The sequence below is a fragment of the Chaetodon trifascialis genome, chromosome 4, assembly GCF_039877785.1.
Source record: "Chaetodon trifascialis isolate fChaTrf1 chromosome 4, fChaTrf1.hap1, whole genome shotgun sequence".
NCBI lineage: Eukaryota > Metazoa > Chordata > Actinopteri > Chaetodontiformes > Chaetodontidae > Chaetodon > Chaetodon trifascialis.
This window is the reverse complement of record NC_092059.1, coordinates 22,821,450-23,109,807: the sequence shown is the minus strand read 5'-3', so window position 1 is coordinate 23,109,807 and position 288,358 is coordinate 22,821,450. Positions and strand designations below refer to the sequence as shown.

Sequence of the window (288,358 nt, the reverse complement as noted above, 5' to 3'; positions counted from 1 at the left end):
ATTGCCTTCTTGCTATTATCTGTATGTTGGCTGATGTGAAAAAGATGCTACTGAAAATTTAATCCCCTTATTTTTCCTCAATGAACCGTATGGTCTGGAAGGAGAGTTGTTCAAAGCAACAGTGAACTGGAGTACATTTGAGGTGTCACATAATCATGAAAGATTGTAAAGCCACCTTGTATTGTCTGTGAGAGGAAAACAATGGTATCGGTAACACAAATCCACTTGTTTGCTGGTGCACCTTCAGCCAGGAGAACATCCAGTAAATGTGTTGAATGTGTGAAAATCTGCCTGCTCTCTTTCTTCCACTGCATGGTTGTGTTCACCGTCACACACAAACACACACACACACAACACGGGCACTCATAAACCTTCCCATGCGTCTCAGTTCAGAGATTGTCTGGATCTTGCCTATTTCATGGATTAGTTACAGGAGGGGCTTTTAAAATTGTATCTGAGTGAACATTTTCAAAAGGAACCTCTGTGTAACCTTGCCACTTCCACACTGTCTGCCAGACTTAGGCTCATCTTCTCTGTAATAAAGGCAGACACAAAAGAATATCCTTGCTCTTGCCCTGTACGCTGTGAATGTTGCACTTCTTTGTCGATCAGTCTTTTGGCTGCACTATTCAGGAGGCAGTTTTCAGCAAAATACCTAATTTAGAATTGTTGAAACTTTGAGTACAACAGAAAATGTCATGCTTAGAACACGTGGAGAAAGAAATAATTTGCCAGGTTTCTTAAACAGAGTGAATTAATCAAACTAAGCTGAAAAGAAAAACAAGCAAATGTCATCAAATTGCAGAAAATCTGAAAATGAAGAAGTGAGGATGATTCAGTGAAGATCTGATCTGAAGCATTTCATTCTTCATTGCTTTTCTTTCAGTTGTGGTCAAGTATACAGGTTAAATTCCCCAGAAATGTTGATATAGATATAGATATTGCAAATGCAGGTTTAATGACTAGAGCAAAAAGAGTCTCATGCAAGAACAAAGTACAGATTCATAGATTCATTCCTTACTGTTGCATACAAGTTATCTAAGAGGATTTGTCACATTTAGCATTTAGCATTTTCTCATATTTTGAATTTTCTCTTATGAACAGCTCAGATAATGGAGGCTGTGATTTTATGCAGTTTGGGGGGGGGGGCTTCATGGCTGAACAAAGAGAAGCCTCCATGTAAAAAGTAAAAGCCTGAACAATGAAACACTGCCAACACACTGTCAAGCATTGAGAATTGCACCTGAGTGTGATATTGGTTTGAATACAAATCCTGCTTTCGCACTGGAACAGAGCGACCAGAACACCAGTAAGCTGCTTTTTATCAGTTAAAAGACCCTGTTTACCCACTTCACCACCTTAGTTGACATTTAAGCTAACATTTCTGATTAGCACTAAAAACAAAGTATAGCTGAGGCTGGTGGGAATGTGGTTAGGTTTGTAGATATTTCGTAACAAACCAAAGAATGTGACAGATTGAAAATTTGACCTGACGATGGCACTGCAGGAAAAGTGAAAGGTTCGCCAAAGTTCATCCTAAGAGAATAAGAAAATGTTTGCCATATGTCACGGCAATCCATCCAGCAGTTGTTGAGACATTTCACTTGAAACCAGCCTCGGCAATATATTTGTTGAGATATGATAGTCTGAACCAAAGTGGTGGACAGACCAACCAACATAGCCATTCCAATGTTGCCAAGTCACTTAAAGTAAGAAAGGTTTAGGACTAAGAACATGTTAATTCAATTACTACACTTAGGATGCCTTTAGGAAAACATTCTTTACCACTTGTTGCAGTGAAGATAGTCAAAAGGGTTCAAATTAACATCACTTTCATTGAACAACAGAAAAACCTGGCAGGGGATGAATATTTGAAACTGAATGCATGGCTAAATAAAACAGCTTTTTCATGTGTAATGATGTAATGTACCAAAGGCAGCCTTTCCTCACCCCTTTTATATTTAGGGAATCAAAACCTTGGTTCTTTAATGTACATCAAAAGGATTCTTGTTGACAGAGTTCTGGTAACATTAAAAATAGATGTCCCTTACCTTTAATGAACAAGTACAAGCCTCAGGACATTCTGCTGAAAGTCTCACTTCAAAGTTTGCCGGCCCTGTTATGAAAGAGAACCTCCAAAGCTCCTCCTGTCCTTCAGGACTTCTCATCAATTCACTTTTCATGACCCGATCACACATGCCAAAGTGGAATACATCAAGGGAAATTAGATTATGGTGCCCACTGCTGTTTGTTAATGAGCTATCACTTTGTGAAAAATCAACTTGAAGGTTTATTTATTGTTAACTCGTTGCCCTGGAGTGCCAATTAAGCAGCTTCTGGGACCTTTGAATGCCAGTAATTAACAGTCATGATGAGGTGGGTTTTGGCCAAAGAAGAGCGAGCATGTAAATATTAGATTTCTAGTAGGCAGCCTTTGCAGAAATGTAAAAATACAGCCATAAAATCACAATAAATATCACATTTCAGTTGTGTCAAAGAAAAGTCTGCTCCACCCACAGCTGCACAGCACAACACAAATAAAAGACACCACAAACTAGAGACACATTTTCGGAAGAAACTGGATGAGATTGCTGTATGACCCTAATTTGTTTTGGCTGACTTTCAGATGAAAGAGAGTGAGTGGGGGCTTTAAAATCTAGAACTCTGTATTTGTTATTAAAACGAGCTCAGTCACAGCCAGTCAGCATGTAATATCAAGCCGCTGGAGCTTTGAATGAAGTTTGTAGTATGTGCAGCTGCAGTGTTTACACACACTTTAATTTATTATACAGTAACTCATGAACTGTACATGTCATCACAATGAGCTTAGGTAGAGCTGACCACTGTGTAATACTGTACATTTTGGAAGATGCAAAGAGTCGGTACCATATAATGCCGAGTTATAAAAACTAGGGGACTGCTCAGCCTCCTTTGTCTTTAATGCAATATAAACTATATAAGCCATCAGCTTGTACATGTACAGCTGATCACTGTGTAATTTTAAGCACTTTGAAATATAATTGGACTTTGCACTATATACAGATACTGAGTTATAAATACAGTGGTGCTGAAGAACAGAACATTGTCACATATACAACATATTTTTATTTTGGATTGTTTTTATGTGTGTAAATGAAATGTTTATGTGTATTTATATTTATGTGTTTGCTAGCTCGCCTCAAAGTGCCCCTTGAGGATGGAATAAAGAATTTAGCATTTACAGTAAATTAAAATGTATTTAATATTCATACTGTAAATTGCACATTACCTGGAGCATGGAAGAGTTGATCAGTGTCTAACAATGATCATTTTCAAGCATAGGTTTTTATGGTGTACAATGGAGATACAAAACCTGTCAGAAAAATTACTGAGAGAATGAAGCATTTGACAGAGAAAAAAACTGACTAAAACTGCAGAAGTAGAAATAGAACCAGTCTTTGTTTAAAAAATGCTACAAATGCTTCTTAAAAATCACGTGGACACATTAGATATTAGTCTCAGAAGAGTCATTTTGCTAATTTGTGACTCTCAAACCACTTATTGTCAGGTCCTAGTCTGTCACTTCCTGTTTTATTTTGTAAGGGTTTTCAGTTCCTGTTTTGTGGTGTCTTGTTAGGTCTTGTCTTGACTTCCCCATTGTGTGATTGTTCATTGTCTACACCTGTGTCTAATTGTTCCACCCCTCATGTGTATATATACCTGCCCTTCCCAGTGTGTCTTTGTCAGATTGTCTGTGTCCTTGTGTCAGTAGCTTTCCAGCGTTCCTCATGTTTTTGACCTGTTTTGTCTCTTGTTATCTTTTGCCCAGTGTCTTTGTGCCTTTGCTCTCCTTACTGTTTATCTGGTTTTGAACTCTAGCCTGTTTTTTGTGACTCCCGATCTGCCTTGTGATTTTGTACTGTTGCCTCTCCGGACTGATTTCCGTGTACCGACCTCAAACTGTAAATAAACCTCCTGTCATCACCTGTCAGTCTCTGGTCTGCTCTGTGGGTCCCCAGTTTGTCTGTCTAAGTTCTGACAATTATGTATGTTTCATTAAAATGACATTTTTAAGACATTCCTTCCATGCTCACTGAACACGTTTGGTTTCACTCTGTTCTGTTTCTTTGTCCATATCCTGCACCAAATGATTCTGGGAGCCTGTGAAAATCTGCTTACACTGGAGGCTCTGCAGGACTAGCAACTGTATGAGATGCTTAAAACCAGACAGGATTTTTTTTTTTTTCTAATAAATGTGCCTCAGCTTTTAGAAATGGCAGAGAATAACACCTGTGAATAGCCACACATTCAATATAAATCCCCTATTCAAAACGACAGATATGGTTTTGAGTTGTGGTAAATGTGGGTACTCTGCCAGTGAAAGCAGTTGACCCTCTCCGTTCTCCACTTTTTTGTGCTACACAGTCGCAGGCTGCTGTATCCATGCCAGTGCTTAAGCTTTCTCCAGGGCCCTTTCTTTTTTTCCTGGCAGCCCTCTGGGGTAGCATGAGCTCACTCTTCAATACACTGTGAAAACAACAGCAGAGGATGCAGTCTCTTTTTAAAAAAAAATGGGCTCCTATTTACCTGAGATGTCACCGGCTGATGATTCAGGTACCAGATTGTCCTGGCTGCTCGTTCTGCAGTAGTCTGGCTGCCTGTTAAGAACACCAGGCTAGGTGTTTAACAAGCTAACATTTTGCAGATGGACCTGGCCACACAGCAGTCTTGCAATTTGTTGGCACTTCTCAATCAAATAGTCTCAGGAACTAAGGAGCAGTAACTAAGCTCAGGAGCCAAATTAGGAACTAAAAATACCTTCATGTGCACAACTGTTTGTTTCCTTTGCATCTGAAGACCTGTAGAGATTAGGCAAACTGCCAGTAACAGATAACAGTGCAAAAGCTTTGTCTGAGATACAATTTTCAGATGAAAGCAGTCACGTTCTCTCTCTGGCATTTACTGCGACAAGACTTTGATGTTTGAACTGAGGTTGGAAAAGGCTTATGGAGTGATAGAAAAAGATAAAGGTAAGATGCTCATCTCCAAAGTACCAATGATGTGCCATGTGTTTTTTACTTGACTTTATTTTTCTACTTTAGAGCATTAACTCTGACATTGGCTTTTCTTCCTCAGTGTTTGGGGTCTCATAGACTCTTTAACACTTCTTTAAATTGTTTTTTTTTTTTTTTTTTTTGCATTTATCCTTCCCTTTGCCATACACTGGCCCCAGTGATGATCCACTAATCAGAAGGTCAGTGGTTCAGTCCCCTGTGGTCCACATGTCATTGTCCACTTGTGCAAGATACTGAACCCCAAATTGCCATCGAATGGTTCTCACTCCTGATGAGCAGGTAGCACCTTGCATGGTGGTCTCTGCCACCAGTGTGTCAGTGGGTGAATGCTGACTTGTTATGTAAAGTGCCTTTAGTGGTTTGGTAAGACTAGAGAAGCACTGTGTAAATGCATTTTTCATTTACATATACTCAATTGAAAACAGTACAAAGACAATATATTTAATGTTTGACCCCATTAACTGTAATTGTTTTTTGTAAATATAAGTTTATTCTGAATTTGATGCACCTGTTTGGATCATTCCACAGGTAAACAGGTTCATTGGTAACAGGTGATAGTATCATGGTTTGGTATGAAAGGAACAGCCTCGAAAGGCTCAGTAGTAAAACCATTGGTGGTAAACACAGTTAATTTGCAAATGAAAATCTCTGGTTTTATTTATGTTTTACGCAGCATCCAAACTTTCTTGGAATCAGTTAGTTGTTTTATAGCAGGGGCCTCTGTGACTGCCAACAGAAGTACCTCTTTTCTGTTTTCTGTGGCTGACTGAAACATGTAATTGCTTCAAAATCATGTAAAGGAGCAATTCACAATGTTATGTATGTATGCACAAGACCTAGGCTCTCCATCACCCCAAATATAACATTGGGATTAAATGTAATTTTACTGAAAAGCATATTAGTAATGAAAATATGTAAAATAAAATGTAAAATACTCCATTACAAGTAAAAGTCCTATACATGAGGCTTATCAGCAGAGTAACAGCACTCATGCAGAAATGCAGCCCCTTTCAACATTATATTATTAAATACTATTGGATAATTAACAGTGATGCATTAACATCTAAGCATTTTAGAGTCAACTGTATCCACGTGAAATTTTGTTCTTTTGTCTTTAACAATGCATCATATTTTACAAATTATCCTTTGCTGCAAACTGTACAGAGACATTCAACGCTGTAAACTCCTCCCTGAGGGTTATTGGAAAGTACTACCATCACAGCAGGGGTGCTTTTTCAGGTCAGGTCTTAAATTTAGACCCTGGTCCCCACATTTAAGAAGCAGGTAAAGTTCCTGAGTTCCTAAAAGGTCCCTGGCTTTCTGGAAAGGTTCCTGCAGTAGAGCTTTATTTGTCCTGACTAGCTGACTGGCTATTTTCCCTTCTGGGTGGCAGCGAGGGATACACAGCAGCTCAGCCCGATCAGGATTCATGTCACACGTCTCAGGGATGCGTAATCGTTCAGCTGTAGACCTAGCAGGTCAGGGTCTGACTCAAGGGTCCTTTCATGGTCGCTAACCTCAGCAGGGACATTGCATTTCAGCAGAATGAGGATCAGTTGAAGACACATTACAGAGGTGGCCACAGCATTGGGCTGGCGATGATGATCTTTGACTGTTCTGCCTCAGCAGCCACTGTGAAATTTATATCAATCAGGAGAAGTGACTCTTTGCTGCTGTACTTGCTGTGCATTCCAATGTGTTTATCTTAATGCAGTTGAATGAATTTTGAATGAATCCCTCAAATGCTGATATTTGTATTTCCCCAGTCTGCTGTGTTTGTTGTATCACTTGAGACTGAAAAAAGTTCTGTGGCCAAACCAAAGCATAAAGTTTTGAAATGCAGCTTTAAATTCTACCAAACAGGTCATTCTGACATTAGCAAACACATTTTCAGACTGCAGCAGATAACTATTTTTATTCAGTTTGGATCTTTAGAAACTTCCAGTCATCTTTGTTGGCAGTCATGAGCAAACTGCTTCATCATCGACCTCAACATCGCCTCTACTCTTCCCAAGAAGATCTATCTATCTATCTATTGGCACACACAAATACCCCACTTCCATTCAATTCCAAATGTCTCATATCTGGATTAAGTCAGTGGCTGTAGCACCCGAAGCTGTTTGAGAACTGCCAAGAACAACTCCAGAAAAAGAATGACTGTTGCACTTTAGCAATTTAGGTACAACACGACAGTTTAACTTGCATTAGCTAGCGAACAGTAATCCATGAAGTAGCACAAACAGGTGGATGAGTTGTGTTTAGAAACTACAAGCAAGATAAGCTTTATCATCTTCACAGCTCTCACACACCATGGCCCCTCGACCCTAAAGATCATTAAATACCTGAACTGATCAGGGATCAGACAAACACTAGCGCAGCTCAGTGCACCTTCTGTATGGTTGTATAGGTTGAAATCACTGAAGCAGTTTTCTCCTGTTGCTTTAATGTTCACTGTAATTTCAGCTGCTGTTACCACAGGGGACAGACCCTATGAGTAACAGATGCAATTACACTTTTAGGAAGAAAGCTTATGGAGGCATCATAGAGAGACAGATGGATTTAAAGGTTCTCATGCATTTCCTCTTGGTCACACGTGCCATCAGATTCCTATCATGAATCAAAAAAGCTGAGTGGGAATAGGGTCTAACTGTTTGCACCATGATGTCCACTGGAGCCAAAAATAAAAACCAATGCAAAGGCAGAGAACGTTACATCAACACTGAATCTGAATCCATTCATAGAAATGTTAAATGTTGTTAGAAATCTCTAACACACATATCTACATGTACATGCATAGCCACACTCACTTGCCAAGTAATGTTGCATGATTTTCAGGACAAATTTTGATAATTGCAGGTGCAGGAAGTTAGCAAATAATTGTTCATGGCTGGCTGAGATGGGCCGTAACTCCATTGGGAGGACTGTGTGTTTACTGTTGCCACGTTATCAAACGGTTTTCAGTGCCCACAAGGGTCTGGTTACCCGTGCTTGTGTGTGCTTTAGCAAAAACTGTCAATGAGTGTGGGCGTGTGTGTGTGTGTGTGTGTGTGTGTGTGTGTGTGTGTGTGTGTGTGTGTGTGTACCTTTGTATTATGTGAATGTTGATAAGCTCTGAGACACACAGGGGTGCCTTTCTCTCCTCTGTACCTCAGCCTGGCGATAATCGCTGATTAGACGCTCAGCATGTCTCCTCACATTGGAAGGTTTTTCTCCTGATTCACAAAACGTGCCTCATCTGAGCCGTGACACTCAGCCACTTTTGTGGGGGAGACCTGAGTGTATCATGAGACACAATGTGCCTGCTGAGTCTGTATCTGTTTGTGAATGTGTTCTTGTTTCTTAAACGAGCGTAGAAAAGCCTTGAGTCTGAGAGGATGCAGGTCCTCAGTTGGTTGAAATGATAGGAAAGGTTTAAGGAGGATTTATATTCCTGCATGTTAAGAAGGTCCTGTGGATGCCTTCAGCATGGGAATGGATTTATAGGTCAGCGTAGAATTTCCACTCCAGTACAAGACAAGAATATGTTGTAAATTATCGATCCATATCGGTAAGTAAACTTTCTTCATTTTTTTCATTTACTTTGACATATAGAATGATGGTAGGAAGGTTTGCCTTGTCTCCTGGCTTACAAGGAAATAATTCATCAGCGACTGAGGCAGGACTGGCAAAAAAATGATGGCCAAACCTTTTCAACTGAGACTTTTCCAAGTTTGGTAAATAACAGGTTTGGGCTGCTGTGTGTTTCCAGAAAACAGCCACAGCCCCAGACTCTGTGTGAAACTCACTATCTGATAAAGTTCTACAACTTTAAGCACCTTGAGGCTCCCTGCAGCTGCATACGCTGAGATCACTCAGTACTAAAATCCTTCTCCTCGCTCTCAAGCCCTTCATGACCAGACCCCGTCCTTCCTCACCGACCTGCTCCACCACCTCACTCCTTCACACAGCCTCTGCTCCTCTGATGCCAACCTCTTGTCTCCACCACTCAGGACCAAGCACCGGACATGGGTTGACAGAGCCTTCTCCATAGCTGGCCCTGACCTCTGGAACACATCTGAGACTGCACCGATCCATTCATGTTAAAATCACACTCAATCAAACCTCAACTCGTCAGAACTGTTGAATTAATGTTATGTGTTATGTAGAATTTTTACTGTGTTGCATTCTATGATCATTTTAACTTATGTAAAGTGTCTGTGGGTACCCTAAAAAGTCCTCTATTAATAACTCAGTAGAAGAAGAAGAAAAGTACTTTCTATTATCACATCACACAGACAGTAAGTTGCAGACTACACACCATGCTTCCCATGAAATTATTTTCTCCGCATTTCTGTCCTCGCTCTGTCAATCCTCCGTGGCAGACCAGGAGCAGTGGGCTGCCAGCTGCCAGCTGACGCCAACGCCGGCACCTGAGGACCAGGTGATCTTCTTGCATGTGTTTAGTGGGGTTTATTTGAGGAGGAAACTCCAGGTGAGCACGGGGAGAACATGCAAACTCCACACAGAAAGGCCCTTTTTTCCTTGAGCAGCAGGCACCGAGGGCATGGTGGAGGACACGTCACTAGTGCCCATAGCGGGAATCGAACCAGGGACCTTCTAGCTGTGAGGCAACAGTGTTACCACTTGTGCCACCGTGCTACCCACCCAGTATTCGTAGTAGTAGCACTAGCAGTAGTAGAAGAAGAAGGAACCTAATGATTTAATAGGTTGTCAGCCTTCTGTATCTTTCAACTTAATATTTTAGAGAGATAATGACGCATAAAATTCTGCTTCCACTCTATAGTAGCACATCCTATTTGCACACCCTGTGCTTTTGTAGCCTAAAAATGAGCAAAGCCACTGCTTAAAAACACCCCAAAACTCTGATGTTTGATATATTTAGAGACCCAGCTCGACATATACAGAGGCAACATAACACTCTAACTTCCAGCATGAGTAACCATTTAAGCCTTTAATCCAATTTGTGATTTCACAATCACCACAAGCAAAAGGTTTGCAGTGAAAATAGCTGTGCTACATCACAACATACAGTGTGTCTGGTGTTAATGAACAAGATAAATTTGCTGAGCTTTTCTTCAATTTGTCCAGTCAGCGTCAGCCCTTCAGTAAACATTTACCCCGTGACCCCCCCCAACAGTTTATTCCACCCATGGGTAGGGGTTTGGATGTGGTCAGTAATGTCCACTCAAAGTCTCAAAAATGAAGATGCAACAAAAAAAAAAAAAAGACAAAACAGAACAAAATCATCCTGCACTCCTTTTGTCTTCTGCCATTCACACAAACTGTCTGCAACAAGAAGCCTCCCCCTCTCAACATTCTCTTTGCCAAGTGGTGGGTAGGGTCATGGTAAGTTTCCAGGAAATCAATGTGAGTCTACAACTCTGTTTCCAAAAAAGTTGAGAAAATGTGTAAAATGCAACGAGAAACAGAATGTGATGATTTGCAAGACATTGATTATACATTATATATTCATTTAGAATTTAATTCCAGCAACACTTTAAAAAAAAGTTGCGGCAGTGGCAACAACAGACTGGAAAATTTCTGAAATGCTAAAAGAACAGAACAGCTGGTGGAACATCTCATAGTGAATTCGATCAACTGGCAACAGGTGAGTAACATGATTGGGTATAAAAAGAGCATCCCAGAGAGGCTGAGTCTTTCCGAGGAAAAGCTGGGGAGGGGTTCACCACTCTGTGACAGACTGTGCTACTGCGTTCCAGTGTTTATTGTCTGAGTAGGAACAGAATATGTGTGTATGTAGCGCACGCACAGTTCCACCTTTTCAGCTTTAGCTTGGGAGTGTTATCATCCACATCAAGTGGCTATATAAAAACAGTAACCCTTTTCATACAGAGTTCCCCAATTTTAAATGGACAGAAATATGTTGGACAAATTAAAATAGTCCATACCACAGTTTGCCCCGTGGCTGCATTTCATTCTGGTCTATCGATCATACCGTCAGCATAAGAATCTGACTTCCTCCTCTGTGATGGATATCTTGCATGACTGTTGAACATCAATGCAGCCCTAAAGAAACCCAGGTATATTTTTATTCTCAGGAACTAGACAATGTGACATTTTCCAGTGATGATGAGTGAAAACTTGTCTCCTAATAAACCACATCTTAGCTGTTCTGAACATTATTTCAACATTTTAGGACTGTAAGCCATACAAGTTGTGAAAACATGCACCTCCAGACATGAAAAATGGCAGCTCAGAGTGGATTCTTAACAATTCCAAATCTTAGAAATCCCTTAAAAATCCTCCATTATTTACTTCCAGCCCTTCTATAGACCCCTGCTATAAATATGAGATTATTACAATTTTAAATCCTTTGAGAGTATTAGTAGATCTGCTGGGTACACTACAAGGGGGCAGCTAAGACCAGGATTGCAGAGATAAACCAGTGATTGCTCAGCTTACATTTAGCCCATGACCCTGTGGTCAGCAATCCCAAGAGATCTGTGGCACTCTGATGAAGTCCTTTATCAACGCGTGAGAAACCACTGTGTTTGGACTCAGGAGACTCTTTGAAAGGGCAACTGAAAGACACTGGTCCCTGACGCTTTAATAAAGGACTTTAAACTGACATCAGAGTGCCTCAGAACTCTTGGGATTGCTATCCATGGGGTTGTGACCTAAACGTGAGCGGAGTAATCAATAGTTTTATGTCTTACTTGCTACATCTTGTCTTGAAAAGTGTATGATTGTGTGGAGATTATCCTTCACAAGACCAGTGTTGCATTCACTATTGTCTGTAGCCATGCAAATGGTGAGGCTCTAGGGATGGCTATGTCAGATGGTCAGTTGCTTTCAGTATTATAACATTGGATGGATTCCCATGAAATTTGGTACACACATTCATGGTGCTCAAAGGACAGACCCACTTTTCTGATCCCCTGACTTTTCCTCTAGCACCACCATGAGTTTGAATACTAATTGATTTCGAATTAAATATCTCAAAAACTATTTAACTGTTTCTTGCAGAGAGTTAGATGAGGAGACTGATAACACTTTAATGTCCATATGGCAAATACGAAGCCACTGCCGGCAGCTGGTTAAATAAATGTAATAACACTCGAGCCCAACACCAAAAATCATTGGCTAATCCCTTTTGACATTATACTCGATTGAAAACAGTACAAAGACTATTTGTAATGTTTTACCTCTTCAGCTTCATTGTTTCAAGTTGGTACAGGAGCAACAAAAGACTGGCAAAGTTGTGGAATGCTCCAAAAACACCTGTTTGTAACATTCCACAGGTAAACAGGTTCATTGGTAACAGGTGATAGTATCATGACTGGGTATGGAGGAGCACTTTGTAAAACTGTTGTCAGTAAACACAGTTTGTTTGCAAATGATTGTGTTCTGTTTTCAATTATGTTTTTATGTGTTAATCAGACATTGCAATCATCCTCAGCTGTATTTTCTGTTAAGTTCTAATTAGATATTAAATATTAAATATATTTGAGTGTTAATATGGATGGATTAATATGGACGTGGATGAAACGGAAGAGATGTATACGAGACTCTTTACTTGAATGAGCCAAAAAAAAAAGTGTTCTAGCTCCTGGGTCCGCAATGCAAGAATTGAAGCTCAATGTGTTTTACAATAAAAAAATATACATGCACCAAGTATTTCATATAAAAAAATAGAGTGAACACAAAACAGGAATAGAAAATTAATGTAAAATAAGATGGAGAATAAAACCCACTTCATAATAATAATTACAATTAAATCAAATTAAGGATGAAAATAGAAGCGTTAAACGTCTCCAAACTTCTTCCTTTAATATGACAACAGTCAGCAATTTGAGACTTAGGGCTCTATTTTCGTCCATGTTGCTGGCGGGGCACAGGGTGCGCACCCAGCGCAGTGGTATTTCTGTCAAGCGCAGGCGGGCGCGCAGCGCACTTGGTATTTTGGTAAACCGAAGCGCACAGAGGTACACCAGGATGGGCGTTGCAGCACAGTAGGGGGAGGTGTCGGCATAATCAGCCGGCGGATTTGGATTTTCGGTCCATTTCAGTCCACCCAGTGGCGTAAAAGTGCGCTGAAAGCTCGCCAGCCCAGACCTGGTCAACTCTGTACACCAGCGGCGCACCGCTGGGCAAATGGATTTTTGTAAAATCCATTCGTGCGCCCACATCGCCAATACCTCTCAGGCAGGTTCCACAGTGTCTGGCATTTCACTGCGATCAATAATCAGCAACAGCCACGATTCAATGCAACTATCTGAGTCAGCACATACAGTCAGATCTAAATTTATATATTTTGATCAGTATCTCATCTGACGACATCGCAAGTGCGTTCAGCACGCATAATGGTCACTCACCCTGACCGAATGTACACAGGTGAAACAGGGATGCCCTACTAATCAATTAACGTCTCTGTGCTAACCAGAAACAGCCGTGGCATCCTACAGAGCATATATACTGCATCTATCTCAGAGCACTCGAGAGACAGAGAGAGACAGACACATGAAAAAACGTAAGTGATGATCGTTGTCTGCTATTACCCACGTCATTTCATTCCAAATACAAATGAGGACGTCAGTCTCCTCCTGGGAGAAGATTGGACGTCTGACACCTTCCTGCACGGGCTCAGTCATCCTGGAAACTTGCCATGCGCCTCGACAGCGGCGTTTTTAAAGGTGAGGCGAGGAGCTGCTGTGATTGGTGAACATTGGACTCGGCTGTGTTAAACCCACTCCACGGCTTCAGCTCTCCCTCCTTCCGAGTCGTGCCGCTGGGTGGGACTGAGATGAGAAGGGGGAGTAGTTGTGCCAGCGGTGCTCAGTGCATGAAAATACCAAAGTCTGCGCCACCACACCCTGTCGGCGAAGCGGACCTGACTTTGCGCCACACTGGCGGCGGAATCAAAAATAGAGCCCTTAAACTCAAAAAGTATTTCACCTTGTGTGCACTCTACTGAGCACAACAAGTGGCCATTTTGGCAGCATTGCAAAGTGCTAGAGCTGTATTCCTTCTATTAGGACATCCATGGTTTAATATCAGCATGTTAGCAATATCATTTCGAGCATGTTAGCACACTGACATTAGCATTTAGCTCAAAGCATCAGTTTGCCTACATATACCCCCTAGTGTAAGGGCCTGATTTTAATTTTGCAAGCAGAACGACAAGTGCAAAGTTGCAGGTCTTTGGAACACAGACCATAAGGGCGTCTTCAAGCACCTGCTAATTTGTTTTATGCAATCGCGTAAAGCACAGAAGGGCTGGATGAAGTGGAATATAGATCAGAGGGTTGTTGAGTAATACCCACTCTCAACCAGTCACATCACTGGTCATATTGGTCTGAAACAGTCGTGCCAATTACACTGAAGCATGACAACAACTCAACAAATGGAAATCATATTTTTGTCTGGATAGCACAGAGTAACACAACATGAACGCACAACACAATTTTGCAAGCAAAGGCAAACGGTGTGTTTTTTTATTTCATTTGCACTATAATGTCAGATTTTTCCAGGGTTTTTTTAAGGGTTGATGAACCCACATCTCATGTCACAAATAGTCACATAATAGCAGAAAATGTGACACAACAACTCTTGCACTGTTTTTGCATTTGAAGATTAAAACAAGAAATGACACTTTTGCTTCAAAGAATGTTGAAAAGGATCCTGTGACACACGGGATTTATGAGCTCCAGTATCTGTCTCCTATTTTAACTGGAAGAATACCAAGTTCTAATGACTGACCAGTTTGAAGTGTGTGGAGGTCTGTTTTGTTATTGTGTAGCAGCATGGTGTCATGTGCACATGATTTAATGAAGGTAAATGCAGTGGACATAGAGACACTCTGCCGAAGAACTTCTCAAATGAGTGGCCGCAGATTTATCAACATATTGGTGGTTGCACCACCACAAAAAGAGGGTCCTTAGTCTTGTTTTCTGTTTAAGAGCAGGATTGATGGTCCTCTTGTAGCAAACACTACATAATTAGATCATGAATTATTCTCGTTGTATCCTTCATTCTGTTTGCTTTAATGGCCAAATCTAAAAATTAAACTGCAGATCTCTCAATATTAGACCATAAAGAGCACGCTGGCAGTCCTTTTAACTGTACACACAACACCCATTGCAGTCTCTGCGTTACTTAGGGTGTCTTAATTTTTGAAGCATTTACAAACAACACCTGCTCTAAACGCCGGCAATACATTTCAACCTGGCTCTCCCCAGCCAGTGAGCTGTGTGGTCTGAATGGCTCATTGGCTTTATGATGATTACATTTTCTGAGATAACCTTTTCTTGCTTTCCACAGATGTCAGTAATTTGGGGGGCAGTTTGTTCACAACCGCTCATTTCTGTTAATAGTCAGGGCCCTTTGGTATCCAGCATCCCCAAAAATCAATGGTGGGTGAGTGTAAATGAAATCTTCTCCCGTCACCGCCTCCGTTTGAAGGTTAGATGACAATGTGCGGCACATGAATACATACATTGTATGCTGAATTTGAATTGATCTCCTTCTTATGTTCACCACTATTCATTTCCTTTAATATCTTATTTGTCTGTGTCTGTTTCTCCCTCACTGTCTGTTCCCAGTGAGCTAAAAATGGTGTAAGTTGCTTCCTAATGACCTATCCTCTCGTGCATATTTTATGCAATGTTCTCATTCACATTTGAAAAGAAGCTAATTCACAGCATAAATATTTGATAAGGACCTTTTATATCCCCACCTCCCACGTTTCAATTAACTGCAAAATGTATCTTTGGGCTTACAATTTACAGCTTTGCTATCCACCATGGAAACGATTCCCCTCATTACCTTTATGTTTGTTATGCTACCATAAAAACAGTCAACACAAAGCATTAGTAGGATTGCATTTCCTATTGATTAACCTTTGAAAACCTCTTCAAGTCTTCCCTCTTGACCACACAAGCCACGAGTAGACTGTTAATTTCTGATGATTCTGAGACAAGTGACCACGGCTTTGAATGTCGCGAGGTGCCTTCACATCTTACAGCATCACCTCAGTTCTGCTGAGAGACCAAAGATGCAGGAGACCACCGCACCTCATCAATCAAACTGGGAGTAATCAGACACAGATTGCTGAAAATCGCCCAGGAGGACGTGAATCAATGTAAAGCAAAATTAACCCGGGGAAAAAAATTGATGAAGATTAAACAACTGGTACAAAATTGGATATGAATTCCAATTATGATAAATACCATGGCTCAAGGCATAAAGCCTTGTTTGTTGGCACTGGATTCTTTGAAGGATGCCAAGTGGAAATCTTCTGCATGGGTTGATAAGGAATGTGGAGTGGTCTCCTGCGCCAATAAGGAATAAAAAATATCTGTGTTCACCTTCTAAATGGGATCCCAATTTTGATTCTCAGAAGCACCTTGCAAGAGCCAGAGGGTAGTATGATACTGCAGGCCATGCTGTGTGCTGTAATATGAAGAAAGTACACAGAGGAAAGCACTCTTCAAACAGACATGTTTCAGCACCTGTCAGTCCCAATTAACAGTGCTTTATAAGCACAGGTGATTAAGTGCATCCACAAAGAACAAACAAGTCAACTTCACCAGGATGGACACAAGACACACAAACCACAAACATATGCACATACTGTACTCAATTTGTGGATGTGCTGAGAATGGCAGGTGTTGAAACATGCCAGACCCATAAATGATGAAATTATTTGATTTTCGCTTTGCTTTTTCGGGAGTGCAGGTACATTTTTCATCTCACCGTAGTTGTGGCAGGCACTGATGCACCAAACAAGCTCTAAAAAAGCACAAGCTATTTATACAAGCTTTTTACATACTGTGTGGGCTTAGAATTAAATATTGTGGACTTATGAAGCTCCAAACATTTTTTTCGACCGAAGCTGCTGTGCTAGTACAAGACTGACTCACAAGAAAAACAATGGCATTGGTCTATTGACTGTTCAGTCGCTTACAATAACCTATCGTTATGTTTATCTGACACTTCTTGTCGCTGTGCAAATAACGACAGTTGTGTGTTAGGAGCAAAGCTGGAAATAGTGTCACCTTGTTGTTGGGACCACTGTTTACATCCTGTTTCTTCCCAACAGACAGAGTTTGTTTCTTTCCCAAACCTTGAATCAGCACTAATCAATTATATCATTTTTACAATGGCAAGAGTTCAGAGTGACAACAAACCCACCTATCACCCGACACTGCGGTCCCATCAGCGTTTCAGTGTCTTTCTGTACATTTTACTTTTTTCCTCATTGTTTTCTGGCTGCCACTCACTGTTTTCATTCAGTCTCTCAGTGCACTACCTGCGAAGCACCAAATAGCAGAGACAGTTAGTGACTAGCTGGTGGACATATGGATCATTTAGCAGCTGAGGAGCCAAATATTTCCCTCATGAGTTAAAACAGCTAAAAGGAGAATTCAGATTAAATGTACGTTCATCAGGTGGCCAGAAACAAGACTCACCAAATGAATGCCAATGTTGCTCCGCTTGTTGCAACAGCTTCATGAGGTGTCAATTAGTATAGTTTGTGTCATTGCTCTAATTGGCCAAAATATCAGTTAAATCAGATTACAGCAAGCAGTGTTTCCCTAAACCTGACCCAGCCTCAACAGCAGAGGAAGCAGATCAGTCGTATGAATCATTCTTTTAAATGGTCACAGGTAAAGGTTTTGACAGCCTGTTTTCTTATTTAATTTGGAGCACTTGGTTGCTAATAAATGTTTGCATGAATTATTTTACACATGCTGAACAATTTCCGTTCAAAGTCCTTTCATTCTCAGGATGCAGGTTTTCCCAGAATGTTCTATATATTCCTTCCTGATAATGAGAAATACTCATTATTTAGACCTTTTAAGAAGCAAGCATCAATATAACCCTGGCATGCAGTGAACTGAACAAACGGGAAGCCTTGACAGGCGTATAAAGCCTGAACAGAACCTAGTCATCGTCTCTATCTGTGACAAGCCGCTGAACCCTGACCAGTTTAACTGATCCTTTCTAGAGCCGAGTTCTGCCGTGCTCTTATCTGAAGCAGTGTGTTGATGTGACTGTGTCATGATAATGAAGTTAGGGCCACAGAAGCCTGTCTCAGTGACTGAGTGGTCGCCTGAGGGCTTCTGCCTCCACCCTCATTCATCACAGTGATGATAGTTTTCTCTCTCTCTCTCCTTCCTCCACCTCTTTCTCTCGTTCTGTCTTTCCATCTCTCGCTCTCATTTCCCATTCCTAGTCCCTGCATTTGCATTCATACCCTTTCAGCTGTTCATTAACACTTGATGAATGCTGCTGTGTTAAAAGGTTTCCTTAAAGTCATTTAGTTTGTGAGTCATGAATATTTTCTGCACCCCCGCTCAACCCCCACCACACCATCACACACTCTTTTTCTGGCTACACGGCTGCGACACGGTTTCTAATGCAGGTCATCTGTCAGACACCCACTCCTTATTATCTGTTACCTCTGCAGACGTGACGCGGTTCTGTGCACCAGCACCTCCTTTCACCCCCAAGCAACCTGAAACCTTTGAATATGGGCAGGCCTGGGAGATTGGTGCGGACTGACATCATGTCACTGTAATGTCTCTCTCTCTCCCCGTCTCTATTTCACCCCACACATGGCAGAGGGATGGCACGGAATCTGATTGGCCACCTCTTCTGCTCCCCGTACCAGAGTTAGAGGGTGATAGGTAGTTGGCTTGTTAGTACTGTATCATGAATGCATTATTGAACAGGCTGACTGGGTATAGGCCCAGGGGCCCTTCATTATTTTCACAAGATTTAATTTCTAAATTCTGTTTTGAAAATGACCATAAAGAGACAAAAAAATGAGAACAGAGTGACACAAAATGAGCACCAAGAGATGTAAAACCTTTTTGTTAGAGACTGTGGTGATGTCATTTCTATGCTTTCCTCTGCCTCCGCTCATAAACCTCTAGATGCAGTCTACATTCCGCCCTTAGGTTCATAACTGGGAATGGATTGAGAACGCATCGATGGTGACTACATGAGAAAGGAGGGTGGCAGCTGTCAGCAGTCAGAAGAGAACAACACTGCATTCTGTTTATCTATAAAGCACTTCTTGGCAAACTACCTGAGTACCCCTCATGTCTTCTTAACTATAAATCAAGTTCACACTGCATTCAGTCCCAAGACTATTTGTTCCTCGAGGATCACCATGTCAGCACTGAGATTGGGAAACTGGCTATAAAATACTACACACCACACAAGTGGAACCACCTCCAGGAACTCTTAAAACTGGACAAGCTGATCCCTTTCAATCAATTTAACTCTCTTTTGACAGACAGAGTAGTGTGAATGTAGGTGTATTATTTGTTTGTTGTGAGACCCTGATCTTCCATATACCTCTATTGGTTTACATGTGTTGCAGTCTAGTTTCATTGTTTCATACAGTCTGTATCGTTATTTTTAGAGATATTTCCCAGGAAACAACAAAAAAGCCATTATTGCCAAGAACCAAGGCTTTAAATCTGAGTCTGAACATGTTTTACTTTTTACTAATTGTACAAATGTGTCCACTTTCTTTAAAAGTGTGCCCCAGTTCACCACTGCACATACAAAAGTTTCTAAACCTGCCCCTGCCCATATCTCGTATCACCTCTGCTCACTCTTTTTCCTGCCATCTACCATTCTTTTTCAATCACTTTCACTGTCATTTCCTTTCCCTCTCCCTCACTTTTTTGCCTCTTACTGCTCTTTCTCCTCATATGGCCCGATTTTGCACTTTGCAAGTGCCATTAATCTAAAGTACCATCTCTCATGCATTAACCATTGGCCCATATTGGCTCCCATTACATCTGCCATCTCTCATAGAGGAAGCGCTGAGGTGTTAGAAGACAGACTGAGTGCAGGGGCCTGATGCTTTTTCAACAGCCACAAGAGGGCAAACCATCTTGTGCTTATTTACATCCTGCCCAGTCATCCCTTTAGCAAAAGTTAGTACTTTACAACGGGAGACTTCAAATTAGCAGCAACAAAGGAACAAGATGAAACACACACTGTCATGAGCTTAATGACTCATGTGCTAATTGTGATTGGTTGATTTGCTGCCAGATGGAATAACGATTGAGGCACCAAGGCTTTTTGATTATGGGAACATGAATGTTAAGACATAATCACATTGAAAATGACCTTTACCATCCTTCTGCACCTGTTGCCGCTCTAATTGGCACAGTGTTTTGATGTTTCACTTTGTGTAAATAATTGAAATCTTTATTCAAGTCATATACTTTCACTGACAGTGGAATATTAGCAGATAAAGGCAAATGTTAACTCACTGCAGTCTTATCTTCAGTGGTGGAGGTTTATCGCATAGCTTTACTGTCAAAAAAGATTCAACCTCAAAAATATCTGTGAATATTTACCACAGACTAAATTTCAAAGGTAAGGCCATGACTTTAAAATTGAACTTAACTTTTAACATTAGAAAATAAACTGCCTGAAATCAGGGCTGGAAGTAGTCAAGGTTATAAGTCGTGACGGCTCCATTTTGCTTTTCCTGATTACATTTGCAGGAGATATCTATTAGCCCTGGTTAGGAAATTAAGTCCAGGTGAGTGCCTGTGTTTTACCCAAATGGTGCATTGTAATTACTCATTTAGACACTAGCTCTGTTAAATGCTGTGTTTTCTCACAGACAGATGCTATGTGTTGGTCACATTACAAAACCTCTGGTTTGACACATAGGCTTTCAAAAAAGGTTGTTTCAAACAGAATAAAATCCTGATGTTTGCTAAAGCCCACCCCCAAACAGTGACTGTCCAGTCATAGCTTAGCAACTCTGACTTGGTACAGCTGGTCTGCCAAGCTTTGATTACGCCATATGTTCCACCCATGTGTAAGGAGCTCTAATTAGAGAGATACTCAGCATATAAAGGTACAGTGTGAAGGATTTAGGCAGATCAATAGGTAGAATGTGGCAGAAACAATTCAATATCAAAACAATATTGGAATTTCCCCTCGAGGGACGAATAAAGGAACTGAATTGAATTGAAAACGGAATATAATATTCAGACTGTTTTCATCAGTGTATTATCATGTGAAAATAAGAATTGCGTTATCATTACCTCAAAATGAGCTCTTTATATCTACAGACAGAATGGGTCCTCTGCTATGTTGCACCACCCTGTGTCTGTGGAAGCCCAGAACATACAAACCAAACACTTTGCCTTTGGTGTTTTTGCCCTTTTTCCACCATAGGGGAGGGTGAGACAAGGGGTATTGAATTGCAACCTCACCACTAGATGCCACTAAATCCTACATGTAGGACCTTTCAAGAGGATACAGAGTTGTGTCTTAAATTAGCTTTGCCAAAATCAAAACACAAGAACTTAAGTGTAAAGAATTAAACAGTATCTTTGTCTGCTTTAACGTAACATATGTGCATGTTTTAGCATGCCCAGCTGACTATCTTGCTATTAAGCAGTAACCTCGCCTTATTCCATAGGCATTAACTAACTAACTGAGAAATTACACGTTACGTTCGAAAAACACCCTCTATTTTTTAAAGCAGCTATCATGTTTTTTAATGTAATAGTACAATTTATCAAATGACGATGAGGAAACAATGTGGCAAAGTGAAAGAGGCTTGTCGTGGTGAACCTACAGCAAATTACTACCTGAAGCTGAAGCTCTCCTCCGCTTTAAGAGCATTTAGCAATTTAATGGAAGCATTTTTCCCCATGAAGTGGGGACCAAAAACTGAGCAAAAAGAGAGTAAATATCACCCTTGGAAAAATGACTCCAAATGCATGATAATTTTGCTCTGTAACTGCTTGATGTGAAAATAAGCCACTATTTGTTAACGAGTCATGTAAACTTAAAATCTGATCTTTTATTGTTGATAGTGCAGCTGATGAGAGGCAGGAAATGGGGCAGAGAGTGGGGATGACATGCAGCGAAGGGATCAGGGTTGGAATTAAACGCAGATGGCTCCATTTCGGACACAGCCTTAGTACATGGGGTGCACGCTCTGACAGGTGAACTATCAGGGTGCCCCAAATATGTCACTGTTTTGTTGTAATAACAAGAAAAGAACAAACATTCATACTTAGATCTAACTTACAAAATCATATGGAAAAATATATTGGTCTTGAACAGTTTTCTCTTGCCAACTCTGTATGTGTGTCTATTCCACAGACAGGGGCTTTCTAATTGGATGTGGCTGTGACAGGTGACAATACAGTAGCCAAACAAGCACACTGTCACTAGAATGATACAGCAACCCCTTCAGAAACACCACTCCTGCAGCAGAAGTACATGGTAGCATAACTATGAAAACTAGAAAAACAGTGTAATTAAAATCCAACTCGAACTGTTTACTCTTCTAACTTCTATCATTTCTATATCTTTCTTTTACATTTGTATATCTCCACAAATTTCCTCTGATTTTATTATAACTTCACATGCAAAATACTAACAACCATGTGTAAATGGTATAAAATATCAGGCGTTCATTTGTGTAATTCTTAATTAAGTCCCATCTCCAAATGCTAATGACGTGACATGATAAACTCACTCAAAAGAGATTTAGAGGCTTTGTTACATTCACACAATGTCTGACAAATTGTTTATGATAAACCATAAAACAACAAGAATCAAAATGTCTCCAAGGTCAACTAGACAAACACACAAAACAGAGTTAAAATAAATCAGGTTTCCCTGTAAAGCGACTGCAGTGTGGGTGTAGTTATAGGATTTTCTGGTGTGACTGCCTCAGTTAACATGTTGGATTAAGCACAGTGAGTTCTGTAAGACCCCAAACCCTGTAAACAGCACACAGAAACACAATTGGGTGAGCTATTGTAACTGAGAAAGACAGCGTTGGCACTCTTTGGTTAACTTTGAATTCCTGCTTTATCAAAATATTTAAAAGTTAAATCAGTTTGCAGGAGCATTGCAGATCCCTAACTGCATCTTTCTGTGTGAGAAATAGAGGGGGGATATGGAATGATGTCTCTATTTTGAGCTCTTGGTGCACTGCCTTCCTTGCAAGGAGAATGTTTGTTTTCCTTTTGCTACTAAAACAGTCTCTTTGAATCCCCGCAGGACTCAGAGGCCTCCTCTCTTCCAGCCTTGATATTGATGCAATTTGATGTTCACATCTGTGTATCTGTAAGGCATTTTTTTCTCTGGCTGGTTTCTTCAAGCACAATATATACTTCAGTTTCCCTGCTGGAAAGATGATATAATTGGCCAGCACACAGATATGGTTGCATCTTTTTGCAATGGCCAATCAGGCATCATTAGTACAGGCTACCAGCGAGCTTTCTGTGTGTGTGTCTGTGTGCAAGCTGCTCTTGTTTTCCATCCTGCCATGCTGATTCGGAGGATCAAGGGTCTATCTCACCATGAAGTGCAATACAGAATTGCAGAAGCTTACCCACACATACCCATTGTCTACTGGCAAATGGAGAAATAGGTGGACGGCTTTGCAGAGGTTTAGATGCCACATTAGATGTGGTTGGTTCACATTCAATGTGTACGATGGCCAGCAGGGGTGTAACACAAAGCTACCATCTGTATTTGTATCTTTTTTTCATTTCTTTTTTTTTGCAACAAGAGTCTACAGTCATGCTTGTGGCTCCATGAGGCTGTACTTCAGCACAGTGGTACTTTGTGCTAAATGCCAGCAACATCAGTATGCTAACATGCCAGTGTTTAGACAGTATAATGTTTACCGTGTTCACTATCACGGTTAAGTGTGTGTAGTGTGTTAGCAACTTGTATTTGAACTCCACCTTCAGAGATATAAAAAGTCTAAATAGAAGTTGCACAACTATTGATGGTCCAAGCAGATGATTAATAGTAATTAGTATATTGGGTCACACTGCATGATTTTTCTTTAATAATGAGCAGTTTTAAAGAGAGATGAGATATATATTTTCTTAAAGTCACTAAAATCATAAAGTTGTTCAAATGAGTTGGGAAAACCAATCAGAGCTCAACCACCAGAGCCAACAACATTTTTTCTTCAGATATCATTTTATTTAGAATTCATTAAAGATGGAATCATACAGAGACTCAAAACAATTAACAAATGTTATTTTGTCTTAACAAAGTCATCAGTAAGAGATGATGTGTGTGGGATGCTTAGATATTAAAAATCAACAAATACACAAACAAACATTTAGTTGTTCATTTCATGTTATAAACATCTTTTAATAGTCAAAAAAAACAATCAAAAGTCATTTGAATTTATCTGTTGATGTCTCTGGGTCTGATGTGCTGCTCCATATATGAACCAGGTGTTTTTATGTTTAACACACTTGGTGCAGTAGGCAGTGGTTGGTAGTGGTGATGGAATAAAGTGGAAAAAATACAAATGTCTCACATCTTTCATTGTTTCAGGTTGACTTTCTTACTGAAGTCTCTCTGACCATTGTTCTCTCACTCTCCAGCCACAATAGTCCAGATGAGGGAAGATCTCAGCTTATGACCTCGCCGATAAACTCACTCAAAGCAACAAGCTTAATGAGCAATGCACGAAAACTTACTTTGCCTCAGATTTCACCTCTCAGGCTACATACAGGCTGCCCTACCTTGTTGGTGAAGGCTGTCAGAGCTGAATGCAAGCTGAAAAGATCTGCAAACAATACTCAATGCTGAGGAAAAGGCCAGTCAATGTCTATTCATTATTGAAATTTAAAACGTAATATGATATGATATGAAAGATAATAATATAATATGAAAGATAATCAATCAAGGAAGCGTACGTCACCCGGATTGACGTCACCGGGGCCCCACCCTGGAGCCAGGCCTGGGGTTGGGGCTCGCAGGTGAGTGCCTGGTGGCCAGGTCTTTGCCCACGGGACCCACCTTCCCGTAGGCCCACCACCCGCAGGAAGGATCAGAAGGGGCTGGTGCTTTGTGGTATGGGTGACAGTCGTGGGCAGGGGCTCCGATGACCCAAACCCTGGACAATGACTCTGGCTACAGGGACATGGAATGTCACCTCGCTGGGGGGGAAAGAGCCTGAGCTAGTGCGGGAGGTTGAGTGGTGCCGGCTAGAGATAGTCGGACTCACTTCCACAAACAGTCTGGGCTCTAACCCAACTCCTTGAAAGAGGCTGGACTCTCTTCTACTCTGGAGTTGTACGCAGTGAGAGACGGCGAGCTGGTGTAGGCTTGCTTATAGCCCCCCAACTCAGCCACCATGTGTTGGAGTTCTCCCCCCTGACCAAGAGGGTCGCTTCCCTGTGCCTTTGGGTCGGGGATAGGTCTCTCACTGTTGTTTCGGCCTACAGGCCGAACGGCAGTGTAGAGTACCCGGCCTTCTTGGAGTCCCTGGGAGGGGTACTGGAAAGTGCTCCAACCGGGGACTCCATTGTTCTGCTGGGGGACTTGAACGCTCACGTGGGTAGCAACAGTGATACCTGGAGGGGTGTGACTGGGAGGAACGGCCTCCCGGATCTGAACCCGAGCGGTGTTCTGTTATTGGATTTCTGTACTGGTCACAGTTTGTCCATAACAAACACCATGTTCAAGCATAAGGGTGTCCATCAGTGCACGTGGCACAAGGACACCCCAGGCCGGAGGTCAATGATCGATTTTGTAGTCGTATGATCTGACCTTCGGCGGTATGTCTTGGACACTTGGGTAAAGAGAGAGGCTGAGCTGTCAACTGATCACCATCTGGTAGTAAGTTGGATCCGCTGGCAGGGGAGGAAGCGGGACAGACTTGGCAGACCCAAACGTACTTTGAGGATCTGCTGGGAATGTCTGCCAGAACCCGCTGTCAGGGAGGTCTTCAACTCCCACTTCCAGGAGAGCTTCAACCAGATTCCGAGGGAGGTTGGGGACATCGAGTCCGAATGGACCATGTTCTCCATTTCCATTGTTGACGCAGCCGTCCATAGCTGTGGCCATAAAGTCACCGGTGCCTGTTGTGGCGGCAATCCCTGAACACGGTGGTGGACACCGGAAGTACGGGATGCCGTCAAGTTGCAGAAGGAGTCCTATCAGGCCTGGTTGGCTCATGGGACTCCTGAGGCAGCTGACGGGTACCGGCAGGCCAAGCGTGCGGTAGCGGGCGGTTGTAGAAGCAAAAACTGGGGTCTGGGAGGAGTTTGGGGAGGCCATGGAGGAGGACTACCAGTCAGCCTCAAAGAAATTCTGGCAAACAGTTCGGCGCCTCAGGAAGGGGAAGCACCTTTCTGTCAACACTGTTTACAGTGGAGATGGGGAGCTCTTGACCTCGACTGGGGATATTGTTGGGTGGTGGAAGGAATACTTCGAGGATCTCCTCAATCCCACTGTCATGTCTTCTGTAGGAAGGAAGCAAAGACTGGGGACTCGGAGGTCGATTCATCCATCACTGGGACTGAAGTCACTGAGGTAGTTTGCAAGCTCCTCAATGGCAAAGCACCGGGGGTGGATGAAATCCGCCCTGAGTTACCCTCAAGTCTCTGGATGTTATAGGACTGTCTTGGTTGACACGCCTCTGCAACTTCGCATGGCAGTCAGGGACGGTGCCCCTGGACAGGCAGACTGGGGTGGTGGTCCCTTTTTTTAAAAAGGGGGACCGGAGGGTGTGTTCCAACTATCAGGGGATCACATTCCTCAGCCTCCCTGGGAAAGTCTATTCCAGGCTACTGGAGAGGAGAATCCGGCCGATAGTCGAACCTCGGATTCAGTGCAGTTTTCGTCCTGGCCGTGGAACACTGGACCAGCTCCACACGGTGCTTGAGGGTTCATGGGAGTTTGCCCAACCAGTCCACATGTGTTTTGTGGACATGGAGAAGGCATTCGACCGTGTCCCTCGCGTCATTCTGTGGGAGGGGGTTTGGTTCGGGAGCCGGCAGATTTCGTCTCTGCTTTTTGCGGATGATGTTGTCTTGTTGGCTACCTCGAGCCAGGACCTTCAGCATGCACTGGGGCGGTTCGCAGCTGAGTGTGAAGCAGCTGGGATGAGAGTCAGCACCTCCAAGTCCGAGGCCATGGTTCTCGACCGGAAAAAGGTGGCTTGCTCCCTCCAGGTTGGGGGAGAGTTCCTGCCTCAAGTGGAGGAGTTTAAGTATCTTGGGATCCTGTTCACGAGTGAGGGAAGGATGGAGCGTGAGATTGACAGGCGGATCAGTGCAGCGGCAACAGGAATGCAGTCGCTGTACCGGTCTGTCGTGGTGAAGAAGTAGCTGAGCCGAAAGGCGAAGCTCTCAATTTACCGGTCAATCTATGTTCTTACCCTCACCTATGGTCATGAACTTTGGGTCATGACCGAAAGAACGAGGTCCCGGATACAAGCGGCTGAAATGAGCCTCCTCTGCAGGGTGGCAGGGCGCTCCCTTAGAGATAGGGTGAGGAGCATGTATGTATACACATGTATGTATGCATATGTATTTATGTATATAAGTACCTCTATGTATTTAAGTCATTGTATATTGTTTTATTTTATTCTATTCTAATTTAAGGTAGGTATTTAAGGTTTCCAGGTATTATTTCTCCTGGAAACCCAAATGAGTCTGTATTTTGTGGACCCTCTATGGTTTTCCTTCCCATCTATGAGGTCACATCAGCAGATTATCATTCAATCCACATCTCTTTGGAATATGACAGGTCATCAGACTGAAGAAGGGGAAACATCTGAACTCCACACAGACCAGTCTGTGAATTGATGGTGGTCGCTCCCTTTCAGAGGTACCTGTGTGAGTCCCTGTGATGCTCTGCAAACATATTGAATTCGTTGATGAGCACCAGGGCCTCTAATGAAAATTAAATAGCCACTCAACTGTTTATAGGCCTGGAATAAATTAAATCTTATCCCAACAGTTCACTCTTGCTTTGTATCTATTTTGAGATGGGCAGAAACTGATTAAAGAGACAAAGAAAATTCTTGCTTGATGACAATGAAGCTCATCTCATCTAAACATAATCTCTGTCATTCTGAGAGAGAGACCCAACCCGTCTTACTGACCCATCACTCCTTCTTCCTCCTATCCTTCATCCTCCCTTTCCTTTTTGCTCTCGCTCTTACCTCTTAAGTTTTAATACCAATTCTCAGAGGCCTGACTGTGCATATAACCCTCCATGGCTTGATAAGCCTCTGATAAGCAGTCTGTCTCCTCTCCCCGAGGACCCGGGGTTTGAGTTTCTCTTTCTGACCTCTCTTTGAGGTCCAGGTTTCTTCCCTGTGGAGGAGTCAGACCCACAGCTCTCATCCGGTGACCCGTCCGAGAGAGCCGCACAGAACTGACAGGATCAAAAGCAAAGGCATGGAGCTCGGGGAATAGAAAGCTCTGTACATGCTTAGACTGGAGAGAAGGGATGAGACTCAGGCTTTTCATGCAGGTCTCTCTCTCTCTCTCTCTCTCTCTCTCTCTCTCTCTCTCTCCCCCTTTCTTATTGCGGGTGATTGTTACTACATGTCCGGTCAGACATGTTGCTGCATACAAATGCATTCATACTCTCTGCGGCTTTGTATTTTTCTTTTGCTAACGTTCCCTGGCAGAGGTGTGATGTGCTGACCACAAGATGTTCGTAGGTTGATGTAAACAGAAGCACTGAACCAGAAAGAGAGGTGGACATGTTTTCCCACAAGGCAAAACAACTAATCACAGGATATTGTAGACAGGTTCCATCGGATCCCACAGCTGCTGCAAGAAGAATTACATTACTTTGACAAAGGCAGCATGCACTTGAGAAGTTGACGTCAATACAACATATTCTGTTTCTTTATTCTCACAAAATTTACATGTGTTCAAGGGTGAGTTCACCCAAATTACAAAAAGACATATGTTTTCAATTACCTCTGTATACCCGTATCTCTGTATCTAGTCTTTTAGATTGTTTGGCTTTATATGTTGGGGTTTTGAGATAACTGGAGTCTGATATATCTGCTGCCAAGCCAGCACAATGGAGCTGGAGAGAAATTTTGTTCATTGTCCTCTAAGCCCTGAAAAATTACAAGCCTTGTAAGAGGCTGCTCTTAGGCACAGTGGTGCTTTGAGCTAAAAGCTAATATGCTGACAATAATTCAAATATGCTAATATTTAGCAGGTATACGTTAATGTTAACAAGGTTAACTGTCTTAGTTTAGAATTAGTATGCTAACATTTGCTATTTGTGCACTAAACACAAAGTACAGCCAAGCCAATGTCATTAGTTTTGCAAGTATCTGTTAATATTTATAAACTAAAGTACTGGACAAACTAAGTTTTGAGTTCACCAAAGTTATTCTAATTCATCCTTGGGACATCATGAATGTCTGTATAAAGTTTCATGGCATTCCATCCAATAGTTGTTCAGAATCAGTGATTCAGTCTGGACCAGTGGACAAACCAACCAACCAATCAGCTAACACTGCCATTCCTACAGCCACACTGCTACAGTGTAATCCTGTTTTATCAGGAACAATGTTCTACAAATTTGAGAAAATGGCCGCTGACCTCTGTGTGAACAAAACTAATTTGTACTGAAGAAATAGAAAACTGATGACAGCCAGTTTTAGGACCATATCCAGAGTAATTGGAGCATTGTTTTTGGAGAGAGATGTTGCTGTTTTCAAAATGTCACTTTTCGCAGCGTCGTCTTTCCAGGTGGATTGTTTAACATTCAGGACACCTGCAGCGCCGCAGCATGTGAAGTGTTTTGTTCTTTAAAAACACTCTTCAGAGAAAACCTGTGCCGTCATGTACAGTTCCTGACTGTATGCTTTCTTGTGATTCCTGAAATTTGACAAGATTAAATCTGGATTCAGAGGAGATCATTTCTACTCCCACCAGCAACCCGCAATCTCCTAGAGGCCTGTCATCTTAACAGATCTTACTATGAGAAACAAGTTATTTTAAAACCTAAATTATACTTGTGTTTAATTTAATGGGCTCTGGAGATTTTTCTCCTTTCCCTTCTCTTTTTCTGTGATGATATTTCTGAGTTTACCCACTGTTGTGTATTAGTCCTGCTCAGCTTGTATAGGATTTAGGATCATAGTGCTGAATGAAAATCCAAAGTTACAGTCCTGAGGGGAATATGAAGGTCTGTATCAAATTTCATGGCAGTCCACCCAATAGCTGCTGAGACATTTCCCTCAAAACTACAAATGTTATCCTCCTGGTGGAGCTAGAGGAAAACTCGGAGTATCACCAAAGTCATTAGAAATTATCATCCAGGGGCTATAAATGTCTATACAAATACAAATCCAGGCAGTCCATCCAGTGGGACATTGTACATAGTACAAATATTGACCTGCTGTGACTGCTAAAATATTTCAATCTGGAGAAAAACTGTGACCTTGGGAACCCCTAGCCCATGCTATCCTGTCCTTCAAAAATGTTGTGGATTTATAGTTTCATTTATCACATTTTCTATTTTGCATTTGTCTTCAATTAAAAATAAAGTGAAAAGAAGGAGAAACTGAAATATATTCCAGTTTCAGCTCTGTGCAGCGCCACACCTTCTCAGTAGGGCTATGCTGCTGTTTAAATCTCATGATGTATTCAGCCACTGTTGACGCACACTCTCATGACAAGGTCTTTCGCGCCTCTGCAGACAATACGGTCATGGCATCCAGGAGATAGTGCCTGGCAGAGACTTGCTCAACCCAACTCTGTTGATCACCAGCAGCGAAAAAGCAGATAAGAAGTGACAACACAGTCTCCGAGATAACACGGGTTGGATTTAGGTGACAGTAACAAAGACTTGGGGCAGTTTTCTTTTTAAGTTTCAAGAGAAAGAACATTAAAAACAACATCAAAGGTCAGAAGATGAAATGCCAGTGTTAGCTGTGGGGGGGCTTTGCCAAACCCAGGCACAAAATGCAAACGTAACAGACAGTGTCTCTAAAAAACATCAGATCAATTATTCATAGACAGAAGAAAATACAACTGGAGACATACTTAGAGTGAAATAGAAGCTACGGTTTCAAACCATCTGAGCTAAATTCAGACATTAGAATCAAACAGAACACAGTCTAAGACACAAATTACAATGCACGATATTTGCAAACACTATATAAAGACTATATCAAGATCCACTATAATCATAATACATGTGTATTTTTTTTATTTGTGGCTCTTTTTATGAAATCTGATCAGTGAAAGGAGCTTGTTATTGTACTTGGCAACAAAAATAACTAAAACATACAATCACTTTACCTTGGCAAAGTAGAGAAATTCTTCTTCGTCCTTGCTCTTGTACGAGCTTGAGGAAAAATTCAGCTGAGTTAATGGCATATCTGCTCAAGTAACATGTTTCAGAAATCTTTTTATTTCTGCCATTCTGAGCAATTGATTTTCAGCATCAATGGGACAATATGTTCCAGCTCCGACCTTCACTACTGGGTTCTTGGTACTGCACATAACTACTAACCATTGAGCAATTATAGTGGACACTTAACTCCTAAAAGGTGACTATTCTGCATTATGACATAGATGAAGAAATTAGGGGGATTTATGCTTCTTCACGTCTGTTTCAGGCACCACGTAGCCTTGGTGGATGCTCTAGTGACATTGATAGCAATATGTTTGGTGATAACAGGACAGCAGTTTAATAGCAATACCATAGTAGGCTAATGCAGCAAAAAAAAAAAAAAAAAAAAAAATCACCATAGCCAACATAGGAAAATTGTCTTTAAAGCAGCACTCATCAAAATTTGTATTATAACAACGAAGTAACAATATGTGACTAATTATATGTGATACACTAAGGGTCACATTTAAGTCAGGCAACCTTTGTTTACTATATATTCTCTTTGTCTCATTTTCGGTACCTCAGTCATATTTAGGCCTCATTCATCAGTGTAACGCTTCAATAATATGTGTATCTATGTTTATTTGAAATATTAGTTGACAAGTGAAAATTTTATTTAAAAAAAAAAATAAAAACTTGCAAGAAAAGGAAGTGAAGTTGACCCTGCAGCTTCAGAGTTGACAAGTTACTGTGGGCATTTGAATGTGGCAAACGTCTGTAGCAACATCATGGAGTTAAGAATCTATTACTAAATGATGATAACTCAAGGTCCACTCACTAGCTTCCCTAGTTGAAAGCTCTGGATTAAGATAATGACACTGTGAATTTAACATATAGAATTAACCATTATATTTTTTTTATGTACAGTATGATTCCATGAAAAATCAACACCTCATACTGGACAAATTACAATTTTTTCCCTGATGTTAGCTGTACATGTCCTAGATTGACATGAATGGGTGCATCATTTTTCATGATAATACCCATCCAACAGTTGTACATTTGACTCAAGATCACATGCCAACCACATGGTGGCATTACAGGAAAAGTCAGGGATCACCAAAGTCATGAGGATTCATCTTCTGAGCACCATGAATATATGTCCAAAATGTTATTGCAATCCATCGAACAGCTGTTGATATATTTTAGCCTGGACTGCATCGACCTACTGTAAGGACATACCAGCAGACCAACCTAGCCATCACTTGAGCCATGCTGCAAGCACGAGAATGAGACACTGCTTTCATCTACACAAAGCAGGTGCTGTCATTATCATTGTCAATATCCATAGAAGAGATGGAGTTCGGTGACAACTCAAAAAGGACAAAGGAGCAACAAGTGGAGCCATCAGGTCTGCACTGCATGTCGTCACCTCACATACACCTGCACCCCATCAAGGTGTTCACTTAGTGCAAACCAGAACGTCATACTGCAGCACCAGTGATGACTTGAGTGCATGTCTCCCTGCCTTAGCTGATTAACACTGTAAGGACGCAGGAGCATAAACAGCTTCAGTGACCCGGTTTTGTGCGATGCTGCAGCTGAGCATTATCATGGGGCCATCTATAAATAATAGTGCAGCCATGAGTCGGCTCCATTTAGTTCTGACCCCTCAGAGTGACTGATTTTAGATCCACTCTCCAGGGGAGCTACTCAAACTGACATCAGGGAGAGTTTACATAGAGTATGTGTCTGTGGAGGTTTTAGGTGGAGAGCTATAGTAGGTTTCCAGTTGTCTCATGGGTGTACTATGACTTGCAGCATGAAAGTCATTGCTGTCTAATACCTCCTTTGTAGTCTCCTACATGAGCAGCCAAAAGTATAAAGACTACAGGACACCTGTTTAGGTGAACAGAAAAATACATCTGCACTCTTACCCCCTTTGACCTGCCTCCATTGGAAGTCTGCCTGAAGCCTTTACCAAGCAAACGCTGAATAAAAACACACAAACACACACAGGGATCCATACGTTCACTGTTTCACTAGATACTGTACACGCACAATGAGGCTGGAACAATTCCTCCTTCTTTTGGAGCACCTGGCAGGTTAAGTGCCTTAAGAAATTACACAGTTGCTGATGGAAGAGAGAGCAACACTTCTCACTCATGCAAAGGCAAAAAATAGTTTCATGGCCAGTGTAGAGATTTCAACAACACTGTGTTAAATTGGATCAGCAGCAGTAAGCCAACAGGAATCCTTGGCAGATATCATTATGTTGTTGGACTGCTGTGATGCTTATCAAAAACAAAGTGCTACCTTGTATGATAACACTTTTTTTTGCTGCTAATGTTGCCAGATAACACATTCACAGTCAGATTCACAAACAAGCTGTTGGGCAGAAACTACAACATCTTTGAAGAGCAGCTCCACACCAACTAAATTTTTCGCTTTTGCTGACCTCCAGTTTTTTAACTTCTCATCTTGCAGCAATGATGTACAAGTGTGTTTCAAGGTGTGGTCAGTACACTGTGAGATCAGTGTGGTATCAGGTGCAACAAAACACACAACCAGAGACCCACAACATTGCTTCTCTGCCTAGTACATTAACTTGAAGCATTATCAAGCGTCATCAGATGTGAAGTTGATAGGGTGAACATGTTAGCAAACCTTTTACCCATTCAGCTTGATACAGAGCAATGCTATCATTCATTTTGAGCCATGTTTCTGGCCACCTGGTGAATGTAAATCCAATGTTCATTCTCTTTTTAGCTCTGTTATATTCTCCACCAACACATGTGGGAATATCTGGTTCTTTATAGCAGCTTATATGTTCCACTCCAATATATTCATTTGCTAAAAATGATGATAATGATGAAACCAGTGAGCTTCAACTGAAACAGGGTATCTTAAATATATATATATATATATATATATATATATATATATATATATATATATAAACACGAGTGCGTGCGTGCGTGCGTGCGTGCATGTTGAGTAATAATTATTTGTGTTCCATACCGTGAGAAATGCCTTTCACGTGTGCTGTGAATTCATGTGTCATGTGATCCATTGTTCATATATAGATATTTATTACAGGCGTTGCAAGAGCAAAATCATTCAGTTACTGTCTGGCATCAACGCCCACAACGTAAACATGATGTCAGGCTGAATGAATTAAGTGGAAGGAAAGCAAATTCAGTGTGAGTCAGCAGATCATCTGGAGATTGTTTTCGCTGTCCTTTGTTTTCTGATTCTTTCCTCCAATTTTGCTGTGTGTTGCCAGAAACGACATACAACAGGTCTTTTTGTGTTTGTCACTGCTTAATCATCAATTTGTAACTACTTTCTAAAAATACATCCAAATTTTAGTTATATAGAGTAAATGTTTCTTAATCATATGAGGAGGAAACTATATTAATGAAGCTGAAAAACATGATACAAAGACCACACTGTGCAGCAGTAACTGGCTCTGAGTTAGAAACATAGCTCTTTTTTGCCAGTTAACTGACTTACTGTTGTGCCTGAAAACCTCAACTAATAACATTAGTTCTGTTTCCAGAGCAGCTCTGCACTTGAAAAAATGTTTTCATTGATCAATTTGATCAGCAAATGGTCCATCAAAGTGACAATACATCGGCTCCATTAAATCGAGCTTTTTCACTCACAACAAAGCAATCATGATGAAAAAGAACCCACAATTCACACATTGCTCACAAGTCCCACAGTCATTTAACACAACTTTCTTTGCATATAAGTCCACTGAGTGCAATTTCCGAACTCGGTGACAAAGCTGCAGTCCTAAGGTAAGTGACAAGTATTTCTTGCAAACACATATGAGGCATTCATCACACAAATCAGGAACAACGTTGTTAAGCTCAGTGGGAGAATCACACACAGCAATCCTTTCATTCCCTTTCAGCCATCTCTGAACTAATGAAGAGTTATTACTGAGGGTAGTCGACCACAGGAAAACCCTGTCGCTGTCTCTCTCGCTGTGGAATTAAAGTTAATTGACTGTACCGCGGATTAGGTGTAGGCCAGAACCAAATCAGTCTGCCGTTTGAGGTGCAAAGTCATTCCACATCCTCAAATTGAAGTATTCCTTTCAAACCATACAACATCACTGTCCTCTATATTTTTGTCCCTTTTAACAACTGCTGGTGGCAATGATGCAGCTACAGTGTGTGTTTTTTCTATGGTACCATTCAGCTCAAAGTGAGCTTAGAACACAAAATCCCTGACTTTTTTATTCCAAACCTTTCCCTAAGGATGACAATTCTACGCTCACACTCAGACTGTAATAATCAATAACTCATTCCAGCTTGGTGTTTTATGCCCCAGCGTCATGCTGCCAACTGCTCTGCCACTGATAAAAGACTGCTGAATTAAAACATATATACACTCTGAAAGAGAGTAGCACATGTATATTTTTAATGATTAGCAAGGGAGCTCTTTCACATTTGGTGTTTTTCTTTGTATGAAACTAACTAACCTAATCCACAACCAAGTTGCACTTCGGACCTAAAATAGGGTGAATTTAACCCCAACAGGGTAACACTCGTGCCAAAACCCTAAGTAGGACTATAAATTTACCCAAATTAACAGTGGAAATATATTCTGCAGTGTGCATAAGAGCTGATGATCACAATTACCAAAAAGGAAAAAAGATGTAAAGATAACCTGAAAATATCTGAATGCTGTTTTCATGCATTTATATCAATTAATCTAGGATATAAACATACCAGGCTGCAACCAAGTGGCAAACATTAGTGGTTACAAAGTGAACATCATGGAGCATTTAGCTGCTAAATACTCAGAAAGCAGTAAATATTGCTCTTACTTTGTATTTTATTCATCTGGCAAAAATAAAGGCAACTCAGAATAGTAATGTTGCTTTGGATGCATCAGGAGACAATTGTTTGCCACCACATTAGTTATACCAAATTTATAAGGCAATAATATGTCAGAGCTGTGGGTTTGTCAGCTTATTATTGAGCTCCTGAGCCCCTTAGTGGACTTTGCTCATTACAGGCCTCTAAACAGCCATTTCAATCAATTACAAGGTGTTTTGTGATTTGCTATTCAGTGATCATCGCAAACATACAGTATCAGAGATAAGCTGCATGATGTTGAAGATATGAAGCAAACTCCCACAAATGGTTTCTGAGTGGCTTTGCTCCAACCGACAGGCTGCCATTATTTTATTCTCAGGTCTCCAGAGTCTCCATAGGTATAACCATGTATGGCCCAAACATTCCCACCTTAGATATTTTAGAATGTGAATATTACAGTGGGCCATGGTCAATCTGAGCTCCTGAAGGTGGACAGAAACAATGTCGAAGCTGAGACTTTTGTCAATATGACCCCACAGAATGCAGCTGTTTTCAGGCTGTAACATGGACTTCCTGTCCGTCAAAGGATTGGCGTTCAGGGAATAAATTTAATTTCGTTACATCAGCTTTCCGTGCTCTATTATTGAATTATTTCTGCAGTGAGAACTGTGAGAGCAGCGAGCTTTGCAAACTTCTTACTTCCCCCACTGCTGACAGAGCAGAAAGACAGAGAGAGATACAGACTCAGTTCGGACTGATGTGGGATTTTCAAGACACATTTCCAGTGTGTTTAGACGGCTTTTCAACATCGTTAAATGTTTTGACCCTTCAAAATATTGTGTTTTTCTTGCAGTATTATTCCCGTCAGGGTCGGAAGCCCACTGAAACGCCCTGCAGACCACACTGAAAATTCCACTACGGTAATATGTGTAGTTTACAGCTTCACAGATCCCTTGACAGTAACCCTTCACACATATTTAGGGGCTTGAAAATAGCTTGGGTAAGGTGTTAAGTGACATTATCAAAAAAAAATGAAATTTCATTGCAGGTTTCTCAACACTATAAACCTGCAATACCTTTTCCTATTTTTCTTTTCTTTTCTTTTCTTTTCTTTTCTTTTTTTTGCCACTTGGGGGCAGCGACTCTCTTTTAGCTGCTGCAGCAAATCCTCAGAAACGGATCTGGCTTTTTAGCTGCTAAATGAGTCTATGAGAGTGCTGAGAGAAACAATACAGCTGAACAATGAGCTGAAACTCTCCATAAAGCTGCTAATTCTTTGTGGGTTCACCAGTGTGATGGACATCTATCACACCATCATTGTTTTCAGGTGGGCTGCAGGAGGAACCCCTCAATATAAGTTACATGTAATAAAGGAGCAATCAATATTGTCGCCTGTTTATCAGCACTATAAGTTTATCCTAACACAAATATGTTGACATGCTTTGGCTGTCTGGAGCGATCCCAATCTATCAAGTCAGTCCTGACTAGTCGCTGTGTGTTGAAGGCACTGCTTGGTCAGTCTACAGGTTTTAAATAAGTAATGTTCCTGGTGCATTGATGGGACATGTTTGTGCTTTTTGAAACAAGAGTCTGAACTCTGCAGCGACCTCCTATTTCATCACTCTGAATCATTCATTATTCTTTTCTGAGCAAAGAGCTGCAGGAGGCTGAGCTGCGTGGAGGAGATAGATCGGATTTGAGTCGGTCAGCCATGTGTTTTAACAGGACCTCTCCTCTTGACAGTCAGCTGTAAGAAACATGAGGATCAAAGCAGGAGAAGCGCTGGAACATAAATGAGTATCGACTCTGTAGAAAAGCAATGACAAAGACTAAGCTTATCGTGGCAATCTGTCATTTTCACACATCAGCCTCTGCAGTGTTGAGAAGGAAATCTCTCGCTCGGCTGACAATCACACTGTGTTCATTAACCTGTGAAAAAAATTGTTGCTGCTTACTGTATATCATTAGCATTAAGCTGAAATCCTGAGGGAGGGCTTGGCTGTTTGTTACTGCGAGCTTATACATTATTGCTCGTCCTGTTAAATAAACAGGCTTGGATTATCCTGGCAGTCAAAGACAACGCGCTAGCTGTTCCAGCAACAATATGAACGAAGAAGCCGGCTCATTAGTAGCATTACAGTATTTGCTGTAGGTGGGAGACAAATAAAGACATCTGACCAGCACTAAAAATCTGTTCATTCATACATTCATTTAAAAAAATGTTCAAATTCACAAAGTGAAAGTATTCATTGTTAGTTCTTTAAAAAATTGTCTTCAATTTGGAAGGAAAAACTGAACAGGAGGAGACTGTAATTACTTTGTAAAGTTGAAGTCCATATCTGTTAAAAGATGGCCACTACAGCAGTCAGAAATAGCCAAAATAGTCAGGATTTAGCTCCTCAGTACTCCATCTATCCCCTCTGAGTGGATATGTGCACCTAAATGAGTGTGAAGCACAGAGTTGCTGAAACAGAGCATAGAAAATGGGTGAATACATAAGCAGTGTAAAGGTCAGATAGCAGGCATTGCTTTTTCCTTTATGTCCTTTGCATTCTGTTTTCTTAACGTGCAACCGAAACCAATAGGCAGAACAGGAAAGCTCAGGTCAATAATAGGGTTACTGGAAGTAATAGAACCAGCTGGTATCCATTTTTGTTCCTGTCCAGCCACGCCTAAATAATAGAAAATCTGTAATTTAAAATAATCCAATTGATTCTTGTATTTTATTTATTTATTTAGTTAGTTAGTTATCTTTTTTTCCACATTTCCCCCTCAGTTTGCTGCTCCAGCATCCTTGTGGATCACTTCTGGCCTCTAGTGGCGAACTATGGAAAGGAAAAAATACTGTTTACCAGGACCCATTGTGTGGATATTATGGCTCTGATTAAACTGTGTACTCTCTGTACCAGTGCCCTTATGACCCTTTATCTATTCCATATATACTGTAGGTGGATATTTTTAGCATGGGGAGTCTCTGTGGGAATGGAGAAGCGTGGGGGCGTCCCAGTGGGGATTCACTCTGCCTCTCAGCTGTGCTCTGAACAAGACTGACCCACAAAGCACAGTAATCAAGTATTGATTTTAAATTTCTGTTAGCTTACTGCAAAGCTGAAACCAAGTACTCCTTATGAAGATTAGGAACTTCTTTCTGACATTTCACACACTTTTATTTACATACTATAAACAAACTAAAGCTTTTATAAGCAACACAGTTGAATGAGCAAAAGAATCTGTCGAACGTGCAGCAGATGTGTCTGACTGCATTGCAATGAACAAGACTTTTTGTGGTCACTACAGTGGAAATGTTGAAAAAACGGAACAGAAGAAAGATCTTGTGCATAAACATATAATGCTCCTCGCTGTTTTACCTTAATATAATCAGACTGTACAGTGTCATGTACTTTGTAGTTTGAAATTAATTGTAAAAAAAAAAATAATAATTAGAATTGTCTCTAAATTGTTCAAAACAGAAAGTCTTCTTACTGCTTTTCTTGTCCAGCCAACAGTCACAAAACACAATTAGATTTTATATAAAAGAAACATTTTGTTGTTTAATTTGGAGAACACCAAGTGACACCACATCATGTACACTTCTTTTATTTGGGGTGCTGTCAAATAAATTGGAGGTGGTCGTGGTGGAGAGAAAGCTTCAGAAAGGTCTTAAATAGTTTTAAGCCATTTGACTGTATTCATATGTGTGATACAGCTATGGTTTCAACAAACACTGTTAATCTGATGTCTCTCTAAGCTGCATTCAGCTGAACACCCAGCAGATGGACCGTTTCTAGCAGAAGACCTAAATACATCTTTCACATCAGTTTATTTATATTTGTTGCATTCTGGTTGTCTGTAATTGCATATAATTTGAATATTCAGTGCCATCTGTTTTAACCTCTGTTCTATACATCCATCTGTCTGTCTCTGCACCAGTGATGGTGCACTGCTGCACTGATTTCATAAATCCGATTCAAGGAGCATTTGCTAGATCTAAAGAGGAATTGCAGCAGTGTTGATGCTGAAATTAATTGCATGTTATGGAAGAAGCAATAGAGTAGAAAAGAGTTGAACTGGTTTGGCATAGAAATGGTTTGCTGTGTCTGACTTAATGGTTTGGCAGCTCCAGGTTCTGATAACCTTTCTGTCAGTTTAGTGTCTGTGCTGAAACCACAAGGGGTCACTGTAGAACAATTCATGGAACAGCTTTGTCCTTCTGTGAAAGCATCTGTATGTGGTAAGGGTAAATTAAATATTACACCATGATGCAAGTGTAAGTGTTGGGTTTTGTTTTGTTTTGTTTTGTTTTTTGTGAAGATTTTAATGATCGATGTCTTTTCTCAGGGATGGACAGACATGGAAACCTTTCGTGTGCCACTTAGGACAGGGTAAGAAACAAAGACATGAACGTGCATACGCATACAGGTGTGGTCTTACACCTTTATATGTAAACATTTTTAACCACTTAAAAATATATAAGGTATATCAAGTGCCGTTCCTTTCTAAATGAATTCATCACCATCTCAAAATTCTCCACCTAATCCCATGCTCGGTGACCATGCAAAGGTTCCTTAGATATGAATCAAAGAGGTCATTTTGTCATTTTGTAACGTTACATTAAACAAGCAGACATTTAACAAAAATGTTTGAGTTGAGTTGTAGGTTAACGGATAAAACGAAACTTTTGGGCAAATATCACAGACCGTATGAAATGTCGTCTTCATGACCCAGAGGTTCCTGAGGATCCACTGTGAAGGTTAGGTCCAGGGGCTCCAGCCGTCACCATCATGGCAGTGCCTGACTCCGCCAAACACCCAGCTCATCCAAAAATGGGCAAAAAGGTGAAGTGTGGGTGAAGCTGAGGTGGCCTGACTGAAGCCTGTTGAGTGGTGCTGCCAGCCTCAGGTGACCAGCTTCAGTGGTTGCCTCTTGGTAAATAGGCTGCGACTGTGACTCTCTACTTCTCTGAACAGCCGAGGCCTAATTTTAGTTTAGTCAGACTCAATTTACAAATGCACCGATGTTTGGCATCCACTTCATAAAAATGTCATCAAATGCTGTTAGAATGGAAGCATTTTGATTTTAACTTTTGTAAAGATTTCTTTGGGGGGGGGGGTGCTCCAACATTGTCTCCAACTTAAGCTACACACAAACTGTGATGGGCTTGTGAATAGCTTCAGTAACCCAATCTAGAGCCTTTTTGTCAACCATGAATACTTAACAATACAGCCAAATAGGCAATTTTTGATATTTCTCGTAGTATTTTTTTTTTTTTTTAAATGAGCTCATTCCATTTGATCATTTTATTACTAAGTTTGCTTTTTGTTTTTCCTTAGAATTTTTCATTTTGTCACTAATAATAATGTTTCCAAAAGTTTTTCCTTCAGCCAGCAAAAATTTGCTTTAGCGGCTCCCTTAAGGCAGAGACATGTAAGATGCTAATATTGTATTTGCAGCGTCCCTGTATACAATACAATGTGTCAGCAGAAAAAATATCCAGCATCTACACATTACTGCACATCTGAGCGCCCCTATAGCTCAGCTGGTACAGTAGGTGTGCACCCCATGTATTGAGGCTGTCAGTCCTCTGCAGTGGCCGCAGGCTCAACTCCCACCTGTGGCTCATTTGCTGCGTGTCTTCCCCTCTCTCTCTGCCCCCTTTCCTGTCATACCTTCAGCTGTCACTATCATAAAGTCTAAAAGCCCCCCCCCCAAAAAAAAAAAAAAATTACTGCACATCTCTGTCTGCTTTGTCAGTAATGGAGGGGGGCGGTCATTTCCAAAGGACCCAGCTCTCAGTTCAACAGTTTATTGCAAATTAGCTTCATCTTCCGATGCTAATGCTTTGAGACACGGGAAAAGCCAGGCAAATAATTGTGTGATTTCATTTTCTCATGAGGCAGATATCAGATATCTGAAGGGGAAAATATAATATCAGCTGTACACAAATGTCTGCCTCAGAATGTGTTTGGTATCTTCCACCTGCTGATTGAATATCAGAATAGTTTCTTTTCACAGATCGGTAACAAATGTCCTGACTAATGAGTTTGTGCAATGGAGTGTTTTCAGTGACACAGACTCTTCAGAACAAGTGTGAATAACATAAAGCCATATTGAGAAATAAAGAAAAAACCCTGCATTGCACAATAGCCACATTTTTTTCCAAACTGAGGTCAGAATCTGCATTATTTGTTTCACAGCCTTTTGGCAGCTGCTTTACAAGGTCATCAACAAACAAACATACATTTGTACAAACTGTGTCTACATGTAGCCTTAACACCAACACACTTCAGTGCATCCTGAAAGAAACCCAGGTGAGTTTTTTTTTTCTTTTTTTTTAATAATAATCATACTTTTGGTCTAGTTTGAACTGCTAATTTGCTCTGCTTATTTTTTCATTTTCTCCGGAGAAGAAGAGCCACAGCAGACTCACTTAAATGCAACCTATTTTGTTTGCTCAATTGATTTCTGCAAATGATTACCAAAAGGAAAAAAAAAACAAATAAGCCCTTACAGGAATACTCTACTTTGTCACTGAATGATAAACATAGAAAGGCCTGACAATGCAGGGCCATGAAACCACTGAAGCACTGATTGCCTCGGGAAAAAAAAAAAAAAAAACATACCTGTTAAAAAGAAAGACTGCTCTCTCTGTTGTGTTATTTTGCAAAGTCATTTCAGTGATTCATTGAGTTTATTCTGCAGTATAAATCGTACTCATACACACACCAATGTAAGGTGTTTTCAAGGTTATGTTAAGGATCCAGTGTGTCATATAAGGAGTTGTGCGTGGCCACTTCCCCTTTTTTCTGTTGCCTGTGAGCCTGAGATTGTAGCTGGAGGCTGGAACAGACTTGTGTAAATCATTGAGCAATCTCTTTTTGCCTGTGAAATCCACAGCTCTCTGAGTATAACAGTGTTTCAGTCTCCAGGATCTACTTCTGCTTGGCGGTTCAGGGTAATTAAGATAAAATGCACCTAATAACCCGAAGCTGTGTCCTATTTTTGTGGATGTATACAGTGACCGTCGTGAAAAGTCTAGGTAAGACCAAGGAGTTCGATTAATTTGTGGTCCTTTTCATCTCATCATTTCATTTATTGTTAAATAATGTTGTTGTTTTGCTGTCCCATAGACTGTACACTTGAACAGTTTTTAAAAAGCCGCCTGTATGATTCAAATTTTGACACAACTGGTTTGGAAGCCAGCTACCCTGGTGGAAAGCAAGTGAGAGTGGGCTGCAATGTGGGCTTCAGCGGCTTTTTCAAACTGATCTGTGTCGAGGGAAAATGGCAGTCGAGAGGCACTAAATGTCAGCGTAAGTTTGGAAATAAATACTGATCCTGCCAGTATGAATGGTGAACACTGCATCAGTACATTCTGTCAAATGGACATAGTGTCATGGTTTGAATGACTGCACAATGCCAAAGTATAATTGTTAACTACATATTATATGATAAAGTGTTACATAAAATATGGTGTATTATTATTGAATGGAACAACCACTACCTGAACAGTACATGTACTCATATTCTCTCTCATTCTTACGTTATAAGCAAGATCATGTGGTCATCCCGGTGATGCCCAGTTTGCAGATTTTCAACTGGACGAGGGAGACGATTTTGTTTTTGGATCAGAAGTTGTGTATACCTGCCACAAAGGGTAAGAAAATATTTAGAATGGCACATTAATGTTGTTGCTTCCTGTGTACAGTATCTTTGTGAGTATTCTGCTGTATCTCTGCAGTATGCAAATTTGGCTCTTAATGAAGCATTTCCTTTTTCCACGTCATATATATACATTCAGTTATCAAATGGTCAGTCGCACAAACCGTCGCCGTTGCATGGCTGAGGGCTGGGATGGTGTTGTTCCGATCTGTGAAGGTAAGAGCTGAAATAAAGGATCTTGTTCATTAGGTACCTGACGCTCAGGGGAAATGTCACTCTGTGTTTATTTCTGTGTATATTCCCTCAGAAATATTGAAAAACTTTATTGCTTACCTGCATTTACATTTGAAAGTTATTTGGTCATCCAATTTCTTTCCTTATCGTGTTCTTCCTTCCAGCCAAACAGTGCCCAGTGATCCATGCACGCAGTAATGTCTTTGTGAATGGGGACCTAGAGGAAGCAACCGTTGGCAATGTAGTTCGATTTAGCTGCAAATTGAGCAATGAAATCCTCATTGGGTCATCAGAGATCTATTGTGAAGAAACTGGAGAGTGGAGTAACAAAGACCCAGAATGCAAAGGTAAAGTGAGCTGTCCGATATGAAAACAGGAAGAGCAGGAAGGTCTTCCTGTTAAGAAAAAAGAAGATATCATTAAACATCTGAAAAAAATTGTTCAACATTTTCTTGTGTAGTTACAGTTAATGAGAAGATCCATACCACACTTGCATCAGTCCATTCACTGTGGATTGGTAATATGGTAATATGGTATTACAGGCACCAGATGGCTATCTTAGCTTAACACAAATACTGGAAACAAGGGAAAGCAGCTAGTTTACCTCTGTTCAAAGGTGAGGTCACCATGAGGTTGCTGGGAGGAAGTCATTGCACTATCCAAGAAACTGTCCGGCACACAATGCTTTTTATTGAAGGAAGTTTTCTGTTTTCTAAGTGAAACAAAAGAGAAAGCGAGAAAGAACATAAAAATAGAATTCTCAGACTGAATTCATATGTATAACCGTTCATGGTTATTACCATTAAATTTAATCCCACACACAATATTTGACTTCTCGTGAACAAATAATTATATTCTTGCTTGTGCATGTTCTTCAACAGAGGTAAAATGTGGAAAACCCCAAATTGAAAATGGTTATGTGCCTGGAGATGCTGAAGAGTATAAGGAAAATGATGTCCTGCATTTTGAGTGCAATCCTAAATACACACAGGCTGAGGCCAGACCTTCAACGTGCAAAAAAGTAGGCATGAGAGCAGAGTGGAGCCCCACACCTTTGTGTGAACGTAAGTATAAACTGAGTAATCAAATTAATTGGTTATATCACGCTGACTAGTTAAAACTGGTGCTTGATGGATTGACGTCATGTTTGTATGATGTGCCTTCTTATAAATAACTAACAGATTATATGATTAATTTCCCAACAAATGTAGAAGTAAAATGTAAACTGGAAGGGCGGCCACTGACAGGAACCAGTTATCATCCAAGTTCCAGAAATTTGTTTTTACCTGGTGAAACGCTACAAGTCAGGTGTGGACACAGTTACTGGATTTCTGATCAACAGCACACCACAGCAGTGTCGACATGCAAAGACGACGGAGAATGGACCATCAGACCAATATGCCAAGGTATAAAACACATAGCCGGAGACATATTACAAGATACTGTTCTTTACTGTGTGATGGTTCATGGACCTGGAATGATGATCACAAATCCAATCTCGATTTGCTTAAAATACAGAAGTCTTTCTTCTATTCTAGAGGTTACATGCAGTCAATACGACCCACTTGTGGAAAAATGGGATTCCAATGGAAGGCAACCAATAAGAATGGGTTACTACTTAAGTTATAAGTGTCAAGCAGACTACAAAAGATCAAATGGCGCCGCCTGGGCCACATGCACCAGAGATGGGTGGACACCAAATCCACTTTGTCAAGGTATTGTAAAATTAACCTTGTGGTGTGACATTTCTGTTCATTTTGTTTGCGTATTTGTTGAGTGGGGAAGGAGCGATTTGTCTTGCTGTCCTGATTTTTTTTCTTTTCCTTTTCCTTTTTTTCCTCCAAAAAGTCCCAGAAACTAAGAGCTTCTTACCTCTGGAACTAAATGCTAAAGGCCTAACTAAAACTCCATTTTCTACTACACAGAGTTACTTCATTATATTAGTATTTGATATTGACTGCAACAGGATTTATTTGCCCTTTTCTGGTTTCCAAATCGGCCTAATGCTCTCCTGTAGACCGAAGGAACCAGGGTCTAATTTCAGATTTCAGTTTCTCTGCCTTTAGTTTCCACCCATTAAAGTCTTTACTCCAGAAGTAATGGGACCAGCAGTATAAAAACCAGCCAACCAACGTGTAGTGGACTACCTGTAGTACACTACTACTAAAAAGAATGAGATAAAGAGGAAAATGGGTAAAATGTGTGTGTGTGTGTGTGTGTATATATATATATATATATATATATATATATATATATATATATATATATATATATATATATATATATATATATATATATATATGCGCACTACCTGGTAGTGCGCGTGCCTCACAGCAAGAAGGTCGCCGGTTCGATCCCCGGGTCGGGCAGGGGTCTTTCTGTGTGAAGTTTGCATGTTCTTCCCGTGCATGCGTGGGTTCTCTCCGGGTACTCCGGCTTCCTCCCACAGACCAAAAACATGCTCTTTAGGTTAATTGATGACTCTAAATGTATATATATAAAAACTTTACCAGCTGTTTGTGTCCTGAAAATAACACCAGGATAGCCAGCAGATCATTTCTATTTTGTCTGCAGATGTGTCACTATTATTGCTGTTTCTCTCTGTTTCTATCTTAGCAGTAATTTTACAATAAGTAATATGACCATTCTCAGTCATACACTCTCAGTCTCTTGATATTTTTTGCTTACTAGTCAGTAGTCCCCACACCAGTGTTATTTCTATATTTACATGTGTGCCAACAAAAATGTGAAATAAAAGTGTACAGTAGTGTACAACTGCTTTTTTTTTTCTTTCAGAAATAATATGTCAGAGAGAGGACATCCAGAATGCGGATATTGTAGGTGACTACAAGCAGCAATACAAAAACAACGACCACATCCGTTATGTCTGCAGGGAGGGTTATGATGGAGAATTTGAACGAATCTGTACTGAAAATGGCTGGAAAGGGCACAAATACTGCAGAGGTAAGGCAGCCCAGACCAACACATTCAGTGCTGGTGCATTTTCTTTATTTCTGTTTTTACATAGAAACTCCCATCAGATCTTTTTAAAGTGAGCACAGCAAGGGTGAAATTCAACTCCTCTCTACTGTGCTGCAATTCATTCATTCATTCTGCTTTTATGCTGTATGAAAGCCTTACCCTTCAGTCATTGACATCTTTACAGTGGTTAGTGAGGACTGCAGATTAGATATGTGTTCAATCTTCTGCCTGAAATGTGAAAAAGATGCCTTGTCAAAGCTCAAAGCCATGACACATGCTGATCCTAAATCAGTACTTTGATTAAATCATGGAGATACTGACAGAAAAGGCTACTGTGGCTTTAATCTTTCCTTTGTATCCATTTGACACAATATCAAGGTTTATGCATGATTTCAAGATCAACGCTCGACCTGTATATCAAACAGCAAATTCGGTCTTAGAGTTATCATTAGTGGCATAGGAGTTACTAAAAATGCATGGTGTTGGAGTTTTAGCTGCAGTCAAAAGCGAATACTTAGGACCAAACTGCTGTAATCGCTGTTGTAGTTAATTGTAAGAGGGCACCATTTTGAGGGTGGAGAGATCAATGTATATGTATGTATACATGCTCATAAAGGGGCCATGTATGGTGTTACCACTTTTACTGAAGGTGAAAGAACTGAGTATTTTACTCAACTAAATGATCTGAGTCTAGCGTTCAACTGTGATTTCCACTTACCATTCAGTGGACAGACTGATGGATTTTGGTTTCTGTTTTTTGTTTTTGTTTTTGTTTCGTTTTGTTTTTTTCAGAAATAACATGTGACGCAGAATATTATCAGAATGCAGATATTGATGGACATGTTCAGAGACGATACAGATACAACGACGTGGTTCACTATACCTGCAATCGTGATCATGAGGGACGTTTTAGTCTAACTTGTGGGAAAAATGGGTGGATCGGGACTCCGCAATGCACAAGTAAGAGAATACAACACACAATAGAGTTAAGAGGATTGTCTCTTCCATGCCTTTGTATGGGCGTGTGTGTTATCATTCACAGGCTCGTCCAAACTTTTCAGGCTTGGTAACTTCAATTTTCTTGAGGTGTCTTATTTTGTCTTTCCACTGTCGCAGAATATCAAACTGATACAGATTTTAAACTGATATGAATTGATGTTAAATGTACAAGTTTGCACTCACTAATCCTGATGACTTGATGGATTAGTGGGGACAGGCGCTTCGTGCCTTTTGAGGGTTTTGTTTAATGTTCCACATTAATGTGCTCATTCTGGAGCACTGCAAGATATTCAGTTCAAATTAAAATACAGTATTCTTCTCTCAAGGGGCCACTTGAGGTAAGCAAGCGTGTAAACACACGCAAACACAAGTACACATAGACACTTACAAATATGACAGGGTAAGGTCAGAAGTGCAGGTAAATTATCAGCCAATACACAAAGTAAACTGACAATTTCTTGTAGTGTGATGGTTTACAAGTCTAATGGACTCCGGAATAAAAGCAAAGTTCCCTCTATTTGTTTGACATACAGGCAATCTAAAACACAATCCTGATGGCAGCAGCTTAAAGTAGTCATAGAGGCCATGTGTGTAGGGTCGCTGATCATCGGATACACTTGTTCAGTATGAAGCTTGTTCAGTATGAAGCTGCACTAGGGATCTTAGTGTTCAGCTAGTCATTCTGGAGCTGAGGTTGATAAAACTTTGCAGCTGGTTCTTGTCATTTTGACAAAGGTATTTAAACCAGCAGATACATGAAGTGAGGAAGAAGAATGAAAGAAGAAGAAGAAAGCATTGCCAATATTTTTTGATCGGCTCTGAAGGAGTTTAGTGTATGATAACAGTAAAAACACTGTTGAGTCTTTTTAACAATGACATCTGTATTTTTATTAAATCTCAACCTGGACATCTGGGGTACATTTCAGGTATACAGTGTGAAAAACTTGACATCCCCAACGCATACATTATTGGCAATAACAAGAGGAGTTACAGCCACAATGAACGAGTCCAATATGCATGCATGAACAACGCTGCAAGCCGTTTTACTATTACCTGTGAGAGACGTGTTTGGACTGGGATTCAGAACTGTTCAGGTAAGAAAATACAACTACGATAAATTGACTGGATTTTGTCTGTTTTCCAGTAATACAAATAGAAAACCTAACATCTACAATGCCAGTGAGATTGAAATTGTATTATTGGTGTGATTAATTTAAATAAACAACTGATTAAAGGGCTGGATTGCTGTTACTTAATGTCCCTCCCATCAAGACAGGCATGTCTGCTTAAAAATGCAGAAAAGCTGAACGCCCTCCATTAGCATGGAGAAAATGTGTTGCGTCTGTCATTTGATTGGTGATGTCTGAATAGAACCTCTTTTTTTGTGCAGCATGTCCCAAAGCTACAATTCCAAATGGATTCGCACTTGGCCCATACAATGATAAAGTATACTACACCTGCAAAGAAGGTTACAAGCTCTTCACCAAAGGCTGGTGGGCTAAAGCCACATGTAATGACGGCGTGTGGTCCAGATTCGAGCAGTGCATCGGTAATTCATCTTTAATGGCTCGTAACCAGCATTAAGCAAACCGGCCACAGTGGCTCATCGATGTAGAATATCAACTTCAAGCAGACTGAAAACTAACAAGCTGTACATATGAGAATAGGCTATGTGAACATGTGATGTGTTGCATTTATATGTTAAAATGAGATTTTTTGAAAAAGTGACATTTCTGATGCAGACTATTCTGAAAGGACAAATTCTGGCAAATTATGGCTGATATCATAAACCTAACTGTTTGTCATCTTATCCACTCTAGAGAAAACAAAATGTGGAGAAATTCCTGTGATTCCTAACAGGGTAATTACAGCTCAAGAAACTGCTTATGAACATGATCAAAGTGTTGAAATCATTTGTAAGGAAGGATACCAGGCTACTGTCCAAAACTTAACATGTCGCCAGGGAAAATGGCGTTCAGAGGGAATAGTGTTCAAAACCATTTGTACACGTGAGTCATCATTCATACTTCATGTTAATATTTGTACAAAGAATCGAGTGTAATCTAATACTGCATGCTTTCATCTCTTGCAGCTATTGCAAATCACTGCAGTCCCCCACCTCAAGTTGAGAACGCAGTTGTTATGACACCATATCAGAAGGAATACCTGTCTGACTCTGAAGTGACTTATGAGTGCCGTGACAGGTATACAATGGAGGGAGAAAGAACACTGCAATGCAAAGACGGGAAATGGGAGGAGAAGATCATTAAGTGCACACGTACGTACATCCGAAAGCATTCCCCAACGTGGCACAGAAAGCTTGAAGAAGATTTTCATTCTGAAGCAAAGTTATGTAGCCTGCTGACTTTCCATGTCATACTCTGTGTCAGCGAGCGTAAAGGGAACACACTGACATTAAGAAGTCTGCTGAAATTCAAAATGTGATGTCGAAAACACTGCTGATTTTTAATTAATGTAGTAAGATTTCAGCTCCGAAATAATGCCTTCACGAAGCAAAACACTCTGCACTCCAACGTGTTGTTTGTTCTTGTTTACGACACACATGTGAGGCAGAGTACACACTGGTTTTAGCTTCCAGATTGGAATTTATTTAAGGAATAGATTAATATGTAAGACTGCTAAAACTTGAATCCAGTGACACACATTAAAAGTCTCAGATGACACATCAGGCCAACAACCCTGTTTCTGTTTATAGAGCTAATTTGCAACAGCAAATATGTTGTGGTTATGTAATTCCAGCCATAACACATTTGGGTAATACTAATGTATCTGGAAAGACGCAAAACGCTGACACTGAACATAACAGTAATATATTCACTGACTACGTGTTTCATTTGTTGTCATACAGAATATCCAGTCTTATTGCCACAATATCTGCTCATAACAACTACAGCATGATTAGACTTTTTACGGTCATGGTTTGGTACTTGCAGCTCTTGTTTATGTTTAGGGAAAGGTTATGGTCTTTGTTTTATATGGAAAAAGAGTGAGGGGATTTGAAACACAACATGTTCATCAACTGAATCCATGATCTTTCCCTGACTTGAACTAAAATGCTGATTGTTGCCAGACTCAGGCTGTGAACCCCAAATGTGTCCACTGCCCTCATTACGTGAATAAATGCATTCCAAAGATAAGCCAAAGCTAATTAGGCTCCAACAGTCTTAGTTAGCTAAATCAAGTAATCTTCATCTGAGGTAGATTAATTTCTGCCAATGCAGCTACCAGAACATTTCCCACAATGAGAGAATTCCATACACAACAGGTCATAACACTGGCAGATTTTCTGAACATATTATTATATTATTGATTTTGTCCCCATTTCTTACAGCATAGTCAATATCACTTCAGAACACAAAAGAATGATTACAGCAACCCATAACTCTTTCAGCATGTATGTCACATTATATAGAAAAACAGTTTTCCCAGACAATATATAGATTACATTCATAAAAGTATACGAACTGGTCAGGGTATGTTAGATTTCACAATTTTACACACTTCATAGTAGCACCATTTGTATTTTTAATACAGGTACAGCAGCAGTGGTGACTGAACAGCTATAGGAAAGGTCGTTGGGACTGTTTAAGACAGCTCTGTTATGTAGTACAAACTGAAATCCTTTTGGATTTTATATGAGATATGAGAACAGCAGGTGAAAAGTACTACAGTGCAGATGCGCCATGGGGTGAGAAATGAGAGCTATGTTGACAGTCGACAGATGTATGTTTCAGCAAAATCACTGTTTTTTTAAGATGTAGCGTCTTGTGAGGAAAGTCACAGAGTTCACATACCACAACACCTGCTGCTTTGCCTTACAGTACAGCATATACCTCACAACACCATGAGTAAAAAAACATGAAAAAATAAAACATGCCTGCTTAATATTATCCTCCAAAGAATCACATAAGACAAAGACACATTTCCCCATATATTTTTCAGCTCAGATTGAACCACAGTTGCTTTGTTTTATTGTTATAGAGGTGGATGTGCTTTATACCTGTGTGCTGAGATGTGATACTAACCACAGACATTTTCTTATACAGCTCCCCCTCAGGAACAGTGATGCTGATTTTGTCCGAGGGCCAGGGAAGACTCAATAAAAAAGCCAAAAAAGAGGACTTTTCTATGATATCAATGTAATAAAACTGCATTTTCTCTGTGTATTATTCATAGTGATGTAGCAGCTCATATATAATGCTCACTCCTGATCCATATAATCAGTGGAAAGGGTAAGACTGAATGAGTGAATCAGTAATGTGTGTGATAATGTGACCTGAAATTATGAAGCTTTGTCAATAAAAGAGGAGAAAGAAAAAGGCTTTGTTTGCTGTTGGTATGTATATTTACTGCAGTATGATGGTGCAGAATTGCAGAAATAGTTTTGAAAAGGTAAAAGTACATTTTGAAAGTGTAGCTTGTTTGTGCAGAGCTTTCTTACAAGCACAGAACCAGTCAATACACATATGGCTTGATTCCTACAAACAAACCAAGCTTCAAAAGAGGCTTCAGGCTTTGAAAGCATGCCAGGAAAACTTCTCTGTCAGTCATCTCTCGGTACTGTGGCCCACTTGTTAAGACACTTGTTTTCAGAGATGGGAAAGTGCATTTCTGAAAAATCTTGGAAGGCAAAGGAGTACCCTTTGTCCAAATATGAGTACATGAAATTACAGCAGAAGCACAATACAGTTCAGTCTCTACAGATGTTTTTCTTTTTGTGGGAGCAGTGTGAAGACATAAAGATTCCACATTATTCCAATCGTTTCATGGCCAGAGTATAGATATACATATATATTGTAATTATACCAGCAAATTGCAGAATTGGGAATTACGATTCAGAAGCAGACAGTGAGTCAGCAAACTTCAGAGTGTCAGGCAGGTTTATCTACATTTAGACAAATCTGACTGTCTTGAGCTTACCTACAGGACAGAGTTTAACTAAACTGCATTATTTCACTCTGCTCATGTTTGTATTGGAAAAGATTATATCTGGCTTTTGAAACTTATTAACTTATTTTCAGTTTTCAAGGTTAATACTTGTTTGAAATTAGAATCAAATGTAGGTTATGTTAGGTAAGACTAGGGGTCCAGCATGTAGCAGCTGCAGGATTAATGTACAGTAGGTCAATACAATGTCCTTACACTGAGGATCACAGGTGATAGTGACACACGTTTTGAAGGTTTCAATGGCGAAATTTCCAGAGCAGTGTTGCTCATTTGATGTACGAAGCATGAATCATTACAGTGCAAATAAACAGTGTTGCTCTCTCTGTACCATTTGATCGTCTCCCCACTGAATGATTTTTACAGTGGACTTTGTTCTCTATTTGCAGCAGTGCTCATGCCACATTTAAGGTGGTGATCAATACTTGACAGAAAGCGTTTAATCATCAGCAGACACAAACATGTCAGACATTCAGACATTTAAATTCTGCTTTCATCCAAAGTCTGTTCAAGACAGTCCTAAATGAGACTGTATGTGTTGCATTTAAGATGATTGATGTTTGCTTTGTTGCTGGTGTCTGTTAGATATGGTTTGTTATATTTTTGTACGTTTTCAGTAAGTCTTCCCATGTCAGGTCAAAGTTGATGTGATTTTTCCTAAATGTTTTCAGTGTTGCATATGTGAACAGGGCGTGCTGTGTGTGTTTCCATGTGTCATGTTGTGTTCCTGCAGCCTTGTGCAATCCCACTGGGCAGTCCATGTTGTGACCCGTGGTGCGCCCTGAGACAAACACGCAGGAACTGCACAGAATAAAAGAGTTTTTCAAAGGAGTTAGCCTCAGTTAGACTCTGCACAGCTGCTTGTCAAAATGCGGTTGCCTTTAATCCTTTTGTCCCTTCAACTGTGGGCGAATGTGCAAGTTTCTTTATCCCAGAATGGTAAGACAGACTTTTTTAAATACTCTCTGAAAGAGCAGATGACTGTTAAGTAAAGAGAGTGGGCTCACAAAAAGAGTACAAATTGAAAGACTTCTGTTTTAACTGTAAGCTTTGATTTGTGCTCTTGCCTTATTACAGTATGATTAGTGTATATGTGTGGGATGGTCGTCTTCAGTATTACAGAATAGTCTCAAACTTCTATTATTCACATGTTTTGATGACTCTGAAAACTGCACACAGCTGTTGAGATGACATGTCCAGTGACCTCTTTTCCTCTCATGTTGCTGTTTGTTAGTAACTTGTTCAGAGCTCCCAGATGTTCCTCACGCTCATGTGTCAGAAGAGACCAAAAAAGCTGAGTACCCTGAAGGACATGTGATACATTTCACTTGTGAAACTGGTTATATATCAGGTCCAACTATCAGATATGTATGTACAAACACAGGCTGGTTGGCAGTCCGTCGGGGAACATGCTACTGTGAGTGACATGGCTTTCTTTTTTTACTCTTCACTTTGTTGCATGTTTGGTGGTTGCAGTAATCAGGTTACAACAAATCTTTCAATGTCTGCAATTGATTGTATTTTTAAAATAATTATTGAAATTTTATACTTCCGTAGACAATTGAGTGAATGAGAATGTGTTTTTGGAAAGTTCCAGAGCAATTTGATGGACTATTGGATGATTGTAATTGCTTGTATAACTAATAATCTAGCCAATTAATTAGATTATGGTACTGAAAGAGGTGGAAAAAGATGCATTACATTGCCAACATCAATCTGCCTCTTCAAAATCACAAACCAAAAACATGGCTGCTGCACAACATAGTGTCAGTTTGCTTGTCCTTTTAACTAAAATCCATCGAAGAATAAAATCAAAAACTACTAGATTTTGTTTGTTTGATGAATATTCTCTTTTTTTTCGTTTCAGTAAAGCCATGTGAACTTCCTGATGACACTCCCAATGGCTATTATCAAATTATCCACGGGGAAGAGTTTGTTTTTGGAACAAGGATCAAATACTTTTGCAATGAAGGGTACGTGGGTCTTGAATGATTCATTTAAATAATGGCAACACAGCCACTGTAAGCAGTATATAGACTAGGGGTCAGCAACCGTAGACACGCTTGCCACCATCAGCATGCAGCAGTTTAACCATTTGCTAGTGTACCATTAGCAATGAGTATGCATGGAGTTTTTTTGAAATGTTGAAGTGCATGCCAAAGCCCCTCTTTCACATTGGCAGGTGCAGCTTATTTTTCCTCATCATCATTTTGCATTTTTTTCAAGGATGCATTAAGTGATTATCTTATTAGCATGATTACTGCTGGATATTAGATTATTGCAAATGTCAGGACGGTTGAGGTTGGTTGGTATGGGTTACCATGGTGACACAGTTACAGATATGCTGAGTCAAATAAAGCAATAATCTTTAATAATATTAACAATTCCCAAGAGATCAGTACTATTTGTTTTATAATACTGTAATAAACATGAACAAATGTCCCAATGTGTCTATATTATAGTACATATACTGCTTAGAACTGCTAAATAGGGTGGGTTACTGTGTTACCTGTGTGTCACTGACAACTGAAAGTATGAGACACAAAAAGAGATATCAACTTGGCATATTGCTTTCTGATAGTGTTGTAATCAGGTGTTTTCATCTCAGAAAGGTAAGCTTTATCGTACTGTTCATTACAGGTATCAAATGGTGAGTAAGGAAGACACCAGGACTTGTTTGCTGGAAAAATGGACCAATCATCTGCCAATATGTGAGCGTAAGTATCACTTGCTGCTATCAACTTTAAAGCTGCACTGAAAAGTTTTTGTACATTAATACTTTGGGGTAGAGGTTAACTATGACACCTAATGTCCATTTCGGCCAGAAATATCCAACCCAGTTCCACTAACAGCACCCAGAAAACGGACTATACAACCTGCATCTTAAAACAATGGGATTTGGATTAATTCAGCAACCATGGTGACATGTTTTGATCAATTTGTTGTTGAATTTTCTACAACAATGATTGTGCCTCTGACTGCCTTCATCTCCATGGCAATGATGGCAGGGACTCATTGGTACTGTAGTGTTTTAACCCATCTGCCATCCCTTGGTTGTTGCATTACCTAGTCCCCTGTTCCTATGTTAAGTGACAATGAGGAAATAACTAAAAATCACTGTGAAACTCAAAGGGGAGGTTTTGCTCTCTGGTGAAATCCCACTCTGGGATTTTGGATGATAAAATAAGTTTATTTATATGTGAAATTCTTGCCTGTTTTGTCTTCATTGATCTGACTGTTGTCCTAACACAGCTTTGAGCTGTGACCCCCCACCTGCAGATGTTCAAGTAACAGTACAAGGTTTGCCAGAAAATGAAGATCCCATACTTCCTGACCGCTTCCTCAAATTCAGCTGCAATGACCCTTGGAAACGCCTGAATGGCACTTCATTGCTGATATGTGGTAAAGATGGACAGTGGGATAATCCATTCCCCTCTTGTGAAGGTAAACCTTTTAAGATAAAAAGTCAATTATGCACACAACATTGACGTGATCCTTTTTAATAGTAGAACATGTTACAGTGAATTAAAATTACTGTATACATTATAAGGGTGGCCCCTGTGTGACAGAAACCCACATCCACTTAAGTTTTTCATTAGATATTATCTGTTTTATTTGCTCCAGACATCACTTGTGAAGTTCCAGTGATGCATCATTTTCTCAGTGTAACTGGACTGTCAGCAGCAGATGAAACAGTGAAGGCTGGACATAAATTACAGTTTCAATGCAGTGATGAATATACACTGGATGGGTCTGAAGAAATTGAATGTTTACAGACTGGACAGTGGAATGCACCCTTTCCAACGTGTGCTGGTATGTTCACTTTCATTTATTTGCATTTTGTGAGTTTATCTGATACGACAAAGGTCATATTAAACTCAAAGTGAGGCAAAGCTGAACTTATTAAAGGCTTTTTCATCATATGTGCTTTCCCCCCTGAAGAGTCTGTATATTTAGCTATAATTAAACCTGCCATTATTGATTATTTGGCCCCTTGGGGGAAGCAGAAACAGCGTTCATTTGGTAAACTTCTTAGCAAAGAGTTGCCAATTTATGCATGCAGCAGATATAGAGCAACATTAGCATTCATTTGCAGTTGTGCATTTGGCCACAAGAAAAATCTACTATCCACTCTCCCTTTAGCTCTGTTTTGGTCCTCACCAACTCATACGAAAAGTATTTAGCTTTTAAACTGCTAAATGTTCCACTATGCTAACTAGCTATTTGGTAACAGTGTCTACTCTCACTGTGTCTGTGTATAATTCACGTAAATATTATATTTACATATATTTATATAACAGAAGATCAAGTAAAATAAACCTCCAGAGATTTAGACTTAGATTTCCATCAGATTTGGATTAATGACACCCAAAAAGTCAGATTTTAAGTCTCACATGCAACTGTGTATGCTGTATAAACCTCAGATTCTCTTCTTCAAAACAGAAAGATGCACAATCAGAGGTGTACCACAAAACGTACAGTACACCTCACATGTACGAAACAATCGACTAAGGAAAGGAGAGAAGTTAACGTTTTCTTGCCGCCGGAATGGAGAAGTTATTAGAGGGAAGAAAGTGATTGAATGTGCAGCAGGTGGACAATGGAGTGATCCCTTCCCAACATGTGGAGGTAAATCAGTTCTTTTCTTGTTGACCCTGTCAGCCTGCCCTAGAATATAATAGTAATGCTTCATTCATTAAAATGAGTCAACATAAAACATAATGTAGGAATCCCACCTTTCTAAAAGGGATCTGAGCAAGACCTGCATATTACAGCCTTCATGAAGGTAGGATTTATTGCAGAACTGTTGTATTTGCAACACATTCTCACACCTAAACACCAAAATAGGTGGATTCCCAGTGACTCTCAGGACAACATATGACTGTTGGAGAGTACCACCGACAGGCGTACCAGACGTTTGTCGTCAACGTCGTGAAAGGGTCGCACTTGGTTAGGTTTGAGCACCAAAACTATACAGCTAGATTTAAGCAACAAAACTGCTTGGTTAGGTTTCGGAAAAGAGTATGGTTTGGGTTGAATTGTGTTACTGTGAAGTAAGTACACTGTGTAAACACTGACTTTTGGCATTCTCCTGGGTGAAAGTCCTGTGTTTGTTTTACCCATCCATCCACCCACCCCACCTTCCTCCATATGCAAACTTTCTTGCTCTTTTGCCTTTATACCTTTATACCTCACATCCTCCTTCACTCCAGTCTTATTAACGATGGCCACCAAAAGGTCCCCAGCTAACAATGAACAGATATATCATAAAAAGACAACCTATACAGCAGTTTCTGGTGAGGATGGGTTGTGTATTTGACTGCATTAGCAAGTTGTAGTAAGCTAGGTGTACCTAATAAACTGGCAGCATAAATATATATTTCCAAACACACACACACACACACACACACACACACACACACACACACACACACACACGTACATACTGTATTTACAGAATATAAGAAATGACTTTAGGAGCTTTTCTAGAAGTAGGCCATTTGTTGTTGTTGTTTGTGCTTGTTTACAGTTACTACAAGCCACAAAACACATGACTACAAAATACCACATGCTGATCAGTTCAGTCAAAGATCTGTCAATCTAGGTGAAAATCATTAGAACTTCCCAACATGTGGAGGTAAATCAGTTCTTTCCTTGTCCTCTTGTTTGTTATCCAGAGTAATGATGACAAAAGATGATTCATGACCCAACTTTCAGATGCTTCCCACCGTGCACTGAGATCTCAGAGGGCTTCATTTGCTATGTTGACCCTGCTAGCCTGCCCTAGAATAATACATTTTCACAAGTATTAACATTCATTCAACTTGAGCATAGCATTGGATTAATACCTTTATATCTGAAAAGGACCTGAATAGTATTACCTTCATGAAGGGAGGATTTGGGGGGGGGGGTATGTCATTATTGCATCCCAGTAACATCAAAAATGTACCGTGTCTGTCACTGCCCACATTGTTTTAGGTCCTTTGGGCTGTGAGAGACCACCACCCCTGACAGATGGAGACACCAAGGAAAGTCTTCGATTCCGGTACAGACATAATGAAAGAGTTGAATTCATCTGTCAGAATTACTACATTATGGAGGGCCAGCCTTACAAAACCTGCAACAATGGTGAATGGACTGGACAGATGAGATGTCTGAGTAAGTTACAATTCCCTTTATCTTTTTCTTAATGCATTATGTGACTAAAATATAGGAAACAGATTTCCATGAGGCAGCATGTAAAATCATCAAGGAGAGACAAACATCTTGTCTGTTAAAGATACATGAAATCAAAGGAAGCTGAGGAGATAACCTCAGTTAGCCTTAGCTAAAGCTAAAGCTAAATTTACTTCCTGATTTTTTCGCTGCTATCTGTACTGAAAAAAAGGTCATTAGCTCAGCAGAGCAGCAGTAACAGTCAACTAACTGCCATCTCAGCTTTTGGGTGAAATTCATATGACTTAGTTTTGAGTAACCTACCTTTAAATCGCAAATTTAAATTACATTTAAAATGTAGCTTGATTTCAGTATACTTTCAATAAAGACACAGATGATTCCAGTCATCTTTAAAAAGGATAGGACAGGTGAAACAGCACATTTTGTTAGAAGATACTATGTTTTCCTCTTAAGATTGTTTACAAGGTGGCACGGTGGTAACACTGTTGCCTCACAGCTAGAAGGTCCCGGGTTCGATTCCCGCTGTGGGCACCGGGGGCTTGTCCTCCACCATGTCTTCGATGCCTGCTGCTCAAGGAAAGGGGCCATTCTGTGTGGAGTTTGCATGTTCTCCCTGTGTTCACCTGTGATTAAAGTATATCTTAAATCTTAAAGTAGAGTGCAGTATCTGCATTTCTTTACATTTTATGTAGGTTTGTAAACAACCTAAAAAAAGGTATGAAATAAAGGCAATATTAGGCATCTGTTTTGCTCAACAGTAATGCTCTATATGTTGAGTGTTATATCAAATATGTTACTCATTACATTTGAGAAGATGTATTTATTTTTTCAAGCACCAAGACCAGCAATTATCACATATGGGGTATGCTGTACATTAATTCCTGACTTTAATAAGATGTTATTTATCTGTTTTCTCTGCAGAGCCCTGCACCGTGGATACAGAAGCCATGAGCGAACATAACATTGCCTTCTACTATGGAAATGAGAATAAGCTCTACTCAGAACATAATGATGTAATCCAGTTCAAGTGTGTCGGACGAAGAAGACTTGTCGGCATACATGGCATGCGTCAGAGATGTGTTGATGGTGTGATGCACCTGCCTACTTGCCTGTAGAGGTTTTTGGTCAACTGGATGTGATAAACATGAGCTAGCTGGGCAAACATGTAACAGATTAACCAAAGTACTCATCCCGTGTCTTTACCTGCTGTGCTGACTAATGCTATGCCTGTCATTTTAATAAACATGTATTTTCACTTTGTCAATTTCCTGCCTCCAGAATCAGAATCCTCCAGAGAAAACTCTTACATAATGTCTCAATAATTAATGCAGTACTGTAAAATACAAGACTGTTCCCACAAATATGTTTTAAAAGTATAGTTTGAATGAAACAAAATTAATGATAGATTACACTGTTTTGTCAAAATGAAGAGAAATAGTTTAGGAAACTGCCAATGCGAAATGTTCCTTCTGAACATATCAGCAAAATGTTCATCTACATATTTCATTTGTTTTCACAATATCCAAAAGCAATGATTAACACGTTTATGGTATGTTAATGGACCTCTTTTGGTATGGTTAGGGAAAGATTGTGGTCTTGGTTAAAGGATAGGACTGGTGATATTTTTTTGTTGATGTCAACGTGAAATGACCAAAAATGACAAAAATGTGTTAGTGCACCTTTCAATACTTTTTGACTTTGCTCTGCAAGTACATTTCTAGGGACTATTTTCAGCTGTGGATTGATGCACAAGTTAGTGTTATGAGTATAGAAGCAGGAATGTATATGTGGGATGGACTAAAGTATCGTGTCCATGTTGATCATAATGAAGAAACATGTCAGCCTGTGGCTAACTGATGCATTTTGAATAATTTTGAGACAATAACGGACCTCTATGGCACAGAGGAATACAGAAACCCATCAGGTTTTGGTTATAATTGCAGTACAGTTACACATCATTTAAATATTGAAGGGATCAACACTGTATGTCCTTTTTCTGTGCAACTACAATGAGTGCAATGTTTCAGATTCCTTGTATGTGCACACAGACTTGGCCAATAAAGCCAATTCTGATTCTGATTCTGAAGCATGGTATGATTAAAACTTTCAGGATTGAACCAAGGTTACAGCTGTGTTTTAGCAGCCTAAACACCATGTGGAGCACAAGACGGGAACCCTAGTCTCTGGTATCAAAGCCTTCTTATTCGTACATCCAACCATCCACCCTGACCTTTTCCATAAGACTTCTATGCAGAACATCTCACTTCCTGAACTGGAAAAACTTTGCTAGTGAGCATAATCCAGGCAGCAATCTATAATAGAAAGTCCAAAATGTTTCAACAAAGTTTATTTCTTATACAGATTGTAAATGAATTGAAACCTTTCAATTCCTGCCTGAGAACATATTACACCTTTATAGCTTTTTATGGATTGGATTGATAGGATACTGAACAAATATGAGATTATGTAATTTTAATGTGATGTGCAAAGGATTAGTGTATCTGAGCACTTCTGTCATTTCCAGTATTGGGAACAGTGCATGTTGGTGTGTTGCAATGCGACATTCGTTGCACAGTCCAACTGAGCAGTCCATGTCGTGAACCTCTTTGCTCCCTGAGGACTCAAGTGGACAAACATCAAATCTGTACAGAAAACATCTGTAAAAGGAAAATGCGACTGTCTGTAATCGTTGTGTTTCTCCTGCTGTGGGCAAATGTGGAAGTTTCTCCATCACAGTATGGTAAGTGGGAGGTTTTTAATTACTTTGGTGTTGTGATTTAGCTTTGTGGAGATACAGACCGTGTTTGGGCTGAACAGGATACCGTATGCAAAGAGAAGAAAAGACTGTCATGTAAAGTGCAAGCTTTGATTTGTGGTATTTCCTTATTGCAGAAGAATTAGTACAAACAGTAATTGTGTGGGTGATGTTCCTATATATATAAATATAAAAGTATGTTCTATTCTGATGTGTCCATATAACTCAGAAATGGTATTTGTGAACTATAAAAAGTAAAAGGTTTTTGCAGCACTGAACAACTGCCAATAAAAAGACATAATCTTTCTTGACGTGACTCATAAGCCATAAGAAGTGCACATTTTGAAATATCACAGCTTAATGGAAACGACAATGTCTGAACCTCTGTCAATTTAGTTTTCGCCTTTTTCAAAAACAATTTTAATGTACTCAATGGGAGATGGAAACACCTTTGCCGAATAAGTTCTGATGTAGGAAACATAACTCACATGACCGCAGAAGAAGAAGAAGCCATTTCCACTGTCGTCGTCTTCCCGGGTATTCCCATAACAGTCTTCATCTTCAATATCGTCGTCTCCACACAGCATGGCCAATATGAGCTGACATGAAAGAAAAATTAGAACTTGACCGAATTAACAAAGTCATGCAGACCTCTCTCCATTTTTCTATCAGGCAGTAAGGCAACTCGTGTTGTTTCCGGTTTCCAACACTCTTCTTCATCTGCTCTGTTTATCATAGCCATGCGTGATGTAGCTTATACCACCATCTTTTGACAAAATAACACTTTGCATAGCCCAGTTTATTCACTCCAAAGCAGATTATGTAAATGTGCATATTTTGCATTTTCTTTGTTTTGTTTTTTTGTGGCATTTCAAAATTTGGCTTAAAATTCACATGATGATAGATGTTATGAATACATCCCACCAATAAACATACAATATGGTTTTGCTAACAAACAGTCGGAAGTACACAACATGTGTAAGAAGCTGTACTGTATCAAAAAATGGTAAACTTGATGAAAATCATGCAATTGAAACATTGTTCACGTGATTCTTAGAATTCTTTTGGGAGTCCTTCGGTGTGATGGCCATCCTTTAATTCTGTAGTTGTGTTCTGTGTTTAGCTCTTTATCTATCGGTATGTGAGGCAAACAATTGATGAGACAATGTGAGTAAAGGATTTTTTTCATGCTGCCATGTTTTTGTCTCTCAGTGTGTTCGAGGCCCCCAGAGGTCCCCCATGCCTTTGTGTCAGAGGAGACCATAAAACTTGATTACCAAGGAGGAGACGTGATATATTTCACCTGTGAACCTGGTTACACATCAAGCCAAACATCCAAATATGTCTGTTCGAGCGAGGGCTGGCTGGCAGTCCATCAGGGAACGTGCTACAGTAAGTTGATTGGCTTTCTGTTCTAACATTCCATCAACTGTTGGTTTCCATGACCGTTGTTGTTATTTATCATGAAGCTAGATGGCAGTCATCCATTTGCATTGTTATAAGCTGCAGTTGCTTCTATTTTTTAGAAATTCGCTTCCATGTTAGCGTTTTTGGATGGGGTAAACATAAGCACCTTTCAAGCACGGGCCACATTACGTTCTTTAATGTGACAACGGTTTTAATCGCTTCAAAGCTTTTAACAAGCCCCACAGTCATTTAACTAGATTGACTTTTAGATTGCATCACATTTCCATAATATTTCCATAGTTCAACTCTGAACTGAACTTATTTGGTATTAAAACGAGTCGCCTCATTGCGATCAAAATGTCTTTTTCAAAAGAGAACTGCAAATGAAAATCTTTCTCCAACCCTAACCAAGTTGGGTTTGAACCTAAATGGAACTAAAACTTAAGTATAAGAGTACAAGATCAGAAAACATTTTTATTTTTGAAACAACCCCCCTTGATAGCATCAGAAAATGTGTCATTGTTGAGCTCATGGACCAACAATGTATTTTCTTGTTTGATTTGGAGAACTTGTTGCCAGGAGGCTATGAACAGAGGGCAGAATTCAGAGTCATAGTCTAAATTTTGTTTTATTAACATTTAACACAAGCTTATGTTGAATGAAAGGAATCTGAAATGCAAAAATCCAACATGTGGAGGTAAATCAGTTCTTTCCTTGTCCTCTTGTTTGTTATCCAGAGAAATGATGACAAAAGGTGATTCATGACCCAACTTTCAGATGCTTCCCACCGTGCACTGAGATCTCAGAGGGCTTCATTTGCTATGTTGACCCTGCTAGCCTGCCCTAGAATAACACATTTTCACAAGTATTAACATTCATTCAACTTGAGCATAGCATTGGATTAATACCTTTATATCTGAAAAGGACCTGAATAGTATTACCTTCATGAAGGGAGGATTTGGGGTGGGGGTTGTTTTGTTTGTTTTTTGTGGTTGTTTACATTTAATTTAGAGGCCACAAAGCATGTCTGCAAAATATTACGTGGCTGCTGATCAGTTTCAAAGATCTCTCAGTGAAAATGTCATTATTGCATCCCAATAATGTCAAAAATGTACTGTGTCTGTCACTGCCCACATTGTTTTAGATCCTTTGGGCTGTGAGAGACCACCACCCCTGACAGATGGAGACACCAAGGAAAGTTTTCGAGTCCAGTACAGACATAATGAAAGAGTTGAATACGTCTGTCAGAATTACTACGTTATGGAGGGCCAGCCTTACAAAACCTGCAACAATGGTGAATGGACTGGACAGATGAGATGTCTGAGTAAGTTACAATTCCCTTTATCTTTTTCTTAATGCATTATGTGAGGATTTCACATCAAGAATTACTGATTTGGATTTCTAATGTTTGCATGTAGCTGCTTAATTAATATGTTACGGCTTCACCATGTAAGAAGAACCAAGGCTCAGGGCATGAGGCCGCAACATATAACAAAACGGATGACACTCTGAAAAAAAGAGTGTGGAAGAACCCACAAGCTTTATTAGTCCCCCCTCTCAACCAGTGGTGATAATAATGATAACAATCAGAATAATAATCAGAATAATACTAGTAAAGGGAAACAAAAACCCAAAAGAAAGGAAAAAGAAACAAAAGGGGCTGGAAACCCTGGCCAAAATGAACAAAAGAAGGAGAGACTCAGGACCAGCCACGCCCCCAGCGTCTCCCCCTAAACTACCTAAAAAAACAAGAAGCAAACTGAACCTAAACCAAAAGACGAATAACTGAACTACCAGTAATCTCCAGTCCAAACTAAAACAACAAACTAACACAACAAACCTCCAGCACCTAAATGTGCATGGAGGGAAAAAGGGAGGAAAACCCCTACTTGGTGAAAAAGGAAGAAAAAAAAAAGAACCTTCTCACCACTGCAATAAGCTGCCATGTGGCTGCCATTGTCTCTGCCTCCCCCACTCTCTGCACTCTGCCCAGTTTTATTACCTCCTCCCCTCTCCAGCCCAGCCTGTGAAGTTACACAGGTGTGTAGCAGGTAGAGAGGGAACAGAAGGAAGGCAGGCTGACACATACACACACACACACACACACACACACACACACACACACACACACACACACACACACACGCACACACACGCACGAAACAAATATGAACATTATTAATTACACAGAATACACATTAGTCATTAAATATTGCTGACAATAGAGCACAACTCTACCCTACAAAGCCAAAATGCAGGAAGTACATATTTGATATAAATTTAACATCAAGACAAGACAGATATCTGACTTTTTGGTGTCTGCTTTGCCTAATAAATCGTAGCAAATAGATTTCCATGAGGCAGCATGTAAAATCATCAAGGAGAGACAAATACATCTTGTCTGTTAAAGATACATGAAATCAAAGGAAGCTGAGGAGATAAGCTCAGTTCGCCTTAGCTAAAGCTAAAGCTAAATTTACTGATTTTTGCCTCACTGCTATTTGTACTTGACAAAAGGTCATTAGCTCAGCAGAGCAGAAGTAACAGTCGGCTAACTGCCATCTCAGCTTTTGGGTGAAATTCATATCATTTCGTTTTGAGTAACCCACCTTTAAATCACACATTTAGATTACATTTAAATATTTATTTATGCTTTCTCTTGCAGGGCCCTGCACTGTGAATACAGAAGACATGAGCAGACATAACATTGCCTTCTACTATGCAAGTGCAAATAAGCTCTATTTAGAACATAATGATGTAATCCAGTTCAAGTGTGTCGGACAAAGAAGACCTGACGGCATACGTAGCATGCGTCAGAGATGTGTTGATGGTGTGATGCAGCTGCCCACTTGCCTGTAAACCTTTTAATTAACTCCAAGTGCAACAGACCTAAGATGGCTGCAAACATGTAAATGAATAACAACAGTGCATAGTACGACCGTTTATGAAGTAGTTACAAACTGATCTGTGTCTGCTTCAACGCTGCCAGCTGTGATAGATTCAATAAAACAGAAATGTTCACTCTGTGTTTTTGTTCTCCTCCAATCAGATACTGAGACAAAACATCTACATGTTTCCCCTTTAAGTATTTGATAAAGTGTCTCAGACATTCATTGTTATGTAGTAGTTTCAGGCCTGCAATGCTGTGAAAATTTAGCACAGCAGTGGCTTTTTGAGGATTTATTTTTCATGTATTTAACAAAACATCCATGTTTTTGAATACTTACAGAATAATGTATTCAGTACAGCAGGCACTATATACAGTATATAGCAATAACTGAGCACATTTAATCAAGTACTGTACTTAAGTAGAGTTTGAAGGTAATTATACTTTACTTGATTATTTCCATTTTATTCAACCTCACACATCTGCTCCACTTACAGTTCCTTGTGTTCATCATGTCTCATCCCCTCAGATTTATCCTATGACCCTGCAGACGGGGCCTGACCCTGATAATGTACTGAACAAAAATATAAATGCACCACTTTTGCTCCCATTTTTCATGAGCTGAACTCAAAGATCTAAAACATTTTCTATATACACAAAAGATCCATTTCTCTCAAATATTGTTCACAAATCTGTCTAAATCTGTGTTAGTGAGCACTTCTCCTTCGCCGAGATAATCATCCCACCTCACAGGTGTGGCATATCAAGATGCTGATGAGACAGCATGATTATTGCACAGGTGTACGTTAGGCTGGCCACAATAAAAGGCCACTCTGAAATGTGCAGTTTTGCTTTATTAGGGGGGGAGTCTGGGGGGTCAGAAAACCAGTCAGTATCGGGTGTGACCACCATTTGCCTCACGCAGTGCAACACATCTCCTTCACATAGAGCTGATCAGGTTGTGGATTGTGGCGAGTGGACCAACAGTCTTCAATGGCTGTGCGAAGTTGTTGGATGTTGGCAGGAAGTGGAACACGCTGTCGTATACGCCGATCCAGAGCATCCCAAACGTGCTCAATGGGTGACATGCCTGGTGAGTATGCTGGCCATGCAAGAACTGGGATGTTTTCAGCTTCCAGGAATTGTGTGCAGCTCCTTGCAACATGGATGAATGGCACAACAATGGGCCTCAGGACCTCGTCACGGTATCTCTGTGCATTCAAAATGCCATCAATAAAATGCACCTGTGTTCGCTGCCTGCAATCTGCCCTGAACAGTGAAAACCGGGATTCATCCATGAAGAGAACACCTCTCCAACGTGCCAGATGCCATCGAATGTGAGCATTTGCCCACAGATGAGCCTCCCTAAGACGGTTTCTGACAGTTTGTGCAGAAATTCTTTTCATTGTGGCCAGCCTAAGGCACACCTGTGCGATAATCATGCTGTCTCATCAGCATCTTGATATGCCACACCTGTGAGGTGGGATGATTATCTTAGCAAAGGAGAAGTGCCCACTAACACAGATTTGGACAGATTTGTGAACAATATTTGAGAGAAATGGATATTTTGTGTATATAGAAAATGTTTTAAAGCTTTGAGTTCAGCTCATGAAAAATGGGAGCAAAAACAAAAGTGTTGCGTTTATATTTTTGTTCAGTATATTTATTTAGTTTTACATAGGTAGGATTTTAGATGCAGGACTTTTACTTAAAGTCATTCCTGCCATTAACAAAATCTGTCCATGATCTCCTGCACGGTGAATGGTGAAATATCATGAGGAAACATAATAATGCATTCAAATGTGGCCATGGCAAAAAGCCCATATTCATCCCATAGCGCTGAACTTGAGATCAGGTGTACCAAAGGAATACCCATTGGTACTGAAAGAGTGTGTGGGTGTTTTGATAGTGTGATGACCCTGCCCTCTTGCCAGTAAAAGCTTTAGTTAACTGGAAGTGACATTAGCTGGCCGGACAAACATGAAAATGATTAACCAGACGAAAGAGGCAGACTGGACAACAGTTACACATCAATCATCTGTCTGTCCCCAATTCAGTGCTGTCATCTGAAACAACTTTAATCAAACTTACAGGAAATGAATGCTTCTCTCCTCTCCTGGGTCATATTTTGTGAGAAAATATATATATATTTTGTCTTTAAGTACCAAGCAATATAGAAATTTAATTTATCAACTTAAATAACTGCTTGACAAAGCCTCCATCATTGTACTGAAACAGCTCTTATGAGGACCTTAATGACATTCAAATGAACAGGGACAGTGAAATTAAAATTCTCACCATTACTTTCAGCACAGTTGGTCACAGTTTATTGTTCGGGTGAACATTTTTTATGATATAGACATGTATGTGTTTAATATGTATTCATGTTGTGGTTTATTTTGTTCATATTTGTTGCATGTTAAGCACATTGAGCCGACTAGTCCTGGCCTAGGGTGTCGAGCTTGCGAACCCTCATGCCTCGCAGGGCCCACTTTCCACAGCGTGACTCTTGCTAAGACCCTGGTTACTCTTGCTGTGACTCATCTTCTCAAAGATGCACCCTACTATTCAGAAGCAGCTGTGACGCCACATAACAGTGGAATGAGACACTACCACATCACACTGCACGCACGCACACACGCACACACACAAAACAAAGCAAGCATTATTATTATTTATGGCAATCAAATGAGTCAAGTCTGCATCTGTACTAAACTAGAAATGCAAAGTCTGTCCTCATACACGTCACAATGAGCCTGAAGATTTGCCCCCTGCCATCGACACTAATCAGTTTTTGCAAGCGCAATGCTGTCTTAAAGAGACGTCCTGCCTGCTCCAGCTCGCTCAGGCTGCTCATCGTTCACAGGTGACTAAAGAGAGGAAATGTTTGAGTGAGCTCATGTGTTCCAAATGCAGAGCCAGACGAAAACAAAGAAACACAGGTTATTCCAAACACAGCTAGATGAAGACCAAATAATGATACCTTCAATTTCCACAGGGGCGGTTCACGGCTGGCGTGGAAAAACCGCTTTGTGTGGAGTCCAGCCCTCAGCATATGATCTGGAGGCTTTCCAGTGATGTGGAAGATGTGCCTCATCTAACGCTGTGTTACACTTCAAGGTCCATTTGTTAGAAGCAGAGTGATCTTATATCTTATGATGTCCTTTTCCACAAGAACATGCTGAAAAGAAGTTGCACTGCACCATAAGATTACCGTTATGGCTGAAAATTGATATTTATGTTGTGTTTTAAGTGTGATACTATTAAAGTGGAATGCGTACCAAATCATATAATCATATTCATCCTCTGCAGCCCAGAGACCACACGTCAATGGCCTCATTGAGGGGACATCCCAGCAGGACCTCTGGAGCTCTTAGACAAGCAAGAGAGACACAAACACATTAGTATGATTATGAAGACTAACGAAGAAGTAAACTCTTCTTCACTGATGACAGTTTACAGTAAATTTCTTAGATATACAATGTTTTGATCAGACATAAGAAACACAAGCTCTTAATCTGCGCTTCTTTATGCCAGATCACCTGAAATTTAAGGCCAGCTCAGGGTTCCAGTGGATTTAGACTTTAAGGCTTTTCATGGTGGTCCCTCTGGGACTGAGATGGACATAACACACAAACAGAAATACATTGGAAGCACACACTGACACTGCATGTTTCTGATGACGTTGCATTGTGTTTCTGATAAATTAAGAAAAAGAGCTCTGTAGAAAACAAAGAGTCATTGCACAGTGGCAACATTCACGGGGGAGATTTCTGGCTGAATTCACGTCATAGAACGTAACAAAAATGTGAAAAAACACCATATATTGAAAATAAAGCCGAGGAAATCTGTCAAGGAAAACCTCCAGAAAAACAACAACATGCAGAAGTAACAGACGGGTTTCATCTGGATTATTTCAAGGTGTTTCTCTGCCTGAACATTTCCCTCAAACCTCAGAGAGCTGTGTGTCCTGTCCGACTGAAGCTTTCGTTTCACTTCAGTTCAGGTTATTCCAGTTCCGATCGGCTCGGCTTGATTCACTTTAATTCAGTTTGCTTCACCTGGAAATGGCTCACACCACTGACGGCGAGCTCTCACTGACTCTCCATCGCTTGTGCTCCACTGGCTCGATGTTACACCATCAGCATCACCTACAGGGAGACAGAGAGGCAACATTAGTGTGTGTCAGTGAGTGTGTGTGTGTGTTGCTGAGAGAAAGATACAAAGACAGACTGGTGTCAGGTGTGTGTACACGCACTGCTGACACTTGTCATTAAAAATAAGAGGTTTAAAAGTAGTCGCCATGGATTCAAAGCATCTTCCATGAAGTGTTTCATTCACTTGTCTCCGCTCTCTTCTGTTCCTCTAAGTGAACGCTGAGTCGATGCACCAGAAACACAGTATTATTACCTCAAAGGAGGAGCTCACTGCTGGCCAAAGCCACTGAGGAGACGTGAAGCAGCAGTGAGTGAGGATCCGTTCCACCAACGTTTCAACCATTTCAGAAGGAGGAATTCAAAGTGTCACAGAGGAGCAAAATAACGTGTTGAGCATCTCGTCAAGTCGCTCCGGCTTAAACGGCCTCTCTCCAGAGTGTGTTTAGGAAATTAAAGGCCAGGGATTTTTTTCATAATTGTCTGTTTTATCATTTTATTACAGCTAGCTTTCCTCTGATGGGCTCCCTTTATGATTTATCAAATACAATTACTGCACGACTTATTTCAGGAGCCTCTCCATCGCTGAGGACTATTAATATGTGTGTGTGTGTGTGTGTGTGTGTGTGTGTGTGTGTGTGTGTGTGTGTCAGCTCTGGTGTATTTAAATAGCATTAAGTAATTGGAAAAACAGGAAAAGAGGCAGAAAAGCTAAATTGTCTTTGTGGATTTATACTATATTTAGTCGTTGCCATATAATATTCATTCTCTACAGAAATGTGTAGATAACGGTCTATACAAAGGGGGAGATTCCTTCAAAGCATATCTCGAATTTTTTTTAGTTAATTTTTCTTTTAATTATTATGCACACTGCTGTGGTCAGACTATAAAATTATTGTCCTCATAGTAAATGTCTTTCAGCATCATTCAGGTCTGTTATCTTAATGACCTGCATTCAATTATATATTCACAGCATTAAATGCCAGTGTCCCCCTTCCTGTCTGCTCATCAGGTTGTGTCATCCTGCTGTGTAGAAGATCAATATATTTATTCATCATTCACTTTTTGAATACATACGTAAATCTACTAAGTAGAAGAAATCACCTAATGTGGAGGGATCTGACTAAAGACTGACTTGCAAGGAAATATATTTTGCAGTTGTAAAGGTACAGAATTAGCAACAGCAAATGTATATTTACTCTGTCTTTAGTTCATTCATAGTATCTCAGCCTTCTACAGTAGATACAAATATACAGTAGATGATATTATCTTGAGGGTAGAAACTGAATAAAATAATTACTGATTTATGTTATTATTGAGGTTGTTTGTTATTTTTCATTTTATTTTTATTCATTTGTTATATTTTTAAGGTTTTTAACTTTTTTTATCCAAGCTGTTGAGAGATTTAAACATTTTCCGCAGCCCTCACTTAAAAGGTGTGCCAATATTTGTATAACCTTTAGAACAGTGCCACAATCTAATACCTGAACTTGTACCTAATCTGGACTCATATATTGTGGGTTGTGGGACTCCACCATTCTTTGCAGATGATTTAAGGTCCGGTCACACCGGCATTTAAACGTGATGTCTATTTAAACGAAATTAATTCAATTACATGAAATTGCTATGATTAATGGATTCGCTCACAGCGGGGAAGGTACTTCTCGAGAGTGCCGACCTTTGAGGGAGCAGCCATTAAACAGCACAACATTACTTTACAATCTAGAGAGCATAAATGTTTCACTCGTGATGAAATAATTGAGTTCACATGTAGTGGAGGAATACATGCTGGTTCAGAGGTAATGCATCAGAGGTGCAATGGTGGCGTGATTCTCCTGCCTGCCTTCGGTCTGCGGTAATATATAGAGCAAAAGGTTGGACATGTAATTAGTTATACACTGCTCCTCCAGCTCCACTTTGATGTTGTCAACTGTGGAACTTATAACACTTATTACTCAATACAAACAAACTGCTCCAAGTAATCGGTACAATAATATGTATAATGATCTGTGCAATACTACCGGTACATAACAGTCTGTAAATACTATTTACAATATTTTAGGATGATGTTTTTTCTTTCTATCCCACCTTTTTGTATATACTTGTTGTGTTTAACTTGCATGCACTTGTTGTCTTTTACCACTCTATCCACTTTATTGGTGCTGCTGTGAAATTGAAATTTCCCCTCGCTGGACAAATGAAGAAATATTGAGTTGAATTGAATTGAATTGAATTGAATTGATCTCTCAGCCTGTTTTCTGTCTCCTCATATGCAGTTTACCACATTATGACTGAAGGTTTTGTTTTTAGGCACAAAGCTAAATTGATCTATTATTACAGATTTATTTTTTTGTTAATGCTGAGCTTATTTAAATTCCCAGCCTAACCAACCAACACTGCAAAATACTTTGTTTATCTGATTTTATTTCCGTTTAGAATTTCCCAATTTCAAATTATATACACATAATTTAAAACGAGAAATCATCTTTATTCATGATTCATGGCTAACTTTGTTTGGGCTGAGGTCCACCTCAGAAAACTAATCAGAAAACACATGATGTATTTAACAGAACAGTCTCACCACGAGATCTGTTAGAGAAGCTGTTCTGGAGCTTTCAATCAAATCAGACGAGCTTTATCAGCAGATAAGACTGTTCCAAGTTGTCTTGGACTTAGAGATATTCAGAGAAGATGCATGAACTCTGATGCTGTGATGAGTGTCAACCAAGAGCTCCAAACAGATAACAGCCTATAACATCTAATATTATAGAACCACCAAAGCTCCAGCTTTTCAGAGCACTTTAAAGATTTCTCATTCAGCTTCATCTAAGACCCTGAGGTCCTGCCACCTTAAATTGTTGGTTGTTTCGCAATCTAGATTGACGTTAAAGGGAGATTGCCACTTCACTGCCATGAACAATCAATAGTGGAACAGCCTCTCTCTGACTAATAGGAATTTTTAAGCATGAATTGTTCAGCGCTTTGGTCAACTAGTGTTGATTTTATAAATGTTCTTATGAAGCAATATCAAGTGACTCAACTAAACGTCTGCTGTCATTGCTCAGATTTTCTGAGCCTGCAGACTGTGAGAGTCCACCACCTCTGACAGATGGACACATCAAGAACACCATGAGCAGTCATTATTCTTAGTGAAAGAGGTGAATACATGTGTCTGGTGTACTACACCATGGAGGGAGAGCCTTACAGAACCTGCATCAATGGTGACTGGACCAGACAGCTGAGATGCTTCAGTGAGTCATTGTTCTGCTTTTTGTCAAAACGAATCTTAATTTTCATTTCAAAGTGGTTCCCAGTAGTTGGTTATGTCAGATTGATACAATATGATTGACTTCTCTCTGTTCAATAACAGATTTTACTGCAGGTTTGGGTGCAAGTATTGCTGTTGTGTTATTTGAGATATATGACTTATATGTGTACATATAATGGCAAACACCAGGCCTGAGAATCATCTGGCTAAAAAAAAAGGGTAAAGTTTGCATGATATAGAAAGAACAAGTCATTCCAGTCATTCCTACCATTGATAAAATGATCTTGTCCATTAACTCTTACAGAACGCTGCACCGTGAATGAGAACGACATGCGGGAGCAGAATACTGCATTCAGATAAAACGATTACAGACAGCTGTGTTCAGTCCATAATGCTGTGATCTAAGTGTGTTAAAGGAAGAGCTGTTGGCTCTGTGCGACAGAGGTTTAACGACAGCGTGAGTTTCCCGCCCTCGTGTCAAAGACAAAGGTTCTATGGATTTTAATGAGTTAAGAGATAAGCTGTCACTTATCCAACAAAATATCTAATTTCATACATTTCATAAGGATATTTCGTGGTACCTTAATGGCCTGAGCTCCAGCTCCACCATTAGGTTGACAGTTGCAGTTTTGAGTTCATCCCTCAGGATGAACTGCAACAACTCAGTGACCCCTTCACTTTTTATCTAATGCCATCACCAGGTCAGTTTTTGAAAATTTATGTTTAGTGCTAATTAGCAAATGTAATGCTAATAAGTAACACAAGCCAGGAATATTACCTGCTTAAAATCAGCGCACTTAGCATTGACATTATTAGTGTTTGCATGCTCATTAAATTTAGTGGTGTTACACAGACAGGCACATCGTTTCTGAGCCAAGGAAAGTGATGTAAACACACTGGAAAGATACATGAAACAAACCTTTGTTTAAGTAACAAATCATTTTAATATATACACTAAAACGTGGAAGCGTGTTGGTAAAAAATACTTAAAACAACACATAAGAACAATGTCTTCCAAAGGGGAAAAAATGAGATGACACACAAAGATCTAAAAGCTTTGCTATTTACAATGTGATGGAGAGGGTGTTTGCCACCATTTGGATGGCCCTGAGAGGATCCACAATATCTTTTAGCTTGTCCTTTCTGAGAACCCAATCTGGTGCAAACCTGCAAAACAAAAACATAATATCAGTTACCACTGCAAACACATACGCAGTGTACATGCAGTCCTGGGAAAAAGGATACACATGGTACGTACTTTGGAACAGGGTGGGACTTGCGTGGCGTCGCTTGAATGAAGAAGCTCCCATTCAGTGATGCATTCATCTTCTGTTTGATAACAGTTCTTTCTGCATCCATCTTGTGTTTGCGAGCAGTCAGGCGGTAAATGCTGCGTATCTTATCCAAGAGCTTTGGTAGCTTCATGACCTCCTAAAAGATAATAAAAAGTTTGCATTATATTAGCCATCTTTCCTGTAAATTAGAATTTGATTTTTAATTGCACTGGAATTGTATATTTCAGATGTCTGTGTGTTACAGTCGCTACAGACCACAGCACGGTGCTTGTCTTGCAGGAGCAGAGCAAGAAGGAAGCAGGCCTTGGTGAAGATGCTGCCTCCCTTTTCTGCCACTTTGTCCCCCGCCTTCTCCCGGTACCTCTGCAGCAGGTCCAGCAGCGTTTCCACAGAGTGTTCCACCGAATACACGGCCTCAATAGTCTTGTGGTACTGAGGGAGGAAACCAAAAGGGGGGGTGGGGAGTGGGGGGGGGTGGAGGAGAGGGAGAGAGAGAAATCAGAGGAAAGGTAGAAACATGCATCAAATCACTGCTTCTTCAGCTGCACTTTGTACTGAGTACTAATTAGCAATGTTAGCGTACTAACACACTTAACTGAGATGGTAAAAATGTCATCACTACACCTGCTGTACACCCAAATGTAAGCACTGTCAATGTGAACATGTTAGCATACTGATTTTAGGCACAGCAGTGCTTTGAGCTGAATGCTAAGCCTCACAGAGCCACTAACATGTTTGTCTGCTCTTGGTATAGAAAGCTCTACAGGCTCAGATCAGGGCGTCCGTATATTTCTTTCCCAGCCAGTAATTAATCTCATTTTGTTGGTGACCAAGAATGCCTGAGCAAAATCTTATGAAGCAATATTCCCCAAAGACAATCCTGATGCTGCTGCCAAGTCTGATGAATTCAAGAATGCAACATGAAGCATTACTAATTTGAGAAGCAGAGCTTCATGTCAGTGTGCACTGCCATCATTCCTCACTGTTCAAAGTAAATTAAAATGAAAGACAGGAAAGCAGTTTTACCACACTCCAGCTGATTATTTTGAAAGCCAAGCATCAGAGTCCACAAAGCAAAGCGAAAAAACAATAAATACATTCACTGACAAACGGATGATGGGATGCACAAACTCAGAGACAGCAAAGATGAATTAACATAAGACTAGCAATACCTGGAGACCTCAATTAGCAATTAGTAATACTTGCAGAGGTGAGTGGTGTCCCTGAATGTGTGAACCTGCCATGTCCATAAAGCAAAAACACCACCACTAATTATCTACCATATTTTGCAAAACACTGATCTCCTCTCATGCTGGCTGACTGTCCTCATTGCAGAAACTCAACATCTTAGCTTTGAAAACTACCATTAGCATCCAAGGGACTGACTCTTTGTTAATTCAGCAGAGGACGTGATAGATGTAATGTATATCCAGTTATCTTCCACTCTTTGTGTTAAGTTTGTAGTCATTTTCTAAGAGAAATTATCAAATCATTTTCTCTGAAATGTGAATATTTGATGGATTTCTCTAACTCTGATTTTGTCTTGTAGTGTCGTTTTTACTTATTTTCTTTCAGTTCCTTTATCTCGTCATGAATAGAAGTACAGACTTTGCAGAATGTTGCAGTATTATCCACAATGATGCACAATGAAATGTGAGAACAGGAACCACAAACCCAAAAAGAATCAGAAAGACATTGCCCTCAGCCCTCAGTCTGAATTTGGTTTTGCAGAAGAGAAACTGAGCAGAACTGAGCTGTTAATTAGCTGTAAAGGAGGTCAAAGTCTGTGAGGAAGTGAGAGATCAGAGCCGATGAGGAAACGCTCTGACCTTCTCCGTCCGTCCTCAGCTCAGCTCAGCTCTGACATTAATGTGAACTTCAGTCTTGTGTCAGACAGGCGATGTGGTAGTTACTTGTCTTTCAGTACTGTGTGCAGCATTACTACTGAAACATGAACTTCGCAAACTGATTAATATGTTGCTAAAGGGATAGTCTGACATTTGGGGAACACATTTATTGGCTTAGATGAGAAGACTGATACTTGTCTCGTGTCTGTATGCTAAACATGAAGGTGCAGCCAGGAGACAATTAGATTAGCTACGCAGAGGGCGCTGTTACCCATTAAAATTACAGGGACCAAATACGACAGATCGCTACATTTCCCATCATCCATGTGGGGCCCCCCCGAGCACAAGAGTCTGTTTGTACCTTGGAGAGGTTGAGGAGGATCTGGATGGAGAAGGTGATGACGTCCATGCAGGGGACGCTCCTGTTGCAGCAGCGGATGAGTGTGAAGATGACGTTGGTGACTCCGCTCTCCACCAGCCGCTCACAGCACTCTGGGGACAGCCTGGTGGCAGTCTCTGTATTTGCACACACAAAACAAGACACACACACACACACACACACACACACACACACACACACACACACACACACACACACACACACACACACACACACACACACACACACACACACACACACACACACACACACACACACACACACACACACGGCCTTCTGTTAGCACTCATACATTATAGATTACACACATTAGATTCTGTGTACAGCATATTTCAGATAATACAATCAAATAATGACACTATGTCAGATTAGGAACAGATTACTATATCATGAAGATTTCTGCTGGGTTGAGACTAAACAATATTTTTGGTCATTGCGTCAGATTTGATGATTGGTCATAAACTAAATAAACTACATGCTGCTCCCCGACCAATCATCGCCTTGAAAAGACAAAAGAGGTGATGGTGACCTTTCCTCTGTCACAGTTGCCCCTTGCACCACCAACATTAACATTTCTCTTTTGTTTCACTGTTTTTATAGCTGTAAATCTGCCAGATTGGGCTATAATTAGATTGATATTATGTCATTTTAACTCAGCATCAATCAAAATGTGGGTGGGAGAAAAAAATAAGTGCTGCTATCCTTCATCAACTGAAAACAAATCACTTAAAAGTAACTAAACAAGGGTTTGCAGCAGGGGGATTGACAGTTGTTTCACATGGGTGAATTACCAGACGTGGCCATGCCTTACCCAGGTTTTTCAGGGCCTCTAGAATGTAGGAGAAGTGTTTGTATCGAAGGAGGTAATCCAGAGCGGACGACGTCTTGTTGCACAGTTTGTCCTCCTCCTGGACGTCAGTGGACACTTCGCGTAAGCGGTGTCTCAATTTCACCACCTTGGGATTGTCATTCAGTCTGCGGGAGCGGTGTCCTCTCCACAGAGCCTGGAGGGAGAGCGGGGGGAGATGTAGGGAAGAAAATGATTCAATTTTTACCACTAAATTATGGCAATAACAGTGATGAATAGAAACAGCACAATGAAAATAATGTTACTCTACAGTGACGACGGTACAAAAACAAAACCGGTTTCAGTGCTCATATGGGCACCTGACTATTGTTTGAAAAGGTGTGAACCTTCCTTTAAGAGTGCACGTGTCATCTGATTCAAATTCACCACTGACTGTTGTACCTGAGCTCTGACAATGCCTTTCATAACCCTCTTCTGGCGCCTCAAAAGGAGGAATTTCCGGACAGCCAGCTGGATGATGGACGCAGCCTTGTGGCGACGAGCTAAGTAGCGCCTGACCGCTTTCTGGGCTGTAACCACCTTCCTCCTGTCCTCCAGATACCGTCTCCTCTGCTGCCTCGCTCTGACCCATCGCTAAAGAAAAAGAAAAAAAAACAAGGGAATAAAACATTGTGCTTTGTACTGACTGATTTAAACAAATTCTTCAGATCAGTCAAGTGTTTTTCAGTGTTAAAATATGGCGCTGTGGGCTCCTTGTCGCTGTACCTGTATGGTGATGACAGAATGGATTTGTCTTTTGGCTGACTCCAAAGCCCAGTGGGCTCTCAGAGCTCGTTGGATCTTTATGGCTCTGAGATGGTGGAAGACTGCCGATGTGAACCGGAGCCGCCTCTCTGCCATGGCTGCTTCTAGTATCTGCAACACAATGGCAAGCAAAGGTGGTTTACCCTTTTTAGCCTGTAACTCACGTTTTAATCACGTCTCTTTCCAGCCAGGCAGTGGTTTCCTTCAACCTCAGTATTTTCATTTCAATTTTTTTGTATCCACCATGTCAAACTATCACTTGTTAACAGACATAATGTTTGCTGCAATGGATCACTTGTTTTAAGCCATTTTCAAGTTTCTACAAGGTTAATGAATGCAAACTAAAAACTGCCTGGAAGGCAGGAAAAATAAATTCAAACTATGAACTTTAAATGAAGCCCATTACCTGTCGTCTTGCAATCCAATCTCGGCAGTGTGTCTGAAGTGTGATGGCAGCTCGCCTCATTTGGATGTAGCTGTTCCTCTCCGACCTGCCGAGCTGCACTGCCCGAACCCTCCGCTGAAGTCTCCGAGCTGCCTCCCTCTTCCTTTGGAAGATACGCCTGTGCATTGAGCATCTCCACTGAGACTGGATCACAATGGCAGCTTGATTTTGCCGGCTTATATCCCTCCTGACACACCAGCCTCTGAAAGCTGCCTGAAGGACGATGGCGGATTGTTTCATTTTCAGGAACTTTTCTCTGTCTTGTCTCTGAAGAATACAGGAGCGATAGCATCTCTGGATGATAATGGCGGACAGGCGCATGGCCTGGAATTTGACTACCTCTCTGTGCCTTCTGAATGCAGACTGGATCACAGTGGCAGCCTGATGTTGCTGAGTGACCTCTTTCCTCACCTGCTGCCCTCTGTATGCTGCTTGAATAATGATGGCTGCGCTGCGCATCTCCAGGTATTGTGTTCTTTGTGCTTTAGCTGCTACAGTAGCCCGATACTTTTGCTGAATGGCAAGGACGGATGATTTTAATTTCAGATACTGCTTGCGTTTGCAGTAAGCTCTGTAAGCTCTCTGGACAACACTGGCTGCTTGATGCCTTTGTTTGATGATTCTTCTTGATTTCATTCCACGGAAGGCAGCCTGCAGATCAATCACAGCTTTCCTAACCTCTTGATAATGTTTTATCTCAATGTTTCTCTGTCTCTGAGCTCTGAACCTCTGCTGCAAGACACAGGCTGCCCAGCACTGCCTCCTGAAGGCTGACTGCTGCTTATGCCTCTTGTAGTTTGCTTGAATGACAGTAGCTGCCCTGTGCATCTTTGCAATTTTGGTTTTCACACGATGACCTCTGAACGCTGCCTGAAGAAGGATGGCAGACTGTCTCGCTTTTAGGAACTTTCCTCTGTCTTGTCTCTGAAGAACACAGGAGCGATAGTATCTCTGGATGATAATGGCGGACAGGCGCATGGCCTGGAATCTGACTTCCTCTCTGTGCCTTCTGAATGCAGACTGGATCACAGTGGCAGCCTGATGCCAACGAGCAACCTCCTGTCTGACCTGCTTCCCTCTGTACGCTGCCTGAAGGATGACTGCTGCGCTGCGCATTGTTTTGTATTCTTGCATTTGTTTCTTTGCTGCACCAGTGGCCCGATATCTGCGCTGGATGGTGAGGACAGATGATTTCAAGGTCAGATACTGCTTACGCTCACAGTGCGTTCTGTAAGCTCTCTGGACAACACTGGCTGCTTGATGCCTTTGTTTGACGATTCTTCTGGATTTCATTCCACGGAAGGCAGCCTGCAACACAACAGCAGCTTTTCTGTGCTGTTGATAATGTTTTATCTCAATGTTTCTCTGTCTCTGAGCTCTGAACCTCTGCTGCAAGACACAGGCTGCCCAGCACTGCCTCCTGAAGGCTGACTGCTGCTTATGCCTCTTGTAGTTTGCTTGAATGACAGTAGCTGCCCTGTGCATCTTGGCAATGTTGGTTCTCACACGATGACCTCTGAAAGCTGCCTGAAGAAGGATGGCAGACTGTCTCGCTTTTAGGAAGTTTTCCCTCTCTTTTCTCTGAAGAACATAGGAGCGATAGTATCTCTGGATGATAATGGCGGATAGACGCACAGCCTGAAACCTCACTTCCACTCTGTGCCTTCTGAATGCAGATTGGATCACAGTGGCAGCCTGATGCCAACGAGCAACCTCCTGTCTGACCCGCTGCCCTCTGTACGCTGCCTGAAGGACAATAGCAGAATGTCTCAGTTCTAGAAAGTTTCCTCTCTCTTGTCTCTGAAGAACACAGGAGCGATAGTATCTCTGGATGATAATGGCAGACAGGCGCATGGCCTGGAATCTGACTTCCTCTCTGTGCCTTCTGAAAGCAGACTGGATCACAGTGGCAGCCTGATGCCAACGAGCAACCTCCTGTCTGACCCGCTGCCCTCTGAATGCTGCCTGAAGGATGACTGCTGCGCTGCGCATCGTTTTGTATTCTTGCATTTGTTTCTTTGCTGCACCAGTGGCCCGATATCTGCGCTGGATGGTGAGGACAGATGATTTCAAGGTCAGATACCGCTTACGCTCACAGTGCGTTCTGTAAGCTCTCTGGACAACACTGGCTGCTTGATGCCTTTGTTTGATGATTCTTCTGGATTTCATTCCACGGAAGGCAGCCTGCAGATCAATCACAGCTTTCCTAACCTCTTGATAATGTTTTATCTCAATGTTTCTCTGTCTCTGAGCTCTGAACCTCTGCTGCAAGACACAGGCTGCCCAGCACTGCCTCCTGAAGGCTGACTGCTGCTTATGCCTCTTGTAGTTTGCTTGAATGACAGTAGCTGCCCTGTGCATCTTGGCAATGTTGGTTCTCACACGATGACCTCTGAAAGCTGCCTGAAGAAGGATGGCAGACTGTCTCGCTTTTAGGAAGTTTTCCCTTTCTTTTCTCTGAAGAATACAGGAGCGATAGTATCTCTGGATGATAATGGCGGACAAGCGCATGGCCCAGAATCTGACTTCCTCTCTGTGCCTTCTGAATGCAGACTGGATCACAGTGGCAGCCTGACGTTGCTGAGCGACCTCTTTCCTCACCCGCTGCCCTCTGTATGCTGCCTGAAGGACGACTGCGGCTCTGCGTATTTGCTGGTACTGTTTCTTTTGGTCCTTGGCTGCTACAGTGGCCCGATATCGCCGCTGAATGGCGAGGACAGAGGATTTGAAGGTCAGATACTGCTTGTGTTCACAGTGGGACCTGTAAGCTCTCTGGATAACATTGGCAGCCCGATGTCTTTGTTTGATGATTCTTCTGGATTTCATTCCACGGAAGGCAGCCTGTAACACAACAGCGGCACTTCTCTTGACGCTCAGGACTTGCATGTCCTCTCTCATTCTCTTGTTGGCTCTGTAGCGTGCTTGCAATACACTGACAGACCAGTGGAGCTTCTTGTAGTAGGTCCTCTGCTGGTACATTCGGAAGTGGGACTGAATTGTCACAGCTGCCGCATGTTGGTTACGCAACTTCTTTCTGACCTCATATCCTCTGTAAGCTGCCTGCAGACAAATGACTGCCCTTTGCTTTGCCAGATAGTCCAAACGCTCTTTTCTTGCCAGACTCACTGCTCTGTACATCTGCTGACAAACCAAAGCTGCTGCCTTGATAGCTAGGAACCTCTTCCTCTCCTGAACGGTCAGAAACTTTCTCTGAATGACTGTGGCTGCTTGGTGCATCTGGGCAATCTGCCTCCTGGCCTTGTAGCCACGATATGCTGCCTGGATGACTGCAGCTGCAGATTTCATTGTTCTGTACCTCTGCACCTCTTGATCCCTGAGCATTTTGGCCCTGTACCGTTCCTGAATAATGATGGCAGCACACTTGGTGGAAAGGTAAGCCATACGCATTCTGTGCATCCTGAATTGAGCCTGTATTGCTCTGGCAGCACTGTGCCTCTCTTTTAGGGCTTTTCTCACCCTAAATCCCCGGTAGACAGCCTGTATCTTTACAGCAGACTGCTTAAGCCCTCTGTATTCAATTTGCTGTGCCCTGCAGACCACAAGAGCCCTGTATCGGCTTTGGATGATAATCGCTGCACTTTGGAGGAGAAAATATTGCTTCCTACATAAAAACATCCTGACTGAAGCCTGAATGACAGTCGCTGCCCGGTGCTTTTTCTTCAGCTCTGTCCTAACCCTCATGCCTCTGAATCCAGCCTGGAGAAAAACACAGGCTGCTCTCAGTTGCAGGTATGTTTCCCTCATCTCCTTTCCAGCCACATAAGCTCTGTAGTGACGCTGTATGCCTACAGCAGCTTCCTTCTTGGACCTGTACTCTGTGCGCGTTTTGTGCCGACGGTAGTAAGCCTGTATCAGTGTTGCACACTGATGCCGTTTCTCTATCATCTTCCTGTCAGCTCTGCCTCTCCATTTAGCTTGTATGGTGAGCGCAGCATTCCTAAGAGCATCATAATCCTTCTTTGTCTTACGAGCCAAAACTGTGGCTCTGTACTTTTGCTGTATCACAGCTCCAGCTTTTCTCAAGAGGAGGTAGCGCCTTCGGGCAGCATACTTCCTAAAAGCTGCCTGGATCGCTGTTGCTGCTTTGTGCTGTTTTTTCAGGGATTCCCGAGCCACTTTTCCACGATAAGCTGCTTGTATGGTAATAGCAGCACATCTTATCCTCACAAATATTTGCCTTTCCACGTCTCTTTCCACAGAGGCCCTGAACCAACGCTGGATTATGACTGCTGCACGCCTCATCCTCGCCACCTGTCTTCTGACAGCACACCCTCTGAAGGCACTCTGAATGACGACAGCCGAGCGGTGCTGCAGCTTCAGCATCTGAAAGCAGCGCCTCTGTGCATGACCTCTGTATTGGGCTTGAATGATCACAGCGCTCGTCTTGATCTTACTATATTGACGGAGACACCTCTGCATTCGATACCACGACTGAATCCTCACAGCGGCAGCACTTTTTTCGGCCATTTTTGCCTCATGCCATTTCTTAAACGCTGCTTGTATCACTTCTGCAGCACGATTTTCCTTGTCAGCTTTCTGGATTTTCCATCTTCTGTACCCTCTCTGTATCTTCACCACTGCAGTTCGAAGGGAGAGATAATGTTCCCGATCTCTTCTTGCAAAAGCACACGCTCGCAAGTGCTTCTGAATGACTGTTGCTGCCCAGCAGATTCTTCCATAAGCACGGGCTGCCTGCCTCATTCGCCACTGTGCTTGGATAACAATGGCGTAGTATCTGAGGCGTTGGTACGCCCGCATGGCTGAAAACCTCCTCCACTGAGCCTGTAAGAACAAGACAGGAGCTGTCTATTCAAGGAGCAATTACACAAGATGACTGACGTCTTCTGGCTGTCACAACCTGGACAGTGTGAAACGGTCAGAATGAATCTTTACTCAACAACTCCACATGGTTTATCATGTACAACGTGGTTATCTATATTTTGGGAGCAGCCCTTTTCATTTTCACATGTAATAAACACCCACCTGGATGACAGCTGCTGCTTCATGCTGCAGAGCCCGAAGTTGAGCCTCCTTTTTCAGCCTCAGCCTGTTGCGGGCTGCGTAACCCCTCCAGATTGACTGGATGATAACGGCCGCTTGCTTCTGCCTCTCAGCTCTGCGCCTCTGGAGAAAGCTCCTCACAAGTAACTGGATTTTCACAGCAGCCACATTTCTTTCCTGTGTCCAAACAAGATCAAGAAACATGATAACTAAACCCGATGAACGATTATTTTTTTATATTTGCTTCTATGCCAGGCATCTATCACAATATGGCACACATATTTCTTCTTTATTGACATCCAGAACAGGTAGCAGCAATAGGATAGAATAGATTGGCTTTAAAAAAAAAAAAAAAAACTATTCAGCTGAACCAAACACTGAACCAACCTTGTAGAGCTGTAGATCCTTCTGTAATCTGTACTTCCTCCAGGCACCCTGTATGACCCGAGCTGCTCTGGTTTCATTCCGCAGGTCCAGAAGACGAGCACACAGGAAGGACAGGTAAGACATCACAACCTGGGAATAAACAGACGTGGATGGATGGTAAAGAGATCCATTAATCTAAACTCTGATTACTTCATCATTTAGAAAGATTTAGAGAATTTTTCATATTTGGAATGATGGATACAAAAAAACATGACTGGACATGGTCTCAGATTTGACTTTGCAGTGAAAGGTGATGCCAGACTACACAGTGAAGACGTAATTTACTGGGATAAAATCTTCAGGCAACAAGATTAAAAAGAATGAGGTGTTTAATCCCCGAGCAACTAATCTGTATTTGCCTCTTGGGGAAAAAAAGCTGCAGAGGATAGAGCAAACCACCTTATCTGATCTCACCTTCTCACTGGGGATGGTGTTGGACATGTCAGCTGGGTTGATCATGGCAGGAACTCCACCCAGGAAAGACACAGCAGAGTTGACTTGCCTGAAGTTGTTTTTCTCGTTCTCCAGTAGCTCTTTAAACTCCACTGACAGAGAATCTGGGCCTGTTCACAGAAATAAAACAGAACGTCACAAGTCACTGACTGTCTGCTTAATCTCATATAATCTCCTTTATAAATCATGCAGACCAATTTAAAAACATATTATGCAGAAATCTAGTTAATGTGCAAAACATAATGCATTGGAGTTTGGCTAAAGATCCCTAACCTACACAATGACTGCAACAATAGACAACGCTCTCATTTATTCCTGTGTCAATAGTCATTTTTTTCCCTAAATGCCTCAGACGTATTGATTAAATTCACCATTTTCAACACTCTAATGCACTGCAGATGTCTGTATGGTGTGCATATGATGTGTAAATATCCAAGATTTGGAAAAAAAAAAGTGCATCCAAACAGACAATTGCACTGAAGACAGCACACAGCTGACAAGTACCATTCAGGCCTGTTGGCAAGGACTCAAAGGAGTTGTCGGAGTCACTGGCTGAGCAGTTGAGCTCCAGGCGGCCCCTCAGTGAGCACTCGACATTCTGAGTTGTGCTCTGACTGACAGCCTCCTCTGGCAGGAGCCCGGGGTGGTAGTGATGGATAAGGTAGCAGAGGACGCGGCCATCCGAGAACGCCACGGTGAAGTTCTCCACCTGCACAGACAGACAATGCAACTCAGTCAAAGCAGGACTTTTGAGACTGTGAAAGTAATTTAGGCTATCAAAACAGCTTGACAACAGTGAAAATATTGTTTTGTGTGGCTTGTTAAGATGGAGACCAAAAGGTTACGCTGTGTTGCTGTCAGATTTACAGTGGATACGAGGTGCGAACTGAGAAAAGATCTCTCGTATCCTTTCGTTGACGGTGAGTGCAAACTAGACAAGTTGTTGTGAATTATTGAAGACTTGTGTTCAGTTTGAGAGACATTTTTTGGTTCGGTGTGTAATGTCTCAACAACTTTGAGATAGACGATGCTATGAAATTTGATGTTCCCCACAGGATGAACCCCAATGACCCTGATGATTGACGAACTGTTTTGAATATAAAGTCTCAACCGACGAATAATGAAATCTGAAATTAACCTTCAGATTGTAGAAGTCACACACAGCTCGGACCCAGTCCATCAGCAGGGTAATCTTAGCGCTGCTGTGTTCATAAGGCACCCTGGCCTTTGCAGGACCGGGCTGAAGGCCCCGGTCGGCCCTCAGACACGCCAGCCTCCGTTTGGTCCTCAGGGTTCTCTTCAGGAAGCCAATTTCCTCCCTCAGCTGTTCCATGTCCAAAATCACCTCCACCTTAACAGATTATAGGATAACAGCATCTCAGTCAACTCTGACTAGACTTGGAAACTGCCAACAACAAACAAGGTCAAATACACACCTGAAATGCAAAGATGATCTTCCACAAGAGGCTCAGTGTCTTCTCTCTGTGTCCGTCCACAATGTCTCTGGAGTCGATGGTGGAGCCTGAAAATAAAGACACAACTTTTACATACCTTTGAACTCCAAGCAAGGCCATCGGTGTTTTCTGTTTCCTATCACTGTAAATCAAATATCTTTGGAGTTGAAAATGTCTCTTTGGCCTCTGAGGAATTGCACGTTTCATAATTTCTAAATTCTGACTTTTTTCCAACAGTAAACTGAAAGAGATTGATAACATAAATAATCATTACTTGCAGCTAGCACTGAAACAACAACTTAATGCATCAATTAGTAAAATGCCAAACATTTGCTGGTTCCACCTTCTCAAATCTGTCATTATAAACTGGATATCTTTGGCCTGTGGATAGTTGAAGACAAAGGAATTTTGAGGTCATCAGCCTGAGCTTTGGGAATTAATGGTTGATTGATAATGAAAATAATTGTAATAACTGGCATTAAAAAACAGCCATTACTGAAGCTGAACTGAAAGCATTAGGTCGTGTTTGTTGTGATGTTTTTGTATTTGATAAAGCAGGCAAAGTTACTGTGTTTACTCATTTCTTTCATGTCTGGAAACAGTACCCTTCATCCTGGACTGCCTAGTCACTCTGACACACGCTCACTTAAGCTGAAGCGCGCAGGCACAAACGATCACACTGTCACATAAAGTTCACACACATCCAACACAGCGTTATAAAGGGCAAAGCAATCCAATTATGTCTCTGTGCAGCAGATGTTTGTGATCAAACACAAAAGTTGTGCATTGAAATGGCAGGTGTTCATGCTCAAGTGACAGATGTAATAAATGAACAATGTCCACAAAAGTGTCTCAGTGGTGGAAAATACAGCCCAGTATGAAAACACAATGAATATGTAACGCTTCTGTGAAAGAAAACATCATAGAGAAGATTAAAAATAAAAACACTGAATCTCATTTTGTGGAGGGCAGACACTCTTTCTGATGGAGCGTCTCCCCGGTTTGCTGTTCACTCAGGGAGAAAAATCTGAATTACCGCGCTCATCCTTGAGGTCGACCCCTTTGCTTTTGAGCACTTGCAAAGCCACGTCGACGTTGTGGACCTTCTGCAGGCGGCTGATGGCTGGCAGACGGAGCTTTGATGATAAACTCCAGTCCTGGATGAGGAGCTCCATCACACGCCTGGAAGCAAACCCAACACGAAAAACAGACTTCATAAAGATGATGCACAACAACACTTACATGGTGTTACACGCTTGTTGCTCTTTCCCTCCACCAATGAGCTGGCACCTTGTAGAATCACTGAAAAATAATGGTCTGACATAAGACCACAATGTACATCATCATAGCTATGCGTGTAGTGGTACGCAGGTACGCACACGTGACAAAAATCTGAAATACATAATGTCCAGCTGTTTCAAAAACGTCAAAATGTCTTCCTGTGCGGAGGACAGGAAGCTTAAGCCACACTGAACTTTTCAGGGGTGAATGTTGGAGGTACATATTGACGTAATGTTTGAGAGTAGGAACTATGTCAGTGATTATTTATCTGACAGCTTTTACATTTTTTTTCACATTCCTGCCAAAGATCATCCAGAAAGTATTTGTGTACTCTCCATGGCTCCATAGTGTGCAGCCCAAAATTCATGACTCCACCAACAAACATGCAAGTACACAGATACCCAGTGAAGTGCAAACAGAAGCACATCCTCGTCTGTTTTGGAGTATATTTCACTTCTACCTGGCTATGTTTCAACATCAACCCTTTCACCTTAAATCGCTGTGTGAGGCCCTTTCACACTCACACCTCCTAAAACTAGAGAACGGCCGATGAGAACAAAGTCTAAAAAAAGTCACAGAAAGCCAGTCTAGTCACTGCTGAACATACTTGCTCTACAGGTATCTGCTCAGTCTTTTCCATTGCATTTTTCAAACCGTATCTGTGCATTAAAGGAAGGAAAGAATAAACTTCAGCAGACACACACAAGGCTGAACTGTGATCAGACAACAGCCGTGTTACATGGGCAGGAGTCAGAGAGTATCCCTGAGAGGAAATCCCCGGACTGAAGCTGCCCGCAACACTACATCCCTCCAGCTGCAGGGATCCTGCCGTGCAGCCGAGTCTGATCTCTAAGAAAAAGGAATACCCAGCGGGCATCAGAGCATCGCATTAAAATTCATGACGTCTCACTCACACTAGACGGATGCCGCATTTCAAGTCAACTGCCAAATTCTTCACAGCGAAGTTGAACTCATCCAGGGGCGTCTGCACGTGGGAGACGGGTAACCCGAGGTAGCCCAGGTGCCGGGGGAGGATCCCCTCTCCACTCAGGAAGTCCCTGGAGAAGGCCAGGAGCAGGTCTTTACTCGTCTGTAAAGAGAGAAAGCATGCAGTGTGGAAAAGGTTAATGAAATCCAAAAAGATCTGATTAAAGCCATCAATCGAACCAAACAACCTGCTTGACAAGGATACTCTGGCACATTTGGTAACAATCGTAACACGTGTGTAAAAATGAACCAAACTACAGGTGTGAAAGCAAGGTGTCAATGTCAAATTATTTGAGCGGCAGGTCGAGGTAGGCAAAATAAACCCTGTTAACACTATGACGCCCCTGACACTACTCTCATTACACTCTGCCAGACTCCATAACCAGGCTGACTGCTGACAACTGAAGCTGACAGCGTGGTACACAGACATTTGTCACACACAGCTAAACCCAATGGAGCAACAGGTGTCCTTAATTTCTCCAAACCCATTGTCCCATTCATCTGCCTGTAATAGCGTTTACTTCTTAATCGTTATATGAAATGAGCAATATTTTCAGCATCAGGTCACAGACAGCAGACAATGTAAAAGACCAACACTGAAGTTTGGATTTTTTCATTTAATGAATGTGTGATTTGACTTATTCAGTACGGCTGTACCTTTAATGAGACAGTGACATACTGCCGGTTTTTGTGCACTGAAGGTCTGCTGTTGACATGCGAAGGCCTTGGCCTACCTTGAACTCTGCGTCCAAGCAGAACAGACAGGGGTTATGCTCAATCAGCCGGGACTCTTTGGCTTTGTCCAGGAAGCACACCAGCAGGAGCAGCTTCTTCAGAGTGAAGCGAGACAGCGCCTCCTCGTGGCCTAACCCAGAAAAGGTAAAGAGATGTTCACACAGAGAGTATGCTACACTATTCACATTTTAATTTTCCAATAAAGGAGCACAATAACGATCCTCACGTCTGTTTTTTTTTTAAATTCAAAGAATTCCAAACAGAAAACTGGAAAATACTTGAACATTATCTTAAGATCTACAGCAAAGGTGGATTTTAGGGAGGTCGGAAACTTCGCAGTGTATTCCAGGAAGAATTTCAGGAACATCAGTGGTTTATTTTTCTAATTTTTTTACATTCTTATCTTCCATCTCCTCTAATGTGAGGCTTTGCTGTTGGGAATTAAGCCTGTTAATCTGGTGTCACCTCGGACTCTGGGAAATTGCAATGGACACTTTTCACTTTTCACGACATCAATGGACAAAATGAATAATTGCTTAACAAACAAATAATCGACAGTTAACAAATTAATCTTAGGGTGGAGCTCTAACTTTCAGGCAATTCTATGTCTTGTAGATGAGCATTGCCATTTCATCAAAGATGAACAGAGCTGCAGCCTACTGCACACAGTGAATTCTGCCTGGAGCTTCATATATACAGATGATTTTTAGTATCACACAACGACTAATAAAACATATGACAGATGGTCTACATGCTCTCATTTTGGAGATAAAATGAAATTGTCATAGCTGTTGGATTGTCAGCAGGAAATGAGAAAGTTTTGTTTATGTCAGTGGAAAAAAAGAAAAGAAGTCATTTAATTAAAGTTCGACTCATCCCCAGGTTATTAAATTTCAAGTTGAATCATAAGGGCTGCATTTCTGTCTGCCTATGATATGCCATAAGAGGTTTATGTTTCCGCTTGTGTGGGAAATGGGAAATACAACCTGAGCTGATAACCCACTCAATATCCCTTCAATTACTTTGGATTCTAATATATACAAGTGGCTCCCAAGAAAGGCCTCCACCTTATAATATCCCTGACATTCTTGCAGCCCTGACAGTAACTCGCCACAGTCTCCAGTTCAGGCACAGATTAACAGACACTCTTCAATTACCGTCTTTGTAAAGATGAGGCACTTTGGCGTGTCTGAACTCAGCGGCGATGTCTGGGTTCCAGAGCAGCCGCTGGAGGACGAACATGGCCAGACCCAAGGCGTCGCTGTTGCTCTCCAGTGAGATCAGCTCCCCATAGATTGTCTGAGAGTCAACAGCACTGTGTTTAGCAAGCAAGGCGTTTGTTAAGACAAATGTTAAAAAGTGTAAGAAAACACTCTTGTATCAGAATACCTCAAGCCCAATCCGTAACCACAGCGGATTGTATGAAAGAAGCCAGTTGAGGACTTTTCGGCGTTCACCTAAAGGTTGACAAAAACAAGAAAACACTGTTACTTTCAGGCTTATTTCAGCAGCGATTGAGAGGAACCTCAGAGCATCTGAAAGCACCTCCATGCAGGTTTCATAAGGTAATGTTCATTTACCAATGTCCTTCCAAAGATGGCGGTCTTTCCGTATGCGCAGCCTCTTGGCCTCCACCTCCAGTTCGAGCCTCTGAATAGCCTTGACCATGGCCTCCGATGTGAACAGCTGGCAGGCAGAGCGACGGAGGCGGTTGAGCTTCCGTCGGGCCGTGTAGGTGCTGAAGGACATCTCCTCTTTAGTGGGAGCATCAGGCACACTGAACTTGTCGTTGCTGCCCATGGCAATGGACACAGCGTTCACTGTACAAGAAGCAAACAGAAAAAGTGCCTCATAAATACAGACTTTCATCACATCATGACTGAGCAGCGAGAGCCTGCTAAATGTCTAAATGGATGCTACCTTTAGCGACTTCAGTGTTGACTTTAAAGTCATCCGGGGTGAGGACGTAGTTGATCCACCACGTGAATCCCCGCTCCTGCTTCTCAATCCACCTCTCATCATAGAACATGTTCTTGGCGGCAAACGGCATCGGGTGTCTCGGTATGGCTGGAAGAAAAGAGGAGATGCAGAAAATGAGGTTTGAAAATAAACAAGCATAATTCATTTTCACTCATTTTACAGTGTTGTGCCACCAAATACCTGTTTGCACTGGCTTAACAAAGGTCAGCTTTGACTGCGCTACAGCAATGACTTTTGCCGTCTTCACAGCTGGAGCAGCAGATGACTTCAGAGAGCGGGCAGCTGCGAAGACAAAGGAAAAAGTCACATTAAATTTCACCACAAATTAAGCTGGCAATTTGGTAAAAAAAAAAAAATCTGATATTAGCAGCATCAGGTACATTTGAACCCTCAGAAGACTGCATACCTCTGGAGGTGAGTTTGGAGCTCGACTGCTTTGCCTGGGCAGGAACCACAGAGCGTGCCGACTTTAGAGACGACGTGGTCATGGAGCGCACCGAGCCTTGGGGGAGAAACATATATTAGCACTACAGTACATACAAAGGGTTCAGAAATAAGGCAGATACTTAACACTCAAGTTCCATTTCATTGACTTCCATGCATGAATGCACAGACTCCATTAACGTCCATCTACAGAAAGTCTGTATATCTGACTCCAGGATGCAACTGCCTGCAACCATCAATTAGGAGATGTTTAATAAGAAAACTATTTGCAGGTATGTAATTAATCATCTCACCTGCTGCTCTCGGCTGTTGCCTATGTGTTGCACTTCTCCTCTCCTGGAGCGATCTCGAGGGTTCAGTTTTTGCAGCGACCACTTTGCTCCTTTTGACACGCTCTGTTTTCCCAGCATCCTCAATCTTGCCGTCACTTCTCAAACACTCCTCACTCTTCCTCTTCTTGCTCTTCACCGCCATGTGAATGGGGAAGGAGTCTTCCTGAACAGACGGGGATCCGGAAACGCTTGGAGACAGTTCGTACACTTTAGGGTTTGACGTGAGGTTGAGGTGAAGAGGAGAAGACGAGCGCAAGGTTGACGGAGGGGTGACGGTAAAAGTCATGGGAGCAGTGATTGCAAGGGGAGGGGAGGTGACTGAGAAAGAGAAGCGAGCAGGAGCCAGAGATGGAGGGGAGATGACTGGGAAGGTGATGGGTGCAGGTGAGCCGTCGAGCCGTGGAGTCGGGCTGGGGGAGGTAAACTCCTGGGCTTCACATCCGGCAGCCGCAGAGCTCAGCCGTCCCTTGGTTCCTGCGTCTTGGTCTATCACAGGAAGGATTGGCGTCCCTGGTCCTGAGTCATACTGACTGCTGCCGCTGTCAGACAGCTCGAGTGTTTTCTCTAAGAGCTTCCGTCTTGACTTCTTTATTTTCCTTCCACTCAAACTGTTTGCCTCCACTGGTGCTTTACTCTTGGTGACTGTGGCAGAGGTGAAAAAGGCCTTTTTGACCCTTTCTGTTGCTTTATCGGCCTCTGAAACACAAACCTCACTCACGACATTTTTGCTGACAAAGAAAGTAAGCCTTGGCTCACTGCATTCAGACCCCTGTGGGCTATCGGGTAATGCTCTGAGGACATTTCTGCCAGGTCCACAGCCATGATTCCCACTCTTAGACTCCAGTGAATCTGAAAAGCTACAGCTTGAACTTATGTCTCCAGGACTGTTGTTAATGTGGCTCAGATCAGAGTCAATGAGGGCCAGAGCATCTTTCAGGGATAGAACTGGTGCTCCAGACACCACACAGTCAGCATCATCTGCCTCAGCCACAGACCTCACAGCAGCAGAAAGTGGGCTATCTGACTGAATGTGAGGCATGAGCTTCTTAAACTTCTCTGGTGTCCCGATAGGTGACAGCGTCCTGTTGAGCAGTTTGGTAAGATCTTTCTTTTCGAGTTTGCCCATCAGAGCATCTGGGCTAGCAGAGGCGTTGCCAGAGTCCATCAGGTTTCCAGCTGGGACGAGGAGGACTAGAGGAGAGCTCCTCTGAACGTGACAGGTCTTCTCCTGGTCCCACAAGGCCAGAGACCGCTGGTTCTGGGTTGAATTCAAGGCCTTCTGCTCCTCTGATTTCTGAGGGTAATCGTCACTGGGACTGTGCTTGGAGCGGGACCTCGCTTTGACAGCTCTGCCGTCGTTGAGAGAAGCAAGCGGGCTGCGAGGCTTTCCCAGTTTGTACTGTGGCTTTCGGGACACTTGGAAGGTTTTATTGGCTGCCATCTTCAGTGGGTGATCTGTTTTCTTTCTCGTTTCACCCTCTCTTTTGTTTTTGATTGTGTCCCATAAGCTCTTCTGAAAGACAAAAGAGGAAAGTGTAAATGACGGTATTCAGTGCAGTTGTTAAAGTTCCCTGGTAATGTTTGAACGAGAACAGTATGATCAAACTTTGTCTCTGGCAAAATCAAAACTTTGACTATATAACATCAGAACGCAGTTAAAAATACCTATCATAATTTCCTAGAAACCAAGGTCATCCAACAAATTGTCCAAATTCACTATAATATTAAAACAAGGAAAAACCAGCAACTTTTTACATTTAAGACACTTGAAACAACACCAACATTTTTTTTAGATGTTTTACTTAAAATAATGACTTCAGCAATGCAATCACTGATCAAACCAGTTGCAGACTAATCGTTGCAGCTCCACATGTCTCAGCACACGTGTTTGAGTGTGGCTGTGTTCAGCTGAGGACACTGACCTTCTTCTTCTTTGGTGCCTCTGCTCTGCCCAGCATCACAGCCTGGTGCTTGAGGACCCCATTGGCACTGATGATGAGGAGCTCTCTGATCCCACCTTCCTCTGCTGGTGTCCATGTCACTGTCAAAGTGAATGAGCCTGCAGGCTGCAAACACAAAGCACAAGGGATGCATGGAGATCCAAACTAAAAGCATTGGGAGTACATTCAGAGATGTGTTTTGGGGTAATACAGCAGCTTGCTTCACGGGCTCTGTGCAGAAAAAAGCTGCTCGCTGGCGGAAACCTACCTGGATCGTGAACGTGGTGGAGTCCACAGAGAAGCCTTTACTTGACGGGATCTTCTCTACAGTGACATCCGCTTCGGCCTCCTCTGTCGGGTTTTCAATTCGCAAAACAGCCGACTTGGAGGTTCCCAACCTCACTGTTCCAAAGGTCAAAAAAGGAGCCTTTGAAAACTGGACCAGACTCAAAACGGGAACATCATTCTCTTTGTTGCCGTCGTCCCTCCTCACTGGACTGAAGTCCAGAAATCCTTTTCGTGTTGACGTTATCGTTTCTGACATTTTGAGTAAAAAAAAACAGCAGTATCTTAACCGATAGCTACATGTTATGTAGTTTGTAAAAGGTCTAGTAATCCACGCGCACTGCTATAACTAGTAAAGTCAGCAGTTGGTTACCTACACTAGCAAACGTTAAACACGTTTCCTTCAACAACATACTGAAAGACGATGTGGTTTGAAATTCAGTCCGGTTGTTTAAACATCCAATGACAGTCGATGGTTGACTACGTTTTGTCCAATGGGCGAAGAGAATGGATCGAAACCGTATGAATACACTACTACCGACCAATCAGAGATCGACTCGATTTTTAAACCGCCGTAAACCGCGCCCATCGTCAGAGAGAGGAAAAAACGAGGCTGTATCACTCTAAGCTTATTTTTTAGATACAACTCCAGCCAAATTACACATTTATCCGCTCAGTTATTTTCACATAATTCTACCTACGCCGAAAGAAATGCTGAGGGGAAGTAAAATTTGACTATTCAAAAACGCATGAGTGGTTTCCTTCTCTCCTCTGAACCAGATTGGGGTCTAACGTTTTCTCTGTGTATACAGTCTTTTCTTCAGTGTGCACATTAATCCTCCATCGGCCTGAGTTTAGAGCGTTAATTAATGTTTAGAGGATGTTTGCTGTTCGATCACTGAACTATATCTGTCGAATTAGTAACCTGCACGTCTAACGGACAGCTCGCCGTGATCGTATAGTGGTTAGTACTCTGCGTTGTGGCCGCAGCAACCCCGGTTCGAATCCGGGTCACGGCAGTATTTTGAGGAGACACATGGGTCCCCTTTATAAGCAAAGACAAGTTTCCTCGAGGACAGTTGAATGACAGCTCAAATCCCATAATGACAAGTAAAATTGAAACTCAGCCTCCACGTAGAATTTGTACTTCTACTCCACTTACATACAGAGTGATATCTTCTATTATCTACTCTTCTACATGTATGTGATTCAGTTTTGGTACTTAAAGTATATCTCAATGCTCATACTTTTGCTCATACTTTTGTACATTTACTTAAATAAAAGATTTTAACATTATTTCTGTGGTACTGCCACTTTTACTTAGTGTTTTTTATTATTATTATTCACATTTTGCTCATGTACAATTCAAAATGCACTGTGAAATTGAGCACGACAATATTTTTATAATCTGTTATATATAATGTACATAGCCTCTATAGTTGATTTGGTTTTGTATCTTTTTATTGCCAACAGGTAGTATTGTTGATTGATTTGTCTGTTATTCTAAGTGGGTGGGGATTAGTAATAATGTGTTGCCAGCTTAGTTGAATGGACTAAGGAGACTTTCTAAACATGATAACATCTATTACAAAAGCATTTTTCAAAAGCAAAAGGATATCAGAACAACAAAAGGTTAATAAATGAATACAATTTGCACTGTAAAAGATATAATGAGATTATAACTGTACACAGGATTCAGTTTTGCTTTCTCCAAATAGTTGAGCATACGAGGAGTGAGATGTCCAACGAGTAAGTACCCACGATGACCAGCTGGGGGCAGCCGTGCCCAGGAGTTCAGTATAAACATAACAGCTCCAGAATTATGGCATTATAAGACACTGGTTCAATTGAAATAAAATAATAATAATAATAAAAATATGACAACATTTCAAATGTGCTTCCAATATGTTCAAGAAGAGTAGTAGTTTTTGCATTTTTTTTAATGTTGTACCATGTAGCCCAGGACAATTACAATATTAAAGGAATGTCATTTAGAGCCTGGGCTACACCCACTCTTGCTCATGATATGTTTTTGAGCCCCACTGTATTTGTCCACAGTCCAGAGTGGAAATATCTGTCACAGCAGCTTCATTCATCCAAACGGTGATGAATTCTGACACCTTCAGTTCACAAGTCTCTCCTTAACTACACATATACCCTTCATCTTGTGTCCAGCAGTTACAAAACTTTTGAGATGAACATCTTATTTGCATATTCTTATATTCAAAATTGTTCAATGAGGAAGAAAGACTTGTCATTTTGACATTTTTTTTAACAATTTTTTTGTGGACTTCGTGGAAAAACCGTATTAGAAAGAAATGTCTGAACATGTGTGGAGGAGGTTTTTAAAGCAGAAAGATGAATTTATTGCTAGTACTGGCTGCATAGATTAGCATGTGTATAGCAGTGTCTTGGGCTAACCCCACCCTCCTAACATCTATCCCTTTGAAAAGTCCCTAACCTCCACTGTCTCTGTCTGACCCCCCACCAGTCTCTCCCTCTGCCTTTAACTGATGATCCCCTCACAAGGCCTGTTAAGAAATGCTAATGTTAATTCTGAATGAGTGTGAGACAGTGAAGACAATAGTTGACTCCACATTTGCATTGCTGACACTGCAGCTCCTTCACTGTTCCTGCACAGCAAACAGCGTCATAGAGTTCGGTTTTGAATGAGCGGTGGCTGAGAACGTAATCGTGGTCAGTATTAAAAAAACCTCACGTCTTAACACCATAAATCATAGATGTTTTTACAGTTAAAATGTACTGCACTCAATTTGTTTTGATTCCCCACCCTTCTCAGTTCGAGGCTGATCACGTGACCTACCTGCCGCCCAATCCCGTGTCAGAAGAACACGGCTCGGAATTTTGAACAGACGGAGCGTCTCGTCAATGCAAACCACGCATAAGCTGGTAGTTAAAACAGCTGTAAATCCCTCGTCGAGTTATGGATAATTTTGCTTGTCATATCTGCTGAGGTGAAAACTTTAGCGCTGTCTTTTCCAATAAATATGAGTTCTCATATTATCACTCCTGGACCGTACCGAGCCACAAAACTGGTGAGTTAACTTTGGCTGATGTTAGCTTGCAAGAGGTAGTCATGATAGCTAGCTAAGCTAGTTAGCTTTGTTCATGCGAAAACTTGTGGTCATTGGCAGCGCTATCACCTTTAGCTGTTTTAAGATAAAGGTCACACTTCACTGTGGTGCTGTTAACCAACGTTAATCCAGAAAAACGGTCCTCTTGTCCACAACGTGGCTTTTTCTGAAATCATTAAGATTTAGAAACTATGGCTGAAACTAACGACTGTTGTCGTTATCGGGAAACCAACTTTACACAACGACCCTCTCAGTCTTTTAATCTTTTGGTCTATAACATGTTTTGTCCTACCAACAGTCCAAAACCTGACAATGTTATCTTAACTTTCATAAACTGTTTAGCTACTTTGTCTACTTTAACTCACAAATTTGGTGGTAATACTAAGTAATTGTCTGTCAGTCAGCTAACAGATTTAATGTATTCATTGTTTCAGCTCTTTTAAACCTAACTTGCCAAATCCTCACCCAACGTTCAATCAGTGGATTCAGTTGCCCTCTTTTTTGGTATATAGTTTTAAGAAATTTTAATTGATTTATTTGATTTAGCTTCACCCTTTACCAATTAAAGTCAGACAACTAGAGGCTGGACGGTACGTCATTCAGTGTGAGCTGAGGCAGGGATGACAGCATATGGGTCACATGTGTCTTGCTTCTCGGGCTGAAACTAAAATTCATTTTCATTATTGATCCATTTTTATCATCAGTGGTTCACAACTGAGATCCACCCTCACCCTCGTGTACTCTGAAGTTGCATGGAGGTGAAAAATAGTCTGATGGTCGACATTCCAGCAGGTCATCCACAGTTGTAGCACAAACTTTACAATGATCTTTGACCTGTGGATGACCTTCACCAAAACTGTCTGTACCTGACTCTGTCTGTGTGTCTGCTCTCTTTCAGTGGAATGAGGTGACTCGTTTGTTTCGGGCTGGTATGCCTCTCAGGAAACACCGGCAGAACTTCCGGCACTACGCCTCCTGCTTCACCGCCTCTGCCGCCGTGGATTGGCTCCACCAGCTGCTCCGTAGCAACAGCAATTTTGGCCCCGACGTCACCAGGCAGCAGACGGTGCAGCTCCTGAAGAAATTTCTGAAGAACCATGTGATCGAAGACGTGAAGGGTCGCTGGGGCACAGAGGACCTGGAGGACAACGCAGTGCTGTATAAGTAGGCAGAGCAAAAAACTTGCTTTTCAAGACATTTTAAAGTCTGTAAAATATGTGGGAAGTTTGATGTAGTTGTGCGTACACAAACACAGTGACACAGTCCATGTCCTGTCTTTTCCCTCAGATTCCCCTCAACTTCTCCTCTGAAGCCCATCCCCTGTCCTGCTCCAGCCTCAGCCCCAAGCTCCATTAAGAAAAGGCCTTCACTCAGGGACAAGGAAGGTTTCTTTAGGTTTAAGAGTGTGAAGAAGCGTGAAAAGGAGGAGACACAGGTGAGTTAGGCTGGACATAGATTATTCTGTCCATGTTACATACAAATTAATCCTAAAAATTAGATGTATACTAATATTAATCCCTCATCACTCAGTCGCTTTCAAGACAAAATGTCGCTGTTTACAGCTGTACATTTGAGGTGTGGTCTAAATGTAAAAACATAATCCACTGTGTGATGGTGATTCATGCTCTCTTTGGGCTGTTCAGGAAAACATAGATCCTGCCCTCCAAGCAGGGGATGATAAGCCAATGGAAGAGCAGCAGGTGCTGCGACGAGAGCTGACTGTAGAGGATGAACAGGAGATCTGGAAAGACATCACTCTGACCCAGTATAAAAACACACACACGCTGAACTGAAAAAAGCCCTTTACTTTTGTGTCATAGATGTCTACAGCATGGATTATTATATTATTACTTGACTGAAATTGCATGTTTTTCTCAATGCATGTTTCCTTTTATTTAAATAACCTGTAGAATAAATAAGGAGAAATAATGTAATGTGTGAGACTTCAGCAAAGGTTAAAGGCCAGAAAGCAGATAGTGAGACAGATTTGTGTGTGTGTGTGTGTGTGTGTGTGTGTGTGTGTGTGTGTGTGTGTGTGTGTGTGTGTGTGTGTGTGTGTGTGTGTGTGTGTGTGTGTGTGTGTGTGTGTGTGTGTGTGCGTGCGTGCGTGCGTGCGTGCGTGCGTGCGTGCGTGCGTGCGTGCGTGCGTGCGTGCGTGTAACTAAACATTGTGTGTTGTGTTGCAGCCTACAGAGGATTCTGGGTGTTGCATCCCTTGATGGCGTTTTAGACCAGCGTTATGTAAACCCACAGAACATCATCCATAACATGACCAAAGTCAACAAGCATGGAGTTGTGACAATGGACGACAAGACTAGTAGGTTTATACGGCAACAAAAAAAACTTATACATCACAAGCAAGCACAAAAATCATCATACACTGTAATGGTATTCAATTTAGTTTTCTCTATTCAGCCACCATAACTGAACACATTTTTTACTGGATACTACTCACTTTAAAAGAACTGTACTCGATCACAGGACTTAAATTCTTAGGATTCACAATGTACTGTAACTGGCGACCAGTCCAACCTGTTCATCATCTCTCTAGATGACCTTCCACACTGGGTTTTGTCTGCCATGAAGAGCCTGGCCAACTGTGAGTAACAGCAAGCGAGGGGCACCTTTGTCCTGCATGAACATTGCAAAGAATTGAGCATTTTGTTTCTTTAGTTTTGTTTTTAAATTTAAGTTTGGACCTGACTTCCAAAAGCTTGGTATATGAATTAATTACAGACTTGCTTTCTGTACTCCATATTCTCAGGAGTCTCTCCACTTTTCATTATAATTGGATCATGTGTCACATTGAGTAAAATAAACACCTTGTTTGTGCCTTTGTTGTTTAGACGTTTAGAACTCTATGTGGAGTTAGAGTTCAACCTCATACATAGGTTTGTGTTAGGATTATGAATGTAGTCAGAGAAGTAAAAGCTTTCAAACAGTCTTCACTTCCATGAAAGCTGCAGTAACCTGCTGTTTATTTCCAGGGCCAAAGTACGACAGCGCACAGCCGTCCTATCCCGGCTTCGAGAGAGATGTCTTCAAAACTGTGTCAGATTACTTCTACAGCCTCCCACAGCCATTACTCACATATGAACTGTATGAACTATTTATCAACATCCTGGGTAAGTACTGTGGCCTAATTTTATGAGGCTGTTTGCTGTTACTCCTGACCCTGAGACAGTGGGTAAATGAGTGCTTTTAAAGGCTCAGTTCGAGTGTAACAGGGAAATGACGCTAAAACTGATCTTGTGCTCCATGATGTTGACATGCCGTCCCCAGTGTGTGCGTGCTTGGACCTCTAACAGTGCCTTTTGAATGCTAACAGAGGTTTTGGTTGTTGTCACTTCTGTTTGTGGAGACCTAACAGCAGTCTGAGCAGCTGTGCTCTCTGTGTGTATGCCTGTTATGTGTTGTCTCTGACCAGCTGATGGTCCCGTTTGTACCGTAAAAGTTTGAAGTAACTAAACCCTCTCCCTCCCCTTCACTGTCTGCTTGCGCTGACCCTCTGCCTGCACCACTTGGCCCTCTCTGTCTCTGCTTCTGCTCTCAGTGTTTTGTGGGTACGTTGCAGCACCCACAGTACACCAGCGCGGGAAACGCAAGAAGCCTGACCTCCCCACTGCCCCTCCTCCAGCCAAGACATCTTTCCGCTCCACTGAGTGTCTCCTGCTGTCGCTGCTCAGACAGGGGACATGTGATGAGGCAGAGTCACCGATGACAGAGGTGCTTGGTGGGAAGCTTCAGTCACGTCTGGCAGCGCTGAAAGGAGGCATTTGTACAGGCGACGGTCAGTTAGGAGGCAGCTGCATGAGTCTGAGTACAGTCGGTTCCATGAAGCCTCAAACCAGGAGCTGCTCACTGGAAACTGTCCTGGATGACTCTGCCCCTCTCACCCGGCAGCAGCTGTTCCTGTCCAATGACAGCCTGGCATCCTGCGCCTATAGCAGCAGGAGCCAGGACGACAGCCCTGCCATCGCAACACTCCACAGTTGCACGGACTTTACATCTGTATCCAAAGCAACCCCTGTTCCACGTGAAAGTGCTCCAGGACACACAACCAGAAACAGACTGTCTGTAGTTTCTACAGCAGGACTGTCAGGTTCTCTGAGGTCACGCCCGCTGCGGCCACGCAGTGTAGGCAGCTGTCTGGACATTGTCGTAGAGACCCAGGAGGAAGATTTCATGGAGACCAAGTGGCAGGGCCGAGCAACCAGCTGCCTCAACGTGAACACTCCTGCAGAACAGTACCACCCTTCCTTGGCTTCACGTCCTCCCTCGTTGTCCTCCCATCATCCTCTCTCCTCTTTCTCTTCATCTGCTATGACCAAAGTACAAGGGTCTTATGCTGCTACAGGACCCAGTGGACCCAGAGCCGCCTCCAGTACTTCTAATCTTCGGACGCTCCATGCGCCTGCTGTCGTCCGGCGCTGCCTCAGCTCTCTTGACGTGTCAAAGCTGTCTCGTCCTGTTTCACTGTTCAAACCGCCTGTCTGTGCACCCACCAGCAAATCCCAGCCCCCTCAACCCAAATGTGAGCACAGTAAGAGCCTCTCCCCTCTACCTGTCTGTGTGTCTGCATGTCTATCAGTGTCTAATCAAACTAACTCCATCTAACCACGACTGGTATGCAAAGTGTGAACTCCTGTTGAACTCAAAGGGTGAAGTCTAGATTATGATTTCCCTTTTTGGTGGACCATAGAGCTCATCTACAGCTTGTTCAGTTTTAAATTAGATGGTTTAAGGAACGCAGCTCATTATAAGTTGCTTGCTTTTGGTACGTTCTGCTGTATTTCCTCTTTTTATGCTGTGCTTTACCAAGTTTTCTTTGATTTAGGCAAAACAATTCACAAATGGGACCTGCTAAAATGGACAGTGGGAAAATCAAAGATTAAAAAAAAAAGAAATCTTAAATAGTAATGGCTGTGGTGACAGAGGCATTGAAAGAACTTGAGAATTTAGACACCATTTGATGATTCCTAAAGGTATTGATGCTGTAGCTTTCAACAAGCTCAACAAAAAAACAAGCCTCTGACCACAACATGTTATAATAGTGCTGTAAATCAAGCCATTGAACCAGACAGCCCTGATCCACCACCATATACTGTGTGCATGATATCTCCTGCAACTCCGCCATCTACAGCGTTGAGCTAATCTGATGTTAGCCGTCACCAGAAAACACTGTTAACTTGGTTAGAAACTCAGATGATGCAGAAACAAATTGTATCAGCAACTAACATTCGATACAATGATCTAAGTAACCAACTCTTTGTTGCAGGTAAGCTAGCGTTTATGGTAGTTTGTAGTCAGAGGATGGTAAGATGAACAGTGCACCAGATTAACAGATGTAGATAACATTATCAAAAGTTACCTGAAATATTGAGCATATAACTATGGTCATATTGCAAAGCGTATACATTTGAAGTGCGATGTCCCATCATGGTATTCTCTTGTCTGAGCATGACACCAGTTCCGGTGGATATCCATGCATGCACATTATATTGTCCTGGATCAGGGTTGTGAAATGGGATGCACATGCTTTTTAATAGCAAATTACAATCTATAGAATGTTTATTGATCTCACCTGATTCATCTTGCACCCTAGCTATAGTTGATTAATCTTGTCATCCATCCATCCATCCATCCATCCATCAATCCATTCATCCATTTGTTGATATCTAATCTAGTGAATGTGATGTAGCAGTGATGGATGAATGTGGCCACAGTGTTATTCTGCCGCTGTTTGGTTTGTTTGTTTTTTTGGGGGGGTTTTTTGTGCTGTTTGAACTGCGAACTCACCTGTGTTGTCATCATTACTGTATGACCGTGTGTATGTGTGTAGGCCTTCTCCAGCCTCAGTGTGAGCGTGTGGCTGTGGAGGCCCTGCAGCTCTGCACCCTCCTCCTCCCCCCTGCTTCACGCAGGAAGTTACAGCTCCTCATGAGGATGATGTCACGCATCAGTCAGAATGTGGACATGCCTCGGCTCCACCCCGCCATCGGTACCCGAACGCTGGTGAGGTGACGACCTTTCCTTTAGAGCTAACAAAAACTTGACTGTTTGTCTTTGTTTACCTCTCCCTCTGTTTTTTTTTGTGGTTGTCCTTCCAGATGGTTCACACATTTTCAGGTTGTGTCCTGGGCTGCGCTGTCGAGTGCGATCTGGACGAGCTGTTGGCTACCAGACTGGTGTCATTTCTAATGGACCACCAACAAAACATCCTCTCTGTCCCAGAGTACCTGCTCACTGCTATTAATGACTATGTACAGTACCTGCGCACAGCACAGGTACATCCTCAAACTGTTGATTGTATGAGTATTTTGCGTTGATTCGATAAACTTAAGTGTTATAAAATGTGGATGTACAAAATGTGTAATGTTATATTTTCCCATTAGAAGCTTCTGTTGAGGTTTTTTGAATGAAGCTTTGTGTCTGTTGTCACATACACAGACATACAGATGTTGTTCTCCTGTCCCCAGGTTCCAGTGGACGCCATTTCTAACATTGATGGCAGCGAACCGGTTTGCGTTCCTGTACCAGTCTACGCGTTCTGCCATCAGATTAGCAGCGCTGAGTTTGAACAGCAGAAGCTGACATCTTCCCAGAAGGCCATGGAGGAGTTGCTGGAGGTGCTGCTGACAGACCAAAACATAAGTGAGAAGGACAGACGCAAGAAACTGAAGCAGGTAACAAAACATTCTTCTAATGCCAGAAATGAGTATTATTACACAGTGCTCAATTTTTGTATGTATGATGTGGGCTGCCGTGGCCATGTGGTCCGTCAGTCAGTCAGTCCTGACTTTCACTGTCTTTGCTTCAGTTTGAGAAGCAGTACCCAGACATCTACAGCCGTCGGTTTCCCTCCTCAGACCAGGAAAACAACAAACCAAAGATTAAACCTCCCCTCCTCAACATCAAGAAGACCAAAGCTTTCAGCATCAGGAACTGAATTAACCATCAGGTGTCACCATTAGAGAAGCAACAGTCATAGGTTTTGCTGCACGACTACTGCACTGATACTAAGAGATTTGGAAAATTCACTTCTCTCTGCAGCCATTAGCTTCTTCTTGTTACATTTGATCAACTGTTAGTCCTGTTGTGTCTCCTTCATGTGTGAATATGAGGCCAGATGCTGGCTGGAAGACTTGTACGGTGGTAAATGTGTGTATTCATGTGTGTATGACTGATGTGTGTTGAGTAAGATGAAGGTAGGCAGACAGACAGTGGCTCCTTAAAACAGGTGCTGTGTTCAGATAAAAAGTGTTTATGACGCAGGGTTTGTTTTTGTTTTTTTAGTATCTGTCTTCATTTGGATCAGTCAGGTTTTCTGTTTTCACTCATTTTATTCCCCCTCCTCACCTGCCGTCTACTGCTAGCTGATACTGACCTGTGTGTGCATGTGTGTGTGTGTAAACAAGCTTCAGAGTGCATTTTGGGAGAAAAAAATATGCAATATGTGATCACTGGTCCATATGGGAATAACTAGATTATAGATTTGTTTATTTATATGAGCGACGACGTTGGGAGCAGTGCTAGAATGTGTTTGCTTAAGTGTTTCTCGACATAGGTGTATTTATAGACTTTACGAAACATTTTATAGCATCCAGTCTCAAATTTAATTTGAAATACTCTTTTGTCTTTAGACATCTCTTTTTCTAAAACCTATGAGCCCCTGCCTTTTCTTTTTTTTCCTGTTGCTTTCATGTGTGTGCAGTGTTTTACAGTAATGTTTTAGGTTTTGTCAGAAGGACCCTTTCAGCTTTTTTTTTTGCTTTCTTTTCATGCACCTGAGGCATTTTAAATGGACCTGGTCTTTTCCCAGTTTCTTTTATTCCTCGTGTCTGTGTGTCTCATCTTGAACTCATCCCTGCTTAGTTTATTGGCAACAGGAATGATTTGCACTGTATTTAGGCATTGTGAATGGCCAGTAAGCTTCCGCCAATCATCAGTGGTTAATTTATACATATTTAATGCATATTAGACTTCCTAAAGATAAAGAAGGTTTCACTAGACACTTGTCATACTTTGGGTAAACAGTTGCTACCATGAGGCTAGCTGTTGATGGACAGCGTCAGTTTCAGTGATAGATGCTAACTGGTATTTAGTCAAGATGCAATACAGAACCCATCTTATGTGAAGTGTCTTAGGAAATGTTACAAGCTTGACTCCAAAGATCAAGCTTCCCTTTTTTGAGTTATATGAAGTATTAGTTGTACCCTGATATGTTCGTCTATACCTCAGATCAGATGGTGTGTGTGAATGTGTGACCAGTGTTTTTGGCAAAGACTTTTATGGTGGAGTGTGTGTTGTACACCTGTACTCTTCTTCTGCATCGTTTGCTATGCAAAGTCCTGGGAAATAAACCTGTTCAGCTGTTCTATTTATATGACTTTGTCCTGTTTCTGAATGTGATTGTGTGTGTGAAATGATGTGTGCAGTGTGCCATAAGTACAAACACTGTTTAGTATTAAGTAATCAGGCTGGCACACTGACCATAATGATTATATTCCCTCCACCTTTTTTATTAAGTTAATACTCTTAACCAGAGCACCTGAGACTTGAGTTATAAGTGACTCGTCTGAGGCTAACACTCACTGCCATAGTTGCCTGACACGGCTATATATTGATATTCCAAGGGGTTAAGTGAATTAAAGTTTAATCCAATTATCTAATCTGTTTATTTGATAGTAACATTAATAATGGTTAACACACCCAAACTGCCCCATATATGTTGAAAGACAACACTGTAAAAAAGGCTTTATTGTAAGTCTTTTAGGTCTTCAGAATTAAGTGGCTGTTTAATGAAGTTGGGTTTCATTGATTTCATTCATTTGGTTTATTTTTAGTTTCTTCCACCAAATCCAGTCTTAATGTTCATGTCTTCATGTCCTTTCCATTTGTCATTCATTTAGCTTCATTATAGCACCAGTCTCAGGTCACATTGCCAACTTAATAACTTTACATCACCTTTCCGCCTCTACAGACCTATTTCATGGCTACATTGCCAGTAAAGTCAAAGCAAACATTCATCCTCCCCAGAGGAAACATACTGATTTTGGTGATGCCATTACTTTTTTTCATCGTGCCTTCTTTACGCAAAAATCTCTCATTGTATACAATACTGGCACATAACATCACAGGCTGACTTGTTTTCATGATACTCAGCACATCTCAAGCCACGGAATTGGCTGCTTGATTAAATATTTCATTCAAAACCACAAATGTCTAATCGTGGAGGCACTCCAGGAAAAGTCAGGAGATTCACCCTCTGGGGACCATGAATGTTTGCACAAAGGTCCTGGCAATCCATGTACCAGTTGTTCAGGTGTTTCGATCACTGCTAGGATGGCTAAAATCAACACAATGACAAATAGTGTATCAGTAATTCTAACTCCTACCCTGAGGTTAATCTTTCCATTTTTGGTCCCCTTAGCAATGAACACTAGAAGCAGCAGTGGCCAGACGGGGTCACTGTGAGTCTTGGGGTGCTGCTGTCTAGAAGACAGATTACTGTTCCTTTAACCCTTATTAATGCAACTATTCATTTTAATTCATTCCTTCTATTCAGCAGTCAATGTTCAATGATTGAGGAAAAAAATGCAGTCATGGTTAATCATTCACTCCCCCTCTTTCTTTCTGCTGCTCTTCCTCCCCCTTCAGAGCTAGCCAATTAAAATAGCTTTGGAGAGTTTGCTGAGGCTGTCTGGAACTAATTAGACAGCGTTCGTTCTACGTCCATGCCCGTGTACAGACAACAAAATCAACACACTGCTTTTAAAAGCTGACTGTTAGTTTGACCCACATCATTGGTAGGTGAGTGAGTGTTTGTGTTCCCAGGTTGACAAAGGCCTTGTTTCTGGGCCTGGAGAACATTCTGCATGGAGCCGAGGGCCAGACAGCTCAAAGGACAGAGACAAAGCTGGCTTGTTCAGCTCGGGATAAGACCAGAGGAGGAGGCCAGAAGAAAAGTGGGAGCAGGGGAGCAACAGGCATGGAGGGAAAACAGGGAGGAAGAGAGAGGGAGATGCAGAGGAAAGGAGGGATTGGGGGAAGCAAGGCAGGATGGAAAAGGGGTGGGGAAAATGACAAAAAGGGGTGGATGAGAGGTAAAGAGAGGAGGGAGGAGGGGGCCCAGTTTCCATCCCACGCCACAGGAAATCTGTGTGCGGTTTAGATGCAAACCGGAGTCTCTTTCTACAGGCCGCTTGTGCGTACGTGCGTGGAGAACATACAGCAGCATGGTCAGCCGGTGAGGAAAGCTTTCCCTTTCTTTCTCTAAAGGTTTCGCATGTTTGAGGATAAAAACGTCAAGATGAAACATATTGTCAAAAAGGACCTTCCAAGGTTCAAATGTGTTGATTTCTCTGGAGTGAAAGAGGAGAAAGCAGCCTGGAGACGCAACTCAGTGACGTTTGTTGTTTTCCTTGTAAGAGAAAAAGGTTTGATGGTGAGAGTGACGCAGAGTTTTCCTCAAAACTCCATTTTTCAGTTTGAGAATAAAGAGGAAAGCGATTGCTGCAGCTGTGAGACAAGACCTGACTAGACCCTGAAAAGATGATGTCTGCTCTGACCTCTGTTAAATAACTGAGGAGAAGCTGCACTCTTTGCACTTATTGGTGTTATGTGATCAACCAAAGGAGATGCAGAACAAAGGGGGAAAAGAGACAGAAGAAAGAAAAGAAAAAAACACTGAAAAATGAGCGTGTGATAAGAAATAGGGCAAAATGAGACACAGATGTGAAGAGAGATGCACAGAGGGCCAAAATAAAAGTGGTCAAAAGAGAAAGAGAAAAGAAAGTTTTGTATTGGCCGGTACAGAAGCAAGCCAGGAAAGTAGCTGCTCGTCTGGAGCTTTTGATGGATCACATCATCTTCCTCAGCAGATGAACCAAAATGTAGATGTTCAAATTTACACTGAAAGGAATAACTTTGTTTTCGTTTTAATTACTGTGCTGAAGAAGATGTTGTGATATAACTGGATGCTTTAAAACAGTTACTAAATGGACCTTGTAGTAAGTTTGTTTGGTCAAATGAACTTTCAGTTCCAGGTAAGTTATTATGTGCATCGCTTGCAGCCCAGTCACTGTGTGGAGGAGAAAAAAAAAGTCACTGTGTGGAATATATCATCGTGTTTAGAAGAAGTCCTGATTCAACAGTGAAGAGCAAACCACACAGTAACAGAAGCTTTTAACCAAACAGTTAAAAGGTTTCCGACCTGGTCGTGTTGTGGAAGTGTTCCTTAAAATTTGTTTTTCACTGTCCTCTCCAGAGTGGAGCATCCTGCTGGAGGCTACAAGAAGATCTTTGAGACGGTGGAGGAGCTGGATGAACCCATACCTGCTCGCATCACCGGTACTCTCTTTGCCTTTATGAATCTGCTCAGCTGCTCAGCTGCACATCCATCACTCTGGGCTGAGACACATCTGCAGAAATACACGTGGAATCTCATTTCAAATTTCTGTGTGTGTGTGTGTGTGTGTGTGTGCGTGTGTGTGTGTGTGTGTGTGTGTGTGTGCAGGTGTTATACCATCCTGGCTGGGCGGCAGTCTCCTCAGGATGGGTCCAGGTCTTTTCGAGGTGGGAGATGAATCTTTCCACCACCTGTTTGATGGACAGGCGCTCATTCACAAGTTTGACCTGAAGGGCGGTCAGGTGACCTACTACAGGAAGTAAGAATACAACTCGCTACCTTTTTTTGATGTCTGTGTTTCTACATGTTGTCTTTTCTGTTCTTTATCTCTCCTCCCTTTTGTCTGTGAAGCACTGTGGAACTCTTAGCATTGCCGTGCATTTTTGAACATGAAAAACAAACCTGGTCCACATTGTTTATCACTTGTTATTATTACTCTTGATGCAGATCCAAATCCAGATGCTGGTCATTTATGACATCTGAAATGTGTTAGTGCAGAGAGGCATGCAGTTCTGTGCAGCGGGGGAAAGAGTTGACAGTCAATTCATCCAATTCATCCTGGAATGTTGCAAGAGAAAAACAACAACGCAGAAACGCAGCAGCTACAGGCCACAAAAACGCTTCATCCAACTGCTTTTCAAAAGGAGTTTTGCTCAATGAGCAGAATCAGTGATGTGTTTCATGGTATATCTGGTGACTTTGTGGTTCTCTGGCACATGATGTGTGTGATCTCTCTGCTCAGGTTCATCAGGTCTGACTCATATGTTCGTGCCATGACAGAGAACAGAGTGGTCATCACTGAGTTTGGAACAGCAGCCTACCCAGACCCCTGCAAAAACATCTTCTCCAGGTCAGCCCAGCCCCTGACCCTCTCAGCATTATCCAAAGGTCCAGCTCTGGTCTGATTGGTCAAAGATCCTGTTCTTCAGTGCTGTGCTTAATGTAAATGGTCATACAGTTGTGGACATTTTGGGAAATACATCCAATCGCTGTGCTGAGGCGAGTTAGATGAGAAAATGAATGAATGGACTTTGAAACCAGATAGATTTTTGTTGGTAACATTGTTTATTACCATTTGCCCTCAAACAATTAGTCAATCAATCAATTAATTAACTGACAGAAAGTAAAACAGCAGTTATTTTGATAATTGATTCATTGAAAAATGGATTCGTTCCATCTCCTCAAATGTGAAGTTTTACTAGTTTTCTTAGTTAAGGGTATTACACTGAACATGTTTGAGGTTTGAACTGCAGTTTACAAGCAGTATAAAAATGTTAACCTGGGCTCTGGTCAGTTTTGGTACACATTTCTTTTAACTAATTATTGACCTTTTGTGGATCAAATAATTAACAATTAATAAATAAATTAATAAATAAATAAAATAACTTCGATTGGATGAATTGATAATGAAAATGATTGTTTGTTGCAGCAGCATCATCACACAACAGCACTAAAATCTGAAGTTTGAGTTCATCACAGCGTTTACTGATGTAGTCAGGCTCTGTGTTGTTCTGTAATAATGTTCCACAGTATTCATGTGCTTTAACATATGACCCCGTGTGAAGCCATCAGCCTTCCTGGTCTCTGTGCAGGTTCTTCACTTACTTCAGAGGCATAGAGGTGACTGATAACTGCGTAGTGAACGTCTATCCAATCGGCGAAGACTTCTACGCTGTCACAGAGACTAATTACATCACTAAGGTTGATCCTGATTCGCTGGAGACTTTAAAGAAGGTGAGAGCTGATTGGTTTACATCATGCTGACTGCACTGATAATGAATGCAAGTTTCCTGATACAGTTTTTCTATTTAAGTTCCTGGGTTTGTTTGTTTTTTTTAATTCCAATACACGTAAGATTTGAATTTGAGTAAATGATTGCCATTTTAGTTCAGACACCAGTGTTTGTTTGCTTTGTGCTACAGTGACAATGTTCTATCTGAAAAAATACATCTGGTATATACAAATCATCTGCATGGTTAATTTTTTTTTTTACAGTAATGATGTATTTATGCTGTATGCAGTGTAATGTAATTGATCATACATTTAAAGTGATGATGTCATTTAAACACAGTGACCCTTCACCAGTCTGACTCTTTCTTATATTCTTTTTCTTGTGTGTTGTGTGTGTGTATTTATTATGTATTTATTAGGTGGACCTGTGTAAGTACCTCTCAGTGAATGGGTTGACTGCTCACCCCCACACTGACACAGATGGTACAGTCTATAACATCGGTAACTGCTTTGGCAAAAACATGAGTCTGGCTTATAATATCGTCAAAATCCCGCCTGCTCAGAGAGGTGAGTTTTGTTTCAATCTAAACCATCAGTGAACTGAATTTAATTGATTTTTTAGCTTTTTATCAACTGAACAAAGTTGAAATTCCTTTCAACATGTTTGATGTTTTACTACACCATTACTATTGTTATTAATAATAATAAACTTTATTACAGACTCAATGGTCCAGATAAGAGCAAGACAATGCAAATAAAATAAAAATATTATACATATTATACATATATTGTCTTCATTGTTGTTTGATGTCCCACACTGTGGCGGTGTGTTTCCAGACCAATCAGATCCCATAGAGAAATCCCAGGTTGTGGTCCAGCTGCCCAGCAGTGAGAGGTTAAAGCCCTCCTACATACACAGGTACCCTGCTGCTTTTCATTTCTCAGTATGAACACACAGCACAAGGAATTCCACTCAATCTTACACTTTGCATCTGTTTGACAAAACTTTTCCAAACCAGTCAGAAAAAATCACCGTTTTGCTGCTGCTCATGTATCTACCTGTCTGCTTGTCTTTCCATAGTTTCGGTATGACAGACAACTATTTTGTGTTCGTGGAGCAGCCAGTGAAGATAAACCTGTTCAAGTTCCTGTCGGCTTGGACGGTCAGAGGAGCCACATACATGGACTGCTTTGAATCCAACGACACTATGGGGGTAAGCAGAGGCATGAGGCATGAGGCATGAGGCATGAGGCATGAGGCATGAGGCATGAGGCATGAGGCATGAGGCATGAGGCATGAGGGATGAGGCATGGCCCTCAGTGGGTGATAGGTCCTTGGCTTGTTGGTGCCACGGGTGGTTTACAGATCCAGGACCTCTGTATGAAGTAGCTGTTCACATTTCTTGTTGGAGAATCAATCAAACACAACTACAGAGAGCTGCAAAACAACTACAAAGATGCACAAAATAATTACAAAGTGATGTAAAATAGCTATAAAGATACACAAAATTCAACACAATAGATGCAGCTGTTTTGTGTCTCTGTCTGTCCTCTTGCTCCTGTGCAGGAGGGCTGGGGGCCTTTTACATGTCCCTGTCCAGGGGGCCCATTGTCTTGTAATCTGTGTATGGATGTAGGCTACATGCAGTTCCAAAGATCAGATATTTATTAGTATTATTTCATATTGGAACATAAGAAAGTTGTTCATTTGGCATTCATTTATTACTCTGAATAAACACCATAATTAATAATGTACTAATTATACTGTAATAATTGAATCTGAGCCTTCGTCTTCCTGAACATTTCTGTTCATACATACGTGTGTGTATGTGTGTGTCGTAGACGTGGTTCCACCTGGCCACTCGGGACTCAGCAGGTTATCTGAGCAGCCACAGGTTCAGAACGTCAGCTTTCAACATCTTCCACCACATCAACGCCTACGAGGAGCAGGGATTCATCGTCGTTGACCTCTGCACGTGGAAAGGGTGAGTGTGACCCCGTGTGTGTCTGTGTGAGTGTTGCATGATGGGTATAATTGTCTCATCCTGACATCTCTCTCTTTCCACAGTCATGACTTTGTGTATAACTACCTGTACATGGCCAACATGAAGCAGGAGTGGGAGGAAGTGAAGAAAGCAGCAATGAGAGCTCCTCAGCCCGAGGTCAGACGATACGTTCTGCCGCTGGACATACACAGGGTGAGTCACACACACACACACACACACACACACACACACACACACACACACACACACACACACACACACACACACACACACACACACGAATATACACACTGCAAGTTAGTAATGTCTTTGCAACCTCACACTAGTGTGTGCTTACAGTTTGTGTGTATATCCACCTGCGTGCTTGTGTGTGTTTTCAGGAAGAACAGGGGAAGAATCTGGTTTCTCTGCCCTACACGACAGCTACTGCTGTTCTTCGTAGCGATGGCACCATCTGGCTGGAACCCGAAGTCCTCTTTTCTGGACCAAGACAAGGTAACACACATACACACACAAGCCCCCACGGGTAATACATGGCCTCACACACCCCTGTCTAATGACAGCATGCAGCGTGATGAATCAGAATCAGTATGAGTCAGTATGATGCTTTTAAGTTGAGCTTGAAGGTTCATTATTGCTGGAGGAAGTACTGTGGAAGAGGTAAAACCAGTACAAAGTATGGCGGTATTAGCATTAAAATATACTTAACGTACCAAAAGTAGAGGTAGTCATTATGCAGAATAGTCCATTAGTGATGCATCAGTGTATTCATGACTTTAATATTGCAGCTGGTAAAGGGGGAGCAAATTAGGATGATTTTATATACTAATGGATGGCTGAATTTATATTACATCATAAAAATGTTGACTATTTTTTGTCACTAGTAACTGAAGTTCTGAAATAAATGCATCATACTTTATTGAGCAAATGTTGTACTTTTGTACTCTCGTACGATATTGGCCTCCAAAATGCAGTGGAATAGAAGTATAAAGGAATATAAAATGGAAATACTCAAGTCTGTGTACTTAAGCACAGTACTTGTGTGAATGTACTTACTTTCAATCAAGACTCACAACCAAGGTGTTTTTTGCCACAATGCTTACACACGTTTTCATTTGGGTCTCTTTCATTTGTAATATTTCTCTTTGTGCCTCTCTTTCTCTCTCAGCCTTTGAGTTTCCACAGATTAACTACTCTCTGTGTCGTGGGAAGAAGTATTCCTTCGTCTACGGCCTGGGACTTAACCATTTCATCCCCGACAGGGTACGAGCTCGTTTATCACCCGGCGTTTGCTGACACTGACGCTGATGTTAATGAAGCCTGTTCGTTATTTGTTGCTGACTTGCTGCAGATCGTCAAGCTGAACGTACAGACCAAAGAGACCTGGGTGTGGCAGGAGGAAGACTGTTACCCATCAGAGCCGCTGTTTGTACCAACACCTGGAGCTACAGAGGAGGACGATGGTAGGACGCACACACACACCATCATACATACACAAATACACATGACACATATGTGACACTGTGATCTGCCCCATTCTGTCATCTTCTCATGTCTTCAGTACAGCTGGAGACATAAATACGTAGAAATGGAAGAATGATTACAGTGTCTCCTCCACCACTGCCTCATCTTAACCCCGTCTGCGGTGGAAACACAAGCACACATCAACGCCCTCTGTCTCTGTGCTGCAGGTGTGCTGCTGAGCATCGTGGTGAAGCCGGGAGCACAGCGACCAGGTTCCCTGCTGGTGCTGGATGCCAGGAAACTGACAGAGCTGGCCAGGGCAGAGGTCAACACCATCATCCCTGTGACCCTCCACGGCATGTACAAGCCATGACCCTGACCTGATGCGACTAATGCACCATGTTCACTCTCCTGCCAGCCAACCAGATCTTTCTATCAGAAAAGCACTACAAATAGTTTTTTCAATCCATCACAGCCATAACAGCAACAGGACACTCACATAAAGTCACTTCACTACATCAATTCTAGTGAGTTGCATGAAAATGATTTACATTGAATGGCATAGTTTCAAGGCAAAAGCACAAAATATGTACAACCGACTCATTTCTGTTAAAGAGTGCTAGCTTAGTTGCCTTGCTGTGAATTTCAATTAGCAATACATCAGTGGTTAATGCAATTCTTTGAAATTTAGTTGCAGTTTAAGCATTTCTTTTCCTTGGAACACAGCGTAAAACATGGTTCATTCACTATGTACTTTCTGGGTTCAAGCTCGCTGCAGTTAGCAGAGTCTGTTGACTGTAATGTAACAATGTCCTCCTTCAAAAGGAGAACTGCTCAGTGTCCTGTAGCTGGTGGAGGAAAACAGTGTGAGTGTAAAGAGAAGTGAGCCGAAGCTTGACTTTACTTCATTCAGTTTGTTTTTGCTTTTGTTCAAACATTCACTGCATTGAAAGTGTTGGACTTCATAATTAAAACAGCACCAGCAGATCGGTGAAATCATCATTGGAAAGAACTACAGTTAAATACAAACAATATTTCTGCATCACATATTTTAAAATGTATTTACATTTTTTTTCTCCTTTTATACAAATAAAAACAATTACACTTGACATGTTACAATTATAATACAGTGTAGTTGTCCTGACAATAAAAGAAATGCTACACATGAACACTCCCATGGAGAGAAGACTCTGTGACTTCTGTGAAGATACATTTCAGTCCTGTATCCACCAGATATTTTGACCACAGAGAAACTGTCAATTCTAAATCTAAATCTGTGTTATGTGCAAGACAAACATTCGATGAGCACGCATGTATAAACAGCAGTCATACTGTTAGCTGTTGTTAATGTTTATGTTGGGTGCCAGGCTTCTTGTGCTGCCCCCCAGTGGCCAAAACAGTCAATTTATGCAGGTTTAAGGAAGCAGTGATCACATTTCATGGGACCTTTGAAGGTATCCTCCACCTTATGGCCAATGAAATGAAATCATCTTCATATCTGCTGCAGGTCTTCCTCTGCAGGGTCCATGCTAACACCTTTGCATTGCAGGTGATTTGTGTTATTCAAAATAAGAAATTAAACTTTTACTGATCTGATTTTATATAAATTTTTAATTTATAGCCTGAGTAATCAAAACATAATAACTTTACATAACCAGGGCAGCAGCAGTACCATATACGACATACGGTATGAACAATGATAAGGTAGGTTCAATATGAAGTGAGTAATCTGCTGCTCCAGAAGTCTTTAAAGAACTGCTCCAAGTTCTCATCACCGACCATCACTAATCACTCTGTATGCAAAACTGTTGGCATGAGATACAGACAGATTATTCTGGCGCACGTCCCTCAGCAGCAGCTTAATCTCACAGATGTCTGTGGTGTCCAGAGGAGGTGAGGAGGAGAAGGATGGAAGCTTCTATACACGTAAAAGTGTTGCCTGCAGTTTCTCTGTGGACAGTTGATACTGCTGCTGTTTGATGATGTCCAGGCAGTCTCTGAGAACCTGCAAACACACACAGATGTGTGCATGAAGTCGTCACAGAGGGGAAAAGAGGAGAGTTGATAGTTGAAACCAAACTGTGTTGTTTTACCTTCCTGGTGTCCTGAGGCAGAATGACTCCATCGTCCCAGAGCCTGCCGGAGGAGAAGAAGGCTGAGCTCTCCTCCTCTAACCTCCTGTTCAGGTCATCCTCCAGCTTCTTCTTCTGCTCCTCGTCCTGCTCACTGTCAGGGGGAAGCAGAGAGCCGGAGTGACCCGGAGCCGTCATCGATGCTCTGGCGCTGGGCCACAGGAACAGGAAATTAGGGTCAAAGGCCCGCCCACACTGGAGACAACCAGGAAACGAGGTTCAAATTATTGTGGGATTGACCCCGTGTCCTAAATCCTGCACGAGTATAATGTGTGATTATACTGTAGAATAGTGGGGACTGTATGTATACAGTGCTTTGCTGTAGTTCACAGCCAGTGTAACAAAAATGTAGCTGCATTTCATTCCAAGCTGAATACAGAGACACTTTTCAGACCAGATGCCAAGATCTGGAGATCATGAAGAGGTTTCATGATTGACAATGATAAAGATTTATGGTTTATAATATGTGATTATGAAACTGCAGACAAAATCCTTGAATGTCTGCAGCTTTAAAGATGCACTCATCTAGAAAGACAAAGCCAAGCACTACTGTCATCAATAAAGACACCTGTTCATTCGTCAGCAGGTTTCTAATCAACCTACTTTGACTTGACATCGTCTGAGAAGTATTTAGTGTTGAGATACTGAGTCCCTCACCATGGCGTAGCTGTCAGCACCATGGCAACCACCAATCACCACAGTGATTTTGGGGACGGAGGCACACGCTACTGCTGACATCATTGAACCCTGAGCCTTCAGACGGTTTGTGTTCGTCTCTGCCTAGAAGACAAGAGACAAATATTGGAATTCTGAATCCAAGGAAAGTAGTTTTGAAGATTTCTGCTCTGCTCGGTCATCAAATGCATTTACACAGACTGGACACCTGTGCTGTGGAGAGCGTTGGAGCTGCTGTGGGTGCTGTGTTCTGCAGGAAGAGGAGGGGGACGTCTCTCTGGTCACACAACTGGACAAAATGGCTGCCTTTCAGCGCGGCCTGGTACGACAGCTCTCCGTTGTTGGCTACTATTCCCACCAGGTGGCTAACAGGGTACAGACACTCGATCAGCATCACACAGAAACAATGTGGGAACACTCACTTCTGCTCTGACCACGCGACTCTCAAACAATAAGCCGTCCCAGCTCGTGGGGTGAAGGCTGTGCTGGTATGCAACACATGCAGTATGCAGACAGGAAACCTATGGAGGTTGCTTTTGGCTGCTCTTTTACCCATGGATCTTTGCAAAGCCAGTGATGAGTGTGGTTCCATAGCGAGCTTTGAACTCCTGGAAGCGGCTCCCGTCCGTCAGCCGACTGACCACCTGGACAGACAGAAACAATGACCAGAACCGTGTGATCAATTCTGGATTCAGTGACAACGAACGAGAATCATTTACAGGAAATACAAGCTCGCCCACCGATTGTCTGAAACTCTGTCTGTCTAAGGTTATGTGGCTGCAGTTGTTCTCATGTTTGTGTGTGTGCATACTGTACCATTTTAACATCCAGACTGTAGTCATAACTTCTGGGAGCGAGCCCCAGAAGCTCCTCTGAACGATACAGCGGCTCCTCCTCGTCCTCCTCCTCTTCTTCGGGCAGTTGGAAGTTGAGGGTGGATATGATGTTTCTGGTGTATTCGTACGCCTCCTTTTCTTCCCAAGCGAAATGGTCCACACAGCCACTCACCCTGAAAGCAGAAGATAAGTAAAATAAGATGATGTGAACTCATTGTTATTCATGTTATTTCTTCAGTCGGTGTAAACTTATGGGCTGCTTTGTTTTATGGACGTACTCAGCGTGAAGCCTGGCTCCTCCCAGGTTCTCTGGCGTCACTTCCTCACCCGTGGCGGCCTTGACCAATGGCGGCCCTCCCAGGAATATGGTCCCTATCCTGTGCACCATCACTGTCTCTTCTGCCATAGTGGGAATATAAGCTCCACCCGCCGTGCACGACCCGCACACCACTGACACCTTTGATTGACACAAAGTTGCATGCGTGAGTGCTTACTGTGACCTAAAGCTACTCATTTAATCTGATGTAGTCAAAAAGGATATTTATACATCCAATCCACTGAAACTGCAGAAGAGGGGGAACCTTAAAACAGGCTACCCACGACCAAACCCACTGAAAAGCCATATCAGAGCCTCACGTCAGATCTGTTTAAGGTTCATTGCAACAAATTCATTCATTCTCAGCCAATTTCATGATTATTCTGTCCTGTCAGAGCAGACCTTTACAACTTCATATTTCTTTACCTGGGGGATCCTCATGGCAGACATGATGGCTTCGTTATAGAACGTCCTTCCTCCCTGGTTTTTATCAGGAAAGATCTCTGACTGGATAATTAGACACACACAAAGAAATGGGGATTAATATAGCAGTCAGCATGATTCAGGTAACATTCACATGAAAAGACCCGAAGCACTTATTTGGAGGTGTGTGTGATGTGTGTGTGTTAGTGTGCGTGTTAACCTGCAGTGGTAAAAAAGCTCCACCAGAGTCGACGAGGTAGACACAAGGCAGGCGGTTCTGCATTGCTACGTCCTGCGCCCGCAGCTGCTTCTTCACTGTGATTGGATACGCTGTGCCGCCTTTCACTGTGGCGTCGTTGGCGATAAACACACACCACAAGCCATTGATCCTGCCAATACCTGGATGGATACATTTACAAACACAGGTAGCACACGAGTCAGTGTGAGTCACATTTCCATCATCTTAATGGATGAAACAAAAGAAGTAAAGTGGAGTAAATCTGAGGCTGTAGTCAAACTAGTTAGATGATACAGTCTAAAGTTAGTACCAAAGATACAGGATTGCAGCTAGTGCTTTTCTGACCAGTCAGGCAGCCGGCTGAAGGGATGTCCCCGTATGGTAGACCCAAACCAGCAAAAGGTGACAGCTCCAGGAAGTCCTCATGATCCAGCAGGAGGCGCAGCCGATCCCGGACCAGCAGCTTCCTGTTTCTCTGGGTGTGTCTGGTGATGGCGTTTTCCCCGCCTCCTTTCCTGACCTTCTCACTCAACTCCACGTACCTTACAGCGTGAGAGAGCTGATGAATGCCGTGCAATCACAACTCTATTCCAATCAATGACCAGAGCAGAACCTACTTCTTATGGCAGGCGTTGCTGTTTCGGAGATTAGCTTCATACACGTGTCGGTGGATGGGCTGGAGGGGCTGCTCCAGCACTGGGAAGGCACTGCGCAGAGCTCTCCTCTTCCTGGCAGCAGAGCTCATCCAGCGGACTGAACACTGCCAACGCTGTTCGGACAGCCTGCAGCGCAAGATTGACAAAGTGTGTGAACAGGGTTGGCACTGATACAAACCGTCGGTTAAAACAAAACCTGGGTGGACTTTTAACAGGCAACATGCAGAAGAGAGTTTAAAATGCAGTATGGCTCATATATTTAGCCCACAGGACGTCTAGTGATGTACTCACCTGTGATGTTTCTCCTCCGCTGTGTTTCTCAGGGTCCATGATGGCGACTGGGTGTGAGGAGGCACAAAGGCAGGACACACTCTTCCTCCGCTACACACACTCCTTTTATGAACAGAGAGGTGACAAACACAAACAAACAGATGGAAATTCAATGATGAATCAGATGCAGCAGCGTGGGGCAGTCCCTATGCATAATATAACATCCCCATACACACAAGAATCACATTACATCTTAACACAGGATTAAACACCTGTCCACTGATTAATGACAGGGATGGCATGGCAGTAACGATACCACTGTCACCTCACAGTTACAAGATCCCAGGCTGGAATCTGACCTGATCAGCTGAGACGCATGTATAGGCAGGGATTTTCTCGAGATGACACATTCAGTCCATTGACCAGAAGCTTTGGTAGTTTGGAAACTCTTTAAGTGCCCGTAGGTGTGGATGTGTCTGTCTGTGTGACAGACTGGGGATCTATCCACAGTGTAATTTTCCTCTGGCACATATCTGTTTGTTCCTAAGAGGACCCTCCTATCAGTCATAGGACAAATGGCAGCATTGGTTAGGGGAAAAAAACAAAGTTTTGCAACACAAATTTGAATCTTCTCACCTCCAATCTTTCAGTTTTTCTGTGTGAATACCAGATGCTTTTACCTCTTTGGGCCTTGAACATTAAGCATAAGTTTTGAGGTCAAAACTGGCACCTGCAACAAGGGATCGCAAGTATATGCTGCTTCATACTACTACTGCTCCACAATTCAGAGGGAAACACACTACATTTATCTGAAAGTCACAGTGATAATATTTTACATATATATATATTTCAATACATTTTGCTTTTGCCAAGATGCTTGTAAGTTTAATTTTTTTTAAGTTCTGAATGCAGGTCTGGAGTACATGTACAGGGTGGTATTAGCACATTTACATCCACCACCAGTGGAAATGCAGCACATTTTACTTAATTGCTATAGTTACAAATTACTGTCCTGCACAAATGAAGATTTTCTGTACAAATCCTGCAAACAGGTTCTAAAATATGATGCAATGTTGGATTTAACTACATGGACTAAATTACCAGTTTAAACTACTGCAGTAAAACACTACTTTCACATTAATGCACCTGTTACATACATTTGAAATGCATGACTTTAACCTGTCATCAAGCGTCCTTCCAGTGTGTTAGTCTCACATTCACTTCAGTAGATAATCCTAAACACACTGATTTCCTCTACAGAGGGTGGCATCATCAGCTTTGGAGACTGCAAGAGCCAGACAGCATCGACATCATGTCAGAGATGAGTGTTAACTTAGTATCTTTTAATTCAATTTCTCCTGCAAGTTTGAACCTAACCTAACTGATCTGTTACTTAGCTAAATGAACGCATGGGGGCTGTAGGTTGGCTTCATATATAGCTTGTAGGTTTTCGTTAATGCATGAAAATAAACTAAATTAAACCTAACTTAGTGAAATGTGTTCGTAGTAAGCCGTAGACAAACTTTTTGACGGTGTATAAATCGTTAGTTACACAAAAAGAAATGTATGCCAAAGGTCGTGAAGACGTCTCAGTGCACTTCAATGGAGAAACAAGTGGAAGGTGATGGATTCATGGATGTCAAGGGTGTCACGTCTCTTACCTTGTCATGCAGTGGTACATGTCTGTCTGTGTCTGCTGTGGCGCAGATAATTACACAATTTCAGGTAAATATTCCCCTAACACACCTAACTACTTCACTGCCTTCTCAGCACAGCGGAGGAGATTCTTCTTCACTGCGCTTTGTTCGCAGTTTGCTGAATGTGATGTACTTTACCGCCACCTACAGGAAAGGAGGGGGAGTGCGTAGTGGCAGGAAGATCAAACAGAGAGACAAAATGACTTGATTCTTTCCATTTTAGGCACTTTACTCCTCTGCAATCCAGAGGGAAGTATTGTACATTTTACCATTAATTTGACAGCTCTTTTTTTCTAGTTAGATTGCTTTACATAACAAGATATTAAATGCAAAATAAGATGGGGTTTCAAAATAAGATGCATTGTTGTTTATTAGGCTGCACGGTGGTGCAGCAGGTAGTGCGCGTGCCTCACAGCAAGAAGGTTGCCAGTTCGATCCCCGGGTCAGGCGGGGCCTTTCTGTGTGAAGTTTGCATGTTCTTCCCGTGCATGCGTGGGTTCTCTCCGGGTACTCCGGCTTCCTCCCACAGACCAAAAACATGCTCATTAGGTTAATTGATGACTCTAAAATTGTCCGTAAGTGTGAGTGTGAGTGTGAATGTTTGTCTGTCTTTGCATGTGGCCCTGCAATCGGCTGGCGACCGGTTCACGGTGTACCCCGCCTCTCGCCCATTGTAGCTGGGATAGGCTCCAGCCCCCCGCAACCCCGAAAGGGATAGGCGGTATAGATAATGGATGGATGGATGGATGTTGTTTATTAAAGAGGCAGTATATGTAAAATTTGAGCTGAAATGATATGTTGATTAACATATCATTAAAGTAGAAAATTTGGCAACTTCTTCTTTTTTTAAACCCATCATTATTTTTGCTTATTGTTGAAGCAAACATAAATTACAGTTGGCCTTTGAATTGTTGGTTGGACAAAATAAGCATTTTGAAGATGTCACGTTTTGTTCTGGAGATTTGAAGAGGGTATTTCACACTTTTCCCAGATGTTTTACAACAACCAAACAAATAATCACATAATTGAGAAAACAGGTAGCAGATAAATCAATAATGCCAGTAATCATTACTTCTGTCCTTCATATATACTATGTTATCTATATTATGCCTTCACCTCTGCCTGTGAGTACAAATATTCAATTGACAGTTGGCCTAATTCTATTTTTGTTAGATTGTTGCAGATTCATTTTCTCTCTGTTGACGAATATCTTCAACTGTAATATTCAAGGACAATCTATTTAGCTGACTACAGCTGTAGTGACGAATAATGGCCGCTAGAGGGAACTGTTTTTTCACCAATTAATGAGTTGGGTGTCTGTCCAAAGATCGTTTATTACATATTATAAAAGCATAAACTGGCCTTCGACCCAGTGAAATAATGCATAACAGGTTAAATTCCATAGCAGGAGTACTACCTACAGAGTCTCTTTGGCCTCACAAAGAGATGACATTAACTGATGATGACCACCTGAAATAAAGTTGATTTTCTCAAAATCCATTATCATCAATGTCAGTTTTAGCTTTAGTGTTTCTCCCATGTGGGTCATTTAATTTAAATAAAGAATAAATGTTTTTAAAGGAACACATTTAGATCAGAAGGAGATATTTGGAGACTCTGCACATGTTACTGAGAGAAGCCTCTAAAATTTGGTCCCTGATGATTCCTGAGTTATTACTGTAAAGCAGAGTGCAGCATAATGTCTTACACAAATCCAACCCCCACTATAAATTCCTCCGAGTAATAAGATAGAAGAAACCATAGACAAACTCTGCCTTTAAAGTATTATTACTTTTTTTTTTTTTTTTTTTTTTTGCTTGCTTTGGCCTTGACAGTGAATTTATACCGTTCAATCTCACATCTCTTCATTGTCTGTATTTATTTATTTATTTGTTTGGTTTTGGGTTTGTTTCTTAACCTGCCAAGTGACAAAATTTCAGTGTTATATGGGTCTGTGGTCAAAGCAACAAACAATAGTTCTATCCTTATGTCTTTTACACTATGACACTGAAAATTGAGCGGGTGGGCTGACTGTAAACATAAAGACAAACTAGTTTAAAACTGTTCAAAATAAAATTTGATTAAACTTGATGATAAATTGAGACAATCAGTTCCAATCAGAAAATTCTTGTTTTGTGTGGCAGCTTTTTTTTTTTTTTTGGTTCTTTTACAGGTATTTTTTATTGCTGAATTAATTAATTATACTTACATTTAGAATAAATAAAATTTCAATCATAATTAATTGTATGAATGGATTGAATTGTTCTGTTTTTAATTATTCCCTTCACTTAATTGAAATGCTTGTTGTTTCCAGGTCGTAGCCTATGTTATGTTTTTAAGTCTAACATCACATAATTACAGTTCTTCATGTATTTCAGCTATTTCTTTCTTTATTGGTCATTCTAAGGTGTGAAACCACTTGGATGACCACAGCATTTTTCGGGCCGCTGCGGTCCAGCGCTCCTGGTTTGGGCGGCCCTGCATTTTCAGGCGGATAGAGAGCAAGAGGAGGAGGGAGAGCAGGAGGAGGAGGAGGAGGAGGGAGGAGGAGGAGTGTGTGTTTGTCGACAGTCAGTCAGAAGGACCGGAGTCCCAGCGGCTGTTCGGAGACTCTGAGCCGGGAGAACTGCGTCCAACACGGGAGAAGTCAGAAGGGGGATCCGCAATGAGTTGGGGAACGGAGCTCTGGGTATGTTTAAACTCTTAAAACTCCTTTTCTGAGCAACTGCTCGGCTTGTTTGCGTAGTGTTTCGGCGCAGACAACGCACCGACTCCCGGGAAACCGAGGGGAAGAAAGGTGCCGTGTTACCTTTTAGCTTTGTGTGGAAGGCGAGCGGCTAACGCTGACGCTAGCTGGCCGGCTGCGCTGTTAGCCGGCGGGGCTAAAGCTAAAGCTAATCCGCGGCGCACCTTAACGGCTGTGACAGCGGCGGAACAATAGGCAGGTCCGCAGACACACGGTCAAGACAGCCGCTGCCCCCTCCGCCACATTGTTTGTCAATTCAAATGCTATCTGTGCCGTGGAGCTGATGTTTGTCTTTGACTTGCAAGTTACGAAGTTGTATTTTTGACGTTTTTTGTGTGTCACACCCTGTTTGAAAGAGTAGCTGGCAGCGGGGTGGAGAGGCGGTGTGGTCCGCGTAGAGACCACCATCCTGCTCCGCCCGCTCAGACCTCAACTTCACAGCCGTGTGCCTCACGCGCTGATTGGCATAGCATGCTCCTTTGTTGCCGGTTGTCCAATCTTTTGTCTCAACTTCCATGCGAAAAGCTGGGGACACACGGTCAGAGGAGCCGGACCAGCCGCCGTGATGTCTGTCCAGTCTTTGTAGCCCTCATGAGTCAGTGAGCCGCTGAAAACAAGTCAGTCATATTAGATTTGATCAGAGAAGTCACTCAGATATGAGCCGGCGCTGCTCTTTGTCAAGTACAACAAGTACAGTATCCCCTCTTACACCAGCCCCGTGTCTCAAACTGGTTATTATCATGTGGTTTCATTGTTATTTGCAGCATGTGGTGAATTTATTGAGGATTTGCTTGAATAGGAGCCACAGCGGACAGTGTGGTGAGCTCCAGCATGGCTGTTTTTGGGGTGTTGGCCATTGCGAGCTGTTGTAACTAGAGAGGCAACCAGCAGCATCCTTTCTGTGTGTGTGTGTGTGTGTGTGTGTGTGTGTGTGTGTGTGTGTGTGTGTGTGTGTGTGTGTGTGTGTGTGTAGAGATGATACTCCTCCAGCTGACCTCAGTGGTTATTATCTGCAGTTTAATATAAGCTCAATTTTTGCTTGCTCAGCCCTCAAATGTAACCTGACCGTGCTACTACAGACGAAGAGATAACTTTGTTTTTCTTCCAGAGGATTGTGAAATAGCGCGCACATGAATGCAGATGCCAGTTGTCAGGATATCAGTGTTTTTTTGGATCTCCCATTCATGATATCCATTCAGGTTTTCTTCCTTGTTTCCACCCTGGGCGAGGACCAAGCATGGAGAGGATATAATCAGCTGTCTCAGTCTGTGTTCCCAGATGGACAGATGGAGACACTGGCTCGCAGACGAGGCTTTAAAACTGAAGGAGGAAATGTAATCTCAGTGATTGATGCCTGTGAATATTCTCATTCATCCAGGTCATTGTAAGCTTCAGGGCATTCAATCGATCGCAACTGGACTTTGTCAGTTTGTCTTGGATTGAATATAGCCTGTTGCTAAAGGTGTGAGTGTGGTTTCAGTTTGCACGGTGGGAGCACTTCTCTGTGAAGGTCCTTTATTTGGAAAGTATGGTATCAGATACAGTTTCCTCAAATCTTGAGGATGTCAGTAAAGAAACAGTGGGAGAGGAAATTCAAGATAACAGGAAATTAATAGTTACAAAATACAATTCAATTCAATATTCCTTTATTAGTCCCACAAGGGGAAATTCCAATATACAGCAGCATCAATAAAGCGTATAAAGTATTAGAACAAGTGCAATGCAAATTCAAAACAAGTATATATACAAGAGTGGGATAAAAGAATAACGTCATCCAACAGTACAACAGTGGGATTGACATTCAACAGCAGGATTTTGAAAATGTAGTAGTAGATTCACCATCAGCTGTCCAACAGAATCAGTGCAGTGAATATATCAGTACTGGGAGATGACGCAGGATTTCCTTTACTTGCTCATGAAACCTGCTTCGTTCACCTCTGCGCGGTCTTGTCATCAGCGCTGTGGCAAAGCAAAGACCGGGTGATCTGCTGAGTGGAGGCGCTGCCTGACGGACCGTCATAATCCCCTGATGAGATTAATATGTTGGCTGTCTGATGTCAGATTACACATGATTGGCTGTCTGATGTTGGATTACGGATTATTGTCCGCGGCGTAGGATGTAAAACAGTTGATTGGCTGTTGTGTTTTGCGTTCGATGGCCATCAAATCTCAGGCCCATGGAAAAAATGAAATGACACCTCTGATTCTTCTTGTGGATATCCCAACCACCAGTTCAGAGATAATAAACTAATCATTTAATCTCTAAATGCTATCAGTAGGTATTTTTTCCAACTGCATTACATAAACAAATGGCATTCAGCGCTCAAGATAGCATCAGGCGTTTCAGTGCAGCTTGGCGCCGTTGCTTTTGCCCTGCGTCTTGGCCTCAGCCCATGTCTTTGAGACGTTACAAAGCAAGCGAGGAACATCCTATTACCACGCTGGCTTCCTGCCCTCCGAGACACACACATAAAATAGGAAGTGTTCATCTGAATTAAAGCTCTGTGTGCGCTGTGTGTGCGCGCTCAGTGCCAGGATGCTGCCATGCTGTGCTCTGGTCTGTTTGGTTGAGGTGAGCTGGAGGCCAGCGGAGTGGAGCGGCCAAGTCTGACTGAAGGACAAGAGGGTGACGGGCAGTCGTCTCCACTGATCGGCCAAACTCAAAGACAAGCATGAGGGGATAAAGGATGCAGAGGTGGAGGGAAGAGGATGGGCTTGAAGCGGCTGGATAGATCCTTGATTTTACTTTGAAGTCTGTCAGCTGCTGAATGAATAGGAGGCTTCAGACCAATTGTGGAAACCCAGATTCAGAGCAGTGAGCAGGCTCTTACCCTCTGGCAGATCATGGGGTCACAAGAGTTTGCTTTTCTTTGCTTCATGTGTTTTGTGGATTTAGAAAAGGCTTCACTGTGTTCCCTCAGGTGTCCGAGTATGGGGTACTGGAGTGTCTTGTGAATCATTTGACACTTTGACCAAGAAGATTTTGTGTATTCTTGGCACCAGGAGGCCGTCAGACTCAGGCAATCGTGCTTGATATCCCTTGGCATGGATGTGATATTTATACGCTGTAGCCGTCAGTATCTCAAGGTCTGGAGTGATTCCAGTTCACTGACTGTAAGGCGGGAAAGTAGACAACGCCTGAATATCAAACCTCTGATTTAGAGGTGGCTGCGTTTTTAAAGACAGGATGCAGAGCACGGCTCTGTGGCAGTAGACCCTCTGATGAGAAGGCTCCTGTTGTTCGGTAGGCCAGTAGTCTGGTTCTTGGCAGGTCACAGCGGGTGTGAATCAAGTCATGCTGAAGCTGAGGGCACTGGTCTGGACACAACAAGCTGTTCTATCCAGGCTAGCCAAGGTTTTCAACACATTGTGTGCATGTGGAGGGAGGTGTTTTTGTAGGTGGGAGTGAGAGAACATGTTGTTTGCAGTCCTGGGTGTGTGGCAATGATCGTTGAAGCCCACGTTACTTTGTGTATGTCCTGCGTGTGAGGGCGGATGTCTGTTTTAATTAACAAAATTGTGCTAACGCACATCTGCAGAAGCCAGGGATGGAGGGGGAGGAAGGAGGTGTGAGACAAGATTGAAGGAGAGGAAAGTCTCTAAAGAGGGAGGAGGTTTAATGAGAGAAAAGATGCAGTATTTTTGTGTGGTGGGATGCAAAGGCTGATGGACTGAGCGATGACAGGAGTTTGCAGACATAATGGTTTCAATGAAACTTTAATGATCCCAGTGGGAAAATTGGCTGTTGCAGCAGTAATAGTAACAGGATACGTGGAGAGCGAATGGGCTGTCAGTCAGAGCAGAGGAAAATGAGTTTTCACTGTATTAACAGATCTAGACTTTAACATTAGGTGGAAAATGGCAGCATGAGCTACTTTACCTACTATCTATCTGCCATCTTTCTCTTTCTCCCTACTGAAAATCCAATTTTTTTAAGCCAGTATGTCTGTGTCCAATTCAAATAGTATTTAATGACTGAAATGTCTGACTGACATGATTAATGATGGTGATTTTGCATGCCTTAACAGATGTCACTCAGTGATGCACTGATACATTTACAAGTCGACTAAACTAAAGGCCTGCACTCCTTTGCTTTACCCGCACAGCTGATTTAATTCATATTGGTTGATTAGCTCAAGTTCAGACAAACTGCCCTCTCATTTATTTGCATGAGGCTCCACTGACCGCCTTCACAGGGTTAGGTGATATTATGGCATACACCACGCAACAGTGGAGTTGGCAGTGCTGTTGCTGTGCCTCTGCTATATATTTGGGGCAGGCTATGGAGCAGATCAGGGCTGGATTCCAGGGGGCTGCGGCCAAAAGGAAACAGGGTTGTCCCCCAGAAAAGTTGAACCTGGCTCAGTTCGGCCTGGACTGCAACATGATGTCATCTGACCTCAGTGCTGGTGTGGCACACAGATGGAAGTGACCTTTGTATTTCAGCTACCTTTCAGAGATTAAATGTTTGCTTTTCGGGACAATATGGGCATGCACAGACTGTGCTCGGTTGATCTCCCTCACTCTCAAACAGGTCTATCAGAATAACTGAAATGTGGTAATAGAGCTGTAGCAGAGCTGAGAAATCAATCTTTACTCAAGAAGTGATCAATATACTATTTTGTTTTGACAATTTTGTAGCACGCAGCAGCCGAGGTGTAATGTTTGAAATGTTTCTACGTAATAGTGAGATGCATCAGTTCTCATGAAGGATTGAATCAGAATCTGATGAAGGGCGTTATGTCACAGATGACACATGGATGACCAAAATAAGCAGTGACAAATGAGACGCTTCATGGCCAAAAGGAAGAAATGAATTATGGACTTACTGATCCATACTTTTGTGAAGTTAATTTCATCACGGGGGACGAGTAATGATATACACAAAGCCAGAGCTGCTGGTTCCTTCCTCTGTCCCTGTAGCTCCTCTCCCTCCCTTTCTTCCTTCCTCTTATCCTCCCTTTTGCCTCACTCCTCGTCCTCCCTCAGGATGCAGTCACAGCTGTATCCACCCAGCCAGCTGTTTGGCGGTCCAGCTCCTCTTGGATTCAGACAGCATCACACCTGCACGCCTTACCGATGCAGTGACCCCGGATAAACCCATTTTCCGTCAGTCAGCACGTGTCACATGACCAGACTTTGTCCCCTCCTTCCAATACTGCTTTTTCTTGGTAGAAAGGGGTGAGCAGAGGTATCTAGAAATCCAGGGTTAGGTTATGGCCTCAGTTTTGTACCAGCAGGGTTTCTTGTCAATGCATGTGATGAAACTTCACAAAGCACCTCATGGATGCAGCGTTATTTTTCCCTCTTCTGGAGAAGAGAGTGAATAAAATCTGTTCCGAAATATTTGACCTGTGGCAGATATCTGCTTTTAGTGTATTGTCTCTCCTCATACCAGTCATCAAAATAAATTATTCTCATTATTTATAATTTTATCCAAATTTTGCAACATGAGTATGTATCATACTTTCTTTCCAGGAAGCGAAAACTGAATCACCAGAGACAGAAACTGTTCCAGACGTGTCAGAGTCATGACTTGCTTACATGCAGGGCTTTGGTCAAAGCTGCAGCTGCATTCACTGTTGCTCTGTCTTCCAGGAGTCAGTCTGTCTGTCAGCTGTTTATTAGTCACTTACTTTATTAGCCAGAGGAGATGAAAATGCAGGCTTTAGGACACGTGGAAAATTGGAAGATGTCGGGAATTTTTCTGGTGAATTTTCCCCAGATCTCCAACCCAGTCATTACACTAAGCCTCTGCTGGATGGATGCTTGCTGTCAGTCTAAGGCCTGCTTGTGTAACACGCTCACAGGCGGTAATGTGGACTTTATACTGATGGCATTCCCTTTTCATAGCCCTGTTTATTACTGCAACACTCAGGAATAGGGTTGGGCAGTATTACGATGTGCACCCTTTAATGTCTCTGCTCATAACAGGCTATTGTCGGTAATGTTGCAAGTCAAAGAGCAGAGCTCCTTTTGGAAATATTGGGTGTTTTTTCCCAAACAATGCACTACATCATGGTGTATAGTATATCAATATCACAATATAAAAGTATAGATTCTGTAATTGAGGAGTTTATGCATATAGCCCATCTCTACTTACTACGCTCTTAGTTTGAATTAAATAAAAATGAATCCAGCCATTGTTTCTTTATATGCCTTGTGGCTTTGCACAGAATAGCTCTACAGTCTCTCCCTCCTGTAACATGCCCTTTAATAATCATTTTGCTCACTGCGCTAATTTCTGTTATGTTCTTGTCATGGCTCTAAACCCTGTTGTAAACCTGTTGCAGCAAATTTTCCTGTTGATGACGTAGAAGTGAGTCGTCCTCCAGCTGATCTGTTCTTTGGCCGCTGTGTACCAAACACATAAGCCGCCTGCTAAACCTGCTCGCCTCTGCTGCACTGATGCTATCTGCTCTGTGGACGGACACAATGTCAAAGTACTTAGCGACACACAGGCTCAAAGACCGGCACAGGGACAACATAATGCTAAAGATGAAGCGTTCATTGTGCAGCACAGTGTCCCCTGATTGTTGGTTCAGTTCCCTGTTCAGTGATCTGGTTCTCTCTCCTCTGTAGCATCACTTCCCTTAAATACTAATGTGAGAGCATGCAGGATAAATCAAGCATGAATGAATCAAGCTCCTTTTTGTTCTCTGTATGTGTGTGTTCATGTGAACAGCAGCCAGCGGGTGTGTGTTTGCCAGGTGACAATAGAGCATTAGCTCCTCTTATCCCATAGTGGAGTTGATAATTGCACCTCTTCCTTCCTCTCCATCCTTACGCCTACACTGTTCCTCTCCTCCTCCTCCTCATCCCCGCAGCAAACACTGCCTCTCTTCCCTCGGGACCCGGCAGAATTCTCCAGCGCAGACATTTTTATATAAGGCTTTCCCACAGGCCAAGATAAAATGTGCAGTATTTTAGAATAGTTTAATGTCACAAACCCTTAATGTTTTGATGTCTAGATGTCATAGTGGTGAGAGTGAAACCTTATAACGAGGAAAACTGAAGAATGTTAGTGAACCCTCGTGGTTAAATTCACCCTTCACATCCATTCCTTTATTTGAATTTTTTTGTAATTAACTATTTGGCCAAATGGCTAATTTAGACCAATGTTGCTTCTTGATTTCTTATCTCTGCACTTCAGAAAGTGGTGAAGCTGTTGTGTATTTGAGTAAGGGAAACTTCTGGTTATTATTTTCAAAAGCATGGAGTGTGCTCCAAATGAACCTCGGTAATTCAGCTGAGGGTGAAACTAAATTACTGACCTTGTAAGTAGTAGCTTTTACGAAATAATCCTAATTCAAGGTCCACTTACTGGCTTTTTCTAGAGCTTCAAGTCTTCACCAGCAGTTTAGATCTTGCAGTTGTTTTACTAATTAAATTGCTTGTTAATTATTTTTGCATTTATTACAATAAATGAAAAATGCTTAGCATGATTTCCCAGAGTCCTAAATGACACCTTGATTTTTTTATTTTTTTTTTTGCACCAAGACAGTTTGACCCTTCACTCACTTGTTCGTCCAAAAAATCTAACTGAAAACTAGAGTTGTGCGAGGTTTCCCGTGGCTCCAGCTGCACATCAAGCTAAGGTTGTGACCTTACTGCCGGTTTTCGTCTTTTGACTGCCAGGAACCATCTCGAGGGTTTTTGGAGGCCCTCCTTGTGCTGATGTAGCAGTTGACATTGTGTACAACCAATACAAAAGCAGTTTTACGATGCTGCCTTATCAGCCAGTGGAATCTATTTGTGGTGCGTTTTTCAGCTGTGGATCAGAGCGTGTATGGGAAACACGGCGCTCTGGCAGGAATGTGCCACAATGCACGTCCCATAAACACAGACATCAGGTGCAAAAGTGTGTATAGAAATGGGATAAGCGGAACTAGGACAGCCCCACCCCCCTCTCCTCTCCCCCGCCTCCCACCTCTCCTTTCTCTGTCTCCCCCCCGTCCGACACGGAGCCTGTTTGCATACGAGGAAACAATGTTAATTCTAGCAACAGAGGAGTTTTCCCAGGCTGTTTATTTGGCCAGTGGACTTTCAAAACCCAATAAAACTGCTCTGTGTTGCCTTCAGCTCTGTGTGCTGCTCATTTGCACATGCACACACACACACACACACACACACACACACACACACACACACACACACACACACACACACGGTAGCTACTCAGCATGGAGGGTTTCTGGTTACCTAGGTAACCTGTCCATGAAGTACACAGTGTACCCCCTGGTTGCCACGGGTACCTCAGACTGTAATATGTCAGGTAGTCAGTGCAGGATAAAGGGCTATAGCACACGGAGCAGCAGGCCGAGTTTGAGCTGCTTTATTGTTGCTCATGTTTATCTTTAATGAGCAAAGAGCCGTGTCTTTTTTGTGAATAACAAATAGAAGGGATAGAAGCATCAATGATTTGTTGTCCTTTTCTTTGCAAAGGTGAAAACACTTTTTCTGAGTCCCTTTTTTTCCCTGACAGCCTGAGACTTGTTTTGCCTCCAGTGCTTGAATCAGCCATGTATAAATTTCAGAGGCTTGAGGGGGAAATCTTTCACAGTGAAATTACAACAATGGCCTCAAACAGGATTCACATTTCTACAGTTGTTTGTGAACTCATTTAAACCCACTTTGTGACCCACTATTGTCTCCCACAGCAGCCTTTAACAAACACTACTTTGTGTTTTTCTAGTCTAGACTTCCATTGTTCATTTAAACCCTCTTAATGTTTACAAGTCGTTACTCACGAGTATGTAACAGAACCTCAAACACATTATGGGTCCGTGCTCGTGTCTGACAACGTCCTGCCAAGATGTTGAAGCAGGAGTAACTGATATTTATGCTCGTCAAAGCAGTAGCACTAGTCAGATGTAATACTAGCAGCCATGCTGGCATTACAGGCAGGTAGTTGATGTAAACAGGGTCTGTGCCATTGTTGTTTACTTGAGTGAATTTCCATAAACTTTCTTGAATATATTCATGGTCCCCAGAAGATGAATCTTAATGACTTTGATGATTGGCAGCCCTTTCCTCTGCCAAAGGTCAGTATTAAAGAAAATACCTTGGATTACGACCAAACACTTGCAAAACTAATGGCATTCCCATAAACCATCAGCTGTAGCCCACTATAACTGTACTAAAAATGACCCATTTAAGCCAGTCCCTGACAGCTCTGGCTCAAGCACTGTAAAAAATACAGTATTTGAGCTGATGGCGGCAGCAGCAGTAGCTGTACTGCACCCACATTCTGCCCTCCTATCATGTATTTGTCCTATGATGTGCAGTTGTTGGTTAATCCATATGTGTTTGCATTTAAACATGCAGATGACAGCAAACTAAGAAAACACGCTTATAGACTGTGCAGACTTCCTGTCAGCACGTCACATGAGGAGGCAGTCACGCTCAGTGCCTGCAGGAAGGAAAAGGGCATTTCTCTGAATGGACATGCTTATTTATACCATGGTAAAGACATCTGAGGAGATGTTTCCACGGAATGCAGGCAGTTTCTGAGTTAATGCAAGCTATGTAAAGGGAATTTTTACTGGATATAAGGGAACATTGTAGGAAATATTCCAGTAACCCTAAAGCCGACTGAGCCACTTTTCATGGGGATAAAGGGACACTCGAGCTATTCTCTCAGTCAACACAAAGATTTAACACCAAATCTATAGAGCACGTAGTCATTTGTAAACTGCCGTGTGTTGAAAGGTTACTGGATCTAACAGTCTGTTAAAGGAATAGTTCCTCCCAGATGATTTGTCTGGAGTGTACCGAGTCACTTTCCATATGGAAATGAAAATGTGCTCATTCACACATGATCTTTACTTAACTCTCGCTGTTGCTGTGCAGGTTATGGTTAAACTGTCAGAATAAAGGCAAGTAAATAGATTTTTCTACGTTTTGATTGTCAGCACTGAACACACTAAAGCTGATGTGATGTGCCTAAAAATAATGTCAGCTGTCAGCACCCAAACCAGAAGTGTCATGGCCTGCAGTCAGCCACACTAACCAGCATGAGCACTGTGAGGAGAAGGTGTCAGGGTCCTCACACACACACACTCACACTGCCACACTCATACTCACACAGCTGGGAGCCTTATGCCAAACCCCGACTGTGATTAGGCCACTTGAGTCAGCGGTAAGATAAATCAAGGATCCTGTGGCTTTTTTCTGAGATGAATGAGCTGTTTGTGTGTGTGTGTGTGTGTGTGTGTGTGTGTGTGTGTGTGTGTGTGTGTGTGTGTGTGTGTGTGTGTGTGTGTGTGTGTGTGTGTGTGTGTGTGTGTGTGTGTACACAGGCATGCACATATGGTCAGATGACACAGTTGAATGGATTGTTCAGCAGATACTGTAATCATCACATCCTGTTTTTTCATATTGGACACACACACAGGAAGTTCTGTGGTTAATAGTGTGGACAACCACTGAAACAGATTGTACTCAAATTAGCCAACTGTGTGTGTGTGTGTGTGTGTGTGTGTGTGTGTGTGTGTGTGTGTGTGTGTGTGTGTGTGTGTGTGTGTGTGTGTGTGTGTGTGTGTGTGTGTGTGTGTGTGTGTGTGTGTGTGTGTCTTTGTGCAGCCGCTCGCTGCTCCATTCCAGACACACATGTAAGCAGGGATGGATTCTGATGGCCAGTTCCAAAATATGTGGATTTGCTAAGATGTCAGTCATTTTGTTGGTAAAAATTACTGACATAAGATTATATGTTCTGTCACTAATTGAACATTAATTCCATAAAGTTTGAGATGAAACTTTGAGATGTTGTCTGGTTGATATGCAGTGTCCATACTTGGCCTGAGGTTGTTTGTGAGAGCACAAATGAGAGCAGACTGTAATTCTGTAGTTAAAAGAGAGAATACAAAGCAAGACTTCTGCTTTTTGTTACATCGATTTCAGGACAACATTCCACTTAAATCACATCTATGTCTCACATTTATCAATGTATTAGGTCTGCTGATTCAGAGATCTAGTTCGGTACCTTGAGCTTTGTATGTAATGCCATCAACAGCGAATGTTACTGTAACTAAACTAGAGATCGACCGATAAGGTTTTTTCAGGGCCGATACCAATACAGATTGTTAGTAGTCAAGGAGGCCGATAACCGATATTTGGAGCCGATATTCATTTGCAGTAAAAGTGGAAATATTCGCGTAAAAATTTTGAGTAATATTAACTCCAACACTTATCTTCATGTAAATGCCTCTAAGCAAATGTTTACAGCTTTTCAGATTTGCAACATATTAAAGGTTTTTTTTAATCTTAGACAATAGACATCTTTGTTTCAAAATTTTAACAAAAAGTGCAGGGAGTTCCCAGGTTCAGCAGCATCTCTTATAAAGTTAACTGAAAATTTAAATAAATAAATACATAAATAAATGAATAGTTTCTTGAAGTTTTATAAAGTAAATAAAACAAAGTTAAATAAAATTTGTGCAGAAATGTGAGTCTCAAATCAATTAGTAGTCCCAATTGAGCAGCACCAGATTGTGGTATCTGATAGATAATCTGCCCGGCCAATTATCGGTCGATCCCTAAACGCGCTTTGCAGAGAAGGATGAGCTCAAAGTAAAGCAAGCCAGAGCAGAAGAGCTCTGCGCAGCACTCACAAATGAAAGCTCCATCAAGCTGACTGGGAGATGCAGTCCAGTGCAGTCCTCCCCCAGACCCTCTCTGTCTGACAGATAATGTTTTCAGGCTGTCTCAGAATGGCTTTTACAGCACACACTAGACCCCCATGATACAACATAAGAGAAAATACTGTGGAATATTGGTACCTCAGTTAAGAACTGTGTTATTGTGACAGAGTTGGTATACACCGTTTATCCTGTATATGTGTATGTAACACAGTGGGATCAGTTTTGCAAAATGGCAGCTGGACACACTAAAGCCAGGCCAGCACATGCAAAACAGCAGGTTTCGTCTGTGCTTAAAGTGCTCCCTGTGTGTACGTAGCCTTTCAAACCCGACGATTTCGTGAACTGATGTCATCCTGGAACCCATTTTTTTGATTAAAGGTTATTTTACAAAACAAGCTCTCACTCCTCTGTTGAAAAGAACAGCTCTTCCTCTGTTTCACCCTTTCAGATCAGATAGCGACTCAGGAAATCCGCTCGTCGACCTTCAGTGTCAGAGGGTTGACCCCACCAGACTATCCTGGTCAAGATCAGGTTTGAGACGAGGAGGGTCAGACTGAGACAAGCTAATGGATCCTGATCAAAGTCTCTGTCTGACCTTTAGAAATGAAGCAGAGAAAAGTGTGTGGGTTGTTATTTAAGACCACAGTCATGAGATTTGAGACATTTAACACTGTCTAAACTGAAGCTGCTACATAAACACAGCTAACTCATGTCATCATCTTTGATAATCTGCTTTGTATTTGGTTTATGTTCCAGTTAGTTGTCAGTAATACATCTTCGCTGGCTCAGCCTTGGCACTGTGTATCTCCTGTTTGCCCTGTGCACTCAAAGCTTTGGCTCACACAGTACGAAGATATGTTGCAGCTAAAAACTGAATAAAACCTGAGAGGCCTTACAGCTCTCAGATTTCCTTGCAAATTGAGGTTGAAGGACAAGGTTGACTGTCTGGGTCATTTTATTCGCCTTTGACTCTCCTTAGACAGAGACTGACATTTGCGTCTGACTGGGACTTGCTCAGTAGAGACATTGATGTCACTTCTTGTCCCCTCAGCTGACATGAGAAGACGTGTTGTCTTCACACACTCATGGAGCGAGCACGTGTTGGTGACTTGGTTAAGTGCTGAAAATGGGTTGTATCCTGTGCTTTCTGTGGCATGATTCATATCTGCATCTGAACAGATATCCAATCAGCTGTCTCTCCTTCCCTCTATCTGTCTCACTCTCGTCTAACCAGTCTGTCAGGGTGTGTGTGTGTGTGTGTGTGTGTGTGTGTGTGTGTGTGTGTGTGTGTGTGTGTGTGTGTGTGTGTGTGTGTGTGTGTGTGTGTGTGTGTGTGTGTGTGTGTGTGTGTGTGTGTGTGTGTGTGTGTGTGTGTGTGTGTGTGTGTGTGTGGGAAGCAGTGGGAAAGCAAGACAATGGAAGGGATCAGGTTGCAATGAAACCTGACGAGCTTAGAACACGAGTGGCCAGGTGTGCGTACGTGTGCGTGCATGTGAGGTGTTGGGGATGCATGCCAGTGGAATAGCATTGCCTCATCAGTTATTCATGCTGTCTGCCAATCCTTGAAAGACTTAACATGATTTTAATGCATAATTACCGCGACTAAAGGCCATAATGTCTTTAGTGTGGTAAAGTGTGGGCCTGACGCTCTGCAGGCGATGGCTGCTCTTCTCAATTAATCCTCACTGGATGAAATGTGAGGAGACAATTCTTATGAGTCCATCCATGCAAAGCTACACGTGATGCTTGATCTTGTGAAATGTCACGCTGGTGCACGTTTACTGGATTTCTTGGCTTATGATGCAAAAATAAGAGAATAGATCGATAGATGGGGTTTACCTTGGTGGACCAATGAGGAGGCTGGTCACTGCTGAGCAACTGTCGGTATAAAATGCAAATTTACAGGCAACTTTCAGAATATTCATCTGCTTTTTCTATAGAAAAACAATGTTTACATGTCAACAAACATGTTGTTCGTATTACAGCAATGACGATTTGTCTGAAACTTTTTTTTGGCTGTATTTACAAATTCTAACCAAGGAGTTTTATGAGTAAAATCTTCTTCATGTTTCTTCCCTCCAAGCCAAGAATTTCATGTTTCCAGGGCAACAGTTGTCCTCCAGCTGCTACAAGACACACACAGTCTACTTCAGAGCTTTCTCATTTGCCTGCATGGTGTTGTCCTTGGCACAGGGGACACTGTGATTTGTCAAGTCTTGTGCCTGTGGTCTGCTGTGTCCCTGTCATTTAGAGAATTCAGATATTGTCTTCGCAATGCTCTAATTTAGCAGTGGGCAATCTTCCTTGGTTTTTTCCTTTTTTGATTTTTTTTTTTGGGCAGTTTTGCTTTATTATGATAGCAACAGCTGGAGAAAGTCAGGAAAGGCAGAGGGGAGAGAGAGGGGATAGCGTAGAACTATGGTGAAGGCTGAGGGCAAAGAACAGGTGGGTCGTAGTTGATGCAAAATAATGGTCATTAGCAGGAGTTGTTGTCTTTCAGCATTATGAAGCTTATTGGCCTACATATCCAGCATTGCTCCTTTTTCTGTTTGTATGAAAGAAAGACAGAGACAGTGTGCATGGATCGCTACAGCAACAGTGAGTTTATTGTGGTGAAGGAGGTCAGATGATGGAGTCCGTGTCATCCATGTTTATTATGGACACATGTGCAACGTGTCTCACTCGCTGCCCCTCTTCTCTTCCCCTCTCGCTAAACATGTGTCATTCTTTCCAGTCAGTCAGCAAAGACCTTGTTACGCATCGACTGACTTCCGACTGGTTAAAGCAGTGTTTCTCAATTGCGGTCCTCGGGCCCCCCTGCCCTGCATGTTTTAGATGTTCCTGTCCTCCACCACACCTGATTCAAATGATCAGCTCGTCATCAAGCTCTGCAGTGGCCCGATAACGAGCCACTCATTTGAATCAGGTGTGTTAGAGCAGGAAACATCTAAAACATGCAGGGCAGGGGGGCCGAGGACCGGAATTGAGAAACACTGGGTTAAAGTGTGACTGTCACAGATACAGTATATGGCCTCACTGAGGGGAGCAATGTATTTTAGTGTTTTTGTTTTTGTTATTTTTTGGTTCTCCTCCTACACCTGTATGCATCACTTGAACTGTGAACCGACACCACAGCATTATAAGTTTGCTTGTATTTGCTGAATATCACCATGTGAGTACAGAGATAATAGGATAATAGGTTCACTGTTGTGGTTATTTAGTGCAACGGTTGGGTTAATCTTTGACTGACCCATCTCTGACTCGGGCACCTCCTGATGATTGTCTGTGTTCATTCAAAGAGGCCCATTATCTTGGGAAAACTGTCCCACAGCCAGAAATATACCTAAAACAGATATATGTATGACAGACAAAACGGTGATGTGGCCCAGGATTGTAGGGAATGTCTTTTAGGGTTCCTTTGTACGAATCTTACTTGTTCTTACTTCTTATCTTACATGTTTCTACCTCATTTCACTCTATTATATAACAGTTTAAGGCAACACATCTGAGGAAAGAAAAAAAATGGATGTGTTCATTGGCACCAAATTGGAATGAAAATGAGGTAAAGGCCTACATGTGCTGTGGAAGGAATAACCGGCTCCATAATGTAGGTTCATTATTAGGTGTAATGTGATTCATTTACACAAAGGGCAACACCATTTATTTGGCAGACAACACACAGTATATTATATAAGTACAACACACAGCGCGCCACAGGGCATGTCTATCAAGTGCATTTACATATATTTTCCGCGCAGTAGAGGTGGCTTTCCTGTAACAACAAACCCGGCTGATTCTGTGTTCAGCATCAAGTGTGGCGATAACATTAGCTCTGGTTACGTGAAACAACACAAAAAGCTCTGTGAAAGAACAGTTTCCCACATCCAACCTGCTACTCTGGTTTTTTAATTGGCTTCAAGTGAGGCTTAACGTTCACACTTTTCCTCATGACTGTCTCTCAATATTGAGTACTCCAACATTTCTCTAGCATGTGGGTCTGCAACAGATGCTACTAGCTACAGTACATTAGCCATGCAACACCAAATTCAACAGGCTAACCAGCAAAATAAACAGGAAAGCAACAAAACAATGCCAAAACTTACACTATACTTACAAAACTTCCATCAAAAGCTCATGGATGTAACTCCAGTTCTATGAGTATGTGTGTAGCTCTCTACCTGCATGTTATCGCAGCCACAGTAAAGCATGCTATTTTTAGTATGCTAAAACATATATCGTGGAAATGACGCCATTGCAATGAAAATGCACGGTTTCCTTGAACTCAAGTTATTGTCTTCACATTGCGTCCTCTGTTTGACCAGCAGACTAAAAACCCAACGATATTCTCGATGTGCAAGTCAGAAAACTAAGAAACTGAAGTTAGATGTGTTGTGATACCAGCACATTGCTGTCTCTGTTCCACTCTTGTTACAAAAGAGAAATCACGGAGTTGACCATAGTTGACATTTTCAACCAAACATCTGTTCCAACTTTCCAGCTGTCAGTCACCCTCAGCGTTGAAACGTCTGCCTTTAAAGTATTTTGGAGCAGTTACAGTGTTTTTCCTTCCGTGCTCCTTTGGGGTTTTAGGAAAGAGTTGGTCTGTCTTGATGTTTTCCCCTGAGCTGTTTGTTGGCTCACATCAGACGCAGGTTCCTGTTGAATCACCTCCTGGACGAACGGGCAAACAGCTCGATGGATCTGCCTCTTCAAGAAACTGAAAGCTCACATTCCAGCAGAGAGTCTGTCAGGAGACGTTATCATCGTACAAGACTCTGAGTTCTGAAGCCGTGTCTTGGCTCTGAGCTTGTGCCGATACAAAGTTTCTGTGACTGTGATCTGAAGCAGATGGATGGTCTGTAACATTTGCACAGCTGTCAGCGAGGTGCAAGTCAGAACTCTCTATTTGAGGTAATCATGCAACTCAACAGTAAACAATGCACAGACGGGGAAACAAAAGCTCCAGTTATTACATAAGGGGAAGAAACACCCATTTATTCTTCTCAACTGAACCGTCTGAACTGATGTAATGAACATATTGCCTGATTTGACAATCGCTGAAACACCCCACAGGAACCCATTTGACTGCATCGGTGTACTCCGGGATACACACACAACCAATGGAAGCATGATGAAGTTTTAATGACCAATGTGAGAGCAGCCAAACATTCAGTCATAGAGTGACTGCAGGAGTGAAGCAGCGCACTGACTCAGAGCTAACTGTGAGCCCTCTCTGATTCATTTTAATCCACCAGAATTATCTATAATTTGAACAGCTATGAATCACGTATTTCCTCTCAGGCTTGTGTGTATAGCCACCGTGGTCTGTGCCCGTGCAGTGCTGCAGACATGCAGTAGTTTCTGTTTCCACAGGGGAGAGAAAAGTCATGACAGCTGATTTTGCGATAGTGATGTGTGTGTGTGTGTGTGTGTGTGTGTGTGTGTGTGTGTGTGTGTGTGTGTGTGTGTGTGTGTGTGTGTGTGTGTGTGTGTGTGTGTGTGTGTGTGTGTGTGTGTGTGTGTTTACATGCCTTAGATTAAACCGTGTAAACAGCTTGTTTAAAACTGATCTTAACACTGAAGTAATTCAATTACCAGCAGTGCTACAAAAGTGGCTTGTGTTAAATTGAGTGCCAATTAGCATCATTTAGCAGCTGTAAAATAGGCTATCAGCACTTACGAGTCTTTTCAAGGCAACATTTAACAGAGCCACAGAGAGGTGAAATGATCTGTGTCGAGGCTGCAGGTACAACACAGCAAAAGAAAAGCGAAACGATCGAAAATGTTAAAGGAAGCTGTTCTGAGAATTAGGCCGAACACAGAAAACCAGGGACAGTGGTGTCAGTTTTGTGAAATTGTGGTGTACTTGTGGCTTTATAGGTGGATAGCAAATAGAACTGTTAATGAGTGTTACTCCAAAGCAGTCACATGACATCTAGAGAGATAGTTTCCAATAGGAGCTGAGCCCACGATCCGAGGTTTCAGTTCAGGCAGAAGTATGTCTAAAGTTAGATTTGTACGCTTCAATGTCAGTGCTTTTTCTACAGTTTGAGCATTTATCAAACCTCCAACACACAGGAGGAGGTTGATGGGATAGGAGGGCTCCCTATTGAAATCTCTTTAGTACGATAATGTTCATGCTGAAACCTTCAGCAGAGTGTGTGTAAACCGCTTCAAGAAGCTGCTGGCTGTTCCTCCTGCCGGCAGCGCCGACCAGTCCAGTCAACAGCGTGCCAGTGCTCCTGTCTGTTTTGCCCATAGATGGCAATGGGAGATTTTTCAACACAGCAACTTTTTAGCAACAAATCCAAATCTATTCACGTCCAGATGCTCTTGCAAGGAATAAGCAAAGTGTGTGTGTATGTGTGTCCGTAATATACGCATTTCTAAACTATGTGTGCTTGCTTCCTGGTGCTTTGGTCACAGTTCAGATAGCTGCAGATCAGCTCTTTCAGCTGGAAATAAAATGGCTTTTTGTCCAACCTAAAGTGCAAAAGCCCTCAATAATACTCATGTTGAATTGCACAGAAGTATGAATCCATTATAATCTGTATTAAACAATAAAACATCATGGCTAGTTTTGGGATTAAAAGAGTTATACAGCAATTTTTGACTTAACTTCATGTTAATGCTGTAGTAACTATCCTTTCTACCCCTCTCTGGATCTGTTGGGCCATTGTGGGCAATGTTGCAAATCAGTGAGTACTACTTTAATTCATCATGTATTTATATAGCTGGACAAGCCAAAAGCAAATATTACACATGAACAATTTGGTGAATGAGTTTCCAGAAATGCCTGTAATTGCACTGATGTAACAAGACAATGTTAGACCAATACACTATAATCCATTAGCGTGATCTAGGTCTAAGATTACCTAAAGAGCGTTCATTTATAGTTTATGGTCTACTGAAATCAGTTTACTCAAACATTGTAATTCTTTAAGATCGTTATTCAATAACGGAATCAGAGGGCTGATATTCAGACTGAGACCCAAATGTTTATCACATACAGATGCCGGCCTGCTCTCCTGTCCAGTAGTCTTCCTGTTTTCCTCTTGTTTTTCTTACCTCCCCTCTCAAAATCCCTCTCCAAATGCCACTCTTCCCCTCCCTCACACTCTCCCTTCAATCTCCAACACACACACACACACACACACACACACACACACACACACACACACAAATCCTGTCTCCTCTCCCCCATCATATTCTTGGAGGAGACCTTCTTTTTCTGGTTGTTTTTGAGGAAAATGAACACAAATAGATACAACACACACACACACACACACACACACACACACACACACACACACACACACACACACACACACACACACACACACACACACACACACACACAGACACACACACACACACAGTGCAGACAGAGCCTGGGGGTCTTCAGAGTGATGCCAGTGTTTCAGACAAGTTGACATTTCCCACCCAGTCTCTGCCATGTATGGCAGAGTCGTGCACTCTGCTCTGGAATGCCTCAGTAATTAGTCTTTTGTCCCAGCAGCATTTTCGATGCTAATAAACCATTCTCCCATGGAATGCACACAGGCTGGTCTCGGCTGTCTGATTGGCTGGGGAAGGGGCTGTTTAGCCGTCTGATTGGTTATCGGGGTGTAAAGAAGCATTTCCACTGGGCGTCTTCAGCCCTCCTCGTCTGCAAGCTAAATGACTAATTTATTCTCTCACCCTGAGATGGAGGCTCACTAAAGCAGGGCAGCGGCTTTGTCAGCGAGACACACAGCAGAAGAAGACCTGTGACCCATTTTTAGGTTTGAATCTGGAAAGCAAACAAACATTATTGTCTGATGGTCACAGTGGCATGTGTCCTATTGCGCATGTGCCAATATTAAGACCATATTTACACCTGGTGTTGAAATTGGGGGAACAGATCCCATTTTAATTCCAGGCGTATCTTTATCATTTATGATAGGGAGCCCTTGGATCAGTTTTATTTTTATGTTTGCTAGTAATTTGCATGCTGTCTATTTTTTATGAGAAGACCCAGTAAGGCCTGTATGCTGTAGAACTGTGCCATGTCAACATTTCAATTATGAAATTTGTTTCGGTAATTTTGTTTTATTTCTTGTCTAAATTTGTACACACTGTAGAACAACCCAAATGTGCCGTGAAGGAGGGTGGGCTGTTATTGTTTTGTTTGTGAAAGCATCACTTCCCGTGATTATGTGATGATGATGTGACAGGATGTTGTGCTGCCGCTGCTGATAGCGAGACTGTTTGTGCACCTTTCTGCTGCTGTCAGAGATCAGCTGATATCATGTCTGTTATTATTCCTCATTGTGAAAATGGTGAGGAAAGCTGCTGGACCACCTGGTGAACCCAAACATGAAATGTGGCTATATTCAGCATTTTCAGGGTAGCTGTGGCTCTCGAGGTATACATCACGGTCGTCCACTTCTCAGAAGGTCGGTGGTTCGATCCCTGGCCTCGGCAGTCTACATGTCGGTGTATCCTTGTGTAAGATACTGAACCCCAAATTGCTTCTGATGCTGTGTCATTCACAGAGTGTGTGAATGGTTAAAGCTGATGATGAGCAGGTGTCTAGCTACAATTGTATGAGTGTGTGTGAATGCAAAAGAGCTCTATAAATACACTCCATTCACAATTTAATTGTCATGTAGATTGTTATTAGCAGGCGTTTCCTTTATATTTTTGTACAGCTTTTGTTTGTGTTATACCCGAGTGGGAAGCCCAAATGCCAGAAACAGTAAGATCGGGGACTGTCTGGATGTGTTATGGTGCAGGTGCTGCAGCAGGGCGGGCGACCAGCTCCAGTCAGTCACGCTGAAATCATCCTCGTTATTTTCATCCTCCTACTACTTTTCCTGTGGGCTGAGAGACCCGGAGCCCAAAGATGTTGTCATTTCCCCAGCGAGCCAGCCTGTGCTCAGCTTGCCACAAACTACAGGATGAGCTCATACTCTATTACTTATTCATAGGCACCGTCACACAGGCTGACGCAACCACAGACAGACACGCTGGCTGAAAGGAGGCGGACGGGCGTGTGTGCAGGCCAGGTCTGTAACAGATGGGCTGGTAGGCGTTTACCCGGTGGCATCAGACCAGCGGGATGTAGATGATAATGAGAAAATTAAAAAAAACAGCCGTCCTGATATGTTTCTGTGTGACATCCTGCAGAGCAGCTGCTTATCTTTTGTTTGCTGCCTGTTGTTTATCAAATCTTGGCTGCATCTTTTTGGGCTCAATGTTTTTGTTTGACTGACAAAATATGTTTGAAATAGGCAGCCAGACACGTGGCACTTTTTTTTCTTCAGCTTCTTTCCCACTGATGAAAACTGGCATTAGGCCTCAGAAAGCCCAGTGGACGCTGCTCGCTCTGCTCGTCCATGTTTCTCTCCATCACTGCTTTGATTCAACATGCTGGGTCCTTTTGTTTGTCTCAGCGGGTCCATTTATTCGACCGATGGCTGCTTTCTGACCGCCAACATTCTCCTGTTTTCTGTTTGTGAATCAAATAAAATTTTCTCCTCCAGATCACAGTGGAAATATGAGCCCGAGTTCCAGGCTTCAGTGAATCAGTCATGGTGGACCTCAGTGTACAGCGGTTGCACAAAGACAGGAAAATGTTAGCATGGTCGTCAAACTTTCACTTCATTCATTCAGCCCAACATCTTGGCCTGTTTGTGAGTTTGTTTCTGTTCCAGTATCAGCCGGGATGGAGACCCAGCACTTGGCCCTGGCTTAAGTATGAAGGATCTGGTCCTGATAAAACACATTTTTTTGACAAAATCATCCAGTCACCGTACGCACAGGCAGTTTTTCTCTGCACACTCTCTACACGCAGACACAATGAAAGCCTCTCTGCTGTCTTTGTATTTGAAGAAAACGATAACTGAACAAACAAGGAGGTCAACTGTCTCACATTTCTCCTTGTGACCTTTATTTGCTCCAGTCCAGGTCGTGTTTTGTGCTGACACAGATGCACAGAAAGGCACAGAGTAACACACTGAGTGGTAACTAGCAGCACAGTTAACGGACATCACGATTTCAGCATCAAAATAATACATCAGTGACTTATCTCCACTTTAAGATTGTTCTGTGTCACCTGAGAAGTTTCTGTAAACTGTCACGGTGTCGATTCTTCAAGCTGAAAAACTCCAGAGAAGATCAAATCTTAATTCATTTCTGAACATTTTGTCTGTTGGTGGGCAGCAGTGGCATAAAGATCAGTGTGTGGGCTTGTACCTGGAAGGAAAGCAGATCTTGTACCTGGAGTGAGTGTGTCAGAGTGTGGAGCACAGTGCTGTGAACGTACCGTGGATTCATAAAGGTTTAAAAAACATTCTTAGGCCTGATGAAACTCATACTTCTAAGCTTGTGAGGACATTGCAGTGACATTCGGTCTGGCCTTTGGGATCAAGCCTCTGAAGTTTTCCCACATTCACAGTATCAGGATACTATGAACACTGTCCAGAGACTTGAAGCGTGCTGCAAAGTGTTGTTAAATGATCACCCTGTGCTAACACTGTTTTATGTGAGTATCACTTTCATAACTCTTCATGGTTGCGTCCAAATATACTTGAACATGTGACCACCGATTCTTGGCTGCATGAGACAAGGCACTGCTGAGGTATGCTGCAGGAGAACACGAACAAAATATACAGGATACATTTCAAATCAGTCATTTCTTGCATTAAACATGTCGCTGTACAATAACAAAACTTGTAAATATTTGGTCATTTGGTAAATATCCTGTAAGATGACAAGCAACTAAATAAAAAGACTCATTTTAACATAAAACTTGACACTTTACCCTAAATTACATCTAGATCTGTTAACTGTAAATCTAATACTTAAAACTGTCCAGAATACTCACACACACACACACACACACGCACACACACAGGGCATGGTGGGAAGAGGGTGGAGATGTTTATTGTCAGTACAAATAGACATCTGACAACAGACCAGTTGCTATAACTCCTGTGTGTGCTTGTGTGTCTGCGTGTGTGTGCGTGTGTGTTCAGGGGCTGTAAATCATTGTGTTTTTCCAGTTGAGAGCCTTTGTTGCCAGTCTATTTGTCCTTAAGACACACACACACACACACTGACACAAACAAGGTAGACGTGTTGACTGGTTCACTGTGATGTGATGTGATGGGATCGTATGTTTTGATGTTATGAGGAGAATGATCATTTTGATGGGTGAAATAAGAACAGCCTGATGGTGAAGTGGAGTGAAGGAGGGACGAGAGGAAAACAGTGTCTGCAGAGGGAGGAACTTCTCTTTACTTCCAGTTTTTCCAGGGCTCCTCTTTATCTTTTGGCCTTCACGTACTGCCTGTTTGGATCATGGACTTTATTTTGGAGGGGCTAATTTTCCATCTTGGCAACACTTATCCACATATTGATCATCGTTTTGGCTCCTTGTAATGTTTGCTATGTATGAAATGAAGCTGCAGCTGCATGTATTGTAATTGATCTGGATCCCAGTCTTTGCTACAGTACATGTGTGGGTTTAACTCTGGTATGAGGCTTGAGACGTGTGTGTGCGTGCTGTATACACACAAAGAAAGTCTTAGCGCTGAGTCACTGGCAGGAGGACATGTGTGTTTTATTTGTGTGAATAAGAACAGGCTTATACTCAGGCAGACAGACTGCTGAGTCATGTAACTCTGAATTTTAACCCCACGTGTTGGAAAGCTAGTTTTCCATCCAGCAGTCAACGCACCTCCATTTTGCTTTGCACCCATTCATTTTCAAATCCTCTCAAATGGGCTTTTTTATTTGCAAAAATGTCATTTAAATGTGTTTTTCATTAATCTGACTTCATTTTCTCTCTTGGTTCCCTCCCCTGCTCGCCTTGTTTTTTCCTCCCCGCTCTCGTCTTCAGGACCAGTTTGATAATCTGGACAAACACACTCAGTGGGGGATCGACTTTCTTGAGCGCTACGCAAAGTTTGTCAAGGAGAGGCTGGACGTGGAGCAAAACTACGCCAAGCAGCTACGGTACACACATACACACACACACACACACACACACACACACACACACACACACACACACACACACACACACACACACACACACACACACACACACACAACAACAAATAAACACTGGGCAGATACACTCATATACACACCAAGGCTTTCACAGTACAGCTATGGGAGATGCAATGTCCCTTATTTTTGTCTATCTGAGTCATTTAAGACAGAGTTTCTCTCAGTGCTGAGTCCTGATCTCATATTTATACATAATTCATCTGCACAGACATTCAGTACTTTTCAGTTACTGTAGTAAAACTAATCCAATTTCTGAAGAGCTTATTTTTTTCTTTTGCTCGCTGTGTCAGATTAGGCATTTATAGAGTCAGTCTTGCTGTCTTGGACATGGCAACTGGCCGATGTCACAAATGTGCCATGGAGGTAGTCTTTGTGTCAGAACGTCCTGAAGCATCCCAAATCCAGATTCGGTTGCTTGCCATGACACCGTCTCCACACACCTGTCATGTCAGGCTGATAGCCTGTAGTCTGATCTCAGCATGATTTGGGCAACCTGTCTTCATCTCTAGCATACACATAATACTGAAGCTCAAACACAGATCGAACAATATAGCAGTGCAAAATAATGAAAGTGTTCTATATAAAGGCACAGTGACTGGTGATGCATTTATTCATTGATTTATTTTTAATCCAGAGTTGCAGCGCCTGTTGAGACAAGTCCACAGGCCCAAACCCAGTAATCCTCATTAAAAAGCAGCACAGTCCCAGAGGTTGATGGTGTGTGATTTCAAAGAGGGGAAATCCCCTCAGAATACCTAACACACACACACACACACACACACACACACACACACACACACACACACACACACACACACACACACACACACACACACACACACACACACACACACACACACACACACACACGCACGCACTACTGCTGTAGGTGTGAAGAATGATCAAAGATTGAGCTGTGTGCATGTTGACGTGTGCACATTTTTACATGTAGTTCAGACAATAAGGCAGGCAGAAACACACACACACAGACACAAACACACACACACTCACTCACACACACACACACACACACACACACACTCACTCCTCTGCTCTCTAGTTAAATCATTAACTCGCTGCTTTAATGGAGTCTGTACGGTCAGAGCCTGAAGCAACAGACAGGCAGAGACTTTGATGTTTACATCTTGATTCATCTTTAATAAAATACTAAAATCCTCTTTCTTTCTGTGTGTGTGCGCGTGCATCTGTGCGTGTGTGTCTGCTTGCCTGCCTCTGTGTCTACCTGTCTCTCCACCAGTCTAAAATATCAGACAGTGTTTTAACCTCTGCGTGTCCTATCTGTCTGTCCTATCAGGAACCTGGTGAAGAAATACTGTCCAAAACGCTCCAAAGACGAGGAGCCAAGGTGAGTATGTGATGATGTGTGTGTTTGTCTTTGTGCTTTGATGTCATCTCTCTCTGTGCTGTAAGAGTGTAAAAAGCCTGCTAGACAATATATTTTCATCCTTCCTGTGTTGGACATAATATTTTCCTCTTGGGCTGGAGGATCCAGGCTCTGGTTTTGATGTGGTCCTGCCTGTCTGCAAAAACACTTTAATTAGTCTTATGAGAACAGTGCACGGAGAAAAGTGCTTCAGGCCACTCAAGGAGCACTTTATTCATAAACCACACTTCAAAGACAAGGATAACTTGGTAAATCTTCTCACCTGCCGTTATCTTCACTGACACAGGTGATCTGTTGACACACACGTTTTCACACTTTGACCTCAAGTGGTCTCGCTGTGTTTTCAGACTAGTGTATTGATACATGTGGCACAGGCATGCACACACTCAGAGAGTTGTGTTTTCATCAATTCTGGGGACATTATATGGACTTACATTCATTTTCTAGAGACTTACCCTAACCATAACCATAACCCATACTTCCCTAAGGCTAACCTAAACCTCAATCTAAGCCTAAACTCATCATAACCTTAATCCAAATGAGTAACACACAGTTGATCCAGGAATGTCACAGTTTGACTGTCATTTAGGCTCCTGTTTAAATTCTGTATCAACTTTGTACGACTACAGACACACCTGGGATCAGACCAGGGAGGAAGCGTGCTGCGTGCACTCTCAGTCACGTTTAATGTTTGTCTGTTGGGCAGGTTCACATCATGTCTGTCCTTCTACTCCATACTGAATGAACTCAATGACTATGCTGGTCAGAGGGAGGTGGTGGCGGAGGAGATGGCTCATAAGGTGTACGGAGAGCTGATGAGGTACAGCCAGGACCTCAAAGCTGAGAGGAAGCACGTGAGTACACAACAAGTTTATGCTTCACCGCTCTCTGCATACGGTGTGACTGCACAAAAGTGACACACAAGGTTTATTTTCAGTGCATCTATTGATAATTAAGAGCACATTTCTCAGAAAACTGGCCATGAAACGGATGTCGCTCTCTGCCCTCAGTATCCTCAGTGTCGCCTCATACAGATGCGTGCGCATTTGTTTTCTGCTTGGCTTTTCTTAAGAGGATAAATATGCTGGATGTGATGTTCTACATCTGCCACCATGTGCTGGTGCTAGTGTATGCTTTGGAAGAACAGCGCCCTCTTTGTGTGTAGTGCTGTAAAGTGTGAACTATCCCTCTTCATCGTAAGGATCAGTCCACCGGCAACACGCTGCGTGCTGACGCTGAAAATAAAGACACTGACGTTTAATAGCTCTAGCTTTACTTACTCTCTTTTCCTGCAGCTTTTAACCACATCACATGGTCTTCATGTGCAGACAGAGTTTGCTCAGTTGTCATGGAGGAGGTAGATGTGTTGACCTGCGCGCTCTGCGGCTGTTATCCATAGCACTTGTCTCCTCAGTGTTTTTCTAAAAGTTAAGCATCAAAATAGCAGTTTGACCAAACGGTCTCAACTCAAGGTCCACCACTGGCTTTTTCTGGACTTTTGACCAAATCATGTGGTCATGATCAGCACGTGTCTCTATGACGACTGAGCAAACTGTGCTGATACAGCTGCCAGCTGTGGGGAAAAAGCTCATAAATAAAGCTTGTGCAGGGGCTTTGTCAAATTATACATGCATTTAAAATCAAGAATGCAATTCTCACCAGGAATGTGAAACTGAACCACTGGCTTTCATAATAAGTAACAAGTTTTCAGTGCAATTTCATATTTTACTACTTTAGTCACAGGACTGTAGTTAATGTGCAGCCTCACCACCTTCCTCTCCGCTGGATTGTTGCTGTGTTTGTAACTGTGACACAAACCTGAAGTCCAGTCGTTTTGTATATGTGCATATGAATGTTTCCTTATATACAGTATTTATGTGTATTTTCCTGTCTTCCTGTGTAAATGTCTCCTGTTTGTGTGTGTGCATATGTTTGTGTGTGTGTGTGAGAGCAGCATCTACAGGAGGGCAGAAAGGCCCAGCAGTATTTGGATCATTGCTGGAAACAGATGGACAACGTAAGTGTGGAGAGAGGAGAAGGAGGAGGGATGGAGAGGAGAAAATGGAGTGTTTAGTGTAAATAGTGTCTGTTAGGGACAGCCAGCTGTACTCATCTTATACGTGTTTGCACGAGGAATGCAAGAAATGCTAACAAAGGTAACTGTAGGACAAATGGGGATCCAGTTTTCCTCTAATTCCACACATGCTGTTGATTAGCTAAGAGACAAATATGGCATTTCTGCTGCTTGTATATGTTTTATATCAAAACTAGTGTCACAGGCTCCTCTGTGCTGTTCTGTCACAATTCATAGAGAGTACAATATATTTGTTTCTGACTGAGAAAATACAGCAGTGTCCTCTTCTTCTTCCTGGCAAACTTCCCAGTCCATGGGGACCATGGATGGGGGCCAGGATCAGGAAACACACATGCACAGGCCTGAGTGCAGACCAGTTCCTCCCAAATCAATCCAAAGCAAAGGCCCATGTGCCACATTTGGCCCTTGACACCCTTCCACTTGGCTCCTTAAAAGCTCCAGAGAGAGATTCCATGTGTTCACGTCTGAGATCATTTTATTTGCTGAGTTATTTTAGAACAATCTGTTCCTTAGAAGACTTCTAATTAACCACCACAACTCCACAAGAGCTGAAAAGCTAATTGCGGCTTGTTAAACGTATAAATAATACACGTCCAGTCACATTTTTTGTCCCATGGCCGATTAATGGAGCTGCTCGACTGCAGCACATCTGATGCAGTGTTTCAGTGTGTGGTCTGCGTAACTTTAATAGTGACTACTTAATGACTGGACTGTAATGTCTCAGCTATTCACTGTGTTTCCCTCACTGCTAATGTAACCCAGATGGGCTGGCAGGAAGTAAAGTATCTGTCTGTCTGATTCATCTCCCCCTTTGAACTCTTTGAACGCGACAGGAAATAGAGACAGTGCATTTTAATGAAGAGGTTACACACTCTGTTCTTTGTTTTCATTGATGAATTTCACATTGCGCCGTCTTTCTTTTTTCTTTGCTTCTTCTTTTGCAGAGTAAAAGGAAATTTGAGAGAGAGTGTAAAGAAGCAGAGAAGTCCCAGATTAGCTACGACCGATTAGATAACGACATCAACGCCACCAAATCGGAGGTGGAGAAGGTAGGGCACTTCCACCTGCACCACATCTGCTGTCAATCATTTGTTCTTCTGTAAACCAGCGGGATACACTTTCATCAGCTTCTCCTTTTTAGTATCAGTGAGCACCAGCTTGTTTACCTTCAGTCTACGGTGGTCAGATGACTCCAGGCTTTAAATTATTGGATGGCAGACGGACAATAAACACACACATCTTTGGTCTTTTGCCGTTGAAATCCATTTTTAAAGTTCCACAATTCAATAACAGAATAACCAACTTCATCATACGTAGTATTTTGTTTTGCTTAAAGTTAGCAGTGTGTAATTGATGCCTATGAAATTATACAGTAGCTGCTTTTTCCCCCCACACTTACTGTATAATTAGGCTGTGGATTAAGTTAAAGCTTGATGGAAAATAAACCTTTCCATATAGAGTTTAGAGCCCAGTAAGCCTTGTTTTTACATGATGTGTATGTGTTTATGTGTATGTGTGGTTTGTGCTGTCAAACCTATATCTATTTCTACTTCTATTAAAGTGTGACTTTCCATCCTTTATAGGGAAAATACAAAATCTTGTATTCTTTCTTAGTGCAGCCGTGACTTCATTTGTTCGTTTCAGACTCAGTCTAAGTGCCACTGTGCGTGCAGTTGTCTTGTGTGGTCCTGTTGGACAGACAGGAGCTAATGTGATTGTAATGTTTGTCCTGAATGGTGCAGGCCAAAGCCCAGTTCTACCTGCGGACTCACATGGCTGACGAGAGTAAGAACGAGTATGCTGCTCAGCTACAGACCTTCAACGCAGAGCAGTGGAAACATTACAACAACGCCATCCCACACATCTTCAAGGTAACGCAGACACGTTGGACTGCAGCGTCGCATCCGTGTTTGACTCGTTGGCATTTCAGTTAAAGCTGTACTGCCATCTGACACCTTTTACCTTGAGTTTGAAATATTTTCACACTCAAGTATGTGTACACATACAATGAATGTGACTGTGGTTTTAAGCTGTTCTCAGATAGAAAAAGACAAATAGATAAAAACAAGGATGAAGTTACAAAATAAACATAGAACTAGTATGTACATGTAGGTACAGCAGGTGAATAAATAGGTGTTTATATAAATATATAAAAAGCAACAATGACCAACAACATATAATGTCTGCATACTTGTGTATAGTGTTCATACTGTGAGTGTACTCTACAGTACATACAGTACACACAGCACCATAGATGATTTACCTGAGAGCTCAATGTGTACCTAAACTATACATTTCTAACTGTTTGTATTGACACATATGACTGATGTAAACTGTTCCTCAGAGTGATGTGGAGTGGAAAGAAAGTGTTCCTGTGTCGGGGTGTGTTGGTGTGTGCTGCGGTGTAGCGCCTAGCGGAGGGGAGAAGTTTGAATGTTTGCAATCAGCCACTAACTGGTGGTTTCAAGCGTTGTTCCTCACTAAAGCTGCTGTCTTCTTATTAAGTGGGTATCAGCCGAGGGAAAGGATCTGCTCACTCTGACAGGGTGTTTACTGCTCAGAGATCTGTGTCTGTATGAATGCTGCAGTGTCTGGTTGGTTCCTAGTGTTTAGTCCATTTCCTCTGTCACAGAACCTGCAGGACATGGACGAGCGTCGGACAGTGAAGCTGGGGGAGACGTACCGGAGCTTCGCTGAGGCAGAGCGGAGAGTCATTCCCATCGTCTCTAAATGTCTAGAAGGAATGGTTTCTGCTGCCAAAGCTGTCGACGAGCGAAGGGTATGTAGTAGACTGGAGGACAGGCGCACTGTAAGAAAGCTGTCCCCAAGAAATAAGCTATTATTTAACCTAGGGGAGGGATGCCAGAGGAACGAGAGGAAGTCCGGATGTCAGTCTGTTTCTATCCTCCCTTCTTCCCAGGATTCATCCATCGTCATCGAGTCATTTAAATCCGGCTTTGAACCTCCGGGCGACTTCCCCTTCGAGGACTTCAGTCAGAATCTGAGCAGAACAGGCTCAGACGGGACCATCAGCAACACGCCTAAAGGAGACAGAGAGAGAGACGGGGCGCCGGGACCACGGCCCGACCCTAAACACAACACGAGCAGAACCAAGAACAAGCTGTGGCTGTTTGGGAAGAAACCAAAGGTACAAGAAGTGAGGGGTGCTTGTTGTAGTTTGAACCAGGTGCTCAGCAGTTGTTGCATACTTACTGAAGTTTTATCAAACCTTGTTTAACCAGGCGATATGACACAAATTGTCTTCTTACAGCTGTGCTGGAAAGCTGTTCATAAACATTGATAGGATGCTGGTTTCAGAAGTGCAGTTCTTACGCATCACTGTACTTCTTATGTTGTTCTAAGTCTACACAATAATACATTATGACTGAGTGGAAATGCTCATGAGGGCTCTTAATGCATTATAGGTGTAGTAGTTATAGAAAGTACTATTTAATTTATATGAACAACAAGGACTTGGTGTCTGTTCATGTTGCAGGTAGTCAGTACTACAATTACAGATTCACTTTCTCCCAGACATACATGTCATGACGTTATATGACTTTCATGCCCCTTCCTCGCCACCTGCCCTCAGCTGTAGGTTTTTGTCACCAGTGTTTGGAGCAACACTCTCAGATCTCTCCTCTCAAACACACTCCTTGGACCTTGGCCCGCTCCATAAAGACCATGCTGGTTAAACATTTACTCTCCGCTGTTGGTGTATGTTAGCGTCATCAGCTCCTCGGTGTGTGATGGATAAGGGTGTGTGTTTGTGTATGTGGGTTAGTTTAATTGTTTAACGCATGGTGCCCTGAATGTTCACAGGTGTGTCCACTAGAAGCTGCACTTCAAAAAGCCTGAAAACTTGGTTCATATTCATGACTGCATTAGTGACATAGGTCAAAAAATATCTGTCAATATTATTGATTTATATATTTAATTTCTAAGACTCTTAATTAATCTGGTTTGTTACATCAGTGATTTGATCAGATTTGGCTGATGATACATTTCCATGTTAACTTGAATATCTGAATATGTTCTGACCGACTTGTTTAATGTGACTGTAACAAACTCTCCCCCAGATCTAGAAACCACCACCAAACAAGAAATGCTCTTCAGTGCGTTGTCCTGACCTCTGGCTTTGTCCTCTCTCCCTGCCTCCCCACCAGTCCCCATCCACCTCTCCTCCTTCACCACCTCCCTCCTCCTCCTCCTCCCGTCCCCGGCCCCCCTCCCACATGTTCCCTCCTCCTTCCTCCCGGTTCAGCTCTGACCGAGTGAGCCACTATCTGTCTGAGATAAAGACTACAGTGCCCAGAATCCCCCAGAATTTGAAGGGCCTGAGGAGAGGGGTGAGACAGGAAGTAATGTTGTGGTGTGTTTCAGACAGGTTGATGTGATTTGGGTTTGGAGTTTCTTCGCACAGGGTGTCTGTCGTTTCTGGAGAGACTTGAATCCAATTTTTAGGTTTGATTTGTTTAAAATTTCAAAATGTGGTTTAATTTTAAGACAGACACCCTGTTTCTTTCTGTTTTCTCTGTTCTACCTTCTTGGTTTGTTTCGCTTTCTTCCTCTTTTTCTCTTGTGTGATATTTTTTTTCTTCTTTCCTTTCATTAATGGGACAGATATTTGCTCCAATCACATGATGGAGGATCCTTGCTGATTGATGGTGTGTGTGTGAGGGATTTGGAGGGTTTTTGGCATTCTGGTGTCAGTGTCGTGTGGGATAGAAGGCGGCTGAAAACTGTGTTATCAACATTGTGTGTGTTGCTCTGATGTTGGTCTGGCTCGAGTTTGCTGTGATATGTGTGTGTGTGCGTGCTTTTGTACAGTTTAACACAGACTTGTGAATAACACCCACCTCAGTGCCAGGCCAATTCTTTGATTGGTTTTCGTTCCCGTCAGTTCTGCCAGGACCGCCTGTGATTGGCTGCTGTTTAATGAGGCTCTCAGAAGAACAGGTGGATGACCTTGAGCAGCCGAGCGTCCGTTTGACTGCTGCTATGACGCCCAGTGTTTATGGGATATGATCCCATTAAGAGGGATGCATCCAGACAGGGAAAGTCAGGAATGTGATCAACTGTGGAGGAAGTCGGTTAAAAGTGTCTGGTGGAGCTTTCTATAAACGGACACGTTTGCATTGTGTGACCCATCTCTGAGGCCTAATAATCATGTTGAATTCATTTAATATTCCCGTACTTTAAATAGAGCTGCGTGGATGAATCAGTAAGTTTATTGACAGAAAATTAGTTGGTTACTGCTTTGATAATCAATCTCCAAAAGTCCTCTGCTTTCAGCCACTCTGGAAGATTCTTTGTTATATTTGATAGTAGACAGTAGGGTCTTCAGGGTTTGGACTGTTGGTTGACTGTAAAGACAAAGCAGTCAATCCATTAGTCAAGAAAATAATCTGCACATCAATTGATAATGACAGTAATCATTAGTTACAGCCCTAATTTTAAATCCTGGGATGTTTACCTTCCCATGTGCTCATGCTCAGTCTTCTTCTTCCTGCCTTTAAAGACATGCGGTTCTGCTTGTGTGCACGTTACTGCCACCAACTGTTGATAGCTGGAATGGCACAAACGAAAAGGTGCACCCACATGTAGTCACTCTATGTCACGACTAGTCGTCAGAGGCTCCACAGGGTACTTTGAATCATCCATTTTAGACATTTTTGATTTAACAGGGGTGTACAATAATGCATTGTCAGCTTCTACCACTCATTCAAACCAAATGTTTTTCCTGAAGGAATTGAATTCTTTATTTATTCAGCAAAAAATCCCAATTTCATTTTGATGAAAAGACTCTTTGTCAATGAAGATTTGTTCAAAAGACAAACACAGATGTTGACTCCCTTCAGAAGATTGCTTTCTGAGCTGCTGATGAAAGCAGGAAATAAAATCAGAAATGAGTCTTTGCACAGCAGCAGGAGAGTTTAAATATTCAGCTGTAGATAATAGTTCATGTCCATGAAGTAACGCATGCCGTTATTTAATGCACATGAAGCGCTGCACTTATTTGATAAACGTGAACTACGTGAGGATACGTACACCGGCCTCCTGGCATGTGATCATTCACTCTTATTTTGGCGTGGAGTTTTACCTTCTGGCCTCACTGGGAACACACATCGATCTGACTGGTTTTTAATGCTGACCAGCCGGCATGTTGGTGGCTGCTTGACATACTGACAACTAACCAGCATCTCATGTTGTTTGTCTCTTTTTACTGTAATGGCTAATGCATCAGTGGTCAGTCAAGATGGTAAGTGTGTGTGTGTGTGTGTGTGTGTGTGTGTGTGTGTGTGTGTGTGTGTGTGTGTGTGTGTGTGTGTGTGTGTGTATAGACTAGACCCAGCAGTGTAGGTGCTCGTGCACATATCCTCACCACGTAGGACTTCCCATAGTGTCCAATTTTACCATCCAGTAGTGATAGTAAAGATAGCTCCCAGTTAAAATAGACTTCCTGCTGTCTGACATTATAGTATTGTTTTCACTAACTGAAGCTGTGCTACACCGATTTAAATACAAAGACAGTTCACCAGTTTTTAATGTCAGCTACTGAACAGTACAGCTCATCAGTGCTGACACTGTCCTCGAGGGAGAGTTGCATCACTTCAGAAGAAAATTTTACTTCTAGAAAAGCTTAATGTTGTAAATTATGTTTGCATTCTGACCTGGCAAACAAGCATCTGAAGATCTAAATACTGATTATTATTTAGCGCCAGTTATTGATTAGAAATGAGATTTACACTTACATTTTAAGATTTATGTTTTCTAATATAGCATTGATAACAAGTCCTATTCAAGTCTCAGTCTATAGAGGGAGTGTGAACAGGCAGAGGCAGCTGGGCTCAACTGGAAACACGCCAGTTTACCAGACATATAGAGGAGTGTTTAGTCTGCCTGGTGTGTTTTCCTGGGACCACTCTTCCACATCACTAACTTGTGAGTTCTGAGTTGATGTGTAGTTTAAGAAATGTCTGTTTTTTTACTGCCAGGCCCCATCTGTGGAGGATTTCAGCCACTTACCCCCCGAGCAGAGGAGGAAGAGGCTGCAGCAGAGGATCGACGAACTCAGCAAAGAGCTCCAGAAAGAGATGGATCAGAGGTAGAACCTCACCCACAATTCCTTGCAGAATCCACAATTCCTTCATGTATTATTACAGATCAGAAAATCAACGAAAATAACCTGAACAGAGTGTGGACTCAGAAAGCTTTTCAGCCACTTTTTTCAGTCGCCCAGCTAGAAAATAAGTCATCTGATGCAGCTGCATGATACTCCCTGCAGGGCAGTGAGAAACAAAAGAATCACGCAAAAGCTGTTTTTGGTCAAAACTGTGGCAGAAAAATGACCACAGAGAAGCTGAAGCAGTGTTGTTTCTCACTTTCGTGACCTATGAACTGGTTATTATCATTAATCCATCCCATCAACTCCAGTCCATGTTTGTTTCTTTCTTTCAGAGACGCCCTGAACAAGATGAAGGATGTGTATGAGAAGAATCCACAGATGGGTGACCCCAGCAGCCTGCAGCCGAAAATATCAGAGACCATATGTAACATGGAGAAGCTACGCTCAGAAATCCACAAAAATGAGGTATGAAATGATTGAAATAGAGCCAAAAAACACCTGACTGATGTCAAACCCAAGCATGAGGTGGACAATGAGGGATGAGAAGAAGAAGAAGAAGAAGAAGAAGAAGAAGAAGAAGAAGAAGAAGAAGAAGAAGAAGTGAAACGTTTAGCTTAACTCATGATCTAAACAGCTTCTCCTGGTCAACTCTGTAAAGAGCTGCTGGATGTGGATGATGCTGGTGGTCCTGCCTTCACAGACGTGTGCTCTCTCTGTTGACAGACTTGGTTATCTGAGGTGGAGGGAAAGCAGAGCTCCAGAGGAGACCGAAGACACAGCGCTGACAACCACCATCACACTCCTCAAGGCAGAGAGAGGTAAACACAGATCCGTCAAATATACACGCAGACAGAGGGAAAGCTGTTCAGGGCAAACATCTGAACATGAGCTGTTTGGAGGCAGACTTCAAGCTTCTTCCTGCTGACATACTTTCCTGTTGCCTGCGTCCCTTCAGTCCTGAGGGCAGTTATACAGATGACACCAGCCAGGAGCATCACACACCTCACCACCGCTCCGGTCCTCCACAGCCCGGAAACCCGAACCCCGACCCACACGAGTTTGACGACGAATTCGACGACGACGACCCGCTGCCTGTCATCGGACACTGCAAAGCGCTATACTCCTTTGATGGTGAGGACGGCAACGCACAATATCAGTCATGAAGGGATTCAATAGAGAGCTAACTCTGAGGGGACGTTTATGACAGCTGACTGAGGATTATACAAATCCATCCGAGCTATGAAAGTTGTGAAATTAGGATTTGATGGAGAAAACTGTTGTCTTCTTGAAAGAATAAGAACATTAAACAAACTGTTGCTTTTTGCTTTTCTAAGCAGCCAGTTGGCTAGCTTGGCAGTAAAAGCAATATAAATGTTAACATGTTGCTACTTACTGGGAAGCTTAAGACATGTCTGACATGGCTGCAGTGATGGTTTCCTGTACAGTCGCTGTGGGTGAGCTAACAAGATAACATGACAGAAACACAGTCAGTGATCAAAGCTGGAAATAATCACATTAGAGGTTACCCATGATCACAGCGTACCAACGCGAAAACAAAAGCAGTCTGAGGCAGAAGTTTAAGACCTGTGTTTGTTTGTTTGTTTGTTTGGCTCTCAGGTCAGAACGAGGGGACTCTGGTGATGGCAGAAGACGAGGTACTGCTCACTTCTTATTCTTATTTCTTAGATTTGTGTTTTCTAATGATGTGCAGACTAAAACCTGCTGCTGTAAGTACACACTAGAGCAGCAAATGTGTACTAATCCACCGCTAAAAGTAGTCCCCGACAAATGCACAACAAATTTCCCCGTTTAAGTCGCGTTTGCTAACAAGCAGAAGAAGCTCATTGCGTCCGTCCATTGCAGGTGTTGTACATCATCGAGGAGGACAAAGGTGACGGCTGGACGAGGGCGAGAAAGCAGAGCGGAGAGGAAGGCTACGTCCCCACCTCCTACGTAGAAATCACCCTGGAGAAAAACAGCAAAGGTGCTGTCACCTACATCTGAAGCTACACTGTCCTCTGTCCTCTCATCCGTCTGTCCTCATCCGTCATCCTCTCCATCCCTGCTTTCTGTCCCTCAAAATAACACTACAGAAGGAAAAAAAAGACCACCTCTGAACACCTGCATGGACACTCGTCTGTTTGTCTTTCCTGACTTCCATCGCGTGTCTGTCCTCCTCCTGTTTATTCCTCTAACTCTGTAATCATTTGTCCTCTCATACCTGTGGGACTGGTGTTTCAGAGGTGAGTGTCTGTGCACAAAGACAAATAGGAAAACCTATTTGATGATGTTGAGTGACTTGTATATTGTATATAAGGTGTGTGTGTGTGCGTGAGAAAGATGTCTCTGCTGTTTTGAGCCCAATGTCGAGGCTAAACCACTTCCTTATCGATCAAAGTGTTTAAGGTTGTTTTAGGTAATATATTAGAAACAATTTATTTTTGTTTTTACTTGTTCCTTCAATTATTTTGATGTGTCTTTTTTTGACCTGGAGATGTTTAAAACTCTCTGATTTTTAAGTTCTTTGGATTCATGTTTCAACATAATTCTGATAGTCTGATTGCACTGTGTGTGTGCGCGTGTGTGTGTGCGCGTGCGTCCGTGCGTGTGAGTCTGCACGTGTTTTTCTGTGTTACCTGTGCCATCCTTACATCTACAGAGATTTGTCTGGGTCCAGCCTCGTAGAGAGACTGCTTTCATATTGGACGTTGTTACAGGAGTTTAGTCTTTATCACATCGTGTCCTTTTTAAAGGACAAAGCTGGTGTTATTCTTCATTTGTCTTTATTGTCAACAAATCCTTTGAAATAACCAAAAACAACAATAATGGTCTTAATACTTTCAGATTTCCCTCAGCTGTCAGGTCTCCAAGCTCATTGGTTCCTACTGATCATGTACTTTTTAAAAAGAAGTTACAAATATAGAAAACCCTCAACACTCATTGAAGCTGTTCTCTGGACTTTTTGGGAAACATCACTAAAACTCTCATAATTAGTGCATTTGTAAGGGGCTGTTTTCGGCATCAAACAGAGCATGTTTGGTGCTCGAGTGCAGCAGTTTGAAAAAGCCAAAACATGGCAAACAATGACCCACATAAAGACCCTGAGGCAGACTTTGCAATGGCACAATATGCTGATAAAATCTAGAAAACCTCCTTTAAGTCTCTTAATGGGTAAGCCATGATGATGATGATGATGATGATGATGATGATGATGTGATGAACAGAATAATCATTTTATTATTTATTTAAATTGCATCATATTAAACTCATTAAAAGTCGTTCAGATTAAAGCACTAATGAGTCAAATCAATGTTTCTCCCCTGTGAAAGAACGACAAGTCTGTTTGAGAAAATGAAAATACAACAAATCTGATCTCATCTGATCAGTTTTCTGGTGTTTCTGGGAGCAGCAGAGTAATAAGAGATTCAGGCTTTGATCGCACAGATAATACTTGTTGTTTTTATGGTATTTGTTAACAATAAGAAATACAGAATATCACCAGCTGTGTTCTTTGATCCTAAAATCTCAATCTACCCGCTCACCAAAGGCAGTCAGGAGCTAGAACAAAGGTGACAAAGTGCAGTATGAAAATAGTTTCACTCCAGCTAACGGAGGCTGTTTGCTTCCCTCTGAAGAATCGTATATTTGTTGTTATCTTTCACTGATGAACTGACTGTTCTTGGTCCTTGTTTGAGTCACTGATTAAAAACGGCTGTGAAGACTGGAGTTTCCATCCATGATAGTTCAGTCCTGTACTGTACGTACATCGTCCAGCTCAGTATCGTTCCGGGGTTGTTACAGCAGCCAACACCTTGTAGTACAAACAAGGGTGCAGAATCAAGGCACACAGGCACACTGAGTGACTGTACCCAGCTAACTGGAGAGTGTTGCTGCCATTGTTATCAGGGAAGGCTGCCAAATGTGACGAAAGCTCATGGACCTGCTGCTGTGTTGTTTAACGATTGAGTCCAATCTGATCACCAGCTTTGAGGACACCTCAGCTGCAGACATTGACAGCAAGCTGAGCTGTAGTTTCACAGCTCTGCTGAAGTTAGTATGCTTCATGGCTGCAGACCTCTAGTCTTCCTCATCAGTTTGACACAATAAAGACAGAGAGGACGGCTGTCCCAGCAGCTCTGACTGCTGATGACATAAACAGAAGCAAGCAGCAGGATACTGATGGAAAACCTGCAGTCTGCTCCTTTGAAGCGCGGCACACTGGCACAGTCTCTCCCCATGAGCGCTTCCATCCTGCTAAAACAAAAAGCTCCCTCTCAACCTTAGTCACATTTGTGTGTGTGTGTGTGCGTGTGCGTGTGTGACTCGCCTGTCTTTTAGTAACCGACTCTCTCCTCTATGTGACTGCAGGTTCCTGAGGGCTGCAGGGTGGCCGGGCGATTTGATTGGCTGGTGGAGGGCTCACGCTGATTACTGATTATTGGTGGTGGGGGTGACGAAGGAACAGAGCAGTGAGGGGAAAGAGAGGTAGAGAGGGAAAGAGAGATACAGGTGGCAGGTTTGCATGTCTGCATGCTCACATATCCATAATCAGCAAAGCATTCTGGGATACCAGAGGAAGAAAGGAGGGTCATGAGTAGAAGAGAAGATGACCTTAAAACTAATATCAGTGAATGAGTGGCAGCCATTGGAGAAGTCCCGCCCTGACCCACAGGAGCCTCCAAACGTCCTCTCCTGCTGGTCTCCTGTTTTTAAGACCTTCTGAGAGCAGACAGAGACAAATGCTGCAGCTACAGCTAATGCTGCATACAGCAGGCCTCACCACCGTCACACCGGTGTCTTCATCTCTGCAGCCAGCTGCAAAGGTTTGATGGGCTAAAACTTAAGCAGCAGCGGCAAGGTTTGCCACCACAGTCCCTCTCCTCTGCTGCTCAGCAGGCTGCAGCTTGCCTCCTACTCGTCTGTAAGGGTCTTAAAATATGGGACTTCTGCGGTGGCTGCACAGGTTTAACAGCCTTGTAACAGGAGAAAACACATGCTGATGTTCTGCTCTCTGTGGGTGGAAGTGTTCGAGTATGTAGCACCCACTTTCCCTTTTTACCTTTGACAGCATGTGCTATGACCTCACTAACTTGGGCGTGGCTAAGGGCAAAACGTGTGTGTTCACAGAGAGCAGAGCAACAGCAGGTTCTCTCTGATTCGGTGTAGATTTATCCTTTAATGATTTATCAGGAGCATCTCTCCACCTCATTGATTCACTGTCTGCTCTGTGCTTTAACAGGATAGTTTGCCTTTCATGAGTTCAGTCAGTCTTCTCTGTAGGTGCTGGTCAAAGCGTTGGAGGAAAAGCTTCTCGAAGCCTTTTGTAGTGCCTGCCATTGAAGCTTCTTTTATAAGCATTTTTAAAGCGTTTTTCACTCTAATGAATGAGCTTCACAAACCTTAAAATAGCATTTTGACAAGACATTTCTCATCACCAAAGACGACATGGCAACTGAGCAGCGTCATCTGCTGAGGAGGGCTATGAGATGTGGCTGAAAGCTTCAGGAAACCAAGTAAGTGCCACTTGAGATGAGCTTTTTCTTGGTCAAACTGCTTGTTTAAGGTCAAAAATGGCCCAAGTTCAAAATCAAATGCCATGTCAGCTTTTGTTTTTGAGCTGTTTCAGCTTGCTTTGTGAGGAGGATTCAGTGTTTCCTTACCATCAGCTAAATATTCTCTAAATCAGACTTTACCTCCCAAACCTTTGGTCCAGCTCCTCGTGAGAGTAAATCACTTGACTTCATAACTTGGAACATCAGGATTTGTCATCTTTTAAGGGTCAGTCAGTCATGCTCAGTATTTGCTGCACTAACAAAGTCAGTGTTGCACCGCTCCACCTCATCCCTGTCATCATTGTCATCATCTGTGCTCTGTTGGTGATGTCTGCCTGCCTGCCTGCCTGAGCCACTCTGCTCCTCATGCCTGCCTTCACCCTCATACAGTCGCATGTCCCTAACGTGTCCTCCAGTGTTCCATCAGTGACTTAAACCTTTCAACTTTGCGAAAGTGTACGTGCGCACAACTTTGGCTGAGTGTTGAATGCCGTCGTGATGTTTTAATGCAAGTCCAGCATGAGGATGGTTTACGTTTGTGCGTCGAATGTTTTCCAAACAGCAGCTGAGTATAATCTGAGCTCCGCTTTAGGCAGACAGCAGGTGAATACAGGAGCTCTCTACCACCTTTCTCTTCCCACCTCTCCTCTCCTTTTCCTCCTGAGTTGTAATTCCACCAGTTGACCAGCAGATGGGAGCCTTCCCTCACCAAACCACAGCTCAGCTCCAGCAGGACTGGGCCACTGTTAGTAACACCAAACATCAAGAGGAGCTCTGGAGACAGACTCTGCCTTAAAACTTCATGTGGATTTACTGTGGAGGGATTATTCCCCGCATACACACGTATCTGGATGTGTCTACTCTTCCGCCTGACTACATCTCCCATCAGCCACCTGGGCCCAGCCCCGCCTTCTTGGAGACTCTCAACTGCATCTCCACGAAATGTTTTTTCTCATTTAATCAGTTGTATTTGCGAATGTGACGACACACGCATGCATGTATCGACGGCACGTTCGCACATTACGGAAAGCCAAACAGGCCAAAAAAAAAGTGTCAGTTTTGCATGTTTGGCTTTCCGTACATGTTGACATGTAAATGTGTGTTTACGTGCAGCTGTTCCATGCGTGACGTTAGTTTTTAACCATTGAATGATTTGTACATATTAACCTCTTTCATGTCATGCTGAATGTGTTCCCATGGTGATTGTTTTTAGGTTTGTTTGTGACACTCTTCATGAGAGACGAGAAGGTTTGAATTGAACTGATGCACTTTGCCCTGAAGTACTACAGCATTTGAATCTGATTAAATGAACGAGTGAGTGAGCGAATGGACGGATGAGTGGAGGTCTGCGTCGTCTGCTGGAGGAGGCGTGAACGAAAGCAAAAACAGCTCCAGTGGTTCTCTCTTCTGATGATTTTTATACTCTTTTTGTAACTCTTGATGAGCATTGACAGACTTTCTTTGCATGATTTTCTCGATTCTTTGAATTCATTCATCTTTCTGGTGCTTTTTTCACTGTTTCTCCTCAATAGACTACCAAAAGTACACATCTGAAGTAAAGTATGACTTCGCTTTGATGCTATTTAAGACAGAAATGCCACTAATGATTCCGCTCTCGTCAGTCTAAACAGCAGGTGGCAGCGCCTTTGTTGTAATCTGTGTTTCCTCCATGAAGCTGTGAAATGTACAGAATGATGCTGTAGGTGTTGTTACTTGAACTTTGGGTCACACTACTCCACATTTCCTCTCCTGTCATTCATTTTGCATCAGAGAAATAGTTCGAGATTCACTCTCCACAACTCTTTACACTTTGAACAGATTAAAGAAACGAGACCCATTTTGTTACCTTTGGACGGAGCCTGCTAGCTGTTTCCTTGTTTCTGGTCTTAATGCTAAGCTAAGCTAGGCTAATGGGCTGCTGGCTTTTACCATACAGACATGAGAGAGGCATCAGTCCTCTCATCCAAGTCTCAGTGAGAAAGCGTATTTCCCAAAATGAGCAGCTCTTCTTTTCAGACTCTCTTGGTTGATCGGGTTTAATTGGCTTGGGGATGCAAAATGGTGCAAGTGAAAGTGAATAGTTTCTACAGTCTGCTTGTTTTTGCTTTTTTTTTTTAAATGATGCCTTTTAAACCTGTACACAAATCCATCAGTGCGTTATGTGTTGTGCACACACGTGTCAGACGTCATGGCTGCATCTGATGCGTGTGTGTGTTTGTGTACTGTGAGGTTGCGTGGGATTCATGTATGTATTTGTCAGATTTGATGGATTCTGTCCGGTTTGATGTGTTTGTGTACTCTGAGGCTGTGTGGACGGTGGAAATAATTTTCCTTGCAGATGGACAAATGAATCTAAATGTAACCTAATGAGTTGAGCAGAAACATGTTGATGATGGATGCTTGCAGTTACAGATTAGACTTTTTTTGTCCCACTAAGCAGTTAGGGCTGAAACTCATTGTTTTTCATTATTGATTTACTATTTTTGGCTAAGTCTGTAAAATATTGAAAGAAAAAAAAGTGAATAATGTCCATGGAAAGTTTTAAGAGCCCAAGGGGAAGTCTTCCAGTCCAAACCCAAAGATATTCAATTCACAGTGAGAGAAAATGGAAGTCCTCACATTCGAGAAGCTGGAACCAGTGCGGGTGTTTGTCCAAAATTCATAAAAAAAAAAAAAAAAAAGCTTCAGCACTAAACCCTGCTTGTAATTGTGAATGCACTCAGACAGACAGGATTTATCTGAAATGGAGGTAAAGATCCTCTGATGTGACATGAAGGGATGGGGTAGTAGGGTTAGTGTTGCTGCGAGGATGCTTGCAGGCATCTTTTACTAACTCTTAAACAGACGGTACACTCCAGATTTTCATTTTCTTTCCTCCTGTAGGTTGACTGTGGCCTGTTTGGAGTGTACTGTCCCTTTAATCAGAAACCATGATGTCAGTGGTACCACAGCAGCTTCAAAACTGACCAGTTTTTTTTTTTAATTAATATCTGTATAAAAACTGTGAGCTGTGTATTATAAGAGCCACCGTGCTGCAATTCTGCATATTATGCAAAAATACATAATAACAAATGAGCTTTGAGATGCTTCTTGTACGAACAGCTCTGTACTGAAACCTGCCAACCTACGGTGAGCGTGGTGCTGTTCACCATCCAGCGAAAACCAGACGTCTTCTTCCACATTCCTCTTCTTCTAACTAATCGTCATGTCTGTCCTGTGGAAACCTCTGACAACCATGTACAGATTCTCTCCAGCTGTTTGACTCCAGGTGAAACTTTTTTTCTTTTATCAGCATCAACATCCAGTCACAGTAAATAAAAACAGCAGGTACAAAGTGAATCTGCAGGATATTAACATCCATGTAAATGTGTGTGTTTTTACCATGTTGTAATAACCAATGGCAGTACTTCTCTTTCCATATTGATGTGCACATCTTTTTACTTTGAATGTTGTCAGACACTTTGTGAACAAAATGCTTTTTTTGTTTTCTTCTCGCAAGATACTGTTCTAATAAAATAAGCAGCGATGAAGCGTGGATTTGTTTTCTGTGACCTTTTATAGCTGCAGGAAGTGATGACATGATGACCAAAGTAACAGAGTCTATATCCACTGTATGGATCACGTGACAAAAACAGTCAGTAATGAAACACAAAGCCTCCAGACATGACTTTCAGTTTTCAAATGACTTGAATTCATAATGGCATTTTTAAACTTTGCTACACGTGCAGATACTCAGTATATTACTCTGCAGATCTTGCACTTTATTAAATCTTACAGCAGTTCATTATAATATAAACAGTAAAATCATCTTTTTTTACAGTCAGCCTTCTACATAAAATATGTACAATTATTAACGTGCTGATATTTTAAATATGTACAGCTTAGGTTTCTCACATGTTAACATACTTGTTTTTAATCAGTTTATGCAGAAACAAAAATACGCTCATCTGTCAGGAAAAAGACACTTGTAGCTACATTTACGCTTGTACAGAAAGTACAACTGAAAGTGAAACAAGATGTTTGTCATTTGATGATTTGGGATAAAATGTTTCTGTCTTTACTTTCTTGGCCTTTTAAACAAGCAACACAGTGATCAGGTGGTTTTGTCTGACACCTCCGTCTCTCACTGTCACTGTTAAATACATGTACTTCTGTCTTACACAGACACTGACTCTTTCTTTAGAAAAGGTCTTTGTTCTGACTGAACTGACTTTAGAGCTATTCTCTGTTTTTCTCCGTTAGTCTTGTTGAAACATGTTCTGGATTAACTGGAACCTTCTAATATTTCTAAACCATCGTGTCCCTTTAAGCCTCTCTGTCTGCTCTGTTCTCACACAAACATCATGCTACTTTAGTTGTGACCAAGCAGCAATTTCACCATTTTTGGTGGATTTTTGTCACCAAAACTTCGAGGATCTTTGTGACCTGCGGCTCCTTCATCCCTTGAGCTCTGTGAGTTAAACATAATATTAACTGATAGAAATGATGGACGCGCAGGACCTGCTGTCACAGTGAAGGGAAACAACAGTGTACAGTCTCTGCAGGTCGTGATGTTTAAACTATTGGACAGTTTATCATCCTCCTTAAATGAATTTTACCCAGATCTTCTGCTCATAACAGCCCCTGAAAGCCTGCTGGATTATACTCCAAATGCACCAACCTGTCACCAGATTCTGCCTCTACGTGTAACGGGCTCTGCACACACGTTAAACTGAACAAAAAGACAGACTTCTCCTTTCACTGGTGAAATATTCAGTGATTACAAAGAGGCGAGTGTGAGCGCAGTGTGACATCCTCTTCCTCACACTGACAGTGACAGCAGCTTGTTCTCTGATCTCTCCTTCGTCACAGCTGATCCACCTGATGTTCTCCTGAAGTCCGGAGCGTGTCACCATGTGAGCTGCTGCTCAGATTAAGGTTTGTGTTTTGGGCGGCGGCTCCAGTTTCCGTGACAACGCGGTGAGGATGAGGTTGAATTTGTTGTAGCGATCTGATTGGTTGACTGAAGCGCCGCGGCTCCCCCACAGCAGCCGGAGCTGAAAGTCTGTTTTAAACACCTCCAGCAGCTCTTCGTCGCATTGAAAGTCTAAAGACAGACACACAAACCGACTTTATGAGCCTGAGAAACATTTACTGACCAAAAGAAGAAGATGAAAAGGTTTTTGGGTTTTTTTTACCTTGTAAGATCTTCTGCGCGTTGGCCGTGTAGCTCTGTGAGTTGTGCGCAATGTCACGTGCAGCCTCCAGGTGGCGCAGCATGATATCACAGCCCTGGTCGCTGGTCTCCCAGAGCTCCGCCCCCTCCGGTGTGATTGACGGCCGCTCCATCAAAGTGAGGAGGGGCAGTAGGAGGGGGACGCAGACCACTGGAGGAGAGGAAGCTGCAGGAGGAGGAGGAGGAGGAGGAGGAGGAGGAGGAGGAGGGAGGTGAGTGGATTTCAAACATAGCAGCACCTTTGACTGACACACATAAAATCCTTCTATGATCTCTGAAATACTGGAACTATGACTTCCTTATATCATCTTTCATAGCATGTGACAATTATCTTCAGCCTGTTTGTGCTGTTTGTACACATTGTTGTGACATTATCCTCATGCTGATCTCAACACTTTTACCTGGTTAAGTGAAGGAAAATGACCAAAGTGAAGCCTGCTGCGTCTGTCTGCTCTTATGTTACTAAAGTGACTGAACCACTTCATTGAATGTACATTTAAGCTCCTTTAAGCTCTGTGAGCTTCCAAAGCAGAGGACCGAGACATCAAATACAGAGATTTCAGCCATCCTAAATGAATATTCAGAGGTGTTTACATGCTGACACAACAAAGGTATTGTTCAGCCTTTTTAAGGTCTCATGTAAGTGAATGGCAGGATGCTTTACAACCTCTGTGTTTTCATTTCTGACCAAAATACACAGAAATCTCCAGTGTTAAACTTCACAGCTTGGAAAAGGCTGATTTGCACATGGATGCAACTTCAGGGACTGTTTTTTAAAGATATTTGGTGTTTTTGTTGACCTCCTTTTCATATTCTGCGTATTAATTTCATACTGTTTCAGACTCCCTGACAATCAGTAATGCTCCTTAGAGCAACATGTTGCAGCCATCTGATTTCATCAATGACTCCAGTGCGTGTGTGTGTGTGTGTGTGTGTGTGTGTGTGTGTGTGTGTGTTCAGTACCTGAGCCCTCGTACAGATTCTTGTAGAAAGGTTTGAGTGTTTTCTCGTAGCTGATGGCGGTCTGTGTGTAGTTCCTTCGCAGAGTCGTCCATGTTTCCTCCAAACGACTGATCTGCAGACAGCACAGCACACATCGAGTGTCTCACACCACCACGAAACCATTTTTTAAACTTGTCACTGTTACAAGAGATTAAACCAGCTGAAGTTTTCACACATGCTTCCTGAGTGTCAGAAAATGTTTCAGGAGTATGCAGGTTTTTCAAGTTTGATGCTTTCATGTAAGCAGAAACTCAGTCGCAGCAATAAACGGCACTTGATGAATGAATGTGGCTCCAACACTAATTGTTTCATTATTTTAAGTTTATATTTGTGTGTGCGTGCACATGTGTGTGTGTGTGTGTTACCTGCTGCAGGTCCAGAGCTTTCATCAGGGCTGTGAAAGCGAACATGTCGCCCACCGTGTCCTTCAGCTCCAGGGCAACAAGGATGATGCGATTTAAGGTGGACGCCCGCTCCTCCACGCTGCCCGTACATCCTAGAATATCCACGGCAACGCCTATGGCCATGGTGTGGTGTCTGGGAGATGGAGGAGAGGTGGACTATTAGCACCAGCCAACGGCAGGGTAATGTCTGTGTCTGTTTTTGTGTGGCTCCCTCAGTTTCTAATCTGATCTTTCAGTGGCTGTCTGGTCCCAGAGCAGGAGTGACTGTCTGAAGGAGGATTTACTCTCATTACAGGGCAGCCTCAAACAGGACAGCACAGAGAATCAGCAGGGATGAATCACGACTGACGCCAGCTCTAATTTCAGTTTTTCATGCAGGCCGGTGCACCAGCTTTGGTTAAGTGAAGACATGTTAGAGGTCTGAAGAGTTGCACAGTTTTTCACAAGAAAAAAAGCCACAATGAAATGATCTGAACTTCCTGGAAACATGTTCATGGACAGGCTCTCTGAGTTCATGATGTAACGTTGCGTGTGCATGCTGTGTACCTTTCCATCAGATCCAGCCTCAGCTGTCGACCATGCGGCAGCGTCACCAGCTCCAGACCGGAGGACACGCCCATCTGACCTTTAAGCTCTGGAGTCACTCCGAGTATCCTCGCAACCTGGAGGAGAAAAGCGTTTCCAAGACGCTGTCAGTTATATTTGCTGATCGTCCTCTAGATTCTGTCTATCTGCTGTGTGTGGGCGTGCACATGTATTACTCATGTTGTGGGGACATAAATCTGTTTACACAGTCACATTGTGGGAACGCGCCTTCCTTATGAGGACAAATCACAGGTCCCCATGATGTAAATCATTACATTTTAGTGTGAAGACTTGGGTTAAGGTGAAGGTTAGGGTTAGCCAAGTAGTGGTTATGGTTAGGGTAAGTCTGCAGGAAATGAGTGTAAGTCTATGTAATGTATCCAAAAGTGATAAAAACACTAATATGTGCGTGCGTGCATGCGTGTGTTTGTATGTGTGTTGATTCGGTGTAATATTTTGTTTAGATTCTCCTGCGTCAGGAGGATCATTTTATTCCAGCACTAACATCAGCTGCAGGAGAGAAATCTAATTCTGTGACACACACACACACACACACACACACACACACACACACACACACACACACACACACGCACACACACACACACACACACACAAAGGATTTATGTGTACCAGCACCAGTAAACATGTTTACCTCCAAATGTGTGTGAACGTCTGTCTGGTGAAATCTTCTCAGAGTCGGTGTAAAATAAAACGAGATCGAAGAGGCAGTTTTTTGTGCTGTAACTAAAGGCTTTAGTGAGGATGAATAAATCATTTCCTAATGTTGTATGATCAGTTTGAAGCAATTAACATAATCAGAACAGCTTTGAGGTTGCTTTTTGTGAGATATCTCTCTGGCTGCTGTTGATCCTCCTCTAGCACCACACTCACTTTGTCTTGTCAGCTCTTTAGTTCATCAGGAAGAACCGTTTGACCTCTCAGCCTCTGGAAAAGGGCTGCAGAGACTGATGAGCCTCCACAGCGCTGGTGAGATTGAGTGTGTGTGTGTCTGCGTGTGTGTGTGTGTGTGTGCGTGCGTGTACCTGGCAGTCAGCCATCAGCAGGTGTCTGGCTATGCTGTGGTGATTGTGGCTGAGCAGCAGCTCCTTCGCTCTCTTCAGAACCACCATCTCCAGCGGTTTGTTTTCTGACGGCAGAAGTCGAGATCCAAACTCCACCGGCCGGAACGTCGACTCCGTTTCTACGACCGGCCGCTGGAAACCGTTCCTCTCCTTTCCCCTCCTCTTGTCTTCCTCATCCTCCTCATCTTCCTCGCTGGTGTTCTCTAAGGCGGCGATGGCGTGATGGTAGGAGCTTCTGTCAAGCCCTCTCCTCCCTCCAGCCTCCTTCTCCTCCCCCTCCTCCTCCTCTCTCCCTCCCTGCCCCTCTCTCCTCAGTCTCTCCACGTAGCTGCACAGGGTTTCGTCAGTGAGGGGCTTCAGTGCATTTGATTCCTCCCACTCGAGCGGGCTGCAGGACCTCAGGTCTGCAGGGCTTGGCTGCAGGCGTTCAGTCTGGCCTGTTATGGCCTCTGAATCAGGATACTGAACCAGTTCAGCAGGTGAAACCACAGAGCTGGAGGAGCCGAGAGAGTCTGCAGGCAGGAGCTGATGCTGGAACTTCAGGGGTTTGACGGGAGGCACAGGAGGGCCTGTAGTGGCTGAGGAAGACAATCCAGTATTCACTCTAATTCAGCTGATGGGGCTAATTAAAAATGATCTGCACAAATTCACTTTTACATCTGGTTTCACAAACAGCTTCAAACGTGTAAGTCATTCACATTTCCTGTGGATGCATTTCATCAAATATAAAGTTACCTCCACTCCTCCATGTAGAACCAGGACTCTCCACACACGTGGAGTCCAGGGGAGGGGCAGCCAGCCTGGGGGAGCTGGGGGAGGAGTCTGTGAGGCCAGAGGAGCTGGAGGGGGGAACCAGGGGCTGAAGGCAGGGGGAGCGAGGCAGTCGAGCCAGAGGCACCTTGCTGGGTTTGGGAGGCGGTTTAGGACACAGCTGGCTGTCAGAGCCCCGGATGGCCTGGCCTAGAAACACATGAGCAACACAAGACAGTTCTCATCTCTGTCACAGTGACGCCTGTCAGTCTGTCTGCTGTCTCCTTCTGTGGATACGTTTGAATCAGAAAACGTGTATTATTATGCATAATGAATATGTGAGAAATATGTGTAGCTGGTACAAGATGCCATACTTATCTGAACACAATAAAGCCATTCATATATGGTTTGGTGAACGTTCCTTAGTGACACAATACACTGAGCTACATCCCGAACACGTGGATAATATGGTTACCAAGTAGCACATAACTATTAGGTTGAAAGGTCATCTTCAGGTTGAGTGGATCTGGTATTGAATTGATTTGTAATGGATATTATCTTCCAGGTCTACTGACCTGCCAGAAGCTCTGCAGATCTCCGTGGGACAGAGGGGCTCAGCGCCGGCTCGCTGCCCGTCCGAAAGACTGGAGACTTGGGGTTTTGGCTCGGGAGGAGAGGGTCAGAAAGTTGCTGGGGCTGAGGTTTGGATCCTGGGGAGAAGAGGAGACAAGTAAAGCTTACAGAGAAGAAGAAGAATCAAGAACAATATATGAAATGAGAGGAATGAAAGAAACATGGTTTGACACACAGACCATGTTTTAAGTTCCAGATTTTCTCATCTGAATTACATTCATTCAGGAAAATCATCATCAGAGTAAAGAGTGAATAAAGGCTTTAATGTGCTTCAAACAAACAAGCTTTGTATAACGTAATAAGTGTTTCTACAAGTTCCAAATAATCACACTAAAGGTGGAGCTGCTGTCTGCCTGCCAGGAGTGACAAACAATGAGTCACACAATGCAACACACACCTTTGAATAGTCAAAAGTTCCCACCTTGCCTTACTCCTACACCTCTGCACACCTGACCAATCACTGCGTAACACGGGGGGAGATTTTTGAAAGGCTGTTTCAGTCACCAGGAACACGTTTCCGGAGCTGCTATGAGGACTTCGTCTGAAGACCTTAAGAATCTCACGTTCACTCACCGAGAGGCAGGTAGCTTTCTGACTGGTGCGCCTTGAGCGGGCGTCGCCTCTCTTGGACCTGGTTGAGACTTGCTGGTTGGCTGCCGCAGCGATCCTTCATCCTGAGAGAAAGAGGACTTTGAGAATTAATATCAATAAACATGTTTACACATAAACATACAGGAGAAATAAAGAGAGGAAACAAAGGCAGAACCCTCTGAAGACCTTTTCTTACTCTTATTCCTCTTTATTGTTTCGTTTGTCTTACAGAGCTTTCCTCCTTCCTGCACCCCTCTCTTCTTCTCTGTCTTTGTTCTGCTCTCCTCTGGAACACGTATTTATCTTTTCCTCGGTCTCGCTCCGTCTCTTCACTGAGACAGATATGGACTCCATACATTATGCTCCATGTGTTCTTATGCAGCATGAAATTACACACTTCTGTTCTTTCAGCCGAGAAGTCGTACAACATTTCTTTATTTATAGACGACTTACGATACATAAGGAATGCGTCATATATACAGTCTACAGCCCGGATGATGAATGGTCACAGCTCCAGGCTACATGTTAAAAGCTTAAAAGCAGGGAGGGATTTAGAGGGTTGATTTAAGTGTTTCAGAGTGCGAGAGAAAGAGAAACAAAGAGAGAGGATGACTGAGTAAAGGTGGGTCCCCATTATTTCAAATACAGCAGACAGCATGTTGTTTGGTCTGTAGCTCACGACCCACTCAGTAATACGTTTGTGTCACTTCGAAGTAAAAAAAAACGACGCTCTTTAACACGGTAACTGTTAAATCTAACAAATCACACATGCTGAATATGTGATTGTCCTTAAACAACAAACACACACATCACTCCAGCCACTGAAGGATACTGGTGCTTCGTGTTAATCGCAGTGTGTGTGCGGGTTTCCAGTTGTGTACCCACCTGAGCTGGCTGCCTCGGCCCACGCCGTTGTCCCGGCAGTGTGTGCCGTCCTGTCCGGCGTGTGTGTTGTCATGCGTGTGTCCATTGGTGATGTTGAGGCTGAGGCGCTTCTGACTTCGCCTCTCCTGCGCTATGAGTCGATCTCGCTGATTGTTGGACAAGCCGTACTTTTCTTCCAAACAGCGGAGTGGCAGCCCTCTGTTAATTGGCTGGAAGATGATGGCGCCTACCACCTAAAGTGCACAGATAGAAGAAGAGATGAGACAAACTACAGTAAACTCAAATGTTTTCTCTAGCAAACACATTCTCTTCATGGAATAAAGGATATGACACTCAAAAACAGTATAATTAAAATTAGCTAGAAAGGCTGTTGTAATCATTTTTTGGATGGTGTTTGACATCCAGTCGTGTCGGTGAATGAAGGCTGCATTCACATAGTGGCTTTGCACAATATTAACGAAGCTTGTGCAGCCCTTATGTGCTCCAATTAGGAAACCACACTGCTTTACATATTTCATTAAACACCAACAGACCAACCAAGAACCTATGAACAGTTTATGTGTAAAAATCAGATACCCACCTGGGAGACAGGTTTTCTGTTGCCAACGTAATATCTTATGAGTGCAGGAACACTGTCAAATCCTTCCCTTTCCAGTCGGTACTCGACTCTGGTGTAGGCTTCATTCAACATCACGACCTGCAGGAGAGAGGTATCAAAATGAAATTATGCATTAGTTCTTAATTGGTGGTTTCCAACATTTTCTCTGTGACCCCTTGAAAAGAAGCAAGGTCCACTTGTGGCCCATTGACACGTGTTGATGGACTAAACTGGGCCTAAACTCCAGAGATTATTGGACTTTAAAGACCCTTCAACAATATTATCTGTTTACCTTGGTCTAATGAGTCATTCATTACTGATGGCTTTGGATCACTGTTAGGTTGTTAAGGTGCTGCTTCAGGTTGCTTGTAGGATGTGATCATATTACAATTCTTCTGGAAATTCTATGAATAAAGTGTTAATCAGTTTTCCATGAATGCACATGTGGTCTTACCTTCTTGTTGATTTTAAAGTGCTGTGCAGCATTTCGCCATTGGGAGGTCAGAACATAACTTCCTGGACTGGACAGCGAATCACGGATCAGGAAATCCCCATCACGCTGCACCAAGGTTTCTGCAACCTGGAACAATACAGAAGGTTACATATGCTCATACACACGCACACACACACACACACGCACACACACACACATACAGGCACACGTACAGGCACACCGTGTTTGTTTACAGTCCAAACATTTAATTAAAGCTAATAATGGCAGGCTGTTATACTGTCACCTTCTTTATGAGCTCAGAGCCGTCTGGTTTGCAGCAGTTGCGTAAGACATGAAGATATTTAAAGCCTCAACCTGTTACAGTATTTATGCAGCTAGATACACACAGATAGTAAACAAAAAAAGGTCAATTTCCAAGCTTTTTTCAGAGATTTAAGCTGCTCTGAGGGAAGTTTTATTCTTCAGGTCAGTGAGCTTCATAGATGACAGCTAAGGCATCTCCATCTGTTGTGCAACACCACAAGATTTGGTTGAAGGCTCCAGAAAAAGTGAGTAAATAGACCCTGAGTTCAGATTAACATTAGTTTTAGATTTTTTTGACAAACTGTTCCAAGGTTAAGATGGAAGTTTTTTTATCTGTATATTTTAATACATGCCAGTAAAGCTGAAACAAGTAGTCAATTAATCAATTACTCGAGTTTTAGCTTCTCGCGCGTGAATATTTGATGCTTTTCTTTGTCATTTATGATAACAAACTCAATGTATTTGGACTGATGGTTTGCTCAAACAATTTCACTCATAATAACTCATGATGGACATTTGACATCTCATAGGCAAAATAATTTACAAATTAATTGAGAAAATAATCAATCTAAAACCTTAAACAAGTCTAAATGCAAAACACTGTTGTCGCTAACTTCCAATGAGTGGTCCTATACCTGCCAGTAAACATTAAATACAAGTTTGGTTGAAAATGAAATGCCCACCTCTAATCAAAAGCTGTGATGTCACGAGGTGCAAAATTCATTTCATTCAAAAATCTAAAAGAGCTTTTTTTCACACTCTTGTTAAATTTACTGCCTCTCTCTCTCAAACACACTCAGTCAGCCCATTACACACAGTTACAGACTTTAATTAAGCAAGTGTTTGTGTAGTATATAATGGTAGTTTAGTTTAGCCAAAGGAAGCAGCTTATTAAAAATGATTACATCTCACAGCTGGCTTTCAGAGGGAACACACAATCTGTCTCTCTCTCTCTGAGTCTCACACACACACACACACACACACACACACACACACACACACGCACCATACAGAAAGAGCTTTTTATACACTGACCTTATGTTATAACCCCAGCTCTACTGCTGAGGCCACTATTTAAACTATAATGTGTCTGTGTGTGCAGTGTGTCAGTCTAATAATAGGTGATCTCGTTCAACAAGTTTTTAACCAGGCTTTTAAAGGGAGGGACTCATGACTCAGATTTGTGTGTGTGTGTGTGTGCGTGCGTGCGTGCGTGCGTGCGTGCGTGCGTGTGTGTGTGTTACCTGTCTTGGTATTGCTCCGTGGTACCACGCGTGGCTTCTTAGCTCCTCGCAGTCCAGCTTTAGTTCTTCCTCCAGCTCTCTGCGAAGTTTCTCTGAAGGGCAGTCCAGGATGAACTGATCTCTGGAGAACTGTGAGAAAAAAGCATTCAAAAGAGAATTAATTCTGTGTTTGACTTCTGTGGAAAAACACACAGGAAATGACATCAGTGTCTTCACCATCATGGCGCTGATGACAGCTAATGCTGAATATTTCCTATATGGACCATAGTGTATATGTGTGCGGTTACAGAGGTGTAGGAGACAAACCTCAGGACTGGCAGTGATCACAAAAATGATTCTCCAGCACAAACAGTGTTGGAGTCAAAGCTCAGAGGCACATAAATGAGAAATGTTACTCCTGTGACTCCAGAGTGACCATAGAAGATTGAAAGAAATATATGTAAAGAAACAAGTGCATGGCAGCAAAGGTGAAGTTAAAGGTCCTCTTCTACAAAGTTGCACTGCCATGTTTCTACAGAACAGACAAGCCAAATACTGACTCTAGAGGGGCTCCAGAGGACTGTAGGTTCTCCTGTGCTTGGAAGAGGAGGATGACGTGAGGTGTATTCAGTTGTTTGCAACCTGCAACCTCACCACTAGATGCCACTAAATCCTACACACCGACACACATTCCTCAGCTGAAGATGAGTATGTTAGTGAGCTCTGACCATGTGATTACTTTTGTTTTTAGAGGTCTGAATAGGCAAAATTATTTAGTAATTTATAACCAAAAACGTAAAACACAACTTCTATGTCACAGATATAGAATTTTCTGCTTTTTGTGAAGCCTCAGATTTATCTTGTAGTTTGAAGGCAAAGCAAACTAGAAATGTACAGGATACATCAAATCACTGCAGCAATTTATAACACATGGTAAGGCACAGCACAACTTACACACACCATGACATAATGGACTGGTGAATCGAAAAACTTTTCAAATAGCTCCATTATAGAAATGAAAGCCTTCCTAAACAAAAAGACATGTGACTTTTTCAAAAGACAAAATCAAGTCAATTTTATTCATTTAGCCCAAAATCAGTCATTTTCCTGACAGGACCTCACAGTCTGTACAACCCACAGCATGCTGTATCATTAGACCCATAATAAAACCAAATTAAATGAAGGTCACCTGACACCTGACTAACCCTAACCCTAACCCGCCAGGGCCCCAGCATGAGATTAGGGGAATTTCGAGGCCGCTACATCTGTATGAAGCTCCAAAGCATTTGCACTAAGGCAGGCGACAGAGAGGAACACAGACTGAATGGTTTAATCTTATTCAGATAAAAGACTGACGATGATCCCGGCAGTGAGTCAGGAAGTTTGGAAAAATGAAAAGTGAAGGACAGACAGGTCTGGTAACCTGACAGGATGCAGAGTCAGCACAGACACCTGCACCACACACACATACACACCCCAAACACACACACTTACATGACAGCTGCTGGGTCTCTGCAACGCTCCCTCTTTCGCCATTCCTTAAATACACACTTCATAGCAAACACACGCACACCCTTTGTTTTTCCCCTCCGGTATGAAACAGATCACTTTCAAACTCACACAAATCTTTCCTCAGACTTTCTCTGGAGCAGCATGCTCACACACACTGTCTGTCTCTCTCTCTCTCTGCGCTCAGTGATTTTCCTCTCCTGGCTTTTCACCTGGTGCTTCCAAATGTGATGTCACCAAACTGACTCCACCCACCTGCCCAGACCTGCCTCCATACACACCCTCACCTGACGTACATAAACACACACACAGAGCCAAGTGACGCAGACACTTCCCCGAACTTGCACTGACACTTGACAGGTGAAACTTTCAGTAATATGTATTTACATATACTGAGTTGTATTACTTTTTATTGCCATCTCTTCTGTGGTAAGTAGTCTTACCAATGGGGATGCATAAAAAAACTTGGTATAATGGTATATACTGTGGCATATATATATATATATAAATTGTCTAACTTTTTAACACATTGAGCTTCACACACTTCACAGAAAACTAGACGACGGCTCTACTGTAGCTGCTAGGTGCCTGATTGTATATTATTACGATAATGCTATGCTGTATAGCTGCAACATAGTTGTAATTTTTCTCCTGGAAATCATTGGTAGCAGGTCTGCCTGCTGTTGCTGCTAAAATCAGCTGGTTGGTGTAAAAAGACCTTCAAAAAAGTGCCCGAGGACACTGAATGTTAAAGCACTGAAGGCTCAGAGGCTCAACATGGAGGAGCTTTCTGAAGAAGACTTTGATCCAAACCTGCATGAATGAAGAGGTTAACACGGACTCAGGTGACAGTGAGACACATACACATTTATTGAGCCATGAAAATGAAATTGGAAATATGTCTAAAGCGCCCTATGAAACTGAAACCTCGTGGATCCCTTCATGTCGACACCGCTTGCTCTCCCTCTCTGTGGCTTCTCTACCTCTCTTTTTTCATATTTTCTCTCTCTCTAAAGTCATTAGAATAGACCCTTCTGCCCTCAGCCTCCACGTCTCTATGCTTGACAGGAAATCAGTGTATCCTATTACAGTTCCTGTACAGAAAACAACAGAGCAGAGCACAGCAGGCTCCGTGTCGTAATGCACATGCAGTGATTTTTATGATTTGTTTCCAGTTTGAAACAGAGGCACCAAACAATGCAGCCTGCCTCGTGTTGCGTGACTGTGTGCAACACTGTGCTGGTACAGCAGTGGAAAGGACATGTGACAGTGGAATTGAGCTGTCATTGATTTCACCCTATATAGAATGTGATTCTGTGTATAACATAATTGCCAAGTAGTTTGGCCGTATTAGAATCTATTTAAACAAACAACTCGATGAATAAATAAAAAAAAACCCTTTTCTCTACTTCTTATTCTCTTATTGTTCTACATGTATCACTTTGAATGCACTTATTGGAAGTCACTTTGGCCATGTGCATCAGCTAAATGAAAGTACTGTAATGCAAAACACAGAAAATTTAAATTACATCATCATTTGCAGCAGAAATATTCTGTAGTTTGAACATAGTTCTTTTTCTTAACACTTTCTCTTGATTTCTTCCTCTTGCGACTGGGTATTTTAGTTAAAAAAATGTAAACAACAGAAAAAACTTTTATTTTTTTTTACCGTTTATTGCTTCACTTGGATCACAGAGATTAATATCTGTACAACATAACGCATCAGTATACTTTCTGTCACAAAATGCCACTATGACACTGGTCTGACCATCAGCAGTGTTTTGTGTTTTACACAGCTCATTATCGATTCTTTACTGTTTTTGCTGAGGAAGGCAGAAAGACAGAGGGAGATTAAAAGTTTAAAAAGGGGAAGATTTAGAGGTTCTGTCACCTTGATTTAGTTTTGCTTTTTGTTCTGTTTGTCCTCATTTCTTTTGTTCTGTGTTACATTCAGTTAATGCAGCAGCGCATTACAACCGTTGCTGCCCAGGCAGCATGTTTTTCCTGTTGTGCCGGCATTACACAACAAATTCAGAGTGAGTCAAGCTGAACTGGATACCTGAAAACATAAGAGCTGGTGGCCGCATTAACTTCAGTTTATTTGGCTTGTGTTGGAGCTCTAGTAAATGACTGATTCAATGATAAATATTTTGCTGTTTTGTTATTCATTATAGTCACGTCTGTGATTACATTCATTCCACAGTGACGATGAGATGCTTTTATGCAGCTATACTGCCAGCAGGACTGATGAACAAAGCTGTAGAGAACAGGGATGCATGGCAGCAAGGAGACAAGGACGTATGGAAGGAGGGATGACTAGATATGTAAAAAAAAAAAAGAGGGAGGGAATGAATGGATTGTGTACATAAGATGAACAGAACAGTGGAAGAGAGCAGGGAGGGAGGAAAAGGGGACAGAGGGGGAGAGATGGAAGGAGTGAGGGAGAGGAGGACGGGAGCGAGAAATACGAAGAGATGGAGATGGTGAACGGGAGTGCTTTTTTATAGGCCGGCCTTTAATAAGACCCTGCAATATGATGTCATCCTCAGAGCTGCATTTATACTGAACCACCCTGTGTACATGGACCACAACACAGCAGTAACAGTACAGAGGGCTGTGCCGACCTGCCTGTCTCCCCCAACATCCTTATTTCCTTTCCTATCTGACTTCTCCTCCTGCTCTTTCCTCAGTGCTCTCGAGTTCAGCAAGTTTATAGCTTCCTAACTGAACCATAAAAGCAGACACCTTCATAAGACTGAAGCTAAGGTGAAATATCTCCAGTGACACTTCATCTCAGTGCAGTTATTGAACCAGTTGTTTATCTATAATCAGGGTGATACTGACCGACACAGAATGACTCATAGACTGTGAAACTCAGGGGTTAAGTGTTGGAGTACTGTTACTATGACCTGGTAGTGTGCAGAATCACTTCATACTGTCGAGCAGCGTGCACCGCCACTGTGCTGTCATGATGTATTTCTCCACTGTTGTGTACTATTTATTGCACTGTGTTGTATAATATAGTCTGTCCCGCTCCAGAATAGTGGCTACAAATCAGATGATGACTATGATGCATCAATCCCTACTCCGCTAAGGATTTTAGCATCTTTACGTGCACTGTACAGACCTGTGCTACATGAGGCACTCAGAATTGTTAAAATGAAATAACAGCGCACTTACTGGTCTAAAGGCAAAGACGATTGAATGGATTTAAATTTAGCAGAGGACCATTAAGCATGTCATCCACTCTCACTTTCACTATCTTGGTTTTTTTTTTGTTTCTCTCCAATGTCTAAATAAGATGACATGCCATAAAATAATCTCTTTCTCAGCATTGAAGTGCAGCAGTTTGCAGACCAACAAAAAACAAAGAGCATTGTTCAAAAGGATTTCACCAGTCACTGGATTTTCTTCAGATTTCCTGGATTTTCCACAAGAATAGAACGTTTTTTTTTAACTCTTGAAAGGTATCTGTGTAGACATGATACATGAGTTCAACACCAGGTCTTCTGTTGCTGTGACAATCCAGTCTTAGCTGGTGTCGACCAATCGGACGTGGAGGACAACTCTGTAAGCTGCTTGTCCTTTGAGTTCAGTGAGGTGAAGACCAATAGCTTTTTAGCATTTAAACCTTGATTCCTCATCAGAACACACACGTGTACACATGCACACACCAGTGGATATTAAAATCCTCATCTTTCCCAAATCCATGCACTGTATTATGATGTGAGAGCTGAAAGAAAGCACTTAGCCCAAGATTCTTGGATGACACCACTGACCTACAGTTGATCAGCGTCATCCATTTACTCTGAGAACGTGGGGGATGAGAAATAAAAAACTAGCCTTAAAGCTGGTAAGAGGGCTTTGACACTGGTGAGCAGAAGCTCAGTGTATATCATGGTGAAAGAAAACCCCACGAGTACTTCTCAAATTAAAATGGGCTTTTGAGTCAATACACCAATAAAGCAGGTTTAGAAATACAAATAAAATACTATCAGACAATCTTTTCATTTCTTTCTTTCCTTTCTGCCTTGCTGCAATTGTGAGAGCTTTAAGCCTTTTCATAACACTGTCACAGTAACTTCTATTCACAACAGTAGAAGGAAGCTTCAGTTCCCTGAAACAAGGCAGAAAAAGGCAGATCACGACGTTTGTATTCACACGACAGGTGCACATTAGGTGTCTTGCATGCGTGCTTCTTCAGACTCTTGGTTGGCTTGGTTGATCACTGGCCAAACTTATCTCCAAAAGATTTTTAAACTTGGTGCTTAAAGCAACTATAATTGCTATTTCTATAATGGCAATCTATCAAATGACTGTAAAAGCAATGCGACAACGTGAAGGTGTTGCCTGGTAGGAATGAACCTACAGAGAATTACCAGCTAAATCTGGAACTCCACTCTCTTTTATGTAACTGCTTATTTGTCCCACAATTTTACTGTTTCAGTTCATTGTGAGTGCTCTCACAGCAGCAGGCTTGGCTGCAGCAGGCAGCTGTTTCCTTCAGCTCTCACTGTGCACTACCTGCTCAGCAGACAGACACAGCTCGCAACTACCTTGAGAACATACTGAAGCATGCAGGAGCTGAAGAGCCACACATTTCCCTCAAGAGCTGCCACAGACTGCAAAACAGAGCTAAAAAGGAGAGAATCTTGGACACAAACACGACTCCAGATGAAAGATAAGGCTGCTTCCGAACTGCTGGATGTGTAAATAAGCAACTGTTTGCTAACAAGCTCCCTGCGTTAAACTTAAAAGGTTCACAAATTGTTTCCTGCCCCCCCCCCCAAAAAAAAATCAGTTATTAAAATGACTTGTGACATACTGTATGTTTTTCCAGTATTGCCATGGAGACATCAAATGGCTTTCACAAGAGCCATCATTATCATCATTATCATCATCATCATCATTAAAATACCAACAGTTTGGTCTCCTGTTTATCTGGGATTTCCTCTTCTGTCTGTCTATCTGTCTCTCTCTTTGGATTTCTTGCCATCACTTTCTGCCCCCCACCCCTCCACCCCCTGTGGCACTCTTTGTTTCTTGTTGCCTCTAGCTGCTGTACTGTGTGCTGTTGAATTACCTCCTGGTGAAGTTTTGAGAAGTCGCGACATGAAGGCAAACTGTCAGAGGTGTTGCTACTTTGGAAAATGCACCCAAGAGAAGGATGAAGAGAAACTTTGGGACAGCGCGTGAGCAAAAACTTTCTCATTAATCCAGAAAGCATATTTATTTTCTGCAACACTGGGGGAAATTGACGCAATCTTATTTCTTCTACTCAGCTGTTTTAGTTCAGTACAGTGTGGCACTAACTAAGGACAGGATGCACAGTCTCTGTCTCTTCCATTTAATTGGCTGGACGGTCTCAAAGATGAGGAAGGCTGCTGAAAGCTAATACCTCTGAATCTTTTTCTTTCTGGATCTCTACATCTTGTCTCAATGATCACAACGTCCCACCTTTCCTGTTTACACCAAACTAAACAGATGCTTCATCCTGTGTTTAGAAGGGGAGGCATCTGACTGGTCAGTCTTGGACAGGGTTTATCATCAGAGCCATCTCTGAGATACTGCTGTGTAGTGGGTATGTTTGTGTGTGTGTTTATGTTGTGTCAACAATGAATCTAGCAATTTATGTTTTTATTTTGTGTTTATTTGAGACCAGGAAAGGTCCAAAAAATGTTCTCTGTCCTTGTTGATTGTATTTATATTTTCAGATTTTACTAAAAATGCGAAATGTTTCATAAACAGGTTTGAGACCAGTAGGTTGCTGATTTAAATTCCTGCAAAACAATTGCTAAAGTATTATCGAGAGGCAAAATCTTTTCCAAGAGTCCCAGACCCTTCCTTGACAGCTGTTCAGAAAGCAAATTTCAGATTTCAGAAGGCACTGCAGGGAGTCATATTATCATTTAGTTTGTGGAGTGGTTACTATACTACATGGCCAAAAGTATGTGGAAACCGCCGTCAAGTTCTTCCACACTCTTCAGAGTTGGTGTGGAACAGTGTGACTGGCCTGCACAGAGCCCTGACCTCAATCCCATCCAGCTCCTTTGGGATGAACTGGAACGCAGACTGCGAGCCAGACCTTATCACCTAACATCTTGGCTGACCTCACTAATGCTCTTGTGAATGGGAGCAGTTCCCGGCAGACGGGTACCAAAATCGGTGCAAAGCCTTCAGAGAATAAGTGGAGGTTGCTGCAGCTTCATATTAACACCTATGATTCGGGAATGACATGTTCAGCAAGCACCTATAAATGTAACGTTCATGGGCGCACACACTGTCAGGCATGTTGTTTATATATGTAACAAGGCTGGATTGAATCCGGTTGTTTCCAGACGAGCAAAAGCTGAGCCTGAGATATGAAGTTTTGCTTTGTGAGGCTGCTGGTTTACAGACATACTTGGGTCTGAACAGAGAATATCTGATAAAACATTACTGGACAGGATTTGCTCACAAAAGCCATCCTGAAGCACGGGACTCTGGGTAAAGTTGGAGGATTTTTAACTTAAAGTGCTTGCTGTGCTAAGAGCTAAAACTCTCTCGAGCTCTCTGTGAATTCCTTTCCATCATTTTTAGAGAGAAATAGAGGCTTATACTGCCACAAAAGACTGATGACAGACAAACAGCTTTTTCCATCTTACTATACTGTGTGTTTATTTTGTAGTAGATTCTGTCCCACTGGGATCACATGTAATCTGTGCTGCTCAGCTTCAGTTAAAATGACATACTGTACAACATATAAAATCTGCTGAATCTCCCATGTTCCCTGTGTCGATAACGTTCAGGTTCGGTATTCAAAATGGGTCAGTGGGGTCCCTCATGACTGAGAATACAAGTTTTGAGACAGAAGCAAGAAGCTGGCTCTCTTTGGATAAATGGCAACTTCCCAAAGTGACAGATGGAAGAGAAAATGATGAATGAGGGAAAAGGAATGGAATAAAACCCCGGGCTCTTTGGAATCAAGAGTAAAGTCATGGGGATAGAGAGATAGAGCTAACAGAGAAAATAAAGAGACAGAGATGAAGGGGGAAGGAAAGGCAGTGCTCGAGGGATAACACATGCTGATGACAAGTTCAAGTGCCATCAAAGACACCCGTATTGCCAGACTGACACTCTGTAAAGACACCCAGACAGTACTTTGGGATCAACATCAGTATAAACTCAGGATGATCTCCTCACAGACTCAGCCTATCCGGTCATTGTGAGAGGCCACCTGGCTCAGCAGACAGTTATATTTTAGCACAAATCCATTAGTTTCTCCGACCCAGACGAGTTCAAAGCTGCTCTGTAGCATGCTCAATGTTCCTGTGACAGTGTGACTAGGGTTTTGAAGACTTCAGTGGTTCATGTGAGTTAATCATATGATGTTAGAGGAGGTGGTGAGTTCAGGCGTTGATTATGAATCCCAATTTTCTTGTTTTTCCATGTCTGATTTTTATGAGAAAGTTTGCTCTGAATGCTTCATGTTGACCACACTCACACATGGAGTTTCCCCAGTTGTCATGGAAATGTAGACGACATTCATATTCCCATTTTTTATGAACACTTTAAGGACTTCTCATCTGTGTCTGTCTAAAAATTGAGATTTAATGTTCATGAAAGTGCCCAGGGAAAATCCAGATTTGAACATTTACAATGCAAGCATGACTGGGCAAACAGAGGATGTCGAGTGTGTGGCATGATTTAAAGCTCCAGAACAGTCATTTAATGGACTCTGCTGTGAAACTGTTCTGTCAGTGGGTTGTTTTGTGTGCTCCTGGGAGGTAAATCTTCAGTTTTTGATACGGCATGCTGTCTGGGTGGGCCAGTCAAGAGCAGAAGCTTGGTAAATAATGTTTCTAACCACAGTGACAGCCTCTGACTCCAATGGTGTTGATGGTTGTGCGCTGTAATGAATTTGGTTATGTTACTATAATCATTAGTTGACATTTGTTTATGTCTACTTACTGCATTTGTATGTTTGACTTTTGATTTTGCTCTCGTTTCCTCTATTAATGCTGTATCTATTTCTCCAAATGGGAATTAAAATCATTTACTATAAATGCTGAATGGCTGCTTTGGGAGCTTACAGGGATCGTGAACAACTGAACAAAACTACCATACTAAACTTTCTCATTGACCCCATCAGCATGACATGAATCTACACCTTACATTAACGTGTCTTCCTTTACCCAGGCACAGACTACATTTTAACAGCAGATGTAAACGTGGTCCAGGAGTCACAGAGCTGACCACCTCCTGGCTGATCTGCAGGGGGGACAAAACATGTCACCTCAGCCTGCTGCGCCGCTGCTCGCTCCATCCAATCAAGTTAATGGCATTCGTACATTTCACTGACGTCATAAAGAAGACAAACTGTCACAAGTTCGTAATTTATCACCTCATGAGGACGATCACCCTTGTCCTGGTACCTCTCAGTCTATAACTATCTCTGTCTCACCCTTGCCTTCACACACTGCCGTGTCTGTCTGCCAGCACTAGTTATGGATGAACTCAGCTATATATCTCACACTCACACACACAGTCAGACAGTCACACAGTTGGTCATTTATGAGAGCGTCTGGTCCGAGTAATAAAAGCCCAGTGTTCAGCTCACAGAGGGACTGATGGAAAGAGGAGGACTATTCAGTGTGATTCGATTTTGCTTTGGCTGGAAGTGTTACCATGCACTTTTTAGGGGAGCCCGAAAAATTATGCTTGCATGGGAGCACATCTGCAACATGTTCTGTCATTAATACTCAATGGACACACACAAATGTAGGCTAATGCAAAAAGAAAGGCATGACAACACAAATAATAAAAGCTGCAGCATGCAAGCATGCACAAAAAACTTCACACACAAGATATGAACACACTGACACACAACACACAGACATCCTCACACACACTCCGCCCTTTCTCTCACCTTTGCAGTAATGACAGCGTTCTTGTGGTAGAAGCAGCACAGAGCTGCTGTCAGGGTCTTGAGGTTGCATCGCTCCGACATTCTTGTTAACGTCTCTTAACAGCCAGGACTAACTGTGTGATCGACTGCTGCCTGCAGCCACTTTACTTCAGCTGTAGATACCAGCTCTAGTCACCTTGACCACACTCTTTACCAACTGACAAGTCCATTAACAAATCCCATTTGCCTCTTCCAAGAAAAACTTCCATCACAGAGTTACCAAAACTAGAGTGGACTACACAATTTGCCGTGTGGATGCAAATAAACTAGAATAAGATAGAATCTGCAAGAGGAACAGACTGTCACTGTGAGGTCCCAACATCCCCATCAGGATGGCTTCTGTATCTATCACTCTGTCATCTCTCTGTCTCTCTCCTCCACAGTCTCCTGCAGAGTGAACCCTCCACTGCTCACTCAGCTCTGGGAACCCTTTCTCATGCTTTTTCCCCTCTTGCCCCTCCCCAAGTTCCATATATGGGTGAAAGAGAGGCCCATGTGATGTGATGTGAGCCAATGATGCATGGACTAACTGGGAGTGGCCCACAGGCTAAGTCTCTCTCTGGTCCTGGCTGAAAACACATGGATGATGGATGGAAGAATACATGCAAACATAGGCACATAGGTTACGTAATCTGAATACACATTTGTTGCTTTACTAAATATCATCCTGTGTTACTTTTTTACATTTTACTTTTACGTTTTTGTTTTGTTGGTCTCAAGATAATTTGCATCTTGGGATGAAGTTAATGATCAATTGCTTAGTCTATAAAATGTCAGAAAATAGCTAAAACTGATCACAATTTCCTGAAGCACATGTTGATATGTTGAAATTGCTGCTTTTGTCCAACCAACAGTCCAAAACCAAAAGATGCTCAATTTAGTATGACAGAAGAGAAGCTTTTATTCATGTTTGCAACCAGTGAATTTGCAATATTCTTTTACTTAAAAAATGTCAAATGATTAATAAATGGCCAATGAATTTCCTCCTAACCTTTCCTCATTTCATTCGGTCACTGCTGTGGAGTTCCTGCACTGCAATTACAAGAGCTCACCTGTCAATCAAAGAGTATGTTCAGCACTCATGTCACACTCTTTGGACCTCATGTTGATGGCGTTTAAAAGCACAATATGTCATTTGTGCTGCTAGGAGACCAGGTAATGTATTAAAGTTTTGTTCACGTTGCGTTTAGTCACATTCGCCGACTTCCTTCCTTCCTCACTCTCTGATGTATCATCTGGTGTTTTGTGAGTCGCCGTCGGAGGCAGTGGGTTGGACATTGTTGGAAAAATTTGAGATAATGTAAGTATACAACAAAATATATAACATATTCTAGACATTACGAGACATTTGAACTTGGTAATGTTGCATATTGTGTGTCTAAGTATCTAGAGGAGGTGCTGTTTTCTTTGGCTGTTCATCCATGGGCCTTTCACTGCTCTCACAAACTACTTAGTTCTTCTCCTCTTCATTACAGACAAACTAAAAACAGAAAATACATCACTTCCTGTGCTGGCAAGATTTTTTCCAAGGAAATAGCTCCCAGACACGGACAACAACCATGTAAAACCATTTAATGGCAAGTGGCTGAAGGTTCAGTCTGCTGTGTGCTGAAAAGAATCTACAATGCTGCTGTCCACACAAGAGAAGACAACAGAGTAGATGTGTGTGTGTGCACGCACGTGTATGTGTGTGTGTGTGTATCCTGCAGAGCTGATAAATAGCTGGCCATTTGTGCTACTTAATGACTCCTGAGCAATTACACCCACACACAAGTTAAGTGCCACAACTTTCCCACCAATTCACACACACACACACACACACACACACACACACACACACACACACACACACACACACACACACACACAGATGCATTACAGACACACACACACTAACACTGACATCCAGAACAAATGGACATAATGCCTTTATACAGACCATACAGCAGTGCGCATATACAAACACAAAAAGGGTCACAAACAAGGATTCACGTACACTATAGGCACAATTCTACACAGTACAGGCACCATCATGAATACACATGAAGAGCCACATACGTCAACAAAGACACAAACACACACTGAGGGTGACACCCCAGCAGCAACCAGTTAAAGGAAAATTCTGCCGCAGGAAATGGAGCCACTAATTACAGTGTGAACTCTCTGAGGATCCACGAAGGAAATACATGTAGAATGTTCCCTGGGGCACCACACGGCAACACACACACACACACACACACACACACACACACACACACACACACACACACACACACACACACACACACACACACACTACTGCCAACCACAGCAGCCCCAAATCACCAGCTAGGCTAAATGTCCACCTTAAAATACACACATCCGTCGCTCCAGGAATGCTCTGGAAAAACAACGAGGGACAGAAATCGACATGCTGAGGTTCTATGTTTTCTATTTCTATCTGTTTGTTGTTTCATCAAAAGGACTGAGGACAGCAGAGCTATTTCAGCAGCTTCAGCAAGTTATGAGACAAAATTGGGGAGTTTCACATTTTCGTGACTTAAAGTTGTGAAACTGTATTAAATATGGTATTTTTGACCCTCACACGGTTTCTCTGTGTTGAACCTGCAATCAATGATTTTCCTATTTTTGGGGAGGGGGGGGTGAAGGTCTACTGGGAGAACAGACACAAGTTATGAACACAATGTTGACCTTTTGTCTCCCTTTAAGATGATATGGAGAATTCATTTGGAGTCATATTTGGGTCCACATGATGAGTTTGGGTCTGCACCAGCTCCTGAGGGAAATCTCTGTCTCTTTAGCAGCTAAATGGTCCACTGTGTTCACCAGCGAGTCGTTAACTGTGTCTGTTTGGTGCTGAACAGTTAGTGTTCAGTAGGTTTTTAAGAGGTGTTTCTTGCAGAAACAGCTGCCTGCTGTTGCTGAAAATGATGCTACGTGATGAGAGCAGTGTGGGAATGAATCAAAACGGTTAAATTGTTTGCTGGAGGGTTAGGGTTTTTCTGTTTTCTGTACACAAAAAAGCTGCAGATTTGTATGACTTTTGACACATTGACACTAAAGTTTTAAGACTATACTGCTGATGGTACCAGAGGAAAAACCAGAGGATCACCAAGGTTGTTAGGATTCATCCTCTGGGGACCATTTGGACCAAATTTAATGGCAATCCATCCAACAGTTGCACTTGTTTCTCTCTGTTTTTCAGTATACAGCATAAAAAAAGTGAGTCCTCTTTCTGTTTGTATTTTTGTGCTGTGAATCATCATTCAAAACATTTTCCATCATTCAGTTTTCATCATGGTCCAATGCCAGAGAATAAATATCAGTAACACTGCTGTTCACACCCTGGGTGAGTCTGGGTGTTTGTGCTGGCGATGGGTCATCGATCAGTAACAGCCTGTGATCTTGGTGATAGTCATATTGATTTGTCCAATGTGACGCCCACACTGTGGAAGGCCTCGCAACGTCAATAAAAATGCGTACAGTCAGTCGGTGTCATGTGGCTCCAGAGAGAAAGCGAATCTACAAGTTCAGAATTTTTACCTACGACGTGTACTGGAGGTGGTGGTATGCAGCCCACACAGTGAAAATACAAAAATATCACAGTTTTCCTATTTTCCACCATAGGGAAGATGAATTTAGATTAGATCTAAACAATTTTAGATCTGCAACCAGGGAATATAAACTGTTCATACACTCTGCAATTCTTTCCAAATCTAATGAGCAAACACATATCAAATACATGTCAACAGCATTTAACACACGAGATAACAACTCTGGAGACATGTGAGTAACATGAATAACAGGTTTACACGGTGACACTGAATCCATAAAGTTTGACCCAGATCTAAGCATTGCTTATTACCCCGGGTGACCCTTCTTCTGTTCTAAAATGAGTAATATATCCACTTAAGGACACATTTTTTGTCTAAGTGCTATTTGCTATCTAAAGTACTGTGTGTCTTATATATGATGCCTGAGAAATCTGCCCAAAGGTCACCAAACATCCAGTTAAGTTGCCACTGGGTGCACCAGGATGACTTCACAGACGACCATCACTGTTCATTTACTGTAACAGGCTGCTGGTTTGCTGGCCAGCTGCCTGCTAGGCTGACAACTGAGTGATTGATTGACTGTCCAGCTTATTGACTGGCGGCCAGATGCACCCCGCGGCTGGTTGGCTAGCAGGGTGACCAGCTGGTTGGCTGGTTGTCTGGTTGCTACTTGAAGTCATGCTGGTTTGGTCACAAACTGGTACAATGATCCTGATGAATGACACACTGCTGTTTGGACTTCTAACTGGCTAAATGATTCATCTACACTTCCGGGGTCTGGCGGCGTCATCTTGTAGTACCTTGATCTGTCCACTAGAGTGTAACAGAGTGCATCTTTACCTCCTCCAGCGCTACATGTTTTGTATGTCCTTTCAGACATTAATTAATTCATGGCTTAATTGAGTGTTTTGATCACTTATCTGTGAATGTCTATGTGTGTATAGTGTATGCTGTTAAGTGTCATCCACTTTGAGAGTTGAAAGCTATTGCAACCCAAGACCACACACACACACACACACACACACACACACAGAGCATTATTGTTTCTTAAAGCTCTCTCATGAGGGTAGAGCAACTTGATGTTTTCAAGTCAAAGACAGAGTGGGAATGAAAGAGAAAGAGCAAAAGAGTCTTTTAGAGGAGGCTGAGTCAAAGAAGATTTTTGTTCATTCTGAACAGCAGGCCATCAACAGGGGAATAGACTTTCTTTCTTTCTGTCTTTCACAATCAGTCAATTTGTTATCAAAGAGAATATGGTGTATTATATTGCCACCTATTGTACCAGAAGGTGCTGTAGTCACTTTAATGAATACGAAGTTGATTCAATTGGTGACAGTATCCTTTTATTAAAAGTCTCACACTCAGTTCAGCTAATCTGTTTTGTCAGGACTCTGTGGGTGTGGTTTGATCAGATTTGACTGACAGTTCTAGTTGATGTGACATCACATTTTCCCCATTTCACTCAACAACAACAACAACAACAAAAAACATGACTAGATAAACTTCAAATGTAAAATAACCACAGCTTTTGCAGAAACGGTCATGCTTTCATGCAGGATCTCATCACAGTCAGAGGCTGATTCAGAAAACACGTTTTGGGACCTTAAAGCCTTTAAGACTCACAATGAAGACCTTGTGCTCAATTTGCTGTAGTTTACTACTTGACATGTAACAACCCGTTCTCTACAACATTTCCTAATACCTGTTTTTTAATCTGGTCAAATTTCCCAACATTATGCCAAATTTAGCTGCATGGGCCCCAGTGGACAACATGGTTTCTTGCCTGTCAGTGTGATAGTGTGAGTAGCTAACAGTGCATGCTTGCACCTTTAGAACACGACTATACATATGTTACCCTGCCTAGTGCACTGAACACCCTAAGATCCGATTTTCAGTGGCACATTTCAGTGTGTATACTTGTTTTCTGCCTTTCTTGTGGCTGTGCTGTGAATCCAACATCAACCTGTCTCGAGAGCCTCCAATACTTCTCTTCATTTCTAACCTATCCTTTCTTGTAATTTCAGTATTTATGGTGCAGCAGTTAGACTGTATTTAACTCTCCATCACCCCAAAGAGGTGCTTCATTGTAAACTTGAGTGAGCTTATTTCTACTTCCTTTTAGAGAGGGAAACCAGCTAATCAGACAATGAGCAGAATTTAGACATCAAACAGCTCTGGAAATGAGACCATCCTCGAGGAGAGAAACTAGCTTACAGTCAGACAACAGAGGGATATCTTTATCCGATTGTTCCCTGCAGACACTTCCTTCCCTGCATACATCCATCCTACACATTGCACTGTACATAACTGATGGCCTGATCGCACTAAACAATGCAATGGTCACTGCACTGTTAATGTACGTTTTGACCTTTCCACTGGATACGACACAGAGAACCTGCACCGTCTGCGCATGTGTGTGTGCATGGACATATGTGTGTGTTTTCATCCACAGTGGAAATGCAAACACACCTGGAGTAGCAGCGCTGACATCTACACTTTCACACATATTATATAATACCTGGGATACAGTAGCTCTATTTGCGGTCAGCATACACACACTGTCGACACTTGCACACAACGCTAATTTGACCAAAGAATTACACACAGGTACTGTTGTGTCTGTGTGTGTGTGTCTGACTGTGTGTGTGCCTGTGTGTGTGGTTAGCTCCCACATGTGCAACTGCAACTTGCTCTCGTGGGAAGAATTCAGTTTGCTTTTCAGACTAAGGTGTCAGCATCCAAACATATGAGCTAATGGATGGGGTAAAGAAGAGACGCGAGAGAGAAAAAGAAATGGGGAAGCACTATTTCAGTACATACTGTATGTATGTGTAGTTAGGAAGGCTTTACACTGAAATTTAGATATATATAATAAATACTGTTAAACCAACAGTTATATGTGATATATGAGAAGATTTTGATGAAACATGAGGCGTATTTGTACATCTCACTTCTGCATTATTGTGTTGTCTCATCTGATCAAACCTGATTGATCAACCAAAAAGGGGAGGTTCCAATTCATGTCAAAGCAAGATCACATGAGAGGGTTCAGAATTCAGGAGATTCAGAGCTTCAATTAAAAGGAAAATGTGAATTATCGTTTGGTTTCCACTGTTATTTTCTCTGTCTTTCTGTGCGTAGCTTAACTTTTTGAATTCTGTTGGATTTGTTGTCTATCTTTGATCTGGTGATGCAGCGGTTAGGATGGGAACTATTCTTTAGATAGAAAAAAAACCTTTTAAAGTCAGCTGGACTTTACAAAATTAGGTGAAAAGCAATATAACATCAATAATCATGACTGAAATCAGGCAATATCTGATTAAATCTGCATTTTGTGATAACTTTTGGTACTTGAAAGTGTGTGTTATGCAGAAACCCTCTAATTGATTGGTATTCAAAAAGTGTTTGGATTTGGTGCCTGGCCTTAGCTTCTTGGTGTGTGTGTCTCACACGCCCTGAGCATTAAATACACACAAACACAGGGTGGGTATAATAAGGGAGGAACCAACAAAGACAGACAACATGGACAGTAAAGCATATCATACGTCACATAGATGATATTGTGATAACTGAATGATCACCTCTTAGTCATCGCCTCTCTGTGACTTTGGACAGCTGGGACTCAGGTGGTGTTTATGTGAACATGATTTGCAGCAGTGTGACAGCCGAAGCACAGTGGCACACATACGATTTAGAGGTGTGTTGTCCTTGTAGCCCGGAACAAATTGAATTCACCTCTCCTATGAGTGATGTTTACATTGAAGCCTGCAGAAACAGCTGAATATCATTTCAAATTACAGTCTCTGATGGTGATGGCTTCAATCCATTTTCAGCAATGTTTATAACATTTTTTAAGAAAAAAGTGTTTGCCGAGTTGTAGTCATTTCCCAACAGAGTTGAATGTTTGAGGTTTTAAGTATCTAGCTGCATTAACTATACCACAGCGAGTGGTACTGCTGAATTAATTTGAACCTTGTGCCTGTCTTGGACATAATAGGTTGCTTGTGTGTGTCTTTTATCTTCACACAGTGCAACCAGTCCCAGAGATACTGCACATGCCCTGTAAATGTCTGCAACTACTGAAAGTGAAGATGCATGTGTCATGTGTATGCATGATTGAAAATCTGCCTTTCAGTACAGTCCCACAAGCAGCATATCTGCAACAACTCCCGTGTTTCTAATGAAAAGAATAAATCCATAAAGACAGTGTTGGCGGGATTAAAAACCACCATAATCCAGGTCTTACTTGCAGTTACACTTTGCAGTAAGCAGCTATAGCAGTTTTTTCTAAATTCTGTAAAGAAAGCACTTGTTGTTCCTACCTTAACATAGTCCACGGTGGCATCCAGGCCGGCAGCGGGCTCCCTGGGGAACACAGACAAAGACAGGGTCCTGTTTAGTGAACACATCTTGCGACTGGGCCCACACTGCTGAGTGTTGATCTTCGGTTCCTCCCAACAGTTCCTATTACAAATAAACTGCTGAGCTGGTTGTGTTAAGTCCAGGTGGGTCCCTGACTGGTGCTGATGCTGTTTTTCAGAGATTCGAACACTGTTCAGCTCTTTCAGGAGATGATACAGTTCAGTGGAGGTGTGGCACTTCTTTAAAAGGTTGAAATGGATGTCACTGCTCCAAACAAGCATCCATGTTAGCAATATGCGAGACCAAGAAGGCACAGCTGCATGTAAATGTGGTGTACAGCGTTAACTGTGATGGCAATGCTGTCCCAAGTGCCTCAAGTTCCTCTGACAGAAAAAAGTCGAGTGAAACCAAATCTCACACTGAACTGCTTTAAATCTGAGTCTGTCTCTTTTTCTGTCCCAGTCGCTGTCTGTCTCTCACTCCTTCTTTCTCTCAGTCAGTGGTAAACATGTGTTCTCACTGCCTGCCTGACTTGGCCTCCCTCCCTCACTCTCTCTCTCTCTCCTCCCCCACCATAACACACATCGCAGCCACACGCCTACCCTTCTGAGTCCACTGACAAATTCACATAGAGGTTAGACTACACACATGCAAACAGCACCAGCTTTTTTTATTTCTCGCTTTTTGCATTCTCTTTCATTCCTTCATTAATCCTAAAACTGTTTACAACTACATCAGACAGGAGTTTGACACTTTCTATCTGCGTTTCCGTGACTTGGTCTAGCTGCTTTTCTTAGACACTGTTGTTTAAAAGTCAGAATAGACAGAAAACGTTTTTAGCCATTGAATTTTGGCATTTTGATTGTTTTGACCAACAATATAATTCACATTGTGTTCCTTACAGAACATCTGACTCATGTATACCCCATTATTACCATTGCTCTCTATCTTTGCCTTGAACATTGGTGCTTGAGTGTATTAATGTAGCTCAGTCTCTCTACAGAAGGCTTACAGCCAGGGGCTCAGTGAAGGAGGTAATTAGCTCAAATCCCAGGCTACGTTAGCAAGGTTGGTAGTTTAAATCCCTTAAGCCTGCACCAGTGTTCCCACGGGAATATTAGTACAGTCCATTGCTTGCCGAACTAAATATGTTTAGCTCTAAGCCCTCTCAGTTTAATATGGCCCCAAATAATGAATGGGATTTAGTTAAGTAACTAAACAGAAGCCTCCATTCACAACAATGTATAGTCATTATTCATAGAAAGCGGAGTGCTCAGGCCTCTCCATCACCCTCACGATCTACAGCAGATTTCACTTTGCTGAGCCTGAGAAGCTCAGTATATGGCAACCGATCCTGCTTCAGGTGGCAGAGGCCAAACACAACATATCCTGACATCCCACCACAGTGTATGACAAAAAATCCACTGAGCTGTCCTCACAATAGAGGGCACATCAGTTGTTGCTGGCTGAACAATCGTGTCCGATGGTGCCGGCAGGACTGCAAAAACGCTGATCGTCAACGATGAGTATTTTGTTACAGTACAATATGAGCTTCTGTGACAGTTTTCAATCAATCACAATGTCCCAGTCCCACGGAGATGTCCTTAAATTTTTTACAAGTTCACAAAACATTACAATAAAAGATAAGCTTGATTTTTTTTAGAATAACACTAATACAGTATAATTCAATACAGTAGAAGCACATGGTATGATAACCATCAATTTCCATGCCATGGCATACCATGAAACCGGTATTCCGCTGCCTCGGTTGCTTTGTTGGAGTCAGTGGTTGGATGGTCCTCTGATTGGCCCTGAACCTCCACCACACCAACCATCTGCCCCTCGTAACCCTGCCCTGGCTCCCTAGTCTGAGGTGGGAGCGATGAGAATCATCACATACCAGAAACCACCCATATAAACCCTCCTGGAGTTAAAAGTGCTACAACTGAGGGAAATTCCCTTTTCCACTCAGGGAGGTCAAAGGTCAGGTTCACAAAGGGAGTGGGAGCCCTGGAGCTGATGGAAATTCAGTGTCTTAAACCCAGGTTATCAGGTGGAGAATGATCTCTCCACCCTGCATCTTGATGGATGTTATGTTTTACATCTTGTCTTCCCTGATAAGGTTCAGAAAGCCTGACTGCAGCATTAAAAGAAGTGAAACTTAGTATGGTGAAAGTGAGCAGGCCAGGCGTTCCAGACTACACAAGCTGACCACAGCTAACTTTTCTGCCCATACTGCTGAAACAGCATCAGACACAGGATTTTTCTGCTTCTACAACCACACAACTGACCTGCAACACAGACAGACAGAGTGATGAAGACCGAAAGAGTGGAAGCGAGTGAGAGGAAAAAAATAACATGAGCAGGGAGGGTAGAGGCAGGCAGCACTCGCCGCAGTCTTTTTCTGGCTACTGTTGTTCTTTGCACTTCACCACACAATACTCAGCACAACCACAACTGGCTTCAGTGAGGGACTGCACCATATTTGTGTGTGTGGGAGCGAGCAAGACAGAGGGAGAGAGAGTGACAGACAGACAGCGGGAGCAATGGAAAGAGCTGAGGAGCAGAATGCAGGGTCTGCAGACAGCCTACAGAGGTCAGTGTGTTTTCATAATAAAGCTCCACAGACTCTTAGTATTTGCTGTGGACAGCTGTGTCTCCAGTCCACTCTATGTAGGGATGGAAATGTGATGAATGATGAAATAAATACTCAGCAAGTCAATATGAATACTGTGGAAAGCTGTAGAAAAGTAGAACAAACAGTGAAATAGCTCCAGGACCATTTTAAGAAACAGAAAAAGACCTTTTGCTGTACATTTCTATAAAGTTTTGGCAAAAACACTGAATAAAGTTTGCATGTAGTTTGAAACAGAGACACAGCAGGTGTGAGTAGCTTCTCCTCTACCTATTTGCATTGCATTGTGGGACAACAGTGTCCAAAAACGGTGCATGCTAAAATGTAGTGAATTTAGTGTACAATGAGATCTTTAAGTTTGAATAATCTACAAAGTCAAATCTCTGTCAGCTTTAGTGTGTTGGAGGAATTTAAGGCACATCCGGTGACTTGCTTAATGGCCTGGTTTCCAGGTACCAATAACAGGCACTTTATATGACTGTTTTCCAATGCAAGACAAACACATCTTTCTTTTATCTCCTTGATACAATTAAATATTTTACAATGGCACGAACAGACACATGTGCTCACAGTTTGCTTTAGATGGAAAATCCATTTTGTTTTTGGTCTTTGTTGACCCCATACCTCTTCATCTCACACCCTCTCTTTTATTTGCACCACTAAAGCTTTCCTCTATCACAGCCTGCTGGTTTTCTCCCTTAGTTTGTCTGCGATGTTACTCAGGCAATAAATCATCAGGCATGAACATCCGTGGATTCTGAGTTGATTAATATATCAATCTTTTGTCATTTAAAAGAGAATATAATGTAAAAATAGTTGAAAGTACTGCATTAAGTAACTGTTTAAGCTATCAGTCTGATTTGATCTAACATTAAAGAAGTGAATCCAATCACAATCAGCGGATAAACGGGGAATTCAGAGGGGTTTTAACTTCAGCTCATCTATGTTGATGAAAGGAAAAGTTGCATGTGTCAACAGTCTGTCACTGTCCATTTCTTCTCCACTCCCTCTCATCCCTCCCTTTGTCCTATCTCCTTTCCACTCTTTCTTTCTCCAATCTCCTCTTCATCCCCCTCCTCCTCTCCTGGTGGTCTGCCAAGCTGCCCACAGAGGTCAACAGAAAGAAAAACTGACCAATCGGAAGCTAGGGCAACATAAGGTCAGGGGTCAGAGGTCAGCTGACAGCATGAGCGATGGAAAGTCAAGACCAACTGGCCAGCGGTTCCATTCCTTTATCTTTTTATAGAAAGTTTCAAGGCAACAACACTGAGCTGTGAGGAAAGTTTGGATTTTTTTTGACACCACAGGTTGCTTTTCAAAAGAGAAAACTAAATATGAACACACTGAGATCTGTGGGTAAACTTCTCAGATCTGCTGTCACTCACACATAAGAGTCTCCTTTGTGGTTGAGAGGCCATTAGTGGGTTAAACTGAATTATTACCGTGCTGTTCTTTGATCTTCAGACAGCTTGAAGTGAGGCTGACATTAGCTGATTATAAAGAACAACACCAACCAATTACTCAGCTACAGAAAGATGTCTCTTTTCAGAAGAGGCCTTTTAAGACGTAAAAGGATACAACACCCATAAGACTGCATTAACTTCGTGAAAATCCTCCTTAAAGAGACAGTGAGAGCATGATGCTGTTCATCAGCCACCTGCACAGGTTGAATCTGACCTGGACAAATTGTCCTGCTGTGTGTCAGCAGCGCATGAAATGTATCCAGCATGGAGGCAGAAAGACGGAGAGAGGAGACAAAGAGCTCACAGTAATCTGTGATCTGTCCTGCCACACCCTGACCTACAAAGGTAACCCAACTGCTGGGGGCTGCACGCACGCACCCACAGACACACACACACACACACACACACACACACAGGCACACCAAGCTGGCTACATCAGATACAGTCTGTTGTAACTCTACACTAGAGATGGAGAGATGGGAAGACACGATGAGGGATGAGGTGTGTGTGTGTGTGTATGTGTGTGCGTTCTCTCTGAAGTTGAGCTAACTGCTTCACCCCCTCAGGACTCCTTACAGGTTCGCCTTTCTCCATCCAAGCGCTCTTTCTGAGCTCTCGCTCTGAAGAGGAACAATTAGAGCAAACGAAGCTTTCCCTCCAGAGCAGTTTCAAGTGATCAACAGTAACAAAATATTGCCAAGACAGTATGGCTTTTAGAAACTCTACCAAAAACCTGTCTTTTGGCAATTAACACTGACTGTCTACATATGAAAAGTTTGCAGCATCACAGCACAGAAGTTCATATGGAAACTGCCATATACAAGATATTTTTTCTAAATTTTATTTTTGGCATTTTATACACAAACAGTGTTTCTTCAGTCACATTTTTTTCTTCATAGTCTTCAGTTAAAGCAACATAGATAAGGTAACTGTGATGTAAACTGTATCTATCTATCTTTGCCATGAATGCTGAAGACAAATCACAGACAGAAATTAAAAGTATCAAAATGCAATGTCATTAACCAGTATAAAAGTGTATTGTCTGTACTGAAATGTGAGCCTGTATGACCTTATGTGAGCATACTGATGTGTGTTTGTACATGTGTTTACCTGTAACCATGAAAGTCGTCAATGATATTTTGGACCAGCGGGGAGGTCATGGGCTGATGGATGTGGCCGGGAGCCAGTGACGTGTTCCCACAAAGTACTGGCTGTGTGTGATTGGCCCTGGGGTCCCAGGTGTAGTTCCCATGGGTGAGACTGACCCCTCCTCGCTTACGTCGAGGCAGAGTTCCGTGAATGGAGATTGGCTGGTAGGCAGCAGGCATCTCTGATGGGCTGATGCCCTGACCTGGAGGGAGACTGGAAGGAGGAGGAAAGTTAGACTTAAGTATTAAAGTAAGCTCAACTAAAAAAAAAATCCCCAAACCTTTGTGAAGACCAAAAAAAATCCCCTTCCACATGGAGCGGCAGCCTTTTGTTTTGCCTTATGTTTCCACAAAAGTACTTTCAAAGGTAAGAAAAATGCTCCTTTCCACACTTCGACAGAATCACATGTACACTCGGTATCAACTTGTTCCAACACTTCACTGAAGCCTTTTGATGCTGCTTACTGTACACAGACTAAAATATTTAGATGTTTATGTCTGGTCAACATCAGATGGAAATATGTGATGTGTTGTCTATCATCTTATAGATATTCTCCTCTAATTCAGCCTTTCATGTTTGGTATTTTTGGAAAGTTTGGGATTTTCCTTTGAGTTTAAATTATGGCGTGTGGCTTTGAACAGGCTTTGTCCACACAACACGTAGTCGTAATACTTGACCCACCTATTGTTGAGGCAGCACCAAAGAACAGAGAAGAAGTAGATGATTATTTTTGACATTTTCTTTCTTCAGATCCAAACTGCTTTTGAGCTCGAATTTACTAGTATTTGGTTCAGCAACTCTCTTCAAGACATGCCGGCATAGTTTGTGTAACTTGTTATTTCAGACAGACCCAGAATCTTCCCAGGATTCTTTCAAGTTCAGTTTTTATTCTGCTGCTAACAACTATCGCTCACCCCGGTCTGGAGCTCAGGAGATCCATGGAAGAGGCGAGGGAGGCCTGGAGCCTCCTGGTGGAGCAGGTGCTGCTGCTGGGGACACCGTGGGAGGTGGAGGGGACTCCAGGGTGTGCAGTGCTTCCTCCCAGGGTGTGGTGCACATGGAGTGACCTGGGCAGACTGGCAAAGCGCCCCTCTGCCATCATTCTCAACTCTGGAAAGAAACACGGAGGACTTTAATGCTTTACTTTAGCAGCACTTTAAAGGTCTGGAGTTGAAGATTTGATCTCAGTCTCTCAACAGACATGTTGCTTTATTAGGGTGAAAGAAGAAAAGTCAGGAGTTAACCTCACAGGAGGAGTTCCTCCAGGTGTGTAGTAACCTCACATGCTTTCAATAACCTGGGGGCTGCAGCTATGTAACCATGGTAACACAATATAGAAGGGTGAGATGTAATACTCTGTAATACATGACTGTAAAGACGTATGATGTGAAACACACACTGATACACAATACTCACTGAGATGAAATATTGTGATACATGATACACACATAAAGAGAGCCAGTGCAATAAGGGCCCCCGGCGATGCACTCACATACCCTTTCAGTCATTATGCAAACAAAATACACCTCGGGGGAGCTTGTCATTTCATAACATCACTCCAGTAGTTTCAGTTTAGTAATGTGAGTCTAATTATGCCACATGTGAATGCAAACAAATTCTCGAAATACAGAAAGAGGAATGTGTACCAACCAACCATTATATATGTTTGAACTATAGGAGACGTACTATTAGGAGAGCAGTATTGTACTGTACAAGAAGGGTGACTTAACCTTCCATGCCATGAAAATGACTGAAATGAGGACAGGAATAAAGAAATGTAAGTGCATGCTATAGGCTCTATTTATATCTACAGACTCTCATACAACTGGGGAATGCTGACACTTCTTTATATCCCAGCAAGGAACTGACAAACAGCTTTTATTCCAGACTTTTCATAAAGCGGACAGAAAAAGCAATCTTTTTCCTTTGCTCATGTGGGAGATCTTGTCCAATGACGAGCAGATACAGTATAAATACACAGACATGGACAGGACAGATAGGTTGGCAGCGATGGAAACCACTGCTCAGGTTCTTGATAAATTCCCCTGCAGTATGATGATGAGTGCACAGGATGCTATCTCCTGCTCTGAATCACTCACCATGCAGCAGTTAGTCACACTGTCCAAACTTAAACACCAGCAGCTTACAGACATGTTGGATGGTACGAGATTCCAAAGAGCCTCCCCTCCCTTTCTAATCTCATCAAAACTAAGAATATGAGCGGAACAACTATAATGGTGTTTGTTTCTCTATTTAGACGACCTGATTACGATCAGAGAACGCGGGCTGCTGAGGAAGCTGTGAGGCTTGGTGCTGTAGCAGTCATGCCAGATGCAGTCAGCCCTGACCAAGAGGCACTGTTTTGAAACACGGCGATCAACATGGCTGCTGGTGAAAACTCATCTGATTTCAAAGCAGAGGATGAGAGGGTGAAGAGCAGAAACTAACTGAACTGAAGAAATGAGCAAATTGAACTGAACTGACAAAACTGTCCTGCCCAGTCACAGCTTTTACTGGAGAACACGATAATTACAAGAGACTACCCACAGTTAACAATACATACATCATGTAGATGAGCACTCATTTAGCAAATTATGCTTGTTTGCTTTCTTACAGGGAGTTAGATGAGAAAATCAGTTTGGATTGTCCTCAAGCTGATTAGCCTGGTTTAGCGCAAAGACGGGGATCACAGGGAAACAGCCAGTCTCCACCAAAAGAGAATACATCTTTCAACAGCTCTGAAGTGATCCTGTTTCTCTACTTACTGTATATATTTTTCTTAGTTAGCCACCAATAATAGCAAGAAGTCTCATGGCTCAGCTGTAGGTCTGATGCGCATCAACTGGTCATTAATCACCAGTGTCTTTTTTTCCTATTTTTACTTGTTCAACACAAACATCCAGTGCATGAACAGGACCACCTTGCACTGTTAGAAGTCACCTTTCACACAGCCAGGCTACCTATTTACTCTGCGTCCCCTGAGCTGAACTAAATAAACATGTCCTGAATCTAGCTCTGAAGTTAACGCAAAGTGGTGAAAGTCAGACTGATATCCTCATTTGACTCCCAGTAAGACAGAAAACAAGCCCTTCTCCTGACATGCCGGGAGTATTAGTACCTAAACGTTTTGTACGTGGCTCTTTTTTGTCAATTAGAGATCGATGGATCCCAGAGCTTAGTGAATACAGGAAACCAGGAATCAATTTTAAAATGGGGTCTATAGCCCGTTTTAGCAGGGGGCCACTGAGTCACCAGCTTGTGATGATGAATGACAATAAAAATGCAAATATAGGTTTAGGGAGAGGAACAGCTGGCCAGTTCAAGACTTTTCAGCATGACAAGTAAGTTTATGCACACACACTCACACACACACAAACACACTGTAAAAGTCCTGCTAAGGCATGCTGGGTCAGAGTGTGGATTCCTCTGAGGGGCAGAACGACTACAGGAGGAGGACCTATTATAAGACCCTCCAGGAGGGTCAGCTGTGTGCATGTGTACTTGTGTGTGTGTAATTGTGTGTGTGTGTGGCCCTGACCATCTGCCAGACACACACCCTCCCCTGCAGCAGAGAAAGGCCAGACTCTCACCGAGTGAAAACACAGACACACAGCACTTGCACACATGAATACTGTCAATTAATCTAATAAATAAATTATTCATGCTAAGAGCTGCAGGAAGTCACTTCAACACTGAGTGAAGGTGTGAAAAACCACACACTTTCCTTCTTCTCCTCTCTCCATCTTCTTCACCTACACACTATCTTCCACACCATTTATTTCACTTCCCTCTCTCCTTTTGACTCCATCGCTCCTCATCCATCTTTTCCCTTTCTCTTTCAATTGTGTGCCCCCCCCACCACCAGACATCCCCTCCCTCCTTCTGTTTGTCCATCACGATGTCAGCTCTTCTTTTGCCTCCTCACTTTGTCGCCTTCTTTTTGCTCTTTGTCCTTCCACCTCCTGTGATAATAAACTTTTCTCTTTTTTATCCTCCTCCTGCCTCATCCTTTCCTCCCTACAGCTGTTCAGCCACCGGCTCCTGCACCCTGCCTCTCTCTCACACACACACACACACACACACACACACACACACACACACACACACACAAATACACGCACACACATAAAGAGAGAGGGAGTGGTGGCATTTCCTACACCAAGTCCATTATTTCTATTTTGGGACATTCTCACACATTTATCCTTAGTTCATTCACTATTTAGTCACTTTGTACTCAGTTTAACCCATGTCAGTTTCTACAGTGAGCTACCATGTAAGGTGGCGTGATGCATATAGTGTTGCTGCAAGCATTTCAATATAACCCCTGAGTAGTGACTGACGCTGTGCTGACATCATTTTCAATTAAAACGGAAGTAATATGCAGATTTGACCTACAAACACCATGTATAGCTGCATCAATCTCAATGACAATTGCTGCCAGAATTTTGCCAGCTGTGGCACATGCTGTGGACGCCTTTCATTCTTAATCCTGCTCACAAAGCTCTGATTGGAGATGTGGACTACAGCGTTTTCAATATCCAGTCATTTATCTCCTGACATATACTGGAACATCAGCCGACTGATCAAGCTCTACTGCACAGCAATTCAGAGGAAACAGGCTTCACTGAGGATATGCTCAAAATAAAACTCTGAAGTGAGAATTTACAGAGAGGAAATACTTTGCAGCTCTAACATTTAAATGGGAATCTGCCATCCAAACTGAAGTATCTTCCTTCGCCGTGGTATAACAGACAAAATATTCCGAAGCTTTGTCACCAACACTAGAGAAAGCCTTGGGTTGGGAACACCAACACACACTTACACAAACACGCAGAAGGCCTTGGGTGGGAAACAAGTGCAGATTAACAGGAAGAGGAAATGGTAGTATAAACATTTAGATGGCAGGCAGCTCATTATAAAGGATTAGTAACACATAAAACAAATATCCCTCTCTCACTTCCCTTCCTCCCCTTCACTGTCTCATTCATTCTATAATTCTATCTCACAGGATGAACTTTACTCATAAACGTAGCTGAATGTAATGTAATCCCCCCGACCCCCGCCCTGTCTCCCTGGCTAATCATATCCATCAGCCAGGAGTCAGAAAGCTTTGTCTTTAATCTGCTGAAGTAGTGGTTTTAAAAAGTGGGCTTCTGGGGACCATCACTGGTCCTTAAGGTGGTTCAACAAGTTAATTCACTCGTACCATGGCTTAGTGTGTTTGGGGACTAAGATGTGACTGAAGGAATCTTAAAAGTCGTCTAGTTTATGCAACACAAAATTAGCATCTAGACGAGGAATGCACTCTACACAATAATATGATTTAAGAATTAATTGAGGCTTAAACAGCGACTGTCGCGTGCTGCTCTCCTAGTCTCTTATTACACACACACACAATAGGGAGGACAACACAAACATCAACATGCTTGGGAATGAGGGGTTTCCTCCAGCAGGCTTAAAGTGTCTTCCTGCTATGGCACACACACACACACACACACACACACACACACACACACACACACACACACACACACATCAGCGCATTAGCAAAACCACCCCTGGCCAGAAGTGAACAATGGGAACAACTGTCACATGACCGCTGTTTAGAGCCAGCCTTTGTTAACGGGAGAGAGAGAGGTGTCCTACTGCGCTCTTCAGTGCGTGGGCCACCAGTGTGTATGTGCGTGTCAAGTATGTGTGCAACATATTAATGAGGCCGTTATTAAATCCCACAGCAGTAGCTTTCATTTAATACTTCAGAATCTCTGAGTCTCTGTCTCTCACACACATCACCACCGCTCAGTGTGTGTGTGTGTGTGTGTGTGTGTGTGTGTGCGTGTGTGCTCATTTTATGTGCCTACAGTGAAATGCAGAGATGGACGGGGAGGGAAAAAATGTGTTGTCCACGTACAGTCACTGAGCACCACATCATGAGGCAGTCAGCCACACAGAGAATCAGCCAGCTGAGTCAGTCAGCAGTGGAAAGCAGTATTTAGTTCCTTAATTAAGTCAATCAACAAAAGCACCATGTAAAAGTCATCCAAGTGCAGAAGTCTTCACAGCAAAACCTAAATATCTTCAGTCTGTGCCTTAGAAACAAACAGGGTGTAACATGTTAATGAGTGAACTGTAGAGGTGCTGGTAGGTGGATTTTTCCCATGTTTCCAGTCTTTATGCTAAGCTAAGCTACCCATTTCCTGGCTCAAGCTTCATATTTAGCATACAGACATGAGAACGCTATCTTCTCATGAGCCTTTGAGTGCATCTCCCAGAATGTTGAATTATTCCTCGAACAGAGCAGATTTCAGCTTGAAAGAGGAAACAGACTTTTCAATGCCCCCTTGCATTTCCAAGTGATGCTATCAGTGCCACTGTTATCGTAAAGACGACCAGATTGTTTTTCCTCATGAGGAGAATTTCACGTGAGTTCATTCATTCATTTAATCTATAATGGAGACATGACAGCAGATAGAAATGTTGCCAACAAGACTAGATTGCCCGTCAACCTTCATTTTCCCAGGAAACTGTATGCAAAGGCAGAAGAAAATGCATAGTGAAATAGTGACATTGACCAATCAACTAAACTTAAAGCAAAAAACCTGTCTATTGCCAGTTTAAGAATCAAAAGTAAAAGTATTAATGCCCCTTTTAGATTGCTATGTTATTCAAGTTGATGATGCTGTAGTGGGTCAGTAACTGCTGGATGGTTTATGTGCATCCTGTTCTATGTGTTCATCATATATTGTGTATATGTAAAATATGTGTCAGCAAATTAACTGGCAGCTATATGGGTGTCACAGAAAGGTGGTGGAATGAAAAGTAGACTATTTTCTTCTGAAATGTGGAAAAGCTTAAAATTGTACAAAGTGATACTACTCAAGTTAATTACCAGTATCCCAAAATTACAGTTAAGTAAAGGGCTTCAAAATATATATTTACATTTTTTCTTTCAACTCCTGCAGTCAGTGAGTCAGTCAGGCTTTGTGAAGACCACCAGTCACATAGTGTTGACGGCTGGCTGGAATAGCAACCGGCTCATCCCACTGGGGCAGGTAACACAACACCACACACACACACACACACACACACACACACACACACACACACACACACACACACATAAGACTGCCACTGCAAGTACATGATCATCACAAGGTTAAAGCTTTAAAGCTGAGCTCTGTGAATGTGACACATACACATTTCAGCATTAATTAAAGGTCCAATCTCATTTGCTCAGTTTAGCGCGGCTACAGGATTCAGACACGACACTGACTAATGTCTGAAACAACCTGTTGCATGTATGTGTTTATCTGAACAACAAACAAAACATCAACACACACACACACGTACACACACAGATGCAGACATATGTCTGCCTCTGTCATCATCTCCTGGGTGGCTTGCTGTGTAAAGACGTGTTGTCATGACTGAAAGGTCAGAGTTTCAATGTGAACAGCAGTCATTCAACCTGTTAACATGCCTGTGAGCAAGACAGTTAAGAGCTGCTTGATAAGAATTTAAAAAAAATGTAAACAATATGCTACAATAAATACTGATGACTCTGGAGCAACTCAAGTGTTGCTGATTGGTTGCAGAAAATGAACCTCTAATACCACTTAGTCAGTTCTCTCTCTGGTAAGTGGCCATTAAAGTTGTTGAACGGTTGCGAATATAGAGAAAAATAAACCTCTGGGAAGCTAAGCTATGCCTTTAACCAAACCTTAATCAAGTAATCTCGAACTTACTCTAACACAAATGACCAAGGAAAGAATCTAGATGAAAAATCTTGATCTTATCTGTCATATTTCATGTAATCGTTTCCTGCTGGGGTGTCTCCACAGTTAGCACCACCAATCCAAGCAACCACAGTTACACCCAGCGCCTTGGGATGGCAACTTATTGCTCAAAAAGTCCCTCAGCAAATCTAACTCACTGCAAGCTGTAAACAATTTAACCAAAAGGGATGGAGGGAAGGCACGAGAGTGTCGTGAAATCTCCAACAGCCACAGAGACGGGCAGAATGTCATTTTCTATATTTAACTTTTACTTTAAATGATGAAAAGTGTGAAAAAAACAGAGGAATGAAAATGCATCCAGAGGAGAAGATGACCACTAAGATAACTGTCTCACCTCTGTCTGCCTCGCTGCCACCAACTACATACACACATTCCTGCACACACCTACTGTGTGTGGATGCATGCTCAGATAAACACAGATCTTCAGTCCTACCTGTCAGTGTGACCTCTTCTCCTTTTTAAAATCTTTGCTCTGACTTGTCTTCTAGTTTTGTACACTTCTATCAAAGCTATTCCATGTCGTAGTTTGTTTGAATGACTAAGTAGCTGGCGAGCTGACCGGCTGGAAGACGATGCACTCACGCTCCTTCAGACAGGCAACAACAAGTAGCGGCGCACAGTCACAAGCCCTGCCTTCCTCTTTCTCTCTCAGGGGAGTGATTTGTGAGCACTCAGCCCCTCCTCCTGCTCTACTGTGTTTGGGAGGAGTTTTCTTTCTTTCTTTTTCAGCCGAGTTGTCTCTTGCCCCCCCCCAAACTCCTGCCCCCCAGCACCGAACAAAACTCTCTCTGCCCTCCTCTCCTCCACCTCCACCTCCCCCACCTCCTCCTCCTCCTCTCCTCTGTGTTCCATGCACAGCCTCATATTTCATGCTCCGAGTCTTTTTGTTTGGGACCTCTTACACCAACACCACCAACTGGTCTGGTACTTAGAGAAGATTTAGATCTGACCTAATGTTGCTATTTGCAGAGTGGAGATGAAACAAAGAAAAACCCCTCATCTGGTGTAGCTGTGATGTTTGAGGAACTTGAGGTGCACTCAGGACTCATGAAGTTTAACAGCTTGACTCGGTGTTGGCTGAAAAATAAATCAGCTCAGCCTCAGAGTTCAGAAATCTTCTTGCAGCTTTCAAATATGGAAGGAATGCCGGCAGAAAACGATTAATTTCATCTCCTGAAGCAGCATGAAACAAGTAGGAGAGCTCTGCTTGTGTCATTACATCAAGTATGAGGTCATGTTGAGTGCGTTAGTGTGTGTGCGCTGCCTGGCCCTCAGGACACACTCTCTCCTGTCTTTGTCCTCCTGTTCCTCTGTATTGTCTAGAGTTGATAACACCCAGACACGTGCATGTGTGTGCATGTGTGTGTGCGTGTGTGTGTTTGCTTTCAGACAATACAAAGAGCCCATCCTGCCGCTATGAAAGCCGAGATGATCAGATGGCCCGTATTGGACAGAAAAACACACACACACGCACACACACACACACACACACACACACACACACACACACACACGCACACACACACGCACACACACACGCACACACACACGCACACGCACACACACACACACACACGCACACACACACACACACACACGCTGCCACATACATCACATACATGGAGCTCTTTTGATCTTGAGCTATTCACACTACATTTGTTAAGATTGAGAAAGCCACTGAAATGCATGAGGGTCAAAAATGTCCTCATGGTGGTAAAGGAAGATTTTGTTTTCATAATAACCTTATTAGTAATAGACATATTATTATTATTATACCTTTAATTTTTTTTTTTTTACTACTGGTGTTGCTGTGTTTGGCAACACAGCAACACCAGTAGTACAGCTAATATATGAACAATATGACCAAAGAATGACCAAAAAACAGCAAGCAGCTGCTAAATGTTGAACATCTACTAGATTTTTCTGGTTCAACTCCGACCTGCCATACTTGCTGCAGCTGTGATTGCCCATTCAGTTTTTGGATGATATGCACATGCACAGACATTTCAGGTGTGCCTTCTTTTCGTTTCATTTCCAAATAAATAATTTCAATATGGCGGTGAAACATTAGGTTTGTTTGCAATCTGTATAATCGTCTGACTGCTGCTGATGCCTTACTGTCACAGATTACAGCAATCAACCAGAAAATATATCACTAAAACTATGAAAATGAAATGTGTGGTGTTAAAACTTTTGATCAAATTTCAGTGTTGTATGCCAGTGGTTAACATCATAGGGGTAGTGAAGGGTCACGACACAACATGAGAGGTTGTAAGGTATGGTAGGAAAATAATAAAAACAAAATTCTGCCTCAGATAATTTTTATTTTTGGATCTTACATCCTTTTTGTTCCTGTGAAATACGCTATGGTTTTCATTCTATTATTTAAAATCATTAGAGCACATTTTGAGAAAATCAGTCTTGAGTTGAACTGCTTGCAAAAGTGGGGGAACCACTGTTTAGGGCTGTATTTTCATTTTTCCTTTTCACCACAAACAGTAGAGAACAGGTCTATGAACATTCAGCAAAACTAGTCACTGAAAGTAGGCAGGCTCGCTACAAAACCTGAAAGTCATACTTCTAACAAACCACAAAACATGTGGTCAATGAAATGTATGCACTATAAAGGCCCAGAGGCATTAGGTAATGCTGATCTGATCATTAAACAAACATTTTTAGCCTGTTCACAACCACCAACACTGGGAGCAGGGATCACAGTCTGAATGCCAAAGCCAAGCTTCGAAGTGGCTCCTGGACTGCAGCAGAGGTGGAGGGTCTGTTTGAGAATGAAAATATCCAGCTCAAGCTCAACTCCATTTTTTGTCCTGAGTAAATCTCGGTGCCATTTCACACAGGCATGTGGAAATTCTTGGCATGTTTGTGTGCGCGAGGGTGGTATTTCCAGGAAGGTGCACAATGAGTCAGGAGTGTAATCTGTAATCATCTCCTGAATCACCCCTTGACCCACCCCCCCAAAAATTAGGGTAGGAGGGGGGTGTCATGTCAAAGTGGAGCTATTAACCCTTTTTGATTTTAAGGTTATTTTGGGGGGCTTTTTGCCTTTAATTGATGGCATAACAGAAGAGTGACAGGAAACGGGAGGGAGTGACAGGCAGCAAAGGGCCCCGGGTTGGAACCAAATTCAGGCCCCTGCTGTAAGGGCTCAACCTTAGTACTTGTGCCTTTCATGAAAGGTACAGAGGCACATCCTTATCCTCACTTTTAAATGATCTCATTCAAGTGGCTTTCCACCGTACATTGTAGTCCCGTTCGGACAAGACAGACTGTTCTCACAGAGGCCTGCCCATTTGTTTTGTTTATGCTCCGACGTATCTTCAGCCGGAAAAGGATCGTTCGCTCAGTCCTCTGCCCTCGTGTTCTTTGTTGTGGGATCATGATGCTATAGGTGGTAATACATGATGGGGTGTCCTCATATTCAGGAATAACAGAAAAGGCAGAGAAGATTGTCTCAGTGTGATGTGCAGGTGGAGCTCCTCCACTGAGAGGTTTTATGATGTGTACAGAATTAGTTGTACTGTACAGGAAGCCCACAAAATCAAGTCAAAATGTTTACTTTACCACATTCTTAGCAGGGGTTTGGAGAGCGCCATAGTGTGATTACGGCCATTTCATGCACTTCCTGTTAATGTGAGTACTTGGGCCAAGCCCTGCTTCAGCACATTGGCACTCAGGCAGCACAGCGTGTTGGCACAATGCCTCGCTGAGTCACTCGCTTCTGGACACTGACCACCAATCCACCTCAGGGCACCAGCGTTTCTCAAACCATTAGATAGATACGGTTTGGCTTCCCCACTTACCAGAAATGACACCAGCACATAATTGGATTTGAGTATTACTTTTCTACAATTTGTATTAGCAAACATTTTATTTTTTTATTTTCTTTCACTTCAGTTCCTTTCTGAGTTTTGTGGTGTTGCTGTAACTCCTCACTGGCAAGATATGAACTGTACAAGGCACATTCTCATCCCGTCTTCATCCTCTCCTCCTCCTTTCTCCCTCTTCTCTCCCCCTCATTCCATCCACTCCTCATCTCCCTCTTCCCTTCCCTGTGTTCTCCTCCCTTATGGATCTGTATCTATACACATGCTCATGTTGATATGTGTGTTTCTGATCAAAGAAGTGCACACAGTTCGCTGTTTACGGCACTCCTCATTCCTCTGGTTGGAGCCTCAGGCTTTTGCCAAAGAAGTAAAAAGCAAATTATTGGTCCAAATGTGTTTGTTCAAGTAGAATGAAACCTACTAATTCTTCTGACTCATGCAATGATGGTTTTTGTGGAACGTGTACGTCAACATTTGATCCACAGGATTCCTGTCAGTTATTTTAATTAACCTCACAACACAGCAGAATTTGACAGGAGCATCACTCACGATTCATGGCAGTTCTGTGTAACATAAATCTGTAACGGCTGCAACATGCGGTGGCCTGGAGTACTATAAAATCCTGGGTGGTTCTCTTTTTGTAATTTAATTACTTTAACGTCTTTATATGAGACCATGTACAACATTACACATGAATGAGCCCATTTCTGTATTTATGACGGACGGTACAGCAAAGGGACAGCACTCAAGATTCATTGATTGATATCAAATGCTAATAAGAACATATGTTTTATCTGATGAGAATGATGACTGCTGTCCATCAGAGGCTATGGTGGAGGTTATGTGATGTTGCAACAGTGACACAAAAGGAAGGCTGACATTCTCACGACCAGTTTCCTGCCACCGTCAGTGTACCATAATTGTTCCTGAACTAAGAGGTTTTTGAGCCTAAAACTAACCAAACTTTCACCACAGAGGCAGCGGACGTCAGTGACAAACAATGTTCTGCTACTGGCCGCTCCAGATTAGATGGATCATTTTAGAAGGCGGTGACGAATGATCTATTTTGTCATTTACCTTGAACGGCTTGTTTTTTGGATGAGCAGAATGACCGTTATTGCAACTTTTGGAGCGGTGATGGTACAGGTCTGCACAGCTGAACTGTCAAAAACAAAAATACAGCAAAGCTTGGAGGATCATTAGTGGTGAGCGTGGCATTTTGGATAAGCCTTCAGGCTTGTTTTGTCAGTCATTATTATGTTTTTGATTGCCTACATTTACACTCAGTTCCCAGTTTATTAAGTGCATCTATTTTAAAATACTGCAGTGTAATCCCATTATGTCATGAGGCTAATAACTGAAACACCTCTCTCAGTGACACATACGACATCGTCCAAATGAAGTCCTGAACATTCTAACTGTCATGAAGGTAGGATTTATAGCAGTACTGTTGTATTAGACTGCGTGAACACGTGCACATCGTGTAAGCTATGAACATGAAATAAATGTCAACAAAAATTAAAAAAAACTGCGAAGGATAGAGCGTTGAAATCCAAATAGTCTCCACAAGGTCCCGACGTTTGTTTTTGCTTCAACTATTTCTGTTTTTTGGATGTTGCTATCGTAGATGAGCTTAATTCCGAGAACTGGATCTTCCCTGTTTTGACATACAAGAGATAACAGTTGTCTGCACACTTGGCGTTACTGGCAAACTCAGGCAGAGGAAGATGTTTATAGTACACTTAGTATTAGCTCTGGGTCATGTTGATTAGTCTATCACCTTCACCATAGAGATGATCCCAGTGCAGCCTGTGCTTGTTGGGAGGATGTACTTATCTAACATGTACAGGTTGTGGACTTAAAGAGCTCTTCATACTCAATTAGAGGTGAGTTCTGCACAACAAAAGAATAATATTCCACTTTTTTTATGGATATTACCAATGTGACATGCATTGTGATCTATCTGCACAGAGCTGCTGCTGCAGGTCATTTTTAAGTTATTGATCACAGCAAAGGGGAAAAGTTGACAGCGCAAGATTGCATTTGATGTAATTTGACTTTGACTCTCGCTAAATAGCAGCAGAATGCTCTGCTTCTAAAAAAATACAGCTTTCTCCTCTAAGCTGTAAACTGCAGTGCATTTTGTGGTACTGATTCATTGTGTGAGCGTTTATTTTCATTCTCTGGACACTGACACAGACCCTCTAACAGCTGACAAACCGAGTAGAAAGTGACTGACTCTACCCTCCTTCAACAACTTCTACAGTGACAGACACTGAAGCAAAACACTGAACCCCACCAGCTCCCGGGCTGACAGTCCAGTCAGTCGACAGCTATGAATGTGTGCAATTGTCAATACGAAAGTTCTATATCTGGTCTCAACGAACTCCCAGCTGACCGCTGTATGTATTCTGTCACCATGGCAACACGACCGTCCACCAGGGAAACAAACAAGCAAACAAAAATGTCTGCATGAACACCTGCTGTCTGTCTCTCTGTCTCTTACTCTCTCTCCTGCACACACACAGGAACAATGTAAAACTTGTGTCAATCCATGTTTAGCATGGCATAGCATCACAGTGTGCTCTCTGTGTGTGTTCTGGTATTCACATCAATCACTTCCTCAGCTCATATATTTCAGGAAGGGACAAGCAGACCCGATCCTTGGATAAAACGGATGGTGAGCCACACTGAATGTATCAATGAATGGATGCGTTTGTAATGTGAAAAAGCTGCTTTCTCTGCTTTTAAAAATTTGATGCTAAAACACACTATTCCTGTGAACCAATACAAAGACACAGGGAAGTGGTGAAGTTCAAGATGGGACCTCCTTTGAATGTGACCATCCGGTTTTTGGTTAACAAAGACAATGGTCACTTAGGCGATCAGATATGGCTAAATACATCCAAGCATCCAGGGTACTGTGGTCACTATCTACTAGGCTACAATAAAATCCCTTCCTTTATTTTGATGGTACATTATTTTATCCTGGTGTTTATTAAGACTGCATTAAAACAGTCAGATTTGATGAATTATACTGATGCCTTTGCCATCAATACCTTGACTGTATATACCTCAGCATTAGGCTCTTTACACAACTTAAGGGCTGGTTTTAGAAAATATATTGGGTGGGAGGACTCTGCACATACAGCAAACTTATTGTCATGATGTCAATCTGGGTTATTCTTTAATAGGGGGTCTATTTGGTGAGCAATGAACAGGCAGTTCTGAGAGAGAACAGTGATGGTTGTTGGACAATGGAGCTGTGATGACAGCTGTGTGCAAGCCACGCAGTTTCTATACTCTAACATGTTTGGTGTGCAGAAAATCAATTTTTTTTCCTCAAAACCAGGTGCTTGATTAAATTACACCATCCACGCCAGATGATGTGCGTATTATTGTGCATGGCTTTGAAAATGTACAGCACATGATCCAAATCAGAGGCTGCAGGAGGAAAGCACATACTGTCCTGTTTTCAGATGACTACAGCAATCTAATAAAGCTAGAGGTTGTAAATTACAATGCTGGGAGGAATCACCCGTTGATATAGTCAAGTAATATGAAATATTTGATTTCATCGGTGCCTATGTGAAGCACACATAGCCCTGTTCTGGCATTGATAATGGAGCAAAATTACAGTTTCCTACTCTAATTTCAATCAATCAGCAAAGCATTTATTAGCATCTGTGCTAATAAGTGTCATAACCTGAAATTTCTTGCCCTTTTTTCAAGATAAAATTCCAAACAAGAATACAGCTAAGGTTACAGTCAATCTTTTGAACATACCGAGCATCCACATAACAGCCTCAGCACCATAGTAACGACTGTGACTGTACTTTTAAACTTGTGAAATATGAGCTCGCACGTGTCTGTTTTACTGATGTCTCTTATTTCACCCTGTAATTGTTCTAATTGGAGCATCTCTGCGCCTCTCTTGCCAACAAGGAAAGTACCTGGCAGTCGTGCACACGCACACACACACACACACACACACACACACACACACACACACACACACACACACACACACACACACACACACACACACAGGGATTCTTATTCTAGCCATGTAATCACATACTGTGGCCAAAAAACAGGAATATGATGAAATGAACATGAGGCTGGATGCAGTGTGTCAGTGTGCATGTGTTTAATCCTGAAGGTGCTCTCACTGGAATGCTCTTATCTGGGTCAAATGTTGAGTTGGCATTTTGAGAAGATGCTGCGTGTGTCTTTGCGCTGTGTGTGTGCGAGCGCGCACATGTGTGAGAAGGATGCCATTAGCTGAACAAATCTGGCCTTTGTGTTAATGATAGGGGTGGCAGGCTGCCAGGCAGACAGATAATACCACAGCAGTTGGTGACTGAGTGATTTCAACTAGAGGCTGTTTCACCTCAGCAACAGTCCTCAACCGGCAGGTTGGGGCTGCACTAGCGGTCACACAGTGATCTCAGGAATGTGAAAATTCATGCTTTTAAAGGGGTAATCTGTGAAGCAATCATCTCCTGTTTTAATGATTTCAGTGGTCACTCACAAAAGGTGTCACTGTGACATGTTTTTTGGATTTTTTTGATGAAGTTTTTAACTTTCAGTGTTTAAGGTAATTAATTTGTCTTTCTTCTCTTTATGTCTAAATATATTAGCTATGTAACTATGTGAATCTTTAGATTGCAATGTCAGTCAGTGGCAATGTTTTTTTGTCCAATAATTTTTATTTCGACAACCATCGGATGGTCTGTCCTGAATTTTTGTACGTGCATTCGTGGTTGTTAGAGGATGAATCTCGGAGACTTGGTGATCGCCTGGTCACAAACTCCAATTTCAAAAATGCAAAAGCAATTATAGAAAGGGGAAGTTATTTAAAAGAAGGAAAACCTGCTGCATGAAGTGTCAATTCACACTATATGTGTTTCTAAGTGGAATGCAGGGGTTCAACACAATTTTCCAATTAGAAGCCCAGTCCATTTATATCTTTTCCTGTTACAGGACAGACATTATTTCTTATTAAAGCTTCCCACGTGCTGTTTCGTTAAAATATCATGGAATTATGGCTTGTTTGACTGAAGTGTACATTAAAAAGGTTTTTATATGGGTTTGAGTTTATGAGCAACATGATCTACTTATTTAGTAAATCAACCAATATAGTAAAACATGGCAGTCTTGTCTTATTGTGTAGTACGAAGAGACGGCAAAACCTATGATACCACAGTAGTTCTCCACAAACAAATTAAAAGGCCTCTTTTTCTTCAATTAGTTTCAACAGCATCTACAACAAACCTCAACCAATAGTCGATTTGACCGTCTGCCAGATTTTCATCTGTCATGATGCATTTTTGTATGAACCACTTTCAAACTATTTGAAACTGTTCTTTCTGAGCCTTCCAACATTTTCTTTAAACATTTACACAGTCGAAATTGTGCAAAACTGAAATTCTGTCAAACTCAGAGGTGTAAGTGAAACATTTTTATACTCACTGCAGCTTTAGACCTGCTTTTGGTTTTTTAAGACACTCTATTCCAGATGGACAACCAAACTGACTAAGAGGCAGGAAGACACTTTGTCTTTAGAGTCCCTGATTCCTTTAACAACTTCAGAACGTCTGGCCTCTGAAAAATTTCTACTTATCCAAGAGAACTGCGTCCAAACCGTAGGTTGAAATAAAGGTCATGCATTGTTGTGGTTGCAAACTGGATATTTTGCCTGTGCAAACACAGTATGACTTGTTTTGAATATATTTAAACTTTAATGCCATGTAAAAACAGTTGCAGGGATCAACAAGTTAAAACGTATTGTGTTACTTCATAGCTTCAGAAGAATCAATGAAATTATTCTTACTTGGTATTAATTGGACTTATATACAACCCAGTCACCACGACAACAGTTAGATTTCGCAGGATAATGCATGGGAAACTTGGCAAACAAAGCAGTCAGCCACACACACACACACACACACACACACACACACACACACACACACACACACACACACACACACACACACACAGACCTGCACACACATCCATGGCATTCATACACACTCTTCTAGAAGTGATTAAACCCAGCAGGACTGCAGGCCTCAGCACCCTTCTCGCTATTTACTGACAGCTTTGGAAGTGTTTGTGTGTGTGTGTGTGTATGTGTGTGTGTGCGCGTGTGTGACACAGTATTGTCCTCCCACCAGACAACCCCCTCCCCACCACCAGACCCCCCAGGCATAAGCATGTCTTTACATGACACTAATGCTATCTGTCTCTGTCTTTCTGTCTACAACACAGGGCTACGCAGGGTGAAAGGCAGAGAGATGGAAACTCAGAGGCTCAAACATGGAGCTAGAATCAACAATCTGATGGAACAGATAAGGAAAGATAATGTTTGGTCAACCGTGTGTGTGTGACTGCCTGTATGTGTATTAGAGTACCTCTCCTCCTCTCTCGCTCCTGGAGGAGGCGAAGAGAAGTGAGAAGGTGCAGGCGGTGGAGGTGATTGTGGACTCCGAGCTCCAAGAGGTCATATTCTGAGAGGTGGAGCAGGTCCTGGAAAACACAGAAACCCAAACAGAAAGTTACTCTGAAGTGGTGGTGCGCTGTAGATAACATCCTGTGGACTTTTGGTAAATAGAATATTAACACATCAATATGTGGCTTTGAACACCTTCCAGACACTTACTGCTCATTTCTTGGGGGGGTTTTGCCAAAACACATGTACACCAGCCTAACACATAAGGTCACAGAAGCTGTACCTCTTAACAGGAAAGATGGCAAACACAAAAAAATAGCTTATGATGAAAGTAAAATGTCTTGCAAACCAAAGAGGTATTGTAACTAACTGTTAACTAAGACTATGGGTGAGGTGTTTCAATATACTCTATGTACTGTTGTGCTTGGTGGACATCACGACAGACACACAATTTGGATAAACCGATGGCTCCAGCAGAGCAAAAGAAAAACTGCTGAGACCACTGGTGTCCTCCTGTCTTCCAAAAGTGTGCCGTCTCCTCCCCTCATCCTGCTCCTGTCATTACAGCATTGTCTTAAACACACACAGGAAAAACACATCCTGTCTCACTTTAACCCTCACTGTGGTATTAAGTTAAATGACCCCTGAAACAGCCCAGTGAGGGAGATCCACAAAGTCTTTGAACCAGATCTCAACCTCGTACAGTAATGGCACTACACAAACACACACACACAAACATGTAAATGACACACACTTGTGTCATCACAGGACGCTCCCAGCTCAAACCAAGGCCTTGTTGTTTTGGTTTCTCAACAATACGACCATTCTTTTCACTTCATCACAAACACTGCTCTATTTAGACTACACACACATACAGTGGGCAAACCCATGAATAATCACAAACACACACATATGAGACACACACAGAAATAGGGCACAATCAAATTACAGTCATTCATACAGCAAGTTAGAAGTTCTACACGCATCTCCAACCACAGACACATACCTGCATACCAAAGTAGCCAAATGCACGCATGCACATGCCCACAAAAGTGACAGAAAAGCAACAGTTTCGAGAATAAACTTAAAAAAAACAAAACAAATGCAGACAAAAACTACAATGAGTTTGAAAACCACAACAATGCACATTTACAGACACACATTAGCATGTGAGCACACACGCACACACATATAGCCGGTCATTGCGGTCAACGTGCCTAGACAGCTCAGTAATAACATGTTGGTAGGTTAAAGAACAAGACACTACATTAGTTCTGCTGATGTTAACACGAGTAACCCTGTGTGTGTGTGTGTGTGTGTGTGTGTGTGTGTGTGTGTGTGTGTGTGTGTGTGTGTGTGTGTGTGTGTGTGTGTGTGTGTGTGTGTGTGTGTGTGTGTCTGAGAGAGAGAGATGGCTGGCATATCACAAGCATATTCTATCTCAGAATCCATCTCTCCCTCCCTCTGTCGCTCTCGTCTCCCTCTGTGTCCAACAGCAAGTTGACATGTTTTCTTTTTTCTTTCTTTTCCAGATCATGCAGAGCTGAACAACAATATGAACTCTCATACCAGTCCTCCAGAGAGTTGACATAGCAGTTGTCAGTGTTGGTTTTGCCCGCGTGAATGTTGTTGTAACGATGAAGGTGCTTGTGAGCGAAAAGACTGAGCGGTGAGGTGCAGACAGCACTGGGCGATAATCACCTCAACATCAACATTTCTGATATCAAAATGAATCAGATGAGTTTGTAAACCTTGATCTGCAGCTTTTTTGGGATCTGTTAACACACATGATTTATGAAAATGTGTTGTGGTTTTGGATATGATCACTAATGGGAAATTTCATCTTTGCATAAAGTTACACAGTGAAACACAAGAATGAAATGCAAAATTGGCTGTTTTATAGGCTCTCAGTGATTAATCTCAAAATTCTGTGGCTCATAATTCATGTAAAAATAAGTGTCAACACACAAAAAAAAGAGTTAGAGATGCCCTTGTAGCAGTTAATAGTGTTGGTTATGCTGGCTGAGTTGGTTTTACCAGTGTATTTTGTTAATGAGCAGCCTGGATGGCTACGAGGTACTGAGCTGGATATTGTTATTATAATATCAGGAGAAAGGCTGCCAGGGCTGAGCTGAACTCATTATGAATGGAGGATGGTTCTTACGCTTCCTGCAACTGCATTACAGAGACAGAAACAGAAGTATCAGTAGCTCCAGTCATCAGCATGTATTTTAGATGTTTGCAGACTTTCTATTCAACTGAAGGAATTCCATTCAGTGCCCAATGAAATTTATTGGTTGTATGGAGACTTATGAAGAGAATTTTGAGAGAAAATTTCACACAGCAACTGTAATCTACTCCATCATGGTTAAAGGAGACTAGAACAACACTTTCATGTCCTTGTCTCACCTTGTTTTCTCGGCATCCGTCCTCCTGGCCCCTCACCTTCATTCTTATAAACCTTCCTTATGCCTTTGCTAATTATGCCAATGCATTCTGGGAGAACATTAAAAGGAGGTACTGTGATAGAATAATTCAATCTCATCTCCAAGCCAATGGCTGTGTAATGTTCAAACTGAAATTGGCTAATGGTGGGATGTTAAAACAGCCCCCACATCATCTGTCCATTCAGTCTAATAGACCCGTGATGAAGTTTTATTAGGCTGCTTTATTAGGCTGCTGTTGGAAACACACTTAACAACATGGTTTCATCAAATATTTAGTGAAATCCTGTTTTAAACAGACATGCTGTATGTTCAGTTCCTCCAAATTACAAAAAATATATTTCTTCAATTACCCGTGTTGGAGTCTGGCCATACAGTTATAGTCAGCTTAATGTGTTGAATCTCAGCAGGAGCCATTTCTTTAGTAGACAGTAGTTCAGATGAAAACTGTTAAAGCAAAGCTTGGAGCACCATAAAAGATATTCCATTACACTTGAAATTACACATTACACAGAAATCTCAAAAGCAAAACTTCAAAACTTGCTACAAAATTAATTGCAGTACTTTGGCATAATTAGTAATTAACTGCATAGTTAATTCTCAGTGTAAACACCAGTTTTTACACAAGTGGTATTATTAATGCCACAGTTCCAAACAGAAACTTCTTCCAAAAAGGATGTTTGTACTCGTGCCCCCTCAACTTTGACTGGGATGTGTTTGGGATTTGCTTCTGACTGGAAAATATGTAATCTGTTCTGGAAACAAACAAATTTCACCCAGCGAAATCTGCAAATCAGCAATAACATGGGTCATACAAATCTGAATCATGCTTAATTGATTATTTAATTAGTTATTTGTGAGGATAACTTATTAACAACTAGCTGGCTATTCAGGAGTAATAAGACAAAAAGCTGGGGACTGTCCTTGTGAATGAAAGGATAACACTGGTTGTTTGGTAAGATCAAAATGTAAACAACCGATGCTAACAACATCCTGACAAGCGACCTCTTGTGGCCACCCAGAAAACTGAAACTGCTGTTTCTGAGAAGCAAAGGTAGAAGGACAGCGTTGCAAACAGAGGAGATCTGGGAGGCACCTGAATGCAACACACGTAACTGCTGATATTACGTCAATACATCATGGTGTCTGCCAACAAAACGTTAAGTAGATTCAGAGTGTCACATTTTCCAAGAGAAAAAAAATAGTTGTCATTGTTGAAGTAAAAGACAAGCCAGTGTGCCACAAACATTACTTTGTGGCGACGTGGTCGCAGTGATGGGAAAAGGCTAAACTTGGTTGCCATTGAAGCTACATAACTTGCTAAACTGAATGAGCTGCAAAGACAAATGCACTTGGGTAAAATTGGCAGAGTCTTTAGGAGAGATAACCAAGCTTTAATCACAGAGGTGGAGCTCATACAGCTCATTCAATGATAAACAACCAATTCTGTCGTTTCGTTTGGAGGGATTGTTGAAGAACTGGCACTCAGTTTAGGTTTAAAATGCATCATCATCTAAACCTCTCCTCCCAGGTCAGGACTATACCCTAAACTACGGGGTATGAAAATTGTTGTGGAAATTATTAATAGTATTTTTAATATACACAGTTAACACACCTAAACTGTTTGCAGTGATTCAAGTAAATTTACTTTGCTCGTGTAGATTTTCTCAGAAGGTTTTGAGGTTTGTTCCTGTAACCTCATACAGTGGCTACGTTAAGTCTACCGCTACCCCAACAGTTTTCTCATGACCAGACAAGCCTGTTTTCAGCCATTATTTACTAAATAGCAATAACAAATAAATAGTTATGTAAATGTATCTCTATATCTTGGTAGGTTTGTCAGTTTCTGCGTGTATATGTATTTGCATTACCTCTACACCATCGTATTCCTGCTCCAGTGCTATGCAGTATTGCGGCAGTCCCAGCTGGCTCAGCCATCTGGAGATAGACTGGTGCTTCATGGTGACACATATACACACACAGGCATGTACGTACGCACACACAATCTGCCAGTCACACGCTTTCTTTTTTCAGGCAGAACCTGTAACACAGAAAAGGAATGGAGGATTCATTTATTTTGGATGGCTCGCAGAACCAACAATGAAAACAAGTACGCAAAAGTTTCAACTGATCCCAAAACTACAAATTGTAAAACCTTTTTTCTTTAATGTCACACAGTGGTAGATTCAATGCTGTGGGGGATTAGTGAATGTAATCTAATTAAAAGATGACACACAAACTGAGATTGCTCATCCCATATCTGCGCAGTGACTACTCTTGACTGTGGAATCTGCCAGTTTACTACGACTTCTAGGTCTAGGAAAAGGAACTGGGAACTGCAGTCACACTGACAATATCCGAGCCATTTCAGTCAGTGCAAGACTTTTCAAGGCTGTTCACACACTGCGTCATTTAACTGAATGCTGAAGAAGAGGGTGATGTTAATCACAAACTACAGTCACGATCTCTGAAAATGAGGGTGATATTTTACCCTTGGTTTTCTGTGTGTGAGTGTCTGGTGTTTGGTGTCTGGTGGGAAAAATATGCTAAGTTAAAAACTGGCTCCCTTTAGAAAAAGCCTGTTGGCATCTTCAGTTGGCAGGCAAAATGTCTACAGTACATCTGCAGACAGAGAAGAAGAGGACAGAACAAAATGAAAGTGAACTGAAAAAACAAGTTGCCATTAATGATTACTATGAATATCCAAATATAGTTTTTTTTGGCTCTGGTCCTTTTCTGAGTCTTTCAATATTGGGAATCTGCCAGTACTGAGTTCAATCTGATATTTTCCCATGTGTGATTGCAGCTGTAGCCCACTACTTTAATGCTAATACTGAAGCTAGAAATATTACGTTTTTCCAAGCTTAAATGATTGCTATGAGATGAATGAAAGATTACCTGAGAAGATGTATCACTCTGCAGAAACGTACAGTTCACAGACACTGGCTTACAGAGAGCACACCAACCTACGAGCAGCCAAGTTTAATTTTGGCCTCACATCAAGTTACTCTCTGAATTAATCTTAATGTGTTTTGTACACTGCTGTTTGTGCATGATAAATAGTTTTGTACTTCCATGTATTTTGCCAACCTCAGTGCCTGAACACAGTCGCTCACCGCTGCACCAAAACTATTTCTACATTTGCACACTAATTTTCATTTGCATATGCAATGAAAAGCCGCACTGTAGAGAAAGGTGATGGTAAAGGAGAGCCACACCTGCAAACACTAGCAGCCTGAGGTGGACAAAACACAGTCCAGTAAAGAGAAGTGAAGATCAAATTTTGATCGGCTTGAACTACGACGAGATCTGCCCCAACACCGATTCTTTGGAACATCACATCTCTATTAATTAAAGTGAACATGTATCAATGCTACCTAATTTTAAAGGTTTGCTGATATCATCTGGACATTTAGTTTAGTTCTTCATCACACTGATGCAAAAACTGTATCAAATCCACTGCTGCCATAAATCAGTTCTGCTAGTTTTAAACATTGCTCACAATGTCCTGAAACTACCAGGGATATCAGAAAGATCGCTGCTACAATGTAAACCATATGGTGAAACTTCTGATGGTACATATAGTCATATTGCAAGTCCTCCAGACCATTTTTATGCAACAATGCAGCAGAACAAGAAAAAAAAACCTTGTAAGTCTGCTGGAAAGAAGGAAAACAGTGAAGACCAGCTAATCAACTGATTTAGAACATTTGCATTACAGATTTTGATACTCTTCTTAAATTTATGTGAATAATCTTGATCCAGATCAATAGGAAACTAATTTCTATTGATAAACACAATAATGTCTTCCTCTACTGTATTTGAGTACCTGCGTGTTGTCAGCTAGCATCATTGTCTGTGTGTTGTCAGTGCCATTGTGTCCTTTGTGTATTGTGTTATGTGAGCGGCAGAGCATAGGGCTGTGCTGTCATTATGTTTTATGTGTGTGTGTGTGTGTGTGTGTGTGTGTGCATTTGAGTGTGCAGCCATTACTGTGTGGTGACATGTCACTGGTAAAAGACAGTACAAGTAAAACCTTGTGACCGTGACTGAGCATGTGCGGTGAACCCCCACCCCACCCAATCACATTAAGTGATGTCACAGGGATGTACATGATGTCACTGACTGTCTTCAGAGGTTGTTAGACCCCATCACAACCGACCACTCTCCAGGATCCATCTCTAGGCAAACATGGGTGCAGGCGCACACACACACACACACACACACACACACACACACACACACACACACACACACACACACACACACACACACCAGCCCCCTCTTTTAATCATATCAATCTAATCCCTGAGTGTGTCATCATGTAGATTAGAGGAGAGGAGTCGTTCATACAGTATATGGACTCCTGTCAGTGTCAAATACCACTTCCAGTTTAACCTACTGGAGAAGTGGAGGTCATAAAGGAGGATGAATGACCTCTATGTTCCACCAGCAATGAGCGTATACAGTCCATATACAGCACCAGGCAGTCCTGTCTGGAAGAAGAAGAAGAAATTGCATCTTTGGAGAAATTTTTCCTGAAAAAAGCTCTGATCCACATGCATTTGCCTCCTTTGATTGCACTCTACATCTTCACTCAAACCAAAGCAACATGGAGCCTGATGAGCTGTAAAATCTCTTAGAAAGTCTAATTTGGCTAATGCAGTAAAATTAAGCCCTTGACAAATCATGATCGGGATACTTGCGCAAAAAATCCTGTAAAAATCCAAAATTAATGTGAAACAATAATCAATATTGCTAGGTGAATTTGATTTGTGCTGTGAATTGTGAAAAAACAACATAAAGATTATTTGTCTTGGTCCAAATTAGTCAGTGCTCTTAAAGTTGATGCAGACTAACAAAAGATACATTAGATAAATGACAGATTATTATGATGTCTGATGCACTGCTTATCTGTATGTAACCTTTCCTGTCTCTCCAGCTGAACTATCAAATGAAGGCAAAACTACTTTTGGACTACATCTTTACAAACTACAAACACAAATGATCATTTGAATATTCTAACTCACAACTCTTCATGCTTTTCAGTCATACTGATAATTTTGTAGCTCAGATGACTGAGTAGCCAAACCAAAGAAGTGTTTTCTAAAGCAGCATTCCTGAAGCTGAACCTCTTGGACTTGTACTGTCAAAATTTTACTCCCCCAAACGACAGCTCCAGAGCTTCCTTTAGGGAAGATGTGGATGTACTGACATCAGCCCTTTCTGCCTTGGTATAAAACTTTACAGAAAAGTGTGTGAAGTTTTACGAGCAATTTAAATTTTTAGCCACCTCTATCCGCTACTAACACGACACACCAGATGGTTTGTTACTTGAACCATCTGAGATGTAAACACTGTTTGGGAAAGGGCGGGGACTTTCAAAAAAAGCTCAATCATCTGTCTGTCAGTTTCCATCATGGCTAACTTCAACCAATCAGATCAACGAATCATATGACTTAGAAGGAGAGCGAAACACTTGCTGAAGCCAGAGAGTGAAAAAATCTTCTATGGAGAAAGCCTTCAGTGTCATTCTTAGCTCTTCTTCCAATGAAGAAATACTCTCTAGCAGCATCTACGTTAATTTCTTTAGTAGCCACCATTGTTATTTTCAAAGAACAGTCACACAGTCATCATATCTAAACCACACCCGTAACTGCCAGTAGTTCCTCAAACCACCCTGATTGACCATCATACAGCCACTGGTGCACAACTTGAAGCCTGATGAGATTCTTGTGTCATGTGATCTCATGAATCCAGCTGCCTTGCAAGGTAAAAATGTTACGACTATGGCAAATTGGCTAGTTTCACTTTCATTAATTTAAAAGGAATTTAAAAGGGTGATCGCAGATGGAAAAATGTCTAAGTAACAGTGCCCTCCATATTGTAACCATAAAAACGTGCCATCAAGTCTCACAGTCTCAACAACTGCCTTAACTGAGCTTTTGCAGCGAGGCGACGCCTCTGAAACCTGCCTCACTCTGCCTGTCTACAGCTCTGGCCCAGTCTACTGCGCACAGATATCAGGACCTTTTACAGCATCTTTCAGCCAGATGATCCATGTAACAACTGAACAGCACAGACTATTGAACAGCTGCATGTCATTTGAACGTGTTGAGGGTTTTCCCTGATACTGTGAGCGGTTTATCTTGTAAAAATTTCTAAAGGGCTCCACATGGCTGGTTTAAAACTGCTCAGAGATCACAGAACCTTCACAGACATACAAATGAACACTGGCATTTAATTTGAAGACTTGGTGGAAGGAAAGAAGTTTGAGGGAGTTACAAAACACTTGCTAGGAAAAAAGAGAAACTATGCATATGTTGCATGTCCTTTGGGGAGGTCAGATTTCTCTTTCTGGACTAGAGACAAACACTGGTTGTCCTAATAACATAGGGACAACTCAGTAGGGATGGCTTCAACTGGCTAAAGAGGAAGGTTTCATCCTCTGTAACTCCTGGGGATCACATTTTTACAGTGCTGGCATTTTTTCTCTTTGTTTACAATGGAAGGACATGCTTGTACACATTCCCAATAGTGCTGACAGGGCAAGAGCATAAAGAAAAGGCCGGCACTGATGAGCACAAAAGAAGTGAGCACTGAAGAAAAGTATTCTGACTGGAACCAGTGAACAAGATCACTGTAGAGAAAACTGGACCCGTACTTTGTCCCCAGAGGATCCTTCTTCCTGTCCAATCCAAGCTGCATCTTCTCTCCTCTCCCTGTTGGTTTGACCTTAGCTTTTTCCCATGACCACAACTCTCTGGAGCTCTGTCACAGCGTCCATTGAATTATAGAATATAAATTGACCTATCCCAGCATCTCACTTACTGACTGATCTAAACAGGCCTTGTGATTTGACACACTCACCAAATACCAAAGCAACTATGGAAAACATCAAACTCCAGAGTCCAGAGCAGCCACAGCAGCATTAGAGGGCAATTTTCCATTCACTCAGTCACTCTCTAATGCCTCTATTGGCCGCCTTCTGTAGTCCAAGGGCATCTGTTTTGCCAATCACATTAGACTGACACAATCCAACCAATTGAATTAAGCTGCAAAAATAACATCAGCATCGCCACCAAGCCAATTCCAGCTCCTGCTACAGAGCCAGGCTGCACCATGTATGATTGCTTTATATGAAGGTCGCTACACAGGGGAGATGAGACACCTTCACTGAGTTAAAATAATCCAGGTGGCAGGTAGGGTTGCTCCCCTTTTGCACGATATGACTAATAAAGACACAACATGGACACAATACAACCAAATTTATCCCAGCTGGAATACAATCAAAGGTCAGTTCATGTGGCTCATTCGACATCTGCCGTACACACACAATTAAGCAAGAGCAAACTGTTGCTGGGCGATAACATGTAAATGATTCCACTACAAATGGCACGATGTAGCCACCGGGGCCAGGTGATGCAGTTTGAGCTCAATATATTTTTCTGATATTGAATGGCAAATCTGTTTACTTAGCTTTAAATGTTTTTAAAAACAATATGATCATATGACCATGATACCACCAAAAGCTGATATAATATAATATATATAAGTTCAATATTTAGTATTACTGAATCATCGCCCAGCTGTAGTCAGTGTGTAATTCTTTATGGACACAGAGCTCCTCTTGGCAGGTTATGCTGTAACTATATGGGCAGACAAGCAGCTCTCAAGTCAGAGCATCGACTGTCATTCAGTCTAAATTTAAGAAAAAAATGCTTGGCATGCAACTCAGCCAAGTAAAGCTCAGCCATGCTGTTTCTTCTGCGTTGCAGGAAAGCAACTTTATTCAAGCGAAACCCCTTTGACTCGTGGTTTGCAGCGCTTTCAGCCGTGCACGTCTGCAGGACTTCAAAAACAAAGCAGAATATCACTCGTGTAACATCCAACAAAACCGTCTTGTTCTGTATTCAGCGAACTGAACTTTTTCTGAGGTGTGAATATAAACATTTGACAGAGGTGGAATATCATTTTCTCCCTGTGGTTGTGTACGTGCCTTTTGAACATGTCTGAAGATGTCTGCATGTGTTTACCTGTAGGTTACAGTAACTATAGAAGCAGCTGGAATATGACAGAGGAGCACAGCTCAGCGAGGATCAGGTTAGACTTTGAATAACTACTGTTTTTTACAGCAAGGCGGCAGTTACTGTATTTAACGACTGGTTAAAAACATATCCCCTTTGCTTATCTTCCTTTCTTCTAATCCTCCAAGCTTGTTTTCTTTTTCTATCCTCGTTCTATCCAAAGATTTTTTCTAATCTTCTGTCCTGTTCTCTTGTATGGGTTTCAATCTGCTCCTCCTCTCCTGACTCCTCTTCTCCTTTCACCACCTCTCCTTGCTTCATCGCGGACTCACATCTTAACTTCTGCACTTTCTGTCTCCTTTTGTCCTTCCTTCCATCTTCCCTTTATGCACATTGATCAATTTACTTTACAGTTTCTTCTCAGAGACTTCAATGATGAGTTAAAGCCATTTCACAGCTTCCTGCATGAGCTGAGACTAAACCATGGCCCGAGGGGTTTGTGCAATTGACAGCTTCATCAAGTTATCTCTCTCTCACACACAAACACACACACGCACACAGGTGCATATAAAGCATGGCTGGGCTTGCAGCTAAATAGCCACATAGCAGCAAAACATCTTGTTTGTGTGAAATGCTAGATGACTTTCACTGCGTCTGTGCTGCAGGCAGAGTGGCTATTATCACACCGTACCACAATATCAGCAGTTTTCATTTGGTCTGGATTTTTGCCTCCAGGAGGTTGCATTTTTTTCTTGGTCCTAAACTGATTCCCATTCTCACAGAGGCTAATTTTCCCTGCTTTATTTGGTATTTAAATACAAGTGTCTGCATTTCTTTTACAAGTCTGCAGGGAAACAGGAAAATACTTGGCAGTGTAAATTAACCTCATTAAATGATACATTTTCCAGAGTTCATCTCCTCTTCTTTTTCATTTGATGAACACACTCTCCGGCTACTTACATCACAAGGCTGACACTAATTTGTATACGTTTTTGGGGAATCAGTATCATAAAGATTTATTTGTTCATAAAAACTGGTTTAGTGGGTTTTCTCCACATCCCTGCTTGGATCTCTCAGATATTTTCAGGAGCTGTGAGTCGACGTGTTTCTGCATCACCGTTTGCTGCACGATTAAATGTACTGTAACATCACTTGTATGGAATTTTATCATTTCATTTGTCTTGAAAATAGGAAAATCCTACCAATGGGGTAAAAAACTAGCACTGCAATGAAGTCTTACAACTTGCCTGCATTGTAATTTCAACTTGCTCAACAATTTAGAGACTTTAGAGAAGTTTGCTCACTTTCTCCTGCTGTAAAAAAAAAAAAATTTGTGAAGATAATTTCTAATGTTACTAAAGGGACCAGAGAGATTTCATGTAAAAAGAAGTCACTTTTTATGAAATGTAACTTGATGTACATGAGATAGGTTAAATGATTGTGGCCCGGTGATAACAGCTCAAAGATAGAAGATGGCAGAAAGAGAAGGGAGCTATAATTTGCATGACTCAGCTCTGAGGTAAGGGCATTCCTCCGGGGAGCTGCCTGTCTTCTGCACATACTGTAGCTCCACAAACAGATTTGCAGCATCTGTTTTTGTGAAGGAGCTATGAAGAAGGTCCAATAGGGCATGCGGTCACCCAGCAAAGAGCAATACTTTTGGCTCATTTATCTGAATCCCTGTAGGTTCCAACACAAGAGCCACTGTAATCGTTTAAGAGGATTCACTGTGCAGAATAACTTGATTTCATGCAATTCCACCCAGAATCATAACTGACAAACTCGGTGGTCTAAAATCTATTCGAAAGTCCTTCAAGAAAAACTAATGGAGTCACTGAAAACATCCACTGAAATATAATTTCAATAAGTTGGTGCAAAACTGTTTTACTTCAGTTTTTCTTTCTCTTTGCACTGCCTGTTTTTAAAACTTCACTAATTTGAGCTGGGCACCGATTTATGTTAGAGTTGCAAGTCAGTTATTGCTAACTCTCAGTAATACATGCATGCATCCTGCCAGGTGCAGGCAGCTGTGATTAGCGGGCTGCACCTTTATTGTTTTGTAGCATTGCTGCATCTCACGAATCACAAGGCATCCATCATTTCAGTGACAAAGTCTTACCTTGCGAGAGCTGCAGAGCTACAGCCAAAGACGGTGCGTCTGCTGCATGCGGTCTGCACACTTGCTGAGGATATATGGCAGAGTTGATGTAGGAGAGCGCGGTTACAGGAGCCTCACGTTGGCACCTTGGACTGGTTACTGCAAAGTTTCAGTGGGCTGGTGCTATCAGCTGGAGCTGTTGTCGCCACCTCAGCTGAGGTCTGCAAAGAGCCACAACCTTGAAGTACCTGTCAGCACCGCGCGCGCGCGAGAGAGAGAGAGAGAGAGAGAGAGAGAGAGAGAGAGAGAGAGAGAGAGAGAGAGAGAGAGAGAGCGAGCGAGAGAGCGAGAGAGAGAGCGAGAGAGAGAGAGAGAGAGAGAGAGAGAGAGAGAGAGAGAGAGAGAGAGAGAGAGAGAGAGATGCTGTCTAGGCACGTAGATGAAACTTCGTCCACATCACATTGGATGAGGGGACGGCCGCGTGCAAATCAACGTAACTACAGTTAATAATAGAAAACCCTCCGGCATCAATATCTCTGAGACAGGCTGGCACTACACACATCAGAGTTCTGGCCCTCGGATATTCATTGTCAACAGTCTTAACTGAATAATTGATTATGCAGTTTATTTATTCTGGTGCCTTGACAGTTCATTGAGGCAGTACTCGATTGAATAGCAAGACAAATAAAAGACTAAAACCTAAATGTAACTCTAAACTACTAAATTAACTACACTGAGCGTTACTCAAATTAACTGTAAATCCTTACAAATATATAAATTCACACTAACTGGTTAACTTTTCAACTGTAGCTTGGAAAAACTATAGACTTTCCAATGTAGTCCTGATTTCAGTCAAAACACAGCGTCTCATCCTGTGGGTCTTCGTTACTTTTCCGTTACATTCAAGAGCCCTTTCCACACGCGACCGTGTTCCTTTCAGAATAAAACACTTCCGTCCTCTCCGGAAGCTAAAAAAGGCCCCGAAACAAAACGCACGACATGATCCTGACATCTCACGGCTCAAAAACCATACAGACTTTACAGGCACATGTACATTTTTGTACATGCAAGTGTGTTTCAGATTCTTCCTCCACTGTGCTAAAGGAAAATATCAAAAACAACATATCATGTTCAAATACATGCTGTCATGTCTCTTATCCAGCGCTCACTTTTCCTTTTTGCAAACTTCTGCCCACCTGTGGTATTTTCCAGTCACTGCGTCAGTAGGACGTGAATTTGTGCCGGTCAGCGTCGATTGCAAGACATACATTGCCCATTGTGTGAAGTCTTTTATTCTCCCTTTACATAATGATGGTCCATATGTCCATAATATGTGTCCAGCAGCAACACCTGCTGGACCCTGTGTTGAAATGCTCCAATCATTTCGTACTGCACCTGTGATCCATACATGCATTTCAAGCAAAGAAAAAAAAAAAAAAGAAAAAAAAAGAAATGTGAATTTGTAACCATGACTCATGCACCCTGTATCTTAGATATTTTTAAAAGGATTAACTGTGATTGAGCTAATCATCTGATTATTCAATGTATTGCACTTGTTCCAATTTAATAATTGGGTTAAACATGGAAAACTAATTTTGGAGCAATCCTATGAGTCTGTAAACACTTACTGTTTTTAAATGCTAATGTTGTAAAATTAAAGAATACAGCAAATAAAGTCAAACTGAAATTGTATTTATTATGAGATAAAACATAAACTACAACTATCAAAAACACCAAAATTGATCTTCATCCAGGTCCATCTCTGAGCTTCCACAAACGATGTGAAAGATGTTACACTGAACCCACAACACCAATCCTTCCAGATCCTGTGGAGGATGATCTGCACTGTCCACATCGCAAAATCTTCCTGTCCTTTTTTTTTTTTTTTTTTTTTTTTGCTTCTTTGCAGCTGTGTGACCTATTCAGAGGACAGAATACAACTGAGAAAATAAAGTATTTACATGGACGGGGAGAGGAAGTAGTTCAGGAGCCCTTTGAGGCCCCATCCTGTTGATGCTCTATGCTCAGCAAAATCATACTGAACATTACAGTCTACATTCTGAACAATGTGTGTGTCTATATTTATATGCAAATGTGCTCCACATGTAAAACAGAAATGCTTTCTCTATCAAAACAATTAAGAAAGCTTTACCCTCACATTTTTAATGCTGGTCCTTGTTGAAGGTGAGGTCATGTGGCAGTTTGATGCTGGGAGTGACAGAAGTGGGAGCACAGAGGCCTCTTTTCAGCTGAGGTGAGAGTCACCAGGTAAAGAGTAGAAAGACACTGCTGGGCTGATGTTTTCAGCACCCTGCTGCTGTACTCCTCTGATCAATGTTAGACCTCCCATTCATGATATTTCCTGTGCCATCAGCACGTGGGCATTCCTTCTGACCTTTCCAGTGTTTAACATTTGGTTAGTTGTGGACAGGATGTGAGCCACATCCGCAGTTACAGTGGCTTGCAAAAGTATTCATACCCCTTGAACTTTTACACATTTTGTCACATTACAGCCACAAACATAAACATATTTTATTGAATTTTATGTGAAAGACCAACACAAAGTGGCACACAATTGTGAAGTACAAAGAAAATTATACATGATTTTAGTTGTTTTTTTTTTGTTTTTTTTTTTAACGAATAAAAAACTGAAAACTGCAATGTGCAAAAGTATTGAGCCGCCTGAGTCAATACTTTATGGAACTGCCTTTGCTGCAATTACAGCTACAAGTCTTTTGGGGTATGTCTCTACCAGCTTTGCGCATCTAAAGACTGAAATTTTTGCCCATTCTTCTTTGCAGAACAGCTCAAACTCAGTCAGATTAGATGGAGAGTGTTTGTAAACAGCAGTTTTCAGATCTGTCCACAGATTCTTGATTGGATTTAGGTCTGGACTTTGACCGGGCCAGTCTAACACATGATGAATGTGTTTTGTTTTAAACCATTCCATTGCAGCCCTGGCTTTATGTTTCGGGTCGTTGTCCTGCTGGAAGGTGAACCTCCGGCCCAGTCTCAAGTCTTTTGCAGACTCTAACAGGTTTTCTTCCAAGATTGCCCTGTATTTGGCTCCATCCATCCTCCCATTAGCTGTGATCATCTTCCCTGTCCCTGCTGAAGAGAAGCACTCCCAGAGCATGATGCTACCACTACCATGTTTGACAGTGGAGATGGTGTGTTCAGAGTGATGTGCAGTGTTAGTTTTCTGCCACACGTAGTGTTTTGCATTTAGGTCCAATTCTGGTCTCATCTGACCAGAGCACCTTCTTCCACATGTTTGCTGTGTCCCCCACATGGCTTCCGGTAAACTGCAAACAAGACTTCTCATCGTTTTCTTTTAACAATGGCTTTCTTCTTGCCACTCTTCCATAAAGGCTAGATTTGTTCAGTGCACGCCCAATAGTTGTCCTGTGGACAGATTCCCACCTGAGCTGTGGATCTCTGCAGTTCGTCCAGAGTCACCATGGGCCTCTTGGCTGCATCTCTGATCAGTGCTCTCCTTGTTCGGCCTGTAAGTTTAGGTGGACGGCTGTGTCTTAGAGTATGTATACTCTTTCCATTTCTGGATGATGGATTGAACAGTGCTCTGTGAGATGTTCAAAGCTTTGGAAATATTTTTATAGCCTAACCCTGCTTTAAACTTCACAACTGCAAACCTACCAAGACACGGCCATCCACCTAAACTTACAGGCCGAACAAGGAGAGACAGGGAAGATGATCACAGCTAATGGGAGGATGGATGGAGCCAAATACAGGGCAATCTTGGAAGAAAACCTGTTGGAGTCTGCAAAAGACTTGAGACTGGGCCGGAGGTTCACCTTCCAGCAGGACAATGACCCGAAACATAAAGCCAGGGCTGCAATGGAATGGTTTAAAACAAAACACATTCATCATGTGTTAGACTGGCCCGGTCAAAGTCCAGACCTAAATCCAATCAAGAATCTGTGGACAGATCTGAAAACTGCTGTTTACAAACACTCTCCATCTAATCTGACTGAGCTTGAGCTGTTCTGAAAAGAAGAATGGGCAAAAATTTCAGTCTTTAGATGCGCAAAGCTGGTAGAGACATACCCCAAAAGACTTGTAGCTGTAATTGCAGCAAAGGCGGTTCCATAAAGTATTGACTCGGGGGCTGAATACTTTTGCACATTGCAGTTTTCAGTTTTTTATTTGTAAAAAAAAAAAAAAAAAGTAAAATCATGTATAATTTTCTTTGTACTTCACAATTGTATGCCACTTTGTGTTGGTCTTTCACATACAATTCCAACAAAATATATTTATGTTTGAGGCCGTAACGTGATGCTAGCAGTGGATAGGTGGCAGCAAACAGCCCCACTGGCTCCCTCTTCATGGAGGATTCTTTACCACGGTCAGTTAAGTCTGGGGTGTGGGTGACAAGGCGCTCAAGATTAAACCTCCTTAAATGAATCCACCATGTTTGTCCAAGAATGGCCTTTGGTTTGTCAGGATTACTGTAGCTATAAATGGCCAGAGCGTAGGCCAAAACCCGAGACACTGTTAGTGGGAAACTGTGTCTGAGTGTAACCAGTAGGCTATTCAACCAGGGAAGCCTCATCCTTGGAGGTGAAAAGCTGCTTCTTGCTGTGGAAAGAAACAGCGCCTGTCCATTGAGTCAGTCATACAGGCTGGATTTTGGGATTCCCAGTTACCGGGTGGCCAGCCTTGTGTTGAGCCTGCCTGCATGGCCTGCTCCATGGCTTTTCTAGCGTTACCTCTCTTCATATACCTGTCTTTGAAATTATCTTTATGTACATCTTTGGTAAAAACAAAACAAAATAAAACAAAACAGCATTGTTATTTGCAGAATGAACTTTTGAATCCGAGTGTTTACACAGCCACAAAATAATTTCAAAATACAGACAAATAAATGTCTTAAAAACAGGAAAATCTAGTCATAACGGAGACAGATCCACTCTTTAGTTGATGACACCTCGATAGCCAATGAGAATATCCAACGCAATACAAGCAGGAATGCGAGCCAATGAAAATTGTGAGAGGGCGGGCGGTTCGTCGCTGTTGTTGTTAGCGGTTCACTTCCTGCCTGTCAGCGTGAAATCAATAAGCTGCAACAGAGAAAACTGAAGTAGGAAGAGAGAAGAAACCGAAGATCTGGCAGGACAGTGCGCACTTTACAAAAGGTCTGTCCCTCATATTCTGTAATGTCTCCATCAACTTTGTCTGCGTGTGAGTCAACCAAGAGGACATATGTCCACCTGAGCTGAATCGGTACACCCCTCTGCTGCTCACAAGACTGCGGCATGTGATATCGATTAGACAAACACCCAAGGGACAACTCCAGCCTTCCTTCAGCTGGTCTTAGACTGCCAGAGATGCAGGGAAAGCTGAATTCACTCAGTAAGTTTTGTTCGATTTTTACCTCCATGTCCGCAGTGTGATAGTGTTTCAGAGGAAGAGACTGAGCTGTGCTCCTTAGAAAGTTTTGACGGATGGTTTCGGTGGACATGATGACCATGCAGGGACGTATTCACTGGTCATTTTACTAAAGAACATTTAAATAGCAGTCCTCACGTTTGAGAAGCTGACATCAGAGAATTTTGACCTTTTGCTTTAAAAAAAAAGGACAGAAGCGATTAATCGATACTCAGAATGTTAATTTTCTGTAGATGATCTTATCATGAATCGGCCAGTGGTTGCAGTTCCATGTTACACGTTAAATTCATGTTTTCAGGTCTTGCATCCCAAATATGAAAAGTCTGAAAATGATATATCCTGTTAATGTAAAGTGTTAGACACCCAGGAGCCTAAATGTGAATTTTAAAAAAAGCAAAGCAAGACATTGCATCTTTCTTTAATGATTTTAGGAGTCCTGCTGGATGAAGCCTCCAGGAAACACAGATAAAGCGGTGGCAACTTTAAATTTCTCAACCAGCTCTAAACAGTGAATTAAATTCCCATCCTGGACTGAATCTGCTCTCCGAGAGGCGAACCAAACATGGTGCACGTCTACAACTGCCATCCTTTCTCCTCTCAGCAGATCGTGCAGGTAAGCGGAGGCTGGCCGACGCTGATTCAAAGCATGGCTGTTTTTTTTTTAAACAAAATCTGTCGAATCAAGTCTTCATTCATCCACCGTCCCTCTCTGTTCGTCAGGTGGAGCAGGAGCCTGGACTGGTCTGCTGTGGAGGTGGAGCGCTGTTTGTGGTGGCGACTGGAGGATGCAAGGTCACCTTACAATACACACATTTTTAAACCATAGTCATCCTGTTTTTGAAAACAACTAGACCCTCATCGCTGATTAAAAAGCCCCCCTAAATGTCTGCAGATTGTGACAATACTTATGAGTCACATTGAAGGTCTGTGCAGAATACTGACTACATTTTGACGTGTAAAATTGATTAAGGTGGAGGCCTACAGTGTGGAGCAGGAGGGCTGCCCTCTCATCTGTCGCTTTGCCACCATGGGCACCGTGAAGAGCATCCAGCACAGCAAGACCGGTAAAAATGCCACCTCGCTTCCTTTGTCAGCCTCTGTCACTGCAACGTCAACTGCACGAGGATCGATGCTCAGCCGCTGCACTTTTTTTTGTCTTTTGTTGTCTCTGTGAGTGGAGCACCCGGTAGCAATAAGTGGTGACAGTGTGAGCTGAAGAGAGAAAGAGACTGATTTTTTTTAAAAAAGAGGAGTTTCTAACATCCTTGCTTTCCTCTCTGCCTTCCCTCTCACATCCAGGAGATTACCTGGTGACCATTGAGGAAAAGAACGGCGCCACCTACCTGAGAGCTTACACCAACTGGCGCTACCAGGTACTCACTGACCAGCTAATCTTTCTCTGAAGTACCTCATGCCATAGTGCTGTGAAGCAGAAATTCATATAAGGCACTGATATGGGTTCAGTGAAGATTTGTGATCTTCACTGAAACCATATGATCACTTTAATGTGATCTTAACTGACAGTCAGGTACTCCATTGCGGCGTTAACATTAAACCTGATTTAAAGTGGTCCTGGTCCGCTGATGGTGTGTGGAAGTATACCACAGACACATGAGCTCTTTGAAAGACCTTTTAAAGCCCAACCGTCTGGTCTGAGACAGGCTTTAAACCTTTTAACAGCAGCTTGATGTCAATCCTTGCACCATCTGGAAGATCATCTATGAATGTCTGTCTGAAGATGAAGCTACTCTTGCCTCCTCTAACCTTCTTCACGCCGTGTATTTTCATGTCGTCATTTCCTGCTCTGTTTTCAGGCGGAGGAGAAGGCCCGCGTCGGGGTGCGTTTGTTGGGCCACCTGCTGCGTGGGGCATCTGTGCGGGGCGGAGTGCAGATGGAGATCATTGAGATCCCTCTGTCAGAGCGTCCCGTCGCTGTGGCTTGTTGCGCCATCACAGGAGACCTTCTGGTCGGCTGTGAGAACACTCTGGTTCTGTTTACTTTGAGGAGACAGAACCAGCAGAGCCTGGTAACAATCCAATAATATTAGTGAGCTGTTTGATCTTGTTGCAGGGGCAGAAGGACGGGATTGCCTGAAATTACCTTTTATGGTTTTATTTCTTAGATTATATGTTTTCCACAACATTAAAACATGACGCATGTTTAAATGAGGCACATTTATTAGAAGTCTTTATCATCAGGTTTAGCTTTCCTGTGCAGCATGTTTCTGTCATTGTCACTTACCTACTGTAAATAGCATAAGCATAATTGTTTCTTTCTCTGGAAAAAACAGCAGACTCAGAGTCAGCAGATCCTTCAGAGCACCTGGCCGAACAGTCAGCAGAGCTCCAGTCAAGGTAACTCAGGGAAATTATGAAAGTAAATGTGAACATATTTTCAGGTAAAGACTGAGTTTGTGGCAAAGCTCAAATGTAGTCTGTAATGTGTAAATTGAAGTCTTCCAGTTGCCACCTGCAAAAGAAGCAAAGAGTATAGAAAATATTCTCCATGAGAGGCACATCAACACTGTGAAACCAAAGGAGCTCAGTCATTATGAATTATTAACATTAATTCTCACCACTGATCATTAGTGTCTTTTTACTAACCTTAAAGGAGCCATATGTAAAAGCATTTTAGTTTAAAACACTGAAAAAATGAACTAAAACTCTTAACAGAATGTGAAGCAATAACAGTTTTGGCACTATGTCAGAGATGTCTGTATTTTATTGCAGAGATATCTACTGAAGTTAGCATGCTAATCAGCTAGCCTTGGCCTGCTGTCTGGTAATACCACTTTGTACCTCAAGAGGCAACAGTGGAGCATCCAGTCTTCTCTTAGTCCAATGAAACCAGCCGTTTAAACACCGACACTCCCCCGCCTCGGTGCTCCAACTTGCCAGTCCAGACAGAGTCAGCTAACAGGACCATTAGCTTCACGGCTAACTGAGCTAAAAAACTAGTGGCAGCTGCAGTTGTTGGCTACTCTGGTGCACCTTTTAAAGGGACAAATACTTTTGTAAACAGTGCATGTACTGTATGAGGAGCGGTGATGGAGGTCAGGGGTTGTCATGAACTTTGGTGACTCTTTCATGGTTCTTTGACTTTAGGTCTGATTTCAAGTTCAAGCCACAATGTTTCCGCCCTGGATTTTGAGCGCTCTGTTATCCTGCATCTACCGAGAATCAATCCTAAACAGGTACTTTCAAATAGTTTTTCACTTTTTTATTATACTCTTCTTTTTGTGGTATTTGGTTTCTATTCCTTAAAGTAAACTATAACTGCTTCATTGAGTTGTTCATACCCAGTCATCATCATCTGTATTAATTGTTCTTTACATTGACATCAGATAATGTTATATGAGTACAAAAATCAGCCCTGTGTCCTAATCGAGTTTTAGCTAATAAATTTTAGCTGAAATTCTCTAAAAAACTGAAATATCTCAGTGATCAGCATTCACAATAATTACAATGGGGTGAAACATAAAATGAGGCAATATCCTAAATGGTTCTTGGTGAATTCACTAATAAAAGACTCATTTGCATTTGTTTCGGTATTTCTAAAGTTCTGTTACCCTAACACCTCCTCTGTCCTCTAGGTGGCGCTGTGTGGGGGATATGTGGCAGTGCAGGCAGAGCTGGAGGTGCTAGTACTGAAATTAGATGCGTCATCTGAGACGAAAACCCCGGACGAGTCATCAGACACTAACATTGGTAAAACACAAACTTTTTTTTTGGTGGCACTGATGCTGTAACCTTCTGAGGCTTCATTATGGCTGAAGTTATGGGATTGTCACCATGTTTATCTCTGTTTCTTTTTTATTATGTAGTTTAAGCCACTGGCACCAAGACAGCCACATAATAAAATACAAATTAAACCTTTAAAATGAAAAACATTTGCATATTCATTGATTAAACATGCGTTAAGATAATTAGTTATCCGCTTTCATATTTTTCCCGTGCAGTTCACTTCACAGCTGACATCAGCTTTAGTGTGGTGCACCACATGAGGGAGTCACTTGTGATGTGTGTGTGTGTCTTTGCGTTTGTGTGTGTGTGCAGCAGATCATCTAGAAGACCACTCTGACTTTCTGGTCCTCCAGAGACACCAGGAGCTCCTCGGCGATCGAGCTAAAGACTGTGACATCCCTGTCAGCATTGAAAAGACCGGGCTGGAGGACAAAGGACAATACACGCTGTCCTATGTTCTCTTCAGGTGTGTGTGTGTTTCTGAGGTCCAGTTTGACCTTCAGATCTTTACAGTGTGAGTAATTGAGCCACGTGAGGTGTATTTAACTCGCGTCGTTCCTCTCTTGCAGGCGTTTCACTCCAGACTTCTTCCAGGGCTGCAGTGTGGAGGAGACTCAGCTGCACTCCTTACAGCTCTACCCGCTATTCACCCGTCAGTACAGCAGACAGTCTGAGACACAGAGGCGCATGTAGAAGCGGCATACGTTGTCATAGGAACTGGGATGTTGGGTTATGTTGAGATTGCGATCTTGGGTGGGCAATACTGTCTGCATCACATCATGATGTTGAAACTGCGATGAGCATTTTTCAGGCCAGCTATAATTGAATTTAAGCCTGCTGAGCTGCCTGCTCTGTTGCTGCAGAGCCCTGCATAAGATTCACTGCAACCCCCGATAATAACGTTTCATCTTCATCTTCAACAGCGTTTTTCTCAAAAAACATTCTGCCAATTTTTACACGTTATCAGTGCACTTTCATATGTGTCAGAATTGTCTTGAATTAAGACAGAATTAGGCTGATGGCTGCACTGGTTCAGTGAAATCACACCTGATGAGAGTATATTCATGAATCATTGGCCTTGATTTGTAAATCACAATCCATGGGTGGCTAAGACCATAGAAAAATGTAGTTTTTTATCTTTAGTGAAAGTTGTTTAGTTTTGGAAATGAGTGAAATCATGTCATATGTTAAGCAAACATTTTAAGGTTTAAGGAGTTTGAACTCCAACATATGATTGAAAGCTGTGGAAAAGGCGTTTCAGTGGACCTACAGGAACATTGTTTGTTCGTCTGCCTCTGCAGGAGCTCAGTCAGCCTCTGTGGAGGAACCGGCATGCGTCTTCTGCTTCTTCTCTCTCCCCACTGTCGGCTACCTGTACAGTCTGAAGGGTGGTGTCGAGCTTCTCTCAGCCTATCAGTATCCAGAGAAGGTCCTGGAGGCGGTGCTAACGGACCATCTGTTGCACGTCATAACCAAGTACGTCTGTCGTCTGACATGCCGCCTTTGGAATTAAAACTAAATGATTCACCTTCACATCAAGTTTCTGTACCAGACTGAAGGACTTAACTCGGATATATTTACGATTGTAGTCTGAAGATTTCTGTTTGACGTGGTGAATTTGACAAGTGTGTGTCTCGGTTTCTGTGTGTTCCCCATAGGAGTGCGTTGCAGTGCTTCACAGTGCGCTGTGCAGCAGTAGCAGCCAGGATTGAAGACCCCTACATCGACACCACCATGAAGGTGACAGTCTGAATTTAACATCTTGCTTTGTGGCTACTTCATTCTCTCCTGTCTCCTGCAGCAGCAGGAACAGGAGACCGTTGTCAGTATGCTACTTCACATGTGCCAAACAGCTGATTTTGGCTGTCCGCAAAAGCACAAACGCCTCTGAGTGTTATGAATATTATTTAAGTATTTGTCTGTTTTTGTGAGTGCACCTGCGTCATTTAATAATCTTACACTGTCTGTCTGTCCGTCTGTGTGTGTGTGTGTGTGTGAAGGCCTGCCCACCCTGCAGCCTGGAGGTGTGTGCGCTCAGGATGCAGCTGTTCATTGGCCTGCGGTCAGTGTGTGTCTACGGCCGTCACGTCATCCTGCTGTCCACCGCCGACACAGAGACACCAGAGGAGACCGAACGCACCACACAGCGCAGAGGCCTGTAGGTCACACACACACTCATGCACTCATGCAGTACACGGACTTAAACTTATGCTCGTACCTTAACACACATGACTGTGACAGCTCATCAGATGCCTTCCTGCCAGTGAATGCTGCCAGAATGCTCTGAAGAGGCCTTTCTCAGCACTGGTGGTGTGTGTGTGTGTGTGTGTGTGTGTGTGTGTGTGTGTGTGTGTGTGTGTGTGTGTGTGTGTGTGTGTGTGTGTGTGTGTGTGTGTGTGTGTGTGTGTGTGTGTGTGTGTGTGTGTGTGTGTGTGTGTGTGCGCATGCTTGTGTGTATGTATGTGTGTGTGTGCGTGTGCAGGAATACATGCATTTACAAACCTGTTAACTGTGTGTGTGTTGTTATTTTAGCGAGTTGAAAGAACACACCATGCTGACTGGTATTTTCCTGGCAGTGGGAATCGATCCCGCAACCACGCCGGCTCTGGAGAGCCTTCTATCACGCCCCTTCCTGTAAGACAAACCCCAACCCCCCCCCAGTGTCTGTTGTCACTTCCAGGCCAAGCTGCAGTGCCCGGAAAGCCTTGAAATACTCACCTTAGCAGATTATTGTTAACCAAATCTTTATGTCAGCCCTTATTTAAAAGGGAAACCTTGATGGTTTGGATTCTGTTTCACCTTTAATGCCACAAAACAAAAATCTCTCAGTTTCTATCGAAGCAACTTATTTGTGTTTTCTTGCATTTGTCACTAAAGCACTATTCCTAGCTGCAAGCAAACAGCCTGAAGTGGAATACAGTATGAGGTTTTCACTAACTAATGATACATGACTGCCTTTTGAGGAAAAAGTGCAGCATGTGAAGGTATTTCTTCAGACCTTGAGCCTAACCCTTCTCAGCGGCATAAATGTACTGCTGCATTAAAAAAAGGGAGGGAATAAAAGCATGAGGTACTTGCCCCTGCTGCCTTGATTCAACATGAATCATCAAATATTATTAAATTACATTAAATTAGAAGTGAGTTTGAAGTTTGATGTGCCAAATTTTTTGTACCAGCAGCCAAATCTGTCCCTCATTCTTTGCATTTGATAGAATATGAAGCATCCATCGTCTGCAAATGCTGCCAGCAATTTTTCTTGTTTTTATTGCAACAGGCTCCAGGCAGTGACTTCAGACAGCAACATGCTGATAATGTGAATATCTTTGCGCCTGGTCTGAAAGTGACAGCACTTCCTTTTAGTTCCTAAACCTAGCCAACCATAACCTACCTAACTGCCTCCAGTGTGTGTGCCTTTCTGCTCACAAACTAATTGTCTTTGCACAGAAAAAGTGTTGGATTTTACACGGCTAACGTCATAATCCAGGACATGTTTTGGAAACTGCGTCCGCGTGTTTCTTTTTTCTATACACTATATATATATACTGTTAGAAAGTTTGGATTCACCTGTCACACTGATGTTTTTCTTCTTTCCTTCAGTAATGGCTCTTTAACACAGATAAAAATAGTATGTCTCAGACACAATGTATTGCTTGCATTTGAAACAGTTTTGGTCCCAAAAGAAGAAGAATTAAATGGATGCTTTTTGGCTATAAATATTTTGGAAACTGCTTTTTCTTTGGGCCAGGCTTTTGGCCCAGAAATCCAGACATGGCTGACACCCTCTTTGGATGGTTCAGGGTTTGATTATAAATGTGCCCAGCTGAGCAGGGCTTGCTCGAAAGCAAGCTGAAGAGTGACGACAAAACGCACATTTTCATCATCTGCGCTGCCTGTTTCTATTAAAAACCCAAATCGATCTACAGGTTTGAGGTCACATGCCGTGATGAGTGTGAGCAGCTGCCATGCACACACAAATACACACACAAATAGATAAGTCATCACGGCATGAGTCACAGGGGTCACAGGTTGCCTTTTTACAGTTCACTAACAGCTCACTAACGGTTTGTGTGGTCATGTATAATGTCGTGGTATGTTTCAGTATTAGCCAGTTGATGTGCCGTGGGGGTCATGTATGATGGTGATGCAGACAGTATTGCCCGCCCAGTATGAAACCATCTCTGGTTAAATGGTTTCTAATGCATTTCCAATGTCATGACACAGGCTGTTTGTGTATGTCTTCAGTGTATTATCAGTATCAAAAACAGCCGGTTACACATAAAAACCTGCCCACAATAGCAACAAAAAGTGAAAAAACTGAAGGTAAATAAACAGCAGAGAACAGTTGTTGTTGACATTTATTGGAGTTAATAGTCATTATTTCCTTATAGCTATAGTTACGTGACAGCATGGTCAGAGTTGGAGATTAGCCATTAGATTAAACCTAAACTCTGTGCATTTAGCTCATCTCTCTGTTTGATTCTACTTTTGGTTATGTCTCTGTGTGACCTCTGACCCCAGGAGCAGGAAGTGGACAATCTCATCTCCCAGAGAAACCAGCACAGCGGGCCACGGATGGAATCTCTATGTGGTCGACACCGTCTCCCCCCTCTCTCTTTACCAAGAGATGGTAACACACACACACACACACACACACACACACACACACACACACACACACACACACACACACACACACACACACACACACACAGCCCATTCATTGTGTGTTTCTTGCATTTATATGTACAGTTATTAATGATGATCATGAACTTGTGTGTCAGGTTGAATACAGTCAGCGGTACTCAGAGACAAACCCGCAGGCCCAAAGCCTTCGGCACCTCCTCAGCGAGGCTCACCTCCTCCTCCGTGCCTCCGTACTCCAAACACCAGAGCAGCAGCAGAGCCTCCAGGGTGACCCCGCAGCATCTCTGCAGACAGATGCAGACAAACCAGCTGAGGAACAGACGGCAGTAAAGACAGACAATCAGGAGCTGGAGGAGGCGCTGAGGCAGAACTGTGCACAGCTGGGAGACAGTTTCAGCAGGTAAAACACACACACATGCACTAAAGGACAAACATGACTGAATACTTTAGAAATACCCTACTCATCTTTTAACTTTCAACCAGATAGATCCACTGCTTTTAGCCCATTCAGCCCATAATTGTTAATGTAAGAGCAGCATGATGAGCATATCGGCGACATTTACAGCTTGTTCTTTGGTCTACGATGGATTAAATTCAGTCGTACAATCCCCTGAAATTACTCAACCTATGCTCATTTTTTGCATACTCTTAATATAAATAAATAAATAAATAAATAAATAAATAAACATATATATATATATATATATCCTACAATGATTTAAAACAGAGAAAAGCAGCAAGCGGTCACATTGAGAAGCCGAAAAGAATGCTTGGTATTTTTTCTTCATAAATGATTGATCGATGATCAGAGTTGCTGCTGTTGATCGACTGAAAGCTGTCTCAGCACTGATTGGATTCTTTCCTGCTCTGTAAGGGGCAGTCAGAAGGACTGCCACCTGGCTTTGCCGTACTACAGGATGTCTGGCCTGTCAGTCACAGAGGTCATGGCCAGGAACCGCCCACTTCCCAGCAGCCCTCACACCTACGGCCCCGGCTTCCTGTTTTACCTGAAGCACTACCTGTTAGAAGAAACAGAGCAGAGCCTCAGTCAGGTACACACAAACATGCTGCTGCTGCTGCTGCTGCTGCTGCTGCTGCTGCTGCTGCTGCTCAGTGCGTCAGCTTGTTGTGATGGGAGGCTTTTACAAACAGGTATTAAGAGATCTATCTTTCTGCAGGAAGCAGCCGATGGGGTCATAGACATTTTCAGCCAATCAGAGCCCTCGCAGCTCGTCAGCGTGTGTGCCAGCCCGCCCATGATAAACGTCAGTCCTGCCCGGACGCTGCAAATCTTACAACATCTGGAGGACAGTGCTGGCGTCTCGGTTCCACTGACAATCACCATGGCAACCATGACGCTGCTTTTGGGCGACCTGTCACAGTACACACAGCTGATGGAAAGACATGCTGAGGTCAGAGGGGACAGGGGATATGTATGTGTGAGTGTGTGTGTGTGTGTGTGTGTTTAGGATTTTTTAAGTGAAACTGAAAGCTCGGCTTTGTTCTGCATTTGTCTTACATAGTCGGTCAGTAATCCAGTTCTACATGTTAACATCTTTAGCTAGATTATCAAATACTGTGCGTTATTCTACCTGTCGAAGGTGTGAGACCAGCTCCCTGATGTCCATTGATGATGACATTATTTCCTGGGTGCCACAATCATACATTTTTAGACCTGATCCTGCTTTTTTGCTAGGTCTCCTAAAACAACCATGACTGTATTGGGGCAACTTCGTGCAGCTTTTGTGTTACAGTCACCCTCCTTTGGCCGTTTCTCCCTTTTTGACACACACTGTTTGTGTGTGTTCAGATGGTGCTGGTGTACGGGTTCATCGAGGAGTCGCGGCTGTTGCTGCACGGCGGAGGTGGAGGCGGATGCCAGCACACGCACGTCCGTCCCACAGCGTTGACTCGCCAGTTGGCGAAGACCCAACCAGGACTCCTGGTGGCTGCCATGGTGGCTTTACACGAAAACAACAAAGTTCAGCTGGAACAGGCTGATCACGTGTTCAAGGTGTGTGCGTGTGCGTCTGTGTGCGGCCATGTACTACTCATGTTGTGGGGACATATATCTGCTTACACAGTCACATTGTGGGGACAAAATGCCCCACAATGTAAATTGTGAAATTTTAGGGTGTAGACTGGGTAAGTTTCCAGGAAATTAATGTAAGTCTATGTAATGTCCCCAAAAATTGTGTGTGTGTGTGTGTGTGTGTGTGTGTGTAGGAGCTGTGCTGTGAGAACTGCTTACAGGTGGATTTCTGGGAGGCGATGCTCATGGCCTCCTCACAGGAAGCTGTCATCCAGGAACTTCTGTTCCGAGTGGTGTCCGTCTACATCGACCGACTGACAAACGCAAACTCAGATACACACCCCGTCTGTACACACACACCTCCAAGACGCAGGCCACTGAAGAGCGCTGATGATCTGGTAGAGTAGCTGAAAATGATTGCTGTTGTCTTAGTTTAGAAGAAATTTTGTCAGTTTTTTTTTTTTTTGTTAATTAGCAACATGCTTTTCTCCTCACACATAGTAAATATTTAATCATGCAGGAGGCAAGCAGAACCAATTTAAAAGTCAGTCACACAAGCTTTTCTAAATAACAATAATAATTATAACAATCTTTGTGCAAAAACCTTTTGTTTTTTCCAGAAATCAATTCCTCCACACATCAAGAGGCCTTCATGTTTGTGTGTGTTTCAGATCAACTCATGCTCCCATTACGGTGCTCTGTACCCATGGCTCACTGTTCTCAGTCCAGCTCACTCTACTAGCTCCCAACATCAGGAGGCGCTACACAAACTGCAGGTAATTTGCCACAAATAAGAACTAACGGACAGCATTATTTGTTTGACCCAAATGCAGTCTTCAGGTGAGCCATGTGACTTTTGCTAAACAATGAGCAGTGTGACCACATGGGACAATTATAGCATAATGGTAAATGCTTCAAGGTTGCAGAACAGTAGGAGGGCTGGAGCTACTGTTGAGGATATAGTGATCGTGTCCTCAGTATTTTTGTTCTGTGAATTTCAGGAAGTGAAGTACACTTTAAATTATTTAATCTAAAGTTACACATTTTCAAGATGGGTATCAATATTTTTAGACTCAGTATCTTTAAATTGAACATTTATTTGCACATGAATTCAACTTTTCAAGATTGTGTTATCTCATCTGTTCAGTGACAAAGTGTCCCCCTCTCATCTGTGTGTCCATGCCTCCAGTCTCTCCTGTGTGGTCCGTCTCTGTCTGTGGACTCCGTCGTGCCTCTGCTGGAGCGTCTGTCAGAGGAAACCCTATGGGGCTTCAGCCTGCACCTCCTCTGTGCCACCAGAAGGGGGCAGTACGACAGCAGCATTGAAAAGCTGCTGGACCGATGTCCTCAGGCCATCATAGCCTACGCCAATCACCACTTACAAGACAAACATATGGTGAGTGCTGAGCAATAGCTGGAGCGGTGAAGTGTGTAATCTCTTCACTCTGTGTCAAGTTCCCGTTTTATTCTCAAAATAATCTCACCCAGTCTGTCTTGTCTCATCTGTGCAGGCGTTGTGGTGGCAGAAGCTGCTCCCTGAGCTTTGTAACAGGACGAGAGATGCCGCAGACAACAGCATCCTATTGGCTGCTCTCAGAGGTAGAAAACCACCAGCCCTTACATCAAATATTTTTACTTCAAATATTAAATATTTAAATTGATTAGTTGAATACATAGAATGTGATGAATTATAATAAATAAGAAATCTCAGAATCTATCCATTATATGTAGAAATGCAAAGCAATGGACTACAAATGAGCAATTTACAGCTTTGTACAATTGAGTAAATCAGATCAAAGTTGCATTGTGGGTAATGTAGGCACCATGTTTTGACAAGGAAGGGGAATGCATGGAAGATGATACCTCAGGTTCTGCAGTATCGTTCTGATAGGTTTTTTTTGTGTCCATTGGATGCCTGGGTTTAATGCGACTGATTTCCATGCCAACAGAGACGCTGGTTGTTGTTTCCATGGAGACAAGCCCCACAGAGTTTCTGGAGCTGATACCTGACGACGGCACCGCTTTGTATTTCCTGCCTCACCTGTTGGCATGCAGCCAGAGACACCTGTTGGCCTGACACACACACACACACACACACACACACACACACACACACACACACACACACACACACACACACACACACACACACACACACACTCACTCACACACACACACACACACACACACACATACACACACACACACACACACACACACACACACACACACACACACACACATACACACACACACACACACACACACACACACACACACACACACACACACACACACACTTGAATAGACAAAGACAAGCTTGTCCATCCATCTTAAATGAATGTCTGTTTCACATTCATTCATCCAGACTGATGCAGGACATAACTGCAGTCTACTGTCGGTAACTGAACTGCTGCACTGGAGCAGTTGGGAGTTCAGTCATTTGCTCAAAAGACCCTCAACAGAGGTGTTTGAGGATGATTCAACCTGGCAACATTCACAAGATAATCCTGGCTCTCCAATCAAAGTGCTGCGACCAGCACTTTGTTTGTCCTCAGACAGTCATGCACAGGTTTTGCATGTCGATGATGGCACAGTACCTTTTGAGTATTATGGACAGTTAATCACTCGGGTGATGTATTCTTTGTTTTCTTCAGCTGACAAAGAAGACATCGGAAAGAATAGGACATGCATGATGCACAAGATCAGACTGCAGAGTGTAGGGCAGGTCATGCACAGCAGATATGAATCAGAAAATGGTTCAAGGCTCCCCTTCAGGTTTATGTTCCTTTAGTTGTTTGTACATGGATAGTGTTTTATATTCCTGAGTTTTGTTCGCCATTTACATTGTAATATGTTGCAATTTTTGTAACATTATAAAATGCTTGTATCTCCATACTGTCACAGCTGCAGAGAAACATTTCATAATTTGCTCCATACTGTATGTGGTGATAAAAGCTTAAATGTCAATATGAGAAGTTATTTTTATTTCTTGCAGTTAATAGCCCTGCAATCCTAAAACCAGGAAGTTGGTTCAAAGCACTTGATAGCTGTGGTGTCCATCACCAAAATTCTGTCCTCAATCAGAAAGAAACAAAGAAAGAAAGGAAAAAAAACATTTGAAAGCTGTTGAATCAAAACATTTGATTAGATCAGCATTTACATTATGCAGCAAACATCTGGGCAGATAACAGTTGGTTGGTTTCTGTTTCATTTATACTGTCACTGTTGAGGGAAAACCTTTTATCTCTAAGATGTCAGATTCTTTTCAGGGAGACAAAAAATGTCCTCATCCCTACAACAGGAAATAAAGGATATTATAAAGATACCTAAAAGATATTTTAGCCAACATGCAACCAGCCAGTCACCAAAACTGATTAGATTACTCACACAACCCTGCTGCCTTTCAACTTTTTACTTTTAATTAAAGAAAACTTTGAAAACTCTCATTCATACCTTTGATATTTCATCTGGTTTATGTCAAAAAGTTAGTAAAGAATAGGTGATTATACTGATTCCAGATCACTTAGTTTGTGGTTTGCCAGAGCTTCACCAGAGAAATAAGGCATGACTTCAAACAGACACTTTTCAGTTCCACCCAGAAAAACCTGATAAGAGTGTAGATCACTGTTGTGTTGTATCTCAATCTCAGTTATTTTGTTTTTACTTTGGGACCAAATAACTGAACTAGTGTTAATGGATCAATTAGAAGTGACTCCGTCATGAGGACAGTGATGAAACGGGTCACAAAGGATGTGTGAAGAGGGACTGATTGATGACATTACCTGGCCTTCATGAGCCACCTTTTCACTACCAGAGCTATTTCACACAGCTCTCGACCAATGAGGGCTTCAAAATGGTCCACAGAACCAATCATAGCCCAACAGCACAACTCTGAGCCAATCAGAGCTTTAGACTCTGATAGAGCTCAGCTTGAGGTAATGAGAGTTCAGCTGTTCAGATGTTTGGAAGGCCACCAGCACCTAAGGAATATTTGGAGGTTCAGCTGTTTGGGGGTAAGCTAGAGAAGAAATTGAAAGCAGTACGTGGAATAAAAACAAAGAGGGACAAGAGATCAAGGAGTTAAAAAAGAAATAAGGCAAAATAAAGGGAAAGCAGCTAGAGCAAGGACAGGAATCTAAGACAAAAAGCACAGACAGGACTTGAATAAAGGCACAGTGAAAAAGATTATTCTGTCAAGGAGTTTAACAATCAAGAAGAGTAATCAAATAAGAACTACAGGAGATATTAAAGTTGTATCAGAGAGGATGAAGAGCAAAAGGAAGGCAGTGTTGCTGGGCATCACAGAAAACATCGAGATGGAGCTGCTGTCTTTAGAGGAGCCCTGCGTGGTGATCGAGGAGAAGGAAGAAGAATACAGCCCCTATCAGGTGCGTCTTAAATATAAATCTGAATAAGACAAAGAAAGAAAGCTGTGGTGATCCTCAGACTGCATGTAATGCCTTCGTTTGCTCAATACACACTTCAAATAGCACGTTCTGCAGGTAAAAGCCTAAAATATGACCCCTCAGACTGAATATGAAAAATATTTCTCCTGTTTGCTGTAACTGAATGTGTCGTTTAGCACATATTATGGTTTCCATGTACAGTTGGGGTCATGTGATCTCTTAGGAATGGTTCAATGGTTGAGATTAGATTCTGCTGATTTCTTTACAAATGAATCACTGTAAAGATCATGTGACTGGTCCACATGGACTATCACCCTGTGATCACCCTGTGATAGTCCGTGTGGCAACTTACATTGCTGATGTTACTGTATCAACATTATCTTTTGATTAAACCTCATACTGAAAGTTACATAAAAAGGATCAATTCACCTAAAAATCACAAAAAACAGGTTTTCTCACTTGTATGATTGTTAAACTATACAGATGTTTTGGGGTTTATTTGCCCAGATTTTGAGAAGATTCTGCTACTACACAAACACAATGGAAGTTCTTTTTTATTTATTTATTGTTTGCTGTACAGCTGAAGACTGTCTACAAGGAGGTCTGCTTACCTCCTTGACCAGATTACTTGACCAGAACTCAGACAAGAAACAAACACAGTCATGCACAGTCAATAGTTCGCTTTGATAGAAACGGTTTGGCTTTGCAATAAACAAAATATGTTGCAATCAGTCACTATGCCATGCCATCCTTCCAGCACTGTAAACATCCTCCTCCTTTTCTTGAACCCAGAGACACCTGGAACATCCTCTGGTCCCTGACTGTGTGGAGGAACCAGAGCTGCAGGTTCAGACCCAACCAAGGCAGCAGGCCAAGCCCAAAACGGAGCCTCCCACCGAGGAAGAGGCCAAGCACTGCCTGCCTGTCCCAGGATTCATGGAGGAAGATATTGAGATAGAAATGGAGGTTAGTGAATATTTGGACAGGGATGTAAGTATAGTAAGTAACTAAACTGATAGTTGTAATGCAAAAGAGAATCCACACATAATACTGTGGAAAGAAATGCAAACGTAAGTGTGAAGTACTAACAGTGCTGAGCAGCTGTTCAGGAGCTCTTTGTGGAGGTTTGCTTGTTTGCATGTGATATCTGCATTTTTCAACATCTAAGCAGGTCATTTTCTGTCTTTCCTCCACTCCGTGCAGGTGTTTCCACCCCTCAGAGTGTCTGAGAGTGTGCTTGTGGAGATCAAGTCAGATGATCCTTCCATCATGATTCCCGTACGTCTCGTCAGCTTTTATTTTACCTGATCAGAAAATTGCCTTCCAGCTGGGTGATGTGTGCAAACATGGAGCCTGAAACCATTTAATCTGGTTAAATGATGACCGCTGGAACCACTGGGCCTCTGTGTATCTCACTAATATAAGTGGTTACATAGAAATTTATCAGGTTTAGTGTATTGGCTGAAACAGCTTTGTCATGTATTAATTCTGAGCAAATGGGCAAATGGGAATCCAAAAAAAAAAAAAAAATTGCACACATTTTTTTTATCTGAGCATCAGTTTGAACCCAAAGTGGTTCATTTTAGAAAGAGAGAGAGAGAGGCTGGGACCTCCTATACACATGTTTGGAATTTTTATTTCAGAAATTATTTAACAATCACAATAATCAAATATGTAAATTGTCTGTTGATCGACTAATCTGCAAATAACTTCAGCTGCAATGTTTTGTTTTGTTACATGCTGGAAACAGTTGATTCCTGCAACGCCTGCAGCTGTCTGCAACAAGTCTGAAGTGAAGATCCTTGTGCAATAGGAGGAAGTGTGTCTCATCTCTCTGTCTTGTCTGTCCACTGACTTCATCTTGTCTGTTGTACTGGGTGTTTCAGGCATCCACAAACACGGTCAGCTGTCTCAAATGGAAGCGACTGACTCCACAGAAGACAGGACTGGTGGTCAAAGATGTGGTCTGTCTACCCAGAGGACACTACCTGGCACAGCTGGAGAGGTGAGAGCTGTTATTGGTATATTATTGTTATGATTATTGGTATGAAATTGGTTCTCTTAAAATAATAATTATTATTATTTTAAAATAATAAGAGTCATCCTTTAACCTTTTCTCCAGTACCACCATTCATACTCCTCAGAGGATGAACCCCCTCCAATCTGGAAATGCGTTCACGCAGTCACATTCATGCTCACTTAAGCAGCTTGTGTGTTCTTTCTAAAGAAATTCTGATATATTTACACAATTCCAGTTTGAAACCATGGTCCCTAGTGATTATGCAGGTGACATAATCCTAAATTGCTGATGTCTACAGGCATTAAGCGATGTAACAAAAAGTCCATCTGCTCTCCCAGATGCAGTTTTCCACGAGGTAAAGAACAAGCAGCTCTAGCGGCCATGGGATTGACTGCTCGCATCACCATTGACTATGGTTGGTCGGCCAATCAGATGCAGAGTCGGTTAGTGATGCTCTTCCGCCGGCACTTTGTAAAGCAGACAGGACAGCGGTTCTCCTTCACATATCTACAGGTGTGTGTGTGTGTGCACGCGTGTGTGCGTATGTGACTGTGTGTGTAGTGCATTTCTATCCTCATGAGAGCCAGTTGGACTTCATTGTGTGCATATGTTACTGCTTCTTTCTTTCTTTGGAGGTCTATTTTGCTTTATTTTAATTTTTTGTTCACGACATAATTCTTTTATAGTTTTGATGTCGTCAGTATTGATGTACAATGTATAATGGTGTGTGTGTGTGTGGTTTCCAGTGTGTGCAGGGCTCCAGGGTGCCGTTTGTCCCAGACACCCCTGCAGAGGGCTGGACTGGAGAGCAGGTACTCAGGATCGCAGGACACGGTGCTTTGTACATCCTCAGCCACCAGGACTACCCACAGGTGAGCCACAGCAGCTCTGCGTTTTCTGTTTTAAGCTTGATTTCACTGTTGCCGTGTTGATGATGGAGGCTTTTGTCTGTGTGCTTTTTCATATTATGTCACTCGTTGCTCCATCAAAGTCTTCCTCTATAATTTCATCCCATTCAAAGAGTCAAATAAATATCAATAGGAGGAGTATTTGGTTTCTCTTTATTCTAACTTTGACACGTTTCTTCCACAGTGCGTAAAGTTAAAATACTATTCTCTGTCTCAACAGGCAGAACCTGAGCAGTCAGCAGGCGAGACACCTGTGGTAGACAGGTAAGAAAGCATCGGCTGTTCCTGCAACAACTCATTTAAAAATGCTAAACCATATAACTGAGTGGCCTGAATGTTACTGTGTTGTCTCATGAAAGGAAGCAGTTCTGTCTGGAGGTTAGCACAGAGAGCTTTCTGGACAATGACAGTCAGCTCGGAAGACAAACTGGGCCTCATGGTGGCAGCGCTACAGAGGAGGTGAGTTAACTTCACTTACAGCCGACAAGAAAAAGAACAAATACAGCAACTTTTTGACCAGACTTTCATCTTTAAAGTATTTGATTGATCCAAGGAAGTCAGGGATTGTTTAGAGGACAGCGGGGACGCCATTTCCTCTCTGTCTCTGGTTAAACCTGTCTCTGTGATGTGCAGCTCAGCTCCGACCTGGACACCATCCTGAGACAGTTCAGACAGGAGAACACGGATCGAGATGTGGAAACCCAGATCCATGTGAGCAGGAGAGACCTGCTCCACAGTGCTCTGAAGGAGGTGAGAAGGCCAGGCTTCTGCTTCAGGACTACACCCACCATCTCCTTCAGCGGGGAGGAGAGCGACAGCCACGGGGGACCTCTCAGAGAGTTCTTCAGGTTAGGATGATTCACCTCATATTCCTCCTGAAGTGCATGTGCTGTATTTGTGCTTGTGAGTTCAATCATGCTTCCTAACTTGACTGTGAAACATAACCAGAGCTGTTAGCGCTCTCCTCTGTGCTCCTGCTGTATCTGGAGGAATGATATAATATAATATAATGATATAAGTTTTTAAGTGTTCTGCACCAGATCACTAAAGCATCATCTGATAATATGTGAATTCCTGACAAAAAATATTTTAATTTCTTCTCACACAGACTGACTTTGCTGGAGCTGCAGGAGAGTTGTGTGTTTGAGGGATTTCCGGGGCGTCTATTCTTGACCTATGACCTCACAGCTCTTGAAGACAGAAAGTATTATGAAGCAGGTGTTCTGATTGGCTGGTCTCTGGCTCAGGGCGGACCTGGACCTCGTTGCCTACACCCCGCACTGTACCAGGTTGTGTGCATGCTTCTCTTTGTTTCTTTGATTCCACGTTTCATGTTATTTCTGCATATATATGTAAGTCATATCGACTTTCTATGGAGACAGTCAAACAGATGGCAAAGCTTGCTGCACTACCGCAACATGGACAGAAAATGATTAATGTAGGTTTAACATCTTTTTTGAATGTATGGATAATATATAATATCAAACATAATGTGTTGACTCATTGTATTATATTCTGTTGTCACAGTTGATGTGTGGCCAGAATCCATCTTTGGAGGACTTTAGCTGGACTGACATTGTTGATGCTGAAACACAGATCCGACTGCAACAGGTAACACACACACACACTCACACTCACACACACACACACCTGCACACTTAACTAATGAAATTAAAGAACTAGATGGAATGTACTTCAGAATCCTGTGATTAATTTGATTCACTTTGTGTATCATTATAGTTTGTTTTAATACAAAACTATAAACCACGATCTATAAAACATAACATGGTTCTGCAAAGTTCAGAAAAGCATGGAATGGTGTGTGCCATGGTCTGTGCCTTAAACTGGTCATTTAAATCTCTGTTAATGTCTTTTCCACATTTTTGTTTTTAATGGTCACTGTTTGTGTTCAGTAGAGACGAACTGAACACAAATAGAACTGCTGAACTGGTTTTCTTCCAGCAGGGGACCTTTGTGAGGACTCATTTCATCTTTCTCTCTCCCTTGTTTTCTGTCACCTCCACCATCAAATGGACCAAAACTTTATTGTGTACAGTAAAGTGAACAGACACACAAATAGCCCTCCTCTGCTCCTCTTACAGCTGCACAGCTGTACTGATGTGAAGCTTCTGTCTCTCAGTCTGTGTGACTGGGTGTCGAGCTGTGGGATCCCTGGAATCTATTCAGCCCAGTCTGATGAAATACCAGCCATCTATGTCCGCCTGGTCAAACATTACATCTACCACAGGTAGGACACACACACACACACACACACACACACACACACACACACACACACACACACACACACACACACACACACACACACATTTGTATACACAGTATTCATATGTTTATTTATGAAAGTACTGCAGTCCTTTATGGCTGCTGCCAGTTCAGCTACCCTGAAAATGATCAGCGCTGTCTCTTTCTTCAGTCCTTCTTACACACAAACATTCAAATCACCAAGGAGCATCTGAGCTAGTGAGGCAATGAAACAATCACTCAGTCCCTGTGCTGTCCTTCAGGGTGGCCAGTATGATCGCCCAGTTCAACGAGGGGCTGAACAGCTGTGGTGGATTGTGGGATACAGTGCAGTCCCAATGGGAGGTGTTTGTGCCAGTGATGACGAGTGAACAGCAGCAGCCTCTGAGCCTGGAAGAGTTCAAACAGCTTTTCACCGTCTGCTACAGCCGTCCAGACAGCAAGCTGAGGGCAGCTGAGGAGGTAACCGCTGGAAACTGGGAAACAGCCCTCACCTTGGTCAGCGGTAAGAATGGAGGGATGGATGGCGGAGTAAGGAATTAAAAACTCTTCATGGTTCTTTTATCAGGCCCTGATAGATGAAAAAGGTTGAAAGTGACCATAAGATTTCAGGGTTTACTATGAGAACATTCACTAAAATTTGTCTTTGCCAGGTGGTCAGGCAGATTTTTCCCTTGAAGACCTCCTCACATTCATCACAGGAGCAGATCATCTACCTCCTCTTGGGTTCCCTAGATTGATCTCCCTGCGTTTTTACTCCCAGGTTGGTATCTGTCAGATCAGCACGGGGCCAGGTATTAGAAAAATGAAACTGAAACCAGTACGAATGGGATCCTGCAGGGCTGTGTGGCTTTTACGGCACGAGACATTACAACTATTCACCTGTGGGAGAGACAGTCTGTAAAAATGCAGGCAGATGGTGAGTCAGCTCAGTCAGATACAGAGCAGCAGTTACAGAACAGAAAATAATACATTTACTCAAATACTGTACCTAAACCTGCATTAATGGAAGTTTTTACCTGTTGGGCACAGCACAAAAAAATGCTCAGTCTGATGTAATGTTGTAGGACCAAGGTCCAAGGCAGGACCGGGGTTTATAATGTGGCACTGCCACATTATAAACCTTAAAACCTTATAAATAGCTTTGCCTATTTACACATCCAGCAGAAATGGAGCAACCTGCACATGTATTTGAAGTCATGTTTGTGTCACTTGACCAGTGTCTTTAGTCCAATATCCAGTCCCCTTTCAGCGGTTTTCTACCCACTCCTGAATGAAAGACACCAACTATTTCTAACTTGTATGGTGCTGGGCAGGTAGTTTGCTTTTTCACTGAAAACAGTGGTGTGCCTGAAATGAGACTGATGAGGACAAATTGGGTTGGCTGAATTCAAACACCAAAATTCAAGATTGAAACTATGAAAGTGAACATTCAGGCCAACAAGGACGTGCACTGAAATGTGACTGGACTCAGACTGTAGTCCTATCAGGTTAGGCAGTGTTAGTCAATGATCCACACAAAGAGATGTTTATGAATAAAACTCTCAAAAAAGTTTTTGAAATTGCTGATGAATTCAAACCACAGATTTTCATAGATGGAAGTAAAAAATTCTGTGGTATTTAACGTTAGGTACTCTGTGGTTGAATTTCACAATAAGGTATTGACTTTCTTACAAAATTAAAATCTCCTTGTTTTCGTCTGTCTTGAGATAAATGTTGATGACACATTTACCTTTGCATGTTGCTGTGTCTGTGTTGCGCTCTGACAATGACAGTAAAGTTGAATCTAATCTAATCTAATCTAATCTAATCTAATCTAATCTAATCTAATCTAATCTAATCTAATCTAATCTAATCTCACCTCACCTTGAATTCATTTTCCAGGAAGAGAGCATGTCAGGTGTACGTCTGCCCTACGCCTCCACTTGCTCTCTGGAGCTCTTCTTGCCGAGAGGAGCAGCAGGGGCTGCAGACCTGTTGGTGCTGCTGAGCAGAGCCGTGCACGAGGCTCTGGGCTTCACATGTTTCCAGACAGAGGGAGACGGAGAGGACAGCTGCACAGAAGTGATGACAAGTCCATGAAGTGGACATCCTCTTAGATACTTCACGTCCTGCTGAGGCTGGCATTGAGGAGCTCAAAGGTTTCTGCAAGATATGAACAATGGTTCAATGGAAGAATGGAACAATGTGGCTGAGAAGAAAACCACCCTGCAGGTGCTGGTCTGGGAGCAGTTTGTTGCATTAGTCACTAACTCCATGTGACCCGATGAGGAAGTCTAGACCAGTGTTTTATTGATTTGGAGTCAGGTGTATAAAATCAGCTGTGCACATACAGTAATTCTACTAATGCCATGGGAAGAGCAATGTCTTTTAGAGGAGTGGGAGGAAAGGTACTTGACTATAACGAGGGTGGGGAGTTTGTTTGTAGATCAGATATGATGAGCTGTGTTGACATAATGTGCTCAGTTATTGACACAGACACAGGGAAGTGAACTTGAAATATGAAACCACCGTGAGTGATTTTTTTAAAGTTAAGACAGTCATCTTTGTTTTGTTTTAATCTCGTACTTGTTATTCCAGTATACTAGCCACTCGTACATTAGGCACCTCAAACACACATTAGGCTGCCTCTTTTTGACATCTTACAGAATATCTCATTTGAATGCTTAATAACACATCTTGCAGTGTGTCACTAGTGATGCTGAATTTGAAATATTGAGGATATTTTTAGACAATTAATAGCAACATTTTCCCTTGATATTATCCTTTGTTTTAAGGCAGATCTTTACAGTTAATATAATTCTATTTGCTTTAAAATCAGATATCTAATAAAGTTTTTTTGGGGGGGTATTAAAGAACACAAAGAAGAACACTTAAAATAGATATGTTTCTTTATTCATCTTTCAAAAGATACTGCTCAATGCAAGCAAAACCACAAAGTCCATAATGGTTTGACTATGAGACAGCAGAAATGGTCATGGAGCCTAAAGTGAAAGCAATTGTGGCTACAAACAAAACGTTACACAAAATATTTTTTGAAAAGTCTAATTTACATCTGAACAATAAATAAGAATCTTAGTACAAAAATAAGAATTTGAAAAAGTATTGAAATCAGTGCTGAGAAGGAATACATTTTGTCTGCAGATGAAAAAATAAACATTTATTAAAAATGGCTTATCCTGTTTAAGTGTGTCACATTTTCACACATTGTGCATTTCAGTAGATTTCACCTAGTAAAGTCAACACCAGCAGAGGCAAGTTTACTTAATGGAATGGAGAATTAAACACAGAGCAAATAGCTGAAACCACAAAAATCCAAACACATACAGTACATGCTTAATCATTAACGTAGGCCTGTCTCAAGGCCATGTAACCTGCACACAGAATGTCTTAAGCCATCTTCTCTGTACTGAAAGATTTCTTTCACAGCACATCACCTCCCACACAACAAACACGCAGCGCTTTCATATTCTAGATTTCTAATGAAGTGGAAAAACACATTCTTCAAGTTTAATAAGTGAGCTCTTGATGGCACCAGATAAAACTTCACATTCATCAGACAGGACAATGCATTTTGTCAGTAATACTTGACTTTCCCTGAAAGTCACAATGGTCAGACACTTGGTATGAGGTACTCACCAAGGTAATTGTTGCCAGTTGTTTGTGTCAAATGTTTCCCCATTTATATATAATCTAAGGGGGGGGGGGGAGTGAGTAAGAAACATTGTTTTCTAGTTTCCTGGTTACCAGGCGTGTCAGAATGGCACCTGCTCCTCCAGTTACAAAGCATGGGAATTACCGACACCTCTTAAAAACCTCTTTGATGGGTCAGATTGCGTGGTTTGAGCTTGCTATTGTGCTGTCCAAATCATTTGACACTTGCACAGCTCCATTATTCACATTCCTGAGAGATACAGCCAACTCTATAGTAATGAATATGTTGTTTGGTGATTACAGAGGGTGAAAAGGATGTAAATGTTGATTTGTAAGGAGGTTTTTTTTAGATGTCATTTGACAAAATTAAGATAAAGAGGGCTGAGAGGGAACTGAGCTGGAAATCTAAACCTCTTCCTTTAATCACCTTCAGTGCAATTAAGGTGCTTCTGATGGTTTGCAGATGTTGGTTGTAAATCATGGCAGCACAGTGGAACACAATATTTGTGCTCAAACTGTTAAACTCAAAAGGAACATCTTTTTCCAGATATTATGAAACGGTTGAGGTGAAGTGCTACTTTGCATTCTGCTAAAACAAAACCACCACCACACCTTTGAATTGTTGTCTTTATACATTCACCTGTCACTATTTCTGTCCACATGAAACTTCTATGGGGCAACTCTGACCCTTTGAATGCTTGTCACTGTTACTGTGTGGGATGTTCCATTCAGGAGCTGCTCTCTAAAAAACTAAATGGAAAGAAAACACAGAAAATAAACATTACAAGTTCAATCTGATTTCCTTTCATTCCATCCTTTTTATGGTGTGTTGCATTAACATTGATAATGTTAGGTGTTATTTTACACATTTTGTTGCATACCTTTTTAACAAGTTCAGTGATGGTTCCATTGCTTACTTCTCCATAAGAAATTATCTTCAGCTGTAGATGTGCCAGTGATGCCAAACCTGTAGAGATTAAAAAAAAACACAAAGTGGAAATTAATGGACTAATAAGTTGAATAAGTAATTTGGAACTTGTGTATATCCAAAAAGCTAAAAGAGTTCCTGGTAATAATACATATCTATAACATGCATATTTCGACAATTTTCTGGCAAGACCAAAAAGAATCTTTGTAATAATACACATTCAGTGAACGTAGGTTATGAAAATAAAATGCATATTTCTCGCTCGAACTGTCATTAAAATGCATTTCAATCAGATGATTATCTTAAATTAAATAAATATCTTATCTAAAATTTTCCATTGAGAATAATTTTGTCACAGAAAGAAACTTGATAGTCCCATGAATTGGATGCCAGCCAATAGAAAAAAATAGTGAAAAAATATCATTATCATGAAACCTCAAGAGCATCTCCTACCTGGTTATACATCTATCTACCGATAACTAGAACTGTGTGCTTTAGTCTTTTGCACATCTATTCTAAAGTGTATACAAATGAATTTGAACTCCCTACAATTATGGCTTATGACAATATTCTCCGTTTGAATGTTCAAAGCTAATTTCTGATGTCATCTGACGTTATTTTCAGTTTCAATAAGTGACCCATCGTAGCAGCAGAGCTGTGCTTGGGGTCAAAATGTATTCTATGAAGTTTCTTTGTAGGGGTGAGTGTCACCCTTTATTTGTTGCTGTTGAAGTGATTGGTGTAGAAACTGAAGCTGTGGTTTTTAGTGGTGAGGTTGTGGTATGTAGTTTTGTGGTTGTTGAGGGTGTAGTTGCCAAAACTACAGGAGCCTTAGATAGAGTGGTTTTACCTGGAGTTGTCGTGGTTATAGCTGGAGTTGTTGTGGTTATAGCTGGAGTTGTGGTGGCTTGAATTGTGGTGGTTGAAGCCAGATTTGTGGTAACTGCATTTGTGGTTGGACCAGGGATTGTGGTGGCTACAGGTGTGATGGTTGGAGCTGGACTTGTGGTGGTTGGAGCTGATGATATCATTGGTGTGGTAGGTTTTGGTGTGGTTGTCTTTGATGATGTTGTGGTAGTTAAGGGTGCAGTCATCGTAACTAAAGGAGGCTCAGTTAAAGTAGTTGTAGCTGGTGTTTTGGTTGCAGTGGTGGTTGCAGCTGCAGATGGGGTTATGATGCCTGCAACCGTAGTTGGTGCAGAAGTTGTGTAGGCTGCAGTTGTAGTTGTTGGAGCCAGATTTGTGGTGGCTGCAATTGTGGTTGGAGCTGAAGTTGTGGTGGGTGCAGCTGTGGCAGTTGTAGCTGCAGTTGTGGTGGTTGGACCTGATGAAATGATTGGAGGGGTATTTATGGGTGTAGTTGTTATAACCAGAGGAGCCCCAGTTGAATTAGTAGTAGCCTCAGATGTTGTTGCTGCAGTTATGGTGGTTGGAGACAGAGTTGTGGTGGCAGCAGTTGCGACTGGGGCCAGAGTTGTGGTGGCTGCAGTTACAGTGGTTGCAGTGGCTGTAGGTGTGGTTGCATCTGCAGTTGTGGTTGAGGCTACAGTCATGATTGGAGATGTGCTGGCTGTAGGTGTGGTTGGACTTGCGGCTGTGGGTGGAGCCAGAATTGTGGTGGTTGGAACCAAAGTCATGATTGTAGATAGAGTTGTGGTGACAGCAGGTGTGGCTGGAGCTGGAGTTGCATTGGCTGCAGGTGTGGTTGGAGCTGGAGATGTGGTGGTTGTAGGTGTGACTGTAACTGGAGCTGTGGTGACTGCTGGAGTTGTGGTTGCTGCAGATGTGGTTGGAGCCAGAGTTGTGGTGGCTGCAGGTGTGGTTTGAGCTGGAGTTGTGGTGGTTGCCAGTGTAACTGTAGCTAGAGCTGTGGTGGCTGTTGGAGTTGTGGTTGCTGCAGGTGTAGTTGGAGCTGGAGTTGTGGTTGCTGCAGATGTGGTTGCAGCCAGAGTTGTGGTGGCTGCAGGTGTGGCTGGAGTTGGAGTTGTGGTGGCTGCAGGTACAATTGTAGCCAGAGTTGTGGTGGCTTCAGATGCATTTGGCCCTGATCTTGTGGTGGCAGCAGTTGCAGTTATAGCTGGAGTTGTGATAGCTTCAGTTGCAGTTGGCCCTGGTGTTGTGGTCGATTCAGTTGTGGTTGGACCTGGAGATGTGGTGGCTTCAACTGTGGTTGCCCATGGAGTTGTGGTGGCTTCAGATACAGTTGGACCTGGAGTTGTGGTGGCTTCAGTTGTGGTTGCCCATGGAGTTGTGGTGGCCTCAGTTGTGGTTGGTGCCAGAGTTGTTGTGGCTTCAGTTGTGGTTGGTGCCAGAGTTGTTGTGGCTTCAGTTGCTTTTGGCCCTGATGTTGTGGTGGCTGCAGGTGTGGTTGGCCCTGGAGTTGTAGTGGCTGTAGTTGCGGTTGGCCCTGGAGTTGTGGTGGCTGCAGCTGCGGTTGGTGCTGGAGTTGTTGTGGCTTCAGTTGCTTTTGGCCCTGATGTTGTGGTGGCTGCAGGTGCCGTTGGCCCTGGAGTTGTAGTGGCTGCAGTTGCGGTTGGCCCTGGAGTTGCGGCGGCTGCAGTTCCAGTTGGCCCTGGAGTTGTGGTGGATTCAGTTGTGGTTGCCCATGGAGTTGTGGTGGCTTCAGTTGCAGTTGGCCCTGGAGTTGTGGTGGATTCCGTTGCAGTTGGCCCTGGAGTTGTGGTGGCCTCAGTTGTGGTTGGTGCCAGAGTTGTTGTGGCTTCAGTTGCTTTTGGCCCTGATGTTGTGGTGGCTGCAGGTGTGGTTGGCCCTGGAGTTGCAGTGGCTGTAGTTGCGGTTGGCCCTGGAGTTGTGGTGGCTGCAGCTGCGGTTGGTGCTGGAGTTGTTGTGGCTTGAGTTGCTTTTGGCCCTGATGTTGTGGTGGCTGCAGGTGCTGTTGGACCTGGAGTTGTAGTGGCTGCAGTTGCGGTTGGCCCTGGAGTTGCGGCGGCTGAAGTTCCAGTTGGCCCTGAAGTTGTGGTGGATTCAGTTGCAGTTGGACCTGGAGTTGTGGTGGCTTCAGTAGCAGTGGGCCCTGGAGTTGTGGTGGCTGCTGTTGCGGTTGGCCCTGGAGTTGTGGTGGCTTCAGTTGCATTTAATCCTTTAATATTGTTAATATCAAAGAATATCAGAAATCAATTAGATGAGGACTTGCTACTTATGTATGAGTGGAAATAATATGATCTATTGTCTATTGGAATATCAGTTTTTTAAGTCGTCACAAAGTGGGCACAAATTTCCGTGTGACCATCCATGTTCCCTGTCACCTTTACTAGAGCCCCAAGCATCTGGCCAAACTACCCACTTGTAAGTATTGTCATCTACATAATACATTAAAGACTGTGAAACTAACATCTAACCTAAATACAGTTGATATGTTGATAAGTGTTTTATTGTTCTATATGTGATTTGTACAATTAATAATAACGATAACAGATAGCAACATTTTGTAGAATGTCAAATGTAAAACAGACTGAAATACTTCACTTTTTGAATCCTCACCATTACTACTGTCTGTAGTCTAAACCGATAAGGCATATTAGAAATTAAATACAAACAATCAAAGGCATAAATAATTAACTTGTAATCATAGGTTACCTTCTCCAGAGGATACATGTACATATCCAAGCAAAAATATCCAACAAAGAATTTTTCTTTCCATGATGACTAATGTTACTTCTCACCACTCGAGGTACAGACAGGTATTCAGGCCGTGACTGCACGTTGCGTTTAGTTTGTGAATTACTCCTCCCTTAGCAAGAAGGGGAAGGCATTAGGAACAGTGGCTACTTTCATGGAACCTGTAAAACCAGGTAGGTTAAGTCACCCACACATATGTTTACAAAATATAGGAGACCGCAACACACACAAACACTTATGAAGGCTGTCAAACAGGTTTCTTATTTACATAATGCAATTCCTCATCTTCATCTGCTCTCTCTGGTCAGTTCAAACTCGTATCCTACACTACATTATTACATTATATTTTGTTTTTACTGTTATCGCTGTTTTAATTGCATCTACATGCTGTGAGCTCGAAGGTCAAATCAGGTAATCAGGTAAATCAGACCAAGCCACGAAAGGATATATTGCTCTTTTTCAAGACAGCGGTATGCAAAGATCTGGAGAGAGAGAACAAAAGGAGATACATGGATATAAAGAAACCAGCCTGGAAATTGAGGCAGAAGGAGAGCAGGATGAGAACAGATAAAGAAGGAGCTACATGTGTCCACTACTACTAATAGATAAGTTCATGTAGCCAGTTCACAGGATTTTGAAACACATAAGCCCACTTTAAAATAAATATGCACACCATTAAATATTACCTTTTTTTTTTTTTTTTTTTTTAACTATGAAGTCACTTGGAAATTAAAATCTCCTTAACAAGTGAGACCTAGACAAGGCAAATAGCAGCATCAAGCACATAAACAGGACAACATCAAGTCACAATAACTGCAATAAGTAATAACAGCAATACATTGCATAATACAGTGCAATAAACAAGGCAGCATTAAATTAGGCATTAGTTAGCTGAAAAGGCTTCAAGTTTGAGCTTTTTCTGCACATTGTCCCAGGATTAAGGATTGTCATTGTGTCCATATATGTCTTTTATTAGTCTTTTGGAGGACCAAACCTAGTGGGGTGGTGGTATGTAACAGTTGTGCTTAATGTATCTGGTATCTGGTATCTTAATGTAGTTGGTATTTCTGCAAGATATGAACAATGGTTCAATGGAAGAATGGAACAATGTGGCTGAGAAGAAAACCACTCTGCAGGTGCTGGTCTGGGAGCAGTTTGTTGCATTAGTCACTAACTCCATGTGACCCGATGAGGAAGCCTAGACCAGTGTTTTATTGATTTGGAGTCAGGTGTATAATATCAGCTGTGCACATACAGAAATTCTACTAATGCCATGGGAAGAGCAATATCTTCTAGAGGAGTGGGAGGAAAGGTACTTGACTATGACGAGGGTGGGGAGTTTGGTTATAGATCAGATATGATGAACTGTGTTGACATAATGTACTCAGTTATTGACACAGACACAGGGAAGTGAACTTGAAATATGAAACCATTGTGAGTGAATTTTTAAAGTTAAGATTGTCATCTTTGTTTTGTTTTAATCCTTTACTTGTTATTCCAGTATACTGCACAGGCAGATTCTAAAGTTAGGCACCAAGTGAGGCAAACACAGATAGGTCGACATTTTCAGGCTGCTTCTTTTTGACATCTTACTGAATACCTCAATTGAATGCTTAATTACACATCTCATCTCATCTCATCTCATCTCATCTAACACACATGTCTTTACTGATGTTAAATCTGATATATTGAAAAAATAATTTACACAATTAGCAACAGCAACAGTAAATTTGAAGGATTTATTAAAGAACATAAAGTAGAGCACTTCAAATAGAATGGCAGCATAAAATAACATAAAATAACTGCTCATCTTGCAAAATGTGTCTCTTAGTAATTCTTTCTAAAGTCTAATTTACATTTGAATAATAAATAAGAATTTAGTGTAAAATAAGAATGTGAAAAAAGCAGTAAATCAATGAGACATACATTATGCTTTCAGGTGAAAAATAAAAAAACAAACTTTACTGCATAGCCTTACACCAAACGAATTGACATACTGGCCAAGTTCATGATCAGAAACAGCTTATTCTGAGAAATCAACACATCGCTACCATGTTATGTAATGTCAAATAAGTCAAAGATGATTTGAGCTCACATCACCTTCCTCCACTTTCTCGAGCTGACTCTGTCACCTAACTTTGCTCCCGTCATAATCTCTATGGCCACTAGAGGTCACAGCCTTACAATAAACATAAGGTACTTGCACAGAGAACCAACATGGCCTTTCTCAGGTGAGGACATCCATAAATACATGACACCTAGTAAACTCAATACCTGGAGAGGCAAGTTTACCAAGAGAAGAAGAGAATGAAATAGAGAGCAGATCAACAAAACCATGTGAAACACATACACAATCATTAATTAAGGCTGTGCCTGAATCGTATGAACCTGCACATAGAATGTCTTCCTCCAATCTCTCTTGAATTAAATGTTTTATGTCTTAGCACATCACCTCCCACACAACAAACATGCAGCTCTTCCATATTCTAGATTTCCACATCTACACTTTTGTAGACAGGACAATGCAGTGCATCAGTAATACTGAACTTCCCTGATTTGTGGTACAATGGTTATACACTTGCTATGAGGTACTCATCAAGGTGATTGTTGCAGTTGTTTGTGTTACATATCTCCTCATTTATATATAATCTATTGGAGGAGTGAGCAAGAAACATCGTTTTCTATTTTCCTGGTTACCAGACATGTCAGCATGACAGCTGCTCCTCCAATTACAAAGCATGGGAATTACTGACACCTCTTAAAAACCTCTTTGATGGGTCAGATTGCGTGGTTTGAGCTTCCCATTGTGCTGTCCAAATCATTTGACACTTGAGACAAATCCACCTCTCCACTATTCACATTCCTGAGAAATACAGCCCACGGTGTAGTCATGAATATATTGTCTGACTTGTAAGGAGGTTTTTTTTTTTTTTTTAATCTAATTTGGCAAAATGAAGTTAAAGAGGCATAAGCAAGAACTGAGCCCAAAATCTAAGCCTCTGTGTTAAATCAAAAACCTTTTCTCACACCTGGAGTGCAATTAAGGTACTTCTGATGATTTGCAGATGTTTGTAGATCTTAGCAGCATGGTGGAATACAATGATATTTCATTAGCTGTGCTCAAACTCAAAAACTCAAAAGGAACATCTGTTTCCAGATACAATGAACTGGTTGAGGTGAACTGCACCATCACATTGTTTTGAAATAATACCACAACAATTTTTTGTCTTTATACATTCACTTGCGACTATTTCTGTCCACATGAAACTTCTATGGGGCAACTCTGACCCTTTGAATGCTTGTCACTGTCACTGTGTGGGACGTTCCATTCAGGAGCTGCTCTCTAAAAAACTAATGGGAAGAAAACACACAGAATAAACATGAGAAAATGTATCTCATCCCCTTCACGCAATCATTTTGATTGTGTTTATACATCAGCATTGATAGTATTAGGTGTTATTTTACACATTTTGTTTACCTGTTTAACAAGTTCAGTGATGGTTCCATTGCTTATTTCTCCATAAGAAGTTAACTTCAGCTGTAGATGTGCCAGTGATGCCAAGCCTATAGGGATTACAGCATTACCTTTGGAAATTGATTAAAAAAAAAGAAGAAGAAAAAAAAAAAAGAAATTTGAGACTCCTGTATTTCAGTGTTAAGATAATTCCCTGTAAATGCTTCATGTCCTCGAACACACTTATTACAGTTACATTACTCATGTTAAAGGTAACATCAAGCTTCAAATGGCTTTATAAGTGGCTTGAAAGCTACATTCTGTCAATTAATGATCATTGTTTTTGATTAATTTTATTTACAAATAGATTTAGTCAGCTTGCTGTAAACAAAATTTCGGATGACTTTTATTTTCAGTTGAGTCCAACTCCTACAGATTCACTTTGCCATGACCTCTAAAATCACAATGTCACATATGAAAGGCTAAAGTAAAGTATCTCCTACCTGGATAGATATCCATGTATGTATAGCCAGAATTATATGTCTTAGTATTTGGCTATTTGATACACTTGAGGTAAATTTTGCAACATTTTAAAGTGTTGAGCCAAACTATGGATGACCCATCAAAAGTGTAGAGCTATGCTTGGGATCAAAATGTACTGCAGCTGTACTAAAACATGGCTTTACCCTTTACTTACTGCTTTTGATCACCTATAGTTGAAACTTAGCAAAGAAAAATCATACTTTATAACCAGGAGAGTGGAAAAGAAAAAAAAAAATAACAGGAAAAAACAGGTAGTCACATACGGTGGGTTGATGTTTCTTCTGTAGATATGATGACAGGGGGTGTGGTAGTTGTGGGGATCGAAGACGTGGTGAGTGGAACCTGAGCTGTGGCTGTAGTTGTGGAGGTTGGAGCTGGAACTATGGTATTTACAGTCTGAGTTGTGAAGGATCCTGTTGTGGTGGTTGACTCTGGAGTTGCTGTGGCTTCAGTTGTGGTTGGAGCTGGAGTTGTGGTGGCTGCAAACAGATGTGTGGTGGCTCCTGTCTTGGTTGGAGCAGAATTTGTTTTGGTTGCATTAGTGGTATTGACAGCTGGAGTTTTGGTGAATATAGTTGTGGTGGGAGTTGTGCGTGCTGCAGCTGTGGTGGTTAGAGCTGGAATTTTGGTGGCTGCAGATGTGGTGGTTAGAGGTGCAACTGTAGTGGCTGGAGTTGTGATGGCTGGAGCTGCAGTTATGTTGGCTCCAGTTAGAATAGCTACAGCTGGAGGTGTGCTCTCTGCTGTTTTGGTTTTTGCAGTTGAAGTTGTGGTGGATGCAGTTTTAGTGGTTGGAGATGGAATTGGGGTCGCTGCAGATGTGCTTACAGTTCCAGATGGAGTTGTGGTTGCTGCACCAATGGTAGTGACAGATGGAGATGTACTAGCTGCAGTTGTGGTGGGTGCTAGTGCATTTGCAGCCGAAGTTGTAGTGGCTGCAGCTTTGTCTAAAGCTGGAGTTGTCGTGGCTGCTGTTGTGGTGGTTGGACCCAGGGTTGTGGTGACTGCATATGTGCTAATAGTTTCAGACAGATTAGTGGTTGCTGCAGTTGAGGTGTTTATAACTGGAGCTGTAGTGGCTGAATTTGTGGTAATGCGAGCCACAGTTGTCTTTCCTGCACTAGTGGTAGTGACAACTGGAGTTGCTGTGGCTGCAGATGTGGTAGTGACAATTGACGTTTCTGTGGATGTAATTGTGCTTGGAGCTGGACTTGTGGTTGCTGCAGTTGCGGTACTTGGAGCTGGAGTAGTGGTTGCTGCTGATGGAGCTGAGGTGGCTACATTTGTTGTCTGAGCCAGAGTTATGGTTGTGGTAGCTGTCATTATGGTGAGTGTAGCTGGAGTTGTTTTGGCTGCAGTTGTCTTGGTTGCAGTTGTTGGAGCCAGACTTGAGATGGCTGTAGATGTTATAGTTACAGCCGGAGTTGTCTTGGCTGCAGTCATGGATTGTGCTACAGTTGTAGTGGTTGGAAATGAAGTCATAGTTGGAGCTGGAGTTCTTTTGACTGCAGTTACAGTAGTTACAGCCAGAGATGTGTTGGCTGTTGTTGTGGTTGGAGCTGGAGTTGTGGTAGCGGAAGATGTGTTAGTTATTGCAGCCAGACTTGTGGTTACTGCAGTTGCCATAGGTATAGCTGTATTTGTGATGGATGCTGTTTTGGTAGATGGAGCTGAAAATACGGTGGCTGCAGTTTTAGTATTTACAAAAGCAGTTGTGGTAGCTGCATTTGTGGTAGTTACAGCCACAGTTGAGGTGGGTGCACTTCTGGTAGTAACAGCCAGGGTTGTGGTTGCAGCAGCTGTCATAGTTGCAGTTGTGGGACTTAGAACTGGAGCTGTGGAGGGTGCATTTGTGATGGTCAGAGCTGCAGTTTTGGTAGTTGCAGTCATGTTTGGAGCTGGAGCTGTGGTTGCTGCTGTTGTGGTGGTTGTAGTGCTAGTTGTCATGGCTGCAGTCATGGTAGTGACAGCTGGAGCTGTGGTGGCAACAGTTGTGGGATTTGGAGCTGGAGTTGCAGTGGCTGCTTTTGTGGTGGTTTGAGTCAGAGTTGTGGTGGCTGCAGTTGAAGTGATTGCAACTGGAGCTGTGGTGGTTGGGTCTGTATTTGTGTTGACTGCATTTGTGGCACTGGGATCCAGAGTTGCAGCTGCAACAGGTGTTCTGGTGGCTTCAGTGCTGGTTGGAGACAGAGTTATGGTGGCTGCAGTTGTAATGGTTGGAGCTGCAGTTTTGGTGGTTGCAGTCATGTTTGAAGTTGGAGCTGTGGTTGCTGCTGTTGTGGTGGTTGTAGTGGGAGTTGTCGTGGTTGCAGTCATGGTAGTGACAGCTGGAGTTGTGGTGACTACAGTTGTGGTTGGCGCCGGAGTTGTCGTGGCAGCAGATTTGCGAGTAGTTCCAGACAGACTTGTGGTGGCTGCAGCTGACATGATTACAACCGGAGTTGTCGTGCCTGCATTTGTGACCGTGGCATCCTGAGCTGTGGTGGCTGCAGTTGTTGAAGTTGTAGCTGAAGTTGTTGTGGCAGCAGTTATAGTAGTTACAGCTGGAGATGTGTTGGCTGCTGTTGTGGCTTTCGTGGCCAAAGTTGTAGGAAGTACATTTGTGGTTGGGGCTGGAGTTGTGGTAGCTGCAGTAGTGGTATTGACATATGAAACTGTGGTGGCTGCAGTTGTGGAAGGGGCTGGAGTTGTGGTAGCAGCAGATGTGCTCATTTTTCCAGCCAGAGTTGCGGTGGCTGCAGTTGACATGGTTGCAGCCAGAGTTGTGGTGGCTGCATTTGTGGCCGTGGCATCCTGAGCTGTGGTGGCTGCAGTTATGGGAGTTGAAGCTGAAGTTGTTGTGGCTGCAGTAATCGTAATTACAGCTAGAGTTGTGGTGGCTACGGTTGACATGGTTGCAACCTGAGTTGTGGTGGCTGCATTTGTGGCCATGGAATCCTGAGCTGTGGTGGCTGCAGTTGTGGGAGTTGTAGATGAAGTTGTTGTGGGTGCAGTAATTGTAGTTACAGCTGGAGTTGTGTTGGCTGCATTTGGAGTGTTGGTAGTTGGAGCTGTGGTGGCTGCAGTTACAGTAGTTACAGCTGGAGATGTGTTGGCTGCTGTTGTGGCTTTCGTAGCCGAAGTTGTGGTGACTACATTTGTAGTTGGGGCTGGAGTTGTGGTAGCTGCAGTAGTGGTATTGGCATATGAAACTGTGGTGGCTGCAGTTGTGGTAGGGGCTGGAGTTATGGGGACTGCAGTAATGGTATCGACATATGAAACTGTGGTGGCAGCAGTTGTGGTAGGGGCTGGAGTTGTGGTAGCAGCAGATGTGCTCATTTTTCCAGCCAGAGTTGTGGTGGTTGCAGTTGACATGGTTGCAACCGGAGTTGTGTTGGCTGCATTTGTGGCCGTGGCATCCTGAGCTGTGGTGGCTGCAGTTGTGGGAGTTGTAGATGAAGTTGTTGTGGCTGCTGTAATTGTAGTTACAGCTGGAGTTGTGTTGGCGGCATTTGGAGTGTTGGTAGTTGGAGTTGCGGTGGCTGCAGTTGACATGGTAGCAGCCAGAGTTGTGGTGGCTGCATTTGTGGCCGTAGCATCCAGAGCTGTGGTGGCTGCAGTTATGGGAGTTGAAGCTGAAGTTGTTGTGGCTGCAGTAATCGTAATTACAGCTGGAGTTGTGGTGGCTGCGGTTGACATGGTTGCAACCTGAGTTGTGGTGGCTGCATTTGTGGCCGTGGCATCCTGAGCTGTGGTGGCTGCAGTTGTGGGAGTTGTAGATGAAGTTGTTGTGGGTGCAGTAATTGTAGTTACAGCTGGAGATGTGTTGGCTGCTGTTGTGGCTTTCGTAGCCGAAGTTGTGGTGACTACATTTGTAGTTGGGGCTGGAGTTGTGGTAGCTGCAGTAGTGGTATTGGTATATGAAACTGTGGTGGCTGCAGTTGTGGTAGGGGCTGGAGTTATGGGGACTGCAGTAATGGTATCGACATATGAAACTGTGGTGGCAGCAGTTGTGGTAGGGGCTGGATTTGTGGTAGCAGCAGATGTGCTCATTTTTCCAGCCAGAGTTGTGGTGGTTGCAGTTGACATGGTTGCAACCGGAGTTGTGGTGGCTGCATTTGTGGCCGTGGCATCCTGAGCTGTGGTGGCTGCAGTTGTGGGAGTTGTAGCTGAAGTTGTTGTGGCTGCAGTAATCGTAGATACAGCTGGAGTTGTGGTGGCTGCATTTGGAGTGTTGGTATTTGGAGCTGTGGTGGCTGCAGTTACAGTAGTTACAGCTGGAGATGTGTTGGCTGCTGTTGTGGCTTTCGTAGCCGAAGTTGTGGTGACTACATTTGTAGTTGGGGCTGGAGTTGTGGTAGCTGCAGTAGTGGTATTGACATATGAAACTGTGGTGGCTGCAGTTGTGGAAGGGGCTGGAGTTGTGGTAGCAGCAGATGTGCTCATTTTTCCAGCCGGAGTTGCGGTGGCTGCAGTTGACATGGTTGCAGCCAGAGTTGTGGTGGCTGCATTTGTGGCTGTGGCATCCTGAGCTGTGGTGGCTGCAGTTATGGGAGTTGAAGCTGAAGTTGTTGTGGCTGCAGTAATCGTAATTACAGCTGGAGTTGTGGTGGCTGCGGTTGACATGGTTGCAACCTGAGTTGTGGTGGCTGCATTTGTGGTCGTGGCATCCTGAGCTGTGGTGGCTGCAGTTGTGGGAGTTGTAGATGAAGTTGTTGTGGGTGCAGTAATTGTAGTTACAGCTGGAGTTGTGTTGGCTGCATTTAGAGTGTTGGTAGTTGGAGCTGTGGTGGCTGCAGTTACAGTAGTTACAGCTGGAGATGTGTTGGCTTCTGTTGTGGCTTTCGTAGCCGAAGTTGTGGTGACTACATTTGTAGTTGGGGCTGGAGTTGTGGTAGCTGCAGTAGTGGTATTGGCATATGAAACTGTGGTGGCTGCAGTTGTGGTAGGGGCTGGAGTTATGGGGACTGCAGTAATGGTATCGACATATGAAACTGTGGTGGCAGCAGTTGTGGTAGGGGCTGGAGTTGTGGTAGCAGCGGATGTGCTCATTTTTCCAGCCAGAGTTGTGGTGGTTGCAGTTGACATGGTTGCAACCGGAGTTGTGTTGGCTGCATTTGTGGCCGTGGCATCCTGAGCTGTGGTGGCTGCAGTTGTGGGAGTTGTAGATGAAGTTGTTGTGGCTGCAGTAATCGTAGTTACAGCTGGAGTTGTGTTGGCTGCATTTGGAGTGTTAGTAGTTGGAGTTGCGGTGGCTGCAGTTGACATGGTAGCAGCCAGAGTTGTGGTGGCTGCATTTGTGGCCGTGGCATCCTGAGCTGTGGTGGCTGCAATTGTGGGAGTTGTAGATGAAGTTGTTGTGGGTGCAGTAATTGTAGTTACAGCTGGAGATGTGTTGGCTGCTGTTGTGGCTTTCGTAGCCGAAGTTGTGGTGACTACATTTGTAGTTGGGGCTGGAGTTGTGGTAGCTGCAGTAGTGGTATTGGCATATGAAACTGTGGTGGCTGCAGTTGTGGTAGGGGCTGGAGTTATGGGGACTGCAGTAATGGTATCGACATATGAAACTGTGGTGGCAGCAGTTGTGGTAGGGGCTGGAGTTGTGGTAGCAGCAGATGTGCTCATTTTTCCAGCCAGAGTTGTGGTGGTTGCAGTTGACATGGTTGCAACCGGAGTTGTGTTGGCTGCATTTGTGGCCGTGGCATCCTGAGCTGTGGTGGCTGCAGTTGTGGGAGTTGTAGATGAAGTTGTTGTGGCTGCAGTAATCGTAGTTACAGCTGGAGTTGTGTTGGCTGCATTTGGAGTGTTAGTAGTTGGAGTTGCGGTGGCTGCAGTTGACATGGTAGCAGCCAGAGTTGTGGTGGCTGCATTTGTGGTCGTGGCATCCTGAGCTGTGGTGGCTGCAATTGTGGGAGTTGTAGATGAAGTTGTTGTGGGTGCAGTAATTGTAGTTACAGCTGGAGATGTGTTGGCTGCTGTTGTGGCTTTCGTAGCCGAAGTTGTGGTGACTACATTTGTAGTTGGGGCTGGAGTTGTGGTAGCTGCAGTAGTGGTATTGGTATATGAAACTGTGGTGGCTGCAGTTGTGGTAGGGGCTGGAGTTGTGGTAGCAGCGGATGTGCTCATTTTTCCAGCCAGAGTTGTGGTGGTTGCTGTTGACATGGTTGCAACCGGAGTTGTGGTGGCTGCATTTGTGGCCGTGGCATCCTGAGCTGTGGTGGCTGCAGTTATGGGAGTTGAAGCTGAAGTTGTTGTGGCTGCAGTAATCGTAATTACAGCTGGAGTTGTGGTGGCTGCGGTTGACATGGTTGCAACCTGAGTTGTGGTGACTGCATTTGTGGTCGTGGCATCCTGAGCTGTGGTGGCTGCAGTTGTGGGAGTTGTAGATGAAGTTGTTGTGGCTGCAGTAATCGTAGATACAGCTGGAGTTGTGTTGGCTGCATTTGGAGTGGTGGTAGTTGGAGCTGTGGTGGCTGCAGTTATAGTGGTTACAGCTGGAGATGTGCTGGCTGCTGTTTTGGCCGTGGCATCTTGAGCTGTGGTGGCTGCAGTTGTGGGAGTCGGAGCTGGAGTTGCAGTGGCTGCACTTGTGGTGGTTGAAGCTGGAGATATGGTGACAACCTGAGTTGTGGTGGCTGGGACCGCAGCTGTGGTTGCTGCAGTTGAAGTCGTTCGAGCTGGAGTGTTGACTGCTTTTGTAGTTTTTGTAATCATAATTGCAGTGGCTGCATTTGTGGAGGTTTGGGTCAGAGTTGTGGCTGCAGTGGTGGTCATGACACCTGGAGTTGTAGTGGTTGTGGCTTTTGTAGCAGAAGTTGTGGTAACTACATTTGTAGTTGAGGCTGGAGTTGTGGGGACTGCAGTAATGGTATCGACATATGAAACTGTGGTGGCAGCAGTTGTGTTAGGGGCTGGATTTGTGGTAGCAGCAGATGTGTTCATTTTTCCAGCCAGAGTTGTGGTGGCTGCAGTTGACATGATTGCAATCGGAGTTGTGGTGGCTGCATTTGTGGCCATGGCATCCTGAGCTGTGGTGGCTGCAGTTGTGGGAGTTGTAGCTGAAGTTGTTGTGGCTGCAGCAATCGTAGTTACAGCTGGAGTTGTGGTGACTGCATTTGGAGTGGTAGTAGTTGGAGCTGTGGTGGCTGTAGTTATAGTAGTTACAGCTGGAGATGTGTTGGCTGCCGTTGTGGCTTTCATAACCGAAGTTGTGGTGACTACGTTTGTAGTTGGGGCTGGAGTTGTGGTAGCTGCAGTAGTGGTAGTGACATATGAAACTGTGGTGGCTGCAGTTGTGGAAGGGGCTGGAGTTGTGGTAGCAGCAGATGTGCTCATTTTTCCAGCCAGAGTTGTGGTGGCTGCAGTTGACATGGTTGCAACCTGAGTTGTGGTGGCTGCATTTGTGGCCATGGCATCCTGAGCTGTGGTGGCTGCAGTTGTGGGAGTTGTAGATGAAGTTGTGGTGGCTGCAGTAATCGTAGTTACAGCCAGAGTTGTGGTGGCGGCAGCTGACATGGTTGCAACTGGAGTTGTGGTGGCTGTATTTGTGGCCGTGGAATCCTGAGCTGTGGTGGCTGCAGTTGTGGGAGTTGTAGCTGAAGTTGTTGTGGCTGCAGTAATCGTAGTTACAGCTGGAGTTGTGGTGGCTGCATTTGGAGTGGTAGTAGTTGGAGCTGTGGTGGCTGTAGTTATAGTAGTTACAGCTGGAGATGTGTTGGCTGCTGTTGTGGCTTTCGTAGCCGAAGTTGTGGTAACTACATTTGTAGTTGGGGCTGGAGTTGTGGTAGCTGCAGTAGTGGTATTGGCATATGAAACTGTGGTGGCTGCAGTTGTGGTAGGGGCTGGAGTTATGGGGACTGCAGTAATGGTATCGACATATGAAACTGTGGTGGCAGCAGTTGTGTTAGGGGCTGGATTTGTGGTAGCAGCGGATGTGCTCATTTTTCCAGCCAGAGTTGTGGTGGTTGCTGTTGACATGGTTGCAACCGGAGTTGTGGTGGCTGCATTTGTGGCCGTGGCATCCTGAGCTGTGGTGGCTGCAGTTGTGGGAGTTGTAGATGAAATTGTTGTGGCTGCAGTAATCGTAGATACAGCTGGAGTTGTGTTGGCTGCATTTGGAGTGGTGGTAGTTGGAGCTGTGGTGGCTGCAGTTATAGTGGTTACAACTGGAGACGTGTTGGCTGCCGTTGTGGCTTTTGTAGCCAAAGTTGTGGTAACTACATTTGTAGTTGGGGCTGGAGTTGTGGTAGCTGCAGTAGTGGTAGTGACATATGAAACTGTGGTGGCTGCAGTTGTGGAAGGGGCTGGAGTTGTGGTAGCAGCAGATGTGCTCATTTTTCCAGCCAGAGTTGTGGTGGCTGCAGTTGACATGATTGCAACCGGAGTTGTGGTGGCTGCATTTGTGGCCGTGGCATCCTGAGCTGTGGTGGCTGCAGTTGTGGGAGTTGGAGCTGAAGTTGTTGTGGCTGCAGTAATCGTAGTTACAGCTGGAGTTGTGTTGGCGGCATTTGGAGTGTTGGTAGTTGGAGTTGCGGTGGCTGCAGTTGACATGGTAGCAGCCAGAGTTGTGGTGGCTGCATTTGTGGCCGTGGCATCCTGAGCTGTGGTGGCTGCAGTTATGGGAGTTGGAGCTGAAGTTGTTGTGGCTGCAGTAATCGTAATTACAGCTGGAGTTGTGGTGGCTGCGGTTGACATGGTTGCAACCTGAGTTGTGGTGGCTGCATTTGTGGTCGTGGCATCCTGAGCTGTGGTGGCTGCAGTTGTGGGAGTTGTAGATGAAGTTGTTGTGGCTGCAGTAATTGTAATTACAGCTGGAGTTGTGGTGGCTGCATTTGGAGTGTTGGTATTTGGAGCTGTGGTGGCTGCAGTTACAGTAGTTACAGCTGGAGATGTGTTGGCTGCTGTTGTGGCTTTCGTAGCCGAAGTTGTGGTGACTACATTTGTAGTTGGGGCTGGAGTTGTGGTAGCTGCAGTAGTGGTATTGACATATGAAACTGTGGTGGCTGCAGTTGTGGAAGGGGCTGGAGTTGTGATAGCAGCTGATGTGCTCATTTTTCCAGCCAGAGTTGCGGTGGCTGCAGTTGACATGGTTGCAGCCAGAGTTGTGGTGGCTGCATTTGTGGCTGTGGCATCCTGAGCTGTTGTGGCTGCAGTTATGGGAGTTGAAGCTGAAGTTGTTGTGGCTGCAGTAATCGTAATTACAGCTGGAGTTGTGGTGGCTGCGGTTGACATGGTTGCAACCTGAGTTGTGGTGGCTGCATTTGTGGTCGTGGCATCCTGAGCTGTGGTGGCTGCAGTTGTGGGAGTTGTAGATGAAGTTGTTGTGGCTGCAGTAATTGTAATTACAGCTGGAGTTGTGGTGGCTGCATTTGGAGTGTTGGTATTTGGAGCTGTGGTGGCTGCAGTTACAGTAGTTACAGCTGGAGATGTGTTGGCTGCTGTTGTGGCTTTCGTAGCCAAAGTTGTGGTAACTACATTTATAGTTGGGGCTGGAGTTGTGGTAGCTGCAGTAGTGGTAGTGACATATGAAACTGTGGTGGCTGCAGTTGTGGAAGGGGCTGGAGTTGTGGTAGCAGCAGATGTGCTCATTTTTCCAGCCAGAGTTGTGGTGGCTGCAGTTGACATGATTGCAACCGGAGTTGTGGTGGCTGCATTTGTGGCCGTGGCATCCTGAGCTGTGGTGGCTGCAGTTGTGGGAGTTGTAGATGAAGTTGTTGTGGCTGCAGTAATTGTAGTTACAGCTGGAGTTGTGTTGGCGGCATTTGGAGTGTTGGTAGTTGGAGTTGCGGTGGCTGCAGTTGACATGGTAGCAGCCAGAGTTGTGGTGGCTGCATTTGTGGCCGTGGCATCCTGAGCTGTGGTGGCTGCAGTTATGGGAGTTGGAGCTGAAGTTGTTGTGGCTGCAGTAATCGTAATTACAGCTGGAGTTGTGGTGGCTGCGGTTGACATGGTTGCAACCTGAGTTGTGGTGGCTGCATTTGTGGTCGTGGCATCCTGAGCTGTGGTGGCTGCAGTTGTGGGAGTTGTAGATGAAGTTGTTGTGGCTGCAGTAATTGTAATTACAGCTGGAGTTGTGGTGGCTGCATTTGGAGTGTTGGTATTTGGAGCTGTGGTGGCTGCAGTTACAGTAGTTACAGCTGGAGATGTGTTGGCTGCTGTTGTGGCTTTCGTAGCCAAAGTTGTGGTGACTACATTTGTAGTTGGGGCTGGAGTTGTGGTAGCTGCAGTAGTGGTATTGACATATGAAACTGTGGTGGCTGCAGTTGTGGAAGGGGCTGGAGTTGTGATAGCAGCAGATGTGCTCATTTTTCCAGCCAGAGTTGCGGTGGCTGCAGTTGACATGATTGCAACCGGAGTTGTGGTGGCTGCATTTGTGGCCGTGGCATCCTGAGCTGTGGTGGCTGCAGTTGTGGGAGTTGTAGATGAAGTTGTTGTGGCTGCAGTAATTGTAGTTACAGCTGGAGTTGTGTTGGCGGCATTTGGAGTGTTGGTAGTTGGAGTTGCGGTGGCTGCAGTTGACATGGTAGCAGCCAGAGTTGTGGTGGCTGCATTTGTGGCCGTGGCATCCTGAGCTGTGGTGGCTGCAGTTATGGGAGTTGGAGCTGAAGTTGTTGTGGCTGCAGTAATCGTAATTACAGCTGGAGTTGTGGTGGCTGCGGTTGACATGGTTGCAACCTGAGTTGTGGTGGCTGCATTTGTGGTCGTGGCATCCTGAGCTGTGGTGGCTGCAGTTGTGGGAGTTGTAGATGAAGTTGTTGTGGCTGCAGTAATTGTAATTACAGCTGGAGTTGTGGTGGCTGCATTTGGAGTGTTGGTATTTGGAGCTGTGGTGGCTGCAGTTACAGTAGTTACAGCTGGAGATGTGTTGGCTGCTGTTGTGGCTTTCGTAGCCAAAGTTGTGGTGACTACATTTGTAGTTGGGGCTGGAGTTGTGGTAGCTGCAGTAGTGGTATTGACATATGAAACTGTGGTGGCTGCAGTTGTGGTAGGGGCTGGAGTTATGGGGACTGCAGTAATGGTATCGACATATGAAACTGTGGTGGCAGCAGTTGTGGTAGGGGCTGGAGTTGTGGTAGCAGCGGATGTGCTCATTTTTCCAGCCAGAGTTGTGGTGGTTGCAGTTGACATGGTTGCAACCTGAGTTGTGGTGGCTGCATTTGTGGCCGTGGCATCCTGAGCTGTGGTGGCTGCAGTTGTGGGAGTTGTAGATGAAGTTGTTGTGGCTGCCGTAATTGTAGTTACAGCTGGAGTTGTGTTGGCTGCATTTGGAGTGTTGGTAGTTGGAGTTGCGGTGGCTGCAGTTGACATGGTAGCAGCCAGAGTTGTGGTGGCTGCATTTGTGGCCGTGGCATCCTGAGCTGTGGTGGCTGCAGTTATGGGAGTTGAAGCTGAAGTTGTTGTGGCTGCAGTAATCGTAATTACAGCTGGAGTTGTGGTGGCTGCGGTTGACATGGTTGCAACCTGAGTTGTGGTGGCTGCATTTGTGGCCGTGGCATCCTGAGCTGTGGTGGCTGCAGTTGTGGGAGTTGTAGATGAAGTTGTTGTGGGTGCAGTAATCGTGGTTACAGCTGGAGTTGTGTTGGCTGCATTTGGAGTGGTGGTAGTTGGAGCCGTGGTGGCTGCAGTTATAGTGGTTACAACTGGTGATGTGCTGGCTGCTGTTGTGGCCGTGGCATCCTGAGCTGTGGTGGCTGCAGTTGTGGGAGTCAGAGCTGGAGTTGCAGTGGCTGCACTTGTGGTGGTTGAAGCTGGAGATATGGTGACAACCTGAGTTGTGGTGGCTGGGCCCGCAGCTGTGGTTGCTGCAGTTGAAGTCATTCGAGCTGGAGTGTTGACTGCTTTTGTAGTTTTTGTAATCATAATTGCAGTGGCTGCATTTGTGGAGGCTTGGGTCAGAGTTGTGGCTGCAGTGGTGGTCATGACACCTGGAGTTGTAGTGGTTGTGGCTTTTGTAGCAGAAGTTGTGGTAACTACATTTGTAGTTGGGGCTGGAGTTGTGGTAGCTGCAGTAGTGGTATTGACATATGAAACTGTGGTGGCTGCAGTTGTGGAAGGGGCTGGAGTTGTGGTAGCAGCAGATGTGTTCATTTTTCCAGCCAGAGTTGTGGTGGCTGCAGTTGACATGATTGCAACCGGAGTTGTGGTGGCTGCATTTGTGGCCGTGGCATCCTGAGCTGTGGTGGCTGCAGTTGTGGGAGTTGTAGCTGAAGTTGTTGTGGCTGCAGTAATCGTAATTACAGCTGGAGTTGTGGTGGCTGCGGTTGACATGGTTGCAACCTGAGTTGTGGTGGCTGCATTTGTGGTCGTGGCATCCTGAGCTGTGGTGGCTGCAGTTGTGGTAGGGGCTGGAGTTATGGGGACTGCAGTAATGGTATCGACATATGAAACTGTGGTGGCAGCAGTTGTGGTAGGGGCTGGATTTGTGGTAGCAGCAGATGTGCTCATTTTTCCAGCCAGAGTTGTGGTGGCTGCAGTTGACATGATTGCAATCGGAGTTGTGGTGCCTGCATTTGTGGCCGTGGCATCCTGAGCTGTGGTGGCTGCAGTTGTGGGAGTTGTAGATGAAGTTGTTGTGGCTGCAGTAATCGTAGTTACAGCTGGAGTTGTGGTGGCTGCATTTGGAGTGGTAGTAGTTGGAGCTGTGGTGGCTGTAGTTATAGTAGTTACAGCTGGAGATGTGTTGGCTGCTGTTGTGGCTTTCGTAGCCGAAGTTGTGGTAACTACATTTGTAGTTGGGGCTGGAGTTATGGGGACTGCAGTAATGGTATCGACATATGAAACTGTGGTGGCAGCAGTTGTGTTAGGGGCTGGAGTTGTGGTAGCAGCAGATGTGTTCATTTTTCCAGCCAGAGTTGTGGTGGCTGCAGTTGACGTGATTGTAATTGGAGTTGTGGTGGCTGTATTTGTGGCCGTGGCATCCTGAGCTGTGGTGGCTGCAGTTGTGGGAGTTGTAGATGAAGTTGTTGTGGCTGCAGTAATTGTAGTTACAGCTGGAGTTGTGGTGGCTGCAGTTGACATGGTTGCAACTGGAGTTATGGTGGCTGCAGTTGACATGGTTGCAACTGGAGTTATGGTGGCTGCAGTTGTGGGAGTTGTAGATGAAGTTGTGGTAGCTGCAGTAATCGTAGTTACAGCCAGAGTTGTGGTGGCGGCAGTTGACATGGTTGCAACTGGAGTTATGGTGGCTGCATTTGTGGCTGTGGAATCCTGAGCTGTGGTGGCTGCAGTTGTGGGAGTTGTAGCTGAAGTTGTTGTGGCTGCAGTAATCGTAGTTACAGCTGGAGTTGTAGTGGCTGCATTTGGAGTGGTAGTAGTTGGAGCTGTGGTGGCTGTAGTTATAGTAGTTACAGCTGGAGATGTGTTGGCTGCTGTTGTGGCTTTCGTAGCTGATGTTGTGGTGACTACATTTGTAGTTGGGGCTGGAGTTATGGGGGCTGCAGTAGTGGTATTTGTATATGAAACTGTGGTGGCTGCAGTTGTGGTAGGGGCTGGAGTTGTGGTAGCAGCAGATGTGCTCATTTTTCCAGCCAGAGTTGTGATGGCTGCAGTTGACATGGTTGCAACCGGAGTTGTGGTGTCTTCATTTGTGGCCATGGCATCCTGAGCTGTGGTGGCTGCAGTTGTGGGAGTTGTAGATGAAGGTGTCGTGGCTGCAGTAATCGTAGTTACAGCTGGAGTTGTGTTGGCGGCATTTGGAGTGGTGGTAGTTGGAGCTGTGGTTGCTGCAGTTCTGGCGGTTGGAGCTGGAATTGTGCTGGGTGCATTTGTGATAGTTGGAGTCGGTGTTATGGTGGCTGCAGTAGTGGTAGTGACATTTGAAATTTTGGTGGCTGAAGTTGTGCTTGGAGCTGTTGTGGTAGCCGCATATGTGCTCGTAGTCCCAGCTGGAGCAGTTGAGGTGATTGCAAATGGAGCTATGGGGGCTGTAGTTGTGGCACTTCGAGCTGGAGATTTGGGGGCTGTAGTTGTCGTGGCTGACATATTCGAACATAGAGTGGGATTTATGGTGACTGCAGCTGTGTTGGCCACTGCTTTTGTTGTTTGAGAAGCAGATTAAGATTTTTAAGAATTTAAGATTTTTTGTCATCAAATCAAGTGTGTCAGTTTTTCTATCATTCATGCCATTTATGTTATGTGAGGACCTTCATTTAGAAGTGGAAATCATAGGATCTGTTGTCTGTTGGAATATCAATGTATTAAGTCGTCACCAAGGAGTTCAACTATTTTTGCAACTGTTTTCTGGATTGGCACAAATTTTCATGTGACCATCATTCCTCAAAAGGAATTTCTGATTTAGCTGACCATGCCACCTTTACTAGAGCCCTGTACTGTCATCATAGTAAATTAAAGACTGCAAAACTAACATCTAAACTAGATTTGTTCATAAGTGTTTTATTGTTCTATATGTGATTTGTTTTGTGCGCCTTCAATTTGTGATTAATGTTTTTTGGGTCTTAGTATTAATCATAATCAAATGTCGTGTTTTTGCAGTATTAAAGTTTCAATGTCTAACAACCATTCAATCAATATGGCTACCAAAACAAATAAGAACCTCTTCAGTGTTTTTATTTTGTTTTTGATTTTTCAGTGTTGAAACATTGGCACCCAATGCTCTGTGCCAACCAGGATTTATGTTCATGGTCTTGTTCATGATTCTCCAATGTCCTTGACAAAGGACCATTCAGGCAGTAAATGCCATCTTGGAAATCTACCAAAAATAAATCAATCAGTTTTTTTTTTTTTTTTCTTATTTTATTCAGTTAGTTTTCATAATATCATTTTAAGATGATTCAGGCTAACTGTCATATATATGTACAGAGTTATAATTTGTTATTTTATGACTATTTCTGTAAAGGAATAAGTATATTTTCTGTCCAGTACTTTTTTTTTTTAGCTCACTTGCCGTAATTCAAACTGTTGCTATTACGTGTTTATTTCAAAGGACTTCAAATAATAGGTTTTTTTTAAAGCAGAGGTCAACAGAGACATCAACACATAGCAACATTTTGTAGAATGTCAAATGTAAAATGGACTGAAATACTTCACTTTTTGAATCCTTTAAAATTATTGCTGTCTCTTGTCTAAACTGATATGATAAGGCATATTAGAAAGTCAAATACAATCAATCAAAACCATAAAAATCTTACTTGTGAAAAAACTTGTAATCAATAGTTACCTTCTCCAGAGTGTACACATCCAAGCAAAAAAATCCAACAAAAGATTTTCCTTTCCATGATGACTGTGTTGTTACTTCACACCACTCCAGGTACAGACGGGTATTGAGCCTGTGAGTGCACATTGCCCTTAGTTTGCAAATTACCCCTCCCTCAGTTGCAGAGGGAGTGAAAATCCATTGGTGACAGTGGCTACTTTTATGGAACCTGTAAAACCAGGTAAGTCACACACACACACTCACACACACATTTGTACGTAATCAAGGACAATACAAACTAAATCATAAAACACATCATTCAATAGTAGTGAGTGTTGTTGTGAGTATGGTTGATATTGCAGTTATTTAGTGTGTATTAATAGTGGTGTTGTTGTGGTTCTTGAGGTTGTGGTTGTTGTGATAGTTGAGAGTGTAGTTGTGCTGCTTGGGGTCGTGGTAGTTGAGGGTGTGGTTACTTGGGGTGTTGTTTTGGTACTTGGGGGATTGGTTGTCATGGGTTTGTTTTGAGGGTGTTGCTGGTGGTACAGTTGTTCTGCTTAGATGTGCGGTGGTTGTGGATATAGTTCTGATTGGTGGAGTTGTTGTGGTGCTTGGTGGAGGTTGTTGGGGGGTGTGGTCATGGTCCTTAGGATTTTGGTAGTTGCATCTGTGGTTGCGGTTGCTAGTTTAGAACAGAATGTGTTTGTTTTTGACACAGATGAAAGAATACTGATGGAGAATGTGGTATGAGTAACACATGGTATTTAAAGGCACCATAATCTTAACTTTTACTCCAGGGGTGGTTTATTTTGAATTATTTTTATTTGTCATAAGAAATATAAGGAGGACATAAGGAGACACATCTTGGGGATTATTTAATTATAATTCAAATAAATACACAGAAGGCGGCACGGTGAAGCAGCAGCTAGTGCGCATGCCTCCCAGCAAGAAGGTCGCCGTTTCGATCCCCGGGTTAGGCAGGGGCCTTTCTGTGTGAAGTTTGCATGTTCTTCCCGTGCATGCGTGGGTTCTGTCCGGGCACTCCGGCTTCCTCCCACAGACCAAAAACATGCTCATTAGGTTAATTGGTGACTCTAAAATTGTCCTTAGGTGTGAGTGTGAGCGTTAATGGTTGTTTGTCTGTATATGCTGCCCTGCGATCGGCTGGCGACCGGTTCAGGGTGTACCCCGCCTCTCGCCCATTGACAGCTGGGATAGGCTCCAGCCCCCCCCGCAACCCTGGAAAGGGACAGTTGGGTATAGACAATGGATGGATGGATGGATGGATGAATACACAAAAGTAGAAGTTATTAACAAAAGACTTCTCCAGGATTCTACCTTGGAATTATATTCAACTCTGCCGAGCAGTAATGTGCATGATTGTGGCTTTTTATACGATTATGCGACTTGAGCAGAATAAAACTTTAAAGCTTTAAATATGCCAAATATTATGACAGTAAGATTAGATACTCACACCTAATCTGTGACTGGAAAGGCTGTGCTTCATACGTATAGAGTGCCACTGAGGGGGAAAAGTTCTTTTAAATGCTTTTCAGCAGAAATGGCCTGTATGAAAATAATTTTCATTGTGACTCAAGATTCAAAATATCATTTACTTGCCCATTACAGGCAATATTGTTCCACCTGCACCTGATTCATCAGGAAATGTCCTTGGAAGAGCAGGTCAGTGGCAGAGCAAATATGCAAAGATGAAAGACTCATGGCTGGATGGCACATAATAAATCCAGGACATTTTTGGAAGCATAACTGAACCAACGACCCAGTTTACTGGCTCTGAGCAACCCACCTTGAGCCAATTCACATTACTGGAATTTAATAGAGGAAAAGTACATCATCATCAACTTTGTGATTTTTCCACGGTTACTATGAATGAGGATTTGTTACTATGTTACTTGTCAAGGTTATCAGAATTTCAGGTTTCTTGTTTATTTAATGGAATTTTTCTCTTCATAGGCTCTGTCTGATTTTGGTCTGTTGAAACTCATTCTACATTATTTTTTTTACTGTTATCGCCACTTCAACTGCATCCACATGCTGTGAACTCTAAGCAGAAAATGGAAAGTCAAATTATTGCGCATGCAAGTTATTTTGATATTAAAAAGACAGTATAACTTGTTCACTGAAAACACATTTCATAGACGCAAATCATCGTATTTTGTTTAGAGAAAAATAACAGTCACGTAATAAAATCTACGTCCTCTATAGTTCCTAGAGAAAACTTGTTTCCCGGGCCACTTTAAGTGTAACACAGCCTGTGCACGCTGCTCTCCAGTCCCTGTGTGTTACGCAGATCTGTGTAACGCTAACAAATTGAGTTTGCAGGCATAGCTAAAATGTGCAAATAAAACGACAGTTGCATTTTGCGTTGTAGATTACGGAGGAACTTCGGACATTTAAAATTAGCAGAATATCGTGAGGTTTTACGAAGATAACTCCATATTCCAACGTACCAGCGCATTAGCCTGACGAACCAACGTTTGTTTTGCTAGCTAGCTAAACGACTCGTAGCAACGTTGTTACTGAAGTTACAGTCATTAAACTGCATTCCTCAGTCTGTTGCCTAAATGATAAAATTTTCGAGAGTGGGTACGTAAATATGAAAGATTAATGTGTCTAGTGATTTTAAAACGCTATACCGCTACCTCAAGACAAAAACCACATTTTGCGAACAGCTAACGTTAAATTTGCCTTATCGCCGAGAGCCTGCGGTGGCTTTGCTTTTGATTTAAATAATGTGACTGCAGTCCTGGAAAAACACGATGGACAGAGAACTGTTGAGGCAGTGTCTGGTCTACCACGGAGAGCCACTGTTCAACAAGCTGAAATGTGAACAAACAGAAAATCCTGACTTCCAAGCTGTGGTGTCTGACCTGTGCAAGGCCACGTACGAAAGGTAACATGAAGTCAGCATGTTGTGACTCGTAGCTCCACATGCAGATTTCACTGATGTCCCATAAGGTGCCCATTTGTCAAATTGTCTCAAAAGTACTGGTTTACTTTGTAGAGCTGCAGCTAACGAGTATTTTCATGATCCCTTGCATTGCATTATCCATCTGCAGATCATTGTCATCATCAGTCAGTTATGTAATATAAGATTCAAAAAACTATGCTATTACAATTTCCCAGAGCTCAAAGTGGCGTATTCAAACAGTCCAAACCAAAAATATGAGCAGCAAATCCTTACATTGACAAATCTGGAGCCAGTAAATGTTTGACATTTTTGCTTGACAAATGACTCAAATGATTAATCAATTATTGAAAAAGTTACCAGTTGAGCACTAGTTGACGGTGGCCTTTCATATTGTGAATTTGGTGCCTGATGAAGATGCATGACTGAAAAGTTGTTTCTCCAATAAACTCTGTGTTGATAGTGTGCGGGCATTCAGCTTTTTCTTCAGCATGATTTTGTGAATGATACAACACTTAGTGTGACAAATGATTCTGTGTTTTTTGTGCAGCAGCGGTGAAGGGAAGGGCAGCCCTCTTGTGGAGCAGTTCATTGCTAGGAAGGCTGACATCCTGTTCTCGCCAGCATGGAAGACCGCTACTCAT

The 288,358-nt window shown here is 42.5% G+C and overlaps 11 protein-coding genes and 1 non-coding gene across 23 annotated transcripts in view; 7 read left to right on the top strand and 5 right to left on the bottom strand.

Moving 5' to 3' along the window:
* The first annotated feature begins 42,856 nt into the window (after window positions 1-42,856).
* On the top strand, window positions 42,857-66,070 carry LOC139330142 (complement factor H-like). The gene is made up of 29 exons (XM_070960877.1): window positions 42,857-43,031; window positions 43,123-43,305; window positions 43,544-43,649; window positions 43,794-43,870; window positions 44,053-44,235; window positions 44,770-44,952; window positions 45,100-45,294; window positions 45,427-45,603; window positions 46,685-46,940; window positions 47,296-47,303; window positions 47,663-47,830; window positions 48,796-48,963; window positions 49,260-49,418; window positions 49,690-49,878; window positions 49,962-50,147; window positions 50,260-50,264; window positions 53,671-53,773; window positions 54,069-54,251; window positions 54,702-54,807; window positions 55,475-55,551; window positions 56,087-56,278; window positions 56,459-56,647; window positions 57,278-57,463; window positions 58,814-58,993; window positions 59,933-60,122; window positions 62,890-62,903; window positions 62,979-63,158; window positions 64,318-64,497; window positions 65,839-66,070. The coding sequence occupies exons 1-29, from the start codon at window positions 42,962-42,964 to the stop codon at window positions 66,030-66,032; spliced, it is 4,287 nt and encodes a 1,428-aa protein (XP_070816978.1). The 5' UTR covers window positions 42,857-42,961; the 3' UTR covers window positions 66,033-66,070.
* An 8,440-nt stretch (window positions 66,071-74,510) lies between these two features.
* aspm (assembly factor for spindle microtubules) lies at window positions 74,511-94,689 on the bottom strand. The gene is made up of 26 exons (XM_070961777.1): window positions 94,404-94,689; window positions 94,118-94,261; window positions 92,157-93,708; window positions 91,826-91,921; window positions 91,600-91,701; window positions 91,360-91,506; window positions 91,020-91,259; window positions 90,829-90,896; window positions 90,597-90,738; window positions 89,439-89,569; window positions 88,632-88,807; window positions 87,473-87,618; window positions 86,419-86,504; window positions 86,121-86,333; window positions 85,487-85,691; window positions 84,944-85,092; window positions 84,491-84,619; window positions 84,086-84,280; window positions 79,043-83,884; window positions 78,598-78,747; window positions 78,274-78,465; window positions 77,836-78,028; window positions 76,986-77,140; window positions 75,033-75,209; window positions 74,741-74,913; window positions 74,511-74,649 (listed from the first exon to the last, which is right to left on the bottom strand). Exons 1-26 carry the CDS (start codon window positions 94,677-94,679, stop codon window positions 74,547-74,549), a joined length of 10,182 nt encoding a protein of 3,393 aa, XP_070817878.1. The 5' UTR covers window positions 94,680-94,689; the 3' UTR covers window positions 74,511-74,546.
* Window positions 94,690-95,367: 678 nt separating this feature from the next.
* On the top strand, window positions 95,368-95,439 carry trnah-gug (transfer RNA histidin (anticodon GUG)). Its single transcript has one exon. It is a non-coding gene; the product is annotated as a tRNA-His (tRNA).
* Window positions 95,440-97,352: 1,913 nt separating this feature from the next.
* depdc1a (DEP domain containing 1a) lies at window positions 97,353-104,861 on the top strand. The gene is made up of 12 exons (XM_070961222.1): window positions 97,353-97,476; window positions 98,414-98,679; window positions 98,803-98,950; window positions 99,159-99,280; window positions 99,702-99,832; window positions 100,067-100,114; window positions 100,503-100,640; window positions 101,069-102,049; window positions 103,358-103,530; window positions 103,626-103,802; window positions 103,995-104,201; window positions 104,336-104,861. Exons 1-12 carry the CDS (start codon window positions 97,429-97,431, stop codon window positions 104,462-104,464), a joined length of 2,568 nt encoding a protein of 855 aa, XP_070817323.1. The 5' UTR covers window positions 97,353-97,428; the 3' UTR covers window positions 104,465-104,861.
* A 2,699-nt stretch (window positions 104,862-107,560) lies between these two features.
* On the top strand, window positions 107,561-115,310 carry LOC139330636 (retinal Mueller cells isomerohydrolase-like). Its single transcript, XM_070961664.1, has 14 exons — window positions 107,561-107,764; window positions 108,785-108,867; window positions 109,034-109,184; window positions 109,668-109,775; window positions 110,518-110,659; window positions 111,076-111,223; window positions 111,494-111,575; window positions 111,738-111,870; window positions 112,499-112,641; window positions 112,725-112,854; window positions 113,043-113,157; window positions 113,831-113,925; window positions 114,014-114,125; window positions 114,354-115,310. Exons 1-14 carry the CDS (start codon window positions 107,754-107,756, stop codon window positions 114,497-114,499), a joined length of 1,599 nt encoding a protein of 532 aa, XP_070817765.1. The 5' UTR covers window positions 107,561-107,753; the 3' UTR covers window positions 114,500-115,310.
* On the bottom strand, window positions 115,002-121,489 carry LOC139330635 (methylcrotonoyl-CoA carboxylase beta chain, mitochondrial). The gene is made up of 13 exons (XM_070961663.1): window positions 121,334-121,489; window positions 119,694-119,795; window positions 119,364-119,528; window positions 119,092-119,288; window positions 118,729-118,907; window positions 118,512-118,592; window positions 118,048-118,226; window positions 117,750-117,942; window positions 117,486-117,577; window positions 117,142-117,298; window positions 116,916-117,038; window positions 116,220-116,453; window positions 115,002-116,131 (listed from the first exon to the last, which is right to left on the bottom strand). The coding sequence occupies exons 1-13, from the start codon at window positions 121,351-121,353 to the stop codon at window positions 116,045-116,047; spliced, it is 1,809 nt and encodes a 602-aa protein (XP_070817764.1). The 5' UTR covers window positions 121,354-121,489; the 3' UTR covers window positions 115,002-116,044.
* A 2,451-nt stretch (window positions 121,490-123,940) lies between these two features.
* On the top strand, window positions 123,941-167,533 carry fnbp1l (formin binding protein 1-like). 5 transcript variants are annotated; one of them, XM_070961659.1, is made up of 17 exons: window positions 123,941-124,058; window positions 147,645-147,760; window positions 149,133-149,183; window positions 149,929-150,076; window positions 151,177-151,239; window positions 152,262-152,366; window positions 153,060-153,188; window positions 153,950-154,096; window positions 154,238-154,465; window positions 155,484-155,666; window positions 158,316-158,425; window positions 158,779-158,911; window positions 159,170-159,264; window positions 159,402-159,577; window positions 160,064-160,101; window positions 160,310-160,430; window positions 162,815-166,661. In XM_070961659.1, the coding sequence occupies exons 1-17, from the start codon at window positions 124,035-124,037 to the stop codon at window positions 162,820-162,822; spliced, it is 1,875 nt and encodes a 624-aa protein (XP_070817760.1). In that variant the 5' UTR covers window positions 123,941-124,034; the 3' UTR covers window positions 162,823-166,661. The 5 variants fall into 5 exon arrangements, with proteins under 5 accessions (XP_070817760.1, XP_070817763.1, XP_070817761.1 ...); XM_070961662.1 differs by lacking the exon at window positions 155,484-155,666 and having other exon boundaries at window positions 162,815-167,533; XM_070961660.1 differs by lacking the exons at window positions 155,484-155,666; window positions 162,815-166,661 and adding an exon at window positions 157,565-157,579 and having other exon boundaries at window positions 160,310-160,566.
* A 2-nt stretch (window positions 167,534-167,535) lies between these two features.
* Window positions 167,536-209,690, bottom strand: bcar3 (BCAR3 adaptor protein, NSP family member). 3 transcript variants are annotated; one of them, XM_070961655.1, is made up of 17 exons: window positions 209,575-209,690; window positions 202,260-202,455; window positions 201,307-201,558; window positions 196,059-196,101; window positions 177,748-177,876; window positions 176,201-176,326; window positions 175,729-175,845; window positions 175,149-175,381; window positions 174,246-174,346; window positions 173,615-173,749; window positions 173,025-173,249; window positions 172,251-172,867; window positions 171,166-171,281; window positions 170,581-170,752; window positions 170,177-170,288; window positions 169,176-169,379; window positions 167,536-169,084 (listed from the first exon to the last, which is right to left on the bottom strand). In XM_070961655.1, exons 2-17 carry the CDS (start codon window positions 202,445-202,447, stop codon window positions 168,906-168,908), a joined length of 2,949 nt encoding a protein of 982 aa, XP_070817756.1. In that variant the 5' UTR covers window positions 202,448-202,455; window positions 209,575-209,690; the 3' UTR covers window positions 167,536-168,905. The 3 variants fall into 3 exon arrangements, with proteins under 3 accessions (XP_070817756.1, XP_070817757.1, XP_070817758.1); XM_070961656.1 differs by lacking the exons at window positions 196,059-196,101; window positions 201,307-201,558; window positions 202,260-202,455; window positions 209,575-209,690 and adding an exon at window positions 188,144-188,319; XM_070961657.1 differs by lacking the exons at window positions 196,059-196,101; window positions 201,307-201,558; window positions 202,260-202,455; window positions 209,575-209,690 and adding an exon at window positions 179,221-179,332.
* Window positions 209,691-237,081: 27,391 nt separating this feature from the next.
* On the top strand, window positions 237,082-250,799 carry hps3 (HPS3 biogenesis of lysosomal organelles complex 2 subunit 1). Of its 5 annotated transcripts, none has more exons than XM_070961730.1 (25): window positions 237,082-237,165; window positions 237,850-238,031; window positions 238,139-238,210; window positions 238,389-238,482; window positions 238,718-238,791; window positions 239,233-239,445; window positions 239,710-239,773; window positions 240,524-240,612; window positions 241,012-241,126; window positions 241,475-241,628; window positions 241,732-241,814; window positions 242,464-242,638; window positions 242,821-242,902; window positions 243,163-243,320; window positions 243,695-243,796; window positions 245,681-245,789; window positions 245,944-246,206; window positions 246,681-246,858; window positions 246,985-247,218; window positions 247,617-247,820; window positions 248,033-248,236; window positions 248,510-248,614; window positions 249,028-249,234; window positions 249,350-249,437; window positions 249,788-250,799. In XM_070961730.1, exons 2-25 carry the CDS (start codon window positions 237,981-237,983, stop codon window positions 249,913-249,915), a joined length of 3,246 nt encoding a protein of 1,081 aa, XP_070817831.1. In that variant the 5' UTR covers window positions 237,082-237,165; window positions 237,850-237,980; the 3' UTR covers window positions 249,916-250,799. The 5 variants fall into 5 exon arrangements, with proteins under 5 accessions (XP_070817831.1, XP_070817832.1, XP_070817829.1 ...); XM_070961731.1 differs by having other exon boundaries at window positions 237,096-237,382; window positions 241,478-241,628; XM_070961728.1 differs by having other exon boundaries at window positions 237,096-237,382.
* Window positions 250,800-263,423: 12,624 nt separating this feature from the next.
* Window positions 263,424-265,730, bottom strand: LOC139330141 (uncharacterized). Its single transcript, XM_070960876.1, has 3 exons — window positions 265,620-265,730; window positions 264,132-265,122; window positions 263,424-264,015 (listed from the first exon to the last, which is right to left on the bottom strand). Exons 1-3 carry the CDS (start codon window positions 265,681-265,683, stop codon window positions 263,424-263,426), a joined length of 1,647 nt encoding a protein of 548 aa, XP_070816977.1. The 5' UTR covers window positions 265,684-265,730.
* Window positions 265,731-275,440: 9,710 nt separating this feature from the next.
* On the bottom strand, window positions 275,441-276,512 carry LOC139330138 (probable serine/threonine-protein kinase clkA). Its single transcript, XM_070960874.1, has 2 exons — window positions 276,463-276,512; window positions 275,441-276,359 (listed from the first exon to the last, which is right to left on the bottom strand). The coding sequence occupies exons 1-2, from the start codon at window positions 276,510-276,512 to the stop codon at window positions 275,441-275,443; spliced, it is 969 nt and encodes a 322-aa protein (XP_070816975.1).
* Window positions 276,513-287,050: 10,538 nt separating this feature from the next.
* Window positions 287,051-288,358, top strand: part of ttc14 (tetratricopeptide repeat domain 14) — an 11,599-nt gene continuing 10,291 nt past the window's right edge. The window contains exons 1-2 of one of the 2 annotated variants that reach the window (XM_070960633.1): window positions 287,051-287,699; window positions 288,265-288,358. The exon at window positions 288,265-288,358 is cut by the window's right edge and continues 34 nt beyond it. In XM_070960633.1, coding sequence (XP_070816734.1) covers window positions 287,566-287,699; window positions 288,265-288,358 — 228 coding nt within the window. In that variant the 5' untranslated portion in view covers window positions 287,051-287,565. The remainder of the gene's footprint in view (window positions 287,700-288,264) is intronic. The other variant, XM_070960634.1, reaches the window with a different exon arrangement.

Bases quoted from the DNA above. Each gene is read 5' to 3' on its own strand.
- LOC139330142 (XM_070960877.1), top strand. From the start codon at position 42,962: ATGCACCTAATAACCCGAAGCTGTGTCCTATTTTTGTGGATGTATACA. The intron at 44,236-44,769 runs GTAAAGTGAGCT...GTTCTTCAACAG, and splicing joins CAAAGACCCAGAATGCAAAG to AGGTAAAATGTGGAAAACCC. The intron at 49,879-49,961 runs GTGAGTCATCAT...CATCTCTTGCAG, and splicing joins GTTCAAAACCATTTGTACAC to CTATTGCAAATCACTGCAGT.
- aspm (XM_070961777.1), bottom strand. From the start codon at position 94,679: ATGTCAGAAACGATAACGTCAACACGAAAAGGATTTCTGGACTTCAGT. The intron at 93,709-94,117 runs GTCAGTGTCCTC...TTTGTCTTTCAG, and splicing joins AGGCACCAAAGAAGAAGAAG to AAGAGCTTATGGGACACAAT. The intron at 74,914-75,032 runs GTCTGTAGCGAC...ATTATCTTTTAG, and splicing joins AAGACAAGCACCGTGCTGTG to GAGGTCATGAAGCTACCAAA.
- depdc1a (XM_070961222.1), top strand. From the start codon at position 97,429: ATGAGTTCTCATATTATCACTCCTGGACCGTACCGAGCCACAAAACTG. The intron at 97,477-98,413 runs GTGAGTTAACTT...GCTCTCTTTCAG, and splicing joins CGTACCGAGCCACAAAACTG to TGGAATGAGGTGACTCGTTT. The intron at 99,833-100,066 runs GTAGGTTTATAC...TCATCTCTCTAG, and splicing joins GACAATGGACGACAAGACTA to ATGACCTTCCACACTGGGTT.
- LOC139330636 (XM_070961664.1), top strand. The intron at 109,185-109,667 runs GTAAGAATACAA...CTCTCTGCTCAG, and splicing joins CAGGTGACCTACTACAGGAA to GTTCATCAGGTCTGACTCAT. The intron at 112,855-113,042 runs GTGAGTCACACA...GTGTGTTTTCAG, and splicing joins TGCCGCTGGACATACACAGG to GAAGAACAGGGGAAGAATCT.
- LOC139330635 (XM_070961663.1), bottom strand. From the start codon at position 121,353: ATGTACCACTGCATGACAAG. The intron at 119,796-121,333 runs GTAAGAGACGTG...TGTTCATAAAAG, and splicing joins ATGTACCACTGCATGACAAG to GAGTGTGTGTAGCGGAGGAA. The intron at 118,593-118,728 runs GTTAACACGCAC...CTAATTATCCAG, and splicing joins GAGCTTTTTTACCACTGCAG to TCAGAGATCTTTCCTGATAA.
- fnbp1l (XM_070961658.1), top strand. From the start codon at position 124,035: ATGAGTTGGGGAACGGAGCTCTGG. The intron at 158,912-159,169 runs GTATGAAATGAT...CTCTGTTGACAG, and splicing joins CAGAAATCCACAAAAATGAG to ACTTGGTTATCTGAGGTGGA. The intron at 159,578-160,063 runs GTGAGGACGGCA...TTTGGCTCTCAG, and splicing joins AGCGCTATACTCCTTTGATG to GTCAGAACGAGGGGACTCTG.
- bcar3 (XM_070961655.1), bottom strand. From the start codon at position 202,447: ATGATGGCAGAGGGGCGCTTTGCCAGTCTGCCCAGGTCACTCCATGTG. The intron at 173,250-173,614 runs GTCAGTAGACCT...ATGTGTTTCTAG, and splicing joins ATCTGCAGAGCTTCTGGCAG to GCCAGGCCATCCGGGGCTCT. The intron at 172,868-173,024 runs GTAACTTTATAT...TGTCTTCCTCAG, and splicing joins TTCTACATGGAGGAGTGGAG to CCACTACAGGCCCTCCTGTG.
- hps3 (XM_070961730.1), top strand. From the start codon at position 237,981: ATGGTGCACGTCTACAACTGCCATCCTTTCTCCTCTCAGCAGATCGTG. The intron at 243,797-245,680 runs GTAAGACAAACC...CTCTGACCCCAG, and splicing joins CTTCTATCACGCCCCTTCCT to GAGCAGGAAGTGGACAATCT. The intron at 249,438-249,787 runs GTAGAAAACCAC...CCATGCCAACAG, and splicing joins CCTATTGGCTGCTCTCAGAG to AGACGCTGGTTGTTGTTTCC.
- LOC139330141 (XM_070960876.1), bottom strand. From the start codon at position 265,683: ATGGAAAGAAAAATTCTTTGTTGGATATTTTTGCTTGGATATGTACAT. The intron at 265,123-265,619 runs GTAACCTATGAT...ACAATATTAAAG, and splicing joins ACATGTATCCTCTGGAGAAG to GATTAAATGCAACTGAAGCC. The intron at 264,016-264,131 runs GCCAACTGCAAC...TTGTACCTGCAG, and splicing joins GAATCGACCACAACACCAGG to CCACCACAACTCCAACTCCA.
- LOC139330138 (XM_070960874.1), bottom strand. From the start codon at position 276,512: ATGTCGATACCATTACTGCAGTCCCCACAACTCCAGCCTCAACTACAA. The intron at 276,360-276,462 runs GTAGTTACCACA...CCACAAATGCAG, and splicing joins CTCCAGCCTCAACTACAAAT to CCACTGCAATTATGATTACA.